We start from the raw sequence: 217,014 nt of genomic DNA, 5'->3' as shown, positions 1-217,014 counted from the left end.
TTAGATCCTGGGGTAGCAGGGGCCAAGTGGTGACACTTAATTGCCAAAGACAAGGTGGGTATGGTCACCCTACTGGATTATGGTCACCCTACTGGATAGCAGTAATCAGAATAGTAGGACTTACAGAGACCTATGGCCCTAGAAGTGACACAGACAGGCAGACTATTAAATTGTTACTTATCTATGTAAGAAGAGTTGAAACCAAATGAACTGAAGTCTAACTTGAATCATGAGAATAGAGATCCCTGGCCCCTCAGTGAATTCCTGGACTTGAGCCAGTTTAGAGACCCAGAACCTTGAATGAAGAAGAGGCTGGACTTCACCATACTGCCCCAAATTTATACCATTAATATATCTTCTAAGGTAAAGGATAAGTTGTGTGTCTGGCACCTCCTACCACCAAAAAGTGTGACTCTGTATTTTGGAAAGAACATACTTCTCATTTGGGTATACTACTCCAGCCTGTTTACTGAGTGACCTGAAGAGCTACTAGTTTTGAGTGGAGCCTGGAACAAAAATGGTCAGCAGCAGAGCCAGCTACCGTGCAGGCTATTATGCCACTTGGGCCATACAGCCCAGCAGATCCAAGAGTGCTTTAAAGTGTCAGTGGCAGAGGGGCACCCAGGTGGCTCAGTTAGTTAAGGATCTGACTCTTGATTTTGGCTCAAGTCATGATTTCATGGTTGTTGAGTTCTAGCCCCAAGTCTGCTTGGGATTTCCTCTCTCTGCCCCTCCCCTACATGTTCTCTCTCTCTCTCTCTCTCTCTCTCTCTCTCTCTCTCACACACACACACACACACACACACACACACATTAAATAAATAAGTTTTTTTTAATGGTGATTAGAACTTACAGAAATTTTTTAAAAAAGTATCATTGGCAGGTAGAAATGCTATTCGGAGCCTTTGTCAGGCCTGTATAGGTGCATCATAGCACAAATCCTTAGGAACAAAGCCCTGCCATCTCCTACAGATAACTACTGTCCTCTTGAGAAACAGCTCTTGGTCAGTTACCGGGTCTTAGTAGAGAGTGAACACTTACCTGTGAGTCACCATGTTACCATTAGACCTGAGCTGCCCATCATGAACTACGTGTTTTTTGACCCATCAAGACTTAAAGTTGGGCATATAGAGCAGCACTCCACCATCAAATGCAAGTGGAATATACAGTCAGGCTGGAAGGCACAAGCAAATTACATGAAGAAGTGGCCCAAGTGCCCTTTATCCATGATCCCCACTGCTGGTCTCCACATTACTTTTTCTCTCCCAGCCTACATCTATGGCCTCAAGGGGCATTCCCTACAACCAGCTGACTGATAGAAAACTCAGGTCTGTTTTACATATGGGTCTGCAACATATGCAAACACTACATGAAAGCAGATGGCTTGAGCACTTATAGCCCCTTTCTGGAACATCCCTGAAGGACAGTGGTGAAGAAGAATCTTCCCTGTGGGCAGAACTTCAAGCAATGTACCTGCTTGTCCATTTTATGTGGAAGGAGAAAGGGCCAGATGTGTGATTGTAAGCTGATTCATGGACTATGGCCAATGGTTTGGCTGGATGGGCATGGGCAGAGATTTGGAAGGAACATGATTAGCAAACTGGTAACAAGGAAATTTGGGGAAGAGGTGTGTGTATAGACTTCTCTGAATAAGTGAAGATCTTTGTGTTACATGTGAATGCTCACCGAAGGGTAACCTCAGCAGAAGCTTTTAATAATCAAGTAGATAGGATGACCCATTTTGTAAATACCGGTTAGCTTCTTTCTCCAGCCACCCCTGTCACTGCCCAATGGGTTCATGAACAAAATGTCCCTGGTGACAAGGTTGGAGGTTATACATGGCTTAGCAACTTAGACTTCTACTCACCAAGGTCAACCTGGGTATGGCCACTGCTGAGTGATTAATCTGCCCTCAGCAGAGACCAACCCAGAGTCCCCAATATAATATCATTCCCCAGAATGATCAGTCAGCTACCTGGTGACGGGTTGATTACATTGGACTTCTTCCATTATGGAAAGGACAGTGTTTTGTTCTTGCTGAAACAGACACTCTAGATATGGATTTGTGGTCCCTGTGCACAGTGTTTCTGCCAAAACTACCATCTGTGGACTTGTAGAATGCCTTATCTATCATCACAGTATTCCATACAACATTGTGTTTTGTTTTGTTTTTTTTACCAAGGAACTCACTTCACAGCAAATGAAATGCAGCCATGGGCCCATGCTCATGGAATTAACTGGTCTTACCATGTTGTCCACCATCTTGAAGCAGCTGGCTTGGCCTTTTAAGAACTCAGTTATAACACAAGCTAGGTGGCAATATCTTCCAGGGCTGAGATGTGGTTCTCTAGCTATATGGTCTTCTGTATATGCTCTGAATCGGTGTCCAATAGATGGCGTTGTTTCTCTCATAGCCAGGATTCACGGGTTCCAGAATCAAGAGGCGCAAATAGGAGTGGCACCACTATAACTCTTCGTGATCTACCAGCAACATTTTGCTTCTTGTGCCCACAGCCAAATTCTCTGTTGCTCTAGATATCTTGGTTCCAAGAAGGAAAACGCTTCCACTAAGAGACACAGCAATGATTTTGCCACCCAGCCACCTCAGTCTCCTCACAATTCTGAATCAATAGCAAAGACGGGAGTTACAATTCTGGTGAGGGCGACTGATCCTGATTACCAATGGGAAATTTGAGTGTTAACATACAGTGGAAGTAAGAATCTCCTGAAATACAGGAGATTCTTTACAGCATCTCTTAGTACTTACTATCATGCCCTTGTGATTAAAAATCACAAGATAAAAGATCCTGTTTTGTAGAAATTAACAAGCAATTTCTAAAATGTATATGAAAATCCAAGAGACTTAAGATAATGAAGAAAAAGAAAAAAACTGAACAAGAGCGACATTAAAGGACTTACTATAAGGCTACAGTAATGGAGACAGTGTGCTATTGGGGTAAGGAGCAACATATAGACCAATGAAACAGAATAGAGAGAACAGAAGTAAACCCTTGTATTTAGGGTAAATGAATTTTTACAAAGATACCAAGGCAATTCAATAAGGAAAAGGATAGCTTTTCAACAAATGCTCCTGAAACAATTGGATATCCACATGCAAAACCAAAATGAAACAAACTGGAAAACAAACTTAGACCTTCACCCCCCGACTGTACACACCGTGCATGGTTTTAACTAGCTCATAGACCAAGATGTAAATTCTAAACCTATCCAAACTTCTAGAAGAATATCCTTGTAACCTAGGGTTGGGCAAACACTAGCTAGAGCTAATCAAACAAAAGCAAGATCTATAAAAGGGGAAAAAATGCTAAAATGGGCTTCAGCAAGGTTTTATTCTTAAAAGATACCATGAAGAAAATGAAAAGACAGATGGTGGCTACACTTGTGGTGAGCATAGCGTCACATATAGAAAAGCTGAATCACTGTGTTGCACACCTAAAACTAATGTAACACTCCATGTCAACTATACTCAAGGAAAAAAAAAGTTTTTTTATCTAAAAGGCAAGTCACAAATTGGGAGACAAGTCTTGCAAATCCTGCACCTGATAAAAGCCTTGTATGCGAAACTAATCAAGAACTCCTAGAATTCAATGAGACAAACAACCAATTAAAAAATGGGCAAAAAATTCAAATAGATACTTTCCCAAAAAAGATACCCACGTGGGTGATACGCACATGAAAAGATCTCAACACTGGGAGTCATTAGGGAAATGCAAACTAATACTTCAATAAAATACTTAACCCCTAGAATGACTATAATAAAGAAGACTGACCACACCAACTCATACGGTGTTGGCGAAAAAATAAAACGGCAGAGCAACTTTGGAAAACGTTTTCAGTTTCTCAAAAGGTTAAACATACCCTTACCACTTGACTCAGGAATTGTACTAAGTATCTATCTGTGAGCAATGAAAACCTATGTCCACAGAAAAACTTGTAAGCGGGTACTCATAACAACCTGGTTGATAATAACCACAAACTGGAAACAATCTAAATGTTCATCAACTAGTGAATGAATAAATCTGCTGTGGTTTGTCCCTACACTGGTGCCCTGCTCAGCAGTGGAAGGAGCGACTACTGATACATGCAGCAACACGGATGAGACTCAAAACGCCACGTGAGGGCAAGACACCGGACGCAGAAGACTACATGTTGCCCAATTCTGTTTACATGAAATTCCTAGCAAAGGCAAAACTATGGAAACAGGAATTAGATCAGCAGTTGCCTGGAGCTGAGGGTAGGAGCCTGGATTGACTCTAAGCAGGCAAAAAGGAACTTTTGGGGGGAGACAGAAGTGCTCCAAGAATTGCTCCATGTGGCAAGGCTACATAAATTTACTAAAAGTCAGCCAACTACGCAGTTGCAACGGATGAGTTGAATGGTATAAAAGCTGTCCCTTAATGCCACTGTTTTTGAGAACTGGACTAATTCTTACACACTTGAATTTGTAGATATAAATTCATTCCTATTTCATCAGTTATAATTTTCCCCAAACAGAAATCATCCTTTTTACTATAAGAATCTGTTTGGACAAAAGTGGGCAATTTGCCCTCATCATTCTGTAATTTATTTTGAAATTAAAAAAGCTGCAGTCACATGCCTTTGATGCCGTCTCCTTCCAGATATCTGCTGCTTTGCAATTATTCCACTTGGGAACGGCTCAGTCAAAACAAAGAGTACGCAGTAATCACAAGGCCCAGGTACGATACCATCCCCTTAACGTCCCGTCTTTCTTCCCAATCTATAGCAAGGATTACTTGGAGCCAAGAGGACCGCATTTCAAAGACTGAGAAGACCTTCTGGAAAATTTAAATTTCTTATTGTATTAAGTCTTACTCCCATTAAAATAGAGAAGGAATGAAGTTCCTCATGAAGCCACTATCTGGAGCCTGTTCGGGAAGACTTCCAGATCCAGTGCCATCCATGATCTGAGTTCTGGGATCTTGGAAACCCTGGATAAACTTAATTGGCCTCTTTGGCCACATTTTGCAAATCTTCCATACTTGGAAAGTTCCAAGAGTGGCTTAAAAGGCTTTTAAAATTTTCACAAAACAAAATTCAAATCGTGTTTATGCTCTTTCTAAACCTATAAATTTCAACTTAATTGAATGGCTGATGGAATTATCACTCCAAATAATACAGCTGTATGAAATTTGAACCAAACTATATGCCTACCAGTTAGTGCAGCAAAATACACAAAATACACATGCAGAGCAAAGTACAATTCTCGGACGAGATACCCAAATCTAGTAGCAGAAAACCATGGCTCAATTTCCAAATGGTGGGCTTTAAGGGAAATGTAACTTTTATGTCAAGATAATGGTTATTTCTCCAGTGGAAATAATAATGGTCACATCTTTAAATTTGCTTTTCTTTAGAGATCACCGTTTCTTCCCAGCTACCACCAGCATGCTGCCCCAGAGAAGGAGAATGTCTGTAACTAGCTTTCATTCAGAACATTATTTTGACCAAACAACTCTGAGAGTCCAGGTGGCTGAAAATGGTCTCCCAGAAAAAACTCAACAGACCTAGCAGCGTAAAAAGTCACAGAATGATGTAATCTCAGAGGTGAAGGAGACCACTCATCTAACTCAGTGATCATCTGTATATTTTCCCTGGTGTTCATCTATGTAATTCTACAAAACCATTACTCTCAAAGTTAGGAATTCCATATTCCAGCCATTTCTTCACGTTTGGTTAGACCCTTGGATCCTTCACACAGAGTAGGGAATCAGTTCTGGCTGTGTTTGAGGTAGATGACAGGACTTCTGAACCTGGGGAGAATCATACCAAAAAGCAAAGGTACATGTCATGAATTTAAGCACAAGCAAGAAAATGGTTCCTTCTCTCTTCCCAGGATCATCCCATTCATGGCCCATCAAGTCATTTTGAAGACTTCAAATGCTATCCACAGTTCTGCCTGAGGAAGGGAGGAGGATCTTGCAGAGGTCTGCAGTTTCTGTTCCTGGTTTATAGTTTATATTTTTGTGAGACAGCGATAGACAGATACTTCCTCTATCCAACTTAGTACGCTTAAATTGTGAGTCATTTACAGGAAGTAAAAGGAATTCCCAAAGCCCTATATATATATATCCTTTGGGGGGTTTTTTATTAACTGAGGTTTCAACATATCACAAATAATACACACGAATTAAAAAAAAAAAAAAAAAACAATTCGTAACCCTTCCAAAGAAGGACTTTAGAGCGATTATCTGGCATAAGAATCATCTTGCCAAACAGTCATTACTCATGGGCCTGGGGGTACCTTGCATTCTTTCTAAAAACGGATCTTTCCATGAAAAAGCACAATATGTTGGTTCTGGATGAGCTAAAACTACAAAAGAAGCTATTTTTGTCCTCCAGGCAGTTAATAATATATTCTACACGGAGACAGCCAAATAGTTTACAAAAGAAGGGAAAAAAAGGAAACGAGATAATACGGAAACACACTGTTTTTCTTTTGCTCCAGTTTACATTTCTGAAATATCTTTTCCTATTACATAAAACCATATTCTCTAGACAATTATGTCTGCTAATGACCGTCCCCACCTTGTAGAAGGCAGTGACAGTAAATTCAAACAACAAAAACGAAAGAAAATAGAGATCATATCATTCGATAGAAATAGGCAGCCGATGCTAAAACACATCTTCTCTTTCTATCTTCTGAACCAGGCTCTGCGTTAAAAGGTAGGGTTGGGAAAGCATGTGATCTATAATTAAAAAGATGTCATTACAAAGATCTGTGTGGGCACAGGAGCTCCAGTCACTTACAAACTGATTTCGAGCAACATACTCCATCACCACCAGCTCAGTTTCCTCATCTGCAAAGTGGGCATCACAGAAACCGCCTCATCGAGGAGCAGGAGTAAATGAGGCGGGAGGAAAGACGTTAGCACATTGCCTATCACAAAGCAGGCACCACAGCGATGAGCAAGTAGAATCCTTGCTCTTAGACTTAGGCAGGATTTTGGAGGAAGGAACAGTTGGGAAGAGTGAGCAGAGAAAAGAAAACTAAGAGGTAAAAGGACAAGGAAAAAAGAGGGGAGTTTGCCTGGTGACCTTCCCAGATATCGAGGTCCTTTCAGTATCATGGCATTGGAGACCACATTTTTCCATCGTGGTCATTCTGAAATCATGCACCACTTACTTTTCTGTCCAGTGAATTTGTAAGGCACCTAGTCATAAGCTCCTACTTTTCACAGACTGACGTACTGAAATGCTGGAGACCCATGGGCAGAGCCAGAAAGGAAACCCACAACTTACTGTGGACATTCAGCTGCTCTGCCCATAAGCAACAGAAATGGGTCTAACTGTCATTTAAAAAAAAAATCTCTTATGCACGAACATAGGTGAAAATATAAAATACTTATGATGATACTGTAAATAGGTTTAAAATACACATCATAAGAACTAGAAGAGCACATCGACAAATAAAAACATTATTTTAGGAGAAAATTACATGCAATATTTCTGCTGGATTTCCATTATTTGAAATCTTCACAATAAAAACTACACTATGAATGCATAGATCCTAACACAATCAATACCATTCTTCTTTCTTTCTTTCTTTCTTTCTTTCTTTCTTTCTTTCTTTCTTTCTTTATCTTTCTCTAAATACTAAAGCCTGAAACCAGTAGTGAAGAAGCAGGCCTACCTACCTGGAAGGTTCCCTTCCATCAAGTTCCATGATGCATGGATATACCCAAGAGCTAATTTTCTAGTAACTAAGGCCCATTCCTAGCACACTTACTTGCCATAGTCTAAAGAAATTCAGGAAGAAAGTCAAAAAACCACTGGCAACTAGTTGCAAAGTGCCTGGTTTTTAAACCTTAAAGGCAGATTCTAGGGACCAGCAATCCAAAAGTTTTAGCACCACCGTCTTGAATACTTGTCTTGATGTAGAAGCACTACACTCCCGAGTGACTAGATAGTCCAGAGCTGGAGTGAACATTTCAAATCGCCTCCTGAAGGATCCTAACAATCAACATCAAACCTGAAAGATGGTCGTGGCTTTGTCCTTAATCCCACCCTCATGCAAAGCAGCATGGAACCATTGAGCAGCCATCGTCTCATCATGAAACACATGCAAAAGAAGGGGAGAGAAGAAACAGAAGGTGAGTGAGAGCAGCGAAGGTGTAGAGAAAGGAGCAGACAGAACGCCTGCATTCCCGAGTTCAAGAAGCCCGTTTGTCAGCTGAGGCAGCTGTCTGAAGGAAAGCCAAGCTGTGCTTCGAGCAGGGGACGCTGTGTGTCAGCAATTCTCCAGGAGCCTGGTGCCTCCGGGAAGGAGCACTACAGATTGCCCACACTGGGACAATCCTTCTTCCCCTTCGAGAGAGACCACAGAGCTCCTATTTCTGGGCAATGTCCACAATCTTATACTCGCTAAGACTGCCACTGAGAAGTTCCTAGCATTGCACCCTGATTCCTGGACGAGTTTTCTGGCGGCAAATAGGATATTTTTCTCTTTCTTAGATTAGTATGATTATAGATGGAACACAGTCATATAATAAAGAGGTGGCTTTTGGCCAGTTTTATTTCACAAGAAGCTTGAGGACTTCCAAAAAGCATGATATGTGAGTTTTGATTCATAGCATCTTAAAAAAATTGTGTACCAAAACATACATACACACATAGCGTGCAAATGCTTCGTAAGCGTCATGTTTTTCTAACCATCTTGGTCTGGTGCTCCACTTCCTGCCTTCGTGAACAGGATGTGACCCAACAGGATGTAGCTCTCCCTTGTTTTCCATTTTTCAGTTCTAAAAGCCCTATGTCTGGGTTTGATGACTTGATTATTGACCTCTGGTAAGCATGGCCACAAGAGGAAAATCCATACTCCAATAATCTGAGCCCCTAAGATTGTGGGACTTTGTTCTTCCCCTTGGTGTCTGGCAATCTCCTCTCTCCAAGTAGATGAACAGCAGGTAACAACTGAACAGCCGATTCATCGTCTGACTGCATCCACAACGGTTCTGCTACATCTCTGCCAAGGGCTGTGCTTCTCCGGAGGGTGGACATTTTGCACGGAGGGAGAAGATGGCAGGGTCCTAATAAGCTCACAGCCCAACCACTGCACCCCAGCCCCGTTGATCATCTGAGATCTTGGGCACTTGCCCAGCTGGGAGTATACAGGGGCCTGACCCTGGCCATCAGAGCTGCTCCCCTCTAACAGGCTGTCATTTGCCCGGTTTTCATAGATGAATTAACTGAGGCACAGAAAAGTTACGTAACTTGCTCAAAGACAAAGCTTATTCTCCTCCAGCACGCTTCTCAGGGAGCAGTAGTAGAGGAACTTGGAGACTTGAGGATTGCCAAGTGTGGCCAAATAGATTAAAGACAGATGCCATGAGAGGGCATGAATGACTCCCTTTGACTTCAATCCCCAGCTCCTCTTAGCCACCTGCCATTCGCCAATTTCAGGAACACCTTTGGAATCCAGTTGCATATCTCACTTGTGCCATTCCCCACCCCACCCCCCGCCCCGGGGAGGAGGGCACCTTCTGTAGATTTACCACTCTCCTGTCTTCGCTTCTCCAAAACAGTCTTGGGACAAGGCGCCGGTCCTAGTGGCCTTCAGAGAGCTTCCTATGAGTGCCACTCCTCTCCTGAGGTCCTTTCCATGTGCAACAGAGAAACAAAAACAGGAAAAGGGAGGGAGGAAGAGGTTGTCCCAGGCTGGCCTTCTTGAGATTTCAGAGCTGGGATCACACGGTCAGCACCTCCAGCCAGTGTTCAGGCCCTCAGACCACCCACAATCCCCTAGACTGGTTTGGGCCAGCAAGTGGTGTATTTTCCTATCTGAGGAGACAGCATCAGAGATGTAAAGTAGCCTCTGTCTTACTGCAAAGCACACAACTGTCCACTGTGCCACAATGAGAGGAGGGAAAATGGCTCGAGGGAGAGGTGGGAAGGAGCTAAGACCTCTGCTGGGGAGACACATTAAATTTGGGGTTCTAGGGGACAATCTAGGTGGACTGCCTAGTAGGCAATTGGAATTCTCTATCAGATGGGACTCTGACCTATTAAACACATTGGTTCTCCCATAATGTGGTTTTATTCATGAGAATCTACACTATCTCCCTTGAGTTTCCTTGCTATAATTCACCACTAAATCACACTCAAATAAGCATAACTGTGATTTGTGCAGCTGACAGTTCATAAGCCAATCTTGGGACCCTTCTTTAACTTCATACTTAAGAGGGAATTAAGTCATACCTTCAGACGACTATGATATTTTAAAAATATGTAGTGTTTAACGGACAAACAGAACTATTCAAATACAGTTTTTGAATTTTCTTATTACTTCTTGGTATAAATAATAGAAATGGTCATAAATTGGCTATATTATGAGGATATTGGAGACACAATTTTTAATTATCTTATTTCTAAATTCCCATGATTATGAAACTATCACTTTCTTAACAGTGTCATAGTTACTTGCATGCACAGCATGGAGTACCTATTACATAGTGAGCTGCTGGCTCATCGTCTAACCCAACAAGTCTGGCACTGTGCTTTTCACACAGTAGGCTTGCAAAAAATATTAGAGGTCTTAAATTTAAATAGTGACCCTCAAAAGTGACCCGTGCTTATTAGCGAGAACGGTTACACTTAACCAAACTGTTTAGAAAGCTAATCACATTGCTTTGTTTAAATGTGTGCCAAAACAATTTTAAAATAGGTATCAAGTTGAAAGGGACATCAAACCAAAGCAGTTTTCCAAAGTAACAATCTAGGCATGTCACTAATAATACCATCACATAAATCTCTCATAAATTAACTCATTAATGTGGATTATGGCATTATAACATTTGTTCTCAGCCTTGGCCACAAATTTGGATACCTGAGGCCAATCTCTAGAAATTACTTGGTCCAGCAATTAATTAAAAGATAGGAATTTTGGGGGGCACCTGGTGGTGGCTCAGTCGGTTAAGGATCCGACTTCGGCTCAGGTCATGAACTTGCATTTCATAAGTTTGAGCCCTCGTTGGGCTCTGTGCTGACAGTTCAGAGCCTGGACCCTGCTTTGGATTCTGTGTCTCCCTCGCTCTCTGCCCCTCCCCCGCTCATGCTCTGTCTGTCTCTCTCAAAAATAAACATTAAAAAGCTTTTTTAAAAAATCATAGGAATTTTTAAAATTCTCATGTTCAGTGGAAGCTGAGAAACAATGAACTATATTTTACTCTTTCCAAAAATATGATTTTACAAAATATTCAACCTCTCTAGTAACTTAAAAAATTAAGAAAGAAACAATAACTTGTCACTATCTCAGATTTTCACATAGGCAAAAACTAAAAAGAATACTAATATTGAAGCATTGACATAGTGTTTGTTCAAACTGTGAGTTACCACCCATTGGTGGCTCATGTAATTAACTTAGTGGACCATATCTGGCTTTTTTTTTTTTTTTTTAAGAGAGAGGGAGGGCACAAGTGAGTGAGGGGCAGGGCAGAGAGAGAGAGAGAGAGAGAATCCCAGGAAGGGCAGAGAGAGAGGGAGAGACAGAAAGAGAAGCAGGGCTCACCCGAAGTGGGGCTCAAGCTCAAAGCAGGACTTGAACTCAGGAACTGTGAGATCATGACCTGAGCCAAAGTCAGATGTTTAACGACTAAGCCACCCAAGCACCCCATGTCTAGTATTTAAGAAAGTTTTGAAAAGGAGAGGGAGGGGAGAGGAGAGAAAAAGTTAATTCTATCTAGTCAGGAAAATAGTAAACTTTGTTTAATGTGTATACACCAAATCACTATGTAAAATGTATTTCTTACAGTAAGTCAAGCTGCACAAGTTTGAAAACACTCTAGAATGTAGAGGAAAAACATACCATCCTGCAGCGCTGGGAGGTTGTACATGTGCACAACTTTTCCTGAGAGCCCTTTAGCAACAGGCGTTTAGAGCCTTGAAAATGTCCACTGTGACCCAAACGTTTCTCATCTAGGAATTTATCCTAACGAAATAACCCCCTAATGCACATTTTTGTGTAAGGGAGGTGCATTCCATTGCTGTTTATGATAGAATTTTTAAATGTCCAGCTATGTGGATTATGGTTAAATACATTATGAGATACCATGCAATAAAATACAATGCAGTCGTTAAGAGCACTGAAGTTGATTGATCTCCATTGACTTGGAATGATGTTCAGGTACGTTAAAAAGAAAAAACAGGTTATAATACAGTAGATGCAGTATGATCCCACTTTGGTGTCTTTATATGTGTATTGAAGCTATGGAGAGAAAGGTTAAGTGCATAGACTTGGAGCCCAGGGAGTTAGGTCTCACGACCTGGCTCTGCCATCCCCCGGCTGCCTGGTCTTAAACAAGAAGCTGAATTTCACCAATGCGATGGGGATAATTTGTGTGTCTACTTTGAACGGGTGCTGTGAGAATAAATTTCCTTATCACATGTAAAATTCTCCAAGCAGTGCCTAGCACTTAGTAATCGCTCAAGGAATGCTAGCTGTATCTACCCCAGAGAGAGAATGAGAAATTTCCCACTATAAAGTCTAACTAACAGTGGTCATTCTCTGGGTGCTGGGTTTACTGATGAATTGCTCTCATTAATTTATACATTTTGTATATTTAAAATTTATAATCCAAAAAGTCAATACACAGCATAAAATTAAAGTATATAACTCTATCTTTGAGTTCTAAAATGTCTTTAATGACTTTAGGCTAAAAAATAAATAATATTAAAACAGGAATAGCAGTAAAACACATTTTAATTGGATTTTACTTGCTACTTTAAAGAGATAAGGTTTGAGGGAATTTTTTCCCCCTATCAGGCAACGAATTCTGCTCTGGAATTCCGTTTCCCTGATTTTGGAATTTCTGTAACTTCCGAGACTGGTACAAAGACTCTGCTTCCCCATCCCCTTCTCTAAAGGTGTCCTGTTTTCCCTCACATTATCAGTCCAAGCAAGGATGCTGACAGAAATCTATATTAATTTGCCCCATTACACAGGCCCCCAAGCTATTCCCTGTCCCAATATCATAGCTTAGGCAATTGAATGTCTCATAATAATGATGACATCCTATCCAAAGAAAACAGTTCAAACTGAGCTGTCCTCTGTTTACCCATGAGTTATGAACAGAGTCCTTAAATGGCATTGTATGTGGGTGGGGAATTCATTATTAAAGAAAGCTGGGAATTACAGAAGCACGTGGAGAAAGAGATTTGAAATTCACCCATTGTTTCTCTGTTTAAAACCCATTAACATGCTGGTATATTTCCGTCCAGGCTCTGTCTTTATAGACTATCACAGGCTGCTGTAGTCATGTTACAGACACAATTAAGTCCATTGTTCTTTCCTCTTGGCATTACATCATGAGCCTTTGCCATTCTGTCATATAAATTTCCAAAACATTATTTTAATGACTGAATAAAGTTTTCTTGGATGAATAATTTAGCCACTTCTCTTTTAAAAGGCATTCAGATTGTTTTTAAGTTTTGGCTAATATAAATAGAACTATGGGAAAATTTTGGTGAACGAGCTTTTCACATAGGTAAAATTGTTTCAGCTTTTTATCAAGTGTAGAGTCCAAAAGGAAATTACTGTGTCAAAAGTAATGAGCAGTGTATGTCTTAGGATAGATGCTGTCATATTACAACTGATCTTGTTTTCTACTTCATGTCCTACGTTGGAGTTGCTATCATACATTGATACAACTCTTTAAAGAGGCACTGGCGATATGGATTATTCATTTATATCATTTATATGCGGCCTTGTTCCCCAAAGAAATCTGAAGCTGCTTACAAAAGCAAGTACAGCTAAACAAACATTTTTAAAGTGGGAAAGTTAGGCTGAACACAAAAAATAAGTAACAGCTAGCATTTGTTGAATACTTATTGTGCACCAAGCATTAAGACTAGCACATCTAATCTCATTTAACTCCCGCAGAAAAGAGGTAGGCATTGTCATGCCCATTTTACAGATAACAAAACCAAGACCTGAAAAGTTAATAACTTGTCCAATTCCACAAAACCAGTATGGGACAGATATTCAAGATATTCAAGTAGATATTCAAGCCCTTAATTTTTATGCTGTACTTCATTTGGGGCTACACGGAGTTACCTTTATTAGAGGTGAGCCAAAATAAGAAAACACAACTGTGGATAAGGGAGACTACTGTATATGAAAACTTAAAAACAAACAAACAAAAAAAGCTCATTGATGTGGAGAACAGACTAGTGGTTGCCAGAGGTGGGGGTGAAATGGGTGGAGAGAATCAAAAGGTACAAACTTCCAGCTATAAAAGAAGTAAGTCCTGGGGATATAACGTACAGCATGATGACTACAGTTAATAATACCATATTGCATATTTGAAAGTTGCTTAAGAGAATAGATCTTAGAAGTTCTCATCACAAGAAAATAGTTCTGTAACTTTGAGTAGTATTGGACATTAACTAGACTTAGTGTGGTGATCATTTTGCAATATGTACAAACACTGAATCATTAGGTTGTATACCTGAATATAATGTTATATGTCAATTTAAAAAAAAAAAGGTGTCTTGCCAAATAAGATAGAAAAAGACATCAGAGACAAAGTGACTCGAGGAGCAAGAGGCACACACAGTAACAAGTGGATTCTGGCCCAGGAAGCAGAGCCAGGAGGGAGACAGAGGTATCAGACACAAGGAGGGCTGGGCAAATGGGCCTGCCCACCGCCATTGCACACAAGCTGTTCACGATAATTCTCAAAATGGTCACACAGTACAACACTTTCTGTTCCTAATAGTGATCTGTTGTCATTGAGAAAGATAAGGCACACATACCCCCCCATTTGAAGCCACCACACTATTCTGTGTCATTATAATACCATTTGTCTCTGAAATAGTACATTATAAAAGTAGATAGATCTGCCAGCCCTTACGGGAAACAGCGATCTGTGTTTTCCCATGCTCTGAGTGCAGTTGTAAGCTCTGTGATAATGACAGCTGAGTCTTCTGGCCGTGAGTATTAACTCACATCTGTAAATGCTCTCCGCCATGGAGCCCTCTAGTGTTCCATCCTGAGCTGATGTTCAGCACTGCGTGTGACTTATTCCACTGTGGCCTTGTCCCCTATCATTTAACTTGTGTCCTAGAAAACAACTTTGACCTGGTACAGACCTTGGTACAGTAGACCAAGTGTGCAGAAGTGATAGTGTGCTCGACCTGCCACCAAATAGACACATTTGTGTATGTGTGTGCACGCGCCTGTGTGTATAGACACAGATTGTAGATTCAAGATTCAGATTGTAGATTCTGGCACTTTAAGTTGCCCTCAAGGCAACTATTTGCGGAGGAATAAAGTTAAGTTCAGCAGGCAACTTGATATTTTGAGGGGCAGCGTAAATATTACTGGAGCCTTGACAGTCCAACCAACAATTATTTGACCGGCAGCTAAAAGAACACATGTCTGGACACAGGTCACGACAGAGAGGATTGGATGGTTCTGGGAGGCCTTCTTCCCAGAAACCTTGCTGTGTGGGGGGAGCTGGTCCAGCTGGCTCTCCCCTTGCCCAATTCCACGTGCTCTAGTCCTTGTGTTCTGCAGGCTGAGAAACAGTTTGAGCCCGGGATCTAGGAAGCCATCAACAAGTATTTGTTGAATAAATGATTTTCATCAAAATTCTCAAAATAGTGGAGACATCTAAAAAGTTAGATGTCAGTTATCTAGAACTCTCACCAACTTAGAATTCTCATTTTCTGACTATGTCATTGGCGTTGTTGTCATATCAGACCCATTCATCTTTTTTACTTTTTTAATTGAGATATAATTGACATACAGCATTGTGTAAGTTTAAGGTGTACCGTGTGTTGATATGATATATTTGTATATTGCAACATCATCACCGTAGGGTTGGCTAACACCTCCATTACATCACGGAATTACCATTCCTTTTTTTTTTTTAACGTTCATCCATTTCTTTTGAGAGAAAAAGAGAGAGCGTGAGCAGGCAAGAGGGTCAGAGAGAGAGAAGGAGAGAGAATCTTAAGCAGGCTCCATGCTCAGCATGGAGCCCAATGTGGGGCTCGATCCCATGACTGTGACATCATGACCTGAGCCGAAATCAAGAGTTGGACGCTTAACCGACTGAGCCACCCAGGTACCCTCATTTCTTTTTTGTGCTGAGAACATTTAAGATGGTGTCTCCTAGCAACTTTGAAATATAAATACAGCATTGTCGATGATAATCTCTATGCTGTGCACGAGATCTCCAGAACTTACTCATTTTGCAAGTTCAAGACGCATTCACAAAGGTAGTAGAAACCACTGCACCCGCAGCTGACCCATGGCAGATGAGCAGCACGTGGGGAAGCAGAAAGGGCAGCAGGAACCAGACCAGTCCTGTAGCTCTGTTTTTCCACTGCCCAATAAGCAAATTAAAAATCATAATATCATTCAATCCAGTACTACAGAAATTCAGCTAAGTGAATATGATCCCAACACTAGCCTGTTAGAGTTGCCAAACAATACATACAAACAATGTGGAGAACTTGTTTTGAAGACACATTTTGTGCCCCACCTCCAGAGATTTTGACTTAGCAGGTCTGGGTGGGTCTGGGAAATCTACCTGTTGAACAAACACCTCAGGAGATTTTGCTCCAGGAACCAAACTGTTGGACCGTAAAGCAGTGCCATATGGTCTGCGCACCAAACGAGGGCCCAGGATCCACAGCTCCAAGTCAATTAGCTAACTGGGTGAATAGCACAGGTGCACTCTCTCTATTGTAAATTAACGGGTCTGTTTCACATTCTGTTGCTAACCTAAGCTTTTAAAAATTACATTACACTAGCTGGAGTTCATTGAAACTGTTGTAAGCCAAGTTCTAGGGTAGGCATACAATAATAATCTTCCAAATTAGCCATTTTTTCTCACCATTGCTTTATTTTTATTTTTTAGTTTATGTATTATTTTGAGACAGAGAGAGAGAGAGAGAACAAGTCGGGGAGGAGCAGAGAGGGGGGTGGAGAGAATCCCAAGCAGGCTCTGCACTGACACATATCAGTACAGGGCTCAAACTCACAAACTGTGAGATCGTGACCTGAGCTGAAGTCGGACTTTTAACCAACTGAGTCACTCAGGTGCCCCTGTTCTCACCATTTTAAAGATGAGGAAACTGAGGCTTAGAGAGGGTAACAAGTTTACTCTAGATCGCACAGCTGAGTGTAAGAATCTGGTTTCAAACTCCAGAGTCTGTCCAACCCCAAATGTGCAGTGATTCCCAGACAACTAAAAAGGGCATCACTTTTCCTTCTTCGGTAAGACCTTGCATTCAGTGATTTTGAATATTATCCATGGGTAATTGATGCATTCCTGGCAGTGCTAAGGTTCATAACATATTGAAATGTCCCCCATTCTAAGACAGTGTTAAGATTTGATAAGAAGCCACATCAATTTAATAACAGCTTTCAATGGGCATAAAATTCTACAGTATATGTATATACTGAGTGTAAGAAGCCTCACAATTTTGGAAACGTAAAAATGCAAACATAAAAAAGGAAGAGATCTTAGAACCGATGGGGGGGGGGAACACTACAATTTATGAATTTATGGCTGGTTTGACTACCCAGTCACTGGCTTACAGTGCCACCTGCTGTAAGAAAGTGGCAACTACATTAGCCCTCTATGCCAGGACTTTGTCAGAACGCTGGTCTGCGGTTTACAACTGCCAGGGGTCTAACAGAGCAAGTGCCAATATCAGATATGATATGGGGATACAGAATGAAAGCAAAAATAAAATATAAGAAGAGTAAAAGTAAGGATTATGGGAGAGAAATATAAAATCAAAGTAGAGAGGTGCTATCACATCGTTGATCATTGTGTGCCTAATATCTACCTCTTTGTCACATGCAGGACATTTTGCATATTTTATCTCTAACCTATGTTATTGATCTGTCTTATAGAAGCTTGCCTTTTTTTTATTTTTTCAGTCTTTTCAAAGAAGAAGGTTTTGTTTTGTTTTCATTAATCATCTCTACTGTAGTGTCACTTCTGTTTCACATATATTCATTCATCTCTGCCATTTGCTTCCTTTTACTTACTCTGGGTTTTTGGTCTCCCTACCTGTGCCATGTAGTTTTAAATCATAGCATTTCTGAGCTGGAAATAGACATGGGAGAATCTGGCTCTCCTCCCCCAATTTACGAAGAGGCCCAAAGAGATAGAAGGTGTGCCTAACTTCCTACAGCTGGTAACAAGGTTCCCACACTCTTGATTTATTGCCCTTTCTTCACATCTCCCCCTCCCATATTTTCTCTCTCCTTTCCTTTTCCTCTTTCCCCTCCAAGAATAGAAAAAGACAAGATTGCTGGATTGATAAAATTCAGGAGAATTAGGCACACTTGCCCCTTAAAAGGTTTTGGCGCATAAGAATTTTTAAATTTTTTTAATGTTTTTTTTTTTTTTTTTTTTGAGAGAGACACACACAGTAAGAGTGGAGGAGGGGCAGAAAGAGAGGGAGACACAGAATCTGAAGCAGGCTCCAGGCTCTGAGCTGTCAGCACAGAGCCCGACATGGGGCTCCAACCCACGAACCGCGAGATCATGACCTGAGCTGAAGTCAGATGTTTAACCGACTGAGCCCCCAGGTGCCCCTGCATGTAAGAATTTTTAAAACACAGTACTTTGGTGTTAGTGGTTAGATTTTTTTTCCTGTTTTTACAACACTATACATTTAATCCAAATGGACAGATCACCTATTGAATGAGAAGAGAGAAAAAGTCACAGGTAATCAAATATAACACAATATTAGAAAATAAAAGGAGATCCTTCTAGATGCCTTCTAGATGTGTATACCTGTATCTATTAAAATTCTGATATTTATATCAGATATTTGGCAAGAAGAAAAATAGATGATATCTTTATGTATCAATTATTGGTGTCAAAATGCAAGTGGAGTCCTACAGTTCAGGTTAAACAGACGAGCACTTCCAGCCATGAAGTATTAAACGGTGCAGTAAAAAGCACTGGTGCTGAGAAAGTTAAAAGACACTGAAATTTGACTTCTGGGCTTCTGTCCAGCCCTTGAATGCCACCCCCCGATCTTCAGAAACCCTGGTGACCTTGACGTCTAGGTATCCCCTGCCCTCTATCAACATTTTTAATAAGAAAGGAATCTGGCATTAGTCGTTCATAGCTTAGTAGGGAGTTATTACTCAAATGCCCTCTCCCAAGGCCATTTGTATTTTGTTTTCCTTCAGAGTGGATTAAAAGCCTTTTGTGTCTAAGAAATTTGAGGTAGTGCTGACCAGGTCAGCTAGGCATGGGGAGGAGGGCTTTTCAGGTGTCTTGGAAATCATTCCTTCCACCCACAGTATCGAAGACCCTGCATATTTCAACCTGTTAAATTGACCATGTCCTCCAAAAATATACAGTCCCTAAGAGCACTTCTCAAAGCAGTGTTAATAGTTGTTAACACACACACACACACACACACACACACCCCACAACGTGGGTCAGTCTATAATATACTGATGAACAGTGTGATGCTGTGAGAGGGGTATATTTCTAAAATATATCTCACCGCATGGGGCGCCTGGGTGGCTCAGTCAGTTGAGCATCCAACTTTGGCTCAGGTCATGATCTCCTGATTCATGAGTTTGAGTCCCATGTTGGGCTCTGTGCTGACAGCTCAAAGCCTGGAGCCTGCTTCGGATTCTGTGTCTCCCTCTCTCTATGCCCCTCCCCTACTGTCTCCCCTCTGTCTCCCTCTGTCTCTCAAAAATAAATAAATGTAAAAAAAAATTTTTAATGTATCTCACCACCGGACATTTTCTTCAAGTAGCATCTGCGGGTCTGTAATGGGTAAAATAATGCCACCACCACCCCCCCCCCAAAAAAAAGATTACATCTACTGGAACCTCAGAATGTGACTTTATTTGGAATAAAGATAGGTAAGGTAAGGATCTTAAGAGGAAGTCATCCCAGATTGATTAGAGGAGGCTCTAAATCCAAGGTAAGGGTGTCCTTATAAAAGACAAAAGAGAAGATACATGGTGGCCCAGGGAATACCGCCATGTGGAGACAGTGGCGGAGACTGGGGCAATGCCAAGGGGCACTCTGGGCCAGTTGAGAGGAAAGAGTCTCCCTCTCTAGAGTCTTTAGCGGGAGGGTGGCCCTGCAAACATGTTGATTTCAGACTTGCAGCCTCCAGAACTGTGGGAAAACACATTTGTTGTTTTAGGCCACCAGAGTTGTGGTAATGTGTCACAGCAGCCTTAGGATGCTAACACAAGGCCGAATGTCCCTAGGAACACACAGGGGACCGGGTCCTACTTCCTTCTGTTCAGTCGCCAGTCCTAGCAAAGAATTATTCTACAGGCTTTCTGATGGCTTTGCTGTTAGAACTCTGGTTGTTCATATAGAGACCTAGGAAGAAGACTGTTTCTGCAGATGGGTGTGGACACAAAGTGTCCTAGAGATGGCTACAAACATTTGGTGAAGGAAAGTAGCAAGTGGCTTCAGTTCATTTATGGCAGTGTTCACCCTGCACAAGTGTGGAAACCAAGGAGGTAAGAGAGCTGATTAATATACAAATAACATGGAAAGCTGACTAAATGGAAATTGTGGGACAAAGGAAAACAGACTAGACCAAGCAGTCAACCTCTAGTAGTGCAAGTGTTTTTTTTTTTTTAATTTTTTTTAACGTTTATTTATTTTTGAGACAGAGAGAGACAGAGCATGAACGGGGGAGGGGCAGAGAGAGAGGGAGACAGAATCGGAAGCAGGCTCCAGGCTCTGAGCCATCAGCCCAGAGCCCGACGCAGGTCTCGAACTCACGGACCGCGAGATCGTGACCCGGGCTGAAGTCGGACGCTTAACCGACTGAGCCACCCAGGCGCCCCAGTGCAAGTGTTTTTATCTCAGCATTTGAAGACTCAGAAATTTGATTGTTCTGCTTTTCTATATTTATAGTCAATTAAGTCTCTGTTTAAATTGTCCGGTTAAGTCTATGAAGGACCAGCCTCAAATTTAAAACCAAACGTGAAAAGCACAACGTTGAGTGAGAAAAGTTTCTTACAACTGTGTACCATTTACCACTAGTTTTTATAACATCCCCTTAAAAAGCAAACTAAATTATGTTAGGTAAGGTTTAAGATACTGTGAGATGAGTATGTTTAGCCAAGAGATTGAAAAACAAAATTCAGAACAGTGGTTATGTCTGAGATTGAAGGTTTGACAGGGGTTGTGTTTGAGGAGGGACAATATGGAAATGTTCTATTCCTTTTTTAAAAATTTTTTTAATGTTTATTTATTTTTGAGAGATATAGAGAGACCGAGTGCAAGCAGGGAAAGGTCAGAGAGAGAGGGAAATACAGGATCCGAAGCAGGAACCAGGCTCCAAGCTGCCAGCACACAGACCGACACAGGGCTCGATCTCACAAACTGTGGGATCATGACCTGAGCTGAAACCAAGAATCAGATGTTTAACTGACTGAGCCACCCAGGCACCCTCCATTTCTTCTTTTTAAATGTTTGTTTGTTTGTTTGTTTGTTTGTTTGTTTATTTATTTATTTATTTATTTATTTTGAGAGAGAGGGAGAGAGCATTAGTGAGCAGGGGAGGGACAGAGAGAGAGGGAGAGAGAGAATCCCAAGCAGGCTCTGTGCTGCCAGTACAGACCCCAATGTAGGGCTTGAAGGCACGAACTGTGATACCATGACCTGAGCCAAAATCAAGACCCGGACGCTTAACCAAATGAGCCATCCAGGCACCTGGGAAATGTTCTAGTTCATAAAATGGGTGGTGGATTTGACTGTTCATGTTATTATGTCTTATAACTTAGATATGTTACATATATGGCACATGTATGTTACATATAATTTTACCATGCAATATGTGATGTATACAAAAGAATACATGAACATAAATAATGTAATTTAACATATTTAAACCAATGTAAAAAAACAACAACTTTTTAACCCATCTGAAAGTCCTTTGGGGCTGGAAGAAGAGTTCCAAGGATCACATTTAGGAAGAGAGCCTGATGGCTGTCCTGTCCCCATGTCTCACTTCCCCATGAGAGTTTTCATACTTGGTTCTCACCACGTGGGTTCTCCCATACCATGCCCAGCCCCCAAACTGTCTCTCCTGCTCCCAGCTCCTCTGAGGTACAAGGAGGACACAAGCCCCTCTCCTTCCAGTCCTCTGAGCACAACCAGGCCAATAGCAATCTCCAAAAGCTGTTCTACAACGTGAGAGTGAATGGGAAAGGTATAAGCACAGAAACACAAGCAGAAACTTGATGTGGCATGCTGGCCCTAAATGGCTGGGGACTCTTTGCCCTCAGACTCATCATACCCTCTCCCTTTCCCTTCTTCCCTCGCTTACGTTCATCCTCCAGCAGTTCTATGTTGCTTGGGGTTTTCCAGGCACTTCCGTGCATCCAGGCTTTGTTCATGCTGTTTCTTCGGCCTAGAATGCCCTCTTCACCTTTCTGTGCGTCATCATGTCTTATTCACCCTTCACCACTCAGCTCAGACATGCTTTCCCACGAAGGCTTCCGGGACCATCACACTGGGCAGAGAACCCCCCACCACATGGCTTATCACCAGCCCTCATGTGAGCATGAGCTCCATGAAAGGGCAAATATTCCTATGTGGTGCCTGTGCCCCTTGAGTTGGCCCAAGTCCTAGCACAAAGCAAAATGCTCAGTCATTGTAGGATCAAGATAAGCTAAAAATAATCAGAGTTCCAAAGACCAGATTTCTGATCCAAAGATCTCAAGGAGAAAAGAAGACTTTTCTGAGCCTCCAACTTCCTCACCCTGAAATTACCTCAATCCAGCTCCAAAGGGCTGGGACTCCTTTGCACACACACCTTGCTCGACTCCCTTATCCACCATACCCCTGTTCATAGCGAAATCGTTCCTCGCAGCCCCCTATTCTGTCCAAGTGCATCTTGGGCCATTCCTGAACCAACTATAAACACCAAAGTTCAAACCCAAGACCCCCTGGATCCTTCATCTCCTTTCTGGCTTCCAATCCGAGGGATGACTCTTCCTGGCTGACAGGAAAGGCAAGATGATAAAAGATCTGGACCCTCAGGCCTGAGTTCATAATCCTGCCTCCTCTGGAGCTTTATCACATCCAATATCACACTATTTTCACCATCGTGTGTCAGGCTATAGTTCAAAGCATGCTGGGAACTCAGCCACAGAGCTAGTGAGGCAGGGGAGGAAGCCTGAGGAAAGGGAGGTGAGGGGTGGGAAATCTGGCCTTCCCCAGGTGCTGGCCCCAAAGCACAGATACTCAGTAAGAATAAGCAATAAGATACCCAGGCTGAAGCTGAGCTCACGCTGTAGCCTGCACCTAAGAGACCCGACCCAAAGGGATGACGGTCACACACTTGAAAGCAAAGTGGGCAACTGGGGTGGCTCTAATGGCATCTCCATCTGGCCAGATTGCAAGCTGCTAGAAGTTAAGGAAGTGCCAGAAACTTGGGAAGAGGTGCAGATGAGAACATCTGGAAGGCCAAGTGTGAGAATCATGACAAACAGGGATAGGTGGGCAGGAGAGGTGGTATGAGGAAGGGGATGGGGAGGTTCCCGCAGAAGGGGCGAAAATGTTCTGGCCAAAGCGCTACAGGAGCACCAGGGACCCAGGTGGCGTTGGAGAGGAGACCGTGAGAGCGTGGCACCTTGGCGAAGCCAACAGCTCTGAAGACACAACCACCCTAAGGCCAAGCAGGGGCTGTTGCCTCTTGAGGAATGCATGGAGTCAGGTGGAGCGGGGGTCGGCGGGAGGAGTAAAGAAGGGGGAAAGGCGCCTGCAGACGATAAGTGTCAGAAGCTGCCTAAGTGGAGGCTCTGGAGGCGGCAGGCACCGTGGTTTACTCCGTATGTGTGCGCAAGGGTGTGTGTAGAGGTTCAAACACGCAAGAGTAGAGAAAACAATTTAATGAGCCTCATGTATACTTCCCCAACTTCACCAATTATCAGTTGGTGGTCCATCTCGTTTCCCTCCACACCTCCACCCGTTGCCCTTTGCCTTGGATTTTTTTTTTACAAACTTTACTTTTAAATGTTTATTTATTTTTGAGAGGTGGGGGAGGGACAGAAAGAGGGGAACAGAGGGTCCGAAACAGGCTCTGTGCTGAGAGCCCAGTGTGCGGATAGAATTCACAAACAGTGAGATCATGACGTGGGCTGAAGTCGGATGCTTAACTGACTGAGCCATCCAGGGGTCCTTGCCCCGGAGTTTTTAAAGCAAATCTCAGACAGCCTACTATCTTGTGTAAGTTTCAGGATGTAAATCTAAATGGTAAGAACTTCCCTTAAATTTAACCCCAATGACATCATCAGATCCCCAAATTCCTTAATATAAATTGCTTCAAATTATCCAATATCCAGTGAGGATTCGCATACCCTAGATGGTCCTCTGAAGGTCTTTCCTTTTATTTTGCCAGTTGGTGTAATCTGGATCTAAACAATGTCCTCTGTTCTCTGTTAAAATACCTCCCAACTCTCTTTTAATTTTTAGGTTTCCCCCCTTTTTTTTCTTAAAATCTTTTTGCTGCTGCTACTGTTGTTGTTGATGTTAAAACAAGGTCCTGTGTCTGAGACTCTCCCATTCTCGGTTTTGCTGATGGCATCCTGTGGTGTCATTTGACTTGTCCCTCTGTTCCCTATATTTCTTATAAATTGGTAGTCAGGGGCGCCTGGGTGGCTCAGTCGGTTGAGCGTCCAACTTCAGCTCAGGTCATGATCTCGCCGTCTGTGAGTTCGAGCCCCACGTCGGGCTCTGTGCTGGCAGCTCGGAGCCTGGAGCCTGCTTCAGATTCTGTGTCTCCCTCTCTCTCTGCCCCTTCCCTGCTCATGCTCTGTCTCTGTCTCTGTCAAAAATAAATAAAACATTAAAAAAATAAATAAAAAATAAATTGGTAGATTCGTGTAGATTTTTCTGGTTGACTACCTCACAGGGGGCAATGTGTTCTTTCTTCATTGGGAGAAGACTAATGTCTGGTTGTCCCTTTGTTGTCATGTTGGGCAGACTGTGATATCCTAAATTCTGTCATTCCTTCTGCACTTATATAAGCCAGAATATTTCTATAAAGAGAAATCTCCGTCAATTACATGATTACCCCACAGCACAGTTCATATAGGAGAGGCGGGATACGTGCTTGATTCCTCCCCTTTCCTTAACCAGTTTTCAAAATAATGAGTCTGACCCCTAGAAACTTTACGAGAGAGAGAGCACACGAACAGGAGAGGGGCAGAGAGGGAGAGGGAGAGAGAGAATCCCAAGTAGGCTCCGTACTGTCAGTGCAGAGCCCAACGCGGGACTAGAACCCATGAACTGTGAGATCATGACCTAAGCCAAAATCAAGAGTTGGACACTTAACTGACTGAGCCAGCCAGGCACCCCTGACCCCTAGAAACTGCTAAAGGCAACCAATGAGGCTTTATTTTTATTTAGTATTATTATAAATTTATTAATACAAACACATTTGATGTGTTTCAAGGATGGGGGTATTTATAGGTTTTTCAGGGTCTGATTAAGATGCGTCCTTCAGTGCAGACAGGCTGATTAGATTGGACAACTTGGTCATGTCATAGTTGACACGGACATGGGAAGGGGAGGGTTTGAAGTGAGTCTTGAAGGGTACAGTTGTGAGATAACTCTGTTGACTGATCTGTGGGTCACAGGAAGAGCTGTTATTCTGACAAGAACTAGTTGGGCAGTTGGTCCATGGCTCCAATAAATGGATTTTTAGGAAATTCCTAAAACAAACAATAAAAATATTTGAAATATTTCTATACGGCTTGAGATGCACCCTTGCAGTCTGAGGTTTCTTTCTTTCTTTTAACCTTGGAATTTAGCTCCATTAGGTCTTCAAATATTTCCTCCTCTCCTTTTTTGTAACATTCCTTTTCCTGTCCTGGTTCTATACCTGATACTCCTTAGGAAATTTTAAAATAAGCTGCCTTATTTCCTTTTTTTAATGCTTTCCTGCTTCCGCTGGGGAGTTGCTGAAACCGCTCTTCTAATCACTAATTCCTCTTCAGCCGCATTGATTCTACTAGATTTATCCCACATTATTATTAATAAATAGCATCAATAAACAGTCATTCCAATTATTATATTTTTCATGCTTCATATTTCTCTGATTTAGATTCATGGGTTTGTTTGTTTTTTTTTTTTCCTGATTCATATTCGCTCTTCCCATCCCTCACGTAGTGTTTGCAGAGAACCACTTGAAAGCGCCTGCCCGAGGGCTTGGGTTCAACTCCTAGTTCTACAGCTTACAGCTGTGTCTCACTGAGCATGTCCCATCGCTGCTTTCCCGTGCCTCGGTTTCCCTCACTGCAGATCAGGGATAACAATGATTTCTGCTTTGTTGATGATTTCATAATGCTTGTCGAGCCGCTAGAACAGAATCCGGCACAGGTAAGTGCTACTTCCTTGTCGGCTGGGCGTAACGCAGTACTCCACCCCTCGGGAAGGATTTGTTGAGACTCTGCTTCTTGCTCTTCGCAGAGGCGCTAATTAGGACGCGCGCAGGATCGTGGCTGAGCTGGGGCCTCCGCGCTTCGGTCCCCGAGATGGGCATCCCGGGAACCACCACCGCGCGGGTGGTGGACGCCGAGGGCCTGGGAACACGGCGGCCCTCCCGCTGACAGGTGACTGACCGGGGCGGGCCCGGAGCCGCTCCGGTGACGCCGAGGGCCAAGCTCGAGGCTCGCGGAGGCGGCCGCGGGGCGGCGCTGCGCCCCTTCCGGCTGCTGGGCCTTCTGGCCGCAGGCTCCTCTGCCGCGGGGCGCTTCGTGGGCTCCCAGTCTTCGGCCCGGCTTCGGAGCACAGGATGCAGTGTCCCGGCGCCGAGTACCTGGTGAGTAACCGCCGCGCGCAAAAAGGCCCCGCGGGAAGGCTGGGAGCCCCAGGGGAAGGTTCGGGCCACTCCTAGCACCTGCCCGTCCGGAAGCTTCCGCCTTCCCTATCCACCGGGATAGAGCCCAGCCCGCCCCTCGCCTTGTTCTGGGGACACGTGGCGGGGAGGATCTAGGACCCCACTCGTGTGCTCAGGCGGAGGCGCGGGAGAGGCTGGCTGCAGAGCACAAACTTGGGGCAGCCTACAGGTGCACCTCCAGGTAAGGAGTTAGCGACTGGGGACTTCACTTCTGCTCTGCACAGAGCAGGTTGTTTCAGAGTCTCTGTTGAAAGCTTCAGGAGGCCACGTTAAAAAAAAATGAAAGGAAGGAAGAAAAGTTACTTTGAGCAATCTTCAGTACATTTGGATTCAGTTTCCAGGTTATGACCCATATGGTTATTTATCCCCTTTTCCTCAACTCCTCAACCCCCCCCCCCCCTTTTTTTTTTTTTTTTGGTCTGGAAGGTTTCTGCAGAGAGAACCCCCCGGAAAAGAGAGTGGAGACCTCAGATTTATAGGAAGTGCACAGATACAACATGGCTATTCCTCTTCTTTCTCTTTTGGACTGGTTTGGTAAGTATAGATGTCTAGTAGGGAAGAGACCACAGTGTGTTTCCTGAAATAACTGTGCCCACATGTAAATCGTATTCCTAGTGCCTTCCCTGGGGAAGCCTAGGGATCCAGGTGGTACCAGGTTAAAGTTTGTGCTACAATGAGAGACACCTGCCATTACCACACAGTAAGCATCGGTCCTGGGGAAGTTCTATCAGGTGTCTCTTAATCTCCTAGGCCGGCTAATTTGGAGAGGCTGTCTTATTACTGCAGGCCACAGTCTAATGAAAGACTCCATTAGGAAATGAGAGTCACTTCTTAGGATTGTTACTTAATAGGCCAGCGTGTGATCCCTTATTATCTGAGCTCACTGCCTGGAAGTTCTTTTACCATCACAGCCCCCCCCCCCCCCCAAACAAAATGTTCATGAGCTGTTTGCCATTCGGGCGAAAATCCTAGAGAGAAATTACTCTCACCTCAGCTGAGCGTCACACACACACTCTCTGTATGTTGTGTTTAGCAAAGGAAATGAGCCTTTGATAGAAACTCTCTAGTTAGGTGATGAATTTTTTCCCCATTCTAGTTTCTAGGTACATAGGATTGCTGGTAGACCTCATCAGGCTGTGCCACATGAGTCCTGGGAGGGTTTCTTGGCAGCTAAATCTGGATGCTTTGATACTTATTTTAGATACCTTATTGTGGGTAACAGCAGAAGGAGCCCTTCTCAGCTTCTTTAAAGATCATGTTCATGAAAACATCTATTCTAGACTGAGGCACGCTGTTTGCTGTGCGGTTAATGATTAATTTACAAAGCAGCATAATAGCTACCCCATAGTAAATTACCTTTGTGGCAAGGATTTCAATTTGAATAGACCCTAAAATACCATGTTTGTTCCTCTTTCTTTGGAAAAGCATTTATTCACTGGTCGACTTTACCTACCGGTGTCTCACAGACATGGTTACAGGCACAGTGGAAGGTTGGGTCTTAAAGGTGTAACTGAATGTCGTGTGTTGTCCCTTTCATGGCTCTCGGAGCCCTCCTACGGGAGGAGCCGGGAGAGAGCATGTGTGTATACACCGCATCCTTCTTAGCTTCCCCACAGACGGCTGCTGTTCCTCTCTGGGCCTGCTGGGGTTCCGGTGCAGGGAGCAGCTGTCCTGCAGGCACCAGGCAGCTTCTGCCTCAGGTTGTCCATGTTACTCGGTGATCTTCCCTAGCCCCTCCACGGTTCAGACCTAGCACATCGCTGCCAAACTCTCAGCCCAACAGCCACCTGGGGAAAGGATTTGTAGATGGCTCATCACAGCCTGAAGAATTATGAGCCATCTGAGAGGTGGCACAGAGCTGGGAACTGTTTTCAAATTACATGTCATTTACAGAATAAATTTGAAGGCTTCAATATGCCAGCATTCTCTTTCCTGTATTGCATTTGAATAATGAGAGCCCTTCAAGCTGACTGGCTTTTCGTATCTTCTGCAACTTTTTTTTTTTTTTTTTTTTTTTTTAACCACAGATACTTAAAAAAGGGCAAGGAGGCTTTTCTGCCTCTGCTGTTTAGCTTTCTGATCTTGTGACATCTTGAGCAGTAGTGAGGTAACATGCTAAATGGGGTTATTGATGGTACTGCCCCCCCGAGTTAAGACAAAGGAGGTTTAGGGTAAGAGGCTAGAATTACAGGCAGAGACGGTCTACTGCCAGGAGAAAGAGTAGCCTGCCTGTGTTTATATTTGCATAAGACGCACAGAACAGAATGTCTCAAATTCTGGACTGTCTCTGCCTCTACTTACCTCTCCAGCGTCCTCCCCCACCTGCCCGCCTCCATTCCCCTTTTAAGACTCCATTTTCTGGATCTCCCCTGGCACAGTTGACGGTGACCTCCTTGACACCCTCACCATACCTCGTAGACACGCCTACTGTATCACCGTCGTACGGAATTGTAATTGTGCGTTTGAAATTAGAACAAAGTTCGAAGGTATAAAGTAGTAGAAATATGGCAAGGACTCAGTGTGCACCAAATCCCTCCCGCCCTAAAATACAACAAAAACAAAATGTCCGCTCCTCCCACAGGCTTCCCAAGGGAGATATTAACATAAAGAATGCTGGTAAGTGGAAAATACCGCTTTGCTATTAGCTCTCTGGTGAGCCGGGCAGAGGCACAGGACCCCTTTCCTCCAAGTCCAGACCCAGTCAGGACCTTCCCACGCTCCAAGCCGAGAGGGAGGAGAAGCTGCAGCCCGGGGCTGAGTATTCCCACCCCCACAGCCTCTAAGTACAGGATGAGCCAGCTGTCCCCCAGCAAAGGTGATACTCTCGTCCTGGAATCAGACCATGAGACTGAGGAGGTGCTGGGTGTGGGAGGGACAGAGAACCTGCCCATCTTCTGGGCTGAGTTCCTTGAAGGCAGGGACTTGGTTTTGTTCATATTTATGTCCCCTGGTCACAGTCTCTGGCACACACTGGGCATTTCAAGACTATTATCTTGATTTCTAAATTAGTAACAAATGCAGACTATCTGAAACATATTTGACTTTGGGACAGTGTACCTTTAGGACATAGGGCATCATTACTACATTTTATCGAATGATGTACTGTATCCTCACTCCCAGAACGATCATGTCAGCACTCGTTTTTCAATGCTATTCAATGCACTGTAAATTGGGAAACTTACAACACTAAGATCACATCACGGGGGGAGGTACACACTCAATCTTAGTGGAGGGCCCCATCACTACATATAATGAATGAGACAGTGGTTTGAGCTGAAGTTTCAAGTATTCCATATTCATGATGACATTGGGGAAAAAAGTGACTATAGTTGCAAGAGGTTGTTGTCCAGAATTCCTGAGATTCTTTATTTTGTATATTTTAAGCACTTATTCCAAAACACCATTTTCTCACTTGTTATGAACAGTATCTTGCTACACATCAACTGTGTTGTCTCTGTCCCTGAGGGTCAGAGTCCCCTAAATATAAGACAAAAAAAGAAAAAGAGAGAGAGAGAGAGGATGGGTGGGGTGGGGAGAAGGAAGAGGGGAAAAGAGGGAAGGCAGGACCAGTGAAGGAAACTTGGTGGGGCGTGGCGGGGGGGGGGGGGGGGGGGAGTGGGGAGGAAAAGGAAAGGGAAGAGAAGGGAGAGAGTTGGGGGAAGGGGATAGAAGGAAGCTTGGGGAAAGATGTGGCATAGCGGGGGGGGGGGGGGGGGGGGGGGAGCACTTAGATAAAGCAAGAACCTCCAGGGGGAAGAAAATTTGAGTTGCCCTGGTAAAGTTAGGCCCAGAAGAAAAAATGACAGACTCATGGAGAAAAGGATACAGAGGACATGGAGGTAAGAACACAGACAAGGATCCGTTCAGCCTTTTAGGATGTTCTCCCTACCTAACCTGTTAAAACAAGGGTGAGAGTGACAGCCTCCTGACTGATTTGAATGGTTGACATTGTTGCTGAAGGAGAGAAGTACAATCATGCTGGGGAGATTCATTGTCTACCTGGCTCCACTTGATATCAACATCTTGAGGGATGCAGGGGCCCATGTTTTCAGCCTGTTGGCCAACCTCTTATGTGCCACTTGAATTTTACCAGCTGTTCATCATGGGCTACTCGATGGTGGCAGGAGCCACGGGAAGACTCCTCTTTGGCTATGACAGCTTTGGCAACGTGTGTGGCAAGAAGAACTCCCCTGTAGAAGGGGCCCCTCTTTCAGGGCAGGACATGACCCTGAAAAGGTAAGTGTTCAAGTAAGTCCCCAACCTACAGGGGCTATACTGTATTTCAAAACTGTATAAATTCGCCATTTTGAGCCTGGAAAATGTTTTCTCATTTAAAACAATCAGCCCATCTCATAAAAAAGGAGGCATGTGTACGGTAGCGAAGACACGGGTTTTGGAATCAGCTAGTCCTCTGTTCAGATTCAGCCGGTGCTAATTTTCAGCCATGTGACCTTGGGCAGAGTACTTAACTTCTCTGAACCCGGTTTTCATCTTTTCAACTGGTTGTTGTGCCGGTCTCACAAGCTTATTTTAAGGATCCACTGAGATACTGCATGAGCTAAGACTTAATCTGTTAGTGGCTACTATTGTTATCCATAATGTATCAGAATCACGTTACCAATTGATGTTACCAGTTGTACATCATCCACAGTATTTTATCTGTGTGGTAATTCCTGAATCCCACCTGGGAATTCTGGGGACTTGTGTTCCACTCCCTCCCCAGTCTGTGGTCTCAACTATGGCACTGTAGTCTCACTACCCCCCAACTCCAACACAGAAACAGAAAAGGAAGAGAAGAAATAGGAATCCCCTGAGAGGCAAGAAAGCCTTGGCCATGGTTTTTCTAAAATGGAGGCTGCCTTGAAGTAATTTTTGAGACTTGATGATCAGAAGCCCCTCCTACGAGAGAATGTTGCAGTTCTGAATAGGTCCTGAGTACAAGTTTGGAGTCACCAAATACAGTTCTCAGACCACGCCCCTTCTACCACTCAGTGTTGCCCCTGAGGAGAGGGGCTCTACATTGCTGGATGTGGATCACGTGGACACATTTCCTCCTGCACTTGGGGATCACTTTAAAAAAGAAGGAAGAAGGGGGCTGCCCAGATGTATGCGTGCATGCTGAGAAATAGTCATCCTCTTGGAGATGTAAAGTATGCATTCCCAGGAGCCAACAGGTAGAGGCAACCAGGTGTCCATCAGCAAACACAGTGTTGTGTGTGTATATAATGGGATATTAGAATTTCCTTCCTCTTTAAGACAGACTAACACGAGGTACAACTTGAGTAAATCTGGAGGATGTTAGGCTAAGTGAAATAAGCCAGTCACAAAAAGAAAAATACTTTGTGATCTCACTATCTGAGGTCCCTAGAGTAGTCAAAGGCACAGAGACAGAAAGCAGAATGGTGGTTGCCTGGCACAGGGCTTGCTTAGTGGGTACAGAGCTTGGGTTTTGCAAGGTTATAAGGAGTTCCGTGGGTGAGTGGTGGGGATGTACTTAATGCCACTGTGCTCTACACCTAAAATGGTTAGTATGGTAAAATTTTATGTGTATTTTACCATAATTTCAAAAAAAATTAAACTATGTATCCTAAATTTGGGAAATCTGTTCCCCTGTCTCCTATCATACCACCTCCCTCTGTTCCGCCCCCTCCCCGCACCCCTTCACCAGGTCCCTCCAGGACTGCCTGTCTGGCAGGCTCCGGGGCTCCCCTTCTGGCGTCCCTCTGATCTCAACAGCCTGGGGAGGTGTTGGGCATGGTCTGGGAGCTACCGGTGCCAGCCTGGCTCACGACCTCGCTAATAGCAACAACCAGCTTTCTTCTCGGCCCCATCTACCCAGTGGTGGAACAGTGGGAGTGGGAAGGGTCTCGTGACTTTCCTGGCTCTCAAACTGGCAGGTGGGGGAGAGGGGCAGGCTTTTCATTCACAGCCGGGGCCTCCCTCTTTCTGCTCACTCCCCTGAGGTCAGCTATTCTCTGATGTACAGTTGAACACTCGGGTGCAAATATGTCTTCCGTGGACTTCGCTAGTAGTTCACGCACTGGCCTGATCTAGCATTCCATGTGCAGTTTAATCCTTTCCCTTCCTCAGGTCACCCCTTAGGTTCTCTCCCAGGAAATGCTGAATCTGGAAAAAGGAAGTTTTATTACTATTTGAGCATGATTCCTCCGCTGCACAACTCCATAGATGACCCCCAGTAGGCATAATACATGGTAAATTATTCTGAGGTGCTTGGCTATAAAAGTTTGCCTTAATTATTCCCACATTTGATAACATGGGTTTTAAGGCCCCTAATTAAACCCAGTGAGAGGATACGCTCTAAGATATTCTCATTTCATCTGTTTCCTAGACACGTATTCTTTATGAATTCCTGCAACCCGGAAGTCAAGGACGTGAGGCTCAGTTCCACCATCCTGTGCGTGTCAAGCTGTCCTGAAGAGCAGCTTGATACCCTGGAAGAGGTCCAGCTCTTTGCAGACAAGAATGGTAGGCACCAGGGGACGGGGCTCGCTCTTCCCCCTGAGGGCGGGAACCACAGTGGGGTAACCTGTGCAGACCTAGGTGAGACAGATTCCCCTGGCACTGCTTTCTCTGCAAAACTGGAGATTGTCATTGCCTGTGGTAGCCTCTTCTTGTGTGCGAGAGGCCATCAGTGCTTTCTCCTGGGCCTTGTACAGCCTCATTCAGCTCTATCTGGAATTTATCTGAAACCCTAGCTGTTCTCTGCTCACTGCCAGGGGATGGCCTTGCATATAGAGTATAGTGTAGACTGACGCTTAGGGCCCAAAGGCAGCGTCAGACGGAGGTCAGAGAGCTCTGTGCACAGGGCACATCCAGTCCTAGAGAGGAGCTGCCGGCTTTGTAGCGAATTGCTGACAAGTATGTTCTTTCATTACAATGTTGGGGCCCATGGATACTTGGCACTAATTGTTTACGTAACTGAAGCACCTTGCCCTGAGCCTGCTCGTGAGATTTATGTTACAGGGATTAAACAAGAAAAGGAAAGTAAAAGAAATTCGAGGCAACCCGCTGCAAATTCTATCTGCCTGTGAAATGATGTGCCAGATTTTTAAAAAATTATTTGCAAGGCTGGGTTAAAAATATCAAGCCTATGCAATAAATCATTCCTCCCCCCCCCCCAAAAAAAAAACCCTTCAAATAATTTTTGTGCCAATTGTATAACTTTTAGTTTTAAACTGAGATTTAGGAGAGAGAGAAAGAGAGGCCTCAATCTGACCTCGAATTGGATGCTTATTCTTACTGTGTTTAGATCATCTATAGACGTGTCTTCTAAACCTGAGTGATGGATTCCATCTCCTTCTCGGTTTGGTAAACGGATGGTAGCTTTCTTACTGGCTCCCCTAGAAAGATGAGAGGGAGATAGTATAGTCTGTGTGTCTTCTGCTTCCAGGGTCCTTCCTGTGTGTTTACAGTTTGAATTCCATCAACTACACCCAGAATCCAAATGCAGACTCATTGTGTCCCAGGCTGCCGGTTCCTCCGAGGTAAAAAGCTTCCATATTTTTTCTTTATCCATCAACAGAAGTTATGGAGTGCTTGCATCTGTTGCTCTTGTGGGTATTGTTGGAAGCAGGAAGGAGATATTTGGTAGAGCCCTACGGTCTACAGAAGGCCAGGGATAAACAAGGAGGAGCTATCTGCCCTATACATGATGGACAGTAGATTAGGAACCAGGCTACAGAAGGAGAAAACTCACCACTGGAAATACACATAGTCAGAAAATGGCAACACTGGAGCTAGCAGAATTCATATGCGAATCACCAGTTGAGTGGTTTGATAAAGTAGTTGGTATGTGTTTTTTCTACTCCAACTACTTATTACAAAGTAGAAAGTATTTTCTCTTTTATGGCAACCAGACATTGTTAGTTTTTACAACTCTAGATGTCTCCATAAGAAACAGACCTATATGGGCGAGGCCAAGTGGCCACCAAAAGCACCTGCTCAATGAGGACAGAAAACAGGTCCTTCTCAAGGATTCCACTTGTGAACTCCTTTTAGAGTCAGCCGTTCCTATCAACTAGTGTAGTACCTGGCACATAGGAGGTACCTTACAAATATTTGTAGAATAAAGCTGTAACGGTGACACGGTAGTTGTATTGCCACGGTAAATGGCTCACATTTGAGCCATCGAGAAAGGTAATGCGGAAAACACAATTACTAATCATCGCCACCGTCAGGATGCTGAGATGTTCTGAAGGAAGACCTGGTTTGTTTTGCATTACCATGCTTTTAAAAGTTGTAAATATACTTACAGTGAATGAGACCTCTGTGCAAAATCCCTGAGAAGTAATGATAATTGAAGTAGAACAGGGCATTGGGCCAACCGTCCAGTACAGTGTTTATCAAACTCTTGGCTGGGACCCACAGTAAAGAATGTATTCCATCTATACATGCACCTTCACACATCCTTGTGAGTATAAAACAGAAATGCAAGTCTGTCAAAACAAGATTTCCCCTTACTGCAAATGATTTGTCCTAATGGTTTCAATTCTGTTTCACTTTTTAAAAACAGCAGTTTATTTCACCATCTTCTAATGGGTTGTGAGTATAGCTTGAAAAATGCTGATCTAACAGGTGCTAAAAAATAAAAAATAAAACTCCAGTCGATTTTAGCTATATAGGAGGAAAGAATATAGTTAACCATTCTCCTGGCATCTAAAATAAATACTTTGTGTTACAAGTAACTGGAAGAGGAGAGAATTATTTGCAGAGGAGAGTCCCATTGCATTTTTCTGTATCTTATTTTTTAAATTCTGAGTTTTGTTAGATATCATAAACATCTCTCAGTGAAACATAACTAAAGCCAAAAAAGTAAACTACAGTGGCTTAGTAGGTTAAAGGAAAATTATTTAACGCTTGAAGAGAGGGGTTTAACTTTGTACATTTTGACCATCATTTTGCCATTTCCCCTCCCCCAGGCTCCAGCCAACACCTTTCAACTCTCTGCTCCTGTGAAATTGACTATTTTAGATTCCACATATAAGTGAGGTCATATGGCATTTGTCTTCTGAGAAGATTGTTCTAGGGAACACAATTTGTAAGTGTGCCTGCAGAGGGAATTGGAAGAGAACGGAATTCTTCAGGCTGTAACTTAACCAGAGGTAGATAAATTCTTCCTATCAATGGGATGGCGGCTGTAATTCTATGGGAAGCTTGTATCTTGATATTGCTGCTGCTAATAGCGAGCATTTATTGAGCTTTTGATACTTGCCAGGTACTTTCTAAGCTCTTGACATATTCATTGACCTGGACCTCCTCAAACCACTGTGCTGTAGGCCTTGTCTTCATCCCTGTTTTATGGTAGAAAAAACTCACGCAGGAGCAGCGTAAAGTGGCATAAGCAGCAGGTGGAGCTGGCCTGCAAACCCAAACAGGGTCCATATCTGTTTCTGTAATCCAAAACCAACCGTCAAGGCTTCATTGCTGTTATTTTACCTGGCAGATGGCCTCCTTGGGCTCACACCAAGGTGGGGGTACGGGGAGCCCCATAGCATGTGTCCTAGGGTCCCCATTTTTCTGCCACACCTGTCCTAGGCCTTTCACCCCCCAAATGCAGACCTTTCCATGGAAAGACAAACCTGTTGGTTGACCTTTCTCAACAGAGTCAGGGAGAGAGAAATCGCCTTGAGGGCTCCGTTTCCTTTTCCTACACAAGCAAGAGTTTGTTCTAAGATGGAAATTATCGTATTTATCATGGAAGAGCAGTGCCAAGAGTGAAAGCTTGAAATCATGACAAGTGTGGCCACAGGGCCAAAAAACATTTTCTAAATACCTCTATTGACTAAACCAATTGTTTCTTCTCCCTCTGTCGATCACGTGAGGAGAAACATACCCTTTTAGAGTAGTGGCTGAATATCAAGAAGGTTTGTGTCCCGAGGTATGAGCTTTTAAGAGCAGTGAAAAACGACAGAAGATAACAAGCAAGCGTATCTTTTTCCCTTTGGGGTTCCACATAATATTGTATTTTGAGTCCCCATGTATTTAAAATCCAAAAGGCTTGGGTTTTTCCATCAAGTAAGTTCTAGTCCTCACCTCCCACGTGGGTGCCCATGCACATCACTGCGTTGTTTGCTCAGATGAATTCCAACAGCGTCATCAAAATGTACAGTCAGCTCTATGAATTACTTCCTGCAAATCTGAGTGGTTTTGCTGGTGAGAGAGGAAAAGGAGAAGTGGGGAAGAAACCACCGTCTGGGGCCCAGTCACACCCCCTGCCCCAGCTAATCAAGTCCTCAGAGGGCAACTGGTCAACCACACACATCAGGGGTGACCCACACTTTACATGCTTCTCTGTCACTCTCAGGGCTGAGATGGGTCATTCTTTACCAGCACAGGGTTATGAAATGCCTGAAAAGCACCATCTTAACGAACCTTGTTGACAAAATTAATGTCTTAGGGAGAATTGTGTTTGGGGAAAAACAAAATGACATTAGATTTACATCTGACCTTATTTTTCAGAAATACTAATTGAAAGTTCAGAAAACATTTGCTCTAAAAACAATTCAGATTTATTGGTATTAAGACTATTTAGTAGGGGCATGCCTGGGTGGCTCAGTCGGTTAAGCGTCCAACTTTGGCTCAGGTCATGATCTCACAGCTTGTGAATTCGAGCCCTGCATCGGGGTCTGTGCTGGCAGCTCAGAGCCTGGAGCCTGCTTTGGATTCTGTTTCTCCCTCTCTCTCTGCCCCTCCCCTGCTCGCACTCTGTCTCTTTCTCAAAAATAAATAAACATTAAAAAATTGTTTAAAAAAAGACTGTTTAGTACTAGAAAAGGAAAAAATTAGAGGTTTAAAACTCAGAGAGCAGGAAGTAAAATTACTCTGCGGTGGTAAGAAAATTAGCTGAGGCGCCCCTGGGTGGCTCAGTCAGTTGAGCGTCCGACTTCGGCTCGGTCATGATCTTGTGGTTCGTGGGTTCAAGCCCCGCGTCTGTGCTGATAGCTCAGAGCCTGGAGCCTGCTTCAGATTCTGTGTCTCTCTCTGCCCCTCCCCAACTCATGCTCTGTCTCTCTCTCTCTCTCTCTGTCAAAAATAAATAAACATTTTTTAAAAATTTTTTAAAAAGAAATTAGCTGAAAAACTACAACTGATAAGAGAATTTATTTAGGTGTCAGGGAACACAATTGATAAACTGAAATCTGCAGCATTCCTATATTTTTTAAAAGACAACTTTTACTGCAGTGAGAAGAAATACAAAAACGAACTGGGTACTTCAATGCCTAGAGACAAATGTAACAAATATACATAACCATGAAAAGAACACTTTATTTATTTATTTATGACATCATTTTTTTTTTCAAATTTTTGTTAAATTCTAGTTATCATACAGTGCAATAGTGGCTTCAGGAGTAGAATTCAGTGATTCACTTACATACAACACCCAGTGCTCATAATAGCAAGTACCCGCCTTAGTACCCATCACCCATCTAGCCCGCCTCCCTCCCACCTCCCTCTGTCATCAACCCTCAGTTTGTTCTCTAAGACATTCATATGGTTTGTTTCCCTCTCTCTTTTCCCCCTCCCATATGTTTATCAGTTTAGTTTCTTATATTCCACATATGAGTGAAATCATATGGTTTTTGTCTTTCTGACTTATTTCACTTAGCATAATACATCCTAGCTCTATCCACATCATTGCAAATGGCAAGATTTCATTCTTTCTGATGGCTGAGTAATATTCCACTGTGTATATATATATATATATGTATATATATATATATATATATATATATATATACACACCACATATATATATATACACACATATATATATATACGTATATATATATATATACACACCACATCATCTTTATCCATTCATCGCTTGATGGACATTTGGGCTCTCTCCATAGCTTGGCTATTGTTGATAATGCTTCTGTAAACATCGGGGTGCATGTACCCCTTTGAATCTGTATTTTTGTATCCTTTGGGTAGATACCTAGTCGTGCAGTTGCTGTATCATAGGGTAGTTCTATTTTTAACTTTTTGAGGACCCTCCATACTATTCTCTAGAGTGGCTACACCAGTTTGTGTTCCCATCAGCAGTGTAAGAGGGTTTCCCTTTCTCTACATCCTCACCAACACCTGTTGTTTATTCTTTTGTTAATTTTAGCCATTCTGACAGGCATGAGATGGTATCTCATCATGGTTTTGATTTGTATTTTTTTGATAATGAATGAGGTCGAGCATCTTTTCATGTATCTGTTAGCCTTCTGGATGTCTTCTTTGGAAGATCGTCTATTCACGTCTTCTGCCCATTTCTTAACTGGGTTATTTGGTTTTTGGGTATTGAGTTTGCTGAGTTCTTTATAGATTTTTGGGTACTAACCCTTTATCAAATATTTCATTTGCAAATATCTTCTCCCATTCCATAGGCTGCCTTTTAGTTTTGTTGATTGTTTCCGTAGCTGTACAGAAGCTTTTTATTTTAATGAGGTCCCAGTAATTCATTTTTGCTTTTATTTCCCTTGCCTCAGGGACATATCTAGTAAGTTGCTATGTCTGATGTCAAAGACATTACTACCTGTGTTCTCTTCTAGGATACTGATGGTTTCCTGTCTTACATTTAGGTCTTTCATCCATTTTGAGTTTATTTTGTATATGGTGTCAGAAGGTGGGCCAGTTTCATTCTTCTGCATGTTGCTGTCCAGTTTTTCCAACACCATTTATTAAAGAGACTGCCTTATTTTTCTGTTGAATATTCTTTCCTGCTTTGTTGAAGATTAGTTGACCATAGAGTTGTGGGTCCATTTCTGGATTTTCTATTCTATTCCATTGATATATGTTTGCTTTTGTGCCCATACTAGATTGTCTTAATGACTAGAGCTTTATAATATAGCTTGAAATCTGGAATTGTGATGCCTCTGGTTTTGTTTTTCTTTTTCAGGATTGCTTTGACTTTTCCGGTCTTTTGTGGTTCCATACAAATTTTGGGATTGTTTGTTCTAGCTTCGAGAAGAATGCTGTGGTATTTTGATGGGGATTATATTAAATGTGTAGGTCGCTTTGGGTGGTATAGACATTTTGACGATGTTTGTTCTTCCAATCCATAAGCATAGAATGTTTTTCCATTTTTGTGTGTCCTCTTCCATTTCTTTCATAAATGTTCTATAGTTTTCATAGTACAGATCTTTTGCCTCTTTGGTTAAGTTTATTCCTAGGTATCTAATTGGTTTTGGTGAAGTTGCAAATGGGATTGATTTTTTTATTAAAAAGAACATTTTAATATGTTCCTGAGGTATAAGGAATACTTAAATGGAGAGACGGTGTTGTTGACAGTATGACTCAGCATTATAAAAAATGTCATTTCTCCCTAAGTCAAGCTATAAATTTGTCATGATTACAAACAAAACAAGCAGATTTTTTTTTCAGTAACTAGATAAGTTGATTGTAAATTTGTAAGGAAAGTTTTTTAAAAAGTAAAAAAAAAAAAATCTGAAAAAGAAAAACAATGGAGACTAGCCCTTACAGTTTTTAAAAACTATTGTATTATAAAATTTAATAATTAAAATACTGTGGCCCTGTAACTGAACTAAAATGAGTTTCCTCCTTGGTGAGTCCCAGGCAGAAACTCCACCAGGTAAGTCATCACACAAAGGAAACTTTATTTGCCACGAAGAAGGAAATTATGGGGAATAATTTACAAAGCTGTGACTTCCCCAGCAGGGGTGAATGGGTTCCTTTTATTTACAGTTAAGATGAATATTTAGAAAGCGAAGCCTTGTCACCTAATGTAGAGGGAGGCAAGGTCGTGCTTGCGCCTTGAGGAAACGTGCCTGTGCGTACATTGTATGTTACGTAAATGAGACTTGTGCTTCTCTTTGGGTGGACATTTTAGTATTATAATGAGGTAAAGGTAACTGTCTCTCACTCCATGGGTCACTCCATGGTCCTATGAAGGTGTGAGTCAGGGGTTAAGCTCAAACTTGTGTGGGTGGTCTGGGCCAGCTGGCACTCTTCCTCAGGACAGTCATTATTGTTTGAGGGATAGTTTCTGTTTCAACCACAGTTGCTATGCCCCTTGGGTCTTTTGTCTGGATTAAGAGAGAAGTTGGAAAGAAGGATTTAAGGGGAAATGTAGGGCAGAGGTCAGCAGGTACCAGCAGACGAGCAATAAAGACCCTGTCTTGGGGTCTAGCTGGTGACAGCACTAGTTCACGTGTAGAAAAATCAATAGAAGATACTAAGCAATCCAGGAATAGACCCAAAGGCTTACAGGAATTTAGTACATGATAAAAGTGACAAATCAGTGACAAAATGGCTGGCTATTGAGCGAGTGGTGTTGGGACAACTGGACAGGCATCCAGGGGAAGAGCTGGATCCAAACCTCATGCCTTATATGAATAAATTCCAAGTGGATTCAAGACTTTAATGTATAAAGTGAAACTGGAAAGTATGAGAAGCCATGGGAGAATTCTTCTATAACCTGAAAGTAAGGGAGCCTTCTATCCATGACTTAAAACTCAGAAGACATAAAATTAAACAATTGATGAAATGAACATCTCTGCCTGAGAAAACACTAGAAGCAAAGTTAACAGGCAAATAAGTTGCAATTTGTATAAAAATATTAGTTTCTCTAATTTATAAAAAATCTTATTAATCCAACTTCTAGAAGACCATATCTCAGTATAAAAATGAGATAAAAAATGTGAATAGATGCTTCAAAGAAAAAAATAGTGTTGTTTAAACATATTAAAAGAGGCTGGACCTCCCTCACGATAGGGGAAGTGCTGATGTTTTCACACTCCCGATGTTTAGGTGACAGCATCCAAAAGTTGGATGATGCACTCCACTGACAAAGGTGTAGGGAAATAGATACTTTCATACATTGCTGAGGCAGGGATCTGAGGAGGGCAATTCATCAATATTCATTGGTGAAGAATGTATATGCCTTTAAGTCAAGCATTTGTGCTTCTAGAAATTTAATCTACAGGTATACCTGTAGAGTATGAAATGACATTTGTACAAATGTATTCACTGCAGTGTTTGTAAGAGCAGAAGAGTGCAAACAATCTCCGTGGCTGTCAGTAGCAGGCTGCTTAAATAAATTACAGCATTGCATTTAATGTAACACTATTTAGAAAGCTAGGAATAGCTGAGAATGTTCTCTGATAAAAGAGCATCAGTGAGCAATCTCCAATTAATAGTATACTTAACTGTGAACTATTGAATTCTTGCCTACCTGAGAACAAAGCAAGATTATCTTCTCTGACCACTTCCATTCAGCATTGTAATGGAGGTCCTAGGAATTGCAAAAGAGGAAGGAAAAGAAATAGAAAGGAAGAAATGAAACCATCTTTTTTACAGATGACCTAATTGTTTATATAGAAAATCCAAAAGAATCTACAAAGTAACTACTAAATGAACTTAACAAAATTGCAATATACAAGGTCAAATTGCATTTCTATGTATTTGCAACAATTAGGAAATAATTTTTAAAGTCCATGTTTAGCGTCAGAAGAATATAGCTAGGAATAAATTTAACAGAAGACATGGAAGATGTGGGACTGAAAACGTTAAGACCTTGCTGAAATTAAAGAACTCCAAAATAAGTGGAGAGATAGACCTTGTTCACGAGTTGGAAGTTTTAATATTGTTAGGATGTCATTTCTCCCCAAATTGTCCTACAGATTCAATGTAGCGCCCCCAACATAATTTTTGTAGAAATGGACAAGTTCATGCCAAAAAAAAAAAAAAAAAATGCAGAAAAGCTGAAGACCTACGGTCACACAAAAAATTCTTGAAGAACAAAGTTAGAAGACTCATACCAGCTGATTTCAGGAGTTACTATGAAGTTACAGTGATTAAGACAATGTGGTGTTAAAAAACAAAGTTCAGGTGTACCTGGGTGTCTCAGTCAGTTAAGTATCAAACTTTGGCTCAGGTCATGATCTCACGTCTGTGAGTTTGAGCCCCGTGTCGGGCTCTGTGCCGACAGCTCAGAGCGTGGAGCCTGCTTTGGATTCTGTGTCTCTCTCTCTCTGCCCCTCCCCACTCGTGCTCTGTCTCTGTGTCTCAAAAGTAAATAAATGTAAAAAAAAAAAAAAAAAAAGTCCAACTGAATACATTTGAAGTTCTAATTGGCTTTATTAAAGAATTCATGAATCAGACAGCATGTACCCAGCAGGTAGAGGAGAGCTCTGAGAAGTTGCACAGAATGGTTTTTATAGGAAGGTGGGTGGGATAAGAAAGTTATTAGCAAAAGGAAAGGATTGTTCCAGGCAAGGTAGCTTTCTTTCCCTTAGGAAAATGAAGGGGTTTTATGCAGATTACTTCATCCATATGGTGCTAACTGAAAAATTCCTGGCTGACTGGTTAAGACTACACGGGGGCGGGGACTTGAAAGTGCAGCTAGATTAGATATTAAGCCCCAGGCTTGGAAACTTGGTCTAAGTGACACCATTTGGGGCATATAGATTTTTTCTTTCTTTCTTTCTTTCTTTCTTTCTTTCTTTCTTTCTTTCTTTCTTTCTTTCTTTTTCAATGTTTATTTATTTTTGAGAGAGAGAGACAGAGTGTGAGCAAGGGAGGGTCAGAGAGAGAGAGGGAGACACAGAATCTGAAGCCAGCTACAAGCTCTGAGCCAGCAGCACAGAGCCAATGTGGGGCTCGAAGTCACGAACTGTGAGATCATGACCTGGGCCGAAGTCAGACGCTTAACCAAGTCACCCAGGTGCCCTTGTAGTTTTGTTTTTTTAATTTTTTTTTAATGTTTATTTATTTTTGAGAGACAGTATGAGCAGGGGAAGGACAGAGAGAGAGACAGAATCTGAAGCAGGCTTCAGGCTCTTAGCTTTCATCAGCACAGAGCCCATCGCAAGGCTTGAACCCACAAACTGTGATATCAAGACCTGAGCCGAAGTCGGATGCTCAACTGATTGAGCCACCCAGTGAAACGCCCAGAGTCTAAGAGACCCCCAAAAACGAACCACCAGAGTCCAGAGTCAAAGCTAAGCAGCAAGGGTCATTTATTGCAGGTTCGAACCTGGACCTCTGCGCCCTCGTTGCCGGTGACGCCGAGAGGTCCTGAGAGAGGTTTTTACACCCCTTTTATAGACAGGTACAAACAAGTCATGGGGAAATCAGAAATACACGGATATGCCAGGCAACTATGATTGATCAGAAATACACGGGTGCGCCAAGCAATTGTACAGAAGCAGAACAAGCTGGTTAAGCTTGGTTAGGTTTCGGTTTCCCGTAACTTAAGCTTTTAAGTTTTAATTTTCTTAGGCCTCTCATTCCCCCCTTTCTCAAGTACCTGAGGACCCAATCTTGGGTCCTACAGTGCTACTTAATCAAGCTCGCTTTCCATGTCGAGGAGCTGATACTGTGGCCTAAGGACCATAACCTGAATGGTGTTTAATCTATCTCTGATAAAGTTCATTATTCTGTTGAATATAATAGGGCCGATGGTAAAAAGGAGGAGGAGGCCTAGTAGGGGGCCCAAAAGGGGGAGAAGGTAAGGGAGAAACCCATGGAGTGCTGACCACAGTGGGTTCTCGGCTAGTTCTTTTCGTCGGCGTGCGAGGTCCTCTTGGAGCTGTTTAATTTTGGTCCGAACTATTCCCGATTTATTGGCATAAAAGCAACATTTTTCTTGTAGGGCTAAGCAGATGCCGCCTTGTTCTGCGGTTAGCAGATCTAACCCTCTTCTATTTTGTAACACCACTTCTGCTAGGGAATCCAGCTGATCTTGCAGATCCTGGATTGTCCCTGACAAGGCTTCGACATCGTTAATTAGCTGCCGAGAAAGTCGCAGATAGGAGTGTATAGAGACTCCTAATCCTGCTGTCCCGGCTGTCAATGCGCCTGTAATTCCTAGGCCTGCCAGGAGGGGGATAACAGCCACAGCTCGTTTGGATCTGCCAGCTACAAAATCTAGACTAGGAATGGGCATGGGGGTTTTTCCCGCAACCAAGTCAATATCTGGCAGTAAGGTGGCCAGGATACATACTCCAGTCCAATTATGAGGTAGATAAGTGTAGGCTTGGTTATTTCCACAGACGAAAACGGTGGTGTTGGTACTGCATAACGAGGAGTTGATAATGACGTACTGGTGGCATTGGGCAAGGGATATGATTCCTACATCTATGTTGTCATTCTGGGAGGTAAGGTTATTTATAAAGCACGAGGCATTGAATGGGCTAATGAATTGAACAGAGAAGGGGTCAAGTAGGGAGGAAGGTATACAGTCATTGGTTATGCTGATATTAATTTCAGTGGGGATGGCGATGGGTCGGAGAGTCCGCCGGGATAGGCAAAGCCAACAATCTTGGGCTAGACTCGGGTTAGAGATGTTTAAGAGTAAGAAAGTGGCTTCTAGGACAGACATTGTCTGAGGGTCTAATTCATAAGGGTCGTGCCTAGGGAGAATTAGGGGGTGGTAATTAAGCTGTGGATACATGTGTTTTGCAATTTCTTTAAGTTTCGCTTGCGTTTCTATCTGTCTGACAGTGTCCTGGGGTCCTCCGCCATCAGACACATGTATGGGGGCTCGTGGGTTCCAGCAGACGGCTTTTCCAACTGAGCCATGGCAGCCAGCTTGAAGTTGCATATTATTATCATTAGCTTTTGCTGCCCTGACACTCTGTAGGATAGCTGTAAAGTAGGTTGTGGAATTGCCTGGCCCCATACATTGCTGATAAGAGTCATAACAAGAACTATGCATTGATTCCTGGAAAGTAGAGCAAGGGCATTCTGCTGTGGGGGGCAGGGGTTTAGGTTTGTCAACACATAACCACTGCTGTTTTTGGGGTCCTGTGATATCATAGGTCTGGGTTAAGTAAGCAATTGTGGTCCCACAGTCTTGGGTTTGAGTGTATATTTGCTGATAGTGACCACCTTTTCCTATAGAGCCGGCTATTAGTCTTTTACCATGTGGCAGGGTAAGGGTTCTAACTATGCCGCCTCTGCAATCACAGGGCCTCCCATACAGAGCTTCATACAATTTCCGTTTGTCAACGGGGGCATTTAGTCCTCCCTCTAGGAGTTTAAGGTTGAGGGCTAGCAGGACAAGGGTTACTATCTTGAACATGTTTAGGGGAGGCACGGCGCAAGGTTAATTTGAGGGGGTTTTTCTTACTCCGGTTTACAGTCCAAGTAATCTTATCAGTGTGTCCCACGAAGTCAGACAGCGGGTCGACAGGTTTCACGTGGGTGTGGTGAATCCAGGTGGGGAGGTTATCTACCTTGATGGCAGTGGGAGTCGTCAGGATGATTTGGTAAGGTCCTTTCCACCTGGGTTCGAGGTTCTCCTGCCTGTGTCGCTTGACGAAGACCCAGTCTCCTGGACGATACTGATGAGGAGTGGGTGGGAGCTCTGTCTCATACAGTTCTTTTAGTTTAGGCCACACGGCCTCATGAACCCGCTGAAGAGCCCTAAGAGAAGACAAGAGGCTGTTATCTCGGTCTAATTGAATAAGGTTTGACTTAAGATTAGGTATAATAGGTGTGGGTCTGCCAAACATGATTTCATAGGGTGTAAGGCCCAACTTGTATGGGGAGTTGCGAACCCTGTACAGAGCGTAGGGGAGTAACTCTACCCAATTAGCGCCAGTCTCTATAGTCAATTTAGTAAGGGTCTCTTTTAGTGTTCTATTCATTCTTTCTACTTGTCCTGAGCTTTGGGGCCGGTAGGCACAATGTAATTTCCAATCTGCCCCAAGTACGGAAGCCAATCCCTGACTTACCTTAGAAACAAATGCAGGTCCATTGTCTGACCCTATCATGACTGGAAAACCATACCTGGGCAGGATTTCCTCTAGGATCTTTTTGGCTACTATTTGCGCCATTTCCTTCTTGGTTGGGAAGGCTTCAGTCCATCCTGAAAAAGTGTCTATGAACACTAGTAAGTATTTATAACCGTATTTGCCGGGCTTTACCTCGGTGAAGTCCACTTCCCAGTGGGCTCCTGGTATGGTTCCTCTTTTTCGGTGGCCTTGGGCTGTGGTATGTGGGTGCGCGTTTTGGAGTTGACATGTAGAACAGGCTGTCACAACCCTTTCTGTCTGGTCAGAGATATTCTTTAATACCAGTTGAGATTGTCTGAAGAGATCCTGAAGTCTTCGGGGTCCCAAATGGGTAGAGTGGTGTATTTTTGTCAGGATTGCGTGGCCCAATTTTTCGGGAAGGATAAGGCGGTCTCTAGAGTCTCTCCACCATCCATCTGTAACTTGTGTCATGGGGAGCTTGCGCATCCAAATAAGATCATCTTCTGAGTATTCAGGCTGTGGGGGTAAATCTCGGGGCCCTGGGTCTGGTAGCTGCGCAGGGAGTACTTGAATGAGGTTTTGTGCTACCTGGCGTGCAGTCTGGTCAGCGAGGTTATTCCCTCGAGAGACTGGATCAGTTATTTTTTGGTGACCCGGGCAATGTACTATGGCCAATTTTTTAGGGGCCCAAATAGCGGCCAATAGGGCCAAAATTTCATCTTTATTTTTGATGTCTTTGCCTTCAGCAGTGAGTAGTCCCCTCTCACGGTATATTGCCCCATGTATGTGGGCCGTAGCAAAGGCATACCGGCTGTCCGTATATATAGTCACTTTGCGGTCCTGCCCCATTTTTAATGCTTGGGTTAATGCAATTAGTTCTGCCCTTTGGGCAGAAGTCCCTGGGGGCAGAGCTTTTGCCCATATCACTTCAGTCTCAGATGTCACTGCTGCCCCTGCATACCTCTGTCCTTGATGGACGAAGCTACTTCCGTCAGTAAACCAGGTGACCTCAGCATCAGGTAATGGCCGGTCCTGTAGGTCTTCCCTTGTTCCATGGATCTGTGCTAGGATGTCGGCACAGTCATGGAGTGGGGAGTCCAGGTCAGGGTCGGGTAGCAGCGAGGCTGGGTTTAAAGTTCGGGGAGGGGTGTATGTGATCCGCAAAGGATTTAACAGGAGTCCCTGATAGTGGACCATCCGAGCATTGCTCATCCACCTATCGGGGGGCTGCTTGAGTACTCCTTCGATGGCGTGGGGTGTGGTGACATGTAACTCTTGACCCAGGGACAGCTTATCGGCATCTTTAACCATTAGGGCTGTAGCCGCTATTATCCGGAGACAAGGGGGCCATCCTGCAGCTACAGGATCCAGTTTTTTTGAGAGATAGGCCACTGGTCTGGGCCATGGACCTAAATGCTGGGTTAGCACTGCCTTGGCTATGCCTTGGTGTTCATCTACATATAAGTGGAAAGGTTTAGAGATATCGGGCAGTCCTAGAGCTGGGGCCGATAGGAGAGCTCTCTTTATCTGTTGGAATGCCTGCTCTGCTTCCGCAGACCATTCAAAGGATGGTTGGTTTTTAGAAACTGCATAAAGGGGTTTGGCCATTTCTGCAAAACCTGGGATCCACAATCGGCAGAATCCCGCAGACCCCAGGAATTCTCTCACCTGTCGAGGCGTGTTGGGTCGCGGGATGCGGAGGACAGTCTCTTTCCGAGCATCAGTGAGCCATCTTTGTCCTCCTTTTAGTAAGTACCCCAGATATATTACCTCAGGCTTGCAGATTTGGGCCTTCTTAGCGGACGCGCGGTACCCTAGGTTCTCCAGCGTCTGTAGGAGGTTTTTTGTCCCCACGAGGCAGGCTTCTCGGGTCTCGGCTGCAACAAGGAGGTCATCTACATATTGTAGGAGAGACACATTTGGGTTTAATTTCCGGTACTCACTTAAATCTTCGTGGAGGGCTTCATCAAATAGGGTGGGGGAGTTTTTAAATCCTTGTGGAAGTCGCGTCCAGGTGAGTTGTCCATTTATGCCTCTTTCTGGGTCCGCCCATTCGAATGCAAAGATATCTTGGCTCTTGGGGGCCAAGGGCAGGCTGAAAAAGGCATCTTTTAAATCAAGAACAGTATACCATCGTTTGTCTGGGCTGAGGGTACTGAGAAGAGTATAAGGGTTAGGCACGGTAGGGTGTATGTCCATAACCCGTTTGTTGACCTCTCTTAGGTCTTGTACTGGCTGATAATCTCTACTATTAGGCTTGCGCACAGGCAACAAAGGGGTGTTCCATGCCGAATGGCATGGTTTAAGGATTCCGACGTCGAGAAGACGACGGATGTGTGGGGTAATGCCCAGCCTGGCCTCTGCTGACATGGGGTACTGCTTGACCCTCACGGGGTCGGCCCCTGGCTTAACTTCTATGAATAGAGCAGGACGATGTTTTGCCAGCCCTATTCCCCCGGTTTCTGCCCAGGCTCCGGGACACCAGTGGAGCCAGTAGCTAATATCCTGTTCCGGGAAGGGTGAAGTTTGGTGAAGCCGATATTCATCTTCCAGTCGTACGGTGAGGACCGAGATGGGTTGGTCCTGGGAGTCAGTTACTTTAGGCCCTCCGGGCTGAAAGTGAATTTGAACTCCCATTTTTGTGAGGAGATCTCTTCCTAGCAAGGGGCAGGGACTATCTGGGATGACCAAAAAAGAGTGGGTTACCCTTCCTGTCCCTAGATCCACGGTTCGTTGGGTGGTCCAAGGATATTTTTTAGTTCCTGTAGCTCCTTGGACCCAGGAGGACTTATCAGAGATTTTTCCATGAGGGCTAGTGAGTACTGAATGCTGTGCTCCTGTGTCCACGAGGAATTGCACAGGGGTCCCCTCCACTTGTAGGATTACCCTGGGCTCGGGGAGGGGGTCCGAACCCCGTCTCCCCTATTCTGAGTTCTGGGTAAATAGGATGGGGGCCGCTTTGGTTTGCCATGGCTTTGACCCCGAGTGCAGTTGTTTCTTTTTGGGACAGTCACGAATCCAATGTCCTTTTTCTTTACAGTAGGCGCATTGGTCTTTGTCTAGGGGGCGCCTAGGGGGGCAAGTTTTCTGTTCTCCTGTGGGCCCTTGATCCTTTTGAACTATGGCGGCTAAAACTTTAGTCATTTCCCTGGTAGCTTTGAGCTGCTTGTCCTCTGGAGCGTCCCGATTATTATATACTCGCTGAGCAATGCGGAGTAAATCCTGGATCTGTTTCCCTTCTAAATCCTCTAATTTTTGGAGTTTCTTTTTGATATCAGAGGCAGCCTGGTTTACAAACGACATTACAACAGCAGCCTGATTTTCAGGAGCCTCAGGGTCCATGGGAGTGTACTGCCTAAAGGCTTCCATTAATCTCTCTAAGAAGGTGACAGGGCTCTCTGTCTTACCTTGTACTACCGAGTACACCTTGGCCAGATTAGTGGGCTTGCGTGCTGCAGCCCGGAGACCCGCCATTAGAGTCTGGCGATAAATGAGCAGTCGTCCCCTACCTTCTGCCACGTTGTAGTTCCAATCAGGCCGAGTCAGGGGAAATGCTGCATTAATAAGGTCAGGGTTAACAGTGGGTCGACCGTCTTCCCCGGGGACCAACTTCCGCGCTTCGAGTTGAATTCTCTCTCTCTCCTCCGTGGTAAACAGGATTCGCAAAAGCTGTTGGCAGTCATCCCAGGTAGGCTGGTGGGTGAACATTATGCTCTCTAGGAGGGCTATAAGATCTTTAGGGTTATCAGAAAACCGAGCGTTTTGAACTTTCCAATTATAAAGGTCACTGGTGGAAAAGGGCCAATACTGGAGTCGGGGATTGCCCGTTTCATCGGGGGGTCCTATTTCTCGCAGGGGTAAGGCTACAGTGGAGTCGGGGAAGCGAGGGCTTGTTTCACGCTGAGTGCGCCCGCGAGTTCGGCCGGCTGGCCCTTCATGGTTGGTTACATTTTCAATAGGGCTTGGTGTGGCCGCTGCCTGTAGCCTTCCTGGTTCTGGCACAGCTGCCGCTTCCCGCCCCCCTGGTTCCCCTTGAGGGGCAACCAGCGGGGCAACCGGTGGGGCGGCCGCTGCGGGCAGGGCCTGGGGTGCAAGGGGAGGGGGTAGATAGGGTGGAGGGTCCAGGGACAGTAGGTCCTGGCTATCAGGCAATATGGGATTTAGGGGTGCTGAGGGGGTTCGCGGCTTGGTAGGGCCAGTGGAGCGGGCCGCGAGAATCTTACAGGACCCTGAGGAAAGGAAGGGGGACATCCAGAGTGGAGGGTCCTCAATAAGATCTTGCCAGACGAGAATGTAGGGAACCTGGTCTGGGTGGCCTTCCTCTCCTGGCCGGAGGGTTTTGGCCCTTACCTTGGCAACTATAGGCAAACAAAAAGTGCCCTCAGTAGGCCATCCCACCCCGAAAGTGGGCCACTCAGACCGGCAGAAAGTGATGAGTCTTGACCGGCGGATGTCCAGGCTTAGGTTATGGCCTCTAGCCTGAACATCCTTGAAATTAGCTAGAAGAAGGGAGAGAGGTGTACTCTGGTTTTGTCCCATAGCCTGTATAGGAAGGAAATAAATGGGCCAAGTTAGTTTATGTTCCGGAAGTGAGTTGGATATACCTGCAGGGGAGAGGAGATAAGTTAAATCGCACGCGCGGCGGCAAACAGAAAGTGCCTTGGAGAAGAGACCAGATACAGAGCGGGTGTCCGTAACCCGAACAAAGAGTTCTGATGGGCCAAAATAGTGCCCCAGACGGGAGCCAGAGGACGTCTCCTACTGGTCCCGACTGACTTCCCTATAGCGCGTCCGCCAGGGCTAGGTCAGTCACTGATACAGATCCCGCGCGGGAGAGCCAGAAACGGACAGACAACTGACACAGACACAGACACAGATAGAGCCGGCTCACTCACCGATCGGTCTCAGAAATGACCCGTTGACTTGAGGTCTGGTGGGTTTGGGGGGGGGGCCTTCCCGGCCAACGCACCAAATGAAACGCCCAGAGTCTAAGAGACCCCCAAAAACGAACCACCAGAGTCCAGAGTCAAAGCTAAGCAGCAAGGGTCATTTATTGCAGGTTCGAACCTGGACCTCTGCGCCCTCGTTGCCGGTGACGCCGAGAGGTCCTGAGAGAGGTTTTTACACCCCTTTTATAGACAGGTACAAACAAGTCATGGGGAAATCAGAAATACACGGATATGCCAGGCAACTATGATTGATCAGAAATACACGGGCGCGCCAAGCAATTGTACAGAAGCAGAACAAGCTGGTTAAGCTTGGTTAGGTTTCGGTTTCCCGTAACTTAAGCTTTTAAGTTTTAATTTTCTTAGGCCTCTCACCAGGTGCCCTTATAGTTTTCTTTTTTTAACAGTTACTCCATTTTGATTAGATTCTCCAAGTAACTGAGAGATGTGATCAAAATTGAGCTATTGCTCTGAAGTTCTTGCAGTTTTTGTTGTTCCTTTGTGTTGTATCCAAAGGTCATGACATTTTTGCTTAACCTCTGTGATAGTCACAGGACATGGCTTCAGGTGTACATTCTTTAAGTGGTTTATTTTCTTCGTTCCTTAGACATTCCGGTCTTAGGGAGATCGTTTGTTTGTTGGTGAGCCACTGTGATCATGCATGTAAAGCTTTTGAGAGAATACAGTGCACCAGGGAGATTATTATGATCCCTATAAATAGGATAATTCCCAATATTTGGAGTGCACTTTAGAACCATGGTCCCCAAAACCCCATGGAAGGGGTCATCTTTTTAAGTCAAGTGATGTGTTCTGTGATTTTATGTAATTGAATTTCAGTTTCCCCATAAGTGTTAATCCAGACACAGCAGGTGATGTTGGCCAAGGCACGGACACTTCCTTGCTCAACTAAAAGATAATCAAGAATTGTTCTAGTATCAAGGACAACTTTGACTAGAGGGATCTTTGCTGGGCTGCTATTGTTTTAACAGCAGATTTTGCAATAATTTTAAGAATTAAGGGAGAGTTTTTAATCATAGCCTCCCTTACATTTATCTCTAACCAGAGAAATAAGGACCTGCCATAAGAAGTGAATTCTGGTCATGAAACTCTCCTTGGTAGGTCCTTTTTAACTCAGCAATGTAAATTAAGGAGAGTCAACCAACTAGATGTCTGATTTTGCTCGTGAAATGTTAGAGGCACCGTTAGATTTTTCTCTTAGCCTGAAACAAGAGGTTCCCCCCCCTTAGCAACAGCCTGGGAGATACTGATGAGGGAGCTATCTTTCCAGGCCAGTGCCACAGTACAGGAAAGGAAGAGAAGGAAAAGGGGGTTTACGTTTAAAGTATGAAGTCTAAGTCTGGCTAGATTGATGTGGAGGTATCCAGCGTGTGTGCAGAACAGTGTCAGGTAGATCTTTCTTTAGCTGTGAGATGTGTTTCCAAGGCTCAATGTCTTTTAGTTTTACAGCTGTGTCAGTGTTCTGGAGCACTTGGTAGGGTCCCTTCCTTCGGGCTCAGAGCCGTTTTTTCAGCAATGATGTTTCCACAATACCCAGTCACCAGGTTCCAGACTGTGACCAACAGGATCCTTTGAACTTGGGGTAAGGGAAAGCATCTTTAACATGTTGATGGTGGGCTTTAGCATAAAAGACTTACAGTAGCTTATCATGCTAGCACAGGAGAGGATCAGCAGAAAGTTGTTTACTGATAGAATTCTACAACATTAGCGAGGTCTTGTTAAGGTTTGTATGATTTGCTCCATGCAGTGGTTCTTTGATCACGGGGGATGGTGAAGGAAACATACTTTCTAACAGTTTCTTTGCTTTTGTTGGGAGGCATCAACCTTGCAGCGGGAAAAACCTTCAGCCCATCCAGAAAACATACCTCCAGTAACAAGAACATGTTAATAATCCATGCTAGGTGCCAGTTGAATGAAGTCCAGCTGGAGATGTTCAAAGAGGGAGGAGGTTTGAGGCCTCTGTGAACAAAAATTTTTCCAGAACTATGGACCTGACAGGTTAGACATTGATGGTAAATGGTTTTCACAGTCTTATTATAGAAGTCTCCCCAGCAGTGTTTAATTATAATTCATCTTAATGTTTATATTTGTTTTTGAGACAGAGACAGAGCATGAGCAGGGGAGGGGCAGAGAGGGAGGGAGACACAGAATCTGAAGCAGGCTCCAGGCTCTGAGCTGTCAGCACAGAGCCCAACACGCGGGGCTGGAATCCATGAACCGTGAGATCATGACCTGAGCCGGTTTGAAGCTTAACTGACTGAGCCACCCAGGAGCCCCAATTGTAATTCATCTTAAACACCCCATAGTGGGTAAAGGAATTAAAATTAAAAAATTAAAATTAAAAAATGGGGTTTGTCAGGGAATCAGGAAGAACCAGTTGGCCATCTTGGCCACAACACTTAACACTTAACTAACACTGTAAACTGTTTAATGTACAGCTATTGTTTACCCATCTTAATTTCTCCAGGTTTAGAGCAGACTGTTGCCATGTTACAAGGACATTTATCCTTCTGTGGACTGTAGCAGAATGGACTTTATCCACATGTGACATAATCTTACAAATATGATGTAAAGGACAGAGGCTTAGTATTACTTATTTGACAAGGTGTCCCCTGTAATTTACATATCAAATAAGCCTAATTAGTTTAACAAAGTTTTGGAATATTCCAGGTCAAAGACTTCACTTAACATTTGATTTTAGGAAGTTTGTCAAAGTATCAAAAAAAAAAAAAAAAAAAGGTGTTAAACCATTTGCCTAAATAGGGTCACAGGTCATTATGAAATTTAATACTCAAAATGTAAAGACATTTTCACCATTTTATGAAAGGAGACCAAAAGTCCAAGAAAATCTTGCCTTTTTACCAGAGAGAAAACCAAATTCTAATTTTGTACCAGCTTACCTGATATTAAAACTTATTTTTTAAAATGAATTCATTTTAATCTTAACCAGCTTGACTGCACATTAAAATTCCTTTTCAGAGATTCCTTTTCCACAAATGTTCTACAACTTTTCTACATTCTGATTTTGTCCTATGTTTTTCCTCTTTAAACAACCAGCCTTATTTTAGGACAAAATTACTTTTTTTCTCCATAACAAAAAATGCATCTCCATTTCTCACACCTTTGTTTTTTTTCACTGAAAACACATCCTTCTTCCTTCGAATATGGAGATATTCATATCAACCTATCAGATGTCATATCAGCATTCTTTTTTTTTTTTTTTTTTTTTAGGAAGAGCACGTGTGTGTGCAGGGGAAGGGCAGAGAGAGAGAGAGAGAGAGAGCGAGCGAGCGCGCACAAGAGAGAGAGAATCCCAAACAGATTTCACTTGGAGCCCAATGTGTGGGGCTCTATCTCAGAACACGACATCATGACCTGAGCTGAAGCCAAGAGTCAGACACTTAACCTACTGAGCCACATAGGTGCATTCTTTAAATTTGCAAATTTATGAATATATTTCAAAATTTCTAAAAGCATGTACCTTTTGGAATATGTTAAAGTATAGCATTAACATATCCAAATATCTTTTAATTTCTCTGTAATGAGAAACCAAAAGTGGATAAACCTATGCTTAGCAATTAATGTTTTAGTATTTTGTCTTATTTGGAAATGATGTGTAGGTATTGAATGAATTTATTCCTCATTTAACTTAACTCCTCATTTAACCTAACTCAGCAAAACATTAAGGTTTGTAGGTTACCAAAAAAAATTTTTTTTTGAGAAAACTATTTAAGCAGACATAAATAGTGCTAAAAAGTTCATTTGTAAACTTTTATCTTGCTTACATCTAGTTAAAGTACTCGTCCTTAATAATTATGTTAGCTTACCTACAAAAACTTCATTAAACATTAGGTAAAGTCAGCCATTATCCTAAGCTATCTTTTTTTTTTTTTTGACAGATCTTACAAGTGCTAACATGAATTTATTTGGCTAGTAAACTCCGAATAAAAATTTTATGTTGGGGTGCCTGGGTGGCTCAGTCAGTTAAGCATCTGACTTTGGCTCAGGTCATGATCTCACAGTTTGGGAATTCAAGCCCCACCTGGGGCTCTGTGCTGGCAGCTCAGAGCCTGGAACCAACTTCAGATTCTGTGTCTCCCTCTCTCTGCCCCTTCCCCACTCGCACTCCGTGTTTGTTTGTTTCTCTCTCTCTCTCTCTCTCTCTCTCTCTCTCTCAAAAATAAACATTACGAAAAAAGTTTTATATTTAATCTTGATGATTCTACTGTGTCTCCCTCTCTGCCCCTCCCCCGCTCTCGCGCGCTCTCAAAAATAAATACACGTTAAAAAAAAAAGTTTTATATTTAATCTTGACCACCCTAAAGACACGTCTGTTTAATTAAGCCATCAAACTTCAATTAGCTCTCATATCAAATATTTTTCCAGATCAGGTGAATTTGAAAAACATTTGGGTTTCTAGTTTCTGGGTTTTTTTTTTTAATGTTTGTTTATTTTTGAGAGAGAGTGAGAGTGTGTGTGTGCATGAGCACAGGAGGGACAGAGAGAGAGGGGAACAGAGGATCCAAAGCGGGCTCTGTGCTGACAGCAAAGAACCCAGCACAGGGCTCAAATTCACAAACCATGAGATCATGACCTGAGCTGAAGTTTGACTCTTAACCAGCTGAGCCACCCATGCACCCCTGGGTTTCTAGTTTCTACCTAAGAGATTTAGAATGGCCAAACCATATGGGCACTTTCCTTCAAACCATCTAAATAGAGCTCTTTTACAGATTAATTTTAGCAATACCATCTGAAGGTAGAAAATATTACATAACTACAGCATACATATACATACACACATATATATGTACATGGTGTGCAGGGGCACATAGCACCTGGCTCTGGGGGCCCCAAGCAGACCAGGTTCGGCCACTTACCGCTAACAAGATCCAAAAGCAGAGAGACCAGTGGTGGGGAAACAAGAAAATTTATTTCAGCTAGTCCCCTATCAGGACCACAGCTGACTAGTGTCTCAAAGACTGTCTCAAAGTGCCGAAAATACTCCCAGGTTTTATATTAGGAAAATCTGAAACAAAGGTCGATGGGTAGGTGCAGGGGGACAGCTGATCATTGTCTTGAGGTCAGTCCTGTGGGGTCTTGCAGGCTCCAGACAGTCCTTACTGCTTGAGGGGCAGTTTCGGTCCCATCCTGGGATGCCTTCCCCACCAGGTCTTTTGCCTGAGTTAAGAGATAAACTGGAAAGAACTTAATCGGTGAGAAAATACAAACTGATGTCAAAAACGAGGTAGTTGAAGTCCTCTTTCATTTGACACACAGGAACATTGAGAGACAGAGAAAACTTACAGCTTCTATTTTAAAATTACCTGCCATGAAATAGGTATGAAATTGACTAGTTATAAAATTTGGATCCGAGTTAGTTTTTCCCATAGATGGAATAAGTTAAGCTGAACTGTCGAGATGACTACAGCTTTTTAAAAAATATTTGTGGAGAAGACACTGAAGATGTGTTGTCTTTGGCAAGTCAGGTTCCAAATGACCTTTCCCCCTTTTGTTTTTTCTTGATAAGAATACCTCCCTAAAATTTGCACTTCAAAGAGATGGGCTGGAAAAGCCCAGGAGAACACTAGACAGAACACTGAGCAAGGACAGTTTAAAGGCACAGGGAAAACACTCCACTACCCTGCCCCCCCCCCCCCAATGACTTTGATCCCCTTAAAGCCAAAAGTTTTATGCTTACCAGCCTTTTGAGATAAATAGGGGAGGCTTGGGAATTGGTAGAAAGGACTGGTGTTCTTTGAATTGTTTCTGGAGTCACACCTCTGGCCCTGTGAAGATAGCTTTGTAAAACCAGGACGGCTGTTTTTAATTCCTCAGAGAACTGGGTTGCCACCTAATATCAAAGTGTGTATAAATACACACCCACCCACCTATAGGCATACCTTCTTTTCCTCTGGGTACATTTAGCTTGGGGGCAGAAGACCAAAAAAAAAAAAAAGTTCCTCTCAGGCTCTGAATATCAGTTTCCAATTTGACCAGATTTCTGATTCTGGAGTTATTAAGTCCTTTCAAATATCTTATCAAGTTCCAGCCAGGTCAAACAGTGAATATTTTTGGCAATATTAAACAACCTCCTGGACCCAAGAGCCATCCTCAAAGAGGGTTATGTAAAATATAGCATAGCATCTTCACAAGATCTAAAGTCGCTTGCAAAGATAGCCCAAGAAAGAACCAACAATCTGCATATCCCAGGCAGAAAAAAAGAAAGTCAGGCTATGTTCTTAAGATGCAAAAGGAGACAAGCAAGAAGGAAATAGTTATTCCCAGGACAGAAAGGAAGGGATAATGTATGTGTATGTGGAAAGGAAGGGACAATAGTGAATTTTTATTCCCTTCTCTCAACTGGGTTCAGGAGGTGATCTGTTTTTTTGTTTGTTTGTTTGTTTTTGTTAATGTTTATTTTTGAGAGAGAGAGAGAGAGAGAAAGAGACCACCAGCGGGGAAGAGGCAGAGAGAGAGAGAGAGAGAGAGAGACAGAATCCGAAGTGGGCTCCAGGCTCTGAGCTGTCAGCACAGAGCCCCACGTGCGGCTCGAACTAACAAACTGTCAGATCATGACCTGAGCCAAAGTCAGATGCTTAACCGACTGAACCACCCAGACACCCCAGGAGGTAATTTATAAAAACTCTTGAGGATCCTCCTGGAGTTGAAGAAACACTTTAACTATGGCCATTAGTTGGACCTTTGACCAAGGAGTGAGAGATATCTGAAGTGGATCACCTGTAGTCTGGAATGGTCTTATTTCAAAAGGTCACTGTGTCCCAGTCTCTTCAGAATGGAAAGCCAGTTCAGCCTGAGGCTTACTGGGGTGGGTACTCAAAGAGTAGAGGGGAGCAGTAAGAGTTACCACAGTCTTACAGTCTTGCGTTAGATACCTTTCCTCCTTTTTCATTAGCCTTTCGTAATGAATCTTTCACTGAAGCTATTTTGGAATCTTGAAATCTTTTGGAGGCTTCTGCATGCCAGCTGCAACAGGTATCCCATTCTGTTTAATTTGGGAACTCTTGCTTTGCTTTGGAGTGTACTTCTTAAAGGAATGATCTTGTCTAATTGGAAAGTTCACCATAATGGCCATTGTAATTACACATTGTTCTTGGTGAAACTTTTTTTTTTTTTATTTGCTACATACTTGCAACTTCCAGGAGTGTAGTTGTTAGACACAAAATAAGCGAGTGCCCCGGAAGGTGACCTGCTCAGCCCTCTGGATACAGAGGATCTCTATTCCTTTTAGTTAGGCCTTCGGGTTCCCAGCTAAACTAATACCAGAGAGGGAGCCACTGCTGTGCTGGGGATTGTGTTTTACAGCGTGCCTCCTCGCACAGTTTTCTCAAGGTTGGCAGGTGACCTAGTGTTAATCTAACCTGTTCCACGACCAACCGTCCTAATGCAGGAGCCTTTAAGTTAGGCGGCAAGCACTCTAACAGATCTTAAATGCTCCACCCATGCCCACCAATTTTTGTGGCATTTTGGCCTCCAAGATCCCTGCTAGCAATAGCCTTTATTTACATAAAACAAGACAAACATGTGCCCCAACATACCAGCAGTAACCAAACCATGGTATTGCAGACTGGCCAAGAGAGGGGCGTGCAACTAAAAGGAATGAACCGGCAATACACATCACAGCTAAGTGGAGGAAGCTTTACACAGAAGAATACATACTGGATGATTCCACTGAAATAGGAACATGGCAAGAATCAAAAGTAGTTTGTAGTTCTATAAATCAAATTAATAGTGCCTCTAAGTGTTGGAGGTTGATTGGAAGAAGGTTTGAAAGGACTGTCTGGGATGATAGAAATGTTCTACATCTTGAAAGGGGTGATAGTTACATGAACATCTATATTTGTCAGAGGTCCCTCATTGTTTATTTAAGATCTGTATATTTCACTCTATGGAAATGTTATTTCAGTAAAAGTAAAGGGAATCCCTTATATACTGATATAGACAGAGCTGCAAGATGTTTTCGTTTTAAGAAGAAAACAGACTACAGGGGCACATGGGTGGCTCAGTCGGCTAAGTGTTTGACTCTTGGTTCTGGCGCTCATGGTCTCGTGGTCTGTAGGATCAAACCCAAGTGAGGCTCCACGCTGGCAGCACAGAGCCTGCTTGGGATTCTGTCTCTCCCTCTGCCCCTCCCCAACTCATGTGCATGCTCTCTCTCTTTCCAAATAAATTAATTAAAAAAAAAAAGACTATAGAGCAGTATGCTGTATACTAAGTATAATTTATGTGTTCACATACATGTAAGTGTATATATATGTGCACGTATTTGCTCATGTAACTTATATCAAGCAATCATAACCTATAGGATGTAGTCAGAAAGCAATTTTATTTTTGTGTCTCTATTTATTAAAGTATTACATAGTTATGTTAGTTTCCGATGTGCAACATATTGATTCTATACGTGACTCAGTGCTCACAATGGTGTTTGTCACCAAATGATATTACAATATTATTGACTATATTCCCTATGCTGTACTTTTCATCCCTGTGTCTTAGGTATTTTGTAACTGGACGTTGTACCTCTTAATGCCCTTTTGCCTATTTCACCATCCTCCCACTTACCTCCCCTCTGGCAACTATCAGTTCTCTGTATTTATGAGTCTGTTTTTTGTTTTGTTTATTTGTTCATTTCTTTGTTTTTAGATTCTACACATAAATGAAATCATATGGTATTTTTTTCCTCTGTCTTATTTCACTTAGCATAATAACCTCCAAGTTCATCTATGCTGTCGCAAATGATAAGATCTCATTCTTTTTTAGGGCTGAATGATTATATAGTTATATATATAGCTATACATACTTACATACATAGTCATATATATAGTTATATACATAGTTATATATGTATATACATAGTGTTATATATATATAGTTATATATATATATGCATAGTTATATATAGTTATATATACATAGCTATATATATATACATAGTTATATATATACACATAGTTATATATATAGTTATATATATACAGTTATGTATATAGTTTTTTATATATATAGTTATATATGTAGTTGTATATATAGTTATATATATATAGTTGTATAGTTATATATATATATAGTTGTATATATAGTTATATATATAATCATATATATAGTTATATGTACATAGTTATATGTATATAGTTATATATACACATAGTTATATGTATTTAGTTATATATAGTTATATACATAGTTATATAGTTATATATACGTACCACCTCTTCTTTATCCACTCATGTATCAATGGACACTTGGGCTACTTGCGTATCTTGGCTATTATAAATAATGCTGCAAAAACATAGAAGTGTATATACCTTTTTGAAATAGTGTTTTTGTTTTTTTGGGATGTAAACACCCAGTAGTAGAGTTATTAGATCATATGGTAATTCTATTTTTAATTTTTTGAGGACCGTCCGTACTGTTTTCCCCAGTGGCTGCATCCATTTATATTCCCACCAACAGTGCAGTTTCCTTTTTCTTCACATCCTTGCCAACACTTGTTATTTCTTGTCTTTTTGATTCTAGCCATTCTGAAAGGGGTAAGGTAATATCTCACTGTGGTTTTGGTTTTCATTTCCCTGATGATTAGCGGTGTTGAGCATCTTTTCGTGGGTCTGTTGGCCATCTGTATGTCTTCTTTGGAAAAATGTTTATTCAGGTCTTCTGCCCATGTTTTAATTGGATTATTGGTTTTTTGGTGTTGAGTGGTAGAAGTTCTTTTTATATATTGGATATCAGCTGCCTATCAGATATATCATTTGCATATATCTTTTGCTATTCAGTAAGGGTTAGGGCTAGGGCTAGTAGGTTGCATTTTTGTTTTGTTGATGGTTTCCTTCACTGTACAAAAGCTTTTTATTTTGAGGTAGTTCCAATAGTTGATGTTTGCTTTTGTTCCCTTCCTTGAGAAGACATATCTAGAAAAATGTTGCTAAGGCCAATGTCAAAGAAATTACTGCCTATGTTTGTTTTTTTTTTTAATAGTTTTATGGTTTCAGGTCTTACATTTAGATCTTTAATCCATTTTGAGTTTAGTTTTGTTCGTGGTATTAGAAAGTGGTCCGGTTTAATTCTTTTGCATATGGCTGTTCAGTTTTCCCAGCACCATTTATTGAAGAAACCATCTTTTCCCTGCTGCATATTCTTCCCTCCTTTGTTCTAGATTGATTAACCATAAAAATATAGGTTTATTTCTTGGCTCTCTACTCTGTTCTATTGATCTGTGGGTCTGTTTTTGTGCCAGAACCATACTGTTTGGATTACTATAGCTTTGTAGTATATCTTGAAATCTAGGATTATGATACCTCTAGCTTTGTTCTTCTCTCTCAAGATAGCTTTGGATATTCAAGGTCTTTTGTGGTTGCATGCAAACTTTAGGATTATTTGTTCCAGTTCTGTGAAAAAAATGCTTTTGGTATTTTGATAGGGATTGTGCTGAATCTGTAGATTGCTTTGGGTAGTATGGACATTTTAACAGTATCAATTCTTCCAACCCATGAGCATGGAGTATCTTTCCATTTGTGTTGTCTTCAATTTCTTTCATCAGTGTTTTATACTTTCCAGAGATTAGGTCTTTCACCTCCTTGATTAAGTTAATTTCTTGGCATTTTACTTTTGTTTGGTGGAGTTGTGAATGATTCTTAATTTCTCTTGCTCCTACTTTCTGTCTCTTTAAATTTATTCAGTGGGACTAGTTTTTCTCTGTCCCTGAATGAAAACACAGCTCCCAAGACTGCTTTGGTTACTTTTAAGCAATAATTACTCAGTCACTTTAAGTTGTAATAGATACTTTCCATCCAGTAATTAAAATGTTCAGTCCAATATGATAGACTTTAGACTTGACTGACAGTTGAAACTTCTCCCTCCCCCAGCGTGGGCCAGGAGCAGATGGGAAGGCTTTGGCTAGGAAAGGGGGCTGCAGTCCTCTGCTCCATTCTCTTCTCTTCCTCATCTCTTTCTCTGCCAGTCCACTGAGACAGGCTTCTGACTCTCAGGCCTGGCACAGCAAAAGTGAGGAGGATTAAGAGGGAATAGGGGTGTTCTTATTTGACTGATACAAGTACCAGTTTTCTGGGTTTGGGAGATGTTCCAGCCAGCTTTCTTCCATAGAGACTTTTTGGATTCTTTGGAGATTTCCCGTCTCTGGGGCTCTCTCAGCTACAGTACTCTTTACATGGTCAAATGCATCTCTGCTCTGGCTGGTTATTTGCTAAGTCTTCCTTCGTCCTGTGACATTAAGCAGCCACTTCCAGCTTCTTTCTGCTGAGAGCCCCACAATTTTCTATGTAGCTGTCTTGGACACCAAGCCTCCACTTCCCAGGGCTCAGACCTTAACCCATGGTGTCATCTGAGCCCTCTGAGTTTTCCAGGAAACCCTTCTCATCTGACTTGGGAGTGGTATCTCTCACCTTCTTTCCCTTGGGGGGGGGGGGGGGGCATGGATGGATTCATGTGAAAATTGTCTCTTTCAAAAAACAAAAAGTCTTTAGAATTTCTCTTTTACATGATTCAGTGTACTTACCAATGCCTGTAGAGAGTCAACTTTACTGTATCCAAATAAAAAATAAAATCAACCAAAATATCAAGAGTTCTCGGGGTAGAATGTAGACCATGACATATGAATTTAACTTAATACAAATATATGACATAACCTCACTGAAGGGGAAAGAGAGAAAAGGACCTGACCTAAGTACTTTGGAAAGCAGCTTTGTGACTAAATACTGTGAGCTGAAGACAAAAATAACTGTACATTAGCACCATGCTCTAGTTGGCAAGTTTGTTTGTCACAGGAGTACTAGTTAGCAATTCTGACAATACATACGAGGATTGAATATAAGAGGGCCCAGGATCAGTGACACCCCAGTAGCAATGAGCATACCTACTACCCAGATATTGGTTTCTAAATACCATTTTCCAAGGTATTGACTGATTTTAGGGCTTAGATAAGGAAAATAGTATGGCATAATCTTACAGAGCCACAAAGTGAAAATGTTCTTCAGGAAACAAAAGGGTGTGTCAAAATTACCCAGGGCCAACATGAAGGACCTCCTAGTGGCCAAAGCTGGAATGATTTGAGCAACAGAATAAATAATGATCATACTAGATTATAACCTCAAGTGCTCGCTTCGGCAGCACATATACTAAAATTGGAACGATTATAACCTCAAGAGCAAAGTAAATATCCATGAGTCCACTGATAAATGACTGAATAAATAAATGGAAGGAGTGCACAAAGGAATAAATCTTTACAAAAGAATCCCGAATAATATTTGTAGATACGTCCTGCTTAACTTCCCTCCCCTTGAGAGTGGGCTGGGCTTAGTGACTCACTCCCAAAGAATATAGAATATATTCTGTAGACTATAGAATAGTAACATGCCAATGGAGAAACCTAGCAGATACCAGCCTCTTTAACCACGTGATCAAGGTTAACTTCATCAGTGATGTCATGTTGTTCTTCATGTTCCCCAGTGTGGTTCTATGGAAAGTGCATTTCACCTCCATGGTGTTCTTCTCCCAAACCCAAAAACAGCAGTCTAATTATGAGAAAACATGAGGGACATTGTACAGTGTGAGGGACAATTTACCAAATACCTGACCATGAATCTTCAAAAGTGTCAAGGTCACGGGAAACAAAGAAGGACTAAGAAACGGTCATAGACCGATGGAGACATGACAACTAAATGCAACGGGGCATCCTGGATTGGATCCTGGAAGAGAAAATAAAGGACATTAGTGGAAAATGGTAAAATCCAAATAAAGACTGTAGTTTAGTTAATAGTATAGTACCAATGCTAATTTCTGGATTTTCACAAATGTACTATGGTTGTGTAAGATGTTAGGGGAAGGTGGGTGAGGTATACACAGGAACTCTCTGTAGCATCTTTGCAAGTTTTCTGTAACTCAAAAATTATTCCAAAATTATAAGTTTATTTTCTAAAACGTTCTTCTAATCTCCAACTCCCAACCCTTTTATACTCTCTGTGGAACATAGGGGTGGTAAGGACAAGCCACCTAGTTTTCTAAACAGTGTTTTTGGCAAGCCCAGAATGGTGGGGTCTGGCATATCATTTTGGAGTATAATTTTTATTATCTTTGAGCTTCAGCTGTAGACTTCCATTTAAATTTCCTGTTATACTCATATATGTTTTTAAAAGTCTCTAGAACAATTTATAGAGGGACACCTGGCTGGCTCCGCCAGCAGAGCATGCAGCTCTTGATCTCGGGGTTTTGAGTTTGAGCCCCACATTGGGTGTACAGTTTACTTTAAAAAAAAGAGAGAGAAAAAAATTAGGATGATACACTAGATAAACCAAAACAACAGTTGCCTGTGAAGAAATAATTTTCCTTAAAGAGAAGAGACAGCCATTTCTCACAATTTATTCGTTCTATTGTACCTTCTGGAACTTGAGCCATGTGACTGTATTACACCTTCAAATTTTTTAACTAGGGAAAAACTGCTTAGTTGTTTTACTCTTCTCTTGAATCACTATTCAGGGAGTCAGGAACTATTCCTGTAATGTTATGACTTACTGAGAAAGATTCTTCTATGTTCTATGTTGTGTTCATTGAAAGTTCAGAAGCCATTTTTTCTTCATGATAATACAATATTGTTTGCATTTGGGTTCTCCCTTGTTTCATCTTCACACATTTCAAAAAATGCTTGGTTTTTAGCAATGTGTCTGATAATTTGATGCTTCTTGGGTTGGGATTATTTCCACTGTTGGGTGGCTCAGTCCGGTAAGTGTCCAACTTCAGGTCAGGTCATGATCTCTTGGTTCATGACTTCAAGCCTGGTGTCGGACTCTGTGCTGACAGTTTGGAGCCTGGAGCCTGCTTGGGATTCTTTGTCTCCCTCTCTGTCTGCCCCTCCCCTGCTTTCTCTCTCTCTCTCTCTCTCTCTCTCTCTCTCTCTCTCTCTTTCTCTCTCTCTCTCTCTCTCTCTATCTCTCAAAAATAAACATTAAAAAAATTTTTTTAAGTCATTAGAATGGATATCCCTGAGCATTTTTAGGTTTCAGGAAGGGACCCCAAAAAGATCAGCTTTTTCATCTATCCAAGGCAGTTACCAACCACAGCTTTATTCATATATTCATCGCTTGCTATCCACTCTGTTCGTAGCAAGCCTCTCAAGCCTTATGCACCTTCTCAAAGAGGACAGAATGGTAGTTTCATTGACCCAACTTCCAGTTAAACCAGCTCTTATCTCTACCAGTTCCTTAAATGCCATTCTTGTGTTGGAGTTGGTAGTTTGTATCCAAAAAGGGCCAAGACAGGAGAATCAGAAATGTCACTCTCCAAGTGTAGCGTTCCAGTTTCTCTGGGTCCCCATCATCATTCCCCACCCAGAGCATCAGCTAATTACTGTAGCAGAGCGTACAGAAAGAGCTTGCTTTCTTTTCATTTTTTTCTTTTTCTTTCTTTCTTTCTTTCTTTCTTTCTTTCTTTCTTTCTTTCTTTCTTTCTTTCTATGTTTATTTATTTATTTTGAGGGAGAGAGAGAAAGCAAGCAGGGGAGGGGCAGATAGAATTCTAAGCAGGCTCCATGCTGTCAGTGCAGAGCCTGATGGGGGGCTCAATTGTATGAACCCTGAGATCATGACCTGAGTTGAAATCCAGAGTCGGACACTTAACCATCTGAGCCACCCAGGTGCCCCTTGCCTGGCTTTCCAAGGTGTATTCTGCAAACAGGATGCTAAACTTCTTTTTATTACTGCAGATCTTATGCTTTCTTGGTTGTTGAAATTTTTAAATAAGCTTTTTTTTAAGTTAACTAATTAAATAAATATCTTTGCCGTTTCTTCTTTTCTTTTTAGCAAGTCTTTCCCCTTGTTTAACAGATGTGTCCCTCAAACACCCGAGTGCTATTCCTTGTTTGCATCTGTTTTGATAAATGATGTTGACACCCTCCATCAAATTCTAAGTGGAATAATGTCAGGAAGAGACACAATCCTTGGTCTGTGTATCCTCGCATTAGGTAACTTTAAATTGCTTTTCTTTCAGTGACTCTGCCAAAGTTTCTAGCACTTGTGTATGTTGTATGATGAGAATTAGCCTCTTAAAGATAAAAGTTCACATGTTTTCTTTATAAAGATTTTCAGTGTTTCAGGTTCAAGTGGGAGAGGGGACAATAAAATTAGGGAGACACCAGCTGGCTCTCTGCCAAGAGGCCTCACCGAGTGTGGGTTGTCTTAGCATAGTGGCCATGTTCCGGTACCTGGTCCTCAGCTCTGCATAAGGATGGATGTGCAAAGCATATTGCCAATTTCCTAACTGGCCATGAAAAGTACAACTGTCAGGGGGACCAGAAAGCCATGTCTTCTGGCCAGAATGCCCTCTCCCCATAGGCAAGCCAGATTAGAAGGCCGCATGGGAGCAAGAGAAGGAGGCGTGTGTATCTGTGTTGAATAGCATCAGAAGGCAATGGCCTGAGGTAGCCAAACGCCTGCTTTGGGTTGTAGGCAGGTCAAGGCCTTGAGCTGTGACATGCCTCTTCTGGGCATTTCTGGAAGCAGCTACCCACTCTTGACCCTTTAACTTCCCATTTCAACTTGATGAGCCCCTTTAAGAGTTGACTTTCTCTTTGAACAAGTTGATACATTCTGCTGTGTGGGCAGTCGTAGTGGCCTGCTATCTACCCCTTCTCCAGTGGCTGCTTCCCAACCTTTTTGTTGAAAGGAATTCTTTGATCAGACATGATTTTGCCAGTTTACTCATCAGATTTTCCCTAATTTCCTTACCAAAATGTTACTAATTCCTGAATACTTGGGAATACTTAACTCATCACCATTATGTAACTTCCGGACTTCTTAGGACCCAGATGTGCCAGGCATTGTGCTTACTTTACTTTACTCATTAAAGCCTTGTCCGAATCCTGTCACCATTTGTAGGAAGGGAAACTGAGGCATAGAGAGGTTAAGTACTTGGCCAAAGTCAGGCAGTGAGTAGAGTAGGTGGCAGAGCTGAGACCCAACCCAGATGTATCTGGTCCTCAAATCCACATTCTTAACCACTACACCAAAGTGTCTGTAAGTAACGCTGATTTCTTTTTTTTTTTTTTAATGTTTATTTTTGAGAGAGACAGAGCATGAGTGGGGAAGGGGCAGAGAGAGAGAGAGGGAGACACAGAATCCTAAGCAGCCTCCAGGCTCTGAGCTATCAGCACAGAGCCCCACGCAGGGCTCGAACCCATAAACTGTGAGATCATGACCTGAGCCAAAGTTGGATGTTTAACCTACTGAGCCACCCAGGCGGCCCCAAGTAATACTGATCTCTTGTTTAGGAAAAATGTAAAATTATATATAAACTCACTGCAATACTTAACATAAGGTCATAAGCTTAAAACCCCAAATACTGGAAAATCATATGCGGATTTTTTTACACATACAGCTTACCATATAATTGGACCTTAAATTTTTCATTTCTAAAGGCATTAATTTTTCATATTTAATAAAAATTCCTGAGAACATTTAAAGTTAAAACTTTATATAAGCCCAATAAGAAGTAAAAAGAGTTAAGTGTGGTTAATAATAATAATAATAATAATAATAATGGTTTATTTGGACTTAAAAAAAACATTTTGGGTATTTGGGAATAAGACCTGATTAAAAAAAAATTAATAAAAGAAGAATTGGTAGGATTTCAGAAACTGGCTTACTGTAGCAGACTGAACTTATATATGCTTTAGAGAGTACCCTGTGTATGTCTTGTTATTTTTTTTAGTAGATGTTTAAGATATTTAGCAATTGAAGGAAATTCTCAGTCCTCCCTCCTCTGGGAGTCATTAAAGCCCTGCCATCATTACCTTCACACCTCGGTTGCTGTTGGGGTTTATATATTTTGCTTAATTTTTCAGCCTTGTCTTTGGCCATGATGTTCACCTTCTGGTTCATCACCACCCTTCTGGTTCACATTTTCATTGCACTGATTATTTCGGGACTGCTGTGTAAGTATTTCTATTTGATTGATTTCTTTTTGATTAAATGCAAAGCCTTTCCATTAAGTACAGAACTTACAAGTTGGCACTTTTGAGCTAAATGGGGCTCAGAGAGTCTCTCATCCAACCCCATCATTTTACATATGAGAAAACTTGGGCCCAGAGAGGACAAAGGGAGTTGTTTGTGTTGCAGATATTAGCAAATTTGATGCCAATCTGTTGTCTCTGCTGCACTCGGCTGCTGCTTAGTCAGGCCTGCCAATCCAGAGTGGTCCTGGTGACCATAACAGACGACCATTAACAGATGACTCCAAGTCTTGTGGAAGCCTTTTAAAGAGTGTCTTCTGAACTTCCACATCAACCATTGATCTTGGGTCCCCACAGTTGTCATGCAAAGGCTCCAGTCTAAAAAGACTCAGGCCCTGAGCTGGGGAGGGTCCCAAAGAGCCTCTCCTGTACCTGCTGGTTCCCCTTTTGTGGCTGGAATGTGGGTCCATCCAAGAGTTATCAGGAAAGGAGGTCTGAGAGGTAGGGGCACACAGGAAGTTCAAGGCAGCAGCTATTTACCAACTGGCATGGGACATTTTAACTTTTAATAATCGATATGACTATAGAGTCTCATTCCCCTTAATCTGCCCTCAGCAACTTAGAGCCCCACGCCTCACAGGTGCACAGCGTGCCATGCTGGAGGACAGGCACCGCAGCTTGTGATGGACACTTTCCCACTTAGGACAAGTAAAGATGAACGTGACCTTCCTGTGGTGGTGCTGTAGGTGGCGTTGTAATGTTTAAACAGAGAGCGGTTGCAATATCGAGTGTCTACCCTGTCTTGTGACCGCCAAGCCGACCTCCAAGTTCCCTCAGGAGTTGGCACCAGTGGAGCTCACTGGGCAGGTCTAGACTTTGGACTCTAATGTTGTTCCCCTCACTGTCCTGTCCGTGCACTTTCCTCCCTGCTCACACCCATGCCCAGTGTGTAGTCTGGGCTGACAGGATGCACCTGTGTTCTAGCATCACCTTCCCGTGCCTCCCAAGGACAAGCAGCCACTGAGGGTCTGGGTGGTCCTTGGGGAGGCCACCCTGGCCCTGCCCAGCTCCTTCAGAGGGTCGGTTGTTAACACATCAAGCCCCAGGCCCGTGGGACCCACTGCCGGAGCCAGGTCACCCAGTGCTGGGGGTTGGGGGAGGCGGTTATCCCATGCACATGTGCTGAGTTCCCCTGGTGTTTTGCCTTCTAGTTGTCTGTGGTGTCTTATGGTGGCTGTATTACGACTATACCCATGACCTCAGCATAGAATTGGACACAGAAAGGGAAAATATGAAGTGTTTGCTGGGGTTTGCTCTTGTATCTACAGTAATCACGGTAAGAGACGCCCTTCCAGCAGGAGGTCAAGTAGCTTGCTAGAACTCTGAAATCCAAATAATTTAACCAAAAACAACTAGAATTTGGTTTTTTTGTTGTTGTTTTTTAATCTCAGAGTATGCATTACATAATAGTATGGTGAATACACATACATGTTTAGGACTTTCTCTCTTTTATTTGCAATACCTACATAGGGATAAATCAAAACCTTCCAAAAAACAGGAAAAAAGAAGGCCTTACCTTCTTTCCAAGTCATTTCTGCCATCTCTCAGAGGTTAATTTTCTACCTGTACTGATTTGTTTTCCTTGAATACAGTAGAACCATTTTTACCCCCAAGCAGCTATAAGGTGGACCCTGGAGGGGGGCAGACTTACGACAGTTCCTCTTTCCTGTTTGTGAGCAGACTCCCCGGTCCAGCCAATGGATGCTCTGCTCCCTCCAGGGTGTGACAGCTCCCACTGCCCTTGAACACAGAGAGTCCTTTATTTCCAGACCTGCTGGCCACTGGGTTATTTTGGTTTTCAGAGAACCTGCCGCCACCTCTGTGAGCTCCCTGGATGAAAACAGGCACACGCGGAGTTATGGAGGCAGCAGATACTGGTTGTTGCGGGAGAGAGGTTGGCTGTTGCAAACCGTTGAGGTCACTCCCCAGGTAGCACTAAATGGGCTAGAATCACAAGGCCCTGGAGGGACCGTGGAGTTGATTTTAGGCAACCACGGCCATCCTTGCTTGTGCCTTGCTTGCTAACCGTTTTGTGGATGAGCCACAGCTAGGTTTTCCACAAGCCCTTTAATTCTTCCAGCAAACGCAGACTCTCTCACAACTCACTTCTCTCCTGAGGAGATCCTTCAGTTCCCCTATTTGGTGGTCTTCACATTTTCTCATTTCTAGTGAGGTTTCAGGTTTGTGTTCTTCACATAAACTGCATCTCGGGAAGCAAGTGTGTGATTAAGTAAAGCTTCTGATTTGTCCTGCCTCAGGCAGGGACCAAGCCCATAACTGCTCCAAGGGCCTGAAAAGGAGGCTGGAGAAAAAAGGAACCCCCTGTAACCCAGCCGGTGCTGAGCTGTTGGGCATGGAGGAGGGGGTGGGGAGCAGGGCTCCAAGCTGGGGGGGAGAGTGTACCTTCTCCCTTAGCCCTCCCCAGGGCTTCCTTTGTCTCCACACACTGAACCATTAACGGCCACCAGACACCAAAGTCAGGGGAAGTTCTCTTCACTAAGGTTGGTGAGAGGTGAGGCTGTGAAGGCTGTTTGCACCTGTGTCTGTGAGGACTGTTCAGGGGATGGTATAGAGGGTAGAAGTGAACCACAGCTCATATGCCATTGCTTTGGCACACCTATCACAGCTACTTACTGAGTTCCCACCACGTGCTGGCTGCTGGGTGGGCATGTCCTCACAAGAGCCCTAGATTGTTGATTGCTGTGTACTTGAGTCCCTATCATACACTGGGCCATGCACTAGCCAACAGAGCTAGCAAGATACAATACACAGATAGCACCTGCCCCATGACTAGATAAATTACAGAGCAAGCAATGTCATGACCTGGCGCACAGGGAAAGATTCCAGCCTTTGCGGTCTGAGGCGGACGTCCCAGCCCATGGCCCACTACCCACTGTGTGACCTCACAGAATTGTCTTGGCCTTAGGCTTGGCTTTCCTCATCTGTTGAATGGGAATATTCCTACAAGATTCCCCTAGGGCCACGGACTTCCCTCCTCCCTGGGGAGCATCTGCCATGGAAACTCAGCATTCCCACAGAGAGCCACCCCTCATGCTCCCTGACAGGGGACCCAGGGCTAGGAAGCTGGGCTGGCTATGGGGCAAGAGAAAACCACTTTCCACCTGCTCCTTCCCCTGCCAGCCCAGCTTGGCTCCCACAGACCCCTGCACAAGATGAGGGAAAGAGGTCAGGGAGAGAACGTCATACTGTGTCCCCTAGTCAGGTACCACTCCCTGTCCTCAGTGCTGGTATCCAAGAGGAAAGAGGAGTTAGCAGCTGCTCTCCTTCTCCCTCACTCCGCCTTTCTTACCCCACTTTTCCAGAGAAGCAAAAGAGGGAAACAGCATTAGCAAGAGGGGAATAGAATCAGGAGAAAGGTCACCTCCTTCAACCCTCATCCTTCTTGCTCACATGGGAGCCCCATCTCACTTCTTCCCTGACCTGTATGTTGGAGCCCAACAGAGACCCTGAAAGTCTCATCTAGTGAAGATTTCCCAGAGAGATCCTTGTCTGCTACCAGGACACTTGGCTGGGATATGTTCCTGTCTCCTGAGTTCCCAGAAGCTGCCTCACAAGTCAACTAGAAAACATAGTTCAGGGAAGATGGGGGCTGCCTATGAATATTATTTAAATAGTTTTGTTATAAGCGCTAGCAGCAATGGAGAAAAGAGGGTAAATGGCCTTAAATGCACACCTCAGGGCATCAGCCTAGGAGCACAGGCTGAAGGGCAGCTCCCTGCAGCTTAGAGCCCAGATGAGTGAAGTCAGGACGTGGCCCCCATGGTAAGTCAGCCCTGCTGCTCAGCCCAGCCTGGCCCACACCCCCGGCACCATCCCCGGTAGGTAATGCTGATCCCTGCTGAAAGATGACTCTACGCTTCTAGTGAGCATCCTTGCAGTGTACTTAGAGTGTGAGAAGAGTATTTTATGCATATATATAACTTGTAAAACACACATGTATTTAAATATACATATGTTAGCTTTCCACTCAGGAGCTAGAAGCCAAGTTTATTTGCCTGAAGATCATATCATTTTGCTTTATGAATATTTTAAGTGAAACAAAAAAGGTTCCTCTTTTTTGTTGATTGTGGTAGGCATCAAGAATGCAGAGTTGGAAATTCCTGCTTAGCCTTTACCACTTACAGGGGTCCGGACATCTTCCCCAGTTCCTCCAGACACCCATGACTGGGTCGGGAGGCTCTGCTCCCATTTTATCCCACCTTCCTTCAACTTTCTTCCACTGGATTGTAAGATCCTTTGGGCCAGGAATGCCCCAGCCCAGCTGGGGGAGAAAGGGTATCTAAGGCTAAAGGAGAAAGGGTATCTTGTCATGAACACAAGAGGGAGCTGTGGAGGTTCCCTTGGCAGAAGGCTGAGAGGCAGATACAGGAGGGGCCATGCCAGGAAGTTCCTTATCTGTAGTGATAATGACCTTGATCTTTATCCAGAAGCACAGGGGAACCATGGAGGAATTTTGAGCTGGGAGGTGACATCATTGATTCTACTCTTTACAAAGACCCCTTTAGCTGTGGGTTAGAGGAGGGAAAGGGGTAGGGGTTGGGGACCAGTGGAATTAAAGACAGAGGCTAAGGAGGTGGCTATTTGGGTGCAGATAATTGATAAGACCTGAGATAATTGATAAACTTGGGAAGAGAGGGGAGGTTAGACTGAGATATCTGTCAGGAAACTGAATGCAGGAGATGGGGATTGTGCCCTGCACTGGGCCAGTTCTTGACAGTAAGGGATGGCTCTGCTCTCAGCGAGCTTAATCTAATGAGAAAGTCAGATGAATAAACATTTGCCATATAAATTCTGAGTGCTACAATTCGTAAGTTTGGGATAATATGGAAGCACACAAGAGGGGAACCATCCTTACTCTTGGAGAGGCCAGAAAAATTAGGGCCACTGGAATAGGAAATATAGAAGAAGGAGAAGATTCTTCTATGAAGATAATGAACTTGGTTCAGGATGGGTTGAATTTGAGACACTGTATGACGTCCACGGCCTGGCCGGTAACTGATGTGCTTACTCATCTAGCACCTAGAGAGAGGTGAGGCTGGAGGTTCTTCTTTGAAGGTTATCAGCCTCTAGGAAGGACGCTAAGACCACAAAGGAAAAGGAGTCCAAAGACTGTAGAAACAACAAGAGGTAGGAGGAGAGCCAGAAGAAAGAACAATCACAGAGGTCAAGAGAGGAGACCATTTTAAGAAAAGAGGAATGGGCAGAGATTCACATGCCGTGCTCTAGGTTAGATTGCGGGAGTATGGGTGGCAGGTGGAGACTAGTCAGTGCCGATGCTTGTGTGTGAAGAGCATGAGGAGATGGCAATGAGTGGGCTGGGATGTGGGGGTGAAGGGTGATTTCTTTCTTTAGTAAGAAATTTATATGGAGGGAGGCCAAAACCAGCAGAGAAGAAGGCACAGAAGGTTGCTTTGAGGCATAACCACTGTCCTTTCCCTCATACTTACATCCCTTGCCTTTTGCAGTCTTCGAGCATTCTCTGAGTATCTTGCGTATTGTGGGGAGGAGGTGAGAGATAGAAGACAGTTCTCTGACCCTAGAGGACTTTCTTTGCATTTTCTCTTGTTCTCTGACAGAGACTGTGTCTCGTTCATGGTTGCAGCTGCAGGATCTAGCACAGGGGCCAACACATAATAGATGCCCACTGAGGATGTGAATATTTTTCTGTTTAATATAATAAAGTGTGAGTAGCTATCTTAAAGGAGCTGTTGGCTGACACGTCAGTAAAATATTAAGGTTTGCTTTAAGCCTTTCTCTTATTATTTTGAGTAATTTGCTCTAACCCCTTATTCTCCAGGCAGTTCTGCTCAGCTTGATTTTTGTCTTCAGAAAGAAAATAAAATTGACAGTCGAACTTTTCCAAGTCATTAATAAAGCCATCAACAACTCTCCATTCCTGCTGTTCCAACCACTATGGACTTTTGCCATCCTCATTTTCTTCTGGGTCCTCTGGGTGGCCGTGCTGCTGAGCCTGGGAACTGCAGGTAAGGGTAGAGGGTTCCATCGCCTTTGAGTTGTGCGTGGAAGATCCTGCCATTTTGGAACCATTGACCTGTTTTGTAGGGACCGAGCCTCCGGTGGAACTGGAGGTGTCTGATGACAGCAGTGATGGTGCCAGGGGCTCTGTCGTGGGGGGAGCAGGAAAATCCTTTTCCTTTTTTATACTGGCTTTAAAGAAGCTGAGTGTGTTTCTCGAGAGAGCAAATTCAGTAAGGACTAAAAGAGCTTTTGAAAAAACTACAACATGAACAAAAGCTTCTAGAAAGAGTATTAGCAGGGCACCCGGATGGCTCTGTCGGTTGAGCATCCGATTTTAGCTCAGGTCATGATCTCGCGGTTTGTGGGTTCGAGTCCCCCATCGGGCTCACTACTGTCAGCCTGTCAGTGCAGAGCCCGCTTTGGACCCTCTGTCCCTCTCTCTGTCTCTGCCTCTCCCCAGCTTACACTTTTCTCTCTCAAAAAAATAAACAGTAAAAAAAAAAAGTTTATGGAAACAATACTATCAAATGTCTCTGGATTTAAATTTCGTCCAAGGTAATCTGCCAACTCCTGTCAATTCGGGCAATCAAGAAGGGCCCAGGAAAGGCCGTGTTAAGAGTCTGGCGTGCTCAGCGGAGCCAGCGTAAGTTTAAAACAAGTGCAGATGGACGTTCACATTGCTTAGGTCCTGAGAAGACAATACTGAATCCTCCACCTTCCTGTTATATCTGTACGATGGTTTTCCACCACGGGCATTCCTCAGAGTCAGCTAAGGTGCTTTATTAAAATACAGTTGCCTGGGCCCTGTCCTCAGAGATGCTGATTTATTTGGTTTGAGGTAGGGCAAACTATATATTTTTGAAGCCCCATAACAGAGCAAAGAAAGGCTGTGTAAAGTACTGTCTGAAATGAGGTAAGGAGCTTTGTCAGAATATATATCACCCCCCTCATGGAGAAAGTCTTGCTGTGGGGGAAAAGAAGTCACCAGAAGGAAACGATGGGCTTAGTCAAGCAGTAGGTCTGTGTTCTGGCTCAAGCTCCGCATCTCACTGTGGGCTAGTAACAAACAGTGTGAGGACACGCAGCTAGGCTCCCAGGCACGTGTCGAGCGGCCCTGTTCTAGATCGTCTCTGACTCCCATGTTTGATTTGGATAAGGCCCACATCCACACTACGATGGGAGTACGAAAGAGTAAGTTGCTTTCTGGGACTGTCACCAGACAGATAAGAGCCACAGCAGATGTCAAATCAATAAGGCTAATGTAACTCCTTACCGTTTTATCAAGTTTATTTGGTCCCCTGTCAGCTCTGGTCAACTATGTGAGAACTGCTGTGTCGTAGATTCTTAGGAAATTGGGGTCTCCTCTCCGTCCTCTGGAGTAGAAGGCTCATTGGAGATGGCTTTGAGATTGTCAGCAGGCTCCCTGGGAGACACAGCCCACACTTCCAGCCTCAGACGCGCTTGGGAGCAATCTCTTCTGTTGCTCTCTAGAAGCTTTCTGAAGACCTGCAGTGAACTCAGAATAATTATCCATGAAGAACCCTTGGTTAACCAGATACATGACTGTAATCAATCAGGATGAGTTTGGGAGTAACAAAAGACTAAAAAAAGCAGTGAATTAAATAAGATATAAGGTAATTTCTCTCTCACATAAATGAAGTTCGCAAGGAGGAGGCACCGTGCTAGCATGGTCCTGTAGAGGTCAAGGACCTGGGCACTGTCCTTCTTCCATTTCACTTCAGCACCTTGTGGCTGACATCCTCTACCACTGGCTTCCATCTAGTAGCTGAAGCAGACACTTAGGCTCCAACCATGTCATTCCAGCCCTTAGGAAGGTGGCGGAGAGGAAGGTGAACATGCCCTCTGCCCCCGCCCCCCAATTCCCCAAGTCAGGCCCTCACTTCCACCCCCTTGGCCACATCCTAGTTACCGGGCAACACCTACCTGCAGGGGAGGGACGGGAGATGCGGTGTCATTGGGGGCAGCCATGCACAGTGCAAAAATTAGAAGTTCTGTTGCCAAGGAAGAGGGAAGAACAGATGTTGTGGGGCAATTGGAAGTCTCAGCTGAGGGCAACACTGAACAATTCCAGTTTGCCCACATGAGGTCGTCTCAGTCCTGGTCAGAAAGGCGGGCAGTGGCCTTGATACGTGCAGAAAACAAGCATTTGTTGGAAAGGGCCCAAATTCCTGGCTCGGGATTAAGACCTTTCTTATGTCCTCTGTGTTAAGCAGTGCAGTCCCCCTTTGTCGTACGCGCTGTTCTGCTCCAGTTATGGGTAAGGGAATTGAGGAAGGTCACACAGCTAGGAAGTGCGAGGCTCTCTCTGGCTCCAGAGCCCTAGGAAGGGACCCGTGCTCTCTCCACCATCTCACATTTCCCATGGCTGCTGGGACACAGAATGGGCCTCCGCAGTTTTCTGTCAAGTCAAAGCAGTATCGTGACCACAGCAGCTGGCTGGCGGATGTGGCCTGTGCCCATAATGGTGTGTTTGGGGTCTGTGGTTACAGGACAACATGGCAGGGCCAGAGGTCAAAGCCAATTTGGGCTGGGAGGGAAGGGTGACAGGGGGTGGCACACTGGGTGTTGGACTGTAGTACGTGAACCCCTGCCCTAAAGAATCACCAGAGAAAGGGTGAGGTCGTGGGAAATATGGCTCATGACCAGGGAAGGAACTTCGTTCCTCCTCCAGCCTCTAGGGCACAGCCGCCCACCCCACTGTTCCTTGTCGGCTGTGAGCGTGGCTGAAGGAAATTGTCCCCATGTTATCCCATAGTACTTTGAGGTGGGGCACATTCATTTGTTCTTGCTTTGATTCGTAAGGGTTAGGGGAGCGTCTCGGGGCCGAGGCCCTGGGCAAGGCCCTAGGGAGGAATGGTGGTCTTTCCTCACAGCACTTAGAGTTGAGTAGGACACAGTGACAATTAGACATGCGCTCATGGTGAAAATCGATGAATGTCACACTAGGAGAAATTTGGGGAAGCTCCAAGAGCGGCGGAACGGGGCTCTAACCCACTTTGGGAGCCAGGGAGGGCTTCTCAGAGGATGGGCTAGAAATTGCCAGATCAGAAAATGCAGAAAGAAGCCAGAGGGGATTCGACAGGGGTCACAGGCAAGCACCAGGAGAGGACAAGGAGAGAGCCAGTCCTGGGATTGAGGTGCAGCTGGAAGGAACAAGCCCAGGGCTGCCTTGGGAGTGAGCTGCCAGCGTGGTGCCCCTTCAGCTCCCCGTTAGGCCCAAGTTGGGCCCAGGACTTAGGGGGCATGAAGTAGCCTCTGCCCCAGGACTGAGAACAGGAGAGGCAGGGAGCCAGGAAGGTGATTCCGTGGGGCCAAAGGGAGCACCTCAGAGGCCATGTGCTGAAGTGCAGCCATTCCCTGTCAGCGGAAGGAGGAAACCAGGCAAGAGGGTGAGGAGCAGAAGGGCAGGAAAAGCTGGGTCCCCGGGGCCTGACCTAGGCCGGTGAGCTAACTGATCTTCCCTTTACAGGAGAGAAGGGATCACACAGAGCTGTAGCCTTCCCTCCACCCTGGGCTCGGGCATCATAAAAAAAAAAAAACAAAAAACACAAACAGACTGCTGTCCCCTCAGGCCACCTGACTCTCCACTCACCTGTGGGCTGAACCAGGTGCACAGAACTCCTTTGTTCTCAAAGGCCTTTTCACTCGGTGCCAAGCCACCACTCTGGGTGTGGGCGGGTCATTTCTTTGCCTCATGTCATTTTGACCTCTGGGAGATGCCCCGGCCACGCTTGTGGGAGGCTGGGGGCTGCCCTCAGAGCTTGTGAAAAGAAGCCAAGTGATGTGGGTGGTCAGAGATGGCTACGCAGCGCCTGACGGTTTCACTTCACGTCCCCTCAGGCAGTTACAGGATCCTCCAGTTCTTCAGTGCTGTGGCAGTGTCCACAGTGGGTAATGTCGTGTCAGATGGTTGAAGAAACTAATATTTTAATGTGTAGAAAAGAAAAAAAATACAGAAAGAGTGAACTTGGGGTTTTTTTGTCCAGATGAGCAATTTCTCCAGTGACTATAAATCAGCCTCTGAGCTAGTTGACAAATTCTGGCTTGTTTGGGGATTGTTTCAGCAGAGCACATCACGGCCCTCCAGCAATGACATTTATTAGCCCATCGGGACTTGTCTGCTACCGACAATGTGACAACGACTGCTAAAATCCAGTGGAAGAAAGTGAAAACTGTAATAACCTTGGGAACCCAGCAGGTGCAGGTGGCAGGTTGGAAGGAGCCCACGTGGTCTCATTATGCGCCATTGTCATTAAGGTGGTCTGGAAGCCCCAGGGTCAACCGTGGAAGAGGCCCATCTTGGGCCCGCACTTTCTCCCCCTACGTGCTGCAGTTAGGTGATCACAGGGATGGATTTGGCATGCTTGGGACAGGCAGAGGGCCGTGCTTGGAAAGGAGGTAGTAGGGTTGGACAAAGGGTGTCCCATCAAGGGACCCAGGATCTAGCTGGCTCTGGGCTTCCTTGGGCGTTAATCCTCTGTGCTTCCCTTTCCCCAGTTTTGCAATAGAAAAATGATGCTTTCCCCGGATGCTTTACAGGGATGTGAGGAGGCCGAGATGGGGCCAGAACTTTGCTTTGCAAATAAAGGACCATATATGTTCCTTATATTGGGAATTACTGTTAACTAAAGAGTACCTGGAACTAGCTTCAGCCTTACTCTCTGCTCTGCCTGGCATATTTGAGAGCACAGTTTAAAAGACAGTTGTCTTCTTTTTTAAGTGATGAGAGATCTAGAAAATGATTGACATTAGTTCACAAAAACCTCCTAGCAGCCCCCACCTGTCCTAGGAACAGGTGGAGGGAACTTGCACAAGAGAGATTTGAAGCAGCTCCTGATTTTTGGAAGTTTATAGCCCCTTTGGGAAAGTGCAAAGGAAAACAGTCTCCATGAACATCTTCGTGCCTTTGCCTCTGCTGTGACCTTCATCTGGAAACATCTCCTCTTCCCAACTTGCCCCTTTCTACCCGAAACGGCTTAGACAGCTAGTCATTCTCCAAGAATTGTTTTGAGCATTATATTTCTTAGAAAATCTATGAATTCCCCAGGCATACTTAATTGTGCTTCTTCATTTTCCTTGCATTTTTTAATATTCTTCATTCTTTCAGCAGATATTCATTGCAAGCGTACTGTTGCAGGCCTGGGAACTGGAGGTACAGCCGTGAATGAGGCAGAGGCGCTAGTGAGTGGGGAAAGAGGGAATAAATAAGTAAATATATGTAGACGGTGAGAAGTCCTATGAAGAACAATAACGCAAGTTAATGACTTGTTACCACCCAACTAGGGAATGGACATCCTGAGGGCAGGGGCCATGTCTTTTTCTTTCTGTGTCTCTTTATTCAGCGTACAGCCCCTAAATGAGTTCAGTAAATGTGTCCTGAATCAGTGAGTGGATTTGCATCAGTGCTGTGTGAAATGAGATATAGACATAGGCTCTACATCGAGATTTTCTTCTCTTTCCCCCTAATCTTCATGCTGTCAGAATAGAAGCTGAGCCAGTGGGAGACACGGGCAGGAGGGATGTCACTAGGACGCTTGGGCCAATTTGCTGGAAGAGGCCAGTACATAGAATGTACTAGAAAGTCGAACCCTTCCAAGTTGGACCCGCTTCCTTTGGGAAATTATCCCAACCATCTGGACTGCCGTCCTTGAGAAATTGCCATGTATATGATCATGAATGTCACCTTAGTCTTTCAAAATGCTTTAAAGCTTGCTTATAGTTTCTAGATTTATGGTTAGCTTCATGATGAATTTCCTCCAGGTTATATGAATGATGTCCAGAAAATTGTCTCAGATCTCTATAGTAGGATATATTAGGGATACATAGGATACATTGAGATATACATATGCTATGCTGAGGAAGTTTGATTCAGTTGTTCGTTCAATAAATATTTATTGAATATTTACTGTATCAGACCCTGTTGTAGAAGCTAAAGGTACAGCTTTCCTTCTAGTTTTGTAGCTAGAGGAGGATAGGGGGACAGGCATTAAATAAAATATGTAAGTGAATTCACAATACATTAAAAGTTGATAAGTGGTATGGGGAAAATTAAAGCAGAGGGGAAGAATGAGAAATGCTTAAGGGGAGGTGCAATTTTAAAAAACATTTTTTTTAATCTTTATTTTTGAGAGAGAGAGACAGAGTGCGAGCAGGGGGGGAGCAGAGAGAGAGGGAGACATGGAATCCGAAGCAGGCTCTAGGCCCTGAGCTGTTAGCACAGAGCCCAATGCGGGGCTCGAACTCACGAACCATGAGATCATGACCTGAGCTGAAGTCGGATGCTCAAGTGGCTGAGCCACCCAGGTGCCCCAAGGGGCAGTGAAATTTTGAATGTGGTGAGTGGGGGAGGGCCTCATTGAGAAGGGGATATGTGAACAATGATTTGAAGGCGGTAGGGGCAGAGCCATGAGGCGGTATAAGGGAAGGGACCGTGTTCTTGGCAAAGGGAACAGCAAGAGGCATGGGTACTGGGGGCACAGCAGGCAGTCCTCTTCCACTGGAGTGGAGTCAGAAGGGGGTCAGAGAGGGCATGGAGTCAAATCCTCTGGGCTTGTAACCTTTATAGGAGCTCTGGTTCCAATCTGAGATGGGAAGCCATTACAGTTTTAAGTAGAATATTTACATGATCTGACTGACGTTTTACAGGCAGCCGTCTAGGGAGGAGCATAATGGCCGTGGTTTGACGTATTGGATTCTGTGTCTATTCTGAAGGATTTCCCAATTTATTTGTGGAGGGATGTGAAGGAAAGAGATTTAAAGATGACAGTGAGCAGCTGGAGGATGGGACTGCCATCAGCTGAGATGGGGCAAGACTCTGAGTGGAGCATTTCAGGGGAGATCATATTGGTTTTGATTGTGTTAACTGAGATGTCTCTTCGGCAGCCAGATGGAGATGTCAAGTGGGCAGTTAGCTGGTTGAGTCTGAAGTTTCTGGAGAGGTCCCAGTTAGAGATCTCGCTTGGAAATTTGGGAGCATATAAATGGTATTTAAAACTATGAGAATAGAATGAGTGCAGAGAGAGAAGAGTGGAAATTTAAGGACTATACTCTGGGAATCTTCAGTGGTTGAGAGGTCCTGGAGCTGAGGAGGAATACAGAAATGAGGCTGGCTGGGGCTTCAGGGATATGTGAGTGGCGTCCAGGGTGTCAAATGCTGCTACCAAGTGGGATAAGACCCAAAGACTATCCACTGAATCTAGCAGCGTAGAGGTGAAACAAAACCGCTTGAGGGAAGTGAGAGGGAGTGGATCATGATTGCAGTGGGTTTAAGAGAAAGAGGGAGAAAAGAATTGAAAAGAGTAAGTAGAGGCAGTCTTGAGGAATTGGGCCGTAAAGAGGAGCAGAGGAGTGCCTGGCTGGCTCAGTCAGAAGAGCACGTGACTTGTGATCTCAGGGTTGTGAGTTTGAGCCCCACATTGGGTGTAGAGATTATTTTAAAATAAATAAATAACTAAACTATTTTTAAAAAATTAAGAGGAATAGACAGATGGCAAGGAAGCTGGAGGAGAGTCAAGAGTAGGTTTTGTTAAAGACGAGAAGTGGTTAAAAATGATTCGGTTGAGAGGAATACTTGGATGAAAGAAAAAAGAGGGGAATATTGCTGAATAGCTATCATCAGTAGGTGAGAAGGGAGATCCAGAGGAGGGGTTAGCCTTAGGGTCACTGACAATTTATCATATTAAGTAGGGGTCAGGTAATGGGCTCATGCTGATGGCAGGTAGATGTCAAGGGTGGGTACTGGCAGAGGTTTTCTGATTGCTTCAATTTTCTCAGAGAAACCAGAGGTGAGATCATTGAGAGAGCGTGACAATGGGGGGGAAAAACCCTTAGAGGTTGAAGGAGAAATTAGGAACAGTCCAGAAGGAGAGATGAATAGACCAATAAACCAGCATGTGAGTTCCTGAGAGTCACTCAGATGGTATCTTCTTTCTGATTTCTTGTTTGCTTCTTTCACATCCCCCACCTTAGTTGCTGATGTCTAGCATAATTCCAACGTATAGTAGATACTTAATAAATATACGTTAAGTCCAGAACTGGAATTCTGTCTACCTGTATTTCAGTTACAGCTAACCTGTCTTGAACTCATTTGTTCAAGTGTCTTACCCATTTAATCCTCAGAGTAGCTGCATGCATGGCGCTCGGAGCCACAAGACTGGACAGGGTCACCAAGGACATGAGGAGTAGGTGTAAATGTCTTCAGATTGCACGTGATGAGACAGATGTTACAAGGTCCCCTCTGCCTGAGCCTGGTCAGTCATTAGGGGATGGTGCGGAGATAGATATAAATCTCAGCCTGTGTGACTCAAGCCTAAGCCTATAACCACTGCCTCAGGGTTCATCTTGTCCACCCTTTTTATCTTTACAATGAGGGAACAGGGGCCCAGGTTGCTTATCACAAGTGTCACAGCCGAGACTGGAACCAAGTCCTCTCCCATTTCAGTACCCTTTGCACCTTTATTCTTGAGATCCACAATATCTTGGGATCTGTCTGAAGTCCAGTGCCCATTAGCCCGTGTTAGCTACACGTTGTAGTGACTATGTTGTTAACAGTCCTTATCGACAAAGCAGCTCCTCCTTTGATGAGGGGCTCTTGCCTGCACTGACACTGTCATCCAGGAGAGGGCAGTCTTGTGCGCATAAACACGCCTGCCCCACCCACAGGCTGTAACCACTAGTTGCTAGGCTTTCACCCTGGAGCCACAGCACCTCATTCTTCAGAAACTGTTTGCCTGAAACTGTGCTTCTTGAGTAACAGGTTTATCCCCCAGGTGGCATTTGGCAGTGTCTGGAGACATTTCGGGTTGTTGTAACTAGAGGAGCGGAGGGAGGTTGCTCCTGGCACGTAGTGGGTAGAGGCCAGGGATAATGCTAAATATCCTACAGTGCACAGGCAGCCCACCCCCTCCCCCCACCCCCAACAAAGGATTATCTGGTCTGAAATGTCAGTTGGCATGTTGAGAAGTTGAGAAACCCTGCCCTAAAGGAAAATCTGTAAACAGCCTGGTATAAATGAACCAGAGGAACAAACAGAAGATGGTTTAGAAAAAGATATTCAAAGACAGCAGTGACCAGAATTTCTAGATCCTGCTTCTTTGGTGACTGCCATGGATTTGAAGGCTTATGTGAACCTTGACTTACTTTAGCCACTCACTCTTGCCCCTCAGTGTGCCGAGCTGGAATATGTATGACTGTGCTCTTGATGGCACAAGGCAGCCAAGAAGAGACTGTCCCCCATTAGCCTCCCGGGCCTCTGTATTTACCTTTCATCTGTCAAAGAAAGCATCCCTCCTATTCTATGGAAATGTTCACCCCCAAACCACGGGACACGCTGTCAGCATGTTCTTGTGAAACCGCAGTCTATCCCCAGGAAATACAGTGTGCTTGTTGGCTGGCCTTGCTCACTTCTGATATTCTTTGGAGCGATTCTCCAAGTCTCCATCGACCTGACCTACCTAAGCCCGTGTGTTAGTGGTGAGGGGTTGCTTCCTTTAGCGTTGGGAATGCTTTCCTGAGGCACACTTATTTTGGAAAAGCATAAACACTTATCAGTGCTGTACCTGAAACAGAAATTGCCTCTAAGGCAGAAAGAGCCCAGCGCTCAATCAAATATTAACTTCTCTGTAAATCAAGCTGCCCCACTGTTTTTTCACAATGTGACTCGTGTTCAGCAGAACACAGAGCCTAAGGAACTAAGGCCAGCCTTCATCTGTGGAATCACATTGCGCTACAGCATGGTTATCTTCTCCCACTTCCTTTGCAGAGACCCTATTGTGAATGTCTACAGACACGTGAATTATGAACCTAAAATCGATTTATACCTAAGAAGGAAAATCTGAAACTATCTTTAAATGTTGTCCAAGTTGTTGGTTTTGCCAAAGACTGAAGTGCCTATCTCTTACTTAACAGTAGTTTATTTTAAATACATAATGGAGAGCATCTAGCAATCAAGCATAGCCACTGAGCTGGGATTTGGATTTACTAAATCCAAACTGAACTGAATTGAATTGCAGGGCTAATTCCAGGGTATAATTCAGGGGCTTCTTTAGGTGAGGGCAAATAAAGCAGGGTATAGCCATGGGAATGGCAGGGCATTGTTGGGGTTACCATGCTGGTCTTGATTTAATACAGTATTGAGTTCCTGAAATTTAATAAAATCATGACCGCTCACAAAATGAAACTTCCATGGACCAGGCCCTATCTTCAGCATTTACCATGTAATCTCATTTAAACTACCAACAGGAAGTTTAGTCTCCCAAAGGAGACTAAATAGCTTGCCCCAGTCTAACCAGGAAAGGATAAAGGCAAGATATGAACCTAGAAGTTTAACACGGAAACCCAATAGATATTTTATTATTTTTTTAATCTTTATTTATTTTTGAGAGAAAGAGACTGCGAGCGGGGGAGGAACAGAGAGAGAGGGAGACACAGAATTCACAGCAGGCTCCAGGCTCTGAGCTGTCAACATAGAGCCTGACGCAAGACTCGAACTCATGAACTGTGAGGTCATGACCTGAGCCAAAGTCAGACACTTAACTGACTGAGCCACCCAGGCGCCCCTCCAATAGATACTATAAGTGTGTTAGAAGAGTTAGTCCTTGAAATGAAACCTGAAGTGAATCCCTTGGAAAAATGAAGACCTTGTCTCTTTTAGGAACTCTATGTTTTTGGTGGAGCAGGGGTCTAGAATATAGTCCTAATGGCTTTGTATGATTTCACCAATTTAACAAGCTTTATTTGTGTCACAAAGTGGTGTGGTAGAAAAACCATGGGTTTTAGAGTCGAATGTGTCTGGGCTTATGTGCTCCTTCCACTAATCATGAGCAGTGAGACTTTCTGAAAGTTTCTTGATTCTTCCAGACCTCAGTTTTCGTATCTACAAAGTGAGATGACCATTGCGTACGGGTCAAATGTCTCACAAATCGCCCACCCCTCAGTCATTATAAATATCGTTATGAATATTATTCCTAAGTTAAAAGTGTGTTCTCATTTTTTAGTTTGTGCTGTGAAGACCTTCAATTATGGCGGATGCTTCAAATTTGACTTTGGCATCTGTGTTTCACATAACGCCAACAGCCAGCCATGAGGAAGTGTGGCCTGTTGAATCATCTTCCGTGCTTAGGAAAACATTGGTGTAAAGCATGTTTGTGTTTTAAACTTTAGGAGCTGCACAGGTTATTGAAGGTGGCCAAGTGGAATATAAGCCTATTTTAGGCATTCGGTATATGTGGTGGTACCATTTGATTGGCCTCATCTGGACTAGCGAATTCATCCTTGCGTGCCAGCAAATGACTGTAGCCGGCGCACTTGTTACTTGCTATTTCAACAGGTAGGTCTAGCGTGTGGCTCCTATTGATTTGTCTATGTGCTTCATGTTGGGTGTCACAAAAGATATTTTGGAGTCTTAAAAGCAGTTGGCAGAAAACTAAGGTAAAAATTGGAGCACGATGCTCATTTGGTAGTGAAAAGAAATAGTATACCTTAAATTTGTCACATTTCCAAGCTCTCTTGCCTTGAGCTAGAAAATTCAGAAGGAAGCAAAGCAGGGGGCATAACCAAACTACTTAGAATTGAAAGACAGCTGAAAGGAAAGGTTGACTTCGGTAAATATTCATTCTCATTGTCTTTAAACTTAAAAAAAATTACCGGTCTATTTGGAACACATGTCAGTAAGTTCTGCAAACATTATTTTATCCTATGTAAGTGAGAATGTCGTCTTGGAAAACTGTTTTAATGTTTATTTATTTTTGAGAGAAAGAGAGGGCGCATGTGCAGGGCAGGGGCAAAGAGAGAAGGAGACAGAGAATCCAAAGTGGACTCTGCGCTGACAGAAGAAAGCCCAGCACGGGACTCAAACCGGGGTCAGGGAACCCCAGAAAATAATTTTTAATCCTAAGGAAATTGTATACAACTCCAAAATACAGTTCGTGTTCATATAGTTAAATACTAGTGAGTTAATGACTTCTTTGTTCACCGTGACACTTACTTAAATGTTTTCACCCCATTACCTCATCAAAATAACTGAGGACTCCCCACCCCCCCAAAAAAAACATTTTTTTTGTGTGTGACTCTCCATGGGGCAAAGATAAAACCACAGGCAAGTGGAGCAGGCCAGGACAATGACAGGGTTGGACTGAGAACAGGAAGTTTACTCCCAATAGGGCTGATCCTCCTCTAATCTTTCAGGCCAAATGAGCAGATAAGCATGAGTATTCATGGGGGTAAGAAAGTCAACCAGGGATGATTCATCCCAGTGAGCAATTACCTCCCGACAGTAAGGAACCCCGTGGGTTTTAATACAAGGGTGCTGTTTGGGAGTCTTCGTCCCTACAGACTCTGTGGGACGCACACAGGGGCTGTAGCCCTTGGCCTTGAGAACCTCTGTGCCCTGGGGGGTGGGTGGCATGTGCTGCTTGCTCCTGAGTATGGGAGCAAAGATTATTTTAACCACATTGGCCAGCAGGTAACTTACATCTGTCTGATAGCAGTGATTTTGTGTTATCTTAGAAGCACAAAGCCAAATCATTTTCAATGAGGGTTTTGCTTTACACTTCCAGTGAAGCATATATCTGTCTCCTAACCCCTCCTCCTCCTCCCACCCCCCTCCCCACCAAACCCGAAAGAATGAGAGAGGAGGCACGAACACACCAGGACAGTAGGAAATGACAGAGAAAGGAAACATCAACCAAATGACGAAAGCTGGAGAGAGGATGGATGGGTAGCAACTGAGCAGACTGCATAAACCTAAAAAGGCCTGTCTCTGGGGTGAGGAGGTGAAAATAAGATACTTGAGTCACAAAAATTCCAGTCAAAAAACTGGAATTCAAGTGTGAAATGTACTTCTGACGGTTAGCTACAGGTCTTCCTAAAGAGTAGTTAGGCTCCAGGGCCCTTCCCCCAAACCAGCAGAAGACAGGAGCTTTGTTCTCCGGAGAGGTAAAGCAGAAAGGGTCTGGACTTGGGGTATCTGGCACAGCTGAGGTTGGGGGCGAGGCTGTGTACTGAAAGAAGGGGGGATAAGTGGAAGGGGGGTCCTGGTGAAGAATAGTGAGGACCCCCTCCCCCCCACTGCCACCACCAACATGCATTCCATGGCTCAGCTCCTAGGATGTTGAGAGCAGGTTGATATCCTGCCCCCACCTCCACCCCCACCCCCACAAGAGATTAGAGGATTCTTTGGAGAAATTACCAACCCAAAGTAAGGACCTACAGATAACCTGGTTGGGGCAGGGGGAGGAGTCCCTCAGTGAAATGATTCCCTGACTGAACCAGACAGTGAAACTCACCAGGCAACTGTCACCCCTCATACAGAGCTTCCAATTCTCTCTTTAGGGCCTCAGTCTTAAATATGGATTGGTAGCCAGTGATTATTAAACATTCACAGAAAGCCTCTAGTGAACGAAAAAGTTTGAAATGAACCAAACAAACAGAGGGAATTAGGGAAAATGGAGACAGAGCAGGCAGCAGAAAAAAAAAAACTGCAAAAAAAAAAAAATGAACTATAGTATTCTCAGAACAAAGAAATAATGCATCCATAAAATAAGTACCCAAAAAAGGAATAAAATACCTCTTAGTAATTAAAAATATGATTGCAAAAGTGAAATTTTTCTATTCAAGGATTAAAATATAAAATTAAATAATTTTTCCAGAAGGTACGGCAAAAGGACAAAGCAAATGGAAAATAAAGGAAAATAAATAAAGTTAGAGGAAACATTTTGGAGACCCAATATCTGACTAATAAGAGTTCCAGAAATAGAGAACAAAGGAAAAAGAAGGGAGGAAATTATCAAAGAAAATTTCCCAGAGCTGGAGGACATGAGTAAAGGGGAAGATCCCAGAAGTTTCTAAAGGGAAGACTAGATCACAGGCAAAGGATCAAGAACTAGAATGGGGTCTGATGTTCAACAGTAACTCTGACCCAGGAATACAATGGAGCAAACAAGGAGAGATTATTTCCCAATCTAGAATTCTATGCCTATTCATACTGTCAGTCAAGGGTAAAAGAGAATAAAGTCATGTTCAGGACTGCAACATCCCAAAAGACTTCACTCCCCATATCCTTTTTTAGAAAGGGTGTTCTGCTCTGAAATGGACAAGTAAACCAGAGATGAAAACATGAGTTTCAGGAAATGGGCTCCAACACCATAAAAAAAGAACAGGGAAATCCCAGAAGGGTAGCTATGCAGCAGGTATAAAAAACATCTATGGGGTGACTGGGTAGCTCAGTCAGTTAAGCATCTGACTGGATTTTGGCTCAGGTCATGATCTCATCTTTATGAGATCGAGCCCTGCATCAGGCTCTGCACTGGGTGGAGAGCATGCTTGAGATTCTGTCTCTTTCTTCCCCTCCCCTCCCTTGCTTGCTTGCCTGCCCAGGAGCACTCTCTCAAAAACAAACAAACAAACAAACAAACAAACAAAAAAACCTAGTCCAAGGAGAAGCAGGAGAGCAGTGGACTCCAGGAGGCATGTCTCCAAGGAGGAAAAAAAGGGAAAAAAGAAACTAAGAGAATACCAGATGTATTCGAACATGCAGAGGAAAGATTTACACTTTGGTGAAGCATTCAGTAAAGCCAATGGGAAACCAGACAAAATAAAAAATGTGAAACAATTATTAACTTCAGGAAAACCCAAAAGTTGCATAGGAAAGGAATTATAATCAGAATACAGTATTTGGTTTATAAGTCAATAAAGATAAATATATAATTTTTTTAAAGAATATACTACTTAGATCAGTTGTGAATGTTACTTATATATGGATAATGTAAACACTAAATATTAACTAAAACATACTCAATGGTAAAAGATTGAAAGTTTTTTCTCTAAGATCATGAACAAAAGTGCCCAGTCTCACCACTCCTATTCAACATAGTACTGGAAGTCCTTGCCAGAGCAACAAAAAGAAATAAAAGATATTTAAATCAGAGAAAGAGGTAAAATTGTCTTTGTTTGCAGATGATATGGTCTTATATGGAGAAAAATTCTAAAAACTTCACTAAAAAACTGTTAGAAGTAATGATTGGATTCAGGAAAATTGCAAGATACAAAATCAACATTGCAGAAAACAGTTGTGTTTCAGTATTCTAACAACATATTGGAAAAACAAAACAATCTCATTCACAATAGCATTAAGAACAATAAGATACTTAGGAATAAGTTTATCAAGGAAGTAAACAATCTGTATCCTGAAAACCGTAAGATTTTGATGAAAGAAATTGAAGAATACACAAATAGACATTTCATGTTAAAATGTTCATACTGTCCAAAGCCATATATAGATTCAATGCATTTCCTATCAAAACTCCAATGTCATTTTTCACAGGAAAAAGAAAGCAATTCTAAAACGTGTGTGGTATTAAAAGATCCTGAATAGCCAAAGCAGTCATGAGAAAGAAGAACAAACCTGGAGGCATCACACTTCTTGATTTCAAATTACGCTTCAAAGCTATAGTAATCAAAACAGTGTGGCACTGGCATGAAACTGACACGTAGATCAGTGGAACAGAATCAAGAGCCCAGAAAGGGAAAAGGATAGTCTCTTTAATAGGTGTTGGGAAAACTAGTAACTATAGACGAATGAAATTACACCCCTATCTTATATCACAAAAAATTAATTTGAAATGGTTTAAAGACTTAAACATAGGAACTGAAACCATAAACCTCCTAAAGAAAACATAGGGACAAAGCTCCTTGACATTGGCCTTAGCAATGTTTTTTTGAATATGACACAAAAGCATAGCAACAAAAGTAAAAACTGCAAAAAAAAAAAGTGAGACTACATCAAACTAAAAAACTGCACAGTGAAAAAAAAAATAAAATGAAAAGGGAAAAAACATTTGCACATCAAATATTTCATGAGAAGTTACTATCCAAAATATATGAAGAACTCATATAATTCAATAATAACAACAACAACAAAATCCTATTAAAAACTGAACAAATGAACTGAATAGATATCTTTCCAAAGAAGACATATAAATGACAAACAAGTACATGAAAAGGTGTTCAGCATCACTAATCATCAGGGAAATGCAAATCCAAACCACAGGGAGATATCACCTCACACCTGTTAGAATGGCTGTCATCAAAAGGATAAGAGATAAGAGTGTTGGCAAGGATGTGGAGAAAGGGAGCCCTTGTGCACTGTTGGTGCGAATGTAAATTGGTACAGCCACTATGGAAAAACCAGTATGGAGTTTCCTCAGAAATTAAAAATAGAACTACCATATGATCCTGCAATCCCACTTCTGGGTATATATCCAAAGGAAATGAAAATAGGATCTCAAAGAGATATTTGCACTCCCGTGTTTATTGCAGTTTTATTCACAATGCCAAGCTATGGAAACAACCCAAATGTTAATCAACAGATGAATGGATAAAGATGTGGTGTATACACACAATGGAATTTTATTCAGTCATGAGAAAGAAGAGAATCTTGCCATTTGTGAAAATATTGGCTCTTGAGGGCATCATGCTAATAAGTGAAATAAGTCAGAGAAAGACAAATACTATATGATCTCGTTTATATGCAGAATCTTAAAAAGCGAAACGTAGAAACAAAGAAACAGAGTGGTGACTAACAGGTGTTGGTACAGCTGGGGGAAATGGGCAGATGTTGATAAAAGGGCATAAACTTCAAGTTAGGATGAATAAGTTCTAGGGATCTAATGTCCAGCGTGGTGATAATAGTTAATAAGACTGTATCATATACTTGAAAATTGCTAAGAGGAGCGCCTGGGTGGCTCAGTCAGTTAAGTGTCAGACTTTGGCTCAGGGCATGATCTCACCACTTGTGAGTTCGAGCCCTGCATCAGGCTTTGTGCTGATAGCGCAGAGAAAATTGCTAAGAGAGTAGAACTTAAATGTTTTTACCACAATAAAGAATGTAATTATACGACATAATGGGGGTGTTAGCTACTGCTGTGTTGGTACTCATGTTGCTGTGTGTAAGTATGAGGTCAAACACCGCACACCTTAAATTTGCACAATGTCATCTGTCAATTATATCTCAATAAAGCTGGGGAAAAAACCCTAAAAACTTCAATATAATTATATTGAGAAAGGGCGAATGGGAAGATGTTTAGGTTGTATAAGAGAAACAATCAACAAACATCTTTCAAAGTGAGAAGTCAGTAGACAATATAAGAGGCTGAAAAAATAAGACCTGGCAGGAAGAACGTAATTGAGAAGCATAAGGGGAGAGTTTCAGAAGAAATAGCTGGGATATTACCTCTGGGGAAGAAAACTAGCAGTGGGGAAAGCAAATTGCTATCTTTCCTGGTTAGCTTCATGCTATTTGACTTAAGATAGTTCACGTATTACTCTGGGGCACCTGGGTGGCTCTGTCAGTTAAGTGTCTGACTCTTGATTTTGGCTCACGTCACGATCTCACAGTCATGAGGTTGAGCCCCATGTCTGCTGGAGAGCCTGCTTAAGATTCTCTCTCTCCCTCTGCCCTTCCCCTGCACATGCTCGCTCTCTCGCTCTCCCCCCAAAAAATATTTGATATATTACTTTGATAAAAATAAAATGCATGATGACTGATTTAAGCACTGTTTCTTTATTAAAGAGTTCCACTGTCTTTTTTGCTTTGTGTCTAATTTTGAAATAAGGTTTTTCTTTATCTCAGGGTTCCCAATATCTCATTTGAGCCTGCACTCAGGGTAAGGAGTAAATATAGCCAGAATGTAATCAGCTCTGTCATTCATTTAAGCAGTAAGAGAGCTGACGAGTTCATACAAGCACCATCAAGTATCAGGATATGGCAACCTGTAAAATTTCTCTTTTACAACCATTTGCTTGAAGAGGGGTCAAGGGAGAGCCATAAAGATGTGGCTGGGGATGTGATAGAAGGAACTAGGACCGTGCAATTTGGAGAAGGGACGCTTGAGGCATGACGTCATCATCACTTTCAAATACACAAAAGATGGTTTCCAGCTGCTCTCGATTCACTGAGAAGGAAGTGAGGGAAATGGGCTAACAGATGAGCCTGTAGAATTTAGCTAGGAGACAGATTTCCTAATCCTAACAGGAGTTGATGAGGACAGCTACAGAATCCTGTTCTTCATAATAAAGACAATTTCCTTTTTCCGTAGAATTGGAAACATGAGCCTTGCAGGGATCTTGCTGCAAGAAACATCAGGAAAAGAGGGTCTCTTCAGGGACCACACTGTGCTCCTTTGCTTGGGACCCATTTACATTGGAGGCCATCCCTCCCATTCATGTCCGTCCTTGTCCAGGAGCCTTGGCACAAAATTCATTTCCCATCCTATTGAAGAGTTCGCACCACGAGGCTGCATCTAAGTAGAGCTCAGACTTGCCTCTAGCGCCCTGAAGTTGCTTCAATGCCAAGTGGCTTGGCCTTCTGCTCTGTTGTCCGCAGGACTGGTAGTTGCAGTACAGTGCTTGTGTATCATGACCCGAAGCTGCTACAGGACTTGGGTGGATGGGACCATTAGCCCTCTGCCCAGCGACTTGAGTTGCTGCTGTGTGCTGGGGCACTGGCTCCCTTGCATGGGGCCGGGCACCTTTCGCACTCAGGACAGCCACAAGTTTAAAAGAAGGGAGAAGCAGCACATCCTGGAGTCCCCTACTCTCTCCTGCTACCCAGGTCTTTCTCATGCCACGCCCCCAGAATTGGGGTGGCGGGGGCTCCACATGGAGCAGGCTCTAAAGACGGAAGGTAGGCCTGACAGGAGGCCCCAGCTTCCTCGTGGCTCGCTGCTGGGTGGCCCAATACGCCCAGCACTGCATTGCCACCATTGCCATTCCACAAGCCAGTGCTCCAAATACAATGAAATTCAGAGATAAGTATTATTGTAAGTCCCACCAGATACACTCTGTTACTCCTCCTGGGGACAGGCTTTGCTGGTTGTAAAGGAGACAGAGACAAAGGCCCCAGGCAGAAATACAGCAGGGAGAGATAACAGGGTGATGTTACCTTTGAACATGGAGAAAGTCTAAGAAGAGAATGTGGGAGCCTCAAAGACACTCCACTCATTTAACCCTTTTCTGTAGGGTCGTTTCTAATTTGGGGGTGGGGGGTGGGGGCAGGTCTTGAATGACTCCTGGCTCCACGAGCCGGCCTAAGTGTAAAGGGCCGCCTTTTAAAGTTGTCTCTCTCATCACATGATAACCCAGCTTCTGGAACTTCTGCATCTTCTTCCAACCAAGCCCCGGAGATCCTGGCATGATAGCCAGGATGTGTCATGGACCACAGCAGTCACTCCACCTGAAATGGTTAATCTCGTCCCCACTAAACCCTCTCAGCAAGATGATGCTGAACCCCAGACTTCAAAACCTGGGGGACCAGACTCCAAAGCCTCCATTCACAGTGGCCTACGCATCATTTGTTTCCCCACCAGATGGAAAGCAGGTGTTGTCCTCTTGTCCCTGCACCCTCTCTCGAGCACGATAACGAGTTCTGAGGCACATAAATCTCCTAAATGGAAAAGTAAACATTCTTCCTTAAAAAAAAAAAAAAAAAAACTGAGGAAAGGGAAAAAATGTGTCAGATTTTCCTGGCCTGTATTAGTCTCCTAGTTTATCAGATCAAAATGAATTCGTATCAGCAATAGCTTCCTTGGTATTTCCTATTTTCAGTAATATTGAATTGAAACACACATCACCCTTTTTGTGGGATGATTGGATTACAGTTCCTCCGCTCCCAGTATTACTTTTCACGTTCTCTTTTCCTTCCTGGATGATTTCAGTAACAGCAAAATACAGTCATTGCCAACACTTGAGACATTTCTGGCCGTATTCCTTTTCTCCCTCAAAACCTAGGCTGTTGTCAAAACCTTAATTCATCGTGACTTATTAGCAACCGGAGCAAGTTGTAGAATAATCCATTATGAAGAAACCAAGCTTCACTTGGAATCCGCGAGGTGGCTTCTCGGAAAGAGCCTCATTTTCTAGAACTGGCACCAGCGGGAATTCAGAGGGTCAGGGGAGGGGTTGCACCAGCCCTCCCTCCTTTGTTTTATCTTTCAGGTTTGGGGTAGAGTGAAGGCTGTGCCCGTTCTGTTCATTTTCAGTTTTTTCTCCCCCCCGCCCCAGCCCCTGCCTGTGAAACTGACTTTTGCATTCTTGTTTGCTGTGTCATGACAAGTTCCACAAATGATTCACACTGAAGTGACCTTTAAAGAGCAGAGCAGAAATCAGCTGGATTTTAGGAGCCTAGAGCTGTGCAGAAGCCAGAATTTTCTATCCCTTAACATTAAGCTGGAGCTCACTGGTATCTCTGTGGCTGCCTTTCCTGGTCATGTGATTCTGGTGGTGATTTTAATCACTAAGCTAATGCTGGCAGTATTTACACATGTAATTGAAACCTTGGAAATTATTATATCATCAAGCTTCTGAAAATGAGATTTATAGGGTGACTTAAAGAATTGGTGGAGGGGGAGGTGTTGTAAAGAGGGAAATGTTTATTTTAACTCATCAGTACTTTTTTTTTTTTTTTTTTTAATTTTCTGTTCTGTTTGTTTGTAGCATTGAGTGCCATGAAAAGGAGTCAGTCCAAGAAAGAATTTAACCTTAGCTACCAAGGAGTATAAAAGTTTTGCCAAATGCTTATTGCATTACTGCTTTATAAATGTTAGTACCACTGATGATTTGAACCAGAGAGAAGTTTTAAATGGTGTTTTTTAAATGTCGCCTTTTTTCCCCTTGTTCCCAGAAATAAAAATGACCCTCCTGATCGCCCAATCCTTTGGTCTCTCTCCATTCTTTTCTGCTACCATCAAGGAACAGCCATAAAAGGGTCATTTTTAATCACTGTGGCAAGGATTCCAAGAACCATTCTCAAGTACATTTACAACACTCTGAAAGACAAGGTAAGGCAGCTCAGTCATGCATATTGCACGGGGTGTTTGACTTGCAGAAAAGTTAGTCACTGGAAAACTACAGCAGGTCCCTGGACAGGAATGTGAACCTGTGACAGTGGCCATTCAGCAGGCTCCAGTGTTCTTGAGCTCCCATCCCTTACCCGGCCCCTAGCAACCTTTTGGTCCCCAGCCTCTGTTTTGTTTATGGTTTTGTTTGTTGGGGTTTTTTTGCCAACAAACTGGCAGAGGTGGGGTGGGGAGGGAGTCCTGCCTTAGCTGGTTTTCCTTCTCACATAAATGCTGAACAAATGGGAGGAATTTTCAGATGAAATTCACACACTTTTTTGTGGGCATGCTTTTTGTTTAAATATTAAATATTTGTATATATATTAGTATATATATATTAAATATATTAAATATATATTAAATATATTATTTAAACACGTTTAAATATATTAACTATTAAACATACTAAATATACTATTTGAATATATTTAAATATATTAAATATTAAATATCATGCTTTTTGTTTGAATAAGAAAAAATACTACAAGATAGGAATAACATTTGTTTCTGTTTTAATGCTAAAATATTCCTTACTCCTTTGTTTTTTAGAGGTGCCATGGGAAGTGACCTGTGTGTTTGAGGGACAGAGGGAGCTTTAATGAGTGAGTGAGTGTAAGAGAGAATGTGTGTGTGTGTGTGTGAGAGAGTTGTGAGAGAATGTAAGAGAGAATGTGAGAGAGCATGTGTGAGTGTGTCAGAGTGTGTAAGAGAGTTGTGAAAGAATATAAGAGAGAGGATATGTGTGTGAGAGAGTCTGTGTGTGAGAGAACACATGTGTGAGAATATGTGTGAGAGAATGTGTGTGGGAAAGAGTTGTGAGAAAATGTGTGTAAGAGTGTGTGAGAGTGCTTAAGAGAGTGTGTGAGAGAGCTGTGTGAGTGTGTCAGAGTGTGTGTGTGAGAGAGTTGTGAGAGAATGTGTGTTAAGAGTGTGTGAGAGAGCTGTGTGTGGGAGAGAGAGAGGGAGAGAGAGAGAAAACGTCCTAAAGAATGAGAAATGGACAAGTTGACCTAAATCTCAGCTCAAAAGACCGAAAACTGTAGGGCTTTTGTGCCTGGGGGTTTTTCTCCTCCCTGGTTTGTATTTCCATGCACATTTGGTTATGAATGCCAGTGGCAACCAGAACACCAGGAAAACAGCTGTTCTCATGGTATTTCTGGCCAAACAAGGGAGGGTTGGACTTTTCCCAACTTTTCCGTTCTCACACAATGTTAATCTCTCCCCATCCCCACCTCCGTGCTTGTGACTTGGTCAGAGTTTCACAAGTTTACCTAATTCTAACCTTTTGGGTATAACTATGTTCCTTGGTAAATTAGGGAGATTTTTTATTATATTTTAAATTGTTTGATATTTTTAAGTCCCTAATCAAGACTTAAGATTAGCTTATCAATAAGGAATAATTGGTTGAATTTCACATAAAATTATCTAGCTTCCTCATCATGAAGTGCACGTTAAGAAGCTGCCCTGATCATAGAGTATTTTCTTGTATTTCTATTGAAAGATTACATTGTAGATACTACTTATGTACCCAAATTAAAAAAGAATCAAGTCTGGGGTGCCTGGGTGGCTCAGTCGGTTGACTACCCGACTCTTGATTTTGGCTCAGGTCATGATCTCATGGTTAGTGGGTTGGAACCCCCGGTTGGGCTCTGTGCTGACAGCTCAGAGCCTGCTTGGGATTATCTTTCCCCCTCTCTCTCTGCCCCTGCCCCCCCCCACCTCAAAAATAAATAAACTTTAAAAAATAGAAAATAAGTGTAACTTTTTGGGAATCCTATAGTGAGGTTTTCAGGGCTAAATTTCAAGTGATAAAAATATATATGCGTTTTGGTCACTTGAAGAGGCATTCCAATTGCAAGCCAAATCTAACTACTCTGGTTCCTGCATTTTCCAATTGATCCCTCAATCTCAAGAAGGATTTTTTTGAAGAACAAAATAGTTTTTTTTAATTTTAAACATATTTATTGTATGCATCAGCAATAGATAATCACAGATTATTGAGCAGTAGGGGACCTTACCATCCTTCCTAGAGCTAGACACCTTAAACTCTGGGGCAGCAGCCTTCCCTAAATGTAAAAGAGAAGTCAGTGAATTGGCCACTTTGGCAAAGGTCTGAAGATTATTTATCACTCCTGAGATCCCAAAAGGATCAATGGGCCAAACTCCCCTCAAGTGATGTCACTACTGTAGAAATGTGTCCTGTCTTAGGTTAAAAAGATACACTTTTCCTCAGCAGTACAGCTCCGTACTGTGTCTACAATTTAAACACTTCACACAGCCACTGTGTGATCTTCCCTACGTGAAATGGCTCATTCACAACCACAGCCAGGCTGAAAAATATCCAGATAAAGTTTCATCCAATTGAATTAACACTGGGACAAGAAAATGTCCATATAAGGTTGAGTGACTCCTGGGGTCCTCAGAGAGCACTATTTCAGGATTGTTTACAGGGATTTTTTTTTTTAATCTGGGAAGTGGGTGGGACACATTGAATTACCCCTCCTCCATGAGTTTTATTAAATTATTCACCCTTGAGTTATACACATGTCCAAATTATATTTCAGAGGACTAATTTGTGCCTTGAAATTTAGCCCTGAAAGTCTCAGTATAGGACTTTTTTTTTTTTGCAGAAAAACTTGATTCTTTTTCTTTTTTTTTTTTTTTTTTTAATGGGCACATAACTAGTATTTACAATGCATGGTTTTATTGTCTTTGGACATGAATTTTTCGTGAATACAAACTGGTTTGAAAAAGCAAAGTTTAATTGATGGCACTCGGGAAGACGCAAAGAGATTTTTTTGTTTCTTACTAGAACCAGAAGGCTTAGTTTACCTTTGCTAGTAAATATAAACTAACCCATATCCATTTTTGCTGAGGTCAACAGCAATCACAACAAGGTAAGCCCACAGGAGAGACACTTCATTCATCAGTGATAATAATGGTAATAATTAGTAGCATATGTAGAATAGAAGGACTTCTCCCACACTGAGAGAAAATTGCTACCGTGCTTCCCCAGGTGCATAAATCTCAAATAGAAACATACTGTGTGTCTGCAGAAACTGCCTGCTTGCTTCTTTCCTGTGTTTCTGACTCTGTTCATTTGGTTTTGATCCCGGTCCCACCAGCATAATGCATGGTCGACGTACATGTTCAGATGCTGCTTCTGCTGTTTCTGGTGTCTTGACAAATGCCTATGTCATCTCAACCAGGTACGCACCCTACCACATATCCCGGGGACACACAGAGGAGCCCTCGAGTGGACTCCATCTCTTAGGTCAGGGGTTAGCAAATTTTTCTGTAAAAGGCCAGACTGTATAAATATTTTAGGCTTTCGGGCCATTCGGTCTTGGTTGCCACTACTCAATTCTGCCGTGGTAGTAGGAAGGCAGCCATAGACAATATACAAATGAATGGGTATGACTGCGTTCCAAAAAACTTTATTCATGGACACTGAAATGTGAATTTCATGTAATTTTCACATGTCAAGAAATGTTATTCTTCTTTTGATTTTTTTTTCAACAGTTTTGAAAATATGAAAGTTATTCTTGAAAGCAGGCTGTCTGATGGATCTGGTTCCTGGGCTGTAGATTATAGATCGTTACCTTAGAATCTTAGGTCATTAAAGCCATTCTTCACGTTCTGAAAGAGATGTGTTTCTCTTCTCAGAAATAAAAAGGGGAGGAGCCTTTAGAAATTCCAGCATAATGAGTATGTGTCAACTGAGAGCTAATTTTCAATGTCTTCTTCAAGAACTATAATTTTCCTAAAATAGGAAAAGAATTGCCTCTCTGATTTTTATATATTTCACCAGCTTTTCCCTTTTAAGCTATAAATATTCCTTTAAAAATCAGAAAAGTTATATACTGCAATTGTTTGAATTTCAATTTTTTTTCTCGAGTCTTTCAAATTGATGGAAATTTAAATATATGTTATGTTTTTCTGTAGATAATTTAGGAAATTAATAGCCCTTAGATTTACACAAAGCAGTATTTTTCTAAGTCAGCAGACTGTTTTATAATTTAAAAGTCCACAGAAATCTCACTTAGCAAAGTATTCCTTAATACTGCCCCTCTTCCCAATAAATATAACAGCAGAACTAAAGGGACTAATTAATTAGACCATCCATGTTTAATGTCTTATTACAAGTGGTATTGAGAATACCTTTCATTGTTCAGGGGAAAGTGTAGTCTTCTTATAGTAAAGCTCTATTTTTAAGGCTCTTAAGAATCTTAGAGTTCATCTTAGATTGTATTTAATTTTCATTTGGTTTGCTTTCAGCCAGCATGTATAAAACACAGTAAAATATGAAACAGCACCTTTCAGAATGGTGGGTTGTATAGCAAGTGAAACCAAATCCTGTGAATGTCTTGTCATGGATGTAATATTCCAGCCTCCCTCTTCCTAGAACTGTGTGCACATATCCCGACACTGACTTACTCTGCAAAGATTTTGAGATGCGTTATAAAAATATACCAATTGTAATAAAATATATATACATGAAAATCCAGGCTAAGAAACATATAAACCAGAAAGACAAAAGCAATGGGACCATTGATATGCAGATATCTATGTTGTCCACATGGTCCTACAAGGCCTCTCACTGTATATGTAAATTCATGTTCTTTCCCTGTCCCTCCTTCACTCATGGAAGCCTAGGGGCTCCTTGTGGATGCTGTAGGAACCAGCACTTCGGGAGAGGAGGGCAAGGGCTCAGGAGGAAGAAAGGTGGGCTCGGTCCCATACCTGCACTACCTTACCCTGCCTTCCAAACAGAACTTATCTGAGCCAGGAGTGGGATTCCGCTGAAGGTTTCATTTGAGGACAGGGCTCTACTGCTAAGATACATTTGTGAACCACTGTCCTGTATTATGTTTATGTTTATTTCCTCTGCCTTGTTATCCTAAGGGACCTATGTTCTGCATTCTGAAATTTCACCACCTCATATTAACCCGATACCCTTTCTCTTGGGAGTTCAAAATGTTCCCAAGATCATAAGTAGCACCGGTGTTAGCCACACTGTAGTTACCATTATGAAGGTGAGGGACCCTGTAACAGATGTACAATGACAGTGATTGTCTGAGTCACGAAAAAGCTCAACTAGCCTTGATCCCGTTCTTGGTGAATCAGTGTTGCAAACAAGGATAGATCCTTCAGATTCTGATCACGGTGCTGGTGCAGTAGGCCTTGGCCTAAACCAGCTGTCAGAACATCGTTCACTTGGGGTGGCTCCTACGGGACCAGGCAGGTCCAGCTAACACAGTCATTGCTGGGAGGCCTGAGATTTAGGAGATGGAGAAAAAGGAGGCAGCATGGAGAAGGAAGAGGAAGAATTGATGTGAATACTGATAGAGAGGGAACCTATCAAACCTCTGGTCTGAATCAACTACCGAGGGGTGCCTGGGTGGCTCACTTGGTTAAGCATCCGACTCTTGATTTTGGCTCAAGTCATGATCTCATGGTTCATGAGACTGAGCCCTGACTCAGGCTCTGCATTGACAGGGCAGAGCCTGCTTGGGATTCTCTCTCTTTGTCTCTCTCTGCCCCTCCTCCACTTTCTCTCTCTCTCTTTCTTTCTTTCTCTGCCTCTCCCCTACTCTCTCACTCTTGAAATAGATAAACTTTTAAAAAAATAAATCAACAACTAGAAAGCAGAGTAAAATAAAGATTTTAAGAATAAAGATAGTTACTGTACAATGGTGGTCAGAGTTGTTGTAATCTCCTTAGGCAGGAGACGAAGGAAAGGGAGGCTAAAGTGAGAAAGAATTTAGATTTGCCTTTTGAAAAATATCCTGGCACTGTCATGAGCTACCAGAATATTTCTCTGGAGAGCTGAGACCTATTTTATTTGCTTTGTTTTGTGCAGTCAGAGCTGGGAAATGCTAAAAGAGAATGAGCCCCATTTGTTTGCATCAGAACCCAGATACTCTTCTTTACTTAACATCAAGGAGCTGGTTGTGTTCCACCACTGCTGCTCAGAAGCCCAATCCATTTTCACCAGCCCCGGGAGGGTGGCAGGTGGTAGTTGCTGCATTTTATAGACACCCAGCCTGTGGCTGGGCGGTAATTCACTTGCACACTGGGAGATGAAACCCCACATCTCATCGTTTCTCATTACTTGTCTCTCTGTGTCGTAAATGCCAAATATGTGCATACCTGAAAAAATGACACGTGTGCGCTTCGCCCGTTTATTTATCCAACAACTTATCTGCTTGTTTGTGGTGTATTCGAACCACTTGAACCCCAGCATCAAGGGGAAGGGGACTGTGGTGAAAGAACCAATATACAGCAAAGCCAGGCCTTCCAGGAGCTGACAAGCTAGTTTGAGGGACGGGGAAACAGTACGAGGCATTTGCATGAGATCTTTACATAACTGTGCGGAGAAGTGCGTGTTGAAGTGTTACAATGGGGACGATGGAAGTTGAGGAAAGGAGAATCTCGGTGGTTAGGAGAGGTGTCACAGAAGACGTCGCGTTTGCCATAGAGCACAGAGCACCCGCTGGAGGTCAGCGGCTAGTAACAGCAGCAAGAGCAGTGGGCTTTTAGCACTCACTCTGCTGCCAGCTGTAAGCTAAGTAATCTTCCTGCATTCATGTCCATTGTTGTTCGTTTTCACCACAGCCCTCTGAGATAGTATCTCCAATGTATAGATAAGGAAACTAAGGCTTGAGAGGGCATATAGCTAGTAGAAGTAGGATTTAAATCCATATCTATTTTGTCTCTGGGACCCAAGCCCTTAACCACCATGCATTTTTTTTAAGTTTATTTATTTATTTTGAGAAAGAGTGATAGAGCGAACAGGGGAGGGGCAGAGAGAGAGAGAGAGAGGGAGGGAGGGAGAGAGAATGAATCCCAAGCAGGCTCTGCATTGTCAACACAGAGCCCGGCGCGGGGCTCGAACTCATAAACCGTGAGGTCACGACCTGAGCCAAAACCAAGAGTTGGACACTTAACCAACGGAGCCACCCAGGTGCCCTGCCACTGTGGGCTTTTAAACAAGAGGACGGAGTCACAGCTCCTGTCTGTGGTAGATCTCTCCGGTGCCTGTCCAAGCCAGGGTCCAAACCAGTCAGTTTTCTGGCAGTTGAGCAGATCGTTTATAGGGCAGATTTTGGTGGAGGACAAGAAAAATTGAAAAGGGTGAAGGATGAATCATGCAGTTATAGATCCAGAACTTGTCAGGGCCCACCTCCTCCCCTCTGACAAGTCGAGTGTCAAAGTTTCTGAGAGGATGGACTGGCTGTTCTCAGAGATTTCAGCGGAGCAGATCCTGTAGCCTCCCCCTCCCTTCCAGCACTTTCCAGGAGCCTGACTGAGAAGTTCCCCTGTGGGGCTCTGCAAGCTAACCCAATGGCAGACATACCTCTTATTTCTTATGGTGTCCACACACAGTTCCTTATGGAAATGTGTCTCTGAGTGCACATCTCTTGTCCATTGATGACACGAATGTCTATCCCAGCTCTGATGGTAGTTTTAGATCAGTGTTCCTCTAAGTTTGAAACCTACTGGTAGGCCACAAGACTTTTCCTGATGTTTGCAACCAGACATGAACATTCCAGAATGTTCTGTCTTCAATTCTTGTAGGCAAATGGCAAAATTTCATGGGTTTTCCTTGTCGCATACAACAAAGAGCTATTAACCAATCAGCCAAGTACATAGTGTGTTACTAAAGCTTTACTAAAGTGTGCTATTTATGAACTAAAATTGATGTTTTACTTCATTTCCTGAGGACGCAAATTGATAATTCTGTCAAGATGTCAGGCTGCCAAAGCTGTGCCTGGCAACGCTGCCAAGCTTGTGAATGTGCTCGCACAGTTGGGCGTCAGCAAAGTGGGGAAAGAACACTTTGCGGTGGGTGTACCGCCAGAGTCACTCCGGGTTGGCTGTCCTGTTCAACTGTAGTTCTTCCTGCCTTAACTAACATTTTACTCTGTGGACTACTTGGCTCTTGTTTAACGTGTGTCTTTTTGTCACGTTGAGCATTGCATTCCTCTTTGATCCTTTGTTCTTCCAGCAGAAGTGGGAAAGGGGGTGCAGGAAGTGAGCTGTGGGCTCTGGGCAAACCATCTGAGGATGACTCTTCCCACTCCGTGTCCTGGAAGGAGCTCCTGGGTAAAGCAACCCCTAGTCAGATGTCGCAGCAACTGCCTTCTGCCTACCTTGTGGCGCTGGGGTGAATCCCTCCACCTTCCTGAGCTTCCATGGAATGAGGGGCTCAGTTTATGTGACCCCAAGGTGTTCATATCGCTTTCTGACCGTGTGGTGGTCACACCGCCCCATCGCAGAGTGGGGAAAATTTGAACCGCATGTTTCTCTGTCAGATTCCAAACAACAGGCTTGGTTTTTTTCACATTGTACTTTTCATCCATGGTGAGGACTTGCCCTGGGATCCCAAAGATCAGTGAGCCACAGTTTATGTGGTCCCGATCTCCAGCCTCAGAGTCTCGTGGAGTACACCAAACACGTCGGGGGCCATGTGGCTGCATCCTCTCCTGGCAGTTCCCCTGGACCACTGCTACGCAGGGATAACAGCAAGTACGCAAAATGACTGGTGACAACATACTGATGTTGTCATACTGACGCCATGAGACGCCAATCACCTCTTTGTCATTCTCACGAGTGGAGAGCACAGTACCGCCCGGCAGCTTTCACGTCCCTCCTTTCCTGCCGTGGGCCATCGTGCAGGTAGCTGGCTGACTGATGGATCTCTGCTGAATCTCCTGTTCGCCTTAATGCAGGCCATAAAGCCACAGCCTACCGTCCCTGGGCATCTGTCTAGATAGGAGAGACTAAGTTGATCAGAAATGCCTGTGGCTTCCTGTCTTCCCGAGTAACAGATATACCAGCCCGAAAAGCCCCAGATAATCCTGTCCAGTCCGGGGCAGAGAAAAACTTGCTGCTGCCCGGAAAACACACGCATCTCTCCCTTCCCTACTTCATAGCCCACCCCCACACCCCACACTGCCTGCCAGTCCCTTTCTTTCAGTGCACATAATGTTGGTCTCTGTCTTCCAAGCCTTTGGCAGGCTTGATTTTGTAATATCTCAAAGCCTTCTCTCCCCACTGCTGACTTTCCCTGCATTAGCTTGGTTTCAATGAGCCTCTTTCTCATAGTCCATCAATAGCAAAGGCACTCGGTGACCCGTCCATGTCAGGTTCTGGTTCATCCCAAGCCAACTGGCAGATCTCCAGTGACTCCTCTCCTCTCTCCCCAGGGCATCATGTACATCTCATGGAAAAAAAAACAGTGATGAATATTGTGCAATTTCTCTAGCTAAATTATGAAAATGATGTAAAGGGTCTTAAAAGGACACAGTGCTTTTGGTAGCGGACATTGCCATAATAGGTAGCATCATCCCAGAGCGTCCAGACAGCCATTCCCTCAGTGACAGCGGTTCTGGATCCTGCCACTCCCCAGCTATTCTGGGGCAGCCAGCTGATGGTGAGGGCCCTCAGAGGTGCCCCCAAGTGTGCGTGTTTTAGGAAGAAGCTAACATGTGTGTCAATATGATCGTTTACATTAAAGCCCATTTATAGACCATGGTAATCCTCACAGCCCAGCTGTTTGGTGGCAAATGCTGCTACCCTGGCTTTAGATAGAAAGGAATCGAGACACCTATTTGTCAGGGGCCCCAGACTGTCTGGGGGAAAACGAACTGTATCCTCACGTTGCCTGGTGCATGGCTCTGAACCCGCTGTGCTTAGGGCCATGGCTGTATGTGCCTTCCTTGGGAACAGCCTCTCTGGAGCCCAGCTCCCACCTGCTGTGGGTGTGACAAGAGTCACGGCTCAGGAGGGTGAGGCCCCAAAGCCCTCTTCCCCAAGTGGGCCGTAGCAGCTTCTCCTGTTTTGGAGGTAAGGCCCAGTGAACAGCTGCCATCTTAGGTTGGACTCTGAAGTCCTTCCTGACTTGAAATTCTTCTGTCTTCTCAGAGAGGCAATTAATATTTGTTGAGTGAATGCATCACCATGGGGTAGGGAGGGTAGGCTGTGCATGCAGCCCTCAGCTAATCAGAAAACCCTCCAGAGAGGCAGCTGTTAGGCATTATTACTTTGGCTCTCCATGGGGTGTAACTCCTGGAGACAAGAATACCTCCACTTACTGGGCACTTGCATTGTGCCAAGCACTGTGCTAACTACATGTATTAACCATCTCCATCTCACAAATAATCCTGTGAGGAAGGTATGATTATCCTTTTTTGTTTGTTTTTGTTTTAAATAGATGATGCAGTCAGGTTCGTACAAGTTAAGCAGCAGCCTGCTCTAGGATAGGAAGAAAGTAACAGAGCTGAGTGTTGAAGTTTTGGAGACCTATTAAATCCTTGTCCAAGTTCTGAACAACTGAGAGACACAAGAGTTAAGCAGGTGAGGATTAAAAATATCACCTTGAGAGGCGCCTGGCTGGCTCAGTTGGTGGAGAGTGTGACTCTTGATCTCAGGGTTGTGAGTTTGAGCCCCTTGTTGGGTATAGAGATTTCTTAAAAAAAAAAAAAAAAAGTCTTTTAAAAAATGCCTTAAAACATTAAAAAAAAAATCACCATGAGTACCTAAGAAGTGTGTCAGAAAATGTATTGTAGGAACAGTTTATTAATGTCTCATTCCTGAAACAGACCAACTCACCCTCTCCCAGGCCCAGCCAATGATGTAGACCTGCCTCTGGGTTCTCCTCTGTAAGCTTACCGCTGAGGAGCTAAGAAGGTGCTCTCTCAGTGACAGGTGGATCCCAAAGAGAAGGACAAAGGGCTGAGCCAGCCTGAGGTCTCCTCCTACCCCTCAAAATTGTCTTAAGTCAGCCTCCCCTTCAGGGAGCACATGAGAGGTAATATCCTAAAGGAGGTCTCTGGCCATGGAAACACAAATACAAGGTTACCCCACACCAGGATTCAAACCCAGGTCTCCCTCAGTCCATTAGGGCATTTCTTCCACAGGGTAGGAATCCAGACCCTAGAATTCTGGAGATCATGGCACACCCTCACCTCATGATAGCAGAGTCTGGGGTCCAGTGGGCTTCAGAGCCTCAACCGGGGCCATCGCTTTTTATCCTCTTCTCTGCCTCGTATCATTTTCTCTCTCTGCCTCACAAACATCATTGACACACTGGGGACAGACAGGTATGCCACATTACACAATGTGAGCTGCCCTAGCTTACCTTTTAAGCAGAACCATATGTAAATCTCCTCCATTCCTTGGGCACCATGGAAGTCAGTCTCATGCTCCTGAGCAAAACGGTGGGGAACATTTGGATCCTGAAATGGGTGGGATCTCCCTTCTTATTAATGGTTCCAAGCTCTCAGATTCCTTCTCCAAGCCTCTTCTCTTCTCACACTTTAGTCCCTTTTTCTGGAAGACATTTATCCATATCTGATGAGAGCTCCTTCTTCCTCCCCCCCTTTTCCCCCTCCCTGGGTCTGGACCATATACCCATTTCCCAGCAGTTTGATAAAGTAGAAAGAAGGCAGGCAGGTCTGGGCTCTTCCACTTATTGTGTGACATTGGACAGGTTGTTTAACTTTTCAGCCTCAGTTTTCCTACACATAAAGCAAAATTCTTAAAGAATTTTTTAAATTTTATTTTAGAGAGATCTAGGGGGTAGAGGGGCAGAGGGAGGGAGGGAGGGAGGGAGGGAGGGAGGGAGGGAGAGAGAGAGAGAGAGAGAGAGAGAAAGAGAATCCTAAGCAGACTCAACGCTCAGCGCAGAGCCTGACATGAGGCTTGATCCCACAACCCTGGGATCATGATCTGAGCCAAAACCAAGAGTCAGACACTCAACCAACTCAGCCACCCAGGCTCCCAAGCAAAATTCTTAAACCTATCTCATAGGCAGTGAGAAGGTCAGCCCAGCGAATACATATAAATATGATAGCATGGTGTCTGGCTCAGTACATGCTCCATAAGTGTTAGTTTCTTTTGTGAGGGGAAGGGGGGGATTTGCTTACTTTAGTTGATTTATTCACTCATCAAATACTGGGAGTCTTCCATGTGCCAAATTGGGTAGAACAATGCCTATCTCCCAGGATTATATATAAATAAATAATGTTTGGAGCGCTCTTAGTTTTGTGCTTGACGTGTAGAGGCAGGTATTGACTAAATGGAAGTCACTATCATGGTTATCAGCCCACTAAGTGAAGAGCTCTGCTTCTGTCCTGTGCATTTAGAGTGGAGCTACTGGGGTTATTCATGAAGCCTGCTCAGAAGTGTATCAGCATCCATAGAGAATTCTCAAAATACACCTTTCTCTTCCCCACCCACCCTCAGCCATAACCACTGCACTAATGACTTGCTGGAGGCAGTCGAACTAGGAGTGGTGCTGCCAGTCCCCACGGTCCAGAATAATGCCCAGGTTTCCCTCTCACGAAGGGTGACAGTGATGGAAATCAACATTCACATCCAAACCCGTGATCAGACCACCAGAAAGGACTGTAGCCTGAAGTTAAGGACACATGCCCTGCACAGCAATGCACTTGGCCCCTCTTTTCCTTACCTAGAACTCATTTTCTGGCTCTTCACACCCATTTTCAGCAGTCCAGAGCCACTGTGTCACTTCCTACCAAGGGCAGCTGGGACTTTTTCCAACAACACTGGTTCAAAGGGCATCGGACCCAAGGAATTACCATGTGCTTCACTGTAAGTCTCTTTTCACAAGTCAGAGCAACCATGAAGCAACCCCTTAATGTCCTTCGTACCTTCTTATCATGGCATGCTCTAACCACACTCAGGAAATATGCTGAGGGAGATGGCCCGTGTTTTTAACTTTGGTTTATGAAAATTACCTTTGAAGTTAGCAAAATGCAGTTTCCTCATAAGTAAGCAGGTGACACATGAAAATACTGCTCTGAACAGCACCTGATATGGGGCTGTGGCAGCTGCAGACAGACTATGTTCTTCTCATCCGCAAGCTTGTGTCTGCTGCGGGTGCCACGCTTGCTGGGCCACCGAGGCTGGGCCTGCCGTCATCTGTGATTCAGGGCCAGGAGTGGGGCTGAGTTGGGGAAGGCAGTTCAGAATGGAAGATGGAGCTTAGTTCTCAGCATTACCCTAAGTGCTTAAGAAATGTAAACGTTATTTAACCCATCCTGTAGGTGACGGGGATTAAGGAGCACATTTGTTGTGATGAGCACCGGCTGTTCTAAGGAAGTGTAGAATCACTATATTGTACACCTGAAACTAATATTACATTGTATATTAACTGGGATTTAAATAAAATTTTTTAAAAATGTAAGATGATAGATTAAGTTTCAACATTTCCCAAATTCATTTAGCATGGGAAATGAAATTAATCCATGAAGTAGCTCCTACCCCAAGTCTAATCTTCCCCATGATGGAAAGCAGGTTTCTTCATGTCATTTCTCTCTGAGACTGCTTCTGGAACAGCTATTGTCAAAAGGCTCAGACCGCCCACCTCGGAACTTGTGCCTTCCCCTCCATACCCTTCTAAGCAAGACCGTGACTGTGAGGACGTTCCTCTCCTGTCATCCCCCAGTCTTCTTTGTCCTAGACACTGAGACTAGTTTGGGAGGAAGGAGTGATTGGTGGCCAGGGACTAAAGGATGTATTTGTAGACAACAACCTGAAAGATGCGCATCATAGTGGTTGAGGAAATAAAGGCCCCTTCGATGCCCCAGTCGCTGATTCATGTTCTGCTGCAGGCTGGAATCTGACAGTGCTTTGGGCCCCCCGACTTCCGTGTGTCATCCTTGCCTGACTTCATATGGGTGTGAATCTCAATCACAAAGTCAGGTGTGTAGAAAATACTGTATCGTGTCTCTTAACCTAATTTCTGACTTGAGCTCCATTACACTGGACTGGAAGTAAATTTCAGCTGTTACTCTTGGGCTATCCCCCCATGGGCTTTTAGGAGATTTCAGGTGTCCCCAAGTATTAGTACACATGGGTTACCCTTAGACATCCACCTTTCCTCTTCATGGCATCCCATCTTCAGGCTTTGTTTTGGGGAGCAGGAATCTTTTGCAAGTCTCCTCATGGTCCTGTCTGCCTGGATGCGTAGTGGTCAGATAACCAACCTTCCTGCTTTGTGTGAGACGGTTCAGGTTTTAGCCCTGAAAGCCTGTGTCTCTGGAAGCCCTTCGCTCCTGGCAAACCCAGACCCTAGGAGTGAGCACTTCCTGTTAGAGTCTTGCCTCTTCTTCATGCTCTGCTGAGAAAAAGGAGACCTAGTGTCCCGGGTCAGGACCCACAGATCTCTTTTCCCTCTTTCCTTCAGCCCAGGGGAGTCTCATCTTCTAATCTAGGGGTGGAAGAAGACCTACACGCTCACCTATGGCTCCGAGACGTTTAGTTCATATCGAGAATCCCCTTCCTTCACCTTCTCCACTGGTAGGTAAGAGCTAAAGAGCTTAAAATTTTGGAAAGCAAAAGCTAGTAAGAGTTGCCAACTGGGTGTCCTCATGCCCCCAGCCCTCAATTGCCCCCTAATCTCACGTAAGGGAATGAGTGCACAGCCTGAGTCCTCCTGGAGTGGGGGGCGTGGAGAAGAGGAAAAGGAGAAAGTACACAGGGAAAAGAAACAGGCCAAGAGAGCAGAGGAAGAGGAAGCCGCCACACCTGTATTTGCGGTCGCTGGACACTCCTTCCATTTACAGTGTCGTCTCTATAGATGGTTGAGGAGCAAGGTCTGAAACTAGAAGGGGAAACAAGGGATCTGGGTTCAGTTTGCTTCCTTATCTAGGTGGGGCTAGACGGTTCCTAAAAGTTTTGGCAGGTGGATCCAGGCTTTGACAGTTCGTCGAGTGGGTTCCTCTTCACCCTCCTTTTGCCTTTTACAGAAAGCCTCAGTTGGCGTCGGGTTGGGGCGGGGCAGCGAGGAGCATTTGCTATACTTGCATTCATCCGGGCAGTGAGACAGCTGAGGCCAAATGCCTTCATCAGGACGCATCTCAGTGGGGGCAGGGAAAGGCACTCGGGGTCTGTCTGCTGTGCCTGTGTCTTGCCTCCATCAAGGTGGCAACAAAGAAGCTTGGTGAGGTCCCAAGAACACGAGGCTGCTGACCTGGCTCAGTGCCCTGCCGCTAGCCCCGACCTTGTCTGTGGATGGAAGGGTGATTGAATACGAGGGTCTGAACTTTCTCAGTACCAGCCCTGGCTTCATGCCGCCCTCACACAGCTTTAGTGTCTGCTAAGACTAGCAGGGAGGCAATAAAGAAAGCAGAAATTCCGGCTCAAAAGAGCTACCCTTTCTCGTTAGAGCTGCACTAACCAACACCTCAGGCGGACTTCCAGGGAAACTGCTTTCTGAGAAGTGGCCATGGACAGAGGATGCTAATGTGGAAGGGCTGATAGTCTTTCGAAGCTTCAGAAGGAAAAGATCTGTAATTACAGTCAGTGTCTTTAAGCAAATGCATTTTTCTTAAGAGTTTTTGTGCTGCAAGCTGGGCTGAGCTATGGTACAAACCAGTAATCATTCTCTGCAAGCAGTGACCTTTCCATTGAGCACCAGGCTCTCTGTCACCAGGCCTTTCCATGCAGGTCAGTCTTTGCCTTAGCAGCCCCAAGCCCACCAAAAACGTGTTCGTGAAGGGACAGACACTTGCCTTAAAATTATCTGCCCAAACCGTGCAGTATATGAAAACATGTAAACATTCCCATTTCTGCACTCTATCTCCTCTTGGTGTTTCCACGGTCCTGCGCTTCAGATCAGAGATGCGTGACATTCTTTTATGGTTCTAGAGAACCAGTCTTCTAAAGTCTATAGATAATAGCCATTTATTGAGTTTTTACGGTATGCCAGGAGCCATGGTAGACAGTCTACATGCAGTCTGAATTTATCCTCTCGGGGATGCTCCGTATCAGGTGGTGTTACCCTCTTTGTACAAACGAGAAAGCTGAGGCCTACCCAGAGGTTGAAGAGCTTATCTAGGGTGATGGCACTACGATGTGGTGATCCGTAGGACTGCAGTTCTGTACCTTAGTGGCTTCATGGTGCTGCCTGGAGTTGCTTGTCAAGGAGAAGGGTAAAGGGGAGAGGAAACCAGTGGTCTCCACTAAAAGGGACAGCCCATCTATTTAATCTCTATCTACTAAAGCCTGAAGTCAAAAAAACAGAACGAGCATTTCCCATTTCATGGATCCACAAGTTGCATCTTGCCTTATGGAAGATCAAGCCTCCCTTCTGCCTTAGTCATTCCCTCCACTGAATATGCACGGGTCAAAGGAGATAAATGGACAGGAGAGCCCTTTGTGATGGTCAAGGGCATATTGGACCAAGGCAGCACTTCCTTCAAAGCTCTGTATCCTGGACACGCCTCATCAATTTTAATGAAATTGTTGTTCTGGTGGGTTTGCTTTGCAGAGTGCCAATGACAGGTCAGGTTCAGCAAGATGCGGGTGACTGATTTGGCTTTTTCTGGATTTGTGGGAAGAAGGGGCATTGCCTGTGAAGACCTAATCCATGTTTGTCACCTATATCTGGTCACTTGACCTGTTGAGATTTCCATTTCCTCATCAGTAAAATAAGAGGATGATCCTGGGTGATGTCTGGGGTGCCTTTTAATCCTAACATTCTACCGAAAGAACAAAGGTAACAAACATCTGAGTTTGGGTTTTGTGTGAGGAAATATTATTTAGAAAACATTCTTGGGTTGCCAAAAGCAAACCTTTATCATTCAACAAACGTTAGCTTCACAGAGAGAGTTGGGTCTCTGGAAGAGCATCTGGGCAGAAGGAACAGCATTAGAGGGATCGGGAGGGGCCCTGCAGACACTGTAAAGAATAACAATGAAACTCACTAAAATCAGGAGGTGGGACAAAGTGTGCGGGGGACTCTCATCTTCCTTTTTTTTTTTTTTTTTTTTAGAAATTACTCTCTAGGGAGTCAGAATCTCCTTAAGCCTCTATCTTTATTCTTTTTTTTTTAAATTATTGAAGTCTGGTTGACACATGGTGTTATGTTAGTTTCAGGTGTACCCCATAGTGATTGCACAGCTCTGTGGTATCCTGTGCTCCCACAAGTGCAATTACTATCTGACACCACACGCCCTATTAAAGTACCATCGGGGCGCCTGGGTGGCTCAGTCGGTTGAGCGTCCGACTTCAGCTCAGGTCATGATCTCGCGGTCCGTGAGTTCGAGCCCCACTTCCGGCTCTGGGCTGATGGCTCAGAGCCTGGAGCCTGCTTCCGATTCTGTGTCTCCCTCTCTCTCTGCCCCTCCCCCGTTCATACTCTGTCTCTCTCTGTCTCAAAAATAAATAAATGTTAAAAAAAAATAATAATTAATAAATAAATAAATAAATAAATATAAAGTACCATTGAGTCTATTCCCTATGCTGTGCCTTTCATCCCCATGACTTATTCCCTAACTGAAGTCTGTGTCTCCCACTCCCCCTCACCCATTTTGCCCCCCTCCCCCTCTGGCACCCATCAGTTCTCTGTATTTTCGGTCTGTTTCTGCTCTTTGTTTTGTTCTTTAGATTCCATATATAAGTGAAATCATATGCATTTCTTTGTTTGACTTATTTCACTCAGCATAATACCCTCTAGGTCCATCCATGTCACAAATGGAAAAGATTGCATTATTTTTTTTTGTAACTGAGTAACATTTCATGATGTATATATGCTACACCTCCTTTACCCATTTATCTGTTGATGAACACTTGGATTGCTTCCGTGTCTTGGCTATTATAAATAATGCTGCAGTAAACATAGGGGCACATCGATCTCTCCAAATTAGTGTTTTCGTCTTCTTTAGGTGAATATGTAATAGTGGAATAACTGGATAATGTGATATTTCTGTTTTTAATTTTTTGAGAAACCTCCATACTGTTTTCCACAGTGGCTGCACCAATTTATGTTCCTTCCCACCACCAGTACACAAGGGTTCTTTTTTCTTCACATCCTTGCCAATACTTATTTCTTGTCTTTTTGATTCCAGCCATTCTGACAGGGGTGAGGTGATACCTCATTGTGGTTTTGATTTGTATTTCCCTGATGATGAGTATTGTTGAGCATCTTTTCACATGTCTGTTGGCCATCTGGATGTCTTTGGGAAAATGTGTATTCAGGTCCTCTGCCCATTTTTTAATTGACTGATTTGGTTTTTTGTGTGTGTTGACTTAGTATAAGTTATTTATATATTTTGAATACTATCCCCCTACTAGATATAGCATTTGCAAATATCTTCTCCCATTCAGTAGGTTTCCTTTTGTTGTTGATAGTTTCCTTTGCTGTGCAAAAGCTTTTTATTTTTCGTGTAGTCTCAATAGATTATGTTTGCTTTTTGTTTCCCTTACCTTCAGAGACATGTCTAGAAACATGTTGCCGAGGCCAATGTCAAAGAGATTACTGCCTCTTTCTGCTAGGAGTTTTATGGTTTCAGGTCTCACATTTAGGTCTTTAATCCATTTTGAGTTTAGCTTTGTGTGTAAGAAAATGCTACAGTTTCAGTCTTTTGCACAGAACTCTCTAGTTTTCCCAGCGCCATTTATTGAAGAGTCTGTCTTTTCCCAGTTAAATATTGTTGCCTCCTTTGTTGTAGATGAATTGACCATACAAGTGTGGGTTATTTCTGGGCTCTCTGTTCTGTCCATGTGTCTATTTTGTGCCAGTACCATACTGATTTTATTATTATAGCTTTGTAGTGTATATTGAAATCTAGAATTGTGATACCTCCAGCTTTGTTCTTTCTCAAGATTGCTTTGGCTATTTGGGGTCTCTTGTGGTTCCATGGACATTTTAGTATTATATGTTCTAGTTCTGTGAAAAATATTATTGGTATTTTAATAGGGATTGTATTGAATTTGTAGATTGCTTTGGGCATTATGGACATTTTAACAATATTGATTCTTCCATTTCATGGTTGTGGTATGTCTTTCCATTTGTTTCTGTGTCTATAGTTTTTTCCATCAGTGTTTTATAATTTTCTAAAATCAGGTCTTTCACTTCCTCAGCTAAGTTTATTCTTAGATATTTTATTTATTTTGGTACAAGTGTAAATGGAATTGTTTTCTTAATTTCTCTGTCTGCTACTTTGTTATTAGTATATAGAAATGAAACAGATTTCTATATACTAATTTTGTATCCTGAAACTTTACTGAATTTATTTATTCTACTAGTTTTTTGGTGGAGTCTTAAAAGCTTTCTGTGTACAGTATTATGTCATCTGCAAATAGTGACAGTTTACTTCTTCCTTACTAATTTGGATGCCTTTTCTTTTTCTTGTCTGTTTGCTGTCGCTAGGACTTACTTCCAGTCCTTTGTGGTTTTTTCCCCAGTACTTTATTGAAAGAAGTGGTAAGAGTGGACATCCCTGTCTTGTTCCTGATTTTAGAGGGGAAGCTGTCAGTTTTTCACCATCAAGTATGCTACTAGCTGTGGGTTTTCATATATGGCTTTTATTAGGTTGAGGTATATTCCCTCTAAACCCATTTTCTTTGTTGTTGGTGTTGTTGTTGTTTTAAATTTTTTAAAATTTTTTAATATGAAATTTATTGTCAAATTGGTTTCCATACAACACCCAGAGCTCATCTCAACAGGTGCCCTCCTCAATGCCCATCACCCACTTTCCCCTCCTTTCCACCCCCCCATCAACCCTCAGTCTATTCTCAGTTTTTAAGAGTCTCTTATGGTCTAAACCCATTTTAGATGAGAGTTTTTATCATGAACAAATGTTGAATTTTGTCGAATACTTTTTCTGCATCTATTGAGATGATCATATTTTTTTTTACCTTGATGTTGTTAATGTAGCATATGATATTGATTGATTTGTGGATATTTGAACCATCCTTATAACCCTGGAATAAACCCCACTTGGTTGTGATAAATGATCCTTTTAAGTATTGTTGAATGCAGTTTGCTATTATTTTGTTGATCATTTTTTGTTCAACAGGGATCTTGGCCTGTGGTTTTCTTTTTGTGTGTGGTGTCTTTGTCTGGTTTTGGTATCAGGGTAATGCTGGCCTCATAGGACTTATTTGAGAGCTTTCCTTCCTCTTATTTTTTGGAACACTTTGAGAAGAATTGGTATTAACTCATCTTTAAATGTTTGGTGAAATTCACCTGTGATTCCATCTGGTCCTGGATTTTTGTTTGTTGGTGGTTTTTGATTAGCAATTCAATTGTGTTACTATTAATTGATCTTTTCAGATCTTCTGGTTTTTTCCTGGTTCACTTTTGGAAGATTGCATGTTTCTAGGAATTTATCCATTTCTTCTAGGTTGTCTAATTTGTTGGTTTGTAATTTTTCATGGTAGTCTCTTAAAATCCTTTGTATTTCTGTGGCATCAGCTCTTTTATTTCTGATTTTATCTATTTGGGTCATCTTTTTTTCATGATGTAAAAGTTTATCAATTTTGTTTATCTTTTCAAAGAACCAGCTCTTGGTTGCATTGGTCTTTTCTATTTTTTTAAATCTCTATTTTATTTGATAAGATGTTTATTATTTCCTTCCTTCTGCTAACTTTGGGTTTTGTTCTTTTTCTAGTCCCTTTAGAACTAGAACCTGTAAGGTTTGGTTGGGGTTTTTTTGAGATTTTTCTTGTTTCTTGAGGTCGGCCTATACCACTATGAACTTCCCTGTTAGAACTGTTACTGATGTATCCCAGAGATTTTGGACTGTTGTGTTTTCATTTTTATTTGTCTTTACATATTTTTAATGTTTTGGGGTAGGGTTTTTTGTTTGTTTTGTTTTTTGTTTTTGTTTTATTTTGGTTTTTTTTGAGAGAAAGAGACAGAACACAAGCTGCGGAGGGGCAGAGAGAGAGGGAGACAGAATCTGAAGCAGGCTCCAGGCTCTGAGGTGTTAGCACAGAAACTGACACAGGGCTCGAACTTACAAACTGCTAGATTATAGCCTGAGCCGAAGTTGGACACTTCACCAACTGAGCCACCCAGGCACTCCGTCTTAATATATTTTTAAATTTCCTCTTTGACTTCTTCATTGACTCATTGGTTGTTTAATAGCATGTTGTTTAGCCTCCATGTGTTTGTGTTTTTTCCAGTTTTTTCTTGTAATTGATTTCTAATTTCATACTGTTGTGGTCCAAAAAGATGCATGATATGATTTCAGTCTTTTTAAATCTGTTGAGATTGGTTTGGTGGCCTAACGTGTGATCTGTCCTGGAGAATGTTCCACGTATACTTGAAAAGAATATTCTGTTGGTTTTGGATGGAATGTTCTGTATATATCTCTTAAGTCCATCTGGTTTACTGTGTCAATCACACTGTTTCCTTAATGATTTTCTGCCTGAATATCTATCCACTGATGTAAGTGGGATGTTAAAGTCACTACTATTATCGTATTACTGTCAGTTTCTCCCTTTATGTCTATTAATATCTGCTTTATATATCTAGGTGCTCCGACATTGAATACATAGATAGTCATGATTGTTAAATCCTCCTGTTGGATTGATCCCTTTATCATCATGTAATGCCCTTTTTCATTTCTTGTTACAGCCCGTGTTTTAAAGTCTATTTTGTCTGATACAAGTATTGCTATCCTAGTTTTTTTTTTTTTTTCCTCTTCCATTTGCATGGCAGATCTTTTCCTATCCTTTCACTTTGAGTCTGTATATGTCTAGGTCTGAAGTGAGTCTCTTGTAGGCAGTATATAGATAAATCTTAGTTTTTAATCCATTGTGCCACCCTATGACTTTTGATTGGAACATTTAGACCACTTACATTTAAACTTATTATTGACTTGTTGCCATTTTGTTGTTTTTGTAGTTCTTCTCTGTTTCTTTTTCTCTGACTCTCGTTATGATTGATCACTTTCAGTAGTGTTACGTGTGGTTTTCTTTCTCTTTATTTTGTGTGTATCTATTATAGGGTTTGTAGTTACCATGAAGTTCATATATAACATCCTAAGTATAAAGCAGTCTATACTAAGTTGATGGACACTTAAGTTCAAACACATTCTAAAAGAACTTTTTTTTTTACTCCTCCCCTATATTTTATGTATATGTTGTCCTATTTTACATCTTTTTGTTCTGCGAGTCCTCTTACTAATTTCTTTAGGTATAATTGATTTTACTACTTTTGTCTTATAACTTTCATGTTAGCTTTATAAATGATTGCTCTACTCCATTTACTATATGTTTGCTTTTTTAAAAAGTGTTCGAGAGAGAAAAAACTGAGTGGGGGAAGGGCAGAGAGAGAAAGGGAGAGTGAATCCCAAGCAGGCTCCATACTCAGGGTAGAGCCAGACATGGGGCTTGATCTCACAATTGTAAGATCATGGGGGCGCCTGGGTGGCTCAGTCGGTTGAGCTTCCAACTTTGGCTCAGGTCATGATCTCACAGCCTGTGAGTTCAAGCCCCGCGTCAGGCTCTGTGCTGACAGCTAAGAGCCTGGAGCCTGTTTCAGATTCTGTGTCTCCCTCTCTCTCTGACCTTCCCCCGTTCATGCTTTGTCTCTCTGTGTCTCAAAAATAAACAAACATTAAAAAAAATAAAAACAAAAAAACAAAAACCAATTGTAAGATCATGACCTGAGCTGAAACAAGAGTCAGACACTTAACCGACTCAGCCATCCAGATGCCCCTGTTTGTTTTTACCAGTGAAACTTTTTCCTTTTGTAACTGCCTTACTTCTAGCTGTGGCCTTATTGTTCTCCACTTAAAGGAGTTCCTTCAGTGTTTCTTGTAAGGCCAGTTGTGTGGTGATTAACTCATTTAACTTTTCTTTGTCTGGAAAACTCTCTATTTCTCCTTCACTTTTGAATGATAACCTTGCTGAGTAGAGTATTCTTGGTTGTACGTTTTTTTCCTTCCAGCTCTTTGAATATATCATGCCACTCCCTTCTAGCATGCATAGTTTTTGCTAAACATCAATGGATAGTCTTATGGGTTTCTCTTGTGTGTTACTAATTGCTTCTCTATTGCTGTTTTTAAAATTCGCTCTTTATCCTTAACTTTTGACAATTATGTGTCATGGTGTGGATCTCCCTGGGTTCCTCTTGTTTGGAACTCTCTGTGCTTCCTGGATGTTTTTTTTCTACCCCAGGTTAGGGAAGTAGTCAGCCATTATATCTTCAAATGAGTTTTCTGCCCCTTTCTATCTCTTGTCTCCTTCTGGGACCCCTATAATGTTTATTTACTTGAAGTTGTCCAAGAGATCCCTTAGTCTGTCCTCATTTTTTTTTTTTTTTAATTTTTTTTTAACGTTTATTTATTTTTGAGACAGCGAGAGACAAAGCATGAACGGGGGAGGGTCAGAGAGAGGGAGACACAGAATCTGAAACAGGCTCCAGGCTCTGAGCCATCAGCACAGAGCCTGACGCGGGGCTCGAACTCACGGACCGTGAGATCGTGACCTGAGCCGAAGTCGGCCGCTTAACTGACTGAGCCACCCAGGCGCCCCTGTCCTCATTTTTAATATTCTTTTTCCTTTTTGCTATTCAGGTTGGACGCCTCCCACTCTAATCTGTCTTCCAGATCACTGACCATTCTTCCATATCTTCTAATCTACTGTTGATACCCTCTAGTGTGTTTTTTACTTCAGTTATCATATTTTTCAACTCTGATTGGTTCTTTTTTATGTTTTCCATCTTTTTGTTGAAGTTTTTACTGAGTTCTTCCACTCTTCTCTCCAGTCTGGTGAGCATCTTTATGACCATTACTTTGAACTCTTTATCAGGTAGATTGATTATCTCCATTTTATTTAGTTCTTTTTCTGAGTTGTTTTTTTTTTTCCTTTCATTTGGAGCATGTTTGTCTGTCTCCTCAGTTTGCTTGACTTTCTATTTGTGTTTCTATGAATTAGGCAGAACAGCTACTTCTCCTAAATTTGGAAGAATGGTCTTGTGTATGGTGATCCCCTGGGGTGAAAGAGCACCCATCTTTCACCACCAGTGTTGCCTAAACTTAAGATACGGTGTTAAATAAACAAATAAAAACAGTAAGTGATCTTTTAACATTTTTAATGCTGAGTTTAGAAAGATTCTTTTAGAAACCTAAGGCTAATTTATGAAGATACATTTGCCTAAAATTCAAATATTCCTTTACTTCCAGTTTAGTTTCATTTTCTTCTGGTGAAGTGAAATTAACATTAGTATTTTTATTTAAAATAACATAGGAAAGGGTGTCTGATTGGCTCAGTCAGTGGAGCATGTGACTCTTGATCTCAGGGTTGTGAGTTTGAGCCCCATGTTGAGCATGGAGATTACTTAAAAATAAAATCTTTAGGGGTGCCTGGGTGGCTCAGTCAGTTAAGCATCTGATTTCAGCTCAGGTCATGATCTCACAGTTTGTGGGTTCAAACCCTGCATCAGGTTCTGTGCTGACAGAACAGAGCCTGGAGCTTGCTTTGGATTCTTTGTCTCCTTCTTTGACTTCCCCTCCGCTGCTTGTTTGCTCTCTCTCTCGCTCTCTTGCTGTCTCTTTGTCTTTCTCGCTCTCTCAAATAAACATTAAAAAAATTAAAATCTTTAAAAATAAATAAACAAATAGAAATAAAATAACACATAGAGTGTTCCATTTTATAACATATGTTTGCCCATCCACTCTTCCTTCCTTTTGTCTGGTATACTTGCAGAGAAATGTTGGGGTACGGTCCACATGATGTTAGCAATGGTTATTTCTGAGGAGTGGGACCAGAGTGATTGCCTTGCTTTCTTTTTAAAAAAAAATTTTTAATATTTGTTTATTTTTGAGAGACACACAGAGTGAGCAGGGAAGGGGCAGAGAGAGAGGGAGACACAGAATCCGAAGCAGGCTCCAGGCTCTGAGCTGTCAGCACAGAGCCTGACGTGGGGCTCGAACCCACGAACCGTGCAATCATGACCTGAGCTGAAGTCGGACACTTAACCGACTGAGCCACCCAGGCGCCCCTCCTTGCTTTGTGTCTCTGTTGCTTAATTTTTTAATAACGGGCCTAGAATAATAAAGCCATTATTCTAAAAATGAGAAAAGAGCAAATAAATTTAAGAAGAACAAACCAGACAGCACTGCCATGGCTCTACAGGCAGCACAGTTCTCAGCATAGGTATGGTCCTTTTTCCATCCACCTCCCACCTGGCCCCCACCCTGGAGGAGACTGGCAGATTTCCCCTGCTCACCATCTCATTGGGCTTTTGCAGCTAGTGACTACTGAACTCCTGAATGGCTCTGAAGGGTGGCTGCAAGGCCCTGGAAGGCCCAGAGGCTATTTGTGTGTACACCTCACTGGGCGTGCGTTCCTGCCAAAAACAGAGCTCAAGATGAAACTGGCTTGGGATGCTTCCTACAAGTTTTACTGTAATCCCAAGGAAGGATGCTTGGATGTATGGGGATGTATCTGGGCTCAGGTTTCACTGTATTTCTTTTAGTTTTGAGCGAAGTGTGAATACCAGGGTTATTTATTCACCATCCAGTCTCTCAAGTTTGTTTTAGTAGTTCTTGTTGAATTTTGAGTTGATAAATATCAGAACTTTATGAGGAAGGCATGCGAGAAATAAATCTGGCAATTCATGGCATGTTGTTTGCCACATGCCTTCCTGTCTATGCGGAGGGAAACTCTATTTACCTTTGTGAAGAGTCGGTAGAACCTCAGGTTCACATCTTCTCCAGTAAAAGAAGGAACCACTTCAGTTTAGTGGGGGGACAAACGGCTGCCCTTAGCTGAGGAAGGACACAGGGCTGAACTGTGCTGGCTTCAGTTTTGACTTAAGGAGCAAAAATGTTCCTTCTGCCAAAGGTGCGATTAACGTTCTCGGACAACTCTCAGAGTAAATTACGGAGGTAACCCAGCTTTTCTGTCACCTAAAAGTATACTTCAGTCTCTTTCATTTTTCTTCAGTGATTAGCATTTTCTGTAAAAGGGAGATAATAATACCCGTGGTGATGATTTCAGTGAATGGTCATAAACCGATGAGATTACATAACATGATAATAGGAGGGTGACTCGTCCACTACAAAGTAGAGGGCAAACATAAAGCATTTTTAACACAGAACTTAAGAGCAGGAAATGCCTTTTACAAGCTGTGGAACAGGGCAACTGAGAAGTGACATTACTTGGTGGAGGCCACGCGGCCAGTCTTTGGAGGCAATGTGATTGGAACCCAGCCTCTTTCCACTGAGCCTTCCTGCCCCATCCTTACCCCGTCTTCATGATACATCTCATGAGAGCACCACTTTGTTATTTGGAGACTTCTGGAAGGAAAAGCACAAAGAACAGCTCACAGTAAATGTTTTCCTGAATGAGTCAGAGATCTACTACGTGGGAGTGATGCAACATGGGTTGCATGTGCAAGCCCCAGGGGCGTGCTGCCTCACCTCTCTGTGCTGTAGTTTCCTCAACAACCTTATCATCCAGCTGGGGTTTGCAGAGGAGTAAATGAGGTAATGCATTCAGGGGAATATAGAATAAGAACAGGGGTTGGCACATTATGTGTACTCCATGAATACTTGCCATTATTACTATTTATTATTATTATTATTATTATTAATTTGCACACAGAAGTTTCACTTGTGTGAAACTTTGCCTGCTGACAGCAAAAGAAAGAAAGAAAAAGACTGCAGAAACGAATTAGGAAACTGCCATCAGGACTATGGCAAACCATTTGGGATATATTGCTAAGGTGCGTCTTCATGTGGGGTGCAGGGGAGCCGAGAACCTTAGGAAGAATCCTACAAGTATTACGATTCCTAGTAATCTTGTTTCCTCCCCAGAGAAGGGCTCCTTTTCACTGGGCCTGGCCCCTGGCTTGTGACTGCTAATGGTACCAGCGTGCTCAGTGGATGGATGATTGCACCGTATTTATGCATAATTTAAGCAGAGCCCAGTAGACACTGTGGAGGTGCTTAGGGCTCCCCAAAGGCTTAGGAGAGAGGAGGTACGGGGCTTGGTAGCTAAATAGGAGACAGTGATGAGGGGAGAGCTGCCCTGGGAGAGCTTCCAGAAGCACAGGCTGAAAATGACAGGACTCCTGAAACTTCCTGTCTCTTCCCTTGCTCCACAGGATGGCATTTCAGCCTCACTGAGGTCCAGCTCAGGACTCCTCCAGACCCATTTTCCACCACAATCTCTTCTGGGCACTTCGGTCTCATTCACTGCCTCCTGCTGCTGCCTCAGCCCCTGCCTATCCCAGTTTTCTGCAGGGAACAGTCAACTTCACCAGCTATGCGCCACTTCTGTGAGCTCTTCCTCGCTGCTCCCCTCCCGCCTGCTCCTTCCTCCCCGCCACCCCCAGCCTGTGCTTCTCCTCCATGTTGCTTTCACATTCGTTCTTGAGTTAGAATTCATTGTTCACCAGTCCTCACTGCCATGCAGGACCTTCCTTGTCTGTGTCCTTCCCCACACCCTCCCCACCTGCTTGTGACAGTCCTTGAAAGCTGGAAAGCTAATCAAACCACATCTAGAGGGAGTCTCTAATCCCAGGCAAGGGAGTGAGAATGGAGATGTAATATTGAGGCGCTCCCATCGTCGAGTTGGAAATCTTTCTTTTCCGTTTGATTTCAAGACGCAGAAGTATCCACTTGTTTGGTGGCACTAAAGAAATGTGCACACTTAATGTTGTCTGGTAACAAATTAGGAGACTGAAACCACTACCTCTTGTCTTGCTTAAATATTAGCCTTCTGGGGTGCCTGGGTGGCTCAGTCAGTTAAGCGTCCGACTTCAGCTCAGGTCACGATCTCACGTGAGTTCGAGCCCCGCGTCGGGCTCTGGGCTGATGATGGCCCAGAGCCTGGAGCCTGCTTCCCGATTCTGTGTCTCCCTCTCTCTCTGCCCCTCCCCCGTTCATGCTCTGTCTCTCTCTGTCTCAAAAATAAATAAACGTTAAAAAAAAATTACAATAAAGATTAGCCTTCAGGATCTCCTGATTAACACTCACAACCAACAAAACATGTTAACCCAGTCCTTATTATATCCAGTCCTTTCTACACATTGTTAGGGTCTGCAAATTGGCTTTAGCTCGTTCACCCCAAGTTCCGTCAGCCCAGGCAAATACAAATGTTCTGAGCGAGGACTCACCACCTTGAACATTTAGGGCAGTCCATCTTCCAGCTGCCTGACAAGGAAGCAGCATCTACTGAGAGTACATATAAATTAGCTAATGCTGAAACTGCAGGAATTTTCAGTCCATATCCTGTGTCTCGAGTGATGCTTCCCTCCTCCAGCTATTCATTCAGACATTAATTCTAGGTCTCTCTGTTGCACTCAGGGTTGAACCTTGTGGTAAAATACTAGTGGTGTAGCAACTGCAGGAAGGCATATCTAATTTCCCCGTCAGAGTGGTTTTAATGCTCTCTTTCAGTGGGCATGAAACATGAAAGAAAAGATCAATGGTTATAGGCCCCCAAAAATCTGCAGAGTCAACACATGTGTGAGAAATTACCATTTTAACCTTGAATCATTTTAGCCAAGAAGCAGAATCTATTTTTACTGCTTATGACCAGTAGTGCTGAACTGACCATGGGATGTTGATCTGAAGGGAAAGGAAGGCCTCGTGAAAACTGTAGTCCCCGCTGTAAATTGGGAAGTACGTGGAGAACCCCAGTTTAGAGGCCGGAAGTGGTGGGGTGGTGAGCTGGGGACAGAGCCTCACGGCAAAGAAAGACCCGGCTGGGCCCTGGAATGTGGTCTGGGAAGCCAGGCCTGCCCTTCCTGGATCTCTGAGAGTGTGAGGGATCAAAGCCCAGGGATAAAGAAACCCTGGGCCCTTTCCACACCTCCTCAGGGCTGAAAGAGAGGCCTGTGTTTCCCAGTTGTAAATGAGGTCATCCTTGGCGAGGTCTGGATGATAATAGCTCCCCTTTACTACGAGCTTTCTGTGCGCTGGGCGCTTTGCTGACTGCTTTATAGGGAATATGTTCTTTAATCCTCCCGACGCCCCCTTGCAGTAGGTGCTGTAACTCACTTATAGATGAGGAAATGGAAGTCGGAGAGAGGTTAAATCACTTGCCCAAGACTGGCAGCCGGTGGGTGGCAGAACTGGGATTTGAACCCAGAGACTGCCTGGCTTACCTTAACCACCATGCTTTTAAATAGCATTTTGTCCTAATGAAAACTGATTGTGTAATGTCCGGAAAGTTAGAATTAGAAAAAAAAAAAAAAAAAAAAAAAAACATTTACCAGGGGATCTGGAGAAATGCCCTTGATCTTGGTTTCTGGTCTCTAAAAGAAGAATTATGTTATTCTTTATCCACCTACCGTACAAAAGTATTGAAAATGGATAATGAGTTGGTCATCAGGGCTCATAGAATCTTAGATGACTGAAGATACTAAGCAAAGAGCAAATGCATTTCCACCTCCGTACTCAAAACTTAAGTCCCCAAACTGGGGCTGGCTTTAGTTTAGTTTTGTGGGTTTTTTAAAAATATTTATTTATTTTGAGAGAGAGAGGGCATGCCTGTGTATGCATGTGTGCAAGGGCACAAGCAGGGGCATAAGTGTGGGAAGGGACAGAAAGAAAGGAGGAGAGAGAATCCCAAGCAGGCTCCACACGGTCAGCACAGAGCCCGGCATGGGGCTTGATGCCATAAACCATGAGATCATGACCTGAGCTGAAATCAAGAGTCAGACACAACCAACTGAGCCACCCAGGTGCCCCTGGGGTCAGCTTTCTGCAACAACCAGTTTGGGATTTTAAAAGCAAATTTTATGTTCCATCCAAGTCAGAAACCAAAAGTTCTTTGTGGAACTTTTGTCTTTGAAAACCAGACTTTGATCTCTAGTTGGCCTTGGTCAAGAGGGAGTTTGGTAAATTCTACCCCTTTATTCTCCGTGTCCTCTATCACTTACTCTGATTAAGAGCTGTATCACTGGGAGATGGGTTACTACAATAGACTCCAAATTGGTTTCCCTACAGTGTTTTTGAATGGGCGTAGGAAAAGATTAATTTGTATATCAAGAGATAAAAAAAAAAAAACTGTCATTTTTTTCCTAAGCTGAAAGAAATGACAAAACCCCAACAGGTAGTATTACGGTGTATTTTTCCAGGGAAGTTACAAATTCTGAGTTGTAAACTGCAGTGCAAATAGCATTTTTAAAGGTTTCAAGGGAAATATAAGAAATAGATGGTTTTGAAATTATCATATGGTCATAAGAAGAAGGTATTTTGGAAAAAGGATCCAGGAAATCTTCCCTTGTGAACATAAACACCACAAACACATACACTTGTCCTTTTTGATTTAGTTATCTCGTTTTTGAAATTTATCCTTAAGAAATTATCCAAAATCCATTGGGCGCCTGGGCGGTTCAGTTGGTTAAGCATCCCATTCAGTTGGTTGAGCTCGGGTCATGGTCTCACAGTTTGTGAGTTTGAGCCCTGCATCGGGCTCTGTGCTGACAGCTCAGAGCCTGGAGCCTGCTTCCTGATTCTGTGTCTCCCTCTCCCTCTGCCCCTCCCCTGCTTACGCTGTCTCTCTGTCTCTCTCTGTCTCTTTCTCAAAAATACATAAACATTAAAAAAAATGATCCAAAATCCAGAAATTAAGATGTCCATTGCATAGTTTTTTTAATAGCAAAATATTTAAAATAGTTTGTATATGCCCTGTCTACACACACACACACACACACACACCTGACAGAATGTGTATTTATTAAAAATTAAAATTATAAAAGCCATGGAGCAACAAGAAAATGCTCATTATATAAAGGAAGAAGATACGTAAAGTGATACTGTGCCACGAAAATTACATATTTTTTCATTTCTAGGATTTCTATTTGATTTGCTTTTGACTCTGTCTCTTCACTTTTCATACCAAGCTCTTCCTTCCTTACGGTCACTATTCTTTCCATTGTCTTAGCACCTTTATTTATTTTTTATTTTTTTTAAGATTTTATTTTTAAAGTAGCCCCCTGGGTGGCTCAGTCAGTTAAGCATCTGACTGCGGCTCAAGTCATGATCTCACGGTTCGTGGGTTTGAGCCCCGTGTCGGGCTCTGTGCTAACAGCTCAGAGCATGGAGCCTGCTTCTGATTCTGTGTCTCCCTCTCTCTCCGCCCCTCCCCTGCTCACACTCTGTGTCTTTCTCTTTCTCTCTGTCAAAAAATAAACATAAAAAAAGGAAAAAAATATTTTGTTTTTAAAGTAATCTCTACACCAAACGTGGGGCCCAAATTTACAACTTCGAGATCAAGAATTGCATGCTCTCATGCTCTACCAACTGAGCCAGCCAGGTGCCCCCCAACCCCATTGTCTTAGCATCTTAAACGCACTTTCTTGAATATTTCAGATTTTTTTTCAGGGTACAGATTCTCTTGTTTGTTGTGGTGTTCTTTTCCTTGGGCCATCTGAAGCATTTTCCTATGAGCATTACTTCACTGTCTTCAAGGGTGGTTGTCTGTGGGACTCCATCATTCCCTGGCCTACGAGGATGTGGTTTTGCTTGGCCCCTGCCTAGACTCTAGTAATTTCAATGGCCCCAGGCAGATAGTGTATTTCTGTACCACTTTCCCGGGATAGTTGGTTGAGTCTGAATTTATGCTGAGAGTTCAGTTCCCTAACAAGGGCCTGAATATTGTCTTTTACCCCTAAGGGATTAAGTTTCCAGCCCCAACCTCTAAAGCCTTTACTGATTTCCTGCCCGTTGAGCCTGTGGGTTCATATCTCATTAATTGCTAGGGGCTGCTTTGTTTCTAGCACCTAAACTTCCTTCTCTGCCCTCAAACTCTGCCGTTCATTAAAAAAGTTTCTGCTTTACCTATCATTTCCAGGCTTGTAGAGCGACGTCCCATCCACACCGTATTGACCAGAAATACTTATTTTTCCATTTACTGCAACTATGTGAAAATATATGTGAATATAACCAGAGACCAGAAGGTGACTTTGAAACTGAAATGATTTATTATGGGTAGAGATGGTGGGTTTATAGCAACCATTTTTCTCCATTTTGCAACTATTCTGTATTGTCATGATATTGTCTCTAAAACAATATAAGAAGCATCATCTTTTTCACCATTGTCTTTTGTTTCAGAATGCATATGCTGCAACTGCCATTAATGGGACAGATTTTTGTACATCAGCAAAAGATGCGGTCAAACTCTTATCCAAGAATTCAAGTCATTTCACATCTGTTAACTGCTTTGGAGACTTCATAATTTTTCTAGGAAAGGTGAGATGTCCTCACTGAAATAATAAATAGAGAAACTTGGGATCCAGACGTGAAGCCACAGAGCTAGACTTGAAAGAGAACGAACGTTTCTTGAGTGCCTGCTCTATAGTGGATGCTGTGCCTTATTCTCTCATTTAATCCTTAGTCCTGTGAGGTAACTTATTTTGCAGATGGGAAAACTAAGGCTTAATAACTTGTCCAGGATCGCACAATGGGTGGAGTCAGGATTTGCATCCTAACCCTTTTCTCTCAGCAATGCTCAGTTCTCTAGACCATTCTGGCTCCCACTTTTTCATAGCTAAAATGAAAATGCTACTAGCCTCATTAAATGGATATATTTTGGGGGGCTTTTTTCATAAAACATATGGAAATAGTACTGAAACCTAATGAAATGTCTGGATTATTTAAAGGCATTAAGTCCATAAATACAAAGGCAGCTTGTTAACGTCCCAAGTGGAGCCAGAGGTACATTTCCACTGTCATCTGAATAGCATTTTTCAAGGAATTGTGTGTAGTCTTATGTGCAGTGCAGTGAACGAGCATCTTAGAGCTCCATCTCATGTGTAAAGGACAAGGCCTGAACTTGGGGTCTTTAACAACTCCAGACCTCAGGCTGGACCAAAGATAACAAGTGTCCTTTCTAGGTTAACTAAAATATGGAGGGGCGCCTGGGTGGCTCAGTCGGTTAAGCAGCTGACTTCAGCTCAGGTCATGATCTCACACTCCGTGAGTTCAAGCCCCGCGTCAGGCTCTGTGCTGACAGCTCAGAGCCTGGAGCCTGTTTCAGATTCTGTGTCTCCCTCTCTCTGACCCTCTCCCGTTCATGCTCTGTCTCTCTCTGTCTCAAAAATAAATAAACGTTAAAAAAAAAAAAATTAAAAAATAAATAAATAAATAAAATATGGATGCAACTGGTATGATAGCCTCTAACTGACTATGCTTCAAGCTGAAGGTTCTCTACACTGGACCACATGGTGTGTCCCTTTGCTTGTGATTGTCACGCACGGGGCCTAATTCTGCACACCTGTTTGCCTGATCCCACTTCCACTTGATTGCCTGCCCTTCGAATCCCTGACCCCAGACCTCCTGAGCTTCCTGCCACGTCTGTGCTATTCCAAGCTAGACATCCTGGCTCCTTCCAACCATTCCTTCTCAAGGCCGTGAATGCTGAGGCCTTCAGTGGTGCCCCAAAGTGAACAAGATCTTGGTCTCCAGTTGTGACCCGGCCACAGCCAAATGTGAGGACTCCTGGCTCATTTAGCATTTTGTGCCTCCGTGGTGTTTGGTAAATGTCTCTGGTGTATTAAGTAACAAGTTATAACATGCACGGATTTCACAGGTGTGTGTGTTAGTTGCACATATATTTTAAGGCTCAGATGGGCCCCAGAGATTTTTCATGCAACGGTAGCTCAAACTGATTATGCCTTTCAAGACAGCCTAAATAATCTAAGTTGCAGTTGTTTTTAAATGGGTAATATTGCCTATGTTAGTTTGGTAAGATGTTCTCTAATAACTACTTCCAAAAATTTTAGAATGAGGTTTCATCTTTTAACAGAATTATCTTTTATTTTAGGTAATAATTCATTTTCCTGTATTTCCCATAAGGAACATGGAATTGCTAATAAGCTTCTAGTGAGCATGTAACAACCAGTGATTCTTTGTTTTTGAATGAAGTCCCATTCACACATTCATGTCCGTCTTTGTGGGTATCCAAGGGCAACGGGGATTCCAGATGGACTCCATACTCCATTTTATTTGTTTAAGAATTAGGTATAAAAAAAATTTTTTTTAAATATAAAAAGGAACATCAAGGTCTGTAATCATGTTGCTGGAAATATAATTACATATGGCAAGAGCCTGGATTAATCCTATTATCTCCCCACACCAGCACTGGAAAGCCCTTCCAGTAATCCCTAGGGTAAAAACAATCACATATTAAACTACAGTATATCCACCCAGTGGATTGTTGCACTGTTATGTAAAAATGGCACTTATTTAAAAGTATTAAATGAAGGCACGCCCTGGTGGCTTAGTTGGTTGAGCGTCCAACTCTCGATTTTGGTTCAGGTCATGATCTCACAGTTCGTGAGATTGAGCCCTGCGTCAGGATTCTCTCTCCCTCTGTCTCTCTGCCTCTGACCAGCCTGTGTGCACACACACGCATGCACGCTCTCAAAATCAATCAACAACAACAAAAGTATTAAATGAAGATACTTATGGGAGTGGCACGTGAAAAAACTAAAAATTTTCAGCTATCGTTACATCTATATAAATACAAAAACTAGGCACAGATAAAAAATGTAAATACATCTACTCTCTTATCCTTACTCTGAATTAACTGGGTCGTCTTGTGGTATCATAGCTCCTTTTTTTCTTAATTTCATTGGACCACATTTTCTGACAAGCCTTCTTTACAACAGGGCACACACATATGCATATATATGAAACTACTACTTGTAAATGACAGACAGCATTTCTCAAATATTCTGGCCAATTTATAAAGGTTCTCAGTGAAGTCTTGTTTTCCCAGGTGTTGGTGATGTGTCTCACTGTTTTTGGAGGACTGATGGCATTTAACTACAACCGTGCCCTCCAGGTGTGGGCAGTCCCTCTGCTGCTGGTTGCTTTTTTTGCCTACTTTGTAGCCCATAGTTTCTTATCTGTGTTTGAAACTGTGCTGGATGCACTCTTCCTGTGTTTTGCTGTTGATCTGGAAACAAATGATGGTTCGTCGGAAAAGCCCTACTTTATGGACCAAGAGTTTTTGGTAAGCAGACATTTCACTTCCTGCTGCAGTCTCTATCCTCAAAATCTCAAAAAGTGTTCAAGACTCACACGTAAAGGAGGCTTGTACCTAGCCTCGTTTGTTCTTCCAGAGGGCTCTGTGTGCTTCTGCCACTGGCCTGAATGTCTAGAGTGAGATTTGGGTTCTGTTTTCTGAGGCTGAACCCACTTCCCTTATTGGAAACTCTCCCTGGAGAGAAGTGAAGCTGAACAATTAATACGGACCAGATGACCTTGGGCAGGTGTTCTGGACAGAGCAGTCCAAGTCCCTTTGGTCCTGTTGGCCGGGTCTGGCGTTTTGGGTGGTCTGGAGGTTTAACGGCTGATCTTTCTCTAAAGCATTTTTGCCTCCTCAAGCGTCACAACAGACCCTTTGTGTTTTAGGGGGCGCACACATCACCATCTGTGCCAGTATTGACAGATCTGAGGTTCTCAGGCCTTTTATTAACTCAGGCCCCACCGATGCAGGAAAAGCCACACCCTGTCAAGTCCCTTACAGCTTCTATCTGGAAATAGCAGGCAGCTGTTTCCAACACAGTCGTTGCTTATTTGTCTTATCAGGAGTAGACAGGGATATTTTAACAACTGAATGAAGTCTCTTGGTTGTCTGGGTCAAGTGAGTTTTAGTACTTTTATTCTGTTGTCATAAAACTTAGGTGTTAAAGCCCATTTGCTCTTTTTTAAGATTTTATTTATTTTTAAATTATTTAGTGTTTATTTTTTGGGAGAGAGAGTGCAAGTAGAGGAGAGGCAGAGAGAGAGGGAGACACAGAATCTGAAGCAGGCTCCAGGCTCTGAGCTGTCAGCACAGAGCCCGACACGGGGCTCAAACTCACAAACCGTGAGATCATGACCTGGGCTGAAGTTGGACGCTTAACCGACGGAGCCACCCAGCTGCCCCATTAAGGTTTTATTTTTAAGTACACTCTGTACACAACATGGGCTCGAACCCACAACCCTGAGATCAAGAGTCTCATGCTCCACTGACTGAGCCAGCCAGGCGCCCCTAGCCCCTTGGCTTTTAAACAGCATTCAGAGCACTCCTTGGCTCAGCCAGGCAGTGAGGTTTAACAAGCACATCTATGGTTTTACAATCAAATAGATTCTCCACCTCCTCCAGAGAAAACCTAAAAATACAATAGCACTTTATTTGTATCTAGCCTAAAGAAATTCTTCCCGATGATGGTAGGAAGCTAACCGAGGCTTCTTTCTCGGATTTATACTTTTCTGATTACAAATCCACTTGGGAATCTACCCCCTAAAAAACTTGAATTCAACAGGGAAAACTTTAAGGATTAAATTCCCCTAAATGATATGGTCAAATAAATAGTTGCGGTTGGTGCAGATAGCTAACACTGGTCTAACTCCTTCTTTTATTTTTCAGAGTTTTGTAAAAAGGATCAACAAGTTAAAAGACACAAGGGCACAGGGGGAGGAGAACTCACTAAGGAACGAGGAGGGAACAGAACTCCAACCCTTTGTGTGATAGGTGCCCATTAGAGTGTTGCCCCTGGAAAGTGTCCTTTTTCTAAGAGCCATTCACAGAATAAATGGTAAGGCCGATAGACCCTATTCTTCACTGTCTTTGTCCTTATTGTTTGGCCATTATAATACCAGAACCATGAAAGTATATCCTATTCCGGATTCAGTAGTTCCTTATCGATGTATATCCACCTTGGGGTATGAATATAAAATACTCCCACCCCGTCCCCACCAATGTTCCTGAAGATGATTTGAAGATTATTCCAAGTTGGATTTAAGGTGCTTTTGAGGCACGTGAGTCTCGATGGAGTAAGCGAGGGCCAAATCAGGGTCAAATACTAGTTTGAATCTTGGCTGTCATTTTCTGTGTACGATGGGCAGGTCCCTACAGTTTCCCAAGCCTCAGTCTCTAGCATAGAGTGCATTGTTGTGTGGATTAATAAAGAAATGATAAAGTATCTTATAAGACCTGGGAAAGAGGACTTTTTAAACAAAATCTGCCTTCACCTATCTGGTAGTTAGCCAGAAAATAATCAGCCTGTGGCTCATATGAATGTTCAAAAAAAATATTTATTTATAAAAAATACAACGGGATAAGTTTATGCTGAGAAATGCAGCAATAAATACAGTTGAAGGAAACAGCAACTCTACATTGATACATTGGCACAAACAGGAAGAGCACACACACCACCCAGACCTAACTGTCTGCAGGCCGATTTTGTACACGCTCCTTTAGAAACACCACTCTGAAAAGATCTTGTCGGTTTAGGTAAGAGAATGAGTACACATATAATCACAAATGCACACGGATCAGGACTTTATTTAAAAGTTAGCAAACAATACTGTAGACATTGATATGTAAATTTCTAAAATGCTGCATCTTAAATTTAGTTGGCAAAGACCACATTTAGCTCTAAGCATGACTTTAGTCTTCCACATAGAAACCAGATAACTGTAAAAAAAAAAAAAAAAGCTTCCTATTGTTTGAAAATCCCAGTCTATTAAGTAGATTGTAAAAATGCATAGGTCTTTAATAAGAGAATTGGCTGTACAAGAGTACTCCCCTTTCACAGTATTCCTTTTTACTTCATATGTGAGTTATTGCTTCTGCTGTAGGATTTAACTGTTACAGCACTAAAAGGGAACTATTTAGGGAAGAGGCAGAAAAAGGAAAAGGGAATGTACGTAAGGCAATATTTCTTTTAGGTACAATAAGCATAATAGTGTTTTAGGAAGACAAGATAAAAATTACTCAAGGCTAGCTTGGTTCTCACTGAATAAAAACGGGCTAAATACTGAGCTCCTCTGTGTAAATCTAATAATCAATGCCTTGGTCGCCATATTGGTAATCTCTGGGGTAGTCATCTTGGTACTCTCCATGATATTCATCTGGGTATTCTGCCTGATAATCACTATCACTAATTTCAGACCCATTTGTTCCCGTTCCTTGGCTTCCATTGTGAATGACAGGTTCTGTGGGAGCGGCACAGTATTTCGGATCATATACTTGCCGCCCAAGCCCATACACACTCATTCCTTTCTGGGAAGCAACTTTGTTGGTTCCCATCTGTAGAGAAATCGTCGAGTTGTCCACCGGTTGTAATGTTAGCTTCTGATCATAGATGTCTCTTCTGGTACCTGGTGCTAACATCCCCGCCTGGTATTAGAACATAGTATAAAAGTTAAAACAGCAGCTAAAATCTATTCTGCTGAACATTTTCTAAGTTATGAAATTCACATTGTGAACGCTAATGTAATAATAACTTCATTTCAGGGGTAAAGCTAGCTTACCAAATAGTCCTGATGCTGAATCTTTCTCAAGTACCAATACTCACTGGCTTTCAAACCAGGTCAGCCCTTCCTTCAAACCCTTGCTCTGCTATAAAACTGCTAGGTGGCCTCTAAACAAGCTAATACTTTTGGTTTTAGGTTTCTCATATGCAAAATGGAGAAAATACCACCTACTTTGGATTTAGGAGAGGACTCAACATAAGCAATGTAAAAAGCACAGCGTAATGTGGGCACCCTGGAGAGTTACATGTGAGTACCTATTATGACCACATACACTCTCCAGGCCATCCATTTCAGAAGCTCATCACACATTCAGCAGAACTTATGCCGGGCAGTCCTTAAGGCCTGAAGTCTCAAAGAGCCAGCCACAAGTACAGTAACTCATTTCTCCATTTATGCCAAGCAGACAGTTCCAGGTTTAACTGGTAAAAAAGATACGAGACAATGCCACATGTGGCAGGACATCTCAACTTTAGGTCACAAGGAGAAAGCTTTTTCAAACCCTATCCCCCACTCCTGTTGGATGTGAGCCCTGCCTGCTCTCCAGTGGTTATGGGAACCTCCCTATGAGGGGCTGATCTATTTTTAACAAGGAAATACTTCCATCTTGCATGGTGTTAGAATGCTGGCATTCTCACCACGCTATAGCCCCACCTAACTCCTCCTTAGAACACCAGATCATTTTACCTACCAAGTTTCAGAGGCATTAGAAGGAGCAATTTACTTGGATCTGGAGCAAGAAATAAACTTGCTATAATAAACGTATCTCTTTTCTTCTGGTTAGACGGAAAGACCAGCTGTTCTGACTGCCAACACACCATACTTGTGTTCCTACAGAAAGGTCCTCTGATTCTTTTGCTTTCTCAGCAAAACCAACTTTCCTGAAGGAATATACTTTATACCATACAAAAAATACGTCCTTTGAACTTAGTAAGTTAAGTGTGGGATGCCTGGGTGGCTCGGTTAAGCATCCAACTTCAGCTTGGGTCAGGATCTCACTGTTCCTGACTTCAAGCCCCACATCAGGCTTCCTGCTGTCAGCACAGAGCCCTATGTCCCCCCCTCTTGCTCCCTCTCTAAAAATTAAACATTAAAAAAAGAGTAAGTTAAGTGCTAATTTAAATGATCCTTCTCTACTCTTTGCTCCAAGTATAAAAAGGCACTGCTTACCTGGCTGGCTCCTTTGTTGGTGCCCATCTGCAGACTAATTGTGGTCTGGTCAAAAGGTTTGTCAGTTTGCATTTTGGGATCATAAAGATGCCTCCTGGTCCCATAGGCCGTCATACCTGCCTGGCTGGCACACTTGTTGGTTCCCATCTTTGAAGTTAAAATTAGCAATGATTACCACAGGTCACCACCATATACGACAAGCAAAACTTTGTGTTCTACTAAAAAGACAGAGGGGCACAATTGACAAGTCCCTTTTTGTGCTGAGGCTAGCTAGATACAAAATCTCCATGCTTTCACAACTTTCAAGGTGCTCACTTTATTATTTTAATTTTTTTAACGTTTTTTTAATTTATTTTTTTTGACACAGAGAGAGATGGAGCATGAACGGGGGAGGGTCAGAGAGAGAGGGAGACACAGAATCCGAAGCAGGCTCCAGGCTCTGAGCCATCAGCCCAGAGCCTGACGCAGGGCTTGAACTCACGGACCGTGAGATTGTGACCTGAGCTGAAGTCAGACGCTTAACCGACTGAGCCACCCAGGCGCCCCCCCAAGGTGCTCACTTTAAAAAGAAAAATTTCAAACAAGGTTTTAGAGGGCAGAATTATGAATAATTACCCCTGCTCCTCTTCTCCCTACTGTCTGTACAGCACAGATAACCAAATTAAGAGGTACCGCATTAGCCACTTAAAGGGACAGAGGCACTCTGACTAGGCAGCATGCTTTTCTACTCCAGGGGTTTGTATAAAAAGTGACAGCAAATGCCAGGTGTCTTCTCTGGCAGCTCAACAAGGGCTTCTTTCAAGTCTCATTGAGATCACCAGCATCTTCATGGGAAAAGGACCACATTTTATTCCTCCAACTCTCATGTCACCAGAGAGAAAGAGTGAGGAATGTGAACTCAACCAAATTCAGAGGAACAAGAATTCTTTTCTCCACTGAGAATATGGCTTTAAGGCCAACTGATATACCCAGTTCTATTAGCTGGGGACACATTTCTGATGGGTCTTTTTCCTTAAAAAGGAAGGGAGGGAAAAAAAATCATTACAATCCTACCACCCAGATATTAGCTGTAAACCTTTGTGTGTGTGTCCTTCTAGGCTTTATCTTCTCTGTGTATATATTTATCAATACACATGCATGTAAATAAATATACATTCAAAAATAGGCATGTGCATCTTTAAAGTAAAATCGTGATCGCACTGACCATTGTATTTTGTAACCTGATTTGTTTTCCTTCATCTTTGAATTCTTGTGTATCATTTTTACCTTACTCTGGTTCCTTCTGTGCGGTTATAATTTAACCAACTGACTACTGTTTGGAATTTCAGGTTTCCAATTTCTTACCAGATACGATTTTGTAGTGTACAAAAATAAATCCACCTCACATGATGCAGCGGCCGCGAGGACACACTTCTCAGTGGTGGTTTCGTGACATTCTCCAGGGGAACGATGTGAAGGGGAAAAAAATACCTGCACTAAGTACTTCCAGTAGTGCTTGGCTGCTGTATTGTGCAAATAAATGACTTCGGCATTGAGGTTTTATAAAATTGCCTCATTTGGTCAGTATCATTTAGGAATTTATAAAACACGTTTTCTTAAAAAAATAAAGACAATGTAATTAGGGAGGAAAAGTCATTTCCTAGAGAAACAATTGTCAAGTCTGATGGCATGCCTGAGGTTTCTTCTGAAACCATCATCAACGTCTCAGGGGCTTTAAATGGACATAAATTATATAAACCACATATCCATCCCCAAAACCTACATTAGCATGGATCTCATCCATTCCTTACTTATGAGAGACACACTTTACATGGTGAGAACTGACAATACCGAATCAAGCAGTAACACGTTGCTTACCTGCAAACCAATTACACTCTGGCCAGCTTTTAATTTTCCTTCATCAAAACGTCTTGTTTGTTTTTCTGCATACTTAACTCCGATGTCAATGGTTGTATGGAATCCTTTTGTTTTAGCCTAGACAGAAATTTGCACACTAACTAAAAAGGAACGCTGAAGTGGAGATTCTGCCAATAGTTTTTCACAGAAGGAACAACAAAGAAACGATACTGTCCGTAGATGAAGGCTTCACTAGGTAATACTCAAACTGAGGGGTTGAAAAACATATTTAAGGCCAGTCAGTAATACCTGTGGCTCTGAAATGTTAAGTGTTCTGATTAAGCTCTCTTATATGAGGCAGCTGATGTCAGCAGCCTTTCCATAAAGCTAATAATTATGGAAGAGACAGAGGCTGCTCCGCGCCTAGCCAGAACTCCCATGGGAAAGAAAAGACATAATTCATCACCAACATGGTGGGGCTTTTAAAAGCAGCCATTAAAGACATATACGTACCAGACCTGCCAGAGCCACCAGTGTAGTCTGAACCTGGGTCATGTTTCCATTCTCAAAAAGATCGTTCGCTTCAAATATGTCATGTGGCTTCATGCCATAAGCTTGAATAGCCTTAATAAAGTTGCCAATATTCTCCAACTATAAAGGAAAAGAGCCATATAACTTTGGGAGCTCAACACTGACATTCACATTATCTAAACATTATAAGCCTTCGTGACTACTGTAAGATGCCAGGCAGAAAGTTACTTGGCAAGGAGTCTTGACCAGATACATACCAAGCACAGCTCTGTCTGGAAACGGAAAGAGTAAATAAAGAGTATTTTACAGTAGGTCACATAATGGTCTTTTTATTTTTACGTAGTCATTTTTTTTTCAGTTCTTTGAAGGCAAGATCTTCCTTAGATAGTTTTAAGAATTCTGTGATTCTGTCTGAGCTATCCAGGGCTAAAATTCTGTCAAAAGGTACAGGATTACTCATCTTAATAATTTATTATCTCGAAATATATAGTCAAAATATCCAATTTTATGTAACCACACCCATTTGTGAACTAAGACTGCCTAATATGGTGTTCTACAATCAACCATTAGTTGTTAAATTCCTTGCTTTTTCCCTCGTTTATCATTATGGTCTAGATTGTATTTCTCTGTATAAGCTGTGTCAAATCCTCTCCAAGAGTTGACAGACTAAATACAACTTCTAAGCTAAGGATCTAATCACAGAACTAATTCTAAGTAATTATGGAAGCAGAGTAAAAAATAAAATATAGCCATGTGCATTAATTTCTGCTAAAATGTCTACTTTAATCAAATCTTTGCTGCATAAAGAATAACCAGAGGTTGCAGGTTCAGCTGTTTACCTGAGGCCAGTTTAACGAGGACTCGTTAACCTTCTTCACTGAGCCCGGCTGTAGCTTGTTTATGAGTCTGAAAAGTAAAGTACAGGTGACATTTATTGTTCATACAAAAACAAGGACTGGAATGTAAAGTTGGCTCCTTTAACATCAGTAAGAAAGCATTAAAAACATTTCTGAAATGTTAAGGCTTGACACCCTGGATTGGGAAGGAGGACAGCACAGAAGCCTTGTGGAAAGGACCAGAAGAACAGAAATGGCCAAAACTTACTCGCAGAGGATTATGCCATCTTTTAAGCCCAGCTGAAAGTTGGTGCCAATGCTCATGCCTGTCACCTCTTCTATCCAGTTTCGGAGATCTTCTTCTGCCTGATGATCATACTTGGAAGCGATCTGAAATACAAGTTAACCAACTTTGGAAGAATTTTCATTAAAGCATCAAAAACTGCTGACTTCAGCTTGCTCTACTTTTCTTATCCATTAAGACCACAACCGTGACATGCAGCAAATTACACTCATTGGAATTCACTGGCAAACCTAACCAACTATTATAGCTTCAGTAACTAATAAAAAACTTTGGTTAAGGCGGTTCTTGCAGAAAATTTGAACAGTACAGGGAGAGAAGCTGGGATTGAGAAGGAGAAACTATGGATCAAAACAAGACAGATTTCCACTCATGACACACAGGAAGTGACAAGAGTTTATAGCATATTACAGTATGGCAGTCGTCATATTAAATTTCAAAGATTAAGTCATTAAACACCACATTCCCAAAAAAGAGAATGGCAGGATTCTGACACATGCACCTATTTTACACAGTGTCTTAACCTGCCAACGCATCTCGGCCAATAGTTTTGCTGCTCGCAGGGTTCTGGTGTCTCTACGCCTCTATTCAGCCAAATGCACACCGTGTGCATATGCACACACATGCACGCACTCCTTGGTACTGACCGTTGTACTGTAAGTACAACTTACACTAAGAAGCTCTGTTTATGTAGTCTATAGCCTATAAACTCACAGGAGTCACTTCTAGACCCTTAGTGTACCTGGCACACTACCTGACTTCCAAACATTTAATACAACTAAAAGAAAAATTCCTTACTTAACAGAATTCTATGATAAAGGCAATTTACAAACATAGATCCTATACTATTATACACGCTAAAACCTACTACACACAGATTTTCAAAGATCTCTTCATAATAAGACCAGAAACCTCAATTTAAAAAAAAATAAAATTTACACAAAATATTATTAAAAACCAGTTCTCAAGCTATTCCTTGTCCTAGGAATATTAGAGAGGTCGGTCAACCAATTAAGAAGAACACAGCTGGAAAGAAGAGATTATGTGTCATTTTTCTTCTCACACAGGTGAAATGCCAGCAACACGCAGATCATGCCCAGGGGGATGGAGAGATGATGAGCTTGTAACTGACTGTTGCAGCATCTATGGAAACGGAAATGAACACAGAAACATTTGCTTCCATAAAACATGATTAGGTTTCATTACTGAAATAAATAGTCTGAGGACATTTTTGTTGTGGAGAGGGCCCTCAAGTTCTAGTTCCACAGGGAACCCTCTCCCGAACCCTCACCATCAAGCGGCCGGGCAGGGTTTCTGATTCACCGTCTTCACTGCGGAGGGCAGAATCATTGGATTCCACTCATTACTGTATCATTTAGAGAGAAGCAGTCCTTGATCTGCATTTTCCTCCCAAGTTAGAGAAGTGGCTCTATACCTCCCATAGGCTAATGGAGGATTTATTTGAGCTGTAGATTTACTTAGCCAGAATTCTAAATGCAAATTCAATGAGTTTACATTTTCATGTTAAAATAACTAATGCTGTGCAAGGTGTCCTGGATCAAATTTTGGCCTGGAGGTTAGTTTATAAAAGACAGGTCAGGCACAATATAAAGCTAGTACACAATGTGTGTTCACTGCCTGCCCTCTGGTACTTCCATCCCCCCCCCCAAAAAAACGCCACATTTATTTGGATTTCCTGCCAGTGTGGGTTACTGGATGTGGGAACAGGAAAGAAGGAGGCAGTGATGATGGAAGGTGTTGCCAACGGGACACATTCACCTCTGGTGAGCAGGAAGGAGGCATTACTCCTATTACACCTCAGATACGTATTCTTACATAATGAATGTATCTCCCCCAACATAGGGGACATATCTATTTAGATAAATGGCACCTTTAGAAAATGCAATAAATAATTTGATAGAAAAAAATTTAAGATTTTCACACTAGATTTTGGTTCTAGGTGACTAGGAAAAAAAGCTAGAAATGTGGGCGGGGTGGGGTGTGTGTGGTATGGCTGGAAAGGGACCAACAAAGAAGAAAAGGAAAAACCAGCACTCCATAAGTGTTAGCTGTGGAAAACAATCTCCCAGTTGAATTTTTTTTCAAAAGCAAAACACTCAACGAGGAGTTGCGTTTCAATGAATCTAAAGACAAACATGGTAGGCTAGGGTGGGAGGGGTGCGGTCAGGGCTCTGAGCTGGCTCCACGCATCTTGCTATGGGCCCTAGTTCATAGTCAATCCATCTAGCTTCTGATCCATTTCCTGTCTACACAAAAAGAAGGCTGAATCCAATGAGCGCACTAGGTCTCTTTCCATTCTAAACTGTCTACACAGTTTGGCCAACCAGCAAAAATTAGAAGGAAATTCGTTCTCTTAATTTTTCCAAACGTAAAAATGTAAGTAACACTGGAGGGGCTGGGGGTGTTTTGGAGGGGGGGGATGAGCCCCAATGAGTCAAATTTTTATTCAACAACAAAAAAACCCATAAAAGCATATTTATGTTTCCTTTATGCAAATGTGTCTGACAGATTCAATGCCATGCCCCAAACCACAAAGTGATTACAGGTCTAACTTGAAATATCCTAGCAGAAAAGCCAGAGAGAAATTCATCTTCCCTGTGGACTGTTCTCATCAAGGGAGTGAGGAGAGAAAAATCAAGGACTGGAATTAGCTGGAATTAGTCAGGGTTCAAACCCTGACTCCACCACTGACTAGTTGCAAGCTGGAGCTCTGGACGGCCGACTCCGTCTCCAGACTTAATGTAATAGGGCATGCACGAAAAAAATTCATAAGCACATCCAGGCAAAGCTCAAGACCCCAAGTGCTAATCTAAAGATGAAAAGTAGGAATGCGTCCCCATCCTGTAACTGTTGCTCCTGGCCTAGGATTTTACTTTAAGTAAAGGAGCAGCAAGGATTTTTCTACTCAAATACCACTTTTTTAAATAAGTGAGCTTTCTGCAGACAGCCCAGCTAAATAGAATTCAAAATTTCAGAATATGTACTTGTGAGTTTAAAAAGAAAAAAAAAAAAAATTCCTATGAAATCATCCAGGAAAAAAAAAAAATCTATTTCAAATTTTCTTTTAGCTCCCGGCCTGCAGCACTGTTCCACAGGACACAGAAATCGGAAGTGCTTCCTTTAAAAGTGTATCAGAACACAACCCAAGCAAATATGGTTATATTCTTTAATTACAGAGGATATTTTTTTAACTGTTTTATATACACAACTTGTAAAATCAAGGGACTGAGAACAATTAAAAATAAAAAGGTCTGGCCAATAACACTTATTCACTATTTCTATCTAAAAAAGCTTTAATTTCTGAACATCAGGCAGAAAATGCTGACAAGAAAACTAGCTTAAAAGATTACTTAATCTCACTTCATTAATACATCATGGAAATGTCACTCTGATTTGTTTAAAAATGACTCTTCTGGGGGGCCTGGGGAGCTCAGTCAGTTGAGCGCCTAACTCTTGATTCTGGCTCAGGTCATGATCCCAGGGTCATGGGATTGAGCCTCGTGTTGGGCTTCACGCTGAGTGTGGAGCCTGCTGGAGATTGATATTTCTCTCTCTCTCTCTCTCTCTCTCTCTCTCTCTCTGCCCCTCTCCCCTCTCTCTGAAATAATAAAAATAAAATAATAATTTAAAAAAATCACTCTCCTGGGGCGCCTGGGTGGCGCAGTCGGTTAAGCATCCGACTTCAGCCAGGTCACGATCTCGCGGTCCGTGAGTTCGAGCCCCGCGTCGGGCTCTGGGCTGATGGCTCGGAGCCTGGAGCCTGTTTCCGATTCTGTGTCTCCCTCTCTCTCTGCCCCTCCCCCGTTTATGCTCTGTCTCTCTCTGTCCCAAAAATAAATAAAAAACGTTGAAAAAAAAATTAAAAAAAAAAATCACTCTCCTGAGTTATTTATAAACATCATTTTATTTACTCTTCTACAAGATTTATTTGATTTGATCTTCCCAAGCCACTTTCACAGACCTTCTGCCTGGGTCCCTCAAGTGCACAGCAGCGTTTCCCAGAGCCCTGCCTCCTGACCCCTCTCCCGGGGAGGTGCACGTCCGGACAACTTTGGTACCATCACTGGAGAACCCCTGCTGCAGGATCCTAACTAAAGCTCACCAACATCCCCCTTGCCAAACACAATCAAAGTTGAAGAAAATGAAGACAGAAAAGCCTCTGGGGCATCTGGGCTGGAGGTGAAGAGAAACCTCCTGCCAGTCATCCTCCTGGCCAGTCAGAGCTCTGCCAGTCCTGCTGCCACGCCCCTGGTATCTTCAGTTGCCCGCCCCCGCTTCCTCTTGTGCTGGGGCTGCAGCTCAGGCCCAGGTGGCTTCAGCCTTCTGCCCTTCCCTGGGCTTGCTCCTCAGAGCTAACAGCAACCAGTGTGGAGTCACCCTCTGGTTTAAGGGCAGCTCAATCCTTTCTAGCTGTATGACCTTTCTTCTGGATCTCTAAAATAACACTTGTTTAAAAAAAGAATAATAATAAATAAACAGTACAGAAGCATGCAGAGTGTGCATTTTCAATGGGGTAACACGGCCCCGCAAAGGGACGACAGTGGGTTCTTGTGGTGGGAGTGAAAACAACCGTAGACCTTACGGTAATCTGTGACCCTCCCCAACAAACTCTATCCCTTTGTACTAAATCTGGTGGGAGTCAAGAGGTAATTAGGAAAAACATCTAAAAACTTTCTTTGGGGAAGCAGTGATGGAAAAAAGTTGAGGAGCATGGAGACAGTAAAAATGCACAGGTTTCTCTTCACCTCCCTCCCCTCCCCCTGCCAAATCCTCCTCCCTTCCCAGAGGTGAGCACCTGCCTGTCTGCCACTTCTGCCACGTGCACACATACATTCGGGCAAATCAAGTATAAAATAACACTACATCTCCCTTCACAAGCACAAGCCCCAAGGGCCGACGCCTCAACAGTAAAGGGAGACACTAGATCAGACGAAAGCCTGCTCATTGCCAATAGCCAAGCCCTCCCAGCCAAGGAGGTCTGAGAAGTTCCCCGACAAAATCCCTAAAAGGGGATTCGGAGCAACAAGGGAAACAGAGCTTCAAAACCATCTCAACAAGTGACCCCAAAGTGCACTGTTTTATGCACTGTTTTATGGTGCTTCTCAGTGTAAGCAGGGAGCATTCAGCCAAAGTGCAGTTTAGTAAAAAGCTGGGGGTGCACCCGTGTGAGGGGCAGTGATTATATATATAACAAGAACTGTCGGATGGCCCCGCTTACACCCAGGGATGTTCTAGAATCTTCGAAAGAATGAAGATGTGTCTTTCCCATGCACTCCTCACAATATATTCTTCTCACAGTGCTTGGTAAAACCTGGAGGCGGGCAATTCCAGATCACTAGGCTCCGTGTCTCACACCACCAAGGTAACCCAGCATTACCCCAAACCCTCTAATTCAATGCAGCGTCCCTCTGTTTCAAGAGTTCCTGTGCATCATGGATTCTTCCTCCAACGTCCTTCTCCATTACTCCTTCCTTCCATCCATTATTCAAGTGGCTACTACATACCAGTTAGGTTCAAAGGCAAAGTCTCCGCCTGAAAAGCTTACATTCTAGTAGAAAGAGACAAATACCTATTAAATACAGTGTTAACACCCTTCCAAAAAAATTGTAATCAGAAAGGGGGATATTTAAAATAAAGAAAAGATGCCTGGCTGGCATATGCCTGAAGCATATGACTCTTAATCTCGGAGTTGTGGTTTCGAGCTCCATGTCGTGTGTAGAGGTTACTTAAAAATAAAACCTTAAAATAAAGAACAGAACCCCCTGGGACTACCAAATAGATTTCCACCTAAAATACCATGATGCCTCTTCCCTTCTTTATCACCTGCTATATAAAAATATATTTCTTTCTTTTTATCTATCTATCTATCTATCTAGATATCTAGATATCCTTCATGCCCAGTGCAGACCCCAACACGGGGCTTGAGCTCATGACCCTGAGATCAAGACCTGAGCTGAGCTAACAGTCTAATGCTTAATCCAATGAGCCACAGGCACCCCTAGCATCTGCCATTCTTGATACCTCATGAAGACAATGAAGAGGCTTTAACATTTTTTTTACCTACCTTAACCTTCCCCACCCTTGGCAAATTTTTAAAGTATTCACATTGTGGATACAACAAGCTAAAGATCACATGTCTTGAAATCAAACTTTTAAAACTTCCTAAAACTGTGTTCCCAATTCTAGTGCGACCTAAGTAAATGACTTAACCCTGGTGAGGGAGGTCATCTTCCTCCCAGGACCATTGTGAGAATGAAGCCTGCTCCACAGGTAAAGAAGGGCCCATCTCAATGCCTGACACATCAGAGTTAATGCTCTCCCTTTTTATCGGCTTGAGCACAGAAATTACAAACTATTAACCGAACCCCACTACAAACTGTTCGCTTTATTGTCTATGATTCAAAAAGTTCCACTGGGACTCATCTGGGATACTGCCCTTTGCCACTCATCAGCATGCCCACTCCTGCATGTCTTTGCATCCCCAATTCTCGTTCTTTTTCAGATTATTGATGAAAAGGATAAAGTAACTACTTTTTGAAAAACAGATTTATATCTTTAAAAAAAATTTTTTTAATGTTTATTTTTGAGAGAGACAGAGCATAAGTAGGGGAGGGGCAGAGAGAGAGGGAGACACAAAATCCGAAACTGGCTCCAGGCTCTGAGCTGTCAGCACAGAGCCTGGTGCGGGGCTTGAACTCACAAACTGCGAGACCATGACCTGAGCTGAAGTTGGCTGCTCAACTGACCGAGCCATCCAGGCGCCCTAAAACAGATTTATATCTTAAGGGTGATAGAGGTGGGAATTCTAGAGAAAAAAATCACTTTTACGTTTGGGATAAGAAGGTCAAGGTAGATTGCATGCCTTCCTCAAGGTCACTATAGAATCTGAGACTCCTTCCACGGTCTGAACTGTGCTAAAGATCTGATGGCAAATGAGTATATTCCAGGGCTATGGAAAACCAGATCTGCCTCAGGTAAACAAGAGGGACACCTAACAGCACTTTTTTAAATCATATTTGTTTACGACAGAAACTCTGGGAACTCAAAGTGAACATCCTTGCCAGTGAGCTTCCGATAGATGCCAGAGAAAGTTTCAACCCTGTGCTCCCCATTGTTCTGCTGTGCTTTAGCCAAATGAACCTTTATAACCTGGCTGCCATCCAGTTTCACGTGGATTCTCTTGCCCACAATTTTGCTTGGGAAAACCAAGTCCTCCAGGATCACGTTGTGCACGCCTGTCAAAGTGCAGCTCCTGGGACACTTTTGCTTATTTTCTGTATGGCTTTTTTGAGTTGGCCGAGGCAGAATTCTCCTCTGAGCAATAAAGACAATATGCTTCCCACTGAACTTTCTCTCCAATTCACAGACGAGCCGGACTTGGATTTTCTGGAAAGATTTCAGTTGAGGAACGCGAATAAAGATGATAATAGCTTTTGGACCACCACCAACTCCAATTTCCTTGGCTGCCGTTATATTCAGCTCCTTTAGCTGGGCTTTGAGGTCCGAGTTCATCCCCAGCTTGAGGAGAGCCTGGTATATGCCGGACATGAAGTTGTCCAGCTTCTTGTCATTGGGCCTCATGATCTTCATGCTCAAACTGAACATGGCCTTCTCCTTGGTGAGAGCGCTGGCCCAGGAAGAGCCTAAATGCATTGTAAAGTTGGGCCCTTTTCTCAGAGGTACAGCTGGACCTTCAGATCAACATGTCAGCATACGGCACCAGCACAATTTTTTCTCTCCGAATACGTATAGTCAGATAAATGCAAAGATATTATGGCTCAATGTACCAATACTATGAAACTGACAAAGTTTTTAAAATGTCCTAAGAGGAGTTAGTCCAATGCATAAAGCAAACCGCATAACTAAGAAAATGCAGAAAAAACAGAATGTCAACTTTGCCTTCTCTAACTAGAAAAAGACCTTCAGTTTAGAATATACAATTTAGAATATACATAGTTAAAAGTTGGACTTTGAAATTTCAATCTAAACAAGATGGGAGTGAGCACAGAGGCTGGATTCCCAGAAGAATCCAGACTCAGAAAGAACGATGAGCAAAGATGCATGGATTAAACAGCTCACTGATGTGAGATGCCCTGGCAAACAAAAGAACAGGAACCTGCATGAGGGCCCGCTGCTTCCTGACCCCCACCCAAAAGGCAAGGACCTCTCTACTATAGGCTGAAGAGCCTGGCTGTCATGCTAGAGTGGACTCCTGGAGAGAGAGTGTGCAGGTACCTGGGCAGAGGTGGGTAGAGAAAGTCATCCATTACCAGGAGCCACCATACCTATGCAAGACACATCTAACATGCCTGTACTCTCCTTGGGGACAAGACAGGCTTTAGTCATCTTGTACCCCTAGAGCCCATGCCTAGCGCAAAGTAGGTATTCAACAAATGATTTTTCATCCATTGGTAGTAGTACCCAACTAGAGAAATGCCACAGATTTAAAGATCTATCTTGTTTCGGAAAGACATCTGCATTTGAATACTGCTGGTTTTTACAGGCGCCACATCTCCTTGATCTACCAATCTAGTAATCTTAGATGGACCACTAGGGACATATTTGTTTTACTTTCTCATAAAAGTCCCTATGTCCATGGCACTCCTTAGGTCCAGTTTAGTAACTCTAGAAGTAGGGCCTGGTCAGAAGCAACAACCATGCCCGCTGTGCTGATCTATGTCAAGGAAGGAGGGGCTTCCAGTGATATGTACCTTGAGGCTTAGATTTAGATCTGTTCTCTTCTGTCTTGGTAACAAATTAACAATTGGCAATCTGGAAACTATTGGACATACTTATCAAACGGATAGAAAATTAAATTAGGAATAGCTCAAAAGAAACACAGTTCAGATTCAGAACATCCTAGCTTAATAAATTATTCCAGGTATATGTAAAATCCTGCACCAAAGTTCTAGAACTAACTCGTCATGCATACTCAATAAGCTAAACAACTCTGTCTAAAAAAAGCTAACACTCTCTCGGTGTGCACAGGTATACAATTCTTTATAAAATACTATTGCCTGTGTTATTTGCTTGATAACAACAGCTCTATGAGGTAGCCAAGGAAAGGATTACTTAAATAAAACAGGTGTGAGAGGAGCATGTAAACTAGAAAACCTTATGCAATTATCATCGCCCTTACTTTATAAAGAGGGAAAACCAACTTGCCAAGCAAGGATTGGAATCCTTTGACATGGAGGTGCCTCAACTACCTTATTACAGTGATCAAAACAGAATGACTCAGTGCTTTGTAGTCAAACAAAGGAGTTAGTTAATAATCCCACTGGACTTTGGTAGGTTAAACCATATCTGTGGCATTACCGTGATGAATTCTGAGTGCTGCAGCCTAGAAGGGGACACTGACAAATGGGCAACAGTTTCTAGAAGGGGCAAACTGAATGGGGACAAGATCAGAAAAATCATACACAGCCTATAACGAGAGACTGTTCGCCAGGAATGGCTATATATAACCTAGAAGGGACTTTGGGGGCAGGAGAAGAAACAGGCTGGTACCATCTGAATAATTAGATGAAAGTCCTATAGAAGAGGAAGTCAATCTGTTCTGAATGCCACACTGCAGGCAGACCCAAGACAAGTGTGTGGCAATTCTAAGGAGACATACAATCAGCATGTAAGGATGGAGAGCACGTGAGTGCCAGCGAGCGAAGCACAGGGGGAAGGAGACCCCCAAGAAAACCTGCTGGAGAACATTCTCTTGCTTCGGAAGGAGGCTGGCTGGGTCTTGAATTTGATGTTGCTGTAGAAATCCTGCTGAAAGGGGACTGTCAAAGAAGCCCCTCAGGTAAAAGAGATGAAAACAGAGATGCTCTTGAACACTCTGCTTCCTTCACCTCACCTCTAGGATATTTGAGGGTCCGCCTCACTCATCGCTCATCAGACTTGCAGCCATCTGCCATTTTTACTGCCATCTACCTCTTCAGGTACTGGTGTCCTCAGTAGGCACCTAGGTGCCTCCTGAATAACTTGTGAGTCAGCCACAGGGTCGGCACTGAAACGTTGTCCTTGGTTTCTCTCATTACAAGGGGCATCAAGGCAGGAAGTCTTCCTTCCATAGCTTTAGAACGTTTACTCACTCCTCATCGACTATACAGCAAGTCTGCTTAGTAGGACGGGCCTTGTGACCTGAGGAGGCATGAAATCCACCTCCAAAGCCCTGAGTGTACATTGTATTTACACAGAACTCATCTCTACCAACCTGGGAAATGCTCCCTGCTCCCAGATCGCTGACCACATTCATCGAAGTGCTCCCAGCTGTCCACCCCAAAAGTGAGTCAAACACACACTGCCCCCTTACTCTGAGCTACTGTTGGGCCATGGGCAGAAAGAAGGCCAAGGAGGAGCAAGACCCCAGCCTTCTGGTCAGCCCTCAGTACATCAGGAGCTCCTGCTGGGGGCCCAGTTCTAGGTCTCAGATCTTGAATGCCTTTTCTAACCACAGCGGAGTCTGTCCCTTTGAGAGGCCTGGCCTTACACAACCGGTGAAGAACAGAGTTGAAATACCTCATTTTAGACACAGGCTAGATGCTGCTAGTGAGGTTTCACAGGAGTCTTAAGGATATATTAACTGTGCAAGATACCAGGGCCTTTTTCTTCGCAGTAAAAATTAGATATGAAATTTCCATTAAAAAAGCAGGATGGGATTTCACATTTCCTCTTTTTAAAAAATTGTATGACCTACATCATGAAATAGCATATGAAGATATAGGATACCCAACTTGTTGAGACACTAAGTAAAAAGGTTTTTGGTTTGATTTGCTTTAATGGGGAGTGTGAAAAAAGATGAAGTCAAAAATAAGGTTCAAACACCTTCATGACACCAAGTCCTACACAACTGCCACCAAAGACGGGACAGATGCAAACTATGGCTCAGGCTTCTTATACACTGCAACAAAGAAGGAAAAAGTTACAAGACTGACAGAGTTCCTTAAAAAAATACGTTTCCACATGGCTCCCTTTTCCAGTCCTGAAGCCCAAGGAGACCCTGTGATGAGGTCACACGGCGCCCTCCACATCTCAACAATAAAGCCAACTGCACATTTTACCCAACCTAATGCTATCTGAGAGCAGGGAACAAGGGAAAATAAGTTCCTCTGGAAGCTCTGGATCCCCCATCAGCGTGCTGTGCAAAAGTATCTTGGAGAAAAAAAAAAAAAAAAGCCTCTTGGAGACTATGTAATAAAGGCTTGCTATAGACATCCAGGCACAAAAACAAAATAAACCCAACTTTGCATCCCTTCCAGATGAAGGGCCCAGGGAATGAGGACAGAGAGCAGTACACAGGCTGCAAAGGGGCCTCAGCAGGACTCAGCAGAGAGCGGCAGCTGAATCAACAGTATATTCCACAGGCAGGCGTCAGCCTGGCCGGTCCCCTCCCACTGCTGCTGCCTGCACCATCAGACCCCAGTGGCTCCAGGAAAACAAGGCCAGGAGCAAAGGAACACCCTGATTTCGCATGAGGAGGGGAACACAACGGTGGTAAGGAGGAGGAGAGGTCTCACCCACCTCAGTTGTTTCCCGGTCCTCTTTCTTGCTCCTTCCCAGCTTTTCACAGTGAACCTTCTTCCTTCTATTGCTTTGGTCCCACTCAAAGTGCACACCAAGGCCTTCCCCTTATTTGGTCCATCAGTGGGCACACACCACCCCCTATGTTGTCTGAAAAAGTGCCTTTTCCCCCCTTTTTTGAATGCAGTTGACACACAGTGTTACGTAGTTTCAGGTATACAGCACAGTGATCCTATTTCTCTATACGTTATGCTATGCTCATCACGACAAGCACTCATCACTTTTTTTTTTTGTTAAGTATTATCTCCATCCAATGAGGGGCTCAAACTAACAACCTCGAGATCAGTCTCCTGCTCTACTGACTAAGCCACCCAGGTGTCCCAATCTTTGATTAAACCTGCTGCCGGCTACAAACACCGTCCTGTTTTCTCTTTCATTTCATGACAAACCTCTCCATTTCCTCACTTAGTACTTCTTCCTAACATCTCTGGAAATTTCCTCTATGGAAGACCATCTCTCAGAAGGTCACCAGTGACCCCTCAGTAGCCAACTCCAGTGGCCTGTTTCTGCAGCACTCCGGAAAGCCCCTCCAATCCCCCTCCCTGTGGCTGCTTGTTAAAGAACTTCATCCTAGAGCTTCCCTCTCCGGTCTGCCTTCTCCTCTTCACCTTGAAAGATGCAAGTTCTCCTTGAGTTCTGGCTTCTGATTAAAAGTTAACAGCATGGGCTCTGGCAACTAAATGCTCTGGTTGAAATCCCAGCTCTACTGTGCTGGGACCTCCTCACCTGTAGACCAGAGATCATTAATAGCACTTAACATCGGAGAGTTGTTGGGAAGAATCAAGGATTTAATTCACGTTAATCATGAAGAAGTCAATAAATGTCAAACCTTACCCTTCTATGTGTGCTTTGCTGGCCACTCCTGTAGAGATACCATCAAGATTTCCTCCTTCAAACTCAGAACATCATCCGGAACAATCACTTGACACTATTTGATAGCCATTTGGATAAGAAATCATCTTGATGCTGCCTAGACTTTCTATTTTAAAAACTATGTATCATCAAATAATTTGTAAAAGAGAGGCCCCCACCTCACTCTGCTGCCAACTCACACCTGAGTGGTGGGGTGACTGAGACAGTAGGCGTCAACAGATGTCAGTGACCCGTAACTTTGTAATAATGAACTAAAACAAGTGACTTGAATTTTGACAAGCCTGCTCTGATATCGTTTTGGTTTACCACCAAGAGGAGAACCACCTTCTCTTTCCTACCTTTGGTGGGAAGGATAAACTAATTTTTTTTAGAGAGTCATCTGGTACTACCTATAACACTTTTATGTATTAGGTCAACAGTTATGCGCTTTTCTACACAAGTACTTTTTAAGGAAATATCCACCAGAAGGGAGGTAATGAATAAATAACCAGAATCTCTACAAAAGACTACAATTCAGTTCTAAAATGGCCGAATGATATTCAAAGTTGCACGAGTGGTTGGGTGGGGGGTAAGGGATACAGGATACTTTCACTACTTCACTATCTGCACTCTTCACAACAAATATTTCAGTCACAAAATCAGAACAGAAAAAGAGAAGAGGTTCTCATAGGCAAGGAAGATGGCGCCCCAAGGTAGATGCACTGTGTCCATACAGAGATCACTTGTCCAAAAGTCATGGGCTCAGGTCTGGCCCCAAAGCCTACGTCTTTTCCTCCACTAATGTTCTCCCACCCCCACCCCCCTGAACCAGCCCGACAGGAAGTGTCTATGCTGCACACTGAGCCTTTGGCAGAGGGCTGTGCTGCCAGCCAGCCAGAGGAGGGTTAGGCAGCAGGCTGGGCCTCTGCGGCTTCACATGAAGTCCTTTCCACTCCCGGAGGAGGAGAGGGCATCCAGAAGCAACCTCTACCACCATCACCGCATCAGACTGATGCACCATGAACATGCTACAGAGTTCGAGAAAATGTTGATTCAAACCAGCCCATGGGGAATCAGCAGTCTCAAAGGGCGTTGCCAGCGTGGTTCAAAAGTTCATAAGAAGATATTTGGCAGAGATGTCTCAGACCAAAAACACTTTAACTCCTCCACGGGCCCCTATAAAAAGGAACCTCCTACAACAGGCATGTTTTAGAAGGTGCTGTAAGACGGAATGCAGGAAAGGGTGTCAACAGAGCAGTCATGGAAAAGAGGAAAAGAAGAAAATTTAAAAATCAAGCCCAGAGGGGAAGAAAATTCAAAACGAAAGCCTGGCTGGCAAAGCACATGCCTGTGTGTATGTGTGGCCGAGATGAGGTGGGGCTGAGGGATTTCTACAACATACAGGTCTCTCAAGAAAGGTAAGGAAAAAGCAGAGACAAATGCCTCCCAGTCTTCAGAGCAGAGAATGGGCCCATTCAGGGGGAGGGATGCAGCCATACGTGAACTCTCGTGAACTCTCGAGAATGGCCCCAGAGTTCCGGCTTAGCTGCGAAGGCCAAGGACCCTGACAAGCTCACAATATGACGTTTAACCTAAGTATGATTTCTGTACTCGATCAGAACTATGATTGCTGTTGCTATTTTTGCATTCAAAGTAGAATCACATGTTTGAATTATGAGAGACTTACTACACATGGTATTGATTATTTTCTCTCCAATTTCCTCCCATGTGAAACAAAAGGAGGGAGGGAAAACTGCGATCATGAAGCACACACTCTCTCTCCCATTTGTGGAGCCTTGTGTAGCACGAAGCAGGCTGAGAGGCGGGGGATAGTGAAGAAAGATCAATGTCCAAACACTTGGGAAGGGGAGAGAAACAACGAAGTCCTGGCCAGCCCTGTCTAGCCACTCCACAGCCAGGATCCCCTGGAAACGTGTCAGCGAGGAGAGGAAAATGGCCATAAATGCTTAGGTTACGTCTCACCCGAAAGAGTCCTTCCACGCCCAAAGATCTCTTTTCCCTGCACTCCTGCCTCCAATCCCCTGGCCTGCCCACTGCAGGCCACTGATGGCACTCATACCCTGAAGCTTCCTGTTGGCAGAAGGAAGATGCTGAAGAAGTTCCCTCCCTTCCTTATGGGGGAAAACTAATACTACATCTTCTGGGCCCATGGACTTCCTTCACACAGGTCTATGCGAAGCCATCCTAAGACCATTTGACACAGAAGGCCTCCAGTGCAACCAAGATTTAAACACAAAGGGGTAGGGGCAGGCTCAGGCGGTGGAGCATGTGACTCTTAATCTCCAGGTTGTGAGTTGAAGCCCACGCTGGGTGGAGAGATTACTTAAAAAATAAAATCTTGGGGCGCCTGGGTGGCTCAGTGGGTTAAGCATCCAACTTCGGCTCAGGTCATGATCTCACAGTCCGTGAGTCCGAGCCCCGCGTCGGGCTCCGTGCTGACAGCTCGGAGCCTGGAGCCTGTTTCAGATTCTGTGTCTCCCTCTCTCTCTGACCCTCCCCTGTTCATGCTCTGTCTCTCTCTGTCTCAAAAATAAATCAAAAAATAAATAAATAAATAAATAAAATCTTAAAAATAAATGAATAAACACAAAGAGGTAAATATGTTCATCAGTGCACTATGGAGGAATATGAGCCCTATCTGAAAGCAAGAAATGAAAGAGGCATCTTATCTTGTTTAACAGAAATCTATCTCTTAAGAAGAAAAAGCCAAATAATAACATGGCCAGAAAGCAAAGCCTCAAGCTCTCCGAGAAGCACCTGGCTCTGGGGGCAATGTGGACACAATGAGAACAGGCTTCGAACCCCAGCATTTCACAGAGGGAGCACAGGCTACCAGGGGAAGGAGTCTTGGATAAGGACTCTAGGGGCAGATCATATTCTAGACACAGAAGTGAAATCCAGAGGTATTGTTTGGCATTGTGGTCCCCTATCTGCCAGAAGCCTCATTCAGATACAAACAGATTCCTGAATGAATGTCCAAGTCTTGGAGATAATCTCAATATCTAGAAAACAAGAGAAGCTCAGTAGAACACAGGACTGAAAGTAACCAGCAGAGAACCAGCCAGCAACGTGGAACAATGGCTAACACTTACATGATGTGTGCTTGTAGTTCCAGGCATGATTCTAAACACTTTACAAGGGCTGTCTATTTTACTTCTCCCAACAACCCTATGAAGGCAGGTATTTCCATATCCTTATTTTGCAGATGAAACACAGGTTACTTGCCCAGAGTCACAGATTCAGGGGCAGAAACAAGATTCAAACGCAGTCTCCATAGTCCACGGTCTTAGGCACGAGAATCTACTTTCTCACTGACAAGAACCAGGTATCTTCAAGTTCACAAGGATTCCCACGGTCGTATGTTTTTATAAAGTCTGCCAGGTATTTTTGTATTTCTGGGAATGATTGACATGTTCCGCCCTCCCACACTGCATATGCTTCAGGCCCCACAACCAGGATCTACTCTGGGCTCAAGAAATCCTTAACAAAAACCTGAGCACAAGGATGTGTGATTAACAGCTAACAGCCCAGTATGGCCAGGAATTTAGGGTTAGGAAGAACCAACACACACAGAATATATGCTGTAGGAGGCTAATGCCTAGAATAAAATGAAACTTGCCAAAAAACTCTAAGGACGAGCCCTCTCCCACCACCTAGTCATACTGAGAGAGTAAGTTAAGCATTTTCTCATTCTGCTGGGTGTAATGGTATAATTGGCTACAAAAACCAAAGCCATCCAATTGTGCTTCATTTTCTTCTTTTTTTAATGTCACAGATAATAATGATCGGTTCATAAAACACTTTTAGGTGAAAATACTCACTAACCCCCACGATCCGAACCTGGAAGGGAAATGGTACAGGGGGAAGGATGCACCTCTGGTTGATGGCAGTACTTGTGACATCTTCCTCATCAAGCCTTTTTTTTTTTTTTTTTTTTTTTTTTAAACGTAAACTCTACACCTAACATGGGGCTCCAACTCACAACCCTGAGATCAGTCAAGAGTCACATGTTCTACCACCAACTGAGCCAGCCAGGCACCCCATCAAGCTTATTTCTGAAATCTAAAGGAGTGGATAGAGACAGACAAATAGTACAATTTCCACAAAGGAAAGAGTGTAAAAAGCTGTGAGTCACAGCACAGTGAACTTGATAATGATCTTCATTAAAATTCCAGAGTAAATATGTCTCAGCATTTTAGAGAAGAAAGCATGGTACCCCTTCTCAATTTAGCAAATGTATTTTCTTAAACTGTTTTGGTCAAGAGAGGGGGAGAAAAAAAGAGGGCAGGTAAACCACAATGGCATCTCCCACCCAGGAGGCCAGATCCGCTGAGTGACCACTTTGCAGGTGGTCTTTGGGAGATGCAGGTATCCCACAGAGCCTTACAGAGGGGCCTTCTACCGTTCCTCCCTAATCTGGGAGTCTAAGAAAGAGCCTCAGCAAAAGCACAGGAATTATCTTGCTAATAAGTTTTCCAGTGTAACATTAATAAAACAAACTGAAGAAAAGCAATCTGTGAAAATCACCTTGTCCTTCCAAATTATCACATTGCACTACAGAATTCTATTGCGAAGAATAATAGGGTTAACTTCCAATTTTTAAAGATGGTAAAATCTACTCCTGATGGATAGGTTCATTAAATCAACAAATACTTATTAAGCATCAACTATATCCCAAGTTGTATTCTGAAATACAGATCTTGACGTAGCTCATCAATGAATAAGACTGGAACCCCTATGGCTGGTAGAAAGAGACCGTAAAGAAAAGCTTTGAATTAAAAGCCTATGTCTGGGGATGCCTGGCTGGCTCAGTCAATAGAGCATGCGACTCTTGATCTCAGGGTTGTGAGTTCAATCCCCACGTTGGTTGTGGAACAACAACAACAAACTAAAGCTAGACCCAGCTACATTTTTACCATGATTCCGGTGCTGTACCAGGCAGACCACCTTAGGGTGCAATCTGCGGCTGGAGTCCACAATCACCTGGGGTTAATGTGATCAGGAACACTCTTAGAGCAACTGCTTGTTCAAAGGCAGGCTGGCTGCCAGGCCTCGCGGGACATTTGGTCCTATTTGTTACTATATGATTGTTTAACTTACTCTTCAGTGATTTACAATTTTAGTAGTAAGTCTTCCAACATGATTTTTAACTGTTGAGGGCTACCACTGTTGCAACCAAGAAGATTCCGCAAGAAGCTATTTTGCTCAAACCATACATTCCAGGTGAGAAAACTGTGAGAACGCTCATTCCAGTTCCCATTCTTCTTAATATTTCAGAGAGACGACACCCCTCAAAGATACGGAGGTAATTTCAGCTCCACCCACTCCCTCCACAACTGATTTCCTCCACCTTCCCTGGGACCTATAAGCTCCCCACAGCATTTGCCGTGAGCCCAGGGAGGGTATGCTTCCCTGCATCCTCAACTTTACAAGGAGGTCTACTGGCTCCAACATCTTGTTCAGAGCCAAGCGTCAGGAAATGCTGTGCTTTCCTTGAGGACCCGTCATGTTTTCTCACAGCTTAAAAGGCACAAAACTGTTTTCCTTTTCATTTTGGTCCCCAAAATGCAGTGGGGGGGTCTGGCTCAACCTTACTCCGTTCTTTCTTCCTTTCTATTTCTTTCTTTCTGTTTCTTTCTTTTCAGGACCTTACTACTTTATGAGTGTTTCCATATCCCACAGAATTATCTACACCAGCTTCCGTGTTATCTGTATTATCCCTGACCCTACTATTCTATTAAGATCTTTGCAGATTGCAAGTTATTGACCCTTTGTTGTTTAAAGATGCAGTTCACAGTCCATGCTGAAAGATTCTACTTTTTTAGGCTGTTTTCAAACTTTTGCCATTAAAAAAAAAAAAAAAAAAAGTAAGTCTGATATGTTTTGCCATGTATTATCTATCATCTTGTCAAATAAATATCTTAAGTTTACAGATTTTTCCCCTGCACTTTTACTAACTAAAAGTACTTAAGATCAAAGATTTCCTCAATTCATTGACGAACTGCTTTCACAGCTGGAATATAAAAAGACCAAAGGCTTATTTAATAGAAATGGAATACTTACAGAGTCAGTGACAAGTCTAAGAAATAGAATATCGATACTAATTTTCAATTACTAAGAACTAATAGCTACAACATAGTCATCAAGTACGTACTACAAGCAGACACATCTCACCATAGTGTTTAGGGGTGGTAACTATTATTTCCCCCATTTTACTGATTAGGAAACTGGGACAGAGATATACCCATGAACTTGCCCAACATCATACAAGGCAGAGTGACAGAGGGAGGACTAGAACCCATGTCTGCTTGAATCCAAGGTCTGTTCCACACTGCTTCCTGAGGACGTTTATATTTTTTCCACTTTGTTAAATGAAGTTTTAAGAGGGGGGAAAAACACACCTTACATTTAAGCAACATATCAGTTATGCAATACATAAAGAAAACAGAGGAAGAAATCAAAAAGTGTCCAAACCAAGCAGTGTCAAAGTTCATGTTCCATATACCCACTCCTCTGTTGGCACTGTGTCCACAGCTGAAATGCAGTATCTCATACAAAAGCCTTACCAAACATGGATATTTGATTTCCAAGCCCAGAGCAGATGAAAACAGCACTGGATGAGTAATTACAATGTCAAGAAGTGACAGGTGGACAGCAAAAGTGGGGAGGGTGGGCAGACAACAGTGACTGGTAGTAGAATATCCCTAACTACTTCACTAAGATATCACTTGGAGAGTTTACATTCTTAGAATATTCCAACTCTCTTCTGTGATCTTGAGCAAATCACACCCTTTCTGAGCTTTGGCATCCTGACCTATAAATGATGTTGGATAGCCCCAGCAATCCCTCCCACCTCGAGGGGCTGCTGTGCTGTTAAGATCAAAAGACTTCCTATGAAAGGGTACTGTATGAAGGGCCCATATAAATGAATGGGGTAGTTAAAATATGCCTTTTGTGCTTAAAGGAATAAACCCGCAGTTATAGAAACTCAAAGCTATAACTTTCCAAAGGCTCTGAAAACTGAGGTTTTACTGTTTTTAAAAATGTACAATTACAGTGATCTAGCCAGTGTGTGCAATTCCTTCAGTCTGCTCAATAAAAAGGAGGAAAAGGGCAGAAGCTGCTTCATTAGTCAGCAAAAAGAAATTAATACGGATATGAACATCCAAGAAAAATAAGTCACTTGAAGGACTGCCAAAGTTATCAGGACCTCATTTACAATGCAAAAGGTAGAGACTCAACCGTTCAACCGTCCCCAGCCAAGAATCACAAGGGCGAATTAAAATTAATGTGTACACGCCAGGCCAGGGTATCACATCCAACAGTTTGGACTTGCGGATTCCTCTGAAAGGATTCCTAAAGCTCCATTTGTAAACCCTGGAAAGAACCGAACAATCAGGCACAAACCATTTCTCTGTCCTCTAAAAAAAATGTTCAGGAAACTATTTTCGAATAAGGGCAAGGCACTAGACAAAGTAAAGAACCCAAACGTTCCAATGTTGGATTCGTAGGTTAAAATCAACTCTTTGCCTCAAAGACTGTTCAGAATTTATTAACTGAATCAGGATGCGCAGGCTGTAACGGGGGGGAGAAGAGCTATAACTCTCCCTTGGGGTTTGACAACGGTGCGCTTCATTGCCTCCATATAATTCACTCCACACCGCGTGCACCCTCAACACTGGGATGCTGCAGCTTTGACAATGCCAGCGTATTCTACCAGCGGTCGGACGGTGCGGTGGCAATCCTGACATGCTTCGGCTCCCGGGAGGTTAATGGGAATTAAACCACAGCAGCCCTCCTTTGTGGCGCTTTGGCCAGAACAGCAGAAAGGAGACAATGAGCGTTCTGTGCGCAGTTCCGCGCCGATTGGCTGCTCTCTCCCCCCAGAAACCCCTGATGTCATGGGCTTGGAATGCAGGGAGGGAGGGAGGAAGGAAGGAGAGGATTTGGGGAGGGGGGACGCCTCTCATCTCTTTCCCAGACCAAAAGTCCCAAAGATAAGCCCAATGCATTCCTAATGCTAGGCAGTGGCAAAGCTGAGAGTTTCCAAACGCAAATCACTCCACACTACAACCCGCCTCGGCAAACATACCCTAAACAAAAGCAACCCACGAAAATATCCTTGATACCGTTGAAGTCTAATGTACTACAAACTTCGGTTTTACAAAAAATCTCAACTCTACAGCAGATTTCGCTTCCAAAGCGGCGCACTCAGGCTTTGTCTCCGTTTTCCGCAGCAGCAGCAGTTAATTTGCCTCAAGGCACCGCAATTCGGAAACTGTGAAGCGTCCGGGGGTCCCTGGGGTCGGTGGACCTCTCAACGGCCCCCCTCCCCGGGAAGAGGCAAGGAACAATGGGGGGCCCAGTTTGGCCACGTAACCGCCTGACTCGGCTTGTGGCTGAATTCGGCCGGGGGGTTGGGGTGAGGGAAGACGCACGGTCCGGCAGCAGCCCAGGCCCGGGCGGACGGCGGGGGCTGCTTGCCGGGTCCCCAGCCGCGCCGATGGGCCCCACCTAAGGGCGAATGACCAGGCAGGAGCGCCCCCTTCCCGGAGGGGCGCGTCCTGCAGCCACGGACCGGCTCCGGTAGCTGCAGGCCGGCGCTGCGGGATTCCAGGAGCCCGGGAACCCACCGCCCGCCGCCAGTCCTGGCCCGCGGCGCTGAACAAAGCCAGGAGAGCGCGCCTGGGAGACCGGCGCTTCGAGCCCGGGGCCAGGACCGAGACGCGCGGCCACTCTCGCGCCGCCCCGACGTCGCCTCCCCGCGTAGCCGGACAGCCACCGCGCGCAGAGGAGAAGAGCGGCCCAGCGCCGCCGCAGTCCCAGGGACCCTCGGGCGGCATCTAGCCTCCCACCCCTCGCCCTGGGCGTGGCCGCCCCACCAGAGCCCGGGCGTACCTTGTTCTTGACCTCGGCAGAGAGCCCGTAGGAAGGGCCCTTGTTGAAGTGGGTCATGGTGGTTCGGGAGGCGGGAAGAGGCTGCGCTCGGGTCTGGGGGTTTCTAGTACTCGTCTTCCCCGCTCCTGGCCCCGAGGAGTGGCCGCAGCGCGAGATGCTCGGAGCTCGCTCCCCTGGGCGGCGCAGGAGACGCCCAGACGCGGCGGCGGAGCGCGGGCGGTGCCTCAGCGGCTCGGTCCGACTGGGTCCCGCAGAGCCTCCCGCTCCGCTCCCGAGTCCCCCACGAACTGCCCCCGCCTCCTGCCCCGGGCCTTCGGGGATTGGCCGACGGGCCGGACCAATGGAGAGCCGCCTCCTCCCGCCTCTCCGACGAGGGGGCGGGTCGGCCAACCGAAGGGCTAGGGGCGCTGCGCCGTCTCCCGCGCGGGTCTCGGGCCCCCGCCCTCGTCCTCACGCCACGGAGATCCGCGACGAGGCGGCCCCTCCTCCCTGCCGGGCCGGGGCTGGGCGGCGAGGGCGGAGGCCGGCCGGAGGACTGCAGCGGCCCTCGGGCGCCTAGGGGCTTCCCAGCGGCCCAAAATGCACGTCAACTTCCAGGCATCCGCCGCTGCGCTCGGGGCTGGCCCAGGGCGGGAAGCCCACCAGCGTCTCTTTCCCGGCCCGGGGCCCCAGATACCGGGCAGGGCTCCTCCGCCCGCTGCTGGGAACACTGCGAGCAGCCTTGGAGCCCCTGTGCCAGAGAAAAGGGGGGGGGGGGGGCGGGCCCTCCTCTGACACCTGCTCCTTGCTCTCTACCTCGAAGCCTCCCACACCTGTTGGTCTGACCTCTACCCCGCGGCCGCCACGGGAACAGTCGAGGCTTTGGGCCAAATTTGAGCTCACTCTGTCTTTAAACCTCTAAGTGCAGTGCGGAAAAAACTGGGGACTGTGCCATGGCAAAGCCTGGGGCATTTCAAATCTTTTTCTGGATTCGCACCAGCTCCTTTTTACAAGCATCTTTATCCGAAACTCAGTCCAAAAACCCAGGTGGCTGTTGCTCAACTTTTTTTTTTTTTTTTTTTTAATCTAGCGGCTTCTTTGAATAGGAGACCTTTGTACAAGAGATAAATATCCTCCTTTGGGCAAGAAGCGGCCTCCATTCTTTCATGGTTCTGCTTCCTACCCACCACTTTCTCTCTTCTGATCTCAAAGTAACTTAATAAATAGGAAGAAGGGAACATAACTTTCGTCGTTCGCCTGAGCTCCTAGCACTGTACTAGACGTCTTCCAAACATGATCTCATTTACCCCCACAAACAGCTGGTAGGTAGACATCATATCCGTTGTAGAGATGAGAAAAATGAAACTCAGAGACCTAAGTATCCTGGCCAAGGTCTGCCCATCTCTAAAGCTTCACCTCCTTGCCATCACTTTCCTGAGCACACTTAGGACATGTTTCAACCCCTGAGATCCTAGTATAAGAGTTTTGTTTACCAAATACCAGCTACTGTGCCAGAAGAGATCATAGAATCAGGAGGAGACAACAAACATCTCACCACAGTTGAGCCATCCTTCCAGGAGGCACTTTTAAAAAAACCCGCAGAAAACTGCTATGGACTTTCGAAAGACTGGGGGTAGGGAGTGGGAAGGCGAAGGAGGCTAATAGGGAGGAAAGTGAATGATTTGTGTATGATTTGCTAATTTAGACAGTAGGTAGCAATGATAATTAAGTCATTCTTCCCACACAAATGACACAATTGACCCACAATTAGCAAGACAAGCAGCTTGGGCTGTTTTTCCAGTAGTGTGATAGTGGCCATGTGTCATCGACAAGACCTCACCCACTTTTTTTTGGAGTGTGGGAAATGGCGGCCAGATTTGAGGTACAGTGGAGATGGAAAACATAAGATCACAATCATTTCATTTATTTATTTATTTATTTGAGAGAGAGAGAGAGAGAGAGAGAGAGAGAGAGAGAGAGAGGAGGTACATGTACAAGCAGGGAAGGGGTAGAGAGAGGGAGAGAGAATCCCACACAGGCTCCACACTCTCAGCACAGAGCCTAACATGGGGCCCGATCTTACAACCATGAGATCATGACCTGAGCAGAAATCAAGACTCAGAAGCTTAACCATCTGAGCCACCCAGGTGCCACATAATCATGTTAATCTACTTCAAAGTCATTCCTTAAGAGCCTAAATGTCCATCAACTGATGAATGGATAAAGAAATTGTGGTTTATATACACAATGGGGTACTATGTGACAATGAGAAAGAATGAAATATGGCCCTTTGTAGCAACGTGGATGGAACTGGAGAGTGTGATGCTAAGTGAAATAAGCCATACAGAGAAAGACAGATACCATATGGCTTCACTCTTATGTGGATCCTGAGAAACTTAACAGAAACCCATGGGGGAGGGGAAGGAAGAAAAAAAAAAAGGATAGAGTGGGAGAGAGCCAAAGCATAAGAGACTCTTAAAAACTGAGAACAAACTGAGGGTTGATGGGGGGTGGGAGGGAGGGGAGGGTGGGTGATGGGTATTGAGGAGGGCACCTTTTGGGATGAGCACTGGGTGTTGTATGGAAACCAATTTGACAATAAACTTCATATATTGAAAAAATAAATAAATAAATAAATAAATAAATAAATAAATAAATAAATCATTCCTTGTAGAATGTTCAAGAATTATATTCAATTTTGTTATGAAAATCCTACAGACAAAGGTGAGTTTTGTTTAATGGGAGTTATTGTTTAATGGGTATAGAATTTTCATTTGGAATGATGAAAAAGCTCTAGAAATGGACAGCAATGATAGTCACAAAACAATATAAGTATACTGGATGCCACTGTGTACCTAACAGTAGATCTTTTGTAACCCTTCCTCTTTCTCCTCTTTGCTACCCTACCTGACCAAGCAACCACTGACAGGCTTTCTGTTTCTCACATCAGTTTGTGTTTCCTAGAATTTTATGTAAATAGAACCATACCTTGTGTATTCCATTTTAACTGGCTTCTTTCACTAAGCAAAATTACTCTGAGATTCAACCATGTGGTACCATATATCAATAGTTCATTTCTTTGTATTGCTGAGTAGTATTCTATGGTAAGGATATATCACAGTGTACATATCCATTCCCTTGTTGAATATTTGGGTTTCTAGTTTTTGGCTATTGCAAGTAAAGCTGTATGAATATTCATGTGCAAGCCTTTTTATGGACATATGCTTTCATTTCTCACAGATAAATATGAATAGAATGGGTGGGTTATATGAAAGGTATATGTTTAACTTTTTAAGAAATTGCTAAATTTTTCCGGAGTGATTGTACCACCTTGCATTCCCATCAGCAAGATGGGGCACCTGGGTGGCTCAGTCAGTTCAGCCTCTGACTCTTGACGTCAGCTTAGATTATGATCTCACAGTTCGTGGGTTTGAGCCCCACGTCAGGCTTTGCTCTGGCAGCACGCAGAGCCTGCTTGGAATTCTCTCTCTCCTCTCTCTCTGCCCTCCCACCTGCTAGCGTATGTGAGTACACTTTATCTCCCTCTCTCAAAATGAATAAATAAACTTTTAAAAATTAAAAGAGAGAGAGAGAGAGAGGTTCCAGTTCTTCTATATCCTCACCAACACTTGGTATGATCAATCTTTTTAAGTTTAGCCATTCTCATAGGTGTGAAGTGGTATCTCACTATAGTTTTGATTTTAACTAAATTAAGTGAATTAAAAAAATTAATGTGCCTGTCATCTGTGTATCTTTTTCGTCAAGTGTTTGTTCACTCTTTTGCCCATATTTTGTGTTTTAACTTATCCCTCCCAGGATGGATTTAGAAAATCCCGACCAACTTCTAGCAACAGAATGTGTCAGCAAGGTTTAAGTAAAATTTCACATTACAAAATAACTTCCAGGGTGTGTCCCAGCAATCCTAAGCATTTTAGCTGGAACCGCCTTTAATATGCAGAACACTTTGACTGAAATAAATGCTCTTAAGTTAATGCAACCTTTCCAAATTCCCACGTTGAGCAGTTGGGGGGAAGTTGTAAGAAAAGATTCTTTCACAGATACAAATCTGTAGATCATATTGTCACGTATCTTGCCACCGGAACGATCATAACAAATGTTTTGGAGAATACATCCTATACATCCACAATACAGAAGTACAAAGAACTATGAAGGCATCAGTCAGTTGTATGAAAGGCAGAGGGGACCCTAGAAGTCTCAGAGGAGGCTAAGACTTCAGCACCTAGTATGTACTAATCAGTATTAGCAATGGATGATGGGCAGTGAGATCTTATAATTTATCACCCAAATAGGGACGCTTTTGAGAGTGAAATGTGGTACTACTAATATTTTTTGTCTCATCCAGTCCTGGTAAGTCTCCTTAGTAGCGTTCCTTTTCACTCTCAAAAGTGTCCCTGTTTAGATGATAAATTATATGTGGTCAGCTCACTTACAGATATCACTCACAACAATTCTGTGATGGCAAATATTATCTATTTACATTAACAATCAGAAATTAAGATTCGGGGAGAAAGGATATACAACTTGGCCAAGGTCAAACAGTGAATAGAGAGCAGAATTGGGGTTTGAAATCAGGCCTGCTTTCGGATTTCTCAAAAATCAACTTCTTAGATGCCATAAGAATCTGAAATCACTCTTGCAAGGTATATCTGCTCTTTTTTTTTTTTTTTTTTTTTTGGCTATACTGTATGTCCTTTTGAGGAGTGTCCACCACTCACTCCTGTGATACTGTTAGTCTATCAGTCACAAAGCTACCTCCTTCCACAACAGACACAGGCATGTGGCAGATCTGTCAAAGGGTTTACCCCCTAAGCACAGTTATGGGTTTCAAGGAGACCTAACCCAGGCTGGGTCCATCAGGTTTCTTTTCGGTGAATAGATATGGAAGTCGAATATTTTGGTTATTCAGACAGAAAACCAACTCAAACTGACTTAGACAAAAAATGGGCTTAGTGGGCTCATGTCTCAGAAAAGGTTGGAGAAGATGTACCTTCAGGCATGCCTGGATTCAGGGACTCAGTCACAGGGTTCACAAGCCAGTATCTCCACATACGGCTTCTCTTCTGTTGACTCTCCCCCCTTGGGATCAAATACACCACCAGAAGGTTCAGGTTTGCATCCTAACCTCTCAGGAGCCACAACACAAAAGAAAGCATAACAAGAAAGTGAACGGGGGACCTGGGTGGCTCAGTCGGTTGAGCGTCTGACCTCAGCTCAGGTCATGAGCTCATAGTTTGTGAGTTCAAACCCTGCATCAGGCTCGCAGCTGTCCACGCAGAGCTTGCTTCGGATCCTCTGTCCCCGTCTCCCTCTGCCCCTCCCCTGCTCGCACTCTCAAAAATAAACATGAAAAACAAACAAATGAACAAAAAACAAAAACAAAAAAGAGAACAGTTTCCCAAAAGTTCCAACAAAAAGTCTTGTTGGCCTGGTTTGGGTCACCTACCCACCTTCACCACAATCACTTGGCCACAGGAAGAAAAGCTCTGATGATCGGTCTAGAAGGGGTGTCTGAAATGGCGTGGGATGTGAGGAGGCACCTGCCTGCTCTCCCAAAAAGAGGAGCTGAGGGAGGGAAGGTGCACAAACCCAAAGGCAAACCAAAGGAAAGTGATGTTGGCAGACCACATAAACATGATGCCCACTGCACGTGTTCTTTTCAGTGTATGTGAGAAGGGCCCCCTCACTTCCAAGGACACCTTTCAGAGCCCTGCACTTAAGTTTTTATTCATTGCTTTTTATTCTTTTTCTCAAAGGTGGCAGCTAAAATTATATAAGCTCCAGCTCCCCCAAATTGGGAGATACCCTATAAAGGAGTCAACCAGAGGGGCGCCTGGGTGGCTCAGTCGGTTAAGCGGCCGACTTCGGCTCAGGTCATGATCTCGTGGTCCGTGAGTTTGAGCCCCGCGTCGGGCTCTGTGCTGACAGCTCAGAGCCTGGAGCCTGTTTCCGATTTGGTGCCTCCCTCTCTCTCTGACCCTCCCCCATTCATGCTCTGTCTCTCTCTGTCTCAAAAATAAACGTTAAAAAAAAAAATTAAAAAAAAAAAAAAAGGAGTCAACCAGAATGCCACTTCCCCCTTCACTTACATTAAGCACCACGTTCTCATCAAATTCTTTTCCCTCCCTTCCGAAAGCCTGAAATTGAGGTTCTTATCATCTGTGGCCAAGGAATGACATCCTGACGCCAGTCTTCTTCTCCCAGATTCATCTTCAAAATTGAGGCCTTAGAGCATGGATTTCCTTTAAGAAAATAAATAAAATTTAAATTTAAAATTACCAGGGGCACCTGGCAAACTCAGCAGGAAGAGCATGTGACCCTTGATCTTGGGATTATGAATTTGAGCCCCACGTGAGGGGTGTAGAGATTACTTATATAAATCTTAAAAAACTTAAAAAAATAGAATTACCATATGATGAAGGAATTCCACTCTTGAATATATACCCCAAAAACTTGAAAGCAGGATCATGTAGACATATTTGTACACTCATGTTCACAGCAGCATTGTTTGCAATAGCCAAATGTAGCAACAACCCAAGTGTCCGTCAATGAATGGATGAAAAAAATGTGACCTATACATTGAAGGCGTGAAAACATTTTGCCTTCCTCCTTTCCAGATTCTTTGGCTGGTCTAATAATTAAATTGATGTAAGACAGATTAGCAGAGAAAAGCAAAGTTAACTGCATACATATGGGAATCCCATAAAGATATGAAGACTCAAAGGGTAGCCAGGTAATATCTTCTGTATAATATAAATATAAGATCGTGGAGCTAAGGAAAAAGGTAAGGATCCGGAGAGATGAAGGGAAGATAGACCATTCACAGGAAGGCAGAGGAGATGTTTGAAAAACAAAGGTAACCCTGTTACAGAGATAAGTTTCCTAGGTAAAAAGGTTATCTCTAGCAATAGTTCCTTTCCTGCTATAGACCCCCTTTATAATGGATATTTAGTCAGTTGAAGGGGAAGTAAAGAGCTTTTCCCTAAATTTGCTGGGTTTTGAATGGTTTTAGTTCAAAATAATCCTTATGCTGCAAAGAGACACATTTTGAGGTGGTAAAATCTGCTCCCCTTCAACATGTAATATGGAATATCATTCAGCCTTGAAAAGGAAGGAAATGCTGACATGTGCTACAACATGGACAAACCTTGAGGATATTATGCTAAGTAAAACAGACCAGTTGCGAAAGGACAAATACTACAGGATTCTGCTTTCTGAGGTTTCTAGAGTAGATAAAAATCACAGAAGCAGAAAGTAGAATGGTGTCTACCTGACTTAAAAATCTAGCCGCTTGGGGTGCCTGGCTGGCTTAGTCGGAGGAACATGTGACTCTTGATCCCAGGGTCATGAGTTCAAGCCCCACACTGGGTGTAGAGATTACTTACTTACATTCATACATACATAAGAAAAAAAAATTTATAAGTCTAGAGGCTCTTCATTTGGCCACAGGGCCAAGCCCAACCTCTACTCACAGGGTTGCTGTAAGGAAGATTTCAAGAAATCACGTATGCGAAGTGCTTAACTATGTGGCAGTGCCTGGCACAGAGTCATAACTCAATAATTGGATGTTACTGTCATTATTACCATACTTTTACTTGGTCTCTCCATACCTCTCCAGCCTGAACAGTCCGGGCCGTTTCACACTTAGGTGCCTCTATATAAGCTGTTTTCTCTGCTTCTTTTTGTTGACATTTATCCTTCAAAATCCAACTCAAATATCATCTTACCCCAAAAGCCTTCCTGGTCTCACAAGCCTCCAGTGGATTTATTCATCCCCTTTTCTTGTGTCTCCTTTCTATTTCATTAATGTTCTTTATAGTTGCTACCGACACCGTACTTAACTTATGTGTTTACATGCCAGTGTCGATCCTAGATTGTGAATAAATTTAGGGCAGAAAACTATGTATTGTTGATTGCTTCATTCCTCAGTGTATTATACTGAATCCAGCGTATAGTAGATGGTCAATATGTTTGCTCAATGAAAGACTATGATAAGCACATTCTTACAAATATTATCCCATTTAATCATCACAAAAACAATTCCAGGGAGATATGACCGTCCTCAGTTTTTTTCACATGGAAGAAATAGGCTCAGAGAGGTTAGTAACTTGTTCAAGCTTGCACAGCAGTGATGCTAGAACTACAGTTTAGTTTTTTTCTGCTTCTTAGATCCATGTTTTTCTTATCACACTATGCTACATCATTATAGTTCACAGTTTCCTCAGGGACAGTGTGTAAAGAAAACAGAAAGGTGAAGCTGAGCTCTAGGATGGCTCAGATTTGGAGGGAAAAAAAGAGATGGAGGGAGAGAAACAAAAAAGTACAAAGAAAATCGCTAAAATGAACCTAGAAAACACCACAGAAGAGAGTTGTGGGGTTTTTTTTAACATTTTTTTTTTAATTTACTGGTAATGTGGTTTCATTTGTTTATTTATTTTTAAAGTAATCTCTACACCCAATGTGGGGCTCGAACTCACAAGCCTGACATTAAGAGTTGCATGCTCTACCTACTGAGCCAGCCGGGTGCCCCAAAGCAAATTTTTTTTTTTCCATAGAAGAGTGTTTTATGGGAAAAGGCAAGTAACTACCTAAAATGAAGCTTTAAAAAAGACCATTTAATTTTTCACAATGGTCCTTCTGGATGAGAAGCCTTGGGACCACAGGTTTGGTAGAAATCTAATTATTGGGTTAAAAAGGGAAGAACTGGTGAAGCCCTGGAGGCAGGAGGGGTAGAAACCTCATCCCTAGTGGAAGGAGGCAGAGAAGCAGGGCAGTCCTTAACCCCCAGCCATCTGGGCAGAGAGAAGCAGAGAGGAGAATCCACAGGGGTACACAAAAGCCCAGGAGTCAGGAAAGCTGGTGAGATGAGAGTTCATGCAGTCACAGGGGCTCACAGTTGCCGAGGGAGGCAAGGGCTTCTTCTGGACTTCTGGAAGAGCCCGCCACCTCTCAGCATCACCCAGCTCCTGCCTCCGTGTCCCCTTCTCCATGTCTCTGTCTCCTTGTCACGCCTTCTGTCTTCTGCATCCTTTTACGTTTATCTTGCTTCATTCCCTACTTGAAGCAGTTGGTAATATCCTAGTAATTGTATCTACTGTTATTCAGATCAGAGAAATTGCTGACTGTTGGCAGTTCAGCGTTCAAAATAAAACCAGCGCTTAACCAGCTGCCATAGAACATGGTGGTCTGGAGAAGGAGAGTTTAGAAAGAGAGGAGAGGCCGGTCAGGTGTTCACAACCTTCCCAGGACTTTTATACAATAATTGTATGTATGTGCTCATGTACATTCTTCTGGGAAAGGATCCTACTCCTTTCATTAATTCTCAAGGGAAAAAGGGATCAAAGAGGTTCAGGATTGGGCACCTGGGCGGCTCAGTAGGTTAAGCCTCTGGCTCTTGATTTCAGTTCAGGTCATGATCTCATGGTTCATGGAATTGAGCCCTACATCAGGCCTCTGCGCTGATAGTGCAGAACCTGCTTGGGATTCTCTCTCTCTCTTTCCCCCCCCCCCTCTCTCTGTCTTCCTCCTCTCTCTCCCCACTCTCTATCTCTAAAAAAAATAAAAGTTCCAGATCTCACTGCCTTTCACCTCTATCAAATACAGCTGCTTAATTTTAGTTTTTTATTTTTTTAATTTTAGCTTCTTTATAATAATTTGTTCTCTTGATTTTGATAAGGATATAGCCTAAAAGCTTCTGCTTATAATGAATAGGATTAACATCAAGAAACTCAGCTCAGCGATCATTTTGAAGTACAAAATGACTCATATTCCAGTGTCACGTTCCAATCTTCCTGGTTGGTTATCAAAAATCATAGATAATTTAAGATGGTATCAAAATACTAATGCAGTTTAATTCCTTTGTAAACTTGTTTACTCCAAAACGTAAAGGCCAGAGTTCCTATTGAAATGCAATCCCTTTTCATTGAGGCAGCGGGAACCCATTTTTCTAATGATCTAATGGTCTAAATTTCAGCACATAGCACTGTTCTGACAAAGGAGAGTATTTCCAGATTATGCTGAAAGTTGCTCAGCACCTGTTTCTTGAAATAAATGTGTTTAGCTTTTGGCAAAGGAGACATCTGGAAAAGAGGCATTTTGCTCAATAATATTAAAAGCATTAATATAATAAACAGAAAACTAAACTAACTGAATTTTTCTTTTGGTTTTCATTAGATTAGAAACTCCAGAAGGGCAGGAACCATTCCCTTCAACACTGTATCCCTGTATTTAATAGGCAGTAGCCATTCAATAAATAAGGAGATGAAAAATAACAAGCCCCTAACAGAATGGATTTTATAGAAAGCATTTTTTTTCTTTTTCTCCTCCTTTTTTACAGCTTTATTGAGATGTAAGTGCTATATAACACTGTGTAAATTTAAAGTGTCCAATATGGGGATTTTTTTGATACGTTTATCTATTACGAAGTGTTTACCAAAATAAGGTTAGTTAATACAACCTTCACCTCACATAGTTCTCATTTTTGTTATTGTTGGTGGTGAGAACATCTAAGTCCTACTCTCAGAGCAACTTTCAAGCATACAAGATGTATTATTAATTGTAGTCATCATGCTGTACATTAGATCCCTGGAACTTATTCATCCTATAACTGAAAGTTTATACCCTTAGACCAACATCTCACCATTTCCTCCACTTCCCTTAACCCCTGGTAACGATCAATCTATTCTCTGTTTCTGGAAGTTAAATTTTTTTAATTGCAGTATAGTTGACATACAATATCTTATTAATTTCAGGTGCACATCATGTGATTTGAGGTTTTTATACATTGGGAAATGATGCCCACAATAAGTCTAGTTACCATCTGTCACCGTACAAAGTTATTACAATATAATTGACTATATTTCCTGCGCTGTACATTATATCCCCGTGACTTATTTATTTTATAATTGGAAGTTCGTGCCTCTTAAGAATCTTTATCTATGTTGCCCGCCTCCCAGAGGCAAGGTATTGGAGGCTACGAGGCGTTTGGCCTTGAAGGAATAAAGTCCTTTACTCAGGAGTAAAGGTCCTGAAAAATCCTCCTGTGCTCGTCTTCTGAATTAAAGAAAGCTTAAAGTAAGCCCAGATAAGTTAAGTATTGAGGTGACTTAAAAATAAAAATTCTTGGGTGGTGTATCTGATAACCCATCCAAAACAAATGAAATTAAGTAGGTGGGCTCATTTTCCAGCCATTCTAGATAAATAAGCACCTATTATATTATTATGTTTGTTCAAGTAAAATCCTTATTACTTAGGGGAGGAATGTGGTCAACACAGTAGGAAAAATTTTTCCACTCTTTTTTTTGTGTGTTTAGAATTGGCGACTCTACTAGTTTCCATTTCTTTCTCCAACTTCGCATTTCAAAATGCTTGGATCATGATCATAGATTTGAAAAATATTGTGGCCTCACCTAGTCTTTTTTCAAAAAGTTTTCAAGGAAACTGCTTTGTAAAGTGATGCAGGTGCACTTTACTTTCAGCTTGAAGAAGGTATGGTACGATTTATGGGCATTATTCCCAATACAAAAATAAATCCATTTCAGCTGTTAAAATTTGCCTTTGAGTTGTTTCATTTTACTGCTGTCTTGCCATAAGTTATGTCAGAAAAATAAAAACAAAACATATAGTTACATGGAATTTAAATGATAACACAGTTAACCTTGAACAATACAGGGGTTATTGGATCTTACCACCTACTCTCCGTCCCTATGCTCAAAAATCCACATACAACTTTTGATTCCCCAGAAATGTAATTAGCCTGCTGTTGGCATAAACAGTTGCTTAACACATTTTTTGTACATTGTGTTTTTTTTTTAATTTATTTATTTTTGAGTAATCTCCACACCCAATATGGGGCTTGAACTTACGACCCCGAGATTGAGTTTGCCAGCTTTTCCTACTGCGTCAGCGAGATGCCCTTGTTAGGTTTTTACATACTATATTCTTACAATAAAATAAGCTAGAGAAAAGAAAATGTTACCAAGAAAATCCTAAGGAAGAGGAAATACATTTATAGTACTGTACAGTAAAAAATCTGCATATAATGGGCGCCTGGGTGTCTCAGTCAGTTAAGTGCTGGACTTCGGCTCAGGTCATGATCTCATGGCTCGTGGGTTTGAGCCCCACTGTGGGCTCTGTGCTGACAGCTCAAAGCCTCAGATTCTCCATCTCTCTCTGCCCCTCCCCCACTCACACTCTTGTCTCTCTCTCTCAAAAATAAACATTTTTAAAAATTTTAATTTAAAAAATCTGCATATAAGAGACCCACACAGTTCAGATTCATGTTGTTCAAGAGTCAACTGCATAGTATTACATTTTAAACATATGTCCCCAAGGTGAAATTGCACTTTATTAAGACCTAACTCTCAATTATTTATCTTACACTCCATTTATTCACATATCCTTATATTGGTACATGTGTGTTAAACCCTTCATTATTATCACACAATCAGCCATGGTAGTGATCACCTTTCTATGATGCACGCTTAGGGGAGGAAAACACTTTTCCTCTAACCTCTTAGGTTTTGTAAATGATGACTGTAAATTAAACCGACAAAAGACATATTAACACAACAGATTTATCTGCATGCACATGGGAGCTTCTCAGAGGAGAAGTGAAAACCCAAAGGACAGGGTTAGGCTTGAGAACTTCTATACTATTTTAGCATGGGGCAATAAATTGTGGAGAAGGGACAAAGTTAAAAGATTTTGGCTTCCAGGGGTATTAAATTGTGGGAAGATAAATATATGGGGGGAAGAATGAGTAGAGAGAGGGTCATTTTAGTAAGGTTTGTTATGCAAACTCAGCGATAAGATTCTCCAGTGATTAAGAATCCTTCTTCTCAAGGTGCCTGGGTGGCTCAGTTGGTTGAGCAACTGACTTCGGCTCAGGTCATGATCTCACGGTTTGTGAGTCCAAGCCCCGCATCGGGCTCTGTGCTGTTGGCTCGGAGCCTGGAGCCTGCTTCGGATTCTGTGTCTCTCTCTCTCTCTCTGCCCCTGCCCCACTCATGCTCTGTCTCAGAAATAAATAAACACTAAAACAAAAATTTTTTTTTAAAGAATCCTTCTTCTCTTCCCGGTACAGAAGAGAGGAGGAGGGAGACCTTCACAACGGGCAATCTGTGCCCTGATTTTAGGCAGAATGGGGGAGGGCAGAGGGTTCCTCCTGGGTCTGCTGTTTCTTAATTGCCTCCACCTCAAAACAACACCTTAAATCCATGGGAGGGGCTCATGTTATATATCTGCTCCTTACTGGTTCCTATCAGCATTCCAAGTGTGCAGCAAGTGGCCACAGTTACATTTATGAGTTAAAATTGTGGTGTAGCTGGGGCACCTGGGTGACTTGGTTAAGTGTCCAACTCTTTGATTTCAGCTCAGATCACGATCTCATGGTTCATGAGATGGAACCCTGTCTCGGGCTCTGTGCTGACAGCATGGAGCTGGGCTTGGGATTCTCTCTCCCTCTCTCTCTGCCCCTCCCCAGCTCTCTCTCTTTCTCAAAATAAACAAATAAACATTTAAAACTTTTTTAAAAATTGTGATGTAGTCAATTATACCTCAAAAGAAATTTCACTGTTACCTCCTCAGGACTGCAGAGTCATTTATATACCCATCCGAAAGACTGGTTGATATATAACTTACTACTTTGTCAGCTCCTTCAGATGTAAACACAAGATACTGTTCTAGTCAGCATCAACCCCCAACAGATAAATGAAGATTGGCAAATGTGCTCTTAAAACACTCATCTTTTCATCCAACTCATTTATTCATTCAACAAATGTCTGTTGAGTGTTTATTGTGTGGCAAGTTCCCTCCTAGACTTTGGAGCGACAGGAGTCAGCAAGACAAAGTCCATAACTTCAAAGTTGTGGCTTCCCCTGCTTGGATTTTGCTATCTGAACTGATTCAGGGCAAGTCAAGATATTTGTCCTTACATTTTTCATTTAACCCAAAGACACGTGCCTGAGGATAGCAGCACATCTAGTTATTTTTTCTAGTTATTGTAGGACTCACCTGTGCTTCTAGGATAAACTCCAAACCACTTGGAGTTTACAAAGCCCTTTTTACATAAAATGTCTAATAACTAGCCTGAAAACACACACACACACACACACACACACACACACACCCCCAACAACAACCAAAAAATGCTCTCTGAGCCTTCTGTGTCTCACCTTTGTATTCTGTGTTCTAGGCAAGGGTCAGCTTTTAGCAATTTAGGAAACCAGCTGTGTCCAGAAAACAGCTGTGTCCTTTTCCATATGTTCTCTTCTGTTTTACCTGGCTCGCTTCCACTAGGCTCATTAATCACCTCCTCTGGGAAGCCTTCCCTGCTCCTAGTCTCAGTCTGGTTAAGTACCCTTCTGGGTTCCTAGGACTTAATTTTTAACCTCCGTCCTAGAAATGATTGTACTATATTATACCGGTCTAGCCTCTCTTTTCACTAAACTGTGTGCTTCTTAAATTTAGACACTCGTTCTTTTACATCTATGATGACCATATTAAAAGAAGGGAAAAAAGAAAGAAGGGTGGATGTGTGTAGAAATCGGTAAGAATTGGCCTCAGAGCCCCCACTCTTTTTTTTTTTAATGAAAGCAGACCCACCTGGTCCAAACCAGCATCAGTACTTGTCAGTTATGAGACTTTGGGCAAGTTATTTAACTCAGCTGGGCCTCTTACTCTTAATAATAAGTGCTTAATAAACACTTGCTTCATGAAAGAATAATAATGATTGTTAGAGGCTTAATTAATATGATAGTTAACATATACAACACTTAGTCTGTGCCAGGTATTGTTTTGAGCACTTTCTATACATTATCTGTATTAATCCTTACAACCCTGTGACGCGGCACAGTATATTCCTTCTATAGAAGAAAATGAAGACACTGTGGCCCCGCGATGGTGACCTGCCAAGTTACTGAGCGGGCTTCAGAGCCCATTCTCTGAATTATCACTCCCTCCTGCTGGTTGCTGGCTGCAAGAGAGGAGAGAATAGCGGAAGAGACAAGATGATGAACATAAGGATCTCCTGCCCTGCTCAAGAAAAGCATTCTTGGGGCGCCTGGGTGGCTCAGTCAGTTAAGCATCAGACTTTGGCTCATGTCATGATATGGCAATTCATGGGTTCAAGCCCCACTTCGGGCTCTGTGCTGACGGCTCGGAGCCTGGAGCCTGCTTGGGATTCTGTGTCTCCCTCTCTCTCTGTCCCTCCTCCACTCGCACTCTGTCTCTCTTTCTCAAAAATAAAATAAAACATTAAAAAAATTTTTTAATCATCCTTTACTGCTATTATCGCATTTCCTGGGGATGACCCACCAAAATCCTCAAAGTGCTGCTCTTCAATCTGATATTCCTAGCTTTTGGCTAAAATTCCCCCTACCTACCAAAAACATCTCATATTAATTATATGTGGTTTGCGGGTCTAGAGGGACAACATAGCTCCTTGACTATGCTTGACTGAAGAGTCTTTCTTCTTAATTGGGACTGTCATCCTCTTTGGCAGAATAGGCAGCTACAGAAGGTCTTTGTGGGAGGATGAGGTCACCCCCTAGCTAGCCAGTCCACCTCACATCCACAGGAGACCTTATTAATTGGGAGAGGGATGTTGGTTTCCTTTCCAATTTCTGAGATTTCCTTCTCATTCACTAAACCACTTAATGCTTATACTTTACTTTTACCTATTATAAATTATTTATTTCTAAAATAACTCATACGTGTCTCTAGGAATTGTTAGTCTCAGGACAGAAGCCTGGGTCAATAAAGCAGACAACTGTCCTCTAAAGACCCCTCTCTCTTCACCTTGTCCACAGGGTGAGTTCTAGCAGTGAGGCTTGTATTTCTTTGTCTTTCTTTCTTTCTTTCTTTCTTTCTTTCTTTCTTTCTTTCTTTCTTTCTTTCATTTAAAAACATTAGAAAGAGAGAGAAAGAGAGCAGGGGAGGGGCAGAGAGAGAGGGGACAGAGGATCCAAAGTGGCCTCTGTACTGACAGAAGACAGCCCGATATGGGGCTCGAACTCACAAACCATGAGATCATGACCTGAGCCAAAGTTGGACACTCAACCAACTGAGACACCCTGGCTCCTGGCGCTTGTATTTCTTGACTCTCCCGTGACAGCATAGCTGACTAGAAGACCAAGATAGGGCAACTGATTCTCTTGCCTGGGTATTTGATTCTTGGCCAGTCACTTCAACTTCCTATAAATTTAGAAGCTATAAGGTGGTCACCTTCCATTTTATATGTAGAAAAGCAAATAAAGCAGGTTTATTGGTCAGGTTCCAGATTCCAGCTTCTTTAATAAAGACCCAATATAACCCCAGCTTAAATGAGATAGAAGCATGTTTCCCTTTCACATAAAAGTCCAGGGCTAATATGACAGCTCCATGCACTTAGAGACCCAAGCTCCTACCTTATGGTTCCAACAACCTCTACCGGCAGCTTTCATCTCCAGGTCAAAGACGATGGCTTCAGGTCCCGCCATCTTTATCCATGTGCAGGCAGTAAGGAGAGAAAAGAAAGGAGAGGGGAGCTCATTTTTTTGCCATTTAAGAGCATACTCTGGAAGTTGTGCATATCACTTCTGTCTGTATTGCACTGACCGGAGCCTAATAAATGGCTACAATTAGCAGAAGGGAGGCTTGGAAGAGTGGCCTTTAGCTGGGTAGCCTTGCGTCTGGCTAAAACTCTATCCTCATAGAAGGGGCAAGACAACAAGCAGCTTCAGCTGCTTTCAAGCTCACACAACTGGTCAGCAAAGAGTCAACATGAAATAGAGACAAGGAGAAAAAGCAGCAATGAGAGACTTGGGACCTCTGAGGCGAGGAGAGCCACACTGCTTCCTTTTGGCACCCATTTCTTGGTTTCAGTCTCTTATTGATTACCAGCAGCTTGCTTTCTCTTGCTTATCATAAGTCCTTGGCTTTGCATAAGCCAGCCCAGGGAACCTCTGTTCCTTGACACCAAAAAGCCATGTCTAAGACAGTCAACCTGATGATGTGCTCCTAGAAGGCAACAGTCATTTTGTTGTTGTTCCTACTCAGGGTTTCCATAGTGCTGAAGTTCTGTACATAAATATTGATTGAACTTAATGTATCCTTTTGCAGCTGGGTGCATTTACTAGCTGTCTCCCTTATTTTTGCCAGTGATAGTTTGTAGACTTCCAAATTACTTCAAAGAACAGAAAGGGTGGGCCTACAAGAGGATCAGAGAATGTCTCAGTCTGAGACTGGAAGAGGAGAATACTAACAGTTTTGGCACAGGCCCTTTCCTGAAATCTGTCAGCGCTCCGAGGGTGGGGCTGTGCTCCGCTGCACCAAGGCGGCGGCCATCTTCAGCCACGGTTATGTAAACCAGGAAGACTAGAAAGGTCTCCCTCCCTCCTGTGCCTGGACAAATGTTTGTGATGTGTGCATTCAATATTGACGCCTCCAGCTCACCCTCAAATGAAAACGCTCTAGCCTCGACTTGGAGAAGAGTCTTACATGCAACTTTTCTCAGTGTTCTAAGTTTAACCAGCTGGAAAGAAGTACCATTCTATTAAATGCTTTTTAAATGAAGGATTTGCTTTTTTTAATGGAAAAATCTGCATTTCATCAAAGGGATGGAAAACAATACCCTTGACTAGTTCATTTGATACAAAGCCCAGCATAACAACATACACAAACCCATGCTTTTGTTGATATTCTTGAAGAGAAAATAAAGCAAGGGATTTTGAGAGGCTTGCCTAACAAGGGCCTATAAGCCGTATTCTGAGGTATCATAATGAAAACAGCAGGATTCAAGTTATATCCAAGAACTTTACAAGTCTGCCTGGCATGCAGAAGGTATTCAATTAATTCTTGTTGAATAGGTATGTTTCAAACTGATGCTGAAACCATTAGTCTAGAAATCTCTATAACATGATACATTTAAACATTTCACTCTTAAAACACACAGGATTTGTGAATGAATATCAAAATCAGCTTCATTTATAGTGGGAATGAAATCAAGTCCGCTGGGGAGGAATAGTATGAGTGGAGCAGGAGGACTTGTAAAGCTCTGTGATCTAAAAATTGTAAATGGGTGTGCCTGGGTGGCTAAGTCAGTTGAGCATCTGACTCTTGACTTTGGCTCAGGTCATGATCTCAGGGTCATAGGATCGATCCCTGCATCAGGCTCTGTGCTGAGCAAGGAGCCTGCTTAAGAGTCTCTCCTTCTCTCTCTCTCTGCCCCTTTCCCCCCTCACACTCTTTCTCTCTCAAAAAATAAAAATAAAAAATAAAAATAAACATCGTAAATGATAGCACTGCCATTTTCTGTTTTACTCTAAACATTACAGTTAACTTTTACAGTGCTGAAAGATTCCTAACAGCTCCTAGTTTTAGGGAACAGTCATTGAGGACAGAACGCTGCTTGGCAGCATTTGTATTCTTTACTTCTTCCGGGACATTTCAGATGTTATGGTTCAGAGTCTTTTTATGAATGGTATGTTCATTTATTGACATTACGTTAGATAGTGCTGTGGTATTTTCCCAAAAACTGTTTTGTTCAGAGGCAACTAGTTTAGCACTCTGTTGGGAGGTCTCCAAGACCACGTCCAGGTTCGATGATTCATGAGATCTCACAGGACTCCGCTTCCCATGGTACTCATGGTTCTGCTTTATTACAACCAAAGGGCACCAACCAGTCAGCAAAAGAAGAAACACATGGGCAAAGTCTGGGGAAAACCAGGCATGAGCTTCCAAGGGTCCTTTCCATCCAGGACATGCTAATCCTTCAGGCAACGACTTCTACGGGGTGACGGCACATGTAAAATACTGCCAAGCAGGGAAGTTCATTAGAGACTCAGTGCCCAGGGTTTTGACTGGGGGCTGGTCGTAGAGGCAGCCTCGGCCTGGCACACACACAAATGCCAGACTCTCAGAAGGAAAGCAGGTGTTCAGCATAAATCACGCTGTTTGTGTATGTAATTTAGGCGCAGCAAGCCACCCTCATCAGTTAAGTGTGGGAACCTTCTCAAAACCTAAGTTCTTAGTCAACAGCCAAGGGCCGATCTTGCAAGCAGGCCTCTTTGTGGATAACAACAGTTCAGACCTGCTATGCTAGCTCTTTTCTGCACAAACGCCATCAGTAGAGTATGAATAATTGTGATAATGATGCTAATAAGTTTGATGGTTTCGGGGTGCCTGGGTGGCTCAGTCAGTGAAGCATCTGACTTTGGCTCAGATCATGATCTCACAGTTCGTGGGTTCTAGCCCCTCATTGGGCTCAGCTCAGAGCCTAGAGGCTGCCTTGGATTCTGTGTCTCCCTCTCTCTCTGCCCCTCCCCCATTTGTGCTCTGTCTCTCTCTCTTTCTCTGTCTCTCTCTCAAAAATAAATAAACATTAAAAAAAAAATTTTAAATAAGTTTGATGTCTAGTCGCTTTATTTTATTTATTTATTTTTCTTAAAGATTTTATTTTTAAGTAATCTCTACACCCAACATAAGGCTCAAACTCACAACCCTGAGATCAAGAGTTGCACGTTCCATAGACTGAGCCAGCCAGGCACCCCTAGTCCCCTTCTTTAATCATTATGCATTATGTAATTAATGTTTATGGAGCCCTTATCACATGCCAGACCCATGGTGAAAGTCATTTAATTTTTATAGTATACTTAAAAAGCAGGTCATGTCTCTGTCCCCATTTTATAGATAAGAACATCAGATCCAATGCAGTTAAATACCTTGTTCCAGTCTTACAACTAATAACTGGTAGTGCTAGGATTGGACTAGGAGGGGCTGACTTTAAAACATGGGCCCAGTGGGGAGTTCTTAAAAATTTCACCCCACACTTTTTTTTTCTTTCTTTTTTTCCTTTCTTCTCACGTGGTCATCAAAAAATTTACACGTACGCGTGCACACACATCTCTCTCTCTCCATGTTGTGTTGGTAGGACACAAACACAACCAAGTACAGAACCTAGTACAAGCTGGCTTTCAAATACATGTTGAAATGAATGAATAATTAAGCATAACAACCGAATATCTAGCATTTATGTATCGCATCTTTAGATACCAACATGTTAACCCTTGAAATTCAGTAGAAGGAGCCTAATGCAAGAAACCTGGGTCAGTCATACCACGAAGTACTGTATCTGTCCGTGTGGCCTTTTGTGAATTGTTGTAGTATTTTTCGAAGTTTAGAAAACTTAATACCTTATGGAATAATACACAGATTCATCATCCCTTTTTGAGTCTTACCACTGTGCAGAGCACAGGATTACTGCTTTTTTTTAAAAAAGCAAAAGCCATGAGCCATTGAAAGTATGCTTCAATTTTGTCAAAAAGTCTCGGAGCCTCCCATGCCTTTGGAAAGAAGACTATCTGCCCTAGAGATGCTGCAAAGGGCGTAGAGGTCACGAAGCTGGGAATACCATCAGGGCAGGGGGAGAAGCAAGTTTTGACAAAGCAGAAGCAGAGTTGACAAGGATTTCAGAAAGTATGAAATTTAAGGGAGTGATGATTGCTTCTTTGGAATCCATTCTTTCGGGGCTCTGTCCCAAGGTGCTAACAGTACTTAACATTTGGCTGGGGCTTTCCTATCCTTTCAAAGTGCTTTCACACATATCTTCCTACATTCTCCTCACAGCAGCCTAGAAGGGAGGCCAGTCTGTATTATGCCCATTTTGCAGATGAGAAACTAAGGCAAGGATAAGGTAACTTTCCCAATACCTCAGGACTAGTGACTTGTGGTCTTTTCATCTTGGACGGTGCTTCTCAATCTTTAATGTGCAGATGAACCACCTAGGGATCAGTAGGCTTATTAGGTCTGAGGAAGGATCCAGATTCTTTATCTCTAACAAGTTGTCAAGTGATACAGTAAGAAATAAGAATATAAAATGTGTTACCTTTAAAATGATGGGTTTTCTTATCGTGAGATAAAACCTATATCCACATGGGGCACCTGGGTGGCTCAGTCGGTTGAACGTCGACTTAGCTCAGGTCATGATCTCGTGGTCTGTGAGTTCGAGCCCTGCATTAGGCTCTGTGCTGACAGCTCAAAACCTGGAGCCTGCTTCGGATTCTGTGTGTGTCTTTCTCTCTGCCCCTCCCCTGCTCATGCTCTCTCTCTCTCTCTGTCAAAAATAAACAAACATTAAAAAAAATTTTAAACAAAACCTATATCCACAAAAGAGTATAAACATTACGTGACTACTTTAAAAAATTATTATGAAGCAAATGCCATGTGACCCCACTACCCAGATGAGACATAGAACATTACTGGAAGCCTTCTCTCTCCCTGTCTCCTTGATCATTAAGACTCTCCCTCCCCCTGGGAGGAAACACTATCTTGACTTTGGGGGTCATCATTTCTTCCTTTTTTTTTTTTTTTTTTTTTTTTAAGGAAAACTGAATATTTGAGGTGATATTTTTTCATTACTCTGGTTTCTGATACTTTGGAGTCACCAGTATTTCACACATGATAATGATATACGGGCCAAGGGACAGATCTTGTCTGTGGAAATCTTTAGTAGGAGAAAGTCCCTTAGAGGAGTCCACCTGGAGCCTGCTATGCAAAAGCGTGCAGGAACAGAGGCAAGCCCCACACTTTAGGAGTGGAGCGTACTAGAATAAATGAATTCTGGATCTTTGTTGCTGTATCAAGTCAATATTTAACAGATCAGTTATAGCTGGTTAAAGTCTGTTACGACAGATAAGAAAGGTCAGTTTCCAGAAGAGACAATAAAACAAGAATAGTGTTATTAATGTTCTGCCTGCCTGTGGGTGGTCTTGCTCGTGGCCGTTCTGATTCCCCTCACTTCATGAAGTCATCCCTCCTGATTTTCAACAAAACATATTTTCCTAAAACTACTGCTTATAAATATGGATGTCCACTTTGCTCAGTCCAATTAAAAGTTTGAGTGGGCAGCATATTCAAAGGGCCAAGGGCATCAAGGGCTGCCAATGTTTCTGTTCAGCACCAGGTGGCCAGGAAGTTTCGCTTCATGCAAAAAGGAAGATCAAAATTGCCCAGATAGCTCATGATAGGACAATGATGCCTACACGAAGGGAAGGCTAAAAAAGGCCCCGCTTGTCTATTGAGCAGCTCTTTCCCCATGCAATCTGTACTTTATGTGTAGTAGTTAGCTATTGCTGTATAACAAACCATCCCCAAAGTTAGTGGCTTAATAAACAGCTTATGATTACTCATGACTCTTCGGTTTGGCTGAGAGGTTCTTGTGCTGGGCTTGCCTGGACACACTTTAGCTGGAGAGTCAGTTGGGCTGGAAAGACCAACATAGTTTCCCACACATAGCTGACAGCTGATACTGGCTGTTGTCTGGGGCACCTCAGATTTCCTCCATGCAGCAACTTGTTCCTAAATGTTTGTCCCAGAGAAGCTAAGTATTCAGGATTTTTGTAAGTCAGTTGTTAAACCACTGGTAGCTTGAAATCAGCCATGGTGGAAGTGTTTATACTGAAAAAATGAGCAAATACTATAAAATCAGGTGTTGTTGTTGTTTTTTTGTTTTTGTTTTTGTTTTTTCTGGAGTGCTGATTTACCAGGATACCACTGCCTACATCTATGTGTGTCCTACAGAGTCCCACACAGTGTAGGTCCTCAGTATATGTTTGTTACATTGAATCTTTGGTTAAGAGGCAGGAAGTTGTAAACAGTGCTGCAGTCTCATAAAAAAATGTCAAAAAAAATTGTGAAATGAGGGGACCAAATCCAAGATAGTGGAGTTTGTTTGGGGGATGTGATACGATTACTAAGCACACATTCACATACCCCACATATCATAAAGAGTATCAGTGGCTCTGTTAATTTAAACTGTTATGGTGGAGCTTTGGATGGAGAGTTTCTGACTCTGGCGTAAATGTGTAATGTATACTTACATATCCCGGAATCGAAGCTGAATAATCAAGTTTCCCACAGGACAGTATTCGTAAAGCTATATTGGTGTTGTGTCTGATAGAGATACAAAGTTTATGGAGAGGTAGGACAGTTCAAGAAACACACCTCTCTGCTATTTTCATGTATCTTTCATCCTGTTTCTGTGTTCTACAGATTTTGATTTGTGTCCCTCTTTGACCACCTCTGCACATACCTCTGCCTCTTCCGGTATTGAGTAGACTGGCTAGTTTGTCTATATTTCTCTGAATTTGTTTGGGTTTTCCTCAGATCTCTGCCTGGGTAAAAGAAGGGTATGGGCAGCAAAGTTGGTTTAAAAAAATCTGGTTTTTTTTGTTTTTTCACACAGTCTGCCATGCCACTTAGCTAAGCATTTCACCTGTGCCCTGCCATGCAATGGGGCTACATCTCACCGCTGACCTGCTGCGTTTCCAAGGGTGGTTTGCATCCTGAGAATGACCAATTAGGTCCTTGGGACAGCCTTACATTACCATCCCAGGTAGCTTCGTGGCTTCTTCTACTGCTTCTCTTTTTTTCCTTTTTGACCAACCTGAAAGAAGTAAAGAATAAAAGCAAAGCATAAAAACACTCTGTCCCTTTTTTTAACTGTTACAAAACTCTATCTCCTCTACTGCATTTCATTCCTCTGCCCATCTTTAAACGTCAGTGTTCCCCAAGGTTTTCTCTTCTGACCTTGTCTTCTGCCCCCTCTCACTCACTGGGTAGTCCTGGGTGATTTCATCCACTCCCAGCTATTGAAACTCATGATGCAACGAGGCATCCCCAGATTCACGCACTCACTACCTGCTGGACAGCCCCACTGGAACATCCCAAAGGCTCCCCATGCTCATTACCCCCTCATACGAACTCATTTTCTATTTCCCTAAACCTCAGTTAATGGGAGTCATTCTGGTCTTCTTCTCCCTCACCTTCAAACAAATCCTATTGATTCTACCTGTTTCAGTTATCCAATTTCCGCAAAACAAACTGCCCCGAGACTTAGTGGTTTAAAACAACAATGGTTTAGTATTTCTTGTGATACTACAGTTTGGCCCCGTATCTCGCTATTGTTTTTCTTGGGCTTATTAGAGAAGCTGCATACAGCCAGAGAATTAGCTGGCTGGGAGGTCCAAGACGACCTCACTCATAAGTCCGACAGTTGGTGTTGGGTGTTGGCTAGAAAGCCTCAGTTCTTCCCCACGTGGCTTCTTATCCCCACTGGGACAGACAGGCTTCCTTACATCAGAGTCTCAGGGCAGTGCTCCAAACAAGCCAAGCCGAAGCTGCCAGGCCTGTTAGGCCTGAGCTTCAGAACGCTCATGTCACATCTGCTGCATTTCATTTGTCAAACCAAATCACAAGACCAGCCCAGATTCAAGGAGGCAGGGAAACAGGCTCCATGCCTCAACAAGAGAAGCCATGAAGTCATGTGGCAAAGGAGCGTAATACAGGGAAGGGAGGAATTTATGTGCATTAAACAAACGACCACATCACCATAGTAAGGATTATGGAATTCTTTCTATGTCAAGGTCCATCATAATCAGACCTGCATTTTGGGAAGATGACTCTGGTGGTTTGTACATGATGACTTAGAGAGTTCAGAGATTAGAGGCAGGAAGCCCAGCAGGGAGTTTGTTTCAGGAGGCCAGGCAAGAAGCAGGAGGGCATTATTCAGAGACAGAGCTGAGTGTTTACTATATGCTTTCGCACTAGCACAGGTGCTATAGGGAGATGAGATGTAAGAGATTAGTAAAACCTGATCCAGCCATGGGACAGGCACTCAAATGTTTGCTTGTTTAATGAAGAACTTAAAACATTATTTTTATTTTATTTTTAATTTTTTAATGTTTATTTATTTTTGAGAGAGAAGGACAGAGTACGAGCAGGGGAGGGGTAGAGAGACAGGGAGACACAGAATCCGAAGCAGGCTCCAGTCTCCGAGCTGTCAGCACAGAGCCCGACGTGGGCTCGAACTCACAGACTGTGAGATCATGACCTGAGCTAAAGTCAGACGCTTAACTGACTGAGCCACCCAAATGCCCCTATAATATATGCCTTTTTTTTTTTTAAAAAAGGAAAGCCTAATGAAAAAAAGTGGATGTTGTAGTGAACCACCCTCTTTTCCTTCTTCTGATAATAAATTATCTTTCTCATGGTAAACCCATTCTGATATCTCAGATGGGACAGGTTAGCCTCACCACACCCTGTGCAAAATACATTTATCCTCTCCCCCCGGGGGCACATGTCCCAGCACCTGCCAGAGGGGTCCACCCCTCTCCACAGGGTAGGCTCAAGCACATACGAGTCAAACCTGGACAAGAAGCAGCTGCCCTAGGACTTCTCTACAGACGCGATCTAGGCAGGCTGTCTCTTTCTGCCAGGCCTGTGGAGGATGGGAGGGTGGGGCTGCCAATGCTGTGTTGTCCATCATACAGACAAGGGTTGCATCCAGAGTCAAGCAGCGTTGAGAGATGGGGAGACTGCACTCTAATGGTGTGCTTTTGCTCCTGGATTCCAGCCATGCCTAGAACGGATGCAGCCTAGATCACACTTTTATATAAACCAAGACGTTCTCTTTTTGCTTGAGCCTGATTAAGTTGTACTTCTTTCACACACAACTAAAACAGTTCTGACTTAACACAAAGACAATCACAAGATTGTATCATCAGGGGTCATGAAGGTTCTGGGCTCTGCCCCTCTGGGCTCCCCTCTAAACCATTCTGTATACTTCCACTATGTTATTCTTCGAAAATACTAATTTTTTCATGAAAAAATCTTCCAAGGACCTCCAGTATTTACAGACTACTTTGATTCACTTCAAACAAAACCTAGGTTTAATTTGCACCCCTCCCCTCTTTTAAACTGGTATTCTTCCTAGTATTCCCTCCAGTCAGATTGGCTTATTGACTTCTTCCAAAATTCCTTTTTCATGCCTGACTCTGTTTTCTTGCTCATGCCTCCTATTTACCCTCCTTGGAATGTTCTCCCCATTCCCTTGTGCCTATTGAAATCCCACTCATATGTAATGTCTCAGTTCAAGTACACTTCTTCCCTAAATGCTTTCTCAGAACATAACAACTCAAGAATTCTTTCCCTTTTCTGAACGCCCATTGTACTTACCATCTGTCCCGCTCCTGACACATACAATAATATAAACTGCCTTCTATTATTTTTTTAGCTTTATTTATGTATTGAGGGAGAGAGAGAAGAGAGAGCAGGGGAGGGGCGGAGAGAGCAGGAGAGGAGAATCCCAAGCAGGCTCCGCACTGCTGGTGCGGAGCCTGATGGGAGGCTCTAACTCACAAACCATGAGATCATGACCTGAGCTGAAATCAAGAGTGAGATGCTTACCCGACTGAGCCCACCCAGGTGCCCCATCTTTGCCTTCCTTATTAGATTTCAAATCTGTAAAGGCCTAATGATATGAGGTTAATCACGCAGAAAATTGACAAAAGAGGCTTTGTGTCATGTCAGAAGGAAGCAAATTCACCAAAGAAAACCCAAAAGGGATGACAGTTGAGGTGAAGTCCTAAATACACAGATAAGAAAGTGAGTGTTCACGAAGAAGATTGTGGTAGTTACCAAATTCCTGCTTCTTTTTCTATGGTAGAAAGTTGTTGGCAGGTAGCTTCCTAGTCAAGGACCACATGTCCCAGCCCCACCATCCTTCTTGATGGGGAGTCACGTGACTCGTTTCCAGCAAGGGAAAGTGAGTGGAAATGTTGTGTGTCTCATCTGGTCAAAGTGGTTGACAAGCACATGTGCCTCTCTACTATACTTTCCTTCCTGCTGGCTAGACAGAGAGGACTTGGGAGGGTCTGGAGGATAATGGCTCATAGGATGGAAGAAGCCTGGGTCTCTGAATCACCACAGGGTGAAAAACCAGCCCCTGACAAGGAACTCTGGCACTGGACTGCTCCTTGAGCAAGACATTAATTTTGTGTCCAGTCACTGAAATGTGCAGGATTATTTGTTACAGCAGTGCATTAGGGTTCTCCAGAAAAAGAGAACCAATAGGATGTGTGTATCTGTCTATTTACCTCCTTAATCTATTGAGAAATTTATTTTAAGGCACTGACTCATGTGATTTTGATAGATGGCAAGTCCCAGACCTGTAAGGTGGGCCAGCAGGCTAGAGATCCAGAAAGAGCTGATGTTGCAGTTCAAGTCCAAAAGCCATCTGCTGGCAGGATTCCCTCTTGCCCAGGGAAGGTCGGATTTCTACTCTATTCAGGTCTTCAGCTGACTGGATCCATCCATATCATGGAGAGTGATGTGCTTCACACAAAATCAACCAATTTAAATATTAATCTCATCCAAAATACCCTTACAGAAACATCCAAAATAATGTTTGACTACATATCTGCGCACCACAGCCCAGCCAAGGTGACACATAAAGTTAACCATCACAAGCAGATAGTACTTCCTTAATATACACCAAAATATGTTGAGACTAGCCACCAACACCTGCAGAAATGGCGTATTTCTCATTCCCTTGTCTTCACCCAGAAGTGGTTCCGACTCTGGTAAAGGAAGACATGTTCTTTTCTTTTCTTTTTTTAATGTTTATTTATTTTTGAGAGAGAAAGACAGAGTGTGAGCGGAGGAGGGGCAGAGAGGGAGACACAGAATCTGAAGCAGGATCCAGGCTCTGAGCTGTCAGCAGAGCCTGACACGGGGCTAGAACCCACGAACCATGAGATCATGACCTGAGCCAAAGTCGAACGCTTAACCAGCTGCGCCACCCAGGTGCCCCAAGAATACATGTTATTTTCAAAATATGCTGAACACATGAAACTTTCTACAGAGATACGATATTTGAAATGGCACTGGAGAATACACTATAGTCATTACACCATGATTTGTCACGTTTGCTTGAGGAAAGACACGGTCACCGGCGCTTTACTGACCAATTGATCTCCCTGCCTAGAGTCAGGCACAGTGAAGATTATCACCAAGGACACTGCCCTACACGTCCATCTTTGACAGCACCAAGGTTTTTTCTTGCCATGAGAGGCTCTTAGAGGAAGATCACCTGACTCCTGTTGGGCACCAGTTGGGCTTTTATGTCTTGGTTCTTATTAAGAAGCTTGTAAGCAGAGTAGAAAAACAGGACTGCAAATAGGACAGCTATACATATGGACCTCTGGAAACATCTTCCTTACCTTCAGTAGCAAAAAGATCAGTCAAAAACTAAGTGGTCTCCCTCCCCACCCCCCCATCATGTCGCACAAGATGGAAGCAGAGGGAATTGGTGTTGTTTCTGAATATTTACTGGCTGCTAGAGGCTTTGTAGTTCTCACGATAACACCGACAAATTTACCATAACCAACATTCTGGTCAATGCCCCATAATGATCTAGGTAACTTACTACCTTTTCCATGAACTCACTCTCAACCACCCCAGACTCTTTATTTCAACAGGCGTATATTCATTTATTCAACAATCAGCAGTTGAGAATCAACTATGGATATAACACTGTATCAGGTAATTGTAAATAATTCAGAGACGCACAGGGCGTAGTGTTACATATCTCCGTAAACTCTCTCTCTACACTGTGTGGATATGTGCATGCACATGCACTTAAAAAATAATGGTATCCTACTTGAACCCTGTGTCCTTTCTGTACTTTCCTTGGCTGAAGTATCTAAACACTTTTTGCCTGTGACCAGTTATAAGGGGGCCAGATTTCTGGGTCTCCTCCCTTGAAAGCTACTGTGTGTATCTGACTTTGAATTGTAATGGCATTACATGCTCACTACCAGGACAAGAGGGGACACAGATCTAATTTGAGGGGTTGAGGTGGGCATGCCCAGTAGCCAATGGCCCCTTATGCACTTCCTGAAGGTCCCACCCCAATTCTAGAAGATCTTGACAGGTGTGGTATAAAGAGGAAGTCTGCTCGTTTGTTGACTTGCAAAAGGGCTTAACAAAGGGGCAGAGCCACTGCGCCCCCAGACCATAGGGAATCTTGCACATGACAAGCTTGCACCAGCTTGGCTGGTATACATATAACTGGAACTTCTGGAGACCAGATTCTGGGAAAGAAACACACCTGTCAGTTGCCTCCCTCCCCCTCATTTTTTTTTTTTTTTCCTGTCCCTGGTTCTTGAAGCTCAGTGGGGGTTGGAACCATGACTCTGGAGCAAATCTCCCGGCTTGACAGTGTCGGGGGGATATCTAGGCTTTCAGCCCACAGGCCTGTCAGTCCTTCAGGCGCCTCTCGTGCCTCAGGGAGGAGGGGGGCAGTCAGGGGGAGACTTCCTACCTCACCATATGGTGCAGCTCTTGGTTTATTTATCAGACTGAAAAGTTTATGCTTAAGTTTAGGTATTTTTGTTGAATGGAAGCTTTAATTATTCCTCTGGCTAGGCTACAGTTCCAACATCTCAGTTTTCCAGCCCTCGCTCCCGAATTTAACTGCTGCTTTATTTTTCCCTGGCTGAGCCTCAAAAGGGCAGCCTGGAGAGGCTGCAGGAGGGTGGGATTTCCCCTCCTCTTGTCACATAAACAAGGAAGTGAAGGAGGCCTCTGTACTCTCAGAACTCCAAGCATGAAGTGCTGAGAGTCTAAGCATTTAGATCACTTGGCCTGGACAAGGCATGGAAAGCGCTCTTTTTTCATACCAATTAAATGTGAACCTCTGTGATGCGTTTTGGGACTTGGGGTTATCATTGGGATTATACTTTGATTCCTGCACTGGGTGTTCCACAAAGCTTTAATAAACAACAACAATAACAGTAGCTACCATTTATAGCTATGCTCCAGGCACTATCCCAGGGGCTTTAATGCCGAACCCTGAACATTTGTAATTATTCTCATTTCACAGTGGAAATGACGCAGACCCAAAGTGGTAAAAGAGACAAATGAAAACCTGCCCAAGGCACACAATGGGTCAGAGTTAGAAGTTGAATTTGACCCAAGGCTACTGTTTAACTGAAGTGCTTTTTTTTTTTTTTTTTTTTTTTTTTTTAAGTAGACTTCACACCCAGAGCAGAGCCTAATGGGGTTTAAACTCACCACCCTGAGATCAAGACCTGAGCTGAGATCAAGAGTCAGACGCTTAGCTGACTGAGCCACCCAAGTGCCACTACCAAAGTGCTTTCAATTGACTCCACTGTTTCATAGGAAAAATGAAAATCAAATTATACTTTAAAGCTTTTTTGTTTTTAATGTTTATTTATTTTGAGAAAATGCGAATGAGCAAGGGAGAGACAGACATAGAGAGAGAGAGAGAGAGAGAGAGAGAGAGAGAATACCAAGCAGGCTCCACACTGTCAGTCCACAGCCCCATGTGGGGCTCGATCTTGTGAGATCATGACCTGAGCCAAAATCAAGAGTCAGATGCTTAACCGACTGAGCCACCCAGGCACCTCCTCAAATTATACCTTAAACCTATGGAGATTTGCTATATATGAGGATCTGGTGAATCCTCTCATTAAGTAAAAAATATTTAGTCTGTGTGTCAATCCAGATATATACAGGTATAGAGATAGATTTATATTATAAATATAAAATATATAATATTTCATGTGTGTAATATATAATTTTGGACATGTTTAAGGTGACCTACAGTGTTTGGTCTTTTTATTTGGGACAGTAAAGATGTTTAAAAGAATAGTAAAGAGGGGCGCCTGGGTGGCTCAGTTGGTTAAGCGTCCGACTTCAACTCAGGTCACAATCTCGCAGTCCGTGAGTTCGAGCCCCGCGTCGGGCTCTGGGCTGACGGCTCAGAGCCTGGAGCCTGCTTCTGATTCTGTGTCTCCCTCTCTCTGTGTTCATGCTCTGTCTCTCTCTGTCTCAAAAATAAATAAACGTTAAAAAAAAAAATTAAAAAAAAAAAGAATAGTAAAGAGACCTCTGTTCATTCCTCAGCAGGTATTTATCAAGTGTCCCTCCGTGGGAAGACGAAGATAAGAAAAGCAGATGAGCTGTGTCCTCATGGACTGTGTGGTTCTTGGCTTTCTAGAGTGTCACTCCTTGCTAGTGGACCGCTTAGAAACAGAATGCCCACTTTCTTTGTGGTAATAAGTCAACAGCTGAAAAAATTTTATTTCCTTTTCCGCTTACCACGGTCATGCCTCTCACTGTAAAAATTTTAGAAAGCAACATTATAAGAATATATAACACAAAAAGTTACTCTCCAGGATTGCCGGCCCCAGAGAAACCAGCAGAATTATAGAGGAAAACTGTAATATTGAAATCTCTTGCTCCCAAGGGGGAACTGAGGAGCGAGGGTGCTAACTCCCTTCACCGGCTCCAGCGCGGCCCTGCAGGACTTGGGGGAGACTTTCCTACTCGGTGACTCCTAACTTAGGGCAAGCAGAAACACAGCTAAATGGAAATACGAAGCAAAATCCTGGCCAGAAGGTCTGACAAAGCCTCTTCTCCCCCTGCCTTGTTAATTTATTTCCATGAAAAGTCGCCAAAGACGTTTAAAATTAGGATTGTTCTGGAAAATCCAGACTAGATGGACACCAGATGTATATAGGGAACCAGGGCCTATCCCCAGGAAACAATAGATGTCTGCTCAATGAAGGAACGAAAACTCTGTACTGATATTTAGAAAATTAAACCAAAACAACCCTGAAATTTATCATGCCTGCCTTCATAGGTTTTATAGGTTTTCAATTTACCAACTTTTTTTTTTTTTTAATACACAGCAAAGGGAAAAATAGCCAAGCATTTCTTGGCTGAATTTTTCTATTTTGCTTTCAGTTTCTGCCATTTCAGTTCCTGTTATCACGCTTTGAGGTCCACTGAAGTGCAGCAAACCCCGGGGGTATCCGAGGCCGCTGAAAAACTTGGGCAGGCAGCAGAAGATATTAATAATGTGATGTCAACACAGCGCGCACTCAGGAAACTCCAGGAAAAGGACACAGACATAACCCCGGTACGAAGCACTTTTTGGAAAGGCTTTAGTGCAAAAGGATGGTAAGGGTTTTTACAAGGGCTATGAAGAAACGTATTTAAGTTAATAAAGCTCTTTATTGAGTGTTTACTGTGTTTTACAATGTGCCTTACATCTATTAACTTGCTTTATCTTCAAAACGACCCCATAAAGAAGTCACAACTATAATCCCCACCTTACAAATGAAACAACTGAGGCACAAAGCAGCTCAGGAACTTGCCCAGGGTGAAGGTAACTGGCAGAGACAGAGTTAAACCAGGCAGGGAAGCGGGTGCGTGGGAGGGGCTGAGTCGAGTTGTGGAAGGGAATTAAGAGGTACAAATTCTCAGTTATAAAATAATTAAGTCACAGGGATGAAAAGTACAGCACAATGAATCCAGCCAATAATGCTGTAATCACGTCGTGTGGTGACAGCTGGTGACTACACTTATCGTGGTGAGCATTTTGTAACGTCTATAAATGTCCAATCGCTATGTCGTACACCTGAAACTAATATAATATTATATGTCGACTATATTTCAATTAAAAAAAAATAAAGAAGAAGTCAAAGCAGGCAGCCTGGCACCAGGGCCCTGGTGTTAAACCGCTCTGCTACACTGCCTGTCAAGAGGACAGGGACACACGATTTATTCCTGGGTTGCTGAATGTTAGGTTATGTACATTGATCCCCACCCCTGCCCCCCAAATTAAGAGGTGAACAAAACATACGGGAAATGTTGGCAATAACATGTTAAAAAGCTCTTATGCTTCGTTCTTACTAAATCTATCATTTATTCATTCATACATTTTCCAAAGCATTTATTGCATATCTGCTGTATACCTATATAGTAATGTGCTAGCACCTCTCAGCTACTCAAAGGTGCATAAAGCACAATCCTACCACCAGTGTTTCCAGTGAGTTTTGGAATCATACATAAACAGGTTTGAGTCTCAGTCTTGCCACCTACCAGCTGTAGGACTTTGACAAGTTTTTTCACCTCTTAGAGTTCAGTTTCCTCACTGAGACACGAGGGGTAGCAGCGGTTACCGTATCAGGTTGTCCTGAGGAGTAAATGTGCTAACGTATGTAGCATGTCCAGCAGAGTGCCTGAAACATTATACGCACACGGCAACTGTTAGCCAGGCTCTGATTCACACCCTCACACCTTGTGAGGAAGAGGACACACAGAGACAAGCAGAACGCTGCCTCACCAGGGCTTACCCAAGGCAGGCCACACAAAACCGGAGGAAGCGAGCTGGATAACGTATGCCCAGGACTGCTCCCCTGCAGGAACACACTCCCTGTGGGCAATGGCAACACCAGTGGCAGAGTACAGGCTTGGATGTGAGCGCTGGCAACCTTGTTTACTTCAGGGAGCCCCGTAGCCTCTGGAGGTCTGCTTCCTCAGGTCTAGTAAATTGTAAGTTGGCCCAAGTGACACCAAAGTTTCTTCTGTTCTTTTTTTTTTTTTTAAGTAGGCTCTATGCCCACCATGAGACTTGAACTCATGACCCTGAGATCAAGAGTCACATGCTATACAGACTGAGCCACCCAGACACCCCTATAAATTCTATTTTAATCACATTTTTGGTCTTTCTTCCTTGTAAGGCCAAAAGAAAGGAGGCATAATTACATTCCGCCACAAAAAGGGTGAGGTTTTGTGTTTTTTTTTCTCTTCTTTTGAATTCCTTAGATGGGCTGAGCATTGAGAACAGTCAACTGCTAGCCACTATCAGATTTGGAGAACAGAACACCGGAGCCATAGTGCATCAAACAAAGGCCTCAGGGTATAGGATTCTTTTTCTTTCTAACTTCAATTATCCAAGAAACAGATGATCACATGACCAGGGAGAAAATTCAGATACACAAAACTCCATACCTTCAAAAGTCCCCTAATTTTATCTTCTCCACAAGTACAACTTGAAATGCAGAAAATGATTTTAATAAAGTCAACTTAAAAAATGGCTTCTGCCCAGAGAACCAGAATGACAACATTAGACCTCGACTCTACTTTGTGTTCTCGTTATCAGTTACTCAGAGGTAGACAGTGTTTCTTTTAGCTCTCACGGTTCATGCTGTTACCTGAGTTCTAGGTATCGTAAGTGTGTTTCATCTGTGTGCTCTTGAAGAGAACTCTATCATAAGTCAAGTCAAGTGTCCTCACTTTCGTTCCTTGGGTGACATGCGGTGGAAAGTAAGCCTGGAGTGACAACATGTGGGTGTCAGTTAGAGCTTCTGTGACTCTACAGCTCTGGGTCTTGAAATGTCTTTTGTCCTGTGTCCTCCTCACCTGTTAAAAAAAAATAATAACGGGTGTCCTCACTTCCAACCCTTCGACCTCTAAATTCCATGCTTTCACATCTGAGTTATTAACTTCTCTGTATGGTACTCACAGAAGAAGGAAAATAAAATATCCAATTGAAATTATTTTTCTTTTGCTGACTACAAGCAGGATTAGCTTATTCGTGCTTTGGCAAGCTTCTCCTCCTATCGTTCTGTCTTTTGTTTCAACCCCAAAATGGTTTATTTTATATCTCAGACTTATATTCAAATGATTACATTTGATTTATTTTGCATGTCAGTCTAACCACTGAGCATATGTCATCACATCACTTAATTTATACCAGAACAGAAATTTGCTGTGTTGGCTCTGTTAGCCAAAATAGAATCTAGTAATTTACAGTCATCCACAGAAGAATTTACAGTGAAGAGTACTAAATAACAATAGTAATCGTCAAGAAACTCAGGAGGAAAAGTAAAAAATAAATAAATAAATAAATAAATAAATAAAGGCAGATTTCTGTTAAAAAAAAAGAAAATTTCTACCACCGTTTAAAAAAAGTTTTGTTTTCTTTTGTTTTGTTTTTCTGGGCCACCTGGGTGGCTCAGTCAGTTAAGCAACGGACTCTTAATTTCAGCTCAGGTTCTGATCTCATGGTTTGTGAGTTTGAGCCCTACATTGGGCTCTGCACTGACAGCATACAGCCTGCTTGGGATCCTCTTTCTCTGCCCCTTCCCCTCTTACTCTCTCTCTCTTTCAAAATGAATAAATAAACATTAAGTTTTTTTGTTGTTTTTTTTTTGCATCCTGCTGCCCTCAGAGAAAACTTTACAGATGCACCACCCCTCCCCCTCCCACCACATCATTCATTTTCAGATGTGCGGGGTGACCAAACAGGCATAAAGAGAAATGAAGATTAGATTGTTTTTTCATTAAACTTCAACCCTCAGATTGAAAAAAAAAAAAGGTAATAAAATAAATTTTAAGTGTAAGTTTTGTATCCTTTTGGGGGGGTGGGGGTGGGGAAAGGGTTATAGAGAATCTAATGAAAGCTATAGACAATCCTTCCAGAAAATACATAGATAAATCCCCCAAATTTCAAACCTTTCTGTGGACTCCAGTTCAAGAATCCTTGGCTTGGTCACTGTGGAAAAAATATTTCAAAATATTATATGTATAATTAGCAGGTACTTTATGTAGGTAATAATGGTAAGCCAGACCCTTAGTTTTTCAAACTATTTAATACATTATTTGTGTATGGTGTAGATTAACTCCCATTTACAATCCAGCGAATTTATGAAAAGTTAACAGATTTGGTTAAACAAATCTGAGTTTTAGACCATTGTACCCGTTGGAACAGTAGAGGAAAAAGTAAGGAAATCCTTCCATTGTGTAACTGACTTGTTTCCTTTTCATAACTGGAATATGCCTTTTAACACACACTGCCTTAAATCTATACATTCGGCATCCTACGTAAGCCAGGACTCTGGTGGCCCTTAGGTACTTTAATTATATGGACATTCACCTCTAAAATGTTGTTAGACGATGGAAGAAACAACAATTTCATAAAAACTCTGATGCTAAATCAGAATTATCTCAATTAATATCAAGTTAGAAGTGCCAGATCCCTCTAGCCAATGCTGGTATGAAGAATGTGCTGGCAGCTCACCAAAGACATGTGGCCACTTACCCCATTGTTTTTAGGATAGAAATAAAAACTTATCCTGGCTCCTTATGAATCCCTCCAGGAGTTCTCACTGATCTCCAGAGAAAGGCAGTCTTCTAAGAAAACTTAAAAAAAAAAAAAAAAGGTCACAGACTGGAGGTTGTAGTAATAGTTTGAAACATGGAGTATCTAAAGAGAAAGCCAGAAAGAAAGAGAAAAAGAGATTCCACATTAGAGATCTAGAGTGGCTTTATTAAGCCCATGACTTTAAAGCATGTTGAGAGGCAGACAAGTTACTTCTCTAAACAGCATCACGAATGGAGCTTTTTAAATAAAAAAAAAAAAAAAAAAGACCTTTGGGAGGTGATTAGGTCATGAGGGTGGAGCCCTCATGAATGGGATCAGTCTTCTTATAAAAGAGACCTCAGAGGGGCACCTGGGTGGCTCAGTCTGTTGAGCGGCTGACTTCAGCTCAGGTCGCCATCTCACGGTTCGAGATTTTAAGCCCCACCTTGGGCTCACTGCTGTCAGCCTGTCTGTGCAGAGCCTGCCTCCAAACTTCCGTCCTCCTCTCTCTGTCCCTCCCCTGCTTGCATTCTCTCTCTCTCAAAAATAATAATAATAATAATAATAATAATAATAATAATAATAATAAACATTTTAAAAAAGAGAGAAATACCTCAGAGAGCTGTCCTGTCCCTCCCTTCCTCCATGAGAAGATACAGCAAAATATGGCCATCTATGAACCAGAAAGTCATCTACACCAGACACCAAATCTGCCAGTTGGATTCCCAGACTCCAGAAGTGTGAGAAATAAATTTCTGTGGTTTATAAGCCATCTAGTCCATGGTATTTCTGTTATAGTAATTTGGAGAGACTAACAAGACATGGCAAAAATGAAACAGGAAAATAGACTCTATAACCATGTCAGTAACAGGGCAGCTGGGTGGCTCAGTCAGTTGAGCATCCGACTTTGGATTTCAGCTCAGGTTATGACTCCAGGGTGCTGGGACCAAGCCCCACGTCAGGCTCCATGCTTGGGAGCCTGCTTGGGATTCTCTCTCTCCCTCTGCCCCTCGCCCCTGCCTGCAGGCTCTCTCTCCAAAATTAAAAAAAAAAAAATTAAAACCATGTCAGTAGTCCCAGAGACCCCACACTTGGGGTGAGGAAGGAGCACGAGTGGGGAAGTGGTACAGTAAAGCACAGAGGCTCAAAGCACGGCATCTCGACTCAGGCAGGTCTGGGCTGAATCCTGGAGCTGCTGCCCAGGGGCTGTCTGACTTTAGGCAAGTCACAAAAAGTCTCTAAACCTCATACCCTTGCTGAGGAAAGGAGTGTAATAATAGCACCTACAGTCCACTGGATTGTGAAAGTTCAAGGTAAGGTAATTGGTGCTAAGAAGCCCTGTGGGTGCCCCGTAAATATTTGCTATAATTATCAGTTATCTTCGAAGGAGATGCTATTGATGGGGTTCAGGGCAGGCCAGCCCAGGGTGTGTCACTCTGGCATGTTGATTATTTTGAATTAGGATTACTTGGGAAACAGCAAGTGCAAGAAGGCACTCTGACCCTCCTCTGTGCCTCTGAAAGCAAGAAACAAAGTCCCTATGGGAGGGGTACCCTCCCCGCACCTGGAGGGCAGAGGCATCCTTTGTCTTGTCAGTTCTTTATAAATGTATTCTTTGTCTGAAAGGTACAAAAGCTCTGCTCTGCTCCCTACTTTGGGTGTCATAACTTTGGGGCCCCTGTATGTACTAGATGAAATTACACTTGTTGTTCTCCTATTCATCTCTTTTATTACAGTGTGTGTCTTGGCCAAGAAACTAGAAGGGTAGAGGGAAACTTATTTTTTCCCCTACAGATGTGGCAAGCCAGCCAGGAGATTTCACCAGCTGGACACTGCTTGCTCCAGGGCTGCTGTAGCTAAGAGATCTTGGGACTTCCGACAAGCACTGGAAGAAGCTAGGAATTCTTACTGTGTCAGTCTCCTGGACTTCCGCCTGCGGAGTCTGTTGGAAATGAGTGGTGAAAGGCCTTTTTAAAAATTGAGATTGGGGGTGCCTGGGTGGCTCAGTCGGTTAAGCGTCCGACTTCAGCTCAGGTCACGATCTCGCGGCCCGTGAGTTCGAGCCCCACTTCCGGCTCTGGGCTGATGGCTCAGAGCCTGGAGCCTGCTTCCGATTCTGTGTCTCCCTTTCTCTCTGCCCCTCCCCCATTCATGCTCTGTCTCTCTCTGTCGCAAAAATAAATAAACATTAAAAAAAAAATTGAGATTGGCAGGAGAAAATACCTGGGCAGCTATTTCTATAGGAACTCTGGTGAAGATTTGGTAACGAGAACTCTTGTTTTCTATCGATCCTCTTCCTCCCAGAGACGATCATTATTTTCTCTTGTCTCTGTCTTTTGTGTCATTTGTCATAAAGGGAAACATCATGGGTCTTGTGAGGTTTTCCTTTGTCTTATTCTACATTCTGAGAGTTTGGCTTTATGACCACTAAGAATATTCCCTCGGCGTACCTGGGTGACTCAGTTGGTTAAGCGTCCGACTTTGGCTCAGGTCATGATGTAGCCGATCACAAGTTCGAGCCCCATGTTGGGTTCTGGGCTGACAGCTTGGAGCCTGGAGCCTGTTTCAGATTCTGTATCTCCCTCTATCTCTCTGCTCCTCCCCTGCTTGAGCTCTCTCTCTGTCTCTCTCAAAAACAAATAAACACTAAAAAAAAAAAAAATTTTTTTTAAAGAAAAAAAAAAAAAAAAAAAGAATATTCCCTCTGGCCTGGGCCATCTGGAAGGTGTATATACCGGCATGCATCTGGTGAATAGACTGGGATTCTGAGACACGAAGTCAAGCAGTGCTCTCTTTGTAGACTGTGCCAGCAATCAGGGGAGTTTGTTACAAGGGGTCCCAGTACACAAGTGGCCTCTGTAATCTCAACCTTCATTGTCTTGTTAGTGCTGGAAAAGTCCCATTGCAGTAGTATGTGCCCCTGTGCCACAGGTTAGTTTTCACATGAGAAACTTGGAGACACTATTTTCACTACACAATTCTTACCACCTAGGACAACAAAGGTCTTTGTTTCCTGGATCTTGTGAGGACTCTGTCTTTTGCAACCTCCTTTGGGGATGCGTCTTATATCCTGATGAAGCCAAAAACAGGTTTGTTGGTTTGAGTGGCTATGGGGATTCATAGATCCAATAGTCAATGGCCAGACAGTGCATCTTTTGAATTTGAAAAACTTCTGTATTTGAAAAAAATTTTAGGAGCATTCATCCTAAACAATTGTTTCATTAGTACCTCTGGAAAGACCAAATTAAAAAGTGGATTCAAAGAAGTAGAATGGCTAGTCCTGGGGACTCCTTTAACTAGATGAAAGAGGAGAGATTAAATTTAGAACAAAATTAAAGTTCATATCCAGTGTAGATTCCCTCTCTTAAAACCTGGCTCTCTCTCCTCAGCAAGAAAGCTAGCACCCCAAACTCCTCCACCTTCCCCAGAAAATCCCTTCAACACCAAGCTGCTTATTTTAACTTCCCTTTCCCTGCAAGATATACAGAGAACACTCCAGACAAATCTCTGGGCCCAGGGTCTGCAGGTTATTCATGTAAATGCTAAAAGCCAGGAGATAAATTCAGCACAAGTGCCTGGGCTGGGCAATAAGTCTCATTTTGCTGGCCTCTATGATCAGGCCCTGCTGGCTTCAGGCCTTCCTATGCAATGCCCTTTGTGGATATATTCTAGGCCCCCACCCAAAGAATTCATGTCTCCTGGACAACAGAACATCATTATCTTTTGATTCCCATCTTAGTTGGAAATTTCCTCTCTGATATAAAAAGGCAAATTCAGGGGCGCCTGGGTGGCTCAGTCAGTTAAGCGTCCGACTTCAACTCAGGTCATGATCTCACTGTCCGTGAGTTCGAGCCCCGCATCAGGCTCTGTGCTGACTGCTCAGAGCCTGGAGCTTGTTTCCGATTCTGTGTCTCCCTCTCTCTCTGCCCCTCCCCCGTTCATGCTCTGTCTCTGTCTCAAAAATAAATAAACGTTAAAAAAAAAAAAAGGCAAATTCAAAATAGTACGGTTGAGTAGGCAAATCAACCTCTAAGTGTTTTAATGAAAAAGGTTATGCAATTCTTTGAAGACAGCTTGCAGGAATGAAAATTTAAAAAAGAGTTAAAAGTCAATAATTCTTTTTTTTTTTTTTTAATTTTTATTTTTAAGTAATCTCTACACCCAACGTGGGGCTCGAACTCACAACCACAAGATCAAGACTGAACACTCCAGGTGTCCCAATAATTCTTAATTTACAACTTAACTTTTCAGAAAAACAAAAGCATAACTCTGAAAGCAACGCAAAATCCACTCAGACCCTTTCCTACCTGCCTTCAGACATGTATAGATGCTGCAGAAATCAGGGCACTGGAAGTACAATGGTCCTGCACTTAAGAAGAAGAAAAAGAATTTAGATAGCAATTACCCTAGACTTCTGATAATGGAGAAATATATCCAAATTCCTAGAAGAAAACTTGCATTCTTTCTCTGTCCCTTGAAGACGTAAATCTTACCACGTCTTTGAAATGTAAACACCGAAGGAGGTAACTAAAACTCACTGGAGACTGGGAAATAAAGAGAAAGAGGCCTTTTTAAAATACAGATGGATGGCTGTGAAGGCTCTCTTGCTTCAACTCTATAGACTACAGCCTCCTTAAGATTACTTCTCAAGGCCAAATACACATCTTAAAAGTCATCTTCACAAATAGTAAAAAGCTTTAGGCATCTGAATGAATAAACTTATTCCAGCTGTTATTTATAAACTAGCGAGTTTTATATTGTCATATCTGATTCACGGCTAAAATTGTAAAATGTAAGGTATCTGTCTTTGGCTGCATGTATGTCTATGTGTGTGATTAGCAGTATGGCCATTTATCTACCTCCGAATGGCATTGCCAAAGTTAATTTGTAAAAGAGCTCTGTTTAACTGGCTTAAAAATAAGCGCTTTTAACTGAAGTATTTCTACATCTCAGAAAATAGTAGGAACTAACCCAAAGGTTTTTCAAACCCACATTATCTAGGATAATTTTTGGCAAATAAAAAGTAGTTTAAATTTGTTGGTTTAATTAATACAGACATGTATTATACTTTTAGAGTTCTCAGCAGTTAGTATGATACTTTTATTCTACCTAGGTTTACTAAAAATCAAAAAAGCTCATGCTGTTACAAAAATTTGTCAGCAAAGAAAAAAATTAAGATGGTGACTAACTAATGTTTCATGGAATCTTGAAGAGTAATCTAAGCATGATTGTTAAGAACAGATGAACTCAATACACGTAAATGAGATGAGTCTTTAGGTGCACCTTTCAGCAGTGATTATTGCTTACATAGTTTTCCAGATCTTTTTGGTAACTTCCACCATCTAAATTAAATCAGATGATGGGAATTCAACGAATGTCTAGGGGCATTTCCAAATAAGATAACATATGGAAACACTAATTGCTAAACAAATCTAAGCTCACCTATTTTGACCTTTTATTACAGAGGAACTAAGGATATTGGGGCCAATTATTAAACATGTCTAATGCCACATTAAAAACTCTGCCATAAGGAAATTATGTTTCTAGAAATTATGAAATGTATTCATAAATTTGCCAATCTAAAGAGTGCTGGTATAACAGTTCACAATTGCTTACTTCTTAGTTTTCACTAGAAATTAAGGTTTCTTAGGATTAAGACTTCTAATTAATATATGCAATTCAAGTTACTTGAAATAATAAGGGAAACATCTCCATATGCAAGAAATGTAGGATACGCGGGGTGTTTGTTTGTTTGTTTGTTTTTTGGTGAGAAAAGGTATGGAGAATGCAGATGCATCTTTTGGTTGAGGGAAAAGAAAGTAATTTTGTCCTATAGTAAAGCTGATTATTTATGAGTGGGAAAGATGACAGGGGACAAACTAAAATGGACATAGAAAGTTGTAGAACGTTTCTGGGAAAAAAAAAAAAGACCTTGGAAAAGGAATTTTATGTGTGATCAACCCGAGCAAAACTGAATGGATTTGTTACAGGGTTTTAAACGTAAGCTTTATACCAATAGTGTACTTACGTAAAATTGAAACTTAATTTTCTTTCATGCACTAAAAGGACAAAGTTTGCTTGGATTCTTGGTCTGTTCCTGATAAGGGATTATAAAAGGTTTTCCCTTACCTTTTAAGTAATCTGCCTAGAAAGCAAATATTTTGTGTTTTAATGTGTTCAGGCCTTTGATTACTTAAAACAAACATACATACAAAAACAACCCAACAACTGAGTCTTTTCTATTAAAAGAGCTCAGTTTTACTTACAACTACTTAACTTCTGGTATTTGCCTGCAAAGTCTTTAATTGTTACCATGGTTAAATGGGTAAGTATTGTTTCATAGTGACCTATGATCCTATCTGACCAAGTGTTTTAAAACTTCTTTGATATTTTTGACAAAATTCCCCCCAATCAGATTCTAAATGACGTCTCTTTGACCTCAAACAAACTTTGGGAATTTCCAGAGGGTTCCTGGGACAAGTTAAAGGATTTGTTCTCTCTCCTAATAAGAAGAGACATGTTACACTAATTAGCCTTATTTGTTGTTTTAAATTACATGGGAAGCATTTGCCAAATAAATGGTGATAAACCTTCCTAGGTTATATTAAATGGGTGAATGTTATTAATACAAGTATACAGAAATTATATAAAATTTCTAAGAATCTGGTATGTCCTGGTATAATATTATCAGTCATACTTGTAGTTATTATCATAAATTTTGTATGGCATAAAAATAACCAAATTTCCTTGTCAGTTACATTATAATGAACTCTCATCAGATATTTAACTATGGGCATTTTTAAATCTTTGGTCATTTATAGACAGTTATTGTTTTCCTCTGATACTTTTGCAAATGTATTTCACCTTCAGAGAGATTCATGGAAAGGATTCTGACAAGTACTCTAGAACACAGTTTCTGTTAACTTTGAGATCATCAAATGAAACTGATGGAATTTCCAGAACTAATGGAAACACTGGATTTAAGCAGAACAAGAACTATTAAATGGAACTGAATGCAGTGAGTGGGATAATTATACTTATGACTTTGAAACACTGCTGATTTAAAAAATCTTTTGTTCTTTCAGATTTAAGGAAACCCTATTTTCTCTTTAACTATGACTTAGAGCAATTTAGTAAAACATGCCTTTGTGAACAAATATGACCCATTTATCTTTTTCTCCCCACTTCATCCCCCTAGAATTTGGAAACTCTCAGTGAGTATTCTTATATTTGTATGCGCTCAATCAGAATTTGTTCTCCTTATAATAAGACACTGGAGGCGTTGGTTATATTACCAAGATGTTGACTGGAATGTCATGTTTGAGAGAGACATGCATAGACTCAGACACAATCAGGCAGCTTTAAGGAACTAAGGTTGACTTTATGGAGCCAATAAAGTCTCTTGGAAAAATTGGCCTGGTAGTTTGCTTACAGAGTTCCCAGCAGTCTTACCATGTGAGTAAGGAAGGTTACTTCCTGGCAAGACCAGGAGTCTCAGAATATTTTGGGGACCTTATGAAGTCAACAATTTACCCAAAACTATAGGTGTTACAATGAAGTCTGATGACTGGTCCTTGGGTTGGCTTCTTAGCCTCGAGAGGCTTTTAAAAGTCCAATCTGAAATTCCTTATGAAAAGTTCCAGTAAAGCAGATTAAAGATTCTGTATGATCAAAAGGTATTCTTGGGGCGCCTGGGTGGCTCAGTCGGTCGGGCGTCCGACTTCGGCTCAGGTCATGATCTCGCACTCCCTGAGTTCAAGCCCCGCATCAGGCTCTGTGCTGACAGCTCGGAGCCTGGAGCCTGTTTCGGATTCTGTGTCTCCCTCTCGCTGACCCTCCCCTGCTCATGCTCTGTCTCTCTCTGTCTCAAAAATAAATAAAAACAATAAAAAAAAAAATTAAAAAAGAAAAAGTTATTCTTGCTGCACTTATACAAATAATCAAGCTCAATTTGTAAATAAATTGGTCTTACTGTGGTTATTGTTGACAGAAATGTGGTGATTGTAGACAGAAAAAACACATTTCAGTAAAAACTATAATATGCCCTTGTGGATATTAGATTCTAGTTCTGTTAATTGTCTTTGAGGTTTCATTTTCTACCTGTAAACTGGACTAGATCTTGAATTCTTCTGGTTTCCTCCAATATCTGGCAAAAACTCTCCAAACTAACATTCCAACTTTTCTCCCACCCTTTCGACTTAAAATCATTGAGGACTAAAGCTGCCCAGTTTCCAAAGCCACACAAGCTAAACCTGGACAACTTGATATGAACTACAGAAATCAACACAACAACATGAAATGAAAAGAAAAGAAAAGAAAAGAAAAGAAAAGAAAAGAAAAGAAAAGAAAAGAAGAGAAAAGAAAAGAAAAGAAAAATAAAATAAAAATCAACACAACAGTTCATGTATGGACAATCTTCATGCCTATTGATATATGGGCCACTCAGAGAGATCTCACTCAGACATTCAAACTGCATATCAGGGGAATCTGTCAGATTGCCCCTGCCTGCCCTCCTTTTGTCTAAAGATAATTTGAGCCAGACATCTAGAAATCTTTGCAACTAACTGCCTCCAGAACTCAGAAACGAGAATAGAGTCTGCTCTATTAACCATTGCTTTTCGTTTGTTTCTGATCACTAAATCACTAAACACCTGATTGCTTGTACCATACAGGACTAACTTCGGAAGCCTACTTGCAAGAACACCTACTGAAGTTATAGACACAGATATTTAACTGGACTGACCTATTCTCTGGGCTGAGAGAGAGTCAAGGAGACATGGATACCAACTCAGCATCTACACTGTAAAACTCCCAGGGAAGTTTCAGAGGAGGGAACTAATGGGGCTCAGGACAGGCTGCCCCAGGGGGTGCCACTCTGGCATACTGATTATTTTGAATTTAAGTTACTTGGGCAACAGCCAGCATGAGAAGGATCCTCTGACCCCCTCTGTCCCCCTGGAAGCAGGTAATAAATTCCCCATGTGAAGGGTACCCTCCCTTTTTTGGGGCCCCCGTATGTACTAAATTAAATTTATTTTATTCTTGCTAATCTCTCTTTACAGGGGGCGTCTCAGCTAAAAACCTAGAAGGGTAGAGGGATTCCACCCCCCCCCCCCACAGCATTATGCATTTACTTCACTGGAGTCACAGAATTATTAAAAAAAAAAAAAAAAAGTAGAGCCAGGAGTTCCTTTAAGAACAATAAGTACTCGCCTCTTATTTTATATGTAATACTAAAAAAAATGATTAGTAATTCAAGGACTCCCTATTCCCCCACAGCCTGCCTTTGGCTGGATGCACACTGAAGCTGAGACCAGGTTGGATTACTCTTTGCAAGAAAGGATGGACTGTAAAGTCCATTGCTGTATCCTCCAGCACCAAGAACAGTCCTGAGAAACGGCAGGCATGAAATAAATATGTTAAGTGCAAATAGACTTGGAATAGGGAGAAATCATAAAGAGTGTGACTCGGAAAAAGAAGGGGAGAAAAGATTTTTGTTTTGTTTTTGTTTTAAACAGAGAAAGAAATAGAAAAAGAGAATTTTGGCAGCTGGTCATGGAAGAGGGAATTGGCGGTGGGGGTGGGGGGTGGTGGGGGGAAGGAAGTATTTAAAGGAAACCTTAAGGGTGTTTTGCTGGTGATATGTGATGCAACAACCCCCCCCCCCCCCCCCCCACCATCCTCAGGAGAAATTAACATTGTCAGTCAAAGCTTCTGGAATCGTATTAGGGGATTTGGGCATGTGACAATGCAGGCAACTGACCTCCAGGACAGGCACTGGGCCTAAGAAGCTCAATTACATTTCTGTTGGATCTAGGTGAACAGAGAGGTCAAAGGATTTGCCCACAGACTTAATTAATGGCAGACTAGACTAGAACTCAGATCTCTAGATCCAATTTCACTGACCTTCCCATAAATTGGCATGAGGCTTAGTCGGCTGCCATACTTATTCAATTTCATGTTGAATAAGTCAGACTGTGGTCGGGACAACACATTTCTGGCTGCCCACACACTGGGCCTGTGTTCACAGATGCCTCATTGTGATCGAATGTCCCAAGACTCTAGCCCTGGCTTGACCACGTACCGTCTGTGGAGCCTTGGAAAAGCCACAACCCCTCAAAGTTTTATTTTCATCATCTGAAAAATGGGGGCTAAGAGTCCTACCTCTCAGTGCCTTTGCAGGATCAAGTGAGATGTTGTGAAAGCTGCATGTAAGACACTAAGTATCAGACACATGTTTATTAAGTAGTTACTTCTATTCGTAATTGTTACACTTGCCAGTATGGTATTTCTTTGGACATACTATGTTTTCCTTTTTTCTACTTCCTGAACTGATGCTTCCCAAGAAGACAGTCATTTTTGAAAATCTTATTTTCTTTCATTATGTTATATATAATCAAAATAGAATTTAAATAATTATGGGAGAAACTTGATACATAATTCCTCAACTCAGAGATATATCTTTAGCCCTTTAACAACTCTGCATATATTTAGAGTTTCAAACCGTGTTCATAATATACACTTTTTGCATCATTTTGAAAAATTTACTCGATATAACATCTTAAGCATTTTCTATGCCATTAATTATTCTTCAGCAATATGATTTTTAATGCCTGCACACTAGTCCATTGTCTGGACATACAACGTATAGAACATTTTTCAATTTAGATTGTGTCCAATTTTTTTTTCTATTATACATGATACCCTGATAAACGCCTTTGTGTATAGACTTAGTTCTAAGCTCACTAACCTGTCTCTTCATGTGGTTGTTGTGAGGGTCGAGCGAGAGAGTACATGTAAAAGATGAAGAATTGTACCTGGCACACTGTAAGTACTCAATACTGCTAGCTACTATTCTTATCACTAACTTCAGATATTTGTGGTTAGTATCCAAACATATCCAGATCGAGTACTTGGTATTAAGTACATCAAATTATGCCTTCTAAAAATACTGTAAGATTATTTTTATAGTTTTGTTCAGAAATGTGCTTTTTCAAACGACCTCGAATTTGCTGGATGTTTCATTACGAATAGTAATTGAAAGTATGTTTGTTTAGATTTTATTTCTGTGCCTCAGGATGTCCTTGGAGGGAAGGTGGGGGTCTTAACATATTTGAAGTGATTTCCTGGTTTTAGAGTTTAAAGGAAGTCAACAAAGACCTACTTATTGGATTGGTCAAACACTTGTCCGACAGGGTCAAAATCTAGTTAAGTTACCTTCTTGATATTCCGTGGCGGGACCCGCAGCTGTGGGTCAGAAGTTCGGAACAAAAAGTGAAATCCTAGGATTAACTGTCATACTCTTGTATCAAATACTTTGCTGTTGAATCGACCTTCCCATGGTAATTGTGTTTGGATGAGGCTTTGCCACCAGGGCCGTCTGCTGCATTCTCAGCTGGCACAGAGAACACAGCATGCAGGAGAAAAGCAGCTCGACGGGTGGCGGACAGCTTTTCAGGACCGGCTCTGTGTCTCCTGAGAGCCCCTGGGATGGCCGATCCTGTGCTTTTGTTGGGTGACAGCATGAAAGGGAAGAGCCTGAATCCCAAGGTGGTAACCTGAGCCCCGCTCTGCCACTGACCAGCTGTGCGACCTTGGGCAAATGGCTCAAGCTTCTGCATCTCCATTTTAGTCTCTGGAAAATAGATATAATAATAATAATAATAATAATAATAATAATAAGTAGCTCATTAGGCCCACCTCTAACACTTATAGGACCCCAGCCAAGAGTATAAATAAAACACCTCAGGCCCACAGCCCATCTCCCTTTTCTTTCTACCTGGTCCCTGTCTCACACTGTGAGGACCTTTCTGCAGTGTCCACACTCCCACCTGCAGGTCCATATCTTTCCACCCTGCCTCCTCCCCCACCCTTTCCAGGAAGCCAGACTTGGGAAAGCATACCTGGGGAAGAGGCCCATGCAAGCCCTACAAGGAGGCCTGGGCCACTGAAGCAGGTGATTCAGGGGTCCGAGGCAGCCAGGGTTTGGTCTAGAAAGGGAGTATGGGCCCAGGTGGTCACACCATTCTGGCTCCGCAAGGAGGGAAGTGGCAAGTGTGGGGCCTCTATTGCCTGGATCTGAGGGTTAAATGGGTCGATACACGTACTGTGCTTTGTGTGGCACCTGGCACATTGCTAGCGCTCGGTAGATTTGATGGCCACAATAATCATGGTAGCAGTTGTGTTCTCGGATGAGACTTCAAGTCCTTCATGTTATGTGGTGAGGAAGCACAGAAATATTAAAATTCACCACTATGAGGCACATACAGGACCTGAACCCAGGGCTTTTACCACGCAGTTGCCTTTCCTCTGCTCCGCAAGGCGTTCTCTTCAGCAACATGAATACGTGGGGTCAGAATCACCTTTAATAGTCAAGGTCCACAGAGGTGACTTGCGCTATCTTATCTTGATTTTCTGAAAAGGGGGAGGGAGTGTGTCTGCCTTGCAGAAAGGGGCACCTTCAGTGCGGGTCAGCGCTCCGAGGCCTCCTGTGAGTAACTCCCCATGTTGATGTTGGAACATGACAAATATTTACTGAATGATGAGAAGCACACGGATAAAGAAGGTGACATTTTGTACTTGAAAGCAGTGTACTGAAAGGCCCAGGAGTGAATACTTTAAGTCAGAAAAACCTATGCTGGTTCAGGTATCAGATCTGTAGACTGACTGAATTTCTTTTTTGTGAGTTAAATATGAACTAAAAGTAATTTTGAAATTTCCTTTCTTGTTCTCATTGTAAAACCTGGTTTGTTTCATTTTATCTCTAAAAATACCTTCTTTGACTTTTTAGCATCTGTAGATTTCTCACATGATATTTTATTTTATTTTTTATTTTATTTATTTTTATTTTTATTTTATTTTGTAGGTTTCAAGCCCGGCAAGGAGCCCAACACGGGGCTTGAGCTCATGGCCCTGAGATCAAGACCTGAGCTGAGATCAAGAGTCACCCACTTAACTGACTGAGTCATCCAGGTGCCCCCTCGTGATTTATATTTTTAAAACTTTTCATTATGGAAATGTTTAAACACATAGGAAAGTAGAGGGAATAACATGATGAGTTTGGTGTATGATGTTCCATGCATCCACTGTCCCCAGTTTCTGCAGTAATTATGTACAGCTAATCCTGTTTCATCCATAAACTCTCCTTCTTTCCCTATCCTGGAGATGAGTTCTGAATCAAATCTCAGAGCTTCTATCATTTCATCCATAAATCCAGTAATTTGTTTTCTCTAAGATTTTTGGCGAACATTATAAGCTCTCTCTTCATCTGGCCACTTCAGATTCAGCCTGTTCTGCAGGGGAGTCAACGGACCAAAGCTTGGGCCTTTCTAGAGGCCTTGCACGGTTACACATCCAGAGAATTCAGGCTTATCAGCTTGAAAATGGAGCCTCTTTTCATTGGGTTGCCTGGTGGGAACTGAATAAGGGACCATTTGGATACTTTTTATTCCTTGCCGAATTTCTACCAACTCTGTATATGGTATTACCATAAAAGTCTTGTTTTCTTTCCCTTTTATTTGAAGAATGAAACTGCTTTTCCCTTTTTTTCAGAGAGAAGACAGTCTCAGTTCCAGACTCCTTCATCCCCCCTGCTGCTGTTCAGCTTTCCTTCCATTTGGTTCCTGCACAAGTCTCAGTTTGCATATTCTGGGCTTTTGCAAATCCCTGGGTCTCCCTGGGCGGGGAGGGTGGCCCTAGTCAATGCCTTCGAAAGATTATTGCGCTTCAATCACTAGGGTTCAACTGAAAACTTAAAAAAAAGTTATCTGTGTAGCCACTGAATTTTAAATCATTACCCTAAAAAGACTCAGGGGTGGGGGGTGGGGGTGGGGGGAAGAATACCAAGTTAGAAAAAAGATTTCACATTTCCCTGCCAGAAACACTGTTCTTATTTTCGGTTGAATGGCTTGGCTATTAATTAAGTTTTTGTGCTCAGCAACTATCTCGTTTTCTACATTCTTGCTGTTAATCGTCATATATGTGACACATGACTTCTGTTTAAATGCTAAAGTTTATTAGAGTGGAAAAAAAAGGTATTCAGGGAAGGAAAAGAGATTAGGAACCAAGTCCAACCATTTGCTTATTCATCTGCATATGGTTAAAAGATTTAAAAGAATTCATTGGTTTCTGTTTCACTGCTACATGCAGGCCAAGGAGCAAGGGTTTTGAAAAAAAGCCTTTTCCTATCCATGGTGTAGAAATACATTTTCTTCCCTTTGCCTTGGGGGCAAGAAATCGTTTCCTCTCCTAATATTAAGCCAAAGTAACCAAACTTTGGAAGGACTGACTCCTTCTGAGAGGTTATTGTTCCAATTACCTCTTGCTTTGTAACAAATCCTTCAAAATTTAGTGGCAGAAAACAGCAACCAGTTCATCTCGTACATGGACTCTGTGGGTCAGAAATTCACAGGGCACAGAGGGGCCTCTTCTCTCTTCCAGTGTTTAAGCCTCAGCTGGGAGGACTAGAGAGTCATGGAGTGACGAAAATCGTGGGCTGGAATCATCTGGAGGCTTCTCTCCTCACACGTCTAGTACTTTGGATCAAGATGACTCCAAGTCTGTACTTGGAGGTGACTGGGAACCGGAACACTCCCACGTGGTCTCTGCGTGTGCCTTGGGCTTCTCGGAGCATGATGGCTGGATACCGAGAGGACATCCCAAGGTGGAGCATCCAGAGGGCAAGCATTTCAAGACCAAGTCAGAACATCACTTCCTACTCTTGCTGCATTCTAGTGGCTGAACAAATCACTCAGGCCAGTTTAGATTCAAAGGGAGCGCCACTGGACTCTACCTCTTGATGGGGAAGTCAAGGTCATACTGCAGAAAAACACGTGGATGGCTGACTTTGACAACACAATTACTCAGTCATCTTGGCTCTTGGCTGGTTGTGAGGCTGTATAATGGGGCGTCTTTAGTGAGGAGGTTGGGGAAGGAGTTATTTCATGCTGAGACCATCTTCTTCCTCTGGGCCCCCTCACTATGTTATTTCATCCAGTCCTTACTCAGCTTTTCCCCAAAGCCATGCTTTGTCTCCAGCACCTTCAGTCTTTGTTTAGTCTCTGGCCGTGGGCAGAGCTGGAATCACAATAAACAAAAACACTCCCTGTAGCAGCTTCCTGGCTGCTGTGCTTACTTTTCTGTTTGGTCTTTTTTTATCTGCATACACACCCACAAATATCTATATATATGGATAGATTCCTTGACTATTGATTGAAAAATAATGTTTTTTGAGAAATAATTCACATATCATAAAATTCACCCATTTAAAGTGTGCATATGATTCAGTACTTTTTGGTATAGTCACATAGGTGTACAACCATAACCACTATCTACTTCTGGAACATTTTCATGACCCTAAAAAGAAATCCCATATCCATTAGGAGTTACCTCCACTACTCTCTTCCACAGCCCCTGACAACAATGAATTTGCTTTCCGTCTGTGGATTTGTCTACTTTGGACATTTCATGTAAAGGGAGTGGTAGGATATGTGGCCTTTTGTGGCTGCTTCTTTCACTGAGCATGTTTTCATGGTTCATTTATCCATGTTGTAGCAGGTTATGTATTAGTATTTCACTCCTTTTTGTGACCAAGTAATATTCCCTTGTATGGACATACCACATTTTGTTAATCTGTCATTGCTCAGGGGACCTTTGGGTTGTTTCTGCTTTTTTCCTATTACGTAATGCCAATATGAACATCTGTGTACAAGTTTTTGTGTGAATGTATATTTTCAATTCCCTGGCGGTATATACCTGGGTGTAGAACTGCTGGGTCATACAGCAACTTTATGTTTAACTTTTTTTAACTTTTTTAAAAATGTTTTTATTAATTTTTGAGACAGAGAGAGACAGAGCATGAGCAGGGGAGGGCAGAGAGAGAGAGAGGGAGACACAGAATCTGAAGCAGGCCCCAGGCTCTGAGCTGTGAGCACAGAGCCCGACGCAGGGCTCGAACTCAACGGACTGTGAGATCGTGACCTGAGCCGAAGTCGGACGCCCAACTGACTGAGCCACCCAGGTGCCCCTATGTTTAAGTTTTTAAGGAATGCCTAAACTGTTTTCCACAGCTGCTGAACCATCCTATATCCCCACCAGCAACATACGAGGGTTTCAATTTCTCCATGTCCTTGGCCATCCTTGTTATTTTCTGCTTAAAACGTTTTTAATAGCCATCCTAGAGAGTGGGAAATGGTGGTTACACTTTGTTTAAGGACACTCTTCCTTCAGGCCACTTACGTACCATGGAAGTCACCTTGGTTACGTGGAGTTATTGAGGGCTTCTTGTGTGCCAGGCTCTGTGGTAAAGGCAGCACACGTACCACCTTAGTTTGGTGCACACAAGTCTGTAAGCAGGGACCATCATTATGCCTATTTTATGGCAAAACAAACCAAGGCACAAAATAAACTGCTAGAAAAGTGATGCAGTTTGGAAGACATGCATTTCCTGTGTTAAAAAAAAAAGAGAGAAAACATGGATACTAAGGTAGGAATTAAGTAGTTTAAGTGACAGGTTTGAAAAACATTTTTTCCTCCCAAAATGAAACAAAACAAAACAAAACAAAAAACCTCTGGCAGGCTGTGGTTGGCAGAATTCTCACATGGCCTCCAAAATTCCAGACCATGGCATCTACACCCTTATAATCCCCAAGTATGGGCGGGGTCTATGAATAATATCATGAGATATCACTTCCCTGATTATGTTTCATTCACATGGCAAAAGGTCTCTACAGATGTAATTGTGGTCCCTCAGCAGTTAATTTAGAGTTAATTACACGGGAGATTATCCTATGTGTGCCTGACCCAGTCATGTGAGTCCTCAAAAGAGACCAGCAGCAATACAGACTCTCTCTCTGGTCTTTACGGAACAGGTCACCATGAGTCCTACAACTGCTAGGAAATGAACTCTGCTAGCAGCAACCTGAACGAGCTTGGAAGAAGGTCCAGAGCTCCAGATCAGAACTCTGCCTGCCTGTCTCCTTGACTAAAGCCTCGTGAGACCCTGAGCAGAGAAGCAGTTATGCCCTGCCTGGATTTCTAACCTGCAGAACAGTGGGATAATGGGTGTTGTTTTAAGCCGCTAAATACAAGGCAATTTGTTACACAGCAATAGAAAACTAGTACACTGGGGTGCCTGGGTAGCTCAGCTGGTTAAATGTCCGACTTCGGCTCAGGTCATGATCTCGTGGTTCATGGGTTTGAGCCCCGCATTGGGCTCTGCGCCAGAGCCTGGAGCCTGCTTTAGATTCTGTCTCCCTCTCTCTCTGTCCCTCCCTCCCCCACTTGCATTCTGTCTCTCTCTCAAAATAATAAACATTAAAAAAAATACTTAAAAAAAAAAAAACTAGTAACAGAGATGGATCATTGACTAAAGGCTGGTAGAGGAGATAGAAGTTATTGATGTGCCATTGTGTAGAGCAACCGTTCTTAAAATGTAGCCCAGAGACCCCCAGGGGGTCCTCAAGACCTTTTCAGGGGCCTGTGAGGTCAAAACTATTTTCATAATAATACAAAGATGTCATTTTCCTTTTTCCTGCTCATTCTCTCCTGATTTTAGTTTTCTAGATGCTACATGATGTGTGAGGATATCATTGCTCTGGTGGCTAACAGAATGTGTCCTTGTGTATTCTTGTGTTTAAAAAGTTTCCCTGTCTTAATTTCTAATGCAGTAAATGATGACAAATATATCCCCCATAAACAAAAGTTTGTTGGGGTCTTTAATAGTTTTCAAGGGTGTAATGATGTCCTGAGACCAAAAAGTTTGAGAATACTGGTCTAGAAGAGCTGTACTAAGTAGGTCTAGACCAAGTCTGTAGGTATGAGAATTTATGTTTGGTCAGTGCCTACATTTTGTCCAAAACTGTGGCAGGTGTGACCAAGAGTGGAGCACGTTTCTAAGTGCAAGGTATTGCAATATGATGGTATGTAGCTCAGGGCTAATCTTCGGCATGGGTGGCTATGTCACAGAGGTGTTTAGAGAACAAGTTGCTAAAACAAGGCTGTGGGAGGTGGGGAAAAATTTGTGGGGAGTAAATTGGGAGGGGAAGTGGAAGGAGGACAAGTATTCAAGGCTTATCCTTCAGATCTCAGCTAAAATGTGCTTCTTAGAGAGGCCTTCCCCGATATCCCTTGCTAGAGCACCCAATACCTTCTCCTCCATCACAGCACCCTATTCCTTTCCTTTCTAGCCTTTTTATTATTATTTTTAAGTTTATTTATTTTGAGAGGGCATGTGGGTGTGAGTGGGGGAGGGGCAGAGAGAGAGAGAGAGAGAGAGAGAGAGAGAGAGAAACCCAGGTGGGCTCCACACTCTCAGTGCAGAGCGTGATGCAGGACTCAAACTCACAAACCTTCTGTGAAATCATGACCTGAGGTGAAATCAAGAGTCAGATGGCTTAACTGACTGAGCCACCCAGGCACTCCTAGCAATTTTTTTTTTTTTTAAACCTAACCTAGCTGTTAAGGTAAGTTTGGCTGGAGCTAGAGTGCCTTGGTTCAAATCCCAGCTCTGCAACTTTCTAGTTATAAAATCTTGGATAAGATATTTAATCTCTCTATGCCTCAGTTCCTCAACAAATGTGCTAATAAAATGAGGAATTTATGTTGAAGAGTTAGCTTAGGTTGTGACCATGGGACTGAAGAGGAAAGGGTGGATGTGAACTAGTCCAAAGGCAGATTAAATAGGTGAATTCAGATGACAAGGAGCCAAGAGGACAGAAAGACAAGGGAAAATTCTGGGGACATTAATAGAAAGCGGCGGGCGGGGGGGAGGGCAACCAGTTACATATAGATTAAGGAAAGAGAGTAGAAAACAAAAATGATTCCAAAGTTTGTTGCTTGAGAGATAGGGTGGAGGCTAGGATCTGTTAACCACTCTGGAGGGAAAAGGGAGAGCTATATCTAATCCACGTTGAAAGTGAGCTGGCAGCAAGGGGCACCTGGGTGGCTCAGCTGGTTCTGGCTCAGATCATCTCATGAGATTGAGCCCCACCTCGGGCTCTGCACACAGTGCAGAATCTGCTTGGGATTCTCTCTCTCCCTCTCTCTGCCCCTCCCCCGCTCATACTCCCACATGCACACACACACGCTCTCTCTCAAAATAAATAAACGTTAAAAAAAATAAAGTGAGTTGGGAGCAAGAATGTAAGTGTAGATAATTTGTCTTTAGAGTGCTAGAGTGACAGGCTGAACAGAAGAAAGTTCAGGGCAGACAAAAAAATCTGGGTGTCTGCTCACTGCTGGACAGAGCTGAAAATCACGGGGAAGAAACTCCACGTGGCCCCAAATAAGGAACTGTATGGACGAGGACAATATTCTTTAACACTCACAAAGATGTTCTTATTGTGGATAAAAGAGGCTTAATACATTGCTGTCAAACTCCTTTTGGTGAGATGGGGCTTTTCAGAAGAAATAAAGCACTGATTCAATCTAAGGAACTGCACAGTAAGGGGGTAGTACATTTCTCAGTTTGAATCTATCTTTGGAAGGCCAAATAAACACCATGTTTTAAGTTGCTTTTATGAGGGAAAGCGAGGGTCATCTCCTTCTTAGCAGTCTTGCTCTTCAGTCTAAAATGGCACAACATTCCTCTTGTTGACACGGTTTCACAGCACTCTAAGTTCCTGGCTAAAGCTTCCTGTGATGACTTTTGGATGTCCTATTTGAAACAGTCAGACTTTCTGCCCTGGCAAACTGCTGAGACCCTTTAGGACAACTGAACTGTAGATAAAAATCTTCCAGGGAAGTAGGTGTGGGCAGGATGTGTGGTTTCCTTGTCTCTCATTTAAAGACTGATGCAATTAATTTTTCATGAACAGTCTCTTCCAGTAAGAGGTACATTCCAGAGTGTTTCAAGAGAAATCAGAAAAGACAAGCTAGTTCCTGATCCTCAGTTTGAGTCGAGACTACAGCACTGTTTTTTAATGTCACAGAAAGACACAGCAAGGAAGCTGTGCCCCCACTATCATCTCAAACCAGCCCCCTTTGCAAATGTGACCTTGAGGACCTGAGTTAGCCATAACACCAACACAACACACACCAGACCATGTATTCGTTTACCAAATAATCTGGAGCTGAGCCAACCTCACTCTGAATGTGTGCACAGTAGTCAGAACCCAGGAAGATTTTCCTAAATTTTTAGTGATAACACACACACACGAGATTCTTTCTCTGACATTCCAGGCTAACCACGGTCTAGGTTAAGGCTCTGCAAAACATCTGGGACATACATTGCTGGAAAAACTTATGGCATCTTTTCTACAACTCTCCATGGCCTGACGGGATTCTCTGTGGCAGGATTACCTGTGGGGACCCGGGGGAAGCTGCACTGGCACACTGACAGGCATTAACTGACCTGAACACGGTCCAATTTCACTTATTTACCTAGTGCCACTTAAACAAAGTGCAGAAAAAAAATTGAAAGGTGAAGAAATATACATGCTATTATCCCTAAAAAGATCACTTTCTGTCTAGAAAAGTAGAGGCTTATTTCATCTGACATTCTAGGCCTTTCCATCAATGGAAGCAGGGACAGCACCTGAGATTTGATGATTAAAGTCAAGGCACACAATGAACTATCACTAGGCTGACCTGTGGCAAAATACCATCCTTATTCTGAGAGTTTTCTCAGCCAAACACCTAGGAAAATGTCCTGACGACAGACGCTCCTACTTTAGCCAGAGATGTTCCGAGAGAACAATAAAGGCTGAATCAGCCTCAGCATTTTAATTTCACGGCATCTCAGGTACTCTGACAGTCAGTCTCTAGTTATTTTCACTGACAGTGATCTCTTCATTAAGCAGATTTAGAAGGGAAAAATAAAAACTCAAACACTACAAGAGCTCTTCTCACTGTCTGTTGCCTTGTTAAAGGCGAGAGCTTGGAGAAGGGGGAATGGAATGTCTGTTCGCTGAGGAGCCACCAGGCCAGGCTCTGCACTGCGTGTTGTCACAGATTCTCAAGCAGGACCAACTAAATAATTGGTGGTGTCCAGTGCAAAATAAAACGTGGGTCCTTTGTCCCATATGTATTAAGAAATTTGAGAGTGACAGCAGAGTACTAACCCAAGTGCAGGGCCCTCCTGAGTGTGGGTCCCTATGTGGTTGCACAGGCCACATGCCCATGAAACTGGCTTTGCTCTCAAGCTAGGCTGCCCTAGGCTTGAATCTGGTCATGTGATTTTACTTTATTTTATTTTATTTTTTTTAACGTTGATTCATTTTTGAGACAGAGAGAGAGCATGAACGGGGGAGGGTCAGAGAGAGGGAGACACAGAATCCGAAGCAGGCTCCAGGCTCTGAGCTGTCAGCACAGAGCCCGATGCGGGGCTCGAACTCACGGACCGCGAGATCATGACCTGAGCCGAAGTCGGACACCCAACCGACAGAGCCACCCAGGCGCCCCTCTGGTCATGTGATTTAAAATTTTTTTTTTTTTCAACGTTTTTTATTTATTTTTGGGACAGAGAGAGACAGAGCATGAACGGGGGAGGGGCAGAGAGAGAGGGAGACACAGAATCGGAAACAGGCTCCAGGCTCCGAGCCATCAGCCCAGAGCCTGACGCGGGGCTCGAACTCACAGACCGCGAGATCGTGACCTGGCTGAAGTCAGACGCT

The 217,014-nt window shown here is 43.0% G+C and overlaps 3 protein-coding genes across 7 annotated transcripts; 1 reads left to right on the top strand and 2 right to left on the bottom strand.

Annotated features, from left to right (window-relative positions):
* The first annotated feature begins 26,525 nt into the window (after positions 1-26,525).
* Positions 26,526-142,768, top strand: SLC44A3 (solute carrier family 44 member 3). 5 transcript variants are annotated; one of them, XR_008418537.1, is made up of 17 exons: positions 26,526-26,835; positions 27,340-27,447; positions 31,007-31,149; positions 33,263-33,399; positions 34,325-34,418; positions 66,433-66,593; positions 68,472-68,561; positions 69,791-69,915; positions 74,458-74,644; positions 85,821-85,986; positions 95,335-95,491; positions 98,674-98,757; positions 122,430-122,603; positions 127,390-127,527; positions 130,058-130,294; positions 131,696-131,864; positions 142,202-142,768. XR_008418537.1 is itself a non-coding variant. In XM_019457567.2 (16 exons), exons 1-16 carry the CDS (start codon positions 26,809-26,811, stop codon positions 131,795-131,797), a joined length of 2,130 nt encoding a protein of 709 aa, XP_019313112.2. In that variant the 5' UTR covers positions 26,526-26,808; the 3' UTR covers positions 131,798-131,883. The 5 variants fall into 5 exon arrangements, 3 of the variants coding, with proteins under 3 accessions (XP_019313112.2, XP_053748131.1, XP_019313115.2); XR_008418532.1 differs by lacking the exon at positions 142,202-142,768 and adding an exon at positions 133,723-134,012; XM_019457567.2 differs by lacking the exon at positions 142,202-142,768 and having other exon boundaries at positions 131,696-131,883.
* On the bottom strand, positions 132,346-159,927 carry CNN3 (calponin 3). Its single transcript, XM_019457572.2, has 7 exons — positions 159,631-159,927; positions 138,226-138,347; positions 137,961-138,027; positions 137,104-137,241; positions 136,612-136,728; positions 134,755-134,901; positions 132,346-133,450 (listed from the first exon to the last, which is right to left on the bottom strand). The coding sequence occupies exons 1-7, from the start codon at positions 159,685-159,687 to the stop codon at positions 133,109-133,111; spliced, it is 990 nt and encodes a 329-aa protein (XP_019313117.1). The 5' UTR covers positions 159,688-159,927; the 3' UTR covers positions 132,346-133,108.
* Positions 144,868-148,270, bottom strand: LOC128774145 (40S ribosomal protein S7-like). Its single transcript, XM_053892174.1, has one exon. It carries the CDS (start codon positions 145,930-145,932, stop codon positions 145,300-145,302), a length of 633 nt encoding a protein of 210 aa, XP_053748149.1. The 5' UTR covers positions 145,933-148,270; the 3' UTR covers positions 144,868-145,299.
* Positions 159,928-217,014: the final 57,087 nt, after the last annotated feature.

This window comes from Panthera pardus, unplaced genomic scaffold, assembly GCF_024362965.1.
Source record: "Panthera pardus isolate Hobbes unplaced genomic scaffold, ASM2436296v1 HiC_scaffold_11, whole genome shotgun sequence".
Lineage (NCBI taxonomy): Eukaryota > Metazoa > Chordata > Mammalia > Carnivora > Felidae > Panthera > Panthera pardus.
Note: the sequence above shows the minus strand (reverse complement) of the source record. Positions and strands in the feature narration are given on the sequence as shown.

Bases quoted from the DNA above. Each gene is read 5' to 3' on its own strand.
- SLC44A3 (XM_019457567.2), top strand. From the start codon at position 26,809: ATGCAGTGTCCCGGCGCCGAGTACCTG. The intron at 34,419-66,432 runs GTAAAAAGCTTC...TTTTCTTTTTAG, and splicing joins AGGCTGCCGGTTCCTCCGAG to CAAGTCTTTCCCCTTGTTTA. The intron at 95,492-98,673 runs GTAAGGCAGCTC...CGGTCCCACCAG, and splicing joins ACAACACTCTGAAAGACAAG to CATAATGCATGGTCGACGTA.
- LOC128774145 (XM_053892174.1), bottom strand. From the start codon at position 145,932: ATGCATTTAGGCTCTTCCTGGGCCAGCGCTCTCACCAAGGAGAAGGCC.
- CNN3 (XM_019457572.2), bottom strand. From the start codon at position 159,687: ATGACCCACTTCAACAAGGGCCCTTCCTACGGGCTCTCTGCCGAGGTC. The intron at 136,729-137,103 runs GTACGTATATGT...ATTTCTGTCTAG, and splicing joins TGGTGGCTCTGGCAGGTCTG to GCTAAAACAAAAGGATTCCA. The intron at 134,902-136,611 runs GTAAGCAACGTG...TTAACTTCAAAG, and splicing joins AGAGTGTAATTGGTTTGCAG to ATGGGAACCAACAAGTGTGC.